Consider the following 287,757-nt stretch of genomic DNA (forward strand, 5'->3'; position numbering starts at 1 on the left):
ATAGGTCATGGCTGTGCTCTGACTGACTGAGTAGCGAGCCTGCTCTCTTGCATATCCTCCCTGTGTCTGATCCACACCGCCCTGGGCATCCAGGAAATCCTTTCCACTGAGTCAGAGGAGGGATCCTGTTGTGTAACAAAGGGCCGCAATCCATCATGGCTTCAACACAGGATTAGGACTACATCCACACTTTCCCTAAACTAATCTTCTAGTATGCTGGTGGGGCTGGGGCAGCCAGCCTCCATGGGGACGTCCCTGACAGTAAAGGGAATTAAAGGGACACCGAAGCTCCTCTTTGCAGGGATGAGCAACAGCCACAGAACTTGCCAGGGAGAGCCAGCAGGCTCCAGGTTGCAGCTGCTTCCCATCACTTTCATTTCCTGGATAAGAGTGTTCATTTCTTTCCAGATTTGACTTGCCTGGGAACTCAGTAACATCTGTTCCTCCAGGTTTCATCAAAGATGAATTTCCTCATGGCAGAAAAGGCTTTTAGAAGTTGTTTTGTCTTTTTTTTTTTTTTCTCCCTGGTTTTGTTCTCAGAGCAATCACTTCAAGTGAGGTTTATCTCTAAAGGACAATTATAAAAATGATAAGCTTGCCCTGCATTTGGCTTTTTGCTAAACAGTTTCTGCTCTGACTTGCTCATGACACCAGCTCCAAATGCCCCTCTTCCCACTGTTCAGGGAGCTCCAAATGCCCCCCTTCCCACTGTTCAGGGAGCTCCAAATGCCCCTCTTCCCACTGTTCAGGGCAGCAGGCAGAGCGCCAGTGGCTGTGTCTGTGCCGGGAGCCCTGCTCCCGTGTGCTGCCTCGTGTCACACAAATGCTGGACAGATTGGCAGTGCCACTACAACATACTGTGCTATAGCCAATTCTGCAGAGGATTCACAAAATGCAAAGGTATGTTCAATCTGCTGCACTAATAGGAGTTAAAAAACCAAAAAGCCTTACAGCAATGATAATAAACAGATTATTTTCTTAGTAAAAAACACCTCTTTAAATAGCTGTTTGCATGTGTAAGCCTGCACTCAGAGTTCTGGATTTTTTTTTAGTGGAATGTGGCATAGTTCATCTCTATAGGATCACTTACGGAACTTAGATTTATTTTTTTTTCCGTAAACCCAAAACTAATTAGCTTTGTTAAAAATGCTTACCTCATGATTACCTGTCGCATCACTCCTTATCGCTTTTCTCTTCTTGTAATCTCATTATTATAGGGTCAAAAAAGCATGTAATTCCTTAGGAAGGAAAAGTGAAGCAGTTAAGAATCATTTTACTCTCATGTAGCCCAAATCTAAAGCATTTAAAGCACTGAGCTGTTAGTGCCTTCAGTGGACAGCTTTGTGACATGGGTGAGGAAGGCATTTATATAAATGACCTCTCTCTTGGGCCATGGCATGGGCTTTGCACACAGGCAGGCGTGACCCAGTGGACTGACTGTTCCCAGGAGATCTCTTTCTGCTCCAGAGAGAGTGCCCTGACATCCTTCTGCCCACTCTGCTTCGAGGTAATGTGTAACAGACTGCCAGACTCTTTGGGAATAATCTTCTCCATCCACTTGCAACTCTGATCTGAAAGCCTCTGAGAGCTGAAGGTTAAGCAGTTCAAGTTCTGGCTGGAAGATGCTGCTGACTTTCTATGTGAACTCTGAAATAGGCACCCAAAGGTTACACCTGCAACTTCGTGCCTCTTACTCATGCCCTTGAACTGAGAAGGCCAGGAGGTAACAGAGGTAGGGACAAACCAGCTCTGTCCTGCTACGGGCAGGCTGAAGCCAATCTGCTCTGCTGCTGCTCTCTTTGGAGCACAGCATTCCCAATATGGAGTTTCAGCAGTACTCAGCTTCAAAATTGGTTTGTGTCTGTCTGTCTGGGTGAGAGCCACCTGGTGACTATACTGCTTCTGCCTTCATCTCATGCATATGATAATCTTCCAGTTTTTAAGATGGAGGTCTCAATGTGCCAATAAATGTGGCCTAGACATGAGAAATATGCAAGAGACAGGAATCAGCTGGCACAAAAGCACAGCTGTAATGCTATTAAAGGTACTCATTCTTTTTCTCCTCCTTGTAATGTTTATTTGGCAGCTTTGGACCCAATTCTCTGCAATCTATTTGAGGATACAAAAAAAGGCTACCAACCTTTTTTCAGAACTACTATGTGGGAAGAGCACTGTTCCTCACAGTTTTCTTTTTCCATACAAGCACTTATCCTGAGCCAGACTCAATGCCATTCAGGTGGGGTGTGCCAGGCATCCAGAGCCTGGCCAATCCTCAGGAAGTGATCAGCAGCATTCCATCAAACAGATCTTTCTGCTTGTCCTGAAGTACAGGGTCATTGGACTGAGCTGGTGGATGTTTCAGCTCATTACCTTCCTAAGTTAATAGTTCTTGTTACTCAAATTAGTACTGAGATGTAAATTAACCTTTTCCCTCTTCTCTGTTAAATAAAGGGTAAAATATCTATATTCAGGATGCTTCTAGAAGATTATTACTCACTAGCATGTGGTTTCATTGATTAGTTCCAGTTCTAGCAATCATTAACAACTACTGGTAGTTTAAGAATTACTTCTTATTTCAAAGGGTGGAATTTATTTGGCTTTACACCAAGGCAGGTTCAGTAAACCCTGCTAAGCAGTTACCTTTCTCTTCAATCATACTTCTGTGTAAAAAGGCAATACATTCTACTGCTTGTGCTTTTTCAACTCTGAATTTCACCTTTACTGTTAAGAAAACATGTTGACATATCAAACAATGTAACTAACAGGCAAAGCAGAACAAAATGAGTCACTATTAAAGCTATTTTTTTTCCTTTTAGACTATGCTTTCCCTGTTAGAATACATCAATCAAAAGACAGAAATACAACTTAAAAGGTAGATAACCAGAAGAAAAACTTGCAGAAATGTGCAAGGTGAGATAAACTGGATAGAAGAATTGCATGAAAATACACATAATGAAAGTGCAAGAAATGAAACAAATGTAACTTCTTGATTAAACATGACTAATAGGGCATGTGTCTTCCAATCCTGAGAGTTTGTAACTGCTGAAGTCACGATACAGTAAGTCAATGCTGGGGAGGAAACAGAAGGGTGGCTGGATGACGTTTTCCTAACCATAATTACGTGAATAATTACATGTATCTGTTCTACATGCCTTCTGGCCCAAAATACTCAATATAGTTCACTTTTTATTTGTTGTCTTAAAGCATTTATAGCTGAAAATATCCTCCCTACCACAGCTGGGCTGCTCAACTATGCCACTGTTCTCTGACTCTGTTTTAGCAGAGCCGGTCCTCAAATATCCAATGAGACTTAGTCAAACACAGCACATATAGCAAACAGCCTGAAAACAAAACAAAAATTCCTATTGAATGGACCACAGTAGGGCCTATTAGATTTGTTCTCAAATTAGGCCCATGATGTCTTGGGTGATTAGTGTAGGGTATTACACGGTTACTTTCTGTGCAACTATATGGCAGAATAAGAGATGTTCTGGTAACTCCAGGATTTGTATTTCCTTAAATCAATATAATCATATTATTCAGATAGGCAACTGGTTTGGCCTTATGCCTTATTATAGGTGTATCTAAAATTGCCCAAAGCTCCATTTGTTGATCAAAGAACCAGATGAAACTTTATCTAAATATCCCAAATATCCAAGCCACGTGGTCATAGTTTAAAAACTGCCTGTGACAGGAAGGCTGTGAAGTCTGTTATCTGACAACATCCCTTTCCTGCAGTACAAGGCCAAGTGTACAGAGAGAAACTAAATTATCAGCATTTCTTGGCTACTGCTCTTCCTTTGAGCCCTTCTACAGCATATTAATGCAAAACACCTCAAGACATGTTTCACAGCCTTATCATGTGAAACTCCTCTTTCTCAAAGCAGAGAATGACGACCTGTCAATTTGTAACTCAGCTTGTTTCTCTTCTGTTTTACAGCACGACCCAGTTCAATAGCTGTCTCAGGACAACTGTGGGGGAGTGACAAGCCACGGCACGTGCGTGGGAATGAGTGATGTTGCCACCAGAGTTCATGTCAAGTTAGAAACACACCAATTTCCACATCACAACCCAGTCAGTTGAGGTAAAAGCCCAAATAATTTGCTCTATTACTGCTATGAAAAGTATGCTGAGAGCTAAACATACTATTTAAAAGCTAGAGTTTCTTGTCTTGTACGTTTTCCCATCAGCTCCTGACTTCTGTGAGAGTTGTTTCAAGCCCTGTCTGAAAAGATGGAGCTTTATGGAGCAGTTAAAGATGATGTGAAGAAGTTCTGTGACAGCAGTTAATGTTACCGAAGCACAAATCTGTGGCTTCCACAAGTGTTTCAGGTGCACCAAAAATACAATATAAAATTTTTCAATGTTTTTCTTTTTGGAGTTTAGGATGAACATCCACATATTTAAACAGTAGACTAGTTATTAGCAAAAACATGTACTTAATCCAGATTATTTTAAAACCTTCATTGCTCTACTTTTTAAATCTTGGGACTCAGTTTTGCAGATCTTCAGTTCCCTGGCTACTCTTGTGGAACTGTTCAAAAGTCCTTGGATAAACATTAAATACCCTTGGAGTATGAGGGTACACCATGTACTACTGGAAGTGCTGCTGGTCTTTCTCCCTTTCACCTCCCTAAGAAAGTTACATGTTTATAAAGAGAGAATTAGATGTGGGGGAAGGAGGGAAATCTTTCAAGGTTACATCCTTCAAGAATTAAAAAACTTGTCTGTTTTCTCATTAGTCTTTATGGGACCTTTTGTTTTTAAGTAAACAGGAGATGTAAACACTCTTGCAGCTTGGAAGGAGACTGGCAACTCACAGCAGTTGCAAAGGAAGGCTGAGGACTCAATCACCTGAAATGTACATTGCTCTTCCCTCAGTGCAGCAACAGAAATGAGAGGGTGCCAAAAATATCAGGGCAGAAAAAAGCATGTGGTTTTGCTGATTAATTTGCCATTTCAGAGGTAGTGGGATTTTGTTGATGCTGGCATTATACCCTGTACCAAATCAGAGTGGTTTCTGTGTACTCCAGAGGAGCCTTCTGGAAGTGGAAGACTTTTAAACTATTTGTGCTACCACTTATGATGAGACAGTTTCCATTACAGTCTGACTGCTTGTTTTGCTTGCTTAATTTTACCTTGTTTTGTTTTTGTTTCTCTGCTTAAGACTAGATGTTTTGTCAAGCTTAAGCTTCTACATGGCCACAGGTATTTGTGAAAGGGTAAAACCAGGGCTTTTCCTTCATGGGACAATTTAATGCGCTTCAATGCTTTGGCCTGAAAGCTTGCATCTCTCCAAGGGTCTTTTTAATGTGCTGAAATTCAGAGCTGAAAGCAACCAGCTTAGTACAAGGGGAGGCTGCAGCACACACTGACTTCTCCATCACTTCAGGGCTGAGGTGGCACATGCAGATCGTGGAATGCATTTGGGTTGGAAGGGACCTTAAAGATCATCTCATTCCAAACCCCTTCTATGGAGAGGGCCATCTTTCACTAGACCAGGTTGCTCCAAGCCCCATCCAACCTGGCCTTGAACACTTTCAGGGATGTGGCAGCCACAGCTTCTCTGGGCAACCTGTGCCAGGGCCTCATCAGCCTCACAAATTAAGAATTTCTTCCTAATATCTGATCTAAACCTGTTCTCTGTCACTGTGAAGCCCTTCCTCTTGTCCTGGTTCTGTGTTCCCTTGTCAAAAGTCCCTCCTCATCTTTTCTTAAGGCCCTCTAGGGGCCTAATAACTGAGGTGTTAATGGTCAGCCAGTGACTTCCCAATGCTGTGGAGCTTTGTACATGACAAGCCAGCTGGTGGTCAGCCCAAGTGCTCTGACCTCCGCCAAATGCCGGCACCGATTTTCCATGTCTGTTCTCAAGAGCAGCAAGACATGGGCTCCCCTGGGCTCCCTCACACATGCTCATCTCAGGTATATGATGGGGCAGTTGGATGATGCTTGCACTTGTTTCTTTTTGCTTGCACAAGGTTACCTAGGCTGATATTTGACAGGGAATACAAACAGAAGATTCAAATTTGCTCCCGCTCCCTGTCCTCTATAAATATTAAGGTTGTAGTTTAAGAGATCTCACCAGAATTAAGCATTAAATTCTGTGACTGTGGGTGGAATGCATGGGGTATGTAACACTATGATTTAGGTATATTGTAGTGCAAATAACATGCAGAGTGCTGGATGCAGCAAGGAATGCTTTTCTGTTAGCTTCTCAAGCTGGTTGTTCTGAGGTGTGAAGAATTTTACATCTGAAAAACGCTATGACTGATAATGAGCATGAGGAACAATGGTGCTGTCTCACCAAGCAAGATGAAAGGAAGCAGGTTAACCAATAGAGTAATGGGAAAAAATGGTGCCAGCCTTTGCAGGTCATCCTCAATAACTCTGCTTCTGTGATTTGCTTGCTCTTGTTACCTATGCTAGAACACATGATATGCTGTCTGCTAACCACTCTAGGAATGTCCTAGGCCCTTGTAGTCTTTTTTCATAACAATCTCAGAAAATCCTTCCAAATATTCTTCCCTTTGAATTAATTCCTCACTGCCTCTGTTTGCCTGGAATGTGAGTGATATGAACTGAGCTATTGACTCATCAATGTGCTATGCAGGGAGGGTATTTTTGATTTTATTTTTATTGTTTATCACTTGAGGTCACTCCCTCAATCATTACTTTCCAGTTAAATAAATTCTCTGAATGTTTTCCCTCCGTGTTGGATTTCTGAGCTATGATGCCCAAACATTTGAACATTCATTTTCTTAGATTAAATAGTAACTATTTACTACTTATGCTTCTATGCTCAGAGGAAACTATTCTGTATCCTCTGTACAATCCAAGGGGGGAATGTTTCTTGTGACTGAGCACCTTTCCCTTGAATCAATATAAAAATATTACCCAAAGGTGCAGCAAGTTAACCTCACAAAAGAAAGGAGTATTCTTAGGAACTGCTGCTAGAATGGGTAGAAATACTTGAATAGATAATAGTTGTCTCTGGTCCTTAGTTCTCTTTTCGAAAGCATTACCCCTTAACAAATGAAATGGAGCCAACATAACCATTTAAAATAGTAAAGTAAACAGTTCATGTCGTAGTCAAGATAATCCTTAATTTCTGCTGCTTATCTGAGATCTGCCCTGCTGATCTGATGGGAGGATTTAACCTTCCTGAAAGCTGTTATCAGTGTATGTGCTTGAACTGGGAAGACCTCTTTGCACCTGCTTTTCAGAGCCCTTTCTCCTAGGAGATTAATGCTGCTATGCCCCTTTTAGAAAGGAAAACCTCTGAAATATGGATTATTTTTAGAGAGCTATACTAAGAATATTTTGCTACTATACAGCTTAAGGGAAATACTTAAAAATAATGCCTATTTAAAAAGATCCTCTTTTTTTCTTTCCTGAAGAACCTTGTTGTCTTAAATTCAAATAATTTTTGTCTTACAAAAGAACATGTATAGTTGTAGAAATTAAAAAGAGAATAATTGGCTTATGGTTACTGCTGGTTGTGTAACCAACTCAAAGTAAAAGCTATGGGGAATTTTAATTTCAAATTTCTTTGCTCTGTGTGGAAACCATTTTGTAATTTTCTGTTTCTCTTGGGATACTGTGTGAAACACAGAATGGCAGAGCAGATGGCGTGTCTTCTCTTTCCAAAGAGACAAGTAACATCACTGTGTTCAAAGGAGAAGTCTAAAGGGGGTTTTTTGGGATATGGGAAAGCCCAGTCTAACATCTGGATCAATACAAAAATCAGTGTCAGTTTAACAGGCTTAAATGTATAATGTTTTTCCCAAGCAAATGGTGGTGGTTTTGATGCTGTTTTTACTACATTTCTTATTTTAAATTGAAAAAAAAAAATTCTGTCTTTAGATTAAGACTGTCTGGTATACCTGTGCCAGTGGGAGGAGGGGAGAGAATCAGTGGGTGAAACGTCTCAGGCTTAGTCATAGTAGGAGCAAGGAGTGATGGCCTGAATTATGCAGCAAAAGTTCTCAGAATAGAGAATGAGTCACTATTGCCCTTGAACTTTCTGGATCTGAAACTATATTTATTATTTTGCATTGTTCCCAAGCTGTGTATCTGTAGTCCCACACACAGAGCAACTAGCATTTTCTGCCCTCACCAGCTAAAAACACAGGGGAATTTCCAGGGAGAGAAGTCGAGGATTAATTTCTTTGAGTTTTAAGAAAAGCTTTAATGAAGAATACTTGCAGCGGGAGATGACTAATATAGTAAGTGAAGGCAATGCTAAAAGTTTAAATACAGGAATAAGGCAATAGTGTACAAAATAAAAAGAAAAAAAAAAAGGGAGTAAAATTAAAGAGTTCCTGTAGGGTCAAGTATCATGGGGTACTGTTTTAAGAGGGAAATATTTTTATGAATGTAGTAGCTTTTTCTTTTTCTTCCCACCACCTTATCTGAAATGTTCTGAACAGAAACCAGACCGCTAAAAGGAAAGGTCCAGATCATTACATTTTTCATTCTTCCACTTCTTCTCCCCCTACAGTATAAGAAATGAATTAGACAAGTTTTTGCACCAGGTTGTGGCTAAACAGCTGGCTTAGAAAAGAGTGCAGCTGTCACACCGACAAACCACCTTGGCACTAAAATTCTAAATCTTGTAGTGTCTGCAGAACTGTGTGTTCAATTAGTGACCAATGCACAGTCTGGAAGAGACAGCACTTGCTGTCTCTGGTCTTAGAACAGCAGACTCTAAAAAAAATGGAAGAGGTGCTTGAGAGACTTCTATCTTTAGAGTATTTTACATAACACAATTTTAAAAATGAGAAACATTATTATTGGGCAGCAGGATAAAGGAGGCAGTATTGGCTTGCCAAAAAAGACTTAGCAAATGGAAATCCAAAATTAGTTCCAGGAAATATAATAGGTAATGTAATAAGTATGTGAGAAATGCAGGTACTTTGCATTTTTCTATGTGAAGTTACTGCAGCACAGGATTACACATCCCACACTGGTATTTCAAGTTTCCTTGATCAGTGGGAAGCAAAACCATTGGTGTGTGGAGGCTCATTTTATAGGCATAGATTATCAGCTATCTTTATACCTTCTTCCAAAAACCCTCGTGGCTGTTGTGACAATTTATTAGCATAGGGAACTCCTGTGGGTATTTGTGCTGCTGGGTAAGTAGAAGCACAAGGCAAGACTGTTCTCCATGTCTATCTGTAGTTATCTCAGAGTGCATGAAAAATGGGTAACAGAACCTTCTCTGTTTTATGGGGGTCTTTAAGAGGAAGTTACTATGCCTAGACAGCTGAAACTTTCAATCTGTGGGGTGGTGGAAAACAAAATATCAGTATCTTCAAAGTAAAACATTTCAAATAAAGTGTGCAGCAAGATCATTTTAACTCAGAATTGCAGCTTTTCCGCCCCCACCTCTGCCAAACATAATAAACATACCAGATGAAATAAACCTCAATGCATGGGGAAATTGTTCACAAGGAAATTTAGCAGTAATAAACTTACAGCTCCACAAGTATTTACATTTTTGCTCCGAAAATTAAGATTCCTAAACTGAGAAGACTAGGGACAATTAAAAAACTGGTTTGCATGTTGGCATTACTGAGGAAATAGGATGACAGGAAATCTCATCTTCTACTCTTACCCATAATGGATAAAATTTGCTAATATAGATTTGTACTCATCTAGGACAAATTTAGCAGTTGGTGATGTGAGTAAAGTTTCACCAAGTAACTGCAAAATCTGTGACTTCCAAAATGCTATATCCTGACAGCTGTGACAGAAGCTTAAGTATATATAAAGAGTGACATTTACACCTTGTACTGAAGCCCTGCAGTTATTTTCTGCTACTCTTCTCTGCTACACTTTTGCTTTTAGGACTTCAAAACCATGGGGCAGTGGCTCCCAAACTGGGACCTGGAGGTGAGCAGCAGCAAAATTTCCACTCTGATTAAATGTTTGATGATGTGAACATGAAGAATGGCCACACCCAGTTCACCTAGGCAGCCAGGTGATTGATTTTTGTGGGTTTGTATTTGGTTTATTTATTTTTCTCAAAACCCAAAAACTTCAGACATTTGACCAAGATTTACAGCCTCCACTGTATGTTTTGTCAATGAGCTATGCAGTTACCCTTTTATTGAAAATACGCGAAAACCCCTTAGTAGCTCTGCTCCTTGCCAGAAATGTTTGACCCAAAAAATGTGGGAACAACCATTCCTTCTGAGGACATTTCCAAGAGGCTCGTGTTCCCTGAGCCCTTTCTTAGGGTGCCTGGTGGGTGTCGGACACAGGCCCTGTGCATCCTTCTCTCTTCTCTGTGGTGACCACTGCAGTTGTGTCAACAGAGGTTTAGGTGGGATTATCAAAAGAACGCGTTTCACCCAGAGGATGGTCGGACAATAGAACAGGCTCCCCAGGGCAGTGGTCACAGCACCAGCCTGACAAGAGTTCAAGAAGGGTTCGGACAAGGCTCTCAGGCACAGGGTGAGGTTCTTGGGGTATCCTGTGCAGGGCCAGGAGTTGGATTCGAAGATCCTTGTGGGTCCCTTCCAACTCAGCATATTCTGTGATCCTGCCGGCACGGCAGAGGCGGTGCACTTCGTAATCAAAAACACACAGTTTTTAAAAATGGCCATATCCATGGCAACCTGAACCCGACACCGCCGCAGCCCAGCCCGCTCCCAACGCCTTTACACGTCGCAGAGCGAGGGAGGGAAGGAGGAAGAGAGGAAAGGAAGGAGGGAGCAAAGGAATGAGGGAGGGAGGCGGCGCCCCGCGGCCCCCTCAGCGCTCCGGCTCCGCCCGCTTGGGGCGCTGCTGCTCCCGCCCCGCCGGCCGCGCGCGACACCAGCGGCCCCGCGGGGAGACGCGGCCCGCGCCGGGGGCGTGGCGGCGGCCCTGAGTGACGTCCCCTCCGGCCAATGGGCGCGCCGCACGCCTGACAGTTAAGCGGGCTCGGCCAATGGAGAGCGGCGGGGGGCGGGCGCGGCGCGGTGCGAGAGGCGCGGCCGGGCGGCGCGGCGGGCAGTCGGCGCGGTGGCGCAGGATGATGCGGCTGTGGCGCTCGGCGCTGCTGCGGGAGCTGCTGCTGCTCGGCCCGCCGGGGGCGGCCGGCGGCGGGGCCCCGGCCCCGGCTCCCGCCGCCGGGACCAGACGCCTCCAGCCGCCGCTCGCCGCTCTCGGCGCTAGCCCGCCCGCCGCCCGCCGCGGCCCGGCGGCGCTGCCGTCAGCGCGAGGTCTGTGCACCCGCTCGGAGGGAGCCTTGGAGGAGCCGGGGAAGGGGGCGCAGGCGCCGTCGCCGACTCCCGGCGAGCCCCCCTCCGACAGCGGCCACAACAATAACCACGGCGGCGGCGGCAAGGAGGTGGCCGTAGGCGGCGGCGGGGAGAAGTGAGTGTGGAGGGGGCGGCGTGCGCGGGGGATGATGCGGAGGCGCCATGTGAGCGCCGCCTCTCCTTCGCACGCGTGGTGCCTGCGGAAGGGGCCGGGCCGGGCCGGGCGGGCGCTTCCCCGGCAGGTGCGGGGACCCCGGGGCTCCGGGGTCCATCCCGGCCGCTCAACGGGTAGTGCGGGCCCGGCCGCCGGCGGGTCCCGGCCGGCTGCTCGCAGCGGGAGGGAGGCGCGCACGCATGGCGGGGGGCGTGTGCGCCCCTCGGGGCTCCGCTCGCCGCGGCGTGGGGCCCAGGCAGCACCTCGGGCTTCCCCCGGCAGCCCCGGGGGTCCCTCCCGCCTGTGTGCGGGGGCGCCGTCCGTGGAGAGGCCCGGCGCAGGTGGTAGGGTGGTTTTGGTAGCGCTTCCACTTGGCTAAAAATATTTTTCAAGAGAAGCGAAAGCTGTGTCATCTCGCATTAATTATTAAAGGCAGTGTGCATGGTGCGTAGTGCTGCCTTGGAAGTTTTGCAGCGCTGTCTGTATCCACCCGGATGCTTTCCTGTGTAACCTGCCCTAGGGTGACCCAGCCTTGGCAGGGGCACTGGGGACTGGGTGATCTCCAGCGGTCCCTTCCAGCCCTAGCAATTCTGTAATCTAGTGCAGCCAGGGAGAGATTCTGCCATCCGTACGTGGTGAGTTCCGATGTTTATAGGTGCTTCAGGATGTGTGCCTGTGCCGAGGTCCTTACTTGTCCCTTAGTGACAAAGTATGTGCAGGTAGTAGAATGATAAGGCTGTATATTTCTATGGAGTTGATATTCCTTCACTCAGAAACTGAAATACTCCTTAAAAAAAAAAAAAAAAACAACCCAAAAATTATCGGAGACAGGTGTATCAGCTCCACTTTTTGTACCTGGTAATGACTGATGAGTGGATACCAGGGGCTGAGTATAATGATGAGGTAAACGGTTTGGCAGAGCATTCTTCTCTGTTAGTCTTCAGCATTATGCAAGTCTTGAGTATTCATTTCCTACACCCCCGTCTTGACAGTCTGTACATTGTCTGTTTGAACCTGGATACATTTAGAATCTCAGATAACCTTTTACAAGAAGTTTGACAGTTCAACTGCAAGCCCCATGAAGACTTCTCCTTTGTATATGTTTGAAATGTGCCCCGTGGCATTCCTGTAGGCACTCTGTGCGCTGATTATGGGGTGGCATAATTAAAATTAAACTCAAGTTGCTTTCTCAGGCTTTGCTATGCTTATTACCTAGATGAAAAGAGCAAATGACAGAAGAAACAGGGCCGAGAAAGGAGTACCTTGTTTGACACTGAGCAAAGTCTCTATTAGTCTGGAAAAGATTCTACAAAGCCAGTCAGGAAATCTTCAGCCCTTAGCTTGTTAATAGTTCTGCTTTTGAGTTGTGGTTTGTGGGGTTTATTTTAGCATGAATTTCAATATGGCAGGTGGGGAGAGAGGCTGTGACCTTGTTCTTCTCTGCTTTTTCCCCCCAGATGCATTAGCTACTCAGCCTGGTTCAGTGGGGTACAGCCTGCTTTAAAGGCATCACCAGTTACTTCTGCTGTCAGATGCCTTAAGAAATGCATGCCCATCAGGTTATGTAACTGTATGCAAGATAATACACAATCATAACGGGTATTATTTTTAAATTTATGCCGTTGTTCAACAAATACGAAGTCTCCTCTTTGAATTAGCTCTCTATATAATGTTTTGGAGCAAAAAAATATTCTTCTATAGTCAAATAGGTGTGGTTTACAAAGACTGCAATTCTGTTTTCAAGCAGAAATACACAAAGACATTAAAAACTTTGGAAAAAAACAGCATGACAGCTGTGATGGGTTTTTGAGGGTATTGGAAAAGTGATTTATTGAAGAGGTGACATTTTCTTAAACTGAGCTGTTATTAGCTTCCTACAGCTAGCATCAATTAGGGAAATTCTTTAATTTTTAGCATGTGTGGTAAAGCTGTGTAATCACAAACCAGTTAAAGACTTTTAATAATTTTTTGCTTTTGACAAAAGGATGTATTTTAAAGTTAGATGATTGTTCTTTAAATCTTACCGCAAAATGAACAGGGAGAAATTCTGTAAAACATCTTGCATGAAGTTACAGAAAAAGCTAGAAGGTTTCTTTAATTTCAGGTTGTGCAGGAATTCCTGGTGGCACATTAGTCAGGCTGCTGGATACTTTCATTCTTACTTTTCTTGAAGCAGAACTCTTGATAATCTTCCTTCAAGCGTTTTTAAATGGTACATTCCATGTGGAAATCATTGCTATATTAATACAGAGTACAGGGTTGAGAAGAAAAGTGAGGTTCTTCAAAAGACAGGTGTCTGAACTGCACTGACAACTGGGCTAAGTCAGTGCAGTCTGTATTCTGCTGATTCCAGCACTTTGCCATCTGTAGTATCTTAACATTTGAGTGGTGTTTGACAAATGGTTTGTGGACTCAACTGGCAATAGCCTTTTTCTTTTTTAGTTAGTGTTGGGGCTGGTTTTTTTCTATTTGATTATAAGGTCATGGTTCTGGGATACTGAAATAACCCATGATGTCAAAAGACAGCAGTAAGGTTTTCCTGTTTATTTGCTTTCCTAACACTTCTTGTGTACAGAGTAGGAGTTGCAAGTAAAAGCCTAAAGTGTTCTGTTCAAGAACTATACAGAAATTTAGAACAGTTCAATTCTTCATAGTGAAAATAAATTTTGAGGTCTGTGGCTGATGAAATAACTAGTATCCCATTGCATAACCAGATCCCCTGGTGCATTTTTTTCCATAACATCTTCCACCATCTCCTTATTGCTGCTACCCAGCCTTCACACTGTGTATCCAACTAAAACTTAAAGGCAAAATAATTGAGCTTAAACTGAGAGAGGTCACAGACCAGTAAATTTAATTAATAGGAATTGTGGATTAAAACACAATAGCATCTATGCTTATGCCTGAGTTATTAAAAAGCAGTAGCCTAATACACTCCTAAGTTATAGACATGTGTAATATTTAATATGCTTTGCTCCTGCTTTCAGTGTAACCGTTCTTTGCTTGCTTTTACTTTCAGTGTAAGAGTTTATCTTGCATCTTGTACTGGACAGTAAAAGGATGAAACAGTTTATCTTAGTAGAAGCTATTTCTAAATTAAAAATGCCTTGATTAAGGTGAGTGAGAGGAGCAAAACGTGAGTGACCTTAACTTTTGAAAGCTAAATTGCTCACTTTTTTTTAGCTAGGTTGCAATAGTGCTAGATGCTAGTATGTAGAATATCACCAAACAGTTAAAGGAAGTGTTTTGTTTTATTTTTTTTTTTTAATGACAAGGGAGTGGTAGTGCCCTTTTTTAAGGGCAGGGATGAATTCTGGAGATACTTTTCAAAATAAATTTGCTTTAGCAGGCTAGATAACAGAGGAATAACAAGTAACCAGGCAGTGTTGTATGGTGGATACAATACTCAGAGATGCTGGAAACAGAAGTGCACTTTTATTAGACCTTTCATCTGTAGAGGCCAAGGTTTTGAAGCTAGAGTTGTTGTTTTTTGGTTTTTGTTTTGTTTTTTTTTTTTTTTTTTTTTTTTTTTACTAGAAGCTCTTTTTTAGCTACTAAAGATGTCTATCTTTGGTCTGAGTTTATAAATATGTAGTTTATTCTTGAACCTTGGTAGTTCTTGGGTAAATAGCTGCCCACCTCTGTTATGGGACCAGTGTCTCACTATAGGAGTGGACAGAAAGCAGTTACTTAGTGACTTGACCAGTGTTGGAGATACAGCCAAGATATACAGCATCTGTAGCATGGTGACAACTTCTTCAAGTGCCTGTCTTAGGTAGAGTGGCTGCTGACTGTGACTTGTAGCTTCCATAGAATCCCAAAATAGTTTGGATTGGAAGAGACCATTTAAAGGTCACTTAGTCCAAGCCCCTCTGCAGTGAGCAGGGACATCTTCAACCAGATCAGGCTGCTGAGAGCCTCATGCAATCTGACCTTGAATGTTTCCAGGGGTGGGGCATTTACCATTTCACCGGACAGCCTCTTCTGGCATTTCACCACCTTCACCATAAAATTTCTTCATTATATCTAATATAAAGCTGCCCTCTTTTAGTGGAAAACCATTACACCTTGTCCTGTTGTGACCCTGCTAAAAGCCTGTCCCCATCTCTCTTGCAGACTCACTGTAGGTACTGAAAGGCTGCAGTGAGGTCTCCCAGGACCCTCCTCTTCTCCAGGCTGAGCACCCCTAGTTCCTTGAGCCTTACCTCTTAGTGGGGAGGTGCTCATCCCTCTGGCCACCTTGGTGGCTTCCTCCAGACCTGCTCCAGTGGGCTGGTGTCATTCCTGTGCTGAGGGCCCCAGAGCTGAGTGTAGTACTCTGTGTGGGGTCTCAGCAGAGCGGAGCAAAGGGGAAAATTCCCTCCCTTGACCTGCTGCCCACACTGCTCTGGATGCAGCCCAGGACACGTTTGGCTCCGAGTGCCCGTGCCTGGGTTGTGTCCAGCCACTCCTCCACCAGCACCCACAAATCCTTCTCGGCAGGGCTGCTCTTGATCTGTTCTTCCCCCAGGCTGTGTTGATTCCAGGAGTTACTGTGGCCCAGGTGTAGAACCCTGCACTTTACCTTGCTGAGCTTCACGAGGTTCACACCTGAACAAGCTTCTTGAGCGTGTCCAGGTCCCTCTGGATATTGGCCCATCCCTCAGGCTTGTCACCTGCACCATTCAGCTTGGTGTCATTGGCAAACGTGCTGAGGCTTCATTCAGTCTCTCTGTCGGTGTCATTGATGAAGATCTTCAATGGTCCCCGAGGGACCATTGTTTGTGATAGTAATTGTAACCTCATTTTATGACGGGTGTCATATTTGTTAATAATGCCTGAAACTATTATTAGCAATATCATAATTTTATATCATTTGTTGTTCTGTAAGTCCTGTTCTACATTTTGGCAGTTCTATCCTGAAGTACAGAGTAAGAATCTTTCACGTTATTTGAAATTTAATCTTGTTTTTATCCTAGAAATTCAGCATTTGTTAAAATGAAGTCGTCCCCCCCTCCCCCCGAATCTGGTGTAGACATGGTACTGATGCAAAAGGAGGAACTGAAAGAAGGACTGCAAAGTCCTTGTGCTTGGAATTCCTATGTTTTTTTTTTTTTTTTAATTTAAAAAAACAGTCTAGCAGTCTTGTAGTCCACAGATTAGTATACTACCAAAGAAATCTAGTTGTTTAATAGTCTGGTGCCTTTTTTTTTTTTTCCCCAAGAAGGTAAAGAAATATCAAAAGTCATTATTTATGAAATCAGGTAAACTGGAATTTCCACTTAATTTGACTGTGAAAATTGCAAGTTCCCTGACCTGAAAAACAGCTTTTTACGTGTGTGGAAAAGAATTGTCTTGCTAAGTGTGTTCACAGTGCCAAAACACATCTTTTAGGTTAAGCAAACATTAGTTACTGACATCACTGATCTGATAAACTGCAGAGCAAGCCTTTTCACCCCTATTTAGCTGATAAACTTTACCAAAAGATGGACTATTTGACAAGAAGCAATTTTCTGTAAATGTATTGAATGTCATCCTCTTTGCTTTGGTCATCTGTGCAGCTCCGTTGTTTAATTAGGCTGAGTGACCCAATATTGAACAACAGCAGATGTGAAAGATAATGAAAACCACGTTGAGAGATTTTCTGCTGTGAAAGGTGCACATCTCTTTAATAGATTAAAATCTTATGAAGAGGCAGGTAAAATCTTGGTTAAATGGCTGAAGTATTTTTCTGCATCTTTCCAGATAGAAATTTCATACTTGGAACAGCTGTAAAATTGAGTAATTGTTCAGAAATGTGTAATTAAATAGGTTATCAGTTAACATTTCTCAGTGTGTTTGCTGGCTAGTTTTGCCAAAGTGAAATAGGGAAGTTTCCTCTGCCAGACCTTCAGCAGTCCAGAAATGACTCGTGTAGCAGAGACATTCCTTAAAACATGAAATCTTGACGTTTTGGGGAGCTCAGTTGAATGCTTTATGTAAATGATGAAGATGTAGGGGTGTAGATGATGCAATTTAGCATAACTTTTAAAATTAGTTCCCTGCAGAATTAGGATGTAGACATCCTAAAGCTTTAGTTGCTGTGTTGGTAGTTCTGGTTCTGTTGGCTTGACTGGACATACTGTCCCAAAGGATTGAAAGTGAAACATGCTGCCTGGAAGACCTGAATTTTCTTTGGGAAAAGGGTTGTTCAGGAATTTGCTTGAGGTAGTTGCAAACGTTTGTCTTGGTTGAATTGCCAGCCTGTCTGTGCATTAGTCAGCCAGCATAATTTAAATTAAAAAAATTTAGACTGTGAGACAAGGAAAGTTCTGTTGGCTTACAAAGCCGTCTTCTGTTCTTAGTATGTAAGTACAGGGTTTTAAATTGGAAAATGAGAGGTGATAGTTTTTACTACTGGTTTTCACAGCTAGTTACAAGGAAAGGAGGGAGGCAAGGGCAATCTAGAGGTTGTCTTAAATTTATACAAGTATTTGGGTATAATCATATTTTTATTAAAAATAATCATAAATCTGACTTGTGCAAGTATTGGGAGAGGAGAGGATTAAACGTCAGTCAGTAAGATTGCATTGGTTTATCTAGGATCTGTGCTTAGCTGTAGCATTTTATTTTTGCAGTTGTAACCCTGAGTTCTGTTATTCAAAGATTTACTAATCTCTTGACAACTTCAGTGACCAGAATTTGGACCTACTTTTTGTAAACACATGCATAAATGTATAAAAATACATAAATTGCCACTGAGCATTCTAGTTTCAGGCAATAGTTTATCTATTACTGTATGGTAACAAAGTATTGCCAGTATAATAGATTATAAGATAGATCTTTAAAACTGATGGTTAAAATAGTGTAAGACTGCATACTCTGCATTTTAGTTACTACCTACATTTTTTTTTTCTTTTGGTTTTAAGTATTTTTGTTTGTCATACATTAGAACATTGTCTTTTTTTGCCTGGAAACAAACCTGGGCACTTCAGGCGACCAAAGAACCAGAATCCCTTTGCTGTCGCTGCCCCTCTCAGTCTGGAAGTGTAGTGGGCACTGCTTACAGGGCAAGTGTAAAGACTTGCCCTGTACACAGTGCCTACTGCTTGTGCTTTGGAATATCAAGGAATATTTTTATACTTTTTACAGGTTACATCTGTAAACTTCAAAGGGAAGGGAAAGCTGTCAGTACTACAGCTTTCTGTCTTAGAAGGAATCAGAGTGCTTAGTTTGGTAGGTTTCCTTCAGATTTCACATGAAATGGAGATACAGGTAATGAGAACCTGCAGGTGTAGGGGAAGCATATCTCAGAGTGAAACAGGTAACACCTGGGACCCTTGGAGAGCGGTGTGTTTACACTGATAAGCACAGTGACCATTAAAGGTGCATCTACACTGGGTTTACTTAGCTAAGTAGGTGTGATGAGAGTCACTCCTTCTGCTTCAGGTGCTCTATTATGCTGCAGATGGCTTTGCTTGTTTCATGGTAACTGATGGGGCTTACATAAGCTTCTAGAAGGATAAGGACTTTAGAACTCCACTGTGGAGTCCTGAAAAGGGGCTGTTTGGAAGAAAATATGACATAATTATCGTCTCCTTCTTTTGCCTGTAGAACAGTTGGGTCAGTATGCTCTACAACTTCATTATGAGGCGTGTACATCCTGGAATCTTATAAATAATTTATCCTCTGCAAGTAACATACCTATCCTTGGTAACATCAAAAAGAGGGATATGTGATTAATCTTCTCCCAAAAAATCAAAATATAATCTTAGCGGTAAATGTATAACAGTAAAAATATGACTGAACTGCAGTTAAGAATGTTTGCTACTGTAAAATCTATGTATGCTACTTGAAATATTACCATTTTCTTCCTACTTGCAGTCTAACTAAACTTGTGTTCACTGATGAAAACGTTCTTTGAAATTAGTGGTAGCAGTGAAAATGTGTTTCCCTGAGGATAATGCAAAAATGTGTATAAATAAAAATAGGCACTAAAATAATCTATGCTTTTTTTTCTGTTTTCCAGTAAAATGAAACAAGGTCTCCTTCCCAGCTTAGAAGATCTGCTTTTCTATACTATTGCAGAAGGACAAGAAAAAATACCAGTTCATAAATTCATAACTGTAAGTTTACTGTTCCAAAGTGCTGTATGAAAGGTAACTACTGCAAGGTTATTTTAACATTTTAAATGCAAGAATGCAAAGCAAAGAATTTCTGTTGTACTTGCTTATCTGAGGGAAGGAATGTATTATCTCCCCCCCCCACCAGTGCTGTTTCTGTAGTTAAGTAAGAGAATGAGTATATTAATATTAATGTTATTATTCACTTCTTTGATGTGGAAAAGAGTATGCTTGAAAGCAGCTGTGCCTGTAGCATGGCTCGGTATGATATGTGCTTGTGTAAAATGTGGTTGGACCACTGAATTTCAAAAAACATTAATGTTTTGACATAAAGTGCAGCCAAAATGGCCAAAGGAAATTGCTAACAAATCAGTGAAGTGTCACAATGTCTCTGATGATGCACTGGCAGATCTCTTACAGTGATAAATGCTGAGCAGTAGATAACTTGATTGTAATAGCATATTTTTTCACTTAGTAATTATTGTTTTATTGTAATAGGCACTCAAATCTACAGGATTACGTACATCTGATCCTCGACTGAAAGAGTGCATGGATATGCTAAGACTGACTCTTCAGACTACTTCAGATGGTGTTATGCTGGACAAAGACCTTTTTAAAAAGTAAACTTTCTGTCAGTTATGTAACTGTATAATTCTGAATGAATGCTGTCTGTGTGTTACTGAGTGCTGTCTTATGGAGAGACATGAGGTATATAAATTGATTAGAAAGGGAGTCAAACACACACTCCTGATGCTGTTTTGATAAAAGTTGGTTCTCAGATTTCATGCAGCAGACAGGCTGTGTGATCTCCACAAGAGCTTAATGTGTCAGTGTTGTTTGCATGTTTGTCTGGCCCCACAGTGCAACTCTTGGTCTGGCGCCAAACAAAATTAATTGATGCAGCATGAAGTGTTTAGTATGATTACATAAAATTGCTCTCTCACTGTATTGTCATATTTTAATCTGAAGTTCAGGATGCTGCTTCTGTGTGGTGAGATGTTCAGAGCATGTATATCATTCTAAAAGTGAGTGTGTGGAAAACGGTGTTGTTAAATTTCAAGATACGTGGAGATGAGAGGGGTTAGGATTGCAGACGTTGGTTTGTTTTGGAAATGATCTCTGTGCTCTACTTTAGTGATGCTTTTGTTTGATTTTTTTTTTTAGCAAAGTCTGTAGTCAGCTGAGAAGTATAAACACTATTCAGGTTGTCTTCTGTTCTGAAATTTTTAGACTATTTTTCTGTCTGCATTTTTATTCCATTTGCAGGGTAGTTCATAATACCTAAAACTTATTTACACATACAATTTTTTAAGTGTATATATATAATACATATATTTTATGTACATATAGGTATATAAAATATATACAGTATATACTTATGCTATACTATGTATTTACATAGTTTATGTAGGTATAAATATATATATATAAATAAAATTAAACATTTTTGGAAATAGATTGAGAAAAAGTTAACATCTCTGTGTGCAGCAAAAAAGCCAGTCAAATAATTAAGCAGATGTGAGATACTTTGTAAAGGTCCAGCATGGACTAACTTTACTCCTGTCTTAAGTTATAGACCAGGTCTTCACTGTTTTTATTGTCAGCAGAGTAAGAACTCTAAATTGTTAGATTCAGAAACCTTCCTGGGTGTATGGATGGATTGGAAAGGAAAGGCATTTGCTATTATGTGTTACATTTATACTAAAAGGCTTATTTGTCACAGTAAACTGAATTATGTTTTAGGCAAGGGCTCTGCATTTGAAAAATAATTGATTGCTGATTAGCAGGATTATTTTATGTTCTGTGTCACATCTCTGGGATTTGATCCACTGTGTGAGGAGAGTAGTCATTACTATAACAATTTGTGGAAAGCTTACATGGTTGCTTCTTGTGCAGGAAGGATTTTGAATGTAAAGATTATACAGAGGTGGAGAGGTGAATCTTATTTCACAGAGCAAGCTTTTTTTAGCAGCAGCAGAGGGTTCCTTTGTAACCTTTTCTGTAAATTAAAAACCCCTGAACTTTATTTACCTGTCCCTTGTAGGGACACTGCTTTTGTTGTGAAGAGGCTTGCACAGGGCCCCTGTATTTTCTTCTACAAGTGTTTAAGGTGTGAAATATAATAATGTATCTAGTCAGCTGTACTTATGTCAGGACTTGAAAGCTTCAGTTCCCTAAAGATAAAAGTCAGTGGTGTAATTCTTCTCTTGCATTTGAATCCAAAGCTGCCAGAACAAATAAGGTATCAAGGTTAAGTGATCTGGAATAGTGGTAGCATAAGTTTGACTAAATCAATCAAGTCCAGTAGAAATTACCTGTAAAATACACCAGCTCATGCAGCTGTATTGTCTGTCATTCTGTATGCATTTTTAGTGGTTCTAAACATTAGCCTCCAATTTGACTAAAATTGCATTATTTTGAAGTTTTTTGGCTTTACAGCACTCTACACATTAGAAAGAATCTTCATGTTACAGGCAGAACAACTTGGACTTTGATTTTTCATCTGCAGAATTTACTGAGTTGAAGATTTCTGAGGTGCACATTTCAGAGGGAGTGTTGCTAAATTAATGAATTAGCTGTTCATGTTGCATTTGTGTAACATAATGTGGTCTTTGCAGGGTGAGACCGGGCTGCTACTGAAGGCAGTGCAACATGCTGGTTAGCTTGCTATGAGAATTTTTTTCTTTCCTTTTTTTCTTTTTGGTACTACTTAATATAATAGTACTCTGTTATAATAATAATAATACTCAACAATTTATCTGTTGGTAGATGAAACTTGGGTTGCTTTGTGTAGGGAAGCAGTAATAAGCAATCTGAGTCAGAACTTGAAAAATAATGGATAAACCTAACAAGGTGGTAAAGGAAGCAAAATGATCCTAGCTTTATGCTAGAGAACAAAGATGTAATTTCCAAAACTCAAACTGTTGCTTTCAAACTTGGTTATACAAATCATTGACAGTTAATATTGATCATAAGACTTGTGGGCTAATCTTCCTAACCAAAATGTATCAGGAAAAAATTATAGTTTGAAATGGCATTTTTTAAAGTGGGGCAGGAAATGCTTGGATTTGGATTTGGCAAGAGAGTTCTTTTTTGTTTTTTTCCTTTTTATTTTAGGCTGAGATTGTAAAGTTTGTCAAAATGGAAGAATGTAAAGTAGGACATTTTTAGTGTACCTATCCTGTACACCACTAAACTATGTGAGAGATAAGTGCCAAGTTGTTCGCAATATTTGACTGTAGAAAGATTTTTATTTATCAGTATAATTATTTACTTAAATTCCTCCCTGTGATCTTTTCCTATTACTCCACTTCTTTGGAGCCTGAGGCCAGCCATCTCCAGAGGGTTACCTGGAACATAATTAGTTAATTACTTCCGTGGGGAGGACATGTCAGCTGCAGAATTTTAGAGGCTGTCATTGCTCATGTCCTGGCTGACTGAAAACTGTCAAACCTGTTTAGTGTCCTGTTAAAGGGAGACCCAAGAACTCTGTTATTTTGTCCATGCACCTATTGGTCTGAATTCCCATCTAGATTACTTGAACCCTCATATTTAATTTAGTCTGTGAATTCATACGACTTGCTTGGGTAAAGGAGTAAATACCCAGGATAAATACCCAGACAATGACCTTGGCAGAGTCTGGGAAAAATTGGTAACAATAGGTAGTGCTTCACCAGCACAGCCATTTCTGTAGTGAGTTTTAATCCTTACATTAAAGGGATTGAACTGCTGAAGTGAGCATCATAGTCTTGGTGTAAATTTTAAGTGTATAAATGCCCTTCTTGTTTCAGAAACATAATGTGACCTTAAGAAGACTGTATTTCAGTGCATACTGCCTTCTTGTTTTCCAGACTTTGTATTGAATTGTTCTAAAAGGTTTGGGTGAACTTGAGATATTTGTTTTTTCTTACAGGAGTGCTTAATGCTGCCCAGGTAGTACAGACAATGTACAAGTGCATCTGAAGTTTGAACCTAGTGCATGTTATGTTGTTACTACTTCTGCACACGTAGCTGCCCTCAGTGTTATTAATTACTTTTGAAAAGTAGTTTTGCACCTAGAGTAGGTGACTGTAATTGGAAGCTGCTGGGAACAAAAGCAAACAGCAGTTTTTGCAAGATACAGGAAAAAATATGACAGATTGCAACAAAAACAGCTCAACTGCAATTTTAACATAGGCTAAGAAAGCAGCGTATTACAAACAGCAGTTTGTAAGGTGACTGTGTACATCGGAAACTTCAGTTTCTCTTTCACTTTCGGAAAGTAGTGCCTATCAGCATTTGAAATGGGTATCAGTTGATAAAGTACTGGAAGTAGGAGGAGTTTAAAGGCTTAGAAAAAGAGGGGGGATTCAAAGGGAGGATAATTCTGTCTCTTCACTGGTCTTCATGCACCTTCATTTTGAACTGGTGATGACTTTTAATACCAGGGTTATTGAAATATCTATTCTAAGTGAAAACATTTCCCTAAAAATTATTTTTTTTTCTGAATAAGTCTTAATTGGAAGGTATGCTCTTCTTGGTAGCATGTGCCTAGATGTTCTTAACTTTCTATTTGCCTGCATTAATAGTATGTGTCTGCTTCTGTCAACACTGCCAGAAGGCACGGTGTGAAGGTGTTAACTGTTTGTTTGCTGCTAAACCTGCCTTTGTGCTTCTTGCCCTGGGGATAGGGCTGTTAATACCTTTTATCAGGTCATATTTCAACTGACTTGATAATGGCTGCCAATTGCTCTCCTCTCTCACCCACAGACACACCACTTTCAGCATGTCTCAGTTTGTGTTTTCATCCTTCCTTCTGTTTGTCCTAGATAAGTCTTTTCCTTTTTACCTCATTGCTTTTTTAGCTGTCCCAGATGGGCTGGGCCGTCAGAGGGTGTGGCCGATAGCGTAACTGTGTTTTCTGGGCTGAAAGGCAACAGAGATTCCTTGAGTGCTGGGGATTTGAAAGAAGAAACTTGCAGTACGGCACGCTGTTAACTTTTGCTTAGTTCAGGAGATGTTATCAAGTTTTTCCACAGGGTTTTTTTTTTCTTATTAAGAGTGGAATCACGTTCCAGTTTGGTCTGTTGGCAGCGTTCTCACCTGTTCGTAGTGAAACAGTGAAGTGAGAGAGAGCAACCCTGAACCTCCCAAGTCTGATCTAACTCTAAAATTAGCACTTTTTTAGACAAGAACTGGGTTAGATAAACTTCAGATGGTTTGATCCCAAGAATTGGGTGCTTTAGATCCTTTTTGCAGGCTGAGGTGCTACTTGAAGGCAGGTTGATAATACTTTGCAGTACAGCTTCACAGTTGAAACTTCAAAAGAGAGCTTTAAGTAGAAGGGAATAAAAAAGAATGCAGTAAAGCTATTACAACTAATTTTAAAAAATAGAGTGGCAAATCAGAAAAGTAATAAGGACTTGTTTTTGTAGGCATGTACCTTCAAGGGACTGAAGGTCCTAATTAAATAACGTGTAATTGCTTTTTCACAGTACATTGTCAAAGTACTAATACATGTTTTTAACTTTTTACAGGTGTGTACAGAGTAATATTGTGTTGCTTACTCAAGCTTTCAGAAGGAAGTTCGTCATTCCAGATTTTATGTCATTTACTTCCCATATTGATGAACTGTATGAAAGTGCTAAAAAACAATCTGGAGGAAAGGTAACTGCTTTGTAAATTCAGCTTCAAACTTGTGTAGATTTTCAGTATTAACCAAATGCATCGTTTGTTAACTAGACAGGTTTTTCTTAACATTTGTAGCAAAATTAAACTGGTAACTTGATGAAAGGATTTTGGAAGTTCAGTTATGCCTGCAATTTTTGAACTGTGTTAGAAATACAGTTCACAGCCTCTAAGAGTCTTGTAGCATTTTGATGTTGGAATATGAAAATAGCATTATTTTTTCTTTATTTTAGATAAACTATAAAATTGCTGTATAATTTGTCAGACTACAGTCAGGCTATAGAAAAATTATGCCGCTCTACACATCTGTCTAGATTGTGTGATGAAAGTAATTGTTAATACTACACCTTGGTTAGTAAATAAAATTTATTCTGGTGCTTATTTAAAATAAGTAAGTTGTAAAACCCCAGACTGTGTTACAAACAAAAAATTTTATATTATTTGAAAATGAGAGACATGCTGTAATACAGAACATGGATACCTCTCTGAATGTGCTGAAAATGTTACTTAAAAAACAGTTTCATTTGATAATGATGTAGTGAATATAATAATTTTAAATGAAGTTTTAGATATAGCAGGTGATTATTTGTAGAATAAATCAGTTGTGCCTTGTGTGTTCTTTCTGTTGATATTTATTTTAATTAACCTAAAGTATTACAGATATTGTAATATGTCTCTGTTTCATGCTGTGATAGGTTGCTGACTATATTCCACAGCTGGCCAAGTTCAGCCCCGATTTGTGGGGGGTGTCACTTTGCACCGTGGATGGACAGAGGTATATTGTAACTTCTACATTTTGTTCTTGGTATAGTTCAAGGAAAGATAGAGGCAATGCTTCTGTAGCAATAATACTTGGAAGTTGAAAAACTTGGTCTAATAGTACCTGTGCATCAAGCTGTATAACTTGCTGTGTAGGTCACAATGTACTGAAGTGTTAGCTCCTTCTCTGCATTTTAATGTTTTCACTGTAACATTCTTATATAATCTGTGTGTCAGTGAAAAAAAATGCAGATTCATGTTCTTTAAAAATAAAATGAAGATGTGGGAACTGGACAGAGCTGAATACGATTTTGCTTTTCAGGCTTATCAAGCTTTCCCCTGTAAGGGTGTATGTAGGTCTTAGATCTAGTCAGAGTGATTTTATTTTTCTCAGTATTAGTAACTCAGAGTAGCAGAGACAGTTAGGAGCCTAGATGTAAGGGGATACCTTGCACCACCTAGTTGAGAAGTAACATGAGCTCTGTGTCTCCCTGAGTACACAATGCAAGGTGCTCATCAGCTCTGCTGACCTGCAGGTTGCTGTGGTCCTACTGCAGGTTCTGGAAGCTGCAATTTTTATGTGTTGTGTTTGTGAATGGGGCATTCCTGAGAGCATCAGACTTGCTTCTGGTGGCTGTGGCTTGGAGTTCATTTTGCCATTATCTGTTGTATGTTTGCTTCTAATTAGCCATATGTTCTGTAATCTCAGGGGGAGGAGCTGTACAAGTGAGCAGAAGAATTTTTATTATCTCCCTGTTTAAGTGTCTGAATTATAATCTATTAATAGTAAAAAAACGTATATTTAAATTGGCATTTTGCTTTGTTTTGGATATTATGTGCTAATGAAAGGTCTTATAGTGTTAATTTTTGTAATGCTTAATGTTGTGTAATGTTAGCTTTTATAATGCCAAAATGGTATTGTGATTTTCACTGAAGCCTTCTTGTGTTTTCTGCAAAGAACAGAATAGCAAATACACTCCTGATTTTGCCATCAGACAAGTGGCTGCTTCAAGCCTTTTGGTCTATCTAGATGTGGCATATGCTGCTTGCATGAGTCACTCTTTGGTGCAGTCTGACATAGATGCTGAAAGTAAACTTTCCAAAAGATAGCATGTAATAAGTGCTATATCTTTGCAATTATTAAAGAAAATGTAAATAAGGTCATTTGATTAGTATTCTCAAATTGCAAAACCAAGCTGTATCTCATCTTTGTTTATATAGACATAAATCAGTATAGTGGCTCTATTTGGGTCAGCTGTACCCTGCTGAGTGTGTGGTTTGCTAATGAGTAGGATAAGTGTAAGACTAGAGCTTTAAGGTGATTTTTTGCTCTCATACCAATGCATTTCTGAACTTGTTTTTATTTTGTTACCTTTGTAGTAGTCAGCAACTGACTTTGTTATGCTTGGCTTAGGGAGTCAGTTGCTAAAACCTGTAAATCTCATGGTTATGCTCTTTAAAATAAGACTCAGTAATAATATGCTTTTGCTTTTTGGGGTGTTTTTGTAATAGTCCTTGTGTGTTGAAGGATAGATGAAGCATTTAACACTTCTGCCACAGCTGACAAACAGGAAATTTGAAGCCTCTTCATCTGTGTTTTTCCCAGGCATTCTGTGGGTGATACCAAAGTTCCATTTTGTCTCCAGTCCTGCGTAAAGCCTTTGAAATACGCGATTGCTGTCAATGATCTTGGCACGGAGTATGTGCACAGATATGTTGGTAAAGAGCCTAGTGGATTAAGATTCAACAAATTGTTCCTGAATGAAGATGGTAAGAGATACATTATACTTAAAAATGCAAATACTCAGGTTTAGAAAATTATGAGGCAAGCCTACAAAGCTTTTTCAGTCTGTTTGATTTTACTGATCCTCTTAAGTCTTACTACTAGGCAGTGTCCCAGAATATTTTGCTATCAGCAAGGTAGACTTGGTCATTGTTAGTCACTTTAGCCTAATTTAGAATGCTAGTGAAAGATGTTTTATTGCTTCTATTCTGTTTGCTAATTACTAAGCTTTAGGAAAACCCAAAGAGTTTTAACAGTGCTGGCATTTGAAGTTTATTTTTATTTAGTTGAGTTGGTAGCAAGAGTTCCTTAATCTAGGCTTCTGTAAAATGGTGGTGAAAGAATCAAAGATGTTAAATTGATTTTAAAAAACATAACTTCTCAGCTTTCTGAGAAGCAGGTGCTGGTGCCAAAGGCCAGCAGTGACTAGTTTGCAGAAGGCGAAATCTTCCCACAGTTTATTCTAAATGGAATTTGGCTACTGATTCAAAACAATGTTTTTATTTTTTCCCCCGTGGCAGGATTATTTTAGCAAGAATTTGTCTTACAGCACTTAACCTAGGTTATTTCTTTTTCATATTATATTAATTCTTAAGAATGGATTTTTTTTTAAAATTTTATGGCAAAAATCTGAGAAAGATGACTCATGTAGCCTTAGAGGAAATACTGGATGTTATCTCTGAAACACAAATGTTTCTTCTAGTGGATCTGTCTCAGTAAAAGAACAGACAATGTTTCTGTTGCCATGGTATTGCAATTAATATTTAATTACCAGCATAAGGCTTGGATGACATTTTTGTCAAGGACTGTATTGAATTCTGACTTAAATATCTGTAGTATTAATATATTAATGATACCTAATTATATTTGGTATGTTTTAAATACATGCAAATGATAGATATAAAAATTATTTATACCTTAAAATCCTCTTTCCATACTTAAAAATAAAATATATATTTGCAATTTATTTCTTCTCTTTTATTATGTTAGTAAATTGTGATGAAATACCAATGTAGGAATACATTGCCAAGAAAGGATTAAGCATTTTGTCAAGTTATACTGTCTTGTTTTTGCTTTCCTAGTTTTTCTAAATGCAATGTTGTACAGTGTGAAGACTTGTCTTTCATATCCTACAAAAGCTTTACTATAAAAAAAGCTTTGGTGCTGAAAATTGCCCCTTAATTAATTTGAACTAATATAGATGTTCTGTATTTTCTCTTTTTAATAACATGACAAAGTGTAGTAATTATTTTCTTCCTTTATTGCTACTTTTAAAATTGAACTATTGGGGAAGATGAATTGGTTGGCTGTGGTCTTTTACATTGCTGTTATCCTTCAAGAGTGTTTACAAGGCTGTTATGCATAAGAGAATTTGGACAATTAAAGTTTTGACCAATGAACGTGAAATTAATAGAGAAGACTTAATTCACATGACGGAAAATTTAATTTTTAAGTATGTGCTTCTGTGGCTGATAGAGATGAGTGAAAAAGTACTGGAACTGACCTGGATGGCCTCTTATACAGTCCTTAAGATAAGACTAAAACAGAAAGTAGAAGTCTAATAAATAGAAACATTTCAGTAATAGTGAGAGAAAGGGAGGTTGAGTTTCTCCAAGTAAAGGAAGAGGAGGGAAGAGAAGGATTTAAAAGATGAAATCTACACTTTGCTTGTAGATTTAAACCACTGTTTGAACTTCTGATATGTGGAGTATTTGTCAATTTGAACATCCATAAATACTTTGAAGACCAGATTTGAAAATTTAAAAAAACCAGATATTTAATCTGTTTACTTTCTAAATATTCAGACATTGTTAAATTTTATGTTCATAATCCAGATTTTATGAAATGATACACACAGGTGTTTGAAAACTATTCAGACATGCATCTGAAGGTATTTTTTCTATACTGACTATATGGAACATTCCTAAAAGAGGATATTCTTGCTTTTCATTATTTACTAGTATTGAGATTCAAGCTGGAAAGAACAACAGTTATTTTAAGACAATGTTAAATTATAGCTAAAAATGCCAACTTACAACAAAAAGCAGTTGCTGTGCTTTGAGTATGATCTATGCTGTGTGATGGAAACTTGGAAACTTCTGCAGGCTTATGAATATTGACTTTTAAAACTTGCTTTATCAAAGGGAATATATTGCCCAATCCAGTTCAGATTTCTGTAGGAATAAAACAATTTCTGTGCTAATTTAAAAAAGATTATTCTAGTTGATTGAAGTAGATCAGAAACTTTACATAGTAAAGTGTGTGTGAAACAGGCATTATCAGGAATAATTTTCCTGGCGATGGTCATTAAGCAACTACAGGCTTTTTCATGTCTGTTGGGTTCATGCTGCAACAAGTCTAACAATACCTATATTTATGAACAGTTAATATCTCTTATCCATACATACAACCTCCTCTTGGTGATAATTTTTTGTAGAATTCATCCAGTAATGCAATCATTTGTGGAGCGTAGTCCAGTAATAAAAGTTGTGTTGTAATTCAATTTGGGACTGCCAGGAAATTGTTTATTTTGCTTATATTTCATTAAGGATAAAAACATGACCTTACTTGGATGTATAATGAAATGATACAGCAATACATGTGACTTGCAGAGAAGCTGTGTAAAAGATATTATTTTTTTATCAGTCTGAGCAGATCACTGCCTTTATTATTTGATTATAGAATGTGTGTTTCACACTGGTTTCAGTAATGTGTGTCACTTAGGTTTGCACCGTTTGATACCTCTTTCTAAAGATTAAGGGATAAATTTGTTCACCTTTTAGGCAAACTTGCAATTACAGTAAAGTCTTCATGCTTTGTTGTACAGGGTGGAATCCCAAGGGTTGCTGATGGCACCCACTGTGAGGTAGATCAGTAGTGGCTGCTGCTTTAGAAATAGAGCTGTGTATGAATTTCGTTAAAAATTAATGTAGTGTCAGAACTTGTACATCCCCCAGAGGCAAAAAATTACCTGGGAATGGAAGACATCTCTTCTTTGAAATCTGCAGAAATCTCTTAGAATGCAAGTTTTATTTAGGTAACCTAGCCCTTAAAAGAGGCCAGTATAGCTTAAGTTTGGGGAGAGGTTCTCCATTGCAGAATGAAGTATTTCAGTTGGAAGGGACCTACAACAATCATCTATTAAAGGCATTGTCCAAATGCCTCTTAAACACTGACAGGCTTGGGGCATGGAGCACCTCTAGGAAGCTTGTAGCTGATTTTGGCAAGATGGAAGGTTGTCTGTTGGCTGCAGACACCTGTGTAAGGGAAGGTATTCCCTGGTGCTGTGCAGATAACGGTGAAAACTGCTTACCTGGGACCTGGATACCCTGGCAGGGTTTGTTCTGCTGAGAAGAGGCAGCAGTGGGTTGGTTAATGACAGGTGTCCTGCTCAGCTCTCTGACGTGCTGCAGTTGGCAGCAGAAGGACAGAGCCTCAAAGGACAGCTGTTGGTGTGTGCTGAGCCAGGCTGCTGTTCCCCCCCTTAGCTGGTAAGGCTCCCACAGTGATGTTCTTGCTGCCATGTGTGGATAACAGCACACAACTGTGTTTCAGAAGCACATTCAAAAAGTCCTTGTTTTGTTTTATCAGAAGGTTCTCCCCTTCTTCATGTGCAGGCAGCACATGGAGATGTTAGTTAGTTGTAAAGTGGCCAGAGCAAGTACAGGTAGCTTGGGATGTTAAGCAGTCAGAGACAGGAATCTTGAGAGTAGAGCCACCAAGAATGGCTTGACTTTGAAGGTAAATGGTGACATCTTCAAAGAAATGAGAAGCAATAGCATTTCAGAGGGTATAATCTGTGTGGACATATCACATTGATAAGCCTTTCAGTTGCTGAATGCTAAATAAATTGCACATCCTTTTTATTCAAACATACACGTGATATGGAATCTGGTTGTGTTTTTTCTTTGTACCGTGTGGCAGATTGAAACTACAGAGATGCACAGAAGAATCAAGAGCAAAATATTTATAAAAATATTTTTAGAATGGGCTTTGTGTGATAAATTCATGAGTGTGTTTATGGACTGGAGTGATACCTTATGTTGGTGAGAGGAAGCTGTAAGGAAGAGAAGCGTAGCTAGAGTGAGCAGTGAGGCTGATCATGCATGGGAGAGCCGTGTTGTCCTGGACTGTGCATCCAGAGTTGGGATCCCCAGCTCAAGGAGTGAAAAACTGGGGAGGGCTCCAGCACAGGGCTGCCAGGGTTCTGTGCAGCCCAGGGCACATGTAACTCCCAAGGAGCAGCTGGAGGGGGGAGCCTAGGGGCTCCCCTGGAAACCTCTTCAAATTCTTGAAGAGGAATTGCCAACATGAAGAGTTCTGTTGTAACTCTTCTTGGTAGTGGCACCTGGTACAGCAAGGGCCAGTGGTGTCATGCTGCGGTTTGGGAGCTGCAGATTGGCTATCAGGGTAAATTTGTCATCTTGCATGAACAGGATTGCTGGAGAGGTAGGGGGTTTGCCATGTTCGGAAGTTTTCAAGACTCTGTTAATGAAACTGTGGCAAGAGCCTTGCATTGTGCGGGAGGGTGGAGGAGGTGAACCTCGAGATGTCCCTTCTGACCCGCAGGCTGTGATGCTGTGAGTGGTCGTTTCACTCGTGTTCAGGTTTGTGGTCCCTGAGGAGCTATGGGAATGCTATTTTTTCTTATCCAGGATCTGGTGTTAATTGAAAGTCAAACATATTTGGCCCTCGTTGCTTGCATTAGTAGATAACAACAGGATATTTGATATATGTGGCTCTTAAGTACAATCAAATGAAATCTGAACAATTTGTGAGTCTCTTTCAGAGAGAAAAGGAATAGCAGTAACAACTTTAAAATATTATCTAGACAATAAGTTTGTATATTAGGGGAGCTTTATTTTATGGAAGGTATGGGCCTTATTTTTCCACTAATAGAATGATTTGACTTATTTAAAAGTTCTTTTTAATATTGACTTTTGGAAAAATACTCATAAAACGGGAAGATTAGTTTTTGAAGATTAACTGATAGTCATAGATGGCTAAGTGCCATTGACCACAACCAGTGTAATTTTCGTGGGAATATATTTATATTTATATTTATATTTATATTTATATTTATATTTATATTTATATTTATATTTATATTTATATTTATATTTATATAACTATAACTATAACTATAACTATAAATATAAATATAAATATAAATATATATATATAATTCTGGTATGTGCATGCTGCAAATACCAGACTCATCTCCAAAACCCAGACAATCTCAAATTTCTTTTAGAGTCCTTGTCTGTACATCATACATAAAAATAGTGGACATGTTTTGTGCCTTTTTTAAATCAGTATTTTTTCAGATTTGGAGGTAAAGGAACAGCAAATAAAGAATTCAAACCTGTCATGATATTAATGTATTGAGAATTGTTTGAGGTTTTCAGACATCAGAATGCTCAGAAGTCAACATCCTAGTTAAAATGCACACCAAATATGTTAGTTATTAAAAAAAAAGGGGTTATTTGTGGAAGGTAGATTATTTGGGAAAAGTAAGATGGCTGATGAGAGGTTTTTTTAGAAAAAGGAGATACAAAAGAAGGTGATGTATTCAGCAGCCAAGACTGACTTGGGAATGCAAAGATACTGTTAATATAGAGATCAGTGGGGAAAAGGAAAATGTAAATGTAGCAGGTATGTGCAAGTCAGATATGAAGTTAAATTCTTAAATAAAGCGGATTCATAATTTTCAAGAACAGAAGTTATACCAAACCAAATAATTTACTGGATTGTTAAGTAGCATAAGGCTGAGTGTGTTCTAAGCTGTAAAATATTGTGCTCAGAATTATAAAATATTGTGTATAGTGTTGGGTTACAGTATTTTTAAAATGTTTAAGATTATATAATTGCTATTCTGTAATAGTAGCTTTTCAATCTTAAATCTTCATACTTAAATCTAGAATAATTTCTCACTTAGGCACTTGACTGGTTTTATTTGACAGACATGTCTTGGAATATATTTGTAATTGAAAACTTTATTTCACAGACAGGCCTCATAACCCTATGGTGAATGCTGGAGCAATTGTGATCACATCTTTAATCAAGGTAAAAAGTTAATTTTTAGTTTCTCTCTGAGTATTTTAGTAGAATGTAGAAAAAATGTCATGTGCAGGTTATAAGCTGTATTTGATTTTTTTCTGAAATATTTGATGGCACTTTACTTATTGGCAGGTAGACAGGTTCGGATATTTTGGGAATCGTAACCCTTCCAAATGAATGCAGTGTTAGAATAGCAGTTTCTAACAAGTATCAGTGCATCTGAAGAACTCTTTTTTCCTTGGTGGTATTAGATTTGTTTCCATCCTTAGCTGCACAACACTTGATATTCTCTTCAGAGTGTTGCCTTCTACTTGTTAATTGCTGAGGAAGTATATTTGTCAGGAATGTACTTTATAGCACTCAGAAGTTCGTTTCTGAGTGTCTAATTGCTCTTAAAGAGCATAAAGTTACAGGAATATTTCTTGCAATGCAGAAGAAGTGGAAGATACTATAATTTAATAATATTAAATACTATAATAACAGGAGCAATGCTGCTATTCTGAATGTCAGTCTTATGTTGAATTTGTGTGCTATTAACATCCTGCACCACTAAATTGTGTTGAGCTTCTATGGTACATAGTTGCTGTTGGGATGTAAGTGTGCTTTCATAAACAAGAGTGTTTGAAAACAGTTACTTATTTTGCCAAGCACACCAGGTCTGAATGACTTTACATCTTTAGTCCATGATATTGAGACTTTTTGGAAAGCTGTATTTTTTTTTTTTTTTTTTTTTGGTAGAACAGCTGTATAAATGTCTTGAAGTTGTTAATGGTATAAACTCCATGTAATGTTAATGCTTGCCAGATACTTGACTTGTATTTTCTGCTGGTTCTAGTAGCCAGAGGTACAAATTTTTTTTTTTTTTTTTTTTTTTTTTTTTTTTTTTCCTAAGGGTACCTGCACAGAGTTCTGGGGAACATGTCAGTCCCCTGGAATTTTTGAGTAGTAAACTTGATACTGTTACTTTAGAGGTCTAGAAGTCTTGTTTACAACCTGTTTCTTGGTTGCATTTCAACGTCCACTAGCTACAGTGTGTTTTCTACCCCCTATTTCTAAAACGTTGATTTTAAAATTTCTTAGATCATGATTTTCTGTTATTTTATATTTAAAGAAGGTGTAAGAACTCCTGCTTAAAGACATTTATCTTTGATAGCTGTAGGTGAAAGAAAATGGCCTTAAGTATGACAGGTAAATTTATTCACATTTAATGTTTTTTAAAGGTTGACTGAGCATTGAAATTCACTTGGATAATAGTGAATTTTAAAATCTGACTTAACACATTTGTTTGAAATGTTAAAATGTTAGTCCAACTACAACATGCCCTATGATCTTAAGGCAAAACAAAAGCACGTGCCTCTTGCAGAAGGCACGTAGTTCTTGATAAATGGTGTACTTCTGAATAGATAACATGGATTTGTTTAATGCATGCAACTGTGGTACTTGTTAGAAGGATTGGGGATTGTTTTTGCTGGGTTGCTTTTTTAAACTTTTATTTGGGTTTTTTCTGTAATGTTCTTACAAACAGTATTGCATTGCACTAACATTTCTGCATGTGGTAACTGCACGTCTAGTGGACACGTATTTACTTATCACACCATTGTTTGTTTTCAGTGTGATTAAAATGTCGATTTTCTGTACTGCTTTCACTGAGATACCATTTATCATTTGAATAACTAACCAAGCTAAATATATTCTGAAGACAATTACATAGAGGGTCACAGGTACAAAACTACTTAGTAGTTGTAATTTTTTGTGAAGTAACTTCTTTACACTCTGCAACTTAACATTATTCCTACTAACCTATGAATTACATAATTCACATTTGTATTTGATCTAATATCAAACTTACCTTTTTTTTCTGAAAAAGGTGGCTTCATTAACTCATGTTTTTCCCTCAATTCCTCTGCATTTATTAATTTTATTTAAGATGTTACTTACGTGTCTTGAAGACAGTGTATGGCTCTTAAAATACAAGAAAATTTAAATTCACCATGTATTGCAGATGTATCTAATGATAGCATGTTAATAACTACAAAGAGATTGTTGCTGTATTTCATGGTTAAGAATGCTTTTATCTCCTTTGAGATTCATTATCTCTCTCTGAGAAATGGATCTAAGAACTCTTCCAATGTTCCCATACATCGTACTGAGTTAGCAGCTGTTAGTAGATGTGATCTTGCACCCAGCTGTCCTTGCAGCCTGGCACGGATTAGGATTGTGGATGAGGGATGATGCCTGGAGTAATCTCTGTCAGAATATGTTAACATTTTAGGGGTAAAAAAGGCTCTAAGCATCACATACCCAGTTCTGAGTGCTGTCAGAATTTGATGTTCCTGCCTTGGAACAGATCAGGGACCTAAACTCTAATCTTACATTGTCTTTGCAATCCATAATAATAAATAATTAGGGGTATGTGCATGTTAAGTTACGTGTTTGTTTGAGTTACTTAGGCATGGCTTACTCCTGCCATCTTAATTGATTTTCCAACTGCCTTGTCTTTGGAACTAGAGTGTATTTACATTTTGGTGCCTTAACCCCTGGCCCTGTTCTAATTGTACTTGCATTACACTCCACAGACTGTTCCAGCAGTTTAAAGCATGTGTCTACAATAAAAATGCTTTAGCAAAAGGACATCCTGCGGGTCACTTTTAATGAAATAAAGTTTAAAAAAACCGGCTGAGGACCTTTTCCCTTGTTAATAATTGTACAGCCATTTGCCTGTATTACTACTTATATAAATGACATAGTTACAACAATTTTCAAATAATTTTTATAAAAAAAAAATTGTAGTGGCAATTACAGGAGTTTATGGAAAAGTGGTATGAGATAAAACAGTAATTTTTATCATGTCTCCGAGGAGATACAGGTGCTTGAAAGAAGGTGATTCAGCTCCTGTATGGATGTAGTACCGATCCAGTGCAGCTTTCTGTACATCACATTGGCTGGGAAAAGTCTTTTTTGCCTGTAATATGGATAGATTTTACAACTTTGATCTTTTAAGTTTTCTTAAGCCTTAACCTCACTTCTCAAAGCTTGTCAACTCCAGGAATACCAGTGGTTTTGTCAGGGACTTCCCACTTCCACATTACCTTTACTGACTGTCACATTAGAAGTGCAGGTGAGAGGAAGAGGAAGGGTTCAGAGAGAAATATGTGGAAGAAGGCAGATGGCTGTGGGTGGAATCACCAGGGGGATTAATCTTAAGTAATTTTTATTGTATGCTTTAACATTCCATCTGTAGATAAAAGTTTTCCTAACCTCACAGCAAAGGGTCAGGCGAATACAGCATCTTTAGATCTTCTAAGTGCTGGCAGCCACATGCAGACAGTGTGGACTGGAATGCTCATTGAAGGGAAGTGTGCTGTGGTCTTGAATTATGTGGGAAGCATTTAGACATGTTGGAAATAGTAAAATTCATAGTTGTTGCAAAAAAAATAGTGTACAAAAAAATGAAAATGCTGATCTTTCTGACCCTAAAAAACCTTAGTTCAACGGAAGATTATTTGATTCTGTATAAAACATGGAGAGGGTTGTGATATATTTAAGACATTTCTAGATATGCTGATAAATCACAAAGTAAACGAGGTAAAGAGTGGCAGAAAAAAATGTGTCTAGCTGTGTCAAGGGTCTGTTTGCTGTCAGGATTCAGTTATTAGGAAACCTATGCAGTTACAGTTCAGTACTTGAGAGGTGAGAAAATGCATGGTTTATTTGACAATACAGTTACAATAAATAGTACTGATTTAGCTTAATTGCTCTGTGCTGTCAGTGGAGTTATCCTTCCTGACAGACTGATGTGTAAATGTGCATACAAACCACTTTACAATGTGTTGGTGTTGTGATCTTCTCTGCCAGAGACTTGTCTTTACTTTGGTGACGTTGCCTCTCTTCCTAGATTACTAATTTTCTTATGGTAACTAATTTGGGATAGAACTTACATCCATTTTTTTCTCCACTTTTTATTAAAACTCAAGTATACGGGATGTTATGTGACATAGAATATGTAGTAGGTTCTGTGAAATAACGTGTGTTAAGTGGTCACACATGCACAGAAGTGAAGGACACAAAAAAAATCTTACAGGTATTTGAAATTTTGATAGTGTTTGTCTTAGGTCAAATATTGTCTGTCACAGTGTACTCTCAAGTATTTCAGAGCTGAAAATGGTACACTAAACTGTGAAGACACCAGTTCTCACAGAACAGGACCATCTTAACAAGTAAAATATAAATATAAAATATCAGTATCTAAGTAGAGAAAGCTAAAATAAAGACAGTAGTTAACTTCATGAAAAATGCAGACGTGTTGCACTCTGACAGAATTATGATTTTTTTGTTTCTGGATATTTTCATCACAATATAGTGTTAGATTATAAATTCAGCTTTAAATATTCAGAAATTAATTATTAAATAATCTTCTATTTTTAAAATATTATAAACTTCTCATGATGCAGGTGTTTATATTAGCTTTGCTTAGGTTCAAAATTGAGGAATTGCTTTAGTGAGAGACACGTGGTAAGAGCTTATATGGTCTAATCATAGAAACAGTGTTGAACAATGAAAAGTGGCTAATATTAACCGCTTTTCTAATAAATTTTGCCCAATTTTGTTGTTGCAAGCTCTGGTAAGTATCCACGGGTCTCTCCTATGTAGGCATGTAGCCGTTGCAACTGTTTATATGTTTTAGTAGAAATACAAGTAATACAGTACAAGTACCTTGTTAAAAAAAAAAAGGGAAGATCACTAAAACCTGACACAGTCAAAAAATTCAAATTTATGATTGACAGCCACCGTGCCCATTGGGGTTTTAAATGTTTACAAAATCATATTGAGCTGTCTTCTGCAAATCTGAATTTTCTGCCTATCAAACTGCTTCAGTCTTAACATTATAAATTTTGTATTCATTTAGAAGTGTTTCTTCATATGCATATACACACAAGCATGTATAAGTGTGTATATGAACATGTTCCCATAAATGTACAAAGTGTTTGTGGAGTTTAGTGCATGGAATGTTTTCTTTGATGTTCTAGACAGGTTGAATTGTATCTGAACTTTAAAAATGCTATTTAAGAAATGCTGTGCCCCCAAACTCATAAGTTTATGCAGTCAAGCTAGAAAGAAGCACTTGAGGAAGAACATTTGTTCTCTTGTCCCTTATATTTGTTTAAATTATTATGGAAAACTGCTCAGTACTCTGAATGTTAGGATTTTATATTTGCAATTGAATTTTAATCATAGAATGTGTGTTGCCACTGTGTCTCTCCAGCTTTTTAGGAGGAGCAGGACACCTCTGTCAGCTGCTGAAAGAAGGGAACTAATCTGTTGGGGTTTTAGCCATCATGTGTATGGAAGCAGAGTTTCTTATTTCAGTAACATGTTGTAGCAAATCCCTGCTGAGGTCTTGATCATGTCATTGCTTAAGCAAGTAGTTCAGGTGTATGAGCAGTCTGGTTTCAGTAACAATGCTTTTGTGTGTGATATGAAATACTCTACAAGTGCGAGGAACATCAAGGACTAAAAGCTCATCATCTGGCCTAGTATGCAGAAGATTTTCTTCCCAAAATACGAGTTTAGTTGTGAACTTTAAAAGGAACAATTTTTTGTAAGAAGTCGATGTGGAAAAAGTTTGCATTGAGTCTTTCGCCCACTAGTTTTATGTGCTGCTGGTAAAGCCATGTTTTTGTTGAGGGCATATTTTTTCCACTGGGCAGAACAAAAAAGTAAAGCATTATGTATTTATATTTTTGCAGAAAGCATGATCCCTTTCTCCCTCTTTTCTTTTTTTTTTTTTAACAAAAGAAGCTGTTTCAATTTATTATACATGTCTAACCATACAATTATCAATGCAGCATCCCATAACTAATGCTGACCCACTTTCCCAGAAAAAGATGTTCATTGTGCATTTGAAAGGTTAAAAAGGTTTTTGTGGTTTAAATGTTGTTACATATTTTACAGCATTAGGATCTATGGAATATTTTGACAACTGCAACAGTTCAATGAAGTTGGTAATTTCTTCTTTTAATTATTTTTCATTGAACAGATTTGGAGTTAAATTTTTAAGATTTGTGTTCTGGTATATTATACAGGAACATTTTGATGAAATGTATCATGCGTTTTTTATCTAATTGAAAATTAGCTGGAGTTTATTGCCTTTAGGAGTAAGGTTATTAGCCTTTAAACATAAGGTAACCACTGGCGCATAATTTTGAGAGAACAGTGTGGTTTTCCTTTCACCAGTGATTGTATGTGTGTGTCTGCACATCCTCTTGTAGATGAGCTGAAGCATGGGCTTTCAAGATTATCTGCAACACCCTAATCCATATACAGAGTGGGAAATGAGACTGGCTTTATGCATTTCATTAAGTAAAATACTGGTTGATATAAAGCTTCCGTTTTTTCCACTTTCTTCCCCATCCCCACACTAAACACAGTACAAGTACAAGTAGCGTCTTGAATTGTTTGAGATTTGTTAGAGTCTTGTTATTCTAAATAGAGTGTCTTTAATATTAAAATTTTGTATTAAAACATCTTCTCCAGATACATTGTTTCCACTTGTGTACGAGATGCCATTGGTTTTTAAACTTCCTCCAAAAATTCTACTTGGCTACTTAAAAAAAATTAAAACTCCCCCCAGTGGACCATGAGCTATTTTTTACCTCCCACTCCTCTTTGAATCTCTTGCAATAGGAATTTGTGAAAGGTCACCTATCAGAGACCTCTAAAAAATTAATGTCTTTAACTGGCAGCTACTAAAATCGAGAATGTTCTTGAATAAGGGAGGAAAAAAAAATTCCTCAAAATAACAACCCTCATCCTCCCTGAAAAACCCAAACCAAGCCCACCCTAAGAATTAAGTTCCACTATCATCCTTATTAAGTTGGATTTAGGTTTTCCTGTACATTGTTAGCACAACGATGTACCCTATGATTTGAAATTCTATTTTTCTAGCTGTTTAACAATTTTTAATAGGTAGGACATTAATCAGATATTTTTTTTAATTAATTGCAGTTATTTTATAGTTAAGGGTAGCACTTCATTTTAAGTCTTCAGTCTAAATTCTTAGTATGGGCGCTGGCTGTGGAAATATTTTAACTTAAGTAGCCTGAACCTCCCTATGCTCAGCTCTGTTGGTAATATGAGAATACCTCTGCCTTACTAATCTGTAAAAAGTTAGTGTTTTTACTGTAATTATCCTGTTTGTAGTTACTTTTGTATTTTTTTGCTTTAGCTACTGCATTTACTTATGCTAAGCATGTAAAGTTGAATAGAGAGCACTTAAAATAAAGCATACCTTTTTCAATTTAAATTAATCTCCAGCATACAGGTGTTTAAGATGCATAGGATTATTTAAATGATAATTAAAGATTTACTTACCTAACATTTAAATTTTTTCATTAATATATGAAGTGATTGTAGTACCTTATTCTTAATTAGACTCATACCTTAGTTATGTGCATTAAAATCCTAATATTGTTAAGTGAACTAACTTCGTTCCTTTGTTAACAATTTTTGTAAATTATTTTTTCTTTTCTTGCAGCAAGGAGCAAATAATGCAGAAAAATTTGACTACGTAAGTTAACATTATAACTTCTTAAACTTACTTCAGTGGTAAAAGTTTCAAGATGGCAAGGGAATGGAAAGTGAAATTTTAGTAATAACCTGGTTTTTGTCTTTGTAGATGTACATGGTTGTTTAAACGTTTAGTGATTCGTATTGCATTTATGAAATGGTGTTGCAAGATTTAGGATAAGGCTGGGTTGAAAGTTCGTAACCTTTTTTTGTGTAAAAATATTGCTTTTCCTTGTCTTTGTCTCTGACAGGTGATGCAGTTCATGAATAAAATGGCTGGTAATGAGTATGTTGGATTCAGTAATGCTACGTAAGTATTTTTTATTCACTTAATAAGGTTAGGTGGAAAGTGTTTCAACTGATAACTGATATTCTGAGCTTATGACAAAGTTCAGTTATTTACATTTCAACTGGCATTTCATCCCTTATATTGGAGGGTGTCTTTCACTTAACAATTTACAACTAAAGTTGTGCATGTCTCTGACAGCGGTGTGGCTAAATTTCACCTAAAAGTATTGGTTACCTCTTTGAAAATGTCATTATTCTGTCTTAGTGCTCTGTTGGAGCTATGGCAATGAGAGCTGTAAGTGCAACTCTTCTCTTCCTGGTATTGATATTAAAAATTAAACTCTGCATGTTGGTATTTGCATAGCAAATATTTAGAAAGCATAGTTCATACAACTGGGACTCCTCCTGCTTTTTTATTTTGCATATTTAAATTACTTTCTCAAACAAGCAGTTCCCTCATAAACTCAGTATATAGCATTCCAAAATTCTTGAGAGCTTTTTCAGGCGGCATGGGGTAAATCATGAAGATTCCCTTTAGCAGAGGTGCTTCTAGGTTGCCAGCTGCAATGCACATGCAGAGGTGTTTTTCCTGAGCTTTGTTACAGTAAAAGGTGTGCACTGTAGAAGGAACCAGGCAGGTGTTCCTCCTTTAGGTTTCATCCTTACCTCAATCATCCCAGTGAGGAGTGCAGCCATTTGTCTTGCCTGCTGTGTGATCCTCAGGTTCCTCTGCTTTGAGCAGGGAATAACGACCCTTTCACTGTCCCACTGTGGGATGGATGTTCCATTCCACTCTGGCCTACTTAGAAATGCATCCAAGATTAGGATTTTACCTTCCTTTGCCTTCTCTCCAAGTCAGCTTGTATTTTGTAGGTAACCAGTACTGCATTTGGATGTCAGTGCTGATTCACTCCAGCTGAGTGAACTGGGATGAACTGCTGTGGCCACTTCTGTCCCATTAGTAGAATATTTGTGTTCAGAAGTGATGTATCCTTTACATGGAATTTTACTGAATTACATTATACATCTTGAATTCAGCGATTTTTTGGGTTTTTTTGCAAAGTTTGACATGTTGCCTTGTCTCTTTTTCTTTTTTTCTCTTTTAGATTCCAGTCTGAAAGAGAGAGCGGAGATAGAAACTTTGCAATTGGCTATTACTTGAAAGAAAAAAAGGTTAATCTCTTTTTTTCTTAAGTGTATTTTAAAGATGATGTGCTCGGTTTTATTCATAGCCTGTGAAGACTTTTAATTTATTTTATGTACAGTATGACACAAATTCATACTGGATATGTCTTACCAATGTTATTCAGATGCTGTCATTTAAAAAGTGTGATATTTATGCCATTCTAATAAAATACCTCTAAATATTTTCTGTAACACAGCCATGGTAATTTGTTTTATTTGTTGTAAAACGTGTAATCTGTGCTGTAGAGGTGACTTTATAAAACTCCTGGATGCATTTTTCCGTTTGCTTATTTAAAGATGTTCAAAACTATACTGAAAAATATTTTAGCACCTAGTTTATTGATACTGCTGCACTATGTTGTTTTTAAATCTGATGTCATTAAGTATTTCTACTTACTACATTTAAATGTTTATATTAAAATATGCCTAATGCTTAGTATGCTGGCAACAGTATAGCTAAAGCAATACTTAAAAAAAAAATATATCTAAAGACTCTTTACTTTTCTTCCTCAGTGCTTTCCTGAAGGCACGGATATGGTTGCTATACTAGACTTCTATTTTCAGGTAACTGACTTTAAAATTGAGACTCACTGTAGGCTTAGAATTGCTGTTATAAACAGTAGAAGCTGATTTGTGCCTAGACATGGAGGCTTTAATGACTTGCAGTTAAATGTCAGCTTCTGTTTAACTCTGGAAATGACAGATGTATGTTTGATGTATCCAGATATGCTTTTGTTTAGGTGATCTACTCAGGTGTCTATGTTACTAATACAAACTATACAAGCAATAGTGTTTAAACCACTAGAAGTTAAAAGCTTGAAATGACTTGTATTGCTTCAGTGAGTTTGACAAAACACTTCTTTGGGTTGCTGCTTCTTATGGTGCTGTGGAGTAGTTTAACCTCTGTAAGTGGAGAATGCTTGCTGAGCTGTAGGCTTGAGGGGAGTGCTACAAGGGAAGTAATGGGAATATCTCCTCCTTTTGATTTAATTCAATGCTTTTGAGTAAGAATATATATATTTTTTTTCTCCCCCTACCCCGGTTTTTTTCTTTTTCACTTTCAGCAAGTTATTTACAACTGTCACAAAATGAGAACTTGGCAAGTGTGAGGTATTTCCTCAGTAAGGGTTTCCTAATGTTTAAATGTTCACAACTCAGCCCTGCTGTGTAGAGTTCTCAAGAGGCAGTTCAAGTTGTATTGCTGATTCACTTCATCTGGGAGAGTTTAAAAAAAAATACAGAGTTCTCAAAATCTACTTTTGACTTGGAGACTTGCTAATACAACTTACTTATGCAAATTATAAGCTATTATTTTCAAAATGCAAATTTTATTTGATTTTTTTGTGTGGGGATGCACCTGCTCTCTTATATTTAGATTGGATGAGTGTTTATGAAGTAAGGTATGTGTAATCAGCTGTAGTTGACCTCTTGTTGAGTTAGAAACTAGGTACAAGCTAATAGTCTATTCTGAACTTGTGACAGAAGAGAATGTGTAATTTGTATGAATTTACTGTTTAAAAGTGCTTTTTAAATGCCTTGTATCCCACTGCCTGATATGTTTTCTAAGTGGAAGCTATTCATAAGTTAAGAAATACTAAAGCTTACTTTTCTGATGTATTTTAATTTGGCCTCATTTTTGTGCATTCTGATATCTGATTTAATGACCATGTGTCATTCTTTCTTTTTTCCCTTGAAAAAGCTCCTTTTCCCTCCATGCTCAGGAAAAGGGTAGCTCATACATGAGCAGCATTTCTGTTTTCCTTTTAGGGTACAATGCTTACCTTTCCAGCATTCAGATTCTACTTAAAAGTCTAGTTATTTCTTTTCTTTGGGTTTTCTGTAATGCTCCTTCCTCCCTTTTGTGACTGGGAACTTTCTGAGCAGGAATAAACATATTTGCCTATTATCTCTGTAAAGTGAGGGTGGATTATTCTCAGTTTAGACAAACGAGGTACAGAATGCAGGTGCTTAAACTGAGAACCTAGAAACAATTTTTTTTTTTTGAAAGTAGGTGATATTGTGTAATACTTCATATGTTTAAAACACAGTTGCCATTTTAGATGCGTCTCTGACAATCTCTTGATTTGCAACTCCAGTTGATTGGACTAGGATGTATTGAGTTTGGCACCCGGAAAATAAGAATTCCAGGTAGTAACTACTCATGCAAACGTGGCTTAGGTAACTTCATGAAGTATCATGTAATGACTGTTTGGCAGAAGCAAGAATACGAGCACTAGTTTGTTTACTTTTTAGAGCAGCATTTCAGCTTCAGGTTGAAACCAACTTATCTTTTGGTTTCTGCAGAAATGAGGCAGCATCAGGTGATGGCATCTTATCACATTTCCTGATGTGTCACCAAAGTATGTATAGTCTGTACTGAAGCAGGGATCCTGGGAAAAACTATGGTGTGGTTGTATCATTACTATATAAGAAATTAAATATGAGAAAGGTGAAATAAGGCTGCATCAGCAGGAAGTGCTGGCATTAACACTTGCATGTGCTAGAATTTGCAGCTTTAAATTGTACTTCTGATAATGTGTGGGATCTTCTAAGGCTTTAAAATAAAAAGAACCCACCCACGAAACCAGCTCAAATTGAAAAAAAAAAAAAGTCATTCTGTTGCTTTGCCATTTAAGCAGATGCAAAATACTTTTTTAGAGATTGTTTTACAGACCTCTTCCTCTCAAAGGAACATAAGGGGGGCGGGGGGAGGAATCAAGCAGAGACACTAACCCATAAAAATACTGTCCCCAGCTTTTAAGAGGGCTTACAAACACTGTCACTGGGATCTTTATAGTAGAACGATTCAGACTGTAGTAATTGATGCTACTAGTGTAATCTGTAAGAAATGTTATGCTACAGGTGATTCTGAGATGTTATTTTAAGATTTCAATATTTTGTTGGTCCTGCTGTAGTTGGCCTTTCTGTGCTAGATGTACCAGTGCTTATAATCTCTATTTCTTTTCCATAAGCTTTGCTCAATAGAAGTAACATGTGAATCAGCAAGTGTGATGGCAGCAACTCTGGCTAATGGTGGCTTTTGCCCAATCACTGGTGAGAGAGTCCTGAGCCCCGAGGCAGTCCGGAATACCTTGAGTTTGATGCATTCCTGTGGCATGTATGACTTTTCAGGGCAGTTTGCCTTCCATGTAAGTACTTTACAGGTATTAATTGCAGCTGACCAGGAAGGTTAATCTGTGCTATGATTTTCCATGTTCTAGGGATTGCTTCCTTGTTTTTGAGGCAGAGGAGAGGGTGTTACATGGATTGTTTTGAAATTAAGCACACTGTAAGGGAAAATCTCACCTAGGATTCATGGCACTACTAGTGTCACATACCTTAGAGCACTCTACCTTCACATCTGAGAATCCTTTTCATATCAAAACATAAATTCTGTTCCTTAGGAAAGGCTGTTCATGAGAGCAAGAGGAACTGAAAACATGGCTGAAGAAATCCTGCTGTATGGGAGTCATGGATAGCAGCAAGCCTTTGCAGACAGTTTTTTTTCTTCAGTAACTCAGGCTCAGAAATTGTCCTTATATGTGTGAAAATGACTGTCATACACAGCACATGTACTGTGCTCCTGTTTTCTAGCAGTGTGTTCCTTACACGTGTATAATTCAAGATGGACTGTATCTTACACTTCCAGTATTTTTTAAAACATCATTAGTTTTTCCTTTCTGCATACACATAAAATTGATTATGGTGCATTTTGTGACATAAAATTTGCTGCTTGGAGAGCCATGAGGATATGTGACATGTTAGTTCGTACTGGAAAAAAGTAATGCCTTTGTTGAGATTGTAAACAAGCATGTAATTGTATGATTTCATCGATACTTTCCAATTTTCTTGTGGTTTTGTTTTTTACCTTTTCCAGTCAAGATTTTTACAGCTTCATTCTACCACCTTGTTGCAAGCTGTTCATGAGACATACGCTTGTGCACTACTGCTTAGTCATAATTACTTTTTAAAAATAGATTTAAATTATCTTCTTTCACAGTACTATTGACTCACTGTCTTCCTGAGAGCAAATAGCTTTATGATTGTGAACCTTGGATTGTTACAAACTGCATTAGGTTATTGTTTATCTAAAAAGAGATAAGTAATAATGCTTTCCCAGCTTCAAGTGCCTTCCAGGTACATGTTTTATAAATGCTACACAATAATCTTTATGAAAATGCTGATGCATTGTGTTACAATAGTGAGGAACAATTGCAGAGGCCAGTAATTCTCTGTAATATTCTGTAGGTTGGTCTTCCTGCAAAATCTGGAGTTGCTGGTGGGATTCTTCTGGTTGTTCCTAATGTCATGGGCTTGATGTGCTGGTCACCTCCTTTGGACAAGATGGGCAACAGTGTTAAAGGAATTCACTTTTGTCATGTAAGCAGCATTGCCCTTGGGGTTTTTTTTGGTTGTTTGGGTTTGTTTTTTGGTGGTGTGTGTGTTTTTTTTTTTTTTTTTTTTTGGTTTTTTTTTTTTTTTTTTTTTGGTTTTGCAGCCGATGTTTACTGCGCTTCAGTTGGCATAGCTGAGATCTAAGTGAATTAAATAGTGATTTCTGATTGTTCCCTACATAACAAGTTTCATCTGATTCAAGGGTGAAAGTCTAAGAATAGATGTTTGCTTTTTAGTATTAAATGGCACTTGATTTCAGCAAGCATTGAAGTACAATGCCAGAAACAGTGGAGAAATTGTTGTGGAAAGGCTTTGAGAAGGAACACTTCATGGGATAATGACAGTGCTGGACTCCAGTATATTGCATTAAAAACAGTAGAGCTCGATTTATAGACTTCTTTCCCTCTCTTGTCATAAAGTGCAGTTTTCAAAACATTGGAAATGCAACTCTTATTTCATTGCAATAAAAGAAAAACCTGTAATGAAATACTGCCTGAAATTCTGATGTATTTTTAAACTGATTTTTGTAAACCATCTGACATAAAAGATGTCTTAATAGATGGTACCCAGATGCTGGGAAAAGGCTTCCTACATTCATGTTGTGCCAGTGAGAGCTATGGATAGTCTGCTGATAGGAGCATTAGAAGCAGGAGAGATTTTGAGGAGGACTTTGTAGTGATTAATTAAGGAGTTTTGTGGGAGAGGAGAATGTAAAAAATTTCTTCCTTTTTCTCCCTGAAACTACCTTGTAATGATGATTGCTTAGTTATTAATGGGAGATTGAGCAGCAGTTAAAAATTTTCATGCTTCTATTTATCCAACACTTACACAGCTTCATAGTAAGAAGTTATTAATTCTAGTTTAAGTGCTTTAATGCTTCATATTAAATAGTCCTGATAACTTAACTCTAAATCCTAGAATAGAGGGGTAGGTGAAGGATTTACTGCATTGCAATGAGACCTAAAAACTCATACATGATTGTGGCATACAAGTAACATGAATGTAGTGGTCACTTTTAAAAACAGAACAGCATTGCCAAGTTTTGTAATTATAGCCTTTCATGTTGTAATTCAAACTGATTGAGAATCCATTATGTCACTCATTTCCTTGTTTCATACTTTTGATCAAAGTTTGGTGTTCTGGACCTAGCCCAGGCTATTTTTTCTGTTCCTGAAGTGTTAGATACAGATGGACTAGGAATTTTATTAAAATAGATATTTTGCTAATTTGCTCCCTGTTTCATCCTTCTGTAAGAAGGAATTTAAAGGTATTATTAGAATTTTATCCTCTAGATCTGTTATGCTCAAAGTGCCTTATGGACATGGGTATTGATTTATTAAATAAACTTCTTACTGGTTTAAGTTACTAGGATATGATGCAAAAAGTGTAAGTGGTAGTTTTATTATTAACTGAGATGCATTTGGCTGTCCTATGCAGATAGTAACACATGTTCTCTAAATGCTTGCAGGATCTGGTTTCTCTGTGCAATTTCCATAACTACGATAATTTAAGACACTTTGCAAAAAAGCTTGATCCTCGCAGAGAAGGTGGTGATCAGCGGGTAAGTTACTGTCTGTGTTCAGTGAGGATTGCTCATAGACTTCAGAAGAAATATGGAAAGTTCTTCTCTAAATGCCAAACTGCTCAATGACATGTATTGCATCAAAGCTTTCAGATCATCTAGTTAGTGTACATGATTAGTGGACACTTAACTTGGGTGGACCACACTGTCACAGGGTTTTGTGTAAGGAGAATTTATTACTAGATTTGTAACTCCATTTCATGCAGTTCCTCTCCCCTGCTAGATTAGGTAGATGGTATCTGATGGAAGTTGCCAAGAGTTTTACTGCACTGGTTGCCTTTAATGCAGACTTGACCAGCTGGTGGGCTTAGCCTTTCTCTTGTGTGCTGCAGTGCACCAGATCTGTGTTTAGCTGTATTTTCACAAGGGTATCTGACACCACATGACCTGCTGAGAGCTGGACAGGCAGTGAATTGAGGCATGAACAGTGCTGCAGACAAGAGCCTGCTACTTAGGGAGCTGTGTAAGCAGTGTCTGGGAATGAACTGAATCCACTCCAGCTACATTTACAAAAGATTACAGGTGTGAGGGGATTGAGATAAGGAAAACTTCTATCTATTCAATACCACTAATGTTTTGACTAAGGCATGAAAATTTCAATACAGTAGAATGATTTTTAAAGTGCTTCTATTTGCATGTATACATCTAAAAAATACCCAGTTTTGAATTTAATTTTTTATAAGTGCAAAAGAGAAACTAACAGTTTATGTGAAGAGCTGAAAAACTTGAGTCTATTAGCAATGACTGCAAGTATGGTGTTTTTTTTCCTTCAAGTACACTAATAAATAATGTATGTTGCTTGAACAACTAGCATTCCTTTGGACCAATGGACTATGAGAATCTCCAGCAAGAACTTGCTTTAAAAGAAACAGTATGGAAAAAAGTGTCACCTGAATCAAACGAGGACATCTCCAGAACCGTAGTGTATAGAATGGAAGGTCGGGGAGAGCAGAACTAAACAAATGGGTTCTAGTTTCATTAAATTCTTCATTTAAAAAAACCCTCAAGCATCTCTAGATTTAACTTTGATTTGAATATTGTTTACCTGGTATTTCATTTATATATACATTTTGTGTAAATTCTGTATGCTATACCAAAAAGTTTGTTAAAGTTCAAGGGTGTGTGGGGAAAAAGCATGTGCAAACAAACCCAAAGCTGTTAACTGACTTTTGTAGTTACTTAGAACACATTTAGTTAAAAAAAAAAAAAAGCAAAGGTAAATCTTAGTGTTTTCAAAGATACATACCACTCTTGTGGTGTATCTGTTTATTTTTGTTTATATCTGAGAATTTTGAGAATATAAACTTTGAGGCTGAGCAAGAGCTTGTGTCCACTGAGCAGGGTCAGCATGTAAAGATAGAATATTAATTAAAATATAAAATAATTTTTGGCAAAATACAGCAAATTCATGATTTTCTAAATAATTGTATATTAAGTGGAGATAGGTTCTGAGTCATTATAACCATGTCAGGATTATTTAAACGTGAACTTTCAAATTTGAACAGAAATGGACCTTTTGCATATGCCATGCTATTGAAGATTATTTTTTCTTTTAATCAAACCATTAATAATTATTAATGCTAATATTGTAATAAAGAGAGCAAAAATGCCTGGTCAGGAAGTGGGGAGGAGGAAAAAAAACCTCTATTGTTTGCAAGTTAAGTAATGCAGCAGAGAGATTTCTGCCCCAACTATTTGGCATGTCTCTCTTGCTGCTCGTGATGCCAGCTGGTAGTTCTGACTCAGAAGTCTGCCTTACTAATAGTGCTGTGCTCCACCCTGGAAAGGAATGTAAGCAATCTGGGGTTTAGAGTGGTAACCAACTGAGCAGTGAGCAGGAAATATCTTCACAGGGAAGAAGATCGGTAGATCTTATTAGAACTGTTCAGAACTATTTTTCAACCATTACTGTGTGCATATGTTCATATATGAGGTTTCACTTACACAGGAGCAAATTCTTAAGAAGTTATCATTAATTGCTATTTTTTTGTAAATGATTTTGAGTTTGCAGCTCTGTCAGCTTACTGAGAAAGAGGATGTGCATTTTTCTACAGACAGCTGCATCTCTTAAGCGGCATAATTTGATAATTTGAGTATCTTGAGTAGGGTGTAGCTCCACAGGATATATTTAAGCTTCAGATAGGCTTAATTGGCAGTTCTGAACAGAGGTCAAAGACTTGCTAAATTCTTAACACTTGCAGGAATTAGATTATTAATAATGCAAAAAATCTTAGAAAAGCAGTCTCTATAAAGTTTTCTCCTCTCTAAATTTGCAAATAATCTGATATGTCCCATCCCTTGTACACATCACACAGAGTACTGGTTTATCAAACTGGAGAAATGTGTCTAAGCAATGATAAATGGTATTAGCTGGTAGAGGATTTTAAGAGACAGTGACAAACAATTCTGTAGTAACACCTTCACCTCTTCTCTCTGCTCCCTTCCCCAGTCCCTATCCCTTTTTTTATCTAAAACTCCAAAATGTTGATATCTGAGTTTTGCCTAATCGCAGAGTTAATTTTTTTCCTGCCCCTTTTTTGACCCATCTGGATGTTCATGAGTTTCGGAATATGCACAAAACAGAGCTGATGTTCTCTGAGAAAGCAAGCTACTCTTAATTAATCTATTTGGGTATTGTTAATTTTGCATTAACATTTGAAAAAGCTCTGACTAAACCCTGAATAATCTTCATTTAGCAGAGTATTGTAAAAGGATGGGCTTCCTGTCTTTGAAGCCTAGGATGGAAATACTTAAGCAAAATGATACGGAACATCCAATTTTCAGTGAATTTGATGCCCTTCTGGGATGAAGAGGTAAATCTGTGGTGCAGATGTCAGTAATAAGTGTCAGTCATGAATTGCTGAATAATAACTATTTTATAATCTTATCTCTGATGATAAGGTTAGGTTTGTTAGTGCTTATCCTCAAAATAAAGGCAAGGTCTTGAATTATAAAACGTCTTGCCTGTTTGAGGATTTTGCAGTAAACTAGTAGCTACAGAGACATAACAAGTATTTAGATCCTGCAGAGCTACTTTACCTGAAATACCCTCAGTTGCGAGAGGGAACATAATGTGTCTGTGCTGCTAATGGGAAGTATTTACAGTGGTGACATGTTGCTGGATGACTTGCTGATTTAATTAAAAATGGAAAAGGCATGATGCAGGATTTGCTTGATCTGATTCTACCCACCTTGATTTTTAGTACCGTTTGAAGCCACTTCTAAAGATGTGGTTGAAGATGGATGATTTTTCCACATGTAAAACTTGTGATAGAGTAAAGTCCTGCATGGGAAATACAAAAATAAAAAAACTACTAGGTCTTCAATATGCATAATAAAAATATTTAGGATACAGCTTTAACAATCTTTAAATATATATATAAATATATATATTACAGTTCTGTAATATATGCTTTTGAAGCCTGCCTCAGAATTGAAGGCAGCTTCTAGCTAGGAAGGGTCCAGGAGGAGACTCCTCTGAACCAACTGTTCTGTAACTTGCCCACACTTGTAGTTTCTTGCCCTGGCTGCCACGTGTGCAGATGGCTCCTGTCCCTGGCAGGGCACCTGGGGGGCCAAGGTCACCCACCACAGGCAGGTGGGAGAGGCCAGGACCACAGAGGTTTAGTCATTCCATGTGTGAAGTCTGCAACGGTTTTAGTGTTCACCTGTGCTACAGTAATAGCAATTCTTGATATTCAAGCATTTTAGCTGTTTGTTTGTTTTTCTTTGTCAGCATCATTAACATTTCATTAGAAATGTAAATGCTTTTTAAAGATTTATTTTAGCATTTGTGTTGTACCTTTTGGCTCAGTTGTTAAGTTACCTGTCTCGTTTTCCATTTTTCATTTGCATTGTATGTTATTTATGTATCTTGATTTCCAGCATGCTTATTTTTGTATTGTTTAATAAATTTATTTTAAGCTGATTTTTATTGTATTTTTTTTTCTCTCAATGGAGAACAGATTTGTTCAAACACATTTTTTTAGACTGAAGTTAAGATAGCGAGTACTCTGTTCAAAAAAAGATTCTGGAAGAGCAGGTGGAATAAGCAGATTTAGTTAAACCAGTCATTATAAACTTTCCTGAGATTTTGTAAACATTTTTCACAATAATTATTTTTCTCTTTGAAGTGTTGTCTTAGAAAGTTGAAGGCAAAAATCAAAGTAGCAAAACTTTATCACCGTGACTTTTTTAATAAAGAAGTCCTGATGCAGTAGAATTTTAACATCACTATATATTTGTCTGATTTTGAAATTACTGATTCAGTCACATGGAAAATGTATGGTTAATGGTGCCAGTGCCAGCATAGTTACTGCTGATCCTGAGCATTGTGAAGGGAAGAATACAGCTTATAATAAATCATGTGTAGCAAGGGAGGTGGTCCAAGCCCCACATTGTTTTGGTAGTGCTGGGGCCTGCCTATACTGAGGGTGGTCAGAATTGTTAATTTAGTTTTTCTGTAGACTGGTTTATAAGCTGAAGTTATTTGTTCAACAGTTGTAAAATCAGCTGTATGTTCATTATACTTAAAAAAAAAACCACCTATAAAAATAATTTATTCTCTAAGTCATAAAGATGATGGAAGGAAAAAGAGTAGTAGGTACAAAGCAAGAGCCATAGGTGTTTTACTGTAGAATTACTTTTGGTCTTATATTTTGGTTTTCAGCATATATTTGTGTCAGAAGACCAGTGGGTGGGTAGATGAATAAAAAGGCAATGGATTCAGAGGAGGGAGGTGGGGGGGAGGATGGATTATGTTGTTTTTTTATTGCTCATATATCTCTTGGTCTTGATACATACATGTCATTGAAGCACAGTAATTTGTGAACAAAGGAATTAATTATGAACATAATTTATGTATGATGTTTTATTATCCTAAACATTGTTTGTAGGCTTGCACTGTTTTTTCTTTTTTAATTTTAAATAATACTTCTGTAGTTTTTTGAAGGTTCAGAATCAGTTATTGCAGTGAAACAAGAATAAACTTCTTTCAGCAGAATTCTTATTAGAGTGACTTAAATACACCTAATAATTGGCCTTCAGTGCAGTCTCCTTAAGGATTTGAGTTCACAAATGTCTGTGGTGGTTGGAGGGTTGGCAAGAGGCTTTAAACTGGGTAGAAATCTTAACTAAAGCTATTTTTTTTATCGTGCTGGCACCTTGTCTATTCCATATTTGTCTAGTCTGGAAATATATGTAAAGACATGGCTGAGTCATGCACAGCCTCACTTTCTTTCAGGAATTCATGTCCTAGTATGTTGAATAATTTAAATAGTCTAAATTATTAAACTACCTACCTTGAATCAAGCATGGTTTCTGATTTGCTGTTTGCTCCTTCTAGAGAAAATTGTGTGCAAAATGAAAAATGCCTTCTTTTCTTTGGGTTTTCATGCAAGTAGGAGTTAATTTTATTACTGGCATCTAATCTTGCTTTATGCAGACTTCTTGGTATCACTTGGACGTAGAACATTTAAATGTTTTTGCAAGACTTGAGTGGCCTTACTGTGCACATGGCTCAGCTACTCCTGAAAATGCCATGTGCATTTCTTCTGTGCATAGCAGGAGTACCTGATGGTCACATCTGAGGCTGCAGCTTAGCTGAATAAAACCTAGAATGGAGTTGAGTGGCAGATCTGTGGTGGGGGCAAGTTTGTTGGGTATTTTGTTTGTTATTTTTGTTTTTTACCAGTGTAATTTGAGCAAGACTTAATTGAGTCAATTAAGCTGGCATGGACAAGGCAGGTGGATGTTTGGAGAATAGACACTTCGACACCTCAGCACTAGGGCTGGTGAGGAAATGGGGTTGAAGGAAGGACAAGGGGAAAAGGAAGTAATTCTAGAATGTCTTCCTATCCTCAAAAATGTTCCAGTCAACTGTACTTGGATGTATTTTGTGCTAAGCAGGCTCGTGGGGCAGCTTATCTGCTGTAAGGTGCTGCTTTCTGTTTTAGCTGCTGCTCTGCTCTGATTCTGACTCAGCTGGCACATAGCTGTGCCTTCACGTGGTTTTACAAAACTCATGTGCACACTGTGAATTGGAAGTTTATCTTCATATTGACCTTAAATCAGGTCAGATTTACTTAGCTGGGTGCAGTTCTTGTAACCTATCTGTATGAGGTGCAGGGAGCACTAGTGACTGTAAGCAACCTGAGAAGGAAACCACGAGGTCACAGAGGCTAGGAGGGATCTCTGGAGATCTTACAGTCCAGCCCCTGCTCGAGGAACCATCTAGTGTTACTTGGATTGTGTTGCTCAAGGGCTTTGCCAGTCAAGTTGAAAACCTCCAACAATGAGGTTTTGTTACCTGGCTGGGTAAGTTATCCCAGTTTAAATTTAATCCTTTGATTAAAGAATCTTTTCCTAACCTACAGTTGTAATTTTCCCTTTCTGTAGCTTGTGATGGTGACATCTGTGTTTTCACTAAATGTGATGATCTTACCATCATGCTGTAATCTGTTGACTTCTAGGGAGTCCTAGAAATGGCATAGGTAAAAGTGGCTTTTGGTCAGCAGTAACTAATATTTTGACTTCCTGCTGTATTTTTCCTACTGGAATTTAAGTATTTTTTCATTATGTCATAGAAAATGAAGTGATTTAGGGATTTGAAAAAGCCATATTCCTTTATTTTTTCTGTTGAAGCCCAACAGGCTAAATACAAGTGTGGAAGTGTGCAATTTGCTGAGGGATGGCACGTTACTGTTAGGACCCCTTGTGATCAGAGCACTTGTCAAAACAATGAACTGAGAACACAAGTGGAGTGATAGGAAGAGATAATGTTACTCATTTCCTGTTGATGTCATTCACTAGCCCAGCTTTTTCCTTGAGGCAGGCAACTTTATTGTTTGTTCAGGAATTGCTCATGCAATAATCAGGGTTTTTTTGGACTCACAGACCTGCTTTTGGTTATATGTGTAGCTTTTACTTTCTGAATGGAAAGTACATTTCACACTTCTTTTAAAGGACCTCTCTCTTAAAATTCTCCAGCCTGTAATTATTGCAAATCAAATAATTAAAATGTAATCTTGATCTGAGAATAAACTGAGACTAAACATGTTTTTAAAAATCCCCACTCATACCATTGCAGAGCAGAATTAAGAATTATGACTGAGAACATAGAGAAGCAGGCTGAAACAGCTGAGTATGTTTTCTCCCATATACCAAGGCTGCTGGGGAATATGACTGTTTGCAGTGTTTAAAGATAAAAGCAGGGAGGTAAAAGATTTATTTAAGGTAATAAATATTTTCAGTATGAGGAAAACATACCTTTCAATACAAGGTATGGAATACATAGCCTAAAAATAAGAAGATATATAGAAACTTGATCCTAATATTTAGAAAGAACCCTCTCAACAAGAGTAAGGTGCAAGTGTCTAGTAAGACTTCCCCGTTCTGCTTTCAGCCTGTAGGGTGGAGTCAGTCTGTCGGTAGTGCAGGTGCCCTACATCCTTCTAGAGCAAAGTCCTTTCTTTTGCCTATAATTCCAGTTCCAAGCCCTGTATTTAAGAGTAAACTGTCATCCACAAATGTGAAGTGCCTACAGGCTGGGAAGCCGGAGCATTGCCCCACTCTACCCTGTTGTGTGGGTATCAGTGGTGTCAACAGGTCCTTGAAAAGGCAGACATCCTTTTGTCCTGTCTGCTTAACACAGCTCTGTCACTAAAACACCCATCAGCATTCCACTGGATTCATGTGACTGCCATTGATCCCAGTCCTTTGGTCCCAAATCTTGCACTGTTAGTGATGTCTAAATCCATTACTCCAAAGGCTCTTGTTTTTTTTTCCCCTGCATCCAGGATCAATGGCTTAGCATTCATTCCCCTTTTTAAGGTTTCTCTGTATATTCCCAATGCTCTTTGTTGCAGAACTGTTAGCAAGGGTTTAGTCTTTGAAAAGGCTGAAAAGGAGCTACCAAAGTAGGTATAACATTTCTGTGATAGTTTACCGCAAGAATTGTTTTACCATTTTTGAACTTCCAGCCATCATTATTTACTGACAAAATGTTTCATTGCTGATGAGAAATGCTGAAAAAGTTTGACAGTGGAGGGTCATTTTCTTACAAAACTTGGAGGGCATCATTTTCTTACAAAACTTGGACGCTTTAGACATGGCAGCATCACTGACTGAGGTATTGCCATCCAAGTTGTTGATGGCAAATGCATGCCACCTAGAAATGAAAATTTGCTTGGTCTTTATCTTAAAGGGTGGAAGTCTTCATGCTTTAGGTCTTCCACTTGATCTAGTAAACCTTTAGTTGAAAAGATTAATTGACTTATGATTCCTTTGTCATACTGTTCATGGCCAACAATGCAGCAGTAACACTTCTGGTCATCCAGGACAGGAGCCCGGCCAGGTTTTTTCTATGACTCCCTCTTGTTAATTCTCAGTTCTGTGGAACTGCCTGACCCACTATTATTCACTACTGCTATTCTAATCTGGTCTTCTTTATTAGGTGTTCAAGAACTTCTGTTGCTGGCACAATTTATGAGTTTATGGATGTCCATGAAAGGTCTTCTTAAAAAGAAAAAACAAAAAACAAAAAAAAAACCAAACAAAAAAAAAAAACAACAGTGGAATCAGCCAACTTTAGCTCTTAAGTCTACTGAAGGATGATTAAATTCTCACTTGATATTTTGGTGTCTTTTCAGTGATGTGCTTAATTCCGTTGTTTCCAAAAGCAAAAAATGTGTTAATTCATTGGTAGCAGAAGAAATTGGAAACAGCAGGTGGAAGTAAGCATGGCCATGCTCCCTGTAATCTAGTGAAGAGCTTTGGTGCTCAGTTTTCTCTCTTCTTCCCAGTATTTGTACCTTCAGAAATCAACATAATCATCCCCAAATAAAGGAATGGAATGGATACGCCCGTACCAACGTGGGTATTAAACAGAGGATAAGATGTAACAAGAAATTGTTAGTGAGTAGCTCTTGAGATCAGCTCCTCTTCTGCCAGGCTCATCTGTTTGTCCAGGCACACGTGGGAAGGGGCAGGGAAGCTCTCCAGTCACAACATTGTCATGTGAGCACTGTTGAAGCTTCAGCATTAGGTACTCTAAGGTCTTCTGTGTTGAAAAATTTAGGAAGATCTGTTCTTCAGGGATATCTGTGACAGCAGTATTGTCTGGGTCCATCCTAGTACCTGTTCTTGATGCTTCATATCAGGCTTTTTTTCCTGGAAGTGTCTTCCAACTAAAGAAGCATCTGTTTCTGGGATCCTGTAATCTAATACTGATGGAGTCAATGGCTCTGAATCTTGAGCTCTGATTTCTGTGGTTTTTTTTTTTTTTTTTTCTTTGTACCCCTTGAACCCAGTTCATCATCAGTATTGGTTTTATCTGCTAGAAAGAGGAAATACAAACCCAGTCTGCTTCCCACATTTCCCACTGCTCCTGATGATGGCACTGGAAAGGAGAAACTGTGCCATCCACACACCCTGGGCATTCTTATGATACTATGTAATATTTTGTAGTGAAATTGAGTTGGTATGCCCTGATTCCTGGAGGAGAGGCTTGCATGCAAGGATCCAATTACACTTTGGTTTGTGTGACCTGCTCTCCACCTCTGGAGATCAGGTTCTGGAGTCAGGATTAGTGAATGGTTGTTTCTTATGCCTCCATCAGGGGAGAGAGAGGTGGGAGTGGGGCAGAACATGGCTGGCCAAAACAGCTTGTCTCACCCTGTGGGGTTTGCACATCTCAGCAGTGGAATAGATGGGCATGGTCTTTGTGAAGGAATCTCAGTTGCAGAAGGTAAGTAGATGTTTCGCTTACTCTAGTAAATTTTGTTTAATTACTTAACTCCTAATTCATCATAATTCAATAGTCTTATCTGTAATTTAAACAGCATCAGTTTACTAATACTTCAGAGTTAATCAATAGTCAGAGCTGTAAATAACAAGGCATTACAAATTCCCAGTGTGTGTTACCATGAAACGAGGTTTCTGCTTCCGTTGCTTGCCGTCATCAAGGGCTGTTCTGTATTTCAGGCACTTGAGTAAAACCAAACATAGCATGAAGCAGCCTAGACCTATGGAACTATATTGCAAACATAAATGATTTCAGATTTAATTTACAGGATTCTAAATCTCATTTAGCATTTAAAAATTAGGATAATTAAATGTAATAATCTCTGAGCATGCACTGGCTGAACAAATTGTAGAACTGAGCTCAGTCCTATCTGTGACTCTTTGTTCTATATGAGTCAAAGAATATTTTTGGACAGTTGAAGAACTTGCACCTCCTGCCTGATAGTGTTTAGGGTGAATTCAGAGGTTGTTTTGAGGACTACATGTGTTAAAACTCCTTCCAGAAATTTTTGTCCACTTAATGGCCATCTTATGAGCAACAGGTTGGTGCTGAAGAGATTATTTCTGTCTTTCATGGCTCCAAATATTGGAGGAAAAATACCTTCTGCTCACTGTTACTGCTTCCTGTGTCCTTACTATTACAGTAATAGAGAAGAAAAAAAGGGACAAACTCTTACGGTATTGTGCTCATTTTTAGTAAATACCATTTTTAGATGCTTTTGAATACCTCCATTAATTTAAAATATTTTGACCAAAAAAAGGGCTTCAGGCAGAGATGGATGAAGAAATGCAGTTTACTGTAACATATGGTTTCAGTATTCTAATTATTTGCAATTTTGGGTGGCATAATCCAGTATTTATACCAAAAAGGCTTGAATCAGAGGGAAATGTGAATGATGGAAATCCAGTTGATGCCAGTAGATGGAAGAGGGGAACAAACCACCTCTGCTCAGCCTTCCCTCCAGGAAAGCTGCACTTCTCCTGTAGTGGCCTTAGCCCATCTGTTTTTCAGTGAAGCAGACTGACAGTTGTTCTTCAGTTGAAGAAGGGATCCTGGTGTCAAGACAAACCTTGGGTGTATATGTTTGGTTTAATTATTTCTTACATTCATCTGCATGCCAGCTTCTGTGACAAGTTCCAAGATTGAGCTACTGGTACAGGCTTGTTTCAGTGTTCATGAACTGAACCTAGTCAAAACTCTTTGCTCTGTTTTTGGATTTTAAACAAACACTTTTACGACCATTAAAAACTTTTCATTGTCAGTGTCTACCAGCTAGTTCAAAAATGCAGGAAGTCAGAAGGAAAAAATGACTAGCTTCATTCTAAAAGATTGGATTTGGATTTGAAACAACGTGAGTAGTTGAATTGCAAGAAGATATTTAAATACCTACTGGGATTTTGCCCAGCTTTAAGTAAAAGTAATAACTAACCAGTGTGCTGGCTTGCCTGAGGGTTTTGCAGCTCTAACAGCACAGTTGGTTTAGAGCTGCTTTGTGTTTGGATACATGAAAATACAGCCTCTTGTGTGCCTGCAGTCTAGACATCACTCATGGGAGAAGCAGCTTTCAGTATTTCAGTACATGCACGGGCGGTGTTTGAGCAGGGCTGCTGGAAACTGGAGTGAGGAATAAATAAGTGTTTTGTTAGTCTGTTACTTTGATATCAACAGCACAAACTGTATGGATAATTGCTGTGCAAACGGCATTTCAAGTTAGTTCCACCAGGGAGACTCCAGAAATAAACTCCATGGTAGCAGCTTTGAAAGTCACTTGTGGCAGCTTTGAGGCCAAAAATAAACACTGCACCCACGGCTGGTAAAACTGAAGGAGCTGGGTATCGTCCTCTGTGCCCAGCTGTAAAGAGGGAGGACCTTGCACCATCTAGAGGAAAAGAAAGGATAGTCAAAGGGTTAGAAAGGAAACTGGGGAAAAAAACTGACAAAATCTCATTTCCTGTGTCAGTTTTAAAACATGGCAGAGCAGATTCTAAAGTTATTTTTGCACTTCTGTCACATTACATGAGGAAACAACGATCAGTAGTGCAGAAAATAGCCTAAAGAGGTGGTGGAAGTTGTCAAGAAGAAATGCTAGTTTTATGGAACTAGCCTCATCTGTATTTTCAAATATATCAATATTTTAATATAGGTAATATGCATTAATTTATTCACACGTCTTCTAATTATTTATAGTGTAGTGGGAACAAAGACTCTTCCAAGGAATTCTAAGTTTGTAACTTCTTAAGACCCTTGCGTTTGTTTGAAGTCAGGGCAGGAGGCTCTGTCAGAGGCAGTCGGTGTTGGGTTGCTGTTGAGCTACGTGGGGTTATTTGATCACTTACTGAAAGCCTCACTTTTGTGTGCTTCAGGAAGTTACTTAGAGAAATTACCTGTTCTTGTGGAACTGAGTTTTCTGTAGAGTAAGGTAACGTTGAGGCTTAATCCAGAGGCTGTTTCGAGTGCCTTCAAGGACTGTCCGTCCCTAAAAATATTCATGGGCACAACCTCACTAGCAAGCTCTGAGACCACTTCAGAGCCAGTCCTCTCCTGGGTGGGCATCTAAACTAGTCTGGGATTCATTTAGTGAATAAATCACGGCACTTAGTCTGGGAGTTGTGTCCTGACAGGCAGCTGGCACTGGAGTGGGGCAGACAGGGCAGGTCCTGGCTGTGGAATTGAGATGATGCTTGGCTGGGCTTGGAGGGCTTAGAGGTTGGTTAGGTATTTGTCTGTAGTTCAGTCTTAGTTTTGATTTTGTAAAATACGTGCTTTACTTACCCTTAGGTAATAAGTTCCACTTATTTCATGAGAAACAAAGCAGAAGCTCAATTTTAAAAACAGGCTTTTGACTGAGATTTCTTCCCCTGTGAAGTACAACTTACCTTCATATTGAACAATGGTATTTTAAAGGAAGACTATGGCTGTCTCTTTTAGACCTGAACTTTTTTCCCAACAATAGCCTTGTATGTAGACACTGGAGAGTAGATTCCAGGTTATTGAAAATTAAATGTAAATGCAAAGCTGGCCTATTTGTAAAATCAGTGATCCTGAAGACACGTCATTAGACAATATCTAATGTCTGTGTTCCACTTTCAGATCCATCCCTGGTTTATTTTTGTCCTTTTAGGGACTACTTGCATTCTAGTTTCAGAGTTGAAATGCCAGAATTCATTTTGTGCAAGTTTGGTTTTTTTTTTTTTTTCTGTTTGTTTTTTCTTTATTTTGAAATCCTACATGCCAGGAAAACGCCGTGTAAAAGCTGTGCTCCAGTGGAGGTGAGTTACAAGTTCAGTGTGTAAAAACTGGATGACTAAACGGCTTGCTTTGTGCTCTAGGTTTGCTTTTCGTGGTATCTGTAGGTTAGCACTGCTGTTTCAGAGTTTATATTGGCACCTTGGATTTCAGGGATTGTTTTCCATTGATAAAACAAGCATCTGAAAATCCACAGTTCTTCCGAAGAGCAGGAGGAGGGATTGCTTTTTGCTGCATACCCTGGTGACCCTCATCAGGGGATCTGCTTCAGGAAAAGCAGCTGAACAGTGCTACTGTGAAAGTGAGTTCCTGTTGATTTTGGAGCTTTTATTACTTTAATCACTCGTGACTCATGTAAACTCTTTGCTCCTGCCTTCCCTGTCAGTCCCTGACTGCAGAGGATGGGAACAGGCAGTCCCGCTATGGAGCGTTAATCCCCGTTCACTGGACAGGTGCTCACCTTGGGCAGCTTAACAATCTATTTTCTGCTCTTCCCAGCTAATGCCGCGCTGAGCCAGATTAGCTGTGCCTTGTGCTGGGAACAATGGATGGAGAGCCGGGCGTGTGCGGGGCTCCTGGGCTCGCGTGTCCCCTGCCAGGCGGGGGACTCGGCCTGCAGTGTGGGACAGCACGGAGCCTCCTGCCTGGAGGGAGCAACGTGCTGCCGGGATGTGCTCTTTGGAAATGCCACCTGAGGGATTTTCCGTGTGGAGCTGTGCTGTGTCACCCTGGGTGCAGGTGCCCCAGGGAGGCAGCCAGGCTGTCCCAGGTGCAGATCAGCTGTGCTCAGCGCCGTGGGAGTTAGTGGCACAGAGAAGTGTGCCTCTCCTTGGGGACACTTCCAGACAGGGCTGGGCTGATTTCCCTGGTGAAGAGCTGCAGGTCTGCATTCTGGTTGCTGTGTGGCTCTCCTAGGGCTGGGAGCCTGGGGGGAACATAACCCAGAGCCCTGCTTACCTGGGACCCATTCGGAGGGCCCAGTGCATCAGGCCCTGGGGCTGGTGTGACAGTCACGTGTCACTAGGCACTGAAATTTAAATCCCAATTTATCTCTGCACCTCTGTGCCATGCAGGGGACAGTTGATAACTTTGTTCTTCAAGCCAGTTGGCCAGAGGGGCAGGGTTCCCTGAGAGGAAGTGTTGCATCCCATTTTAAGCACAAAATGGGATGTGAGAGAAGAGTGTGGTGCATGTGTTCTCTCAACTAGCTCTACTCTCTCTTTTTAATTCCTCTTGTTGTATTTGAAAGTCTCCTGTCAGCACACTTGGTCTGGTGCATAGTAAAGTTCAGATACAGCAAAGTTCCTGAGAAACAATATCCATTCAAACCTTTTTTTTCCTCAATATTTCAGAATATTGAGAAAATATCTCAGTATTTTGAGAAGGCTCTTCAGAAGACTAACTTGTGGTGTTATCCCTAAATATCGTGGAAAGAGCATTGGAAAGTTTAGGGGAGTTGTTTATTTATCCTTGTTTGGCTTGCCTTAAGCAGCACTATTATAAACTATAGAGCTTGACTATATTGCTCAGCCACCTGGAGAAACATAAAGTTGGAAGTAATACTTCTTTTTTCAGCATGTTAATTCTGTAATGTTTTCAAATAAATTATAGAGGGCGGAGCGTTCTCAGGAAGCAGGACACGGTAGGAAATTAAAATCCAGATTCACTGACCTTTTTAGCTAAGAGCTTCTCATGGAAGTAATCCAGCTTTGAGCTAAATTAATTTTTTTCTGAAGGATTTGCTCTCTGTACATGCACAGCTGTTTGGCTTTTCTCTCCTGACCCAAGTGCAGGGCAGAGGCTCTCCCTGCCCTGCTGGAGGCATTGCAGCGATAGCAGAGCGGGACAGAGCCCTGTGGTGACAGGGACACATGGGCAAGGACAGAGCACAGTGCTGGTGTGCTCAGCTGCTTGGGCTTGGCTCCTGCTTGAGGTTTTGGTTGTCTTCTTCATTAATGATGAAGGCAGTGGGCAGAAAGTGTCAGGCCACTCTCCCTTCACCATGAGACTGTAGCAGTTAATTTCCATCTCTAGGCCTCAGTTTCCCATCTTAGTGCCACTAACAATGTCAGTGTGCTCTGAAGTGTTTGAAGAGGTGTTCTGTGGATGGCATTAGAGCCAGGCAGTGGTAGATACCCTTGTCTTCAGGTAAAAAAAATCCTCTAAACTGGTCTCTGTTAAGAGAGGAGTGATTCTCAGTCTTGTGTGAGCATTTGCTATTAGCCATCGTGAGGTTATTTAAGTAAGTCTGGATTTGGGTGTGCAGCTCAGGTAGGAAGGACTGTTTTGTTACAAATATTCCACCAAGACAATTCCCACATTCCAGTCAAGCCTTTCAGATCAGTTAGATGTTATTGAAATTTCACTTGCAATAAGTAACTTCATCATATTAATACTGAAGTTAAACTTTTTTTTTTTTAAATTTAGTTTTTCCAGTTGGTACACCGAGAAATTGAAAACCAACCCTAAAGATCTCATGTCATGCCCAAGTCCTTTGTGCTTGCAGAGAAGGGGGGCACAGCCATGCACTTGCTGTGTACTGCGTCACGTGCTCCCCACTGCTGTTCCTCTGTCCCTGTGCATCCGCTCACGTCAGCACTGCTGCTTCGAAACTGATTTTCACTTTGTAACTGGCTTTGTGGCTCACTCAGTTTGTCCATTTGGGGTTTTGGAATGGTGTTTTTGCTCTTCTGTTTTTTGCCTTTTTCGTCCCCTGTGTTTATCTGAAGTATCTGCTGTAGCACTGTGACTTCCTGCTGCTCTCAACTCCAGCTGTTTCCTTGCTTTAACTTGACCTCAGTGCAGTTCTTGAGCAACAACAGTCTTGATTTTTCTTTCTTGAGTTGCTCACATCCTGACCCACAGACTCACAGAACCATTAACTGGAGAGGTACCTCTGGAGACATCAGTCATTTGATCACCTCTGATGTGAAGCAGGACTTGGATCCTTCATAGCTTTGTCCAGCTGAGTCCAAGACCTCTAACACTTGCTAACCTGATGGTGAAACTGTGTTTCTGATTTCTACCATTGAGTGACATGAGTATTTCTGAGCAACATTTCCTTGCTGGTTTCACTGCCTGGATAATAAGGATTATACCCAGTGCTCAGGAAAGAGTGCTGTACAGAGAGTGTCTCATTGTAGCTGAGTGAGCAGTGCTCTGTGGTGTTGATGTGGTGAGAAGAGAGCTGCCAAGTCCTTCTGCTTAGTGCATGCAGGTTTTCTCTCTTGTTTGACAAAAGGTGCAACAGTTTCTGCTCTGGGTTTGATCCTGCCATGCAGCTGTATGGCAGTGTGAGATCCATCCAGCTTGTATAAAGCAAAGGGACTCCATCCCTTCCCCTTTTATTACATTTTCATAGTTAGGGAAGTATGTGCAGTAGGAAAAGGTTGTGAAAAACAAACTTTGTGTTTCTAAACATTAGGGAAGCTTGTGTTCACCAGTGCAGTTATTGGAACACCACACCGAATGTTCATGAACCACTTGGTGAGAAACTCACTGGCAGAGTGTCCAAACACTTAAATTAGTTGCCTTGTGCCCTACTTAGTTTGAATGGATAGAGCTCATCTGTCATGTTCTCTATTTTTTTTCTCCCCTACAGTTAAAAATCCCAAAAATCCCAAAATCGTATGTTTGCTGCTGCCACTTCAGAGTTTCTTTTGCCTTTTTTTTTTTTTTTTTTTTTTTTTTTTTTTTTTTTTTGAAATGAACCTGTTATTTCAAACTAGTACTGTGAGTTTTGGGTAGAGAATTTGTACTTGACTTTGTGGCAGCCCTAAGTGAGATTCTGCACAGATACAAAGCTTATGGCAGCAAGTGCTGTTCACTTAGGAAGTTTTTCTCACTGTAAATGACAGCCTCTTATATAATGCTTTAATATATATGCTGCTTAGATTATTGTTCTCTTCAAAGCCAAGGAAGACCCATAAGATGCTTGTGGAGATGGTATATTCTTACTTTGAGTTCAAAATGTATTTTGTGTTTGCAGATTCCTAAATTTTATTGAATTCACTTTTTATGTGAACTCAATAAAACTTCTGGTTTTTATGGCTGCCTTCCGAGCAGTTTCATTTCATACCTTATGAAGTTTGTTAATTTTTTGGCCTGGTCTATGTTGCTGTTACAGTAGGGTGCAGTTATGGGGTCAAGGTGTGTTTTGTTGGTAGCAAATCCAGTCTAATTCTCCCATAAAATCATTGAAGTCTCTCTAGAAGCAGGAAGAAGTTGTCCCAAAAGGATTTTTTCAGCTATGATGGCCACACTTGGCTTATTTTAGTTTGAGTTCACCTTTGACCAGCTTTTGATAATTACTCTGCTAATAATTGTCCCACTGAATTTGTTGTGTTTCTCCTGCTTTTTGTATCCCATTACGTTTAATATCGGACACAGAACAAATTTCCTTCTGAGGTAAACAAGCAGAGATCTTTTTGTCTGGACTTGAATTTGTTTTTGTTTTGATCTATCAAGAAGTTCAGTTTTAAAGTAAAGCAACCTTTGATTTTACTTTATCTTAAGGAAGGAGCAGCTTTGACCTCTCCCAGATTGCTGAGAGATGTAATCTAAGGTGATTGTGTTACAAAGCCTCAGGAATCTCCAGATTACATTTTGTCACGTCTTTATAGAAAACAAAAATCGCTTTTTAGCAAAACGTTCAGCTGAATCCAGGATTCTGGGTTCTGACTGCACTTGGAAAGTTGTTTTTTGAAGAAAGGAATGTGCGCTATTTTTATTTTATTACTTTAATATATTTTTGCATTTCCCAGAAACATCAGGAAGCCCAGCCAAAATGGTCAGTTACCTCTGAAATGGTTTTTGTGTAAGACAGTGCGTCCTTTGCTCATCCCAGACCCTGAAAAGGGAGAGTATTCATCACCTGGAGGACCTGAAACAGGGGAGTGCCGCCAGCCTGGTCTGCCTGCGGGGCCCCAGCGGGCCTGAATCATCTCGATGAAATGCAGAGATTATCAAGCGAAATTCCCCTTTCACACCTGCACGCAGTCTGCAGCCCGGTGCCTGTAACAAATGCTGTCTGTTAGAGGGTTCGGCATTTCGGGGTGGCTGTGGCGCTCGCTATGGAAAGCCCGGGGAGTGTGGCTGGGTGGGTGCTGCCCCGAGCTGGCCTGGCTGATGTAGCAATGTGTGTCCGTGTGTCCGTGACACCGCACGGGCAGAGCCCAGCCCTGGGCTGTGTCCGTGACAGCGCACGGGCAGAGCCCAGCCCTGGGCTGTGTCCGTGACAGCGCACGGGCAGAGCCCAGCCCTGGGCTGTGTCCGTGACAGCGCACGGGCAGAGCCCAGCCCTGGGCTGTGTCCGTGACAGCGCACGGGCAGAGCCCAGCCCTGGGCTGCTCCCGGCAGCTGCTTGCCGTGGTCCTGCAGCGCTGCTGCTGAGCCGGGCTGGAGAGGGGCTGAGCCCGGCCCTGAGCTCCCGAGGGCTGCGAGGCCTCGGCTGGGCTGGCCGGCTCTGCCTCCCGAGCAGGGCCCGCTGAGCTGCCTGGGAGCCTTGGTCACTGGTTTGGCCTGTGGCAGAAACTCTAAACAGAGGGAGCTTTGTGGGAGGAGTAGAATCGCTCCATGTCAGCCCGCTGTAACAGTGGCGAGGCGGGTGTGGGGCGGTGTCAGGTTTGCCACAGCTGAAGGTGTTGCGGGGTCAGAGCTGCGGGAGCCTGACCAGCGGCCCAGCCTCTGGAGCCACTCGGGTTTAGGGACAGCCCAGCAGGGCAGAGCCCCCTGAGAAGGGAGCTCAGGCTGTAGGATCTTCATCATCTTACAGCTCCCATACTGCAAACTGGAAAGGAGCTGCGGGGGTTTGTGGGTGCTCTGTGTCCCCTTTGTATTTCCATCCTGGCCTTTGTGCCTCCTTCTCCTTCGCTCTCTCTTTGCGTCAGTGCATATTTGAGGTGTAAAAAACGAGCAATTCCGCAGCTTTGGTTTAGAAGAGGCGCAGATGTTGGCTCTTCTCTGGCCCTGTGAAAATATGCCAGTGTTCTTGCAGAAATCTGTGGGAGACTTGCTTGTGGGTGGGGATTTCTCATTTTGTTTGTTTCTCCTCCTTGCTGTAGAAGGTCAGTGCAGCATCAGCTCCCTCTTTTATCTCTGTTACTTGGCTGGTGGCAGCGACGGAGCTTTGTAGACTCAAAAAGCAAAGCAGCATTTAGAAAGTTTACTGGAAATTACTGTGAAATGGTGCCTAGAAGTGGCTATGTCAGTTTATGAAAGAAGCTGATGTGGATACTTAAAACCATCTGGCATGTCATTTTTGGCGCTTGTTAAAACCTGCAGAGTTGTTATAGCCAGGCTGTATTAAAAATATGCATGGGACAAGGTTGGTGTACCCTGGCAGTATCATTTCATTACTAGAAAAATTAATAGAGCTGAGAAGAAGCACTACTTACCAGAGACTTTACCTGTGTCGTGCTTTAAGCCCATATTTATCTAAAAAGATCCAACTTTATCTGCCTGGAAGCTTTGCTTATTACGTAACAAAACTGCTTAAAATGGTTTATTTGAGCAAAAGTGTGTATGTTGGATGTATGCAAGGATTATCTGTAATACATGGAAAAAAGAGTAACATTTAAATAACTCTGTCTGCTGACATAGATTTCTCCTGGCATTAGGAATCTTTACAGGTAATAATAAAAATAATCTTACTTTTCCAAAGTGAGTTTGCCATTTGAGTTCATGATTTTATAAATTGTGCAGAGTGATGATGTCTGTGAAATTCAATATTTGGTGTCATTGGGCAACTGAAGAGAGAAACAACGGTTTGCCCATAGAGCAAGGCTCATATTTTTTACCACAACAGAGCAGAAATGAATTGGTTTTAGTTCTTTTACTGTCCTCAACCACTTCAGCCTTGGAAAGACAGACCTTGCAGTACTGGTAGCAAAGCAAGCTGTACTGGAGAATGTGGTCAGGCAAAGGTATACAGTTCATAAGCACTGGACCAACTGGCCCCACTGGGTTTTCTTTTGGAGGGAAGGTCAGTAAACTGGAACTTAATCTCTCTTTGTAGGTGAAGTCTGTGATAAATCTGCTGTTTGCTGCCTACACAGGGGACGTGTCTGCACTCCGGAGGTAAACATCAGTGGGGTTTGGGAATAGGAATGCTTGTTTGGTTCCTGCTATTGTTGTTTATTTAGGAACAGGCACATGCACTGTGTCTGGGTTGGGGACATTGAGCTGCATGAGCTAGAGATTGAATATGTTCACCCAAAACCCAAACAAAACACTCAAATTTAACCATCAAATCACACTATCCTGAATCTCACTGTATTCCATTTCTTTGGCTCACAGTAAAACAATTTCTTTAACCATTTTATTATAGCAATAGCAGAAAATCCTGTCTGTACTCTCACCTGCTTTGATAGTTAATTGTGAAAATGCCACAAAAATTCAGGTTGGACAATGTACATTGTTATTGGACAGGTTAGGACATCTAGCTTTGCTTTTTAAATCTGGAGGAGAATCTGGGAACATTTAAAGTAATAATGGTAGTAGACTAAATAAGCATTAATTTGGCTAGAATATATGCAAATATAATTAGTGGGTGGGGAAATATATGGTGTATAGTTTAACTCTGCTGTCCCAGGGCACCATAGTGTGAAGCAAGAACTCTCCCAGTCCCTTAATGCTGCTCAGGATTTTCAGACCTGGGAGACTTCCTGGGATTTTCTCACCTGGTATAAATTTACTTTGCCTTATGTGGCTTAGCTTGTCCATGTACAATTTTAAATCAGGTCTGTTGACTGTTATGTTTTCTACAAAGATGTTTTATTTTTATTTATGACAACTAAACAGAAAGGAAGCTAAGGCACTAAGCTGGTTTTCAAAGCCAAAGCCCTTTCATTATCAGCAAAGATACTATGTGCTGGTGGTGCTGCTAACATCCTCTTGTGGCAGGGTGGTGTCCTTCCATGCTAGTTTTGTAATGTGCTTTAAATTGCCTAAGGCTTGCCTCTGCAATCTCTTTTGTTGTATTTTACTTTGTTTTAAGGTTTGCTCTGTCAGGAATGGATATGGAGCAGAGAGACTATGACTCACGGACAGCCCTGCATGTGGCAGCTGCAGAAGGTACTGTCTCCTCACACAGCATTTGCTGTCTGTCTGTCTGTGTGCTTTAGCACATCCTTGCTGTCTCTGCATACCTGCTTTTGTCTGTACATAAATGGATCTATAGGAGTACATGCACTCACAAAGCTGCTTTTCCTTTAGGACACGTGGATGTTGTTAAGTTTCTGCTGGAAGCGTGCAAAGTGAATCCTTTCCCCAAAGACAGGTGAGTGTCTTTACTGCTGGTTTGGAGGAAAGATGCTCCAGTAACACTTCCTTAGTCCCCATGAGGAGAGGTGCCTGTCAAATAGGAGTGGAATGTATTGAGCCAGGCCACTGAAGCGGGGGAATGGGATCCTAGTGGTTCTCTGCAGGTTCTGCAGACGGAGCAGGAATGAAAAATGAACCACTAAACCCATTATTTCAAAGGTTGTGTTCAGCTTAATGAAGTTGCACAGTTACTGAACTGCGTGGGGTTGTGTGCTGAGCCGTTAGAGCAGTATGTAAAGAACTTGATTTGTGGTGCTTTTTGGCTCTCTGCTTAAAGCGCTGATCTTAAAAATACTGTGCTGCTTTTTGTAGGTGGAATAACACTCCTATGGACGAAGCTTTACATTTTGGACACCATGATGTTTTTAAAATTCTTCAAGAATATCAGGTCCAATACACGCCATCAGAGGATAACAACGATGGAAAAGAGAACCGAACGGTTCATAAAAATCTGGATGGCTTGCTATAATCATCTTCAGCTAGATCCTAAGAATCAAATCACTTACCTATTTAATTGTGGTATGCATAAGTAATGAAGAGCGTGTGTGTTTCTATCTGATAGTGGTATATATTTTACAGAAGTCTCTGTTACTTCAGTGTTACGTTACAGGAGTTTCTATACGCACAGGACAAATCCAATCTCTTCAAAAGAAACAAAACCAACTAAGAATCTCCCTCCATAATGTGAGCAATATTACCTCATGCTGCATATAATTGATGTATAAAAATATTTAGCTGTTGTTGGCTTTACTGTGCACTACTTAATTTATTTTTGTGTTCTATGTGAACTCTAGTCTGTGGTCAGGAACTTTTCTGCTGAATTTTTGTTTCTTTAGCCCTCTGTTTCCAGTATGGCCAGGATGAGCCAGAGTACTGTCAGGTATGAGCGTCAGTGAGGTTTTTTGAAAGCTGAGGATGCTGATGTAGATTTAGGCTGGGTGTGTTAAGTAAGGATCTGCACTTATCTTTGGGAAAAAATAGCAAAAAGAATTCCACACAACCTTGTTTACATAATATAAATAATCACAGAATATATAGGTGACACTTGTCAATGGTCTAGGCTTGTTCTTAGAGGTAGTCTTGTCAGGGAATGTGTTTTAAGGTTTGTTTGACCAAATGGCGTAGGGGAGTGTGACGTGTAGCTCCGGTGTGTAGTGGGATTTTTGTCTGGGGAGCGTTTCTCTCAGTTCCCTTTGTCTTGCCTCCCTCCTCTCTCTCCATGTTCAGCTGCTAAAGTACTTCCCCGTGGCCGGGGAACACGGGTGCTTCCACTCCGTGCAGGTGTTCCTTGCAGGTGTATTTGCACTACCCCTGGGGGGGCTGACAGGTGCTGCTCCTTCCTGGTGGCTGCACCAGGAGCCAGCCGGGGCAGTGGAAGTGCTTGAAAGGCAAAGAACCAAACCAAATACAATCTGAGCTCATTTAGGCTTGTGGTAAGGAACACGGATGGAGTGAAACAGCTTTAAGGAGCACAGAGCCAATCAAAACAGGAGCAGAGCAGGAGATAAGCCAGGTTTTGGGGTATGTTCTCTTCTTGCACTGCCATCAACCAGGGAGCAGGATATTGCATCACTGGGATTCCCCTGGTGTAGGACAGGAGTTCAGCACCAGGAACACAAGTGAGTAAATGCCTTTTGTGGTGAATGGTGGCATTCATTGTCTTGCCACTGAAGCCAGCATGGCACGTGCCCTGTCATGGAAAATATAGATGCAGGTATTTGTAGTTCACAGAAGTCCAATATTGCCACAGCTCCCTGTCCCATGTACAATTGCTTCTGCCAGTAGTGTGGCACAAAACTTCAGAAGTGGGCAATCACTTCAGATATTCACAACACACTACAGTTGTTGGACGTAGGCAAGGATTTTAGCACAAGAGTTTTAGGCAGGAATCATTTAGCACATGGAAAAGGAGATTGTGCTTGAGAATTGTGTGTATGGTGGTTTTTATCCTAGCACGTAGTGTACAAGTCATTAGTAGATCTCAGAGTTCAAATTTTCTGTGTTTTGGCACCAAAATCTCCTGAAATAATGCCCAAATTCTTCCTAGAATGGCCCAAGCACTTTATAAAGATGATCTGAACCACATTACCCTCCTTTAGCAATGAGTACACTAAGGCTTGGAGAGAAGTAACTTCTCCAGAGCGACCCAGCAGGTCAGTATAGTTGAGAATAAATCCTTTCAAGTTCCTGTACAGTCTCTTGTTGAAATGCCATACTGCCTCCCTGCAGGGAGGACAAGTCACATGGAAAAGTGCTTGGTACTCATCACAAGCAGTGACTGTCTTCATCATGGTGAAATCTTAAAAGAGTCTGAAAGTCTAAAGCCCTCAAACAGCATCTTGAAGCTGGCTGGCATGGTTATCAAACACTTTTTCTTAAGAATCCTCCTGTTCTTAAGCTGGTTGGGTTTCTTTTTTGTTTCTTTTTGGGTGTTTTTGTTTGGTTTTTTTTTTTTTCTTCTGAAGATCAGCTATTTTTCTGAAGGCTTTTAACCCATTCTCTTCACATCCTGTCTCACAGCCACCCCTGTTTGTAAACAAGAACTAAATTAAATGGCCTCTGGCTCTTTGTTGAGCCACATCAATCACTGGGTAGCACAAGGCAACAGATTTATGGTCTTCAGTGTAAAGGAATATTTTCAGATGGATCCTAGTTCAAAATAAAGAATTTCAGTTTTCATCTTCCCTATTTTGCCCCTATTACAACACATTCTGTAGCTTCTCAGAAAAATACCTGATTTAGCTTTATTTAACTGGCATCGCGTTGTTCAAACTGGCATTTTTAAACATAGGTATATAATATATAGTACACATGATATAAACAAACCAAAACCAAAAGGATTGTAACTGAGCTAACATTGGAGATCATAGCTGTCCCTAAACGTGATTCTTTCATACCGAGTGCTTTTAGCCAGTCCTAGCTTCAGTGCATTTTTGCTGGTTAGTTTTAGTATTTTCTCATTGTGAGAAGATGGATTATTTTGTAATGTCCAATTCAGCGATGCAGCTACTTAGACATGGCGTTATTTATAAATATAAATATATGCAGTACATTGGTTTGGCTGTTTATCATTCATGACACTGACATGTAGATTTTACAGTAAATAGCTTTTGGTTATCTTATCCAACGCTGACTTCCTTATGCTCCAAAGAAGATTCTCCCCACTCCTTTGTTTTTATGTCATATGTTTCTTCTGTATCACAACCTAAAATCGTTCAGCTAACTTAATGCTTTGTACTCAGAAATATTGTGGTAGTCTTAGCATTAATTAGCCTTTGTGAACAAACTGTATTGTACCAGATTTTTTTTTGCTTCAGAGCTGGACTATCTGTGACTATACCTACTGGCAGTGTACTTCTGGTCATTGTAACTGACTGGGCTGATCTTGACTTTTAGATTCTGTATTGTGGGGACTAGACAGTGATGAATGTATTTCTAGCAGTTTCCCATGAATGAATCTAAACTTGAGCTGTACTGGTTCTGAAAATGAAAGTTATTTATTTTAAGAAATAAAATCCAGATAGTGTTGCTTTTTACAGCATAATAAATGGAAATACCAAGATGATGGTGGTGCTGGTGGGTTTTTTTGGTTATCTGTGGGACTGCCATTGAAATGAGTCTTCAGTTGTAGGAAGGCTGTCCTGGAAAACCTACTCTGGTAATTTCCATTGTGCAGAGCATACAGGAAATCAGAATGAATTTCTGTCATGTAGTATTTTTCTGATTTTTTTGGTGTTTATTTTGAAACCTACACTTCCAGAGCTGTGTCCTTTCACTGGTTGCTTTTTGTTAATGCTGGAATTTTGGCCAGGTGCTCTGAACAGGTCTGGCTTTCTCTTGACTTACTCTGCTATCCTTCATCACGCCAACAGTTTCTTTTCTTTATTATTCTTCTGGCTGTACAGTTCATACAAAAGCCTGACAAGTGTGAGATGAGGGATTTTGTCACTTACTAGCCCCAGAGAAAAACAGCAGTGGTCCAGCTTGGAAGCCCAGAGAGATGAGCCATAGATCAGTTATCCTACTGAGGACTCAGATTAGAAATTCAAGTTCAGTTTATTGAAGGTTGTGTGGGGATGGAAACAGATGAATGAGGTCATACAAGCAGTAATAAAAAAAAGGTAACAGCCACCTTCTAAGAACTCCAGTGCAGACAGACCTGCAACAATTAAAAGCATCAATACTGCCTCGGGCTTCAGAGCTGTAACTCTTTAGCTGCACAAACAAGTTTAAAATGAGATACAGAGTAGTAAAATACTGACTGGCACATCCACTTGATAATAGAAGGAGCCAAAACACAAGAGAGAGGACAAAAGTGGCAACTGACAGTTCCATTTATTTAAAATATATAAAAGAATATTCCATCAAGGAAAAGGCACTGCTTCTAGAACTAGTGGCTATGGAAAGACCAAGCTGTGAATAAGACCACTGCTTTAAGTCCCACAAAACTGAAGAATAAAATGACTTGTAGAACATGACTACAAAGCACAGCTCAAAAAACAACTTGATTTTTGTGTTAGCAACAGATACACATCCAGCCAGTTACAGTAACATAAAAGCATTAAGTAATTTCCTGTAGCACTGTTAATCTCAGTAACTCAGGGTACCAAAAATAAGTCAGTTTGCAATGCCTTCTTTTAAATATGAGTTGGCAATGCTTTCATTTAAATACATGTGTTACATACTTTAGGTCCTTCAATTTTTCTTTGAAGCTTTTTCAGGGGGCACATTAGATGTCTTGGGCACAACACACCAAACTGAAGTGGTCCTTTTTTTCCCAAACAGCAGCTGATGGGTCTGGAGGGGCCTCAGGAGGTCACCGTGTCCACCCCCCTGCTCAGCTCCGTGCTAATTAGCAGCCTGCACTAATAGGTACCCTTAGAGAGAGAGACCAGCTGCCTGGAACAGCCTTGCCTCTTAACTGAGAGTTGTTAATTGCCTTCAAACGTGCTGGGAAACCAACCTGTTCCTCCTCTGGTGGAAGCAGAGCTTCATCTTTTAAGCACTACTCTGCATATCCTGCAGCCATTGCTCTGGATAAACTTTAACTTCTTCACTTTCCTGTGCCTTACCCCTAATTACAAAACCATTATCAAAGCTTGTAAAATGTTTTAGCTATTCAAATTAACAGTTAAATAAATGTCCTGGTTCATAATGCATGAGAAAACTGAGTTCCATTCCACCTGTTATACCTACATGGGGTCTGTATTATTGCAAAAGATAGGGGTGACCAGATCCTCACCCTGGCAGATTAGGCACAGTAAATAAAAATGTACTTCAATCCCTTTTGCAGTCTTCTAAGAGGAGGTTCTGATTTTGTCTGATGACTGCAGTCTGCAGATGCTTTAGTCTTGATTATACACCTTGGGTTCCAAGCTCTGCATGTGCCAATGCAGCTTGAGGGTGGTGTCCTAAGAAATGCTTTTTTTGAGAAAGATTGTGCTACACAAGATTACACAATCCTACACAAGATTATGCCTTGTGAAAATAGTGAAAATAAAATGTGGGTAATATTTTGAGCTTCTGCTCTCTCAGTGGGCCATGCCCTGAAGAGCTAGAAGCACAACAAACTTCAGCAGCACATGGATTTGGTGTGGCATGGTATCTGTAGAATGTTTCCCTTTTGTGATGCAGACAAAAATTCAAGGTGTAAGCTATCTGAACAGAACCTCTGTAAAAGAACCAGCTTTTCTTTGAAGCCTATGTACAGTTAACTTTTAAACATTTGTTTAACAGTAAATGCCTGTTTCTGCCATGGCTGTCACTGAGGAGCTCACATTCTCACCTTCCTCTTCCTCCACTCTGGCACGGTGTCTTGCTAATTAAACAGAGATATGCACATAAGGAGGCTGCTCAGGCTGCTGCTATTGATATTCCCATTAGCTAAAATTGCTGCTGGACCTTCAGGTTGAGAAACCAAAGAAGTGAAGCATTGTCACCAAGGCATTGACTGCAGCACAGGATGCGTGAAGCGGATCGGCCGTGCTAATGATGCAGGGAAAGCTCAGCCAAAGCTCAGAGCTGGATATGTGTACACATCTGCAAGGAGAAAAGGAAACCTCCATTACTCAGGCCCAGCCTTGGTTCTCAAGTCTTTGCTAAGCACAGAGCATGACCACCTTCTGCCCCAGTCACACTGATTCACATTTGAGGATTCAGCTACTTTAATTTGTTTCATTTTCTGAAGCACACCCTACAAGGACAGCACTGCTCTGTTAACAGAAGTACCTCTCCAGCACTGGCAGGGCAGCACTTCCAAACCACCTCTGCTCAGGGCCCTCCCGACACAGACCCTGCCAGAGGCACTACAGGGATACTCCTTCCTCCCCTGCCATCTTTCTTCCACCTGCAAGGCACACACAGGAAGCTTTGCTCTCCTGTTCTTCACCCTTCTCCCTGCAGACACATTTGAAAAACAACTGCTGGCAATCCCAGTCTAACTCTGGATCCCCAGCTTTTCCTATGCTGATGATGTGTACTCAAAGGTTTGCTTAAGTGTCTGAGGTGTGTCTGAAGCAGGGGGGGGAAGGAAGAAGCAAGTTCTGACGGAACCCTCAGGCTCCAGGCTGGCTCCTGGTACGTACCACAGTATCGATCTCTGCGGGGCCCACCATCCGAGACACCTCGTCAAACTCCTCGGGAGACATGGGCAGCAGGTTTTCTGGAGACTGCAGCCTGGAAGGGTGGCTGATGGAGAAGAGCAGGGATTAACTGCTAAAGAAGCAAGGCACAGCTGGGCTACCCTGTCTGGCTCCCAGGCCTGAAAGGCCACTAACCAGGCCTCTTGTGAGGAAGACCAGGCTTTGCAAAGCCAGCTTGGCTTAAATGAAAATTTGAACTACTCAGGGGTGCACATCCTAACCAAAGGAGTCCAATGAGTCTTTGAGAATGTGTTTTTCAGGAAATTACTTGCCAGTACAACTCCCTGCAAGTTTCTAGGGTTTTTACCTAAAAATGGTGTTTTGAACACAGCAGCACATTAATGTATTGTGATCAGATTCTCAAAGAGGAAAGACTTGACAGGGGCACCTACAGCTTAAACAGTATGAAGAGACATGGACTACAGCTAAGATGTTATGAACAGTTCTTAAAATTCCAGCATTTTTGTGACAACTTACACTTCAGATACAGAGATTAACTCAGTCTTGATGTAGCCATTTCCCTTGGGACCATCCAAATCCATTGGCTCTGGTGCTTCAAGGAGAGAAAGAAAGCTTGTGGGGTTTTTTTTCAGCAAGTTTACATCACATTTTCATCTTTATTGTACCAAAAATACAGCCTATGACCCAGATAATGTGCATGTCTTTCTGTCACACATTTTACAGCACTATGGTTAATGTATTCCATTTTTAGTCAGTTTTTCCTATAGAAAATGGCAAAGAAACCCCTCCCATAACCGGTCATAGTTGGGGCTGTTAGTGGGAACCTACATTTCTGGAACAGCTCACGGGCTCACATGACAGCTGAGCTGGAGGGCTACTGACAATTAGTGGGTTTCAGTTTTTGGTCTGATTAAGTCTCATGTTGTGCCTGTTTAAAAACAAACCTTGTCTTAACCTAGAAACATGGGGTGGGCTGCCAAGGCATTCAGGCCAACTGCTCCCTTTCTTCCCATGCCACAGAACTTGTGCAGTGCCCCAGCAGCTCAGGAACAACCAGACAAGCTAAAAGGCAGGAGCCCCACATAGCACTCACCCTCCTTAGGCCTGGAGTAGTATTTGCCAAAGGCGTTGTCTTTGGGGATATTGGGGTACAGGAATCGCAGTGGGTTCTCAGGGATGTTTTCAGCTGCCATCACTTTGTAATTGCGGATGATGTCGGGGAAGGTCACAGCAGAGAGCTCCTTCTTGGTGTAGGGCTCTACTGAGTGGAACTGTGGCTCTGCAGAGGAAAGAAGCAGCACTTCTTAAAGCTGGCCTCAAAGTTTTTTTCTCAAAGTGTCCAGAAAAGCTGCAGCCACTTCCAACAAATTCAGAGTTCCTGTGAGCAAAAGCCTTGCCTGGATGACACCTACAGTGCTGCAGGAAATATTTAATGCCTGTCAAAGGGAGTGTAATTGTTCTGTGGGGTAGGGAGGCATGGGGGGGGATAGCACACAGTGATGGCTCTTGGTGTGTTTTGTATTCAGAATGACTGGTGTGATTTGTCCATGGAAATTAACTGCAATATTTCATTAAGCAATTTAGGTTGTGCTGCCTTTTTAACCTTCTTCCAAATTATGTAATTCAAACTCTGCTGCCTATTAGGGAGTTTGATCCAAATACTCCACTTGAGGCTATTATGAATCATCAGGAGAGACATATAAGCCTTCCTGAATGCTCCAAATACTATCAACCTTCTTTTAAACTTTTGGATGTCTCAGGTATGAAGGCAGCAAAGGGAAAGAAGTCACCCAAGTACACTCAGCAGTTTCTCTTCCACCTGCTGCTGGTTTTGAGCTCATCAAAGTGAAGTGTCAACAGCTGCCCCATGCTGGCAGGTGGGGCTGTGTAATGAGTGTGATAAGGGGGGAGCCCTGACTGGGTATAAGGGAGGTTTTAACTTGCTGTAGCTGTGATGCCTCCAGGCTTCCTTAAGACAGGCTGAGAAACTAATCCAGCTCACTGAAGAAGCAAGCTCTTCGTTGATCCATTTGGACAAGGGGAGGAAGGAGACCTACTTGGAAAATGAGGTGACTGTGTAATTTATCTAGGGAGGAGGGGGAAGGAAGGTTGCATTTGAGCTTGGAAGGAGATGCAACTGTGTGTGTACTAAAGGCTGGGAGAGAGCCTAAGGAGGCAGGGAAGACAGTCTGGGCAGTTTTTCCTTTCCAACTTCCAGGCCAGAATGTAAGACCTGGGAAGTGCTCCTTGTCCTAGCTGAAACCTCGATCAGTTGATTGTGTGGTTTGAGTTATCCCAAGTATGGTGTATCCCTGCTATTGCTTGTGCCCTGCTGCTGCCAGGGGTGTTGTGCTGGTCCTCAGGGTGGAGGAGAAGGGCATAAAGACTTCTTGTTCTGATGCAAGCAGATCAGCAAAGGTTCTCTGTTGCTGACTTACCATTCTGAGATTCCTCTACCCAGGTAAAGGTGATTGCTCCCTCTTTGCTGCTTTCACTGAATCTCAATAGAAATGTTCCTGGGCTCTGATCCTTCAGCAGAGCACGTTCTCTCTCTTTGCTGATGAAGCCCATGATGCAGCTGTAATGATGAAAAGAAAGAGCTGAGTTACTCCCCAACATAAAAACCAAGCTGTGCTGGGCTAGCTAGGAAAACTAAAAAGCTTTCCTTCACTTAAAAGAGCTGAAGTACTGGTGAAAGGCTCACAGAAGGCTTTGTCCTGTGAACAGCTGGCAGCAGGACTGACTGGCTGCAGGCAGGTGGTGATTCATGCCTCATGGCAGCTGTGAATCACCACAGCTTCCCTCAACACTCTCACTTCGGCCTGGGGGCTTGTACAAACATCTTTCTGAACTTGGAACAAAAATGACTGTCCATTTTGCTGTCAAAGCTGCGCTGTGGGAGCAGAAGTGAAGTTACATGTGTGTAACAGGGTCAGATCCCAGCTAGCAGTCAGTTTTAGCTTCAGAAGTATGCTGAGGAATAGTTGTTTCTCCTTTTTAGCTATGAAACAAACTTTGCTGGCTGCCAGATTACACTCTTACAGGTGTGGGGTTTGCTTTGGGCCTTGAGCATGTCTTCTACAGGAGCTGTTAAACTTTTGTGACTTACTCACTGTGCTCAGCAAATGTTATTGCATGGACAAGGAGGCTAGTGTGGTAATTTTAAGAGATTGATTGATCTGGACAGGTACTGGGGAGGGAGTTGTTCAAGTCAATACCAGGGTATGACCCTGGCCAAGCCCCAGCTATTTGGTTTTGGTTAGTTTGTTGCTTGGTATTTTGCTTTTGTTGGCTTTTTTTTCTCCAAAGGTTTTCTCTGCTTCTTATCCCTCAGAATACTCCATCAATAATGATCTTTTGAGTACTATGACTGTCCTTGAGTGCATGAATTTAGGGAAAGTGGGTTTTGCACATAAAACCCCTAAACAATCATAATTTTGCTTTGAGTTTCAGATGCAGTAAGCTGCCCTGTTTTATGGGGTTTGATTGGTGACTTCTGTGTTTTGTTTGGTTTAAATGCCATGCTTTAGGTAACAAATGTGTTCAGTAGTCAATATCCTCTGTGTAAGGGAAGTCTCTTGCCTTCCTAGCTCTCAAGTATGAAGAAAGGCAAGTGCTCCTGAGGTTGTATTATTTATTCTTTTGTATACAAGGGGAGTCTCTGCTCTTCAAGCCTGTACCAAATCCACATGTAATCCCAAACCCAGAACTGCCACTCTGCTTCAGGAATGCTGACAAATAGTCCCACTGCACTGCAGCCCCCTCAGCAAAGCAAGGGGGAGGTTTGGAGCAGGGAAACAAGGCTCATACTGCACAGGGCTTTGACAGAGTTCTTCTGGAGCTGAGGAGTAAAAATGTGAAGCCCACTGCTGAATGTAGCAAGGCAAAGCAATCCTGCTGCTGCAGATCCTGCAGAAGTGTGAGATACCAGGATGCTCCACTGTGAGTGTGCTGTTTGATGAGGTTTCGTAATGTGGCTGAAGATAAAACACGGGATTGTGACTTTGGATAAGCCTAGTTTGTGCAGAATTGCATCTGAAATCGGAAATCCCAGAATGAAAAATTTACTAAAGCAGTATTAAAGGGCAAATGGAACTGTGTTCCCATCTGGCAGAGTTCTTCTACTTGGTAATACTCTTAAAAAAATCAGTGAAGACTGCTGGGTTCTGGGCACACGGTGCAGGCACAGGCATTCTGAGTCTGGCTGCTGCCACCTCCAGGCAGCTCACAGTAACTCTCTTCGGGCAGGGAATTTGGTTTTTGGGTTTTTAAAACGGATAGCACTAGGACTTATACTTTCTTGTGCTTCAGTTTTTCTTGGCTATGTTCTAGGATGTAGAAAGAACCGACTTACAGTGGGAGCAGAGGCAAAATAAAATCTAATCTAACATTCAAAGCCCTGCTCTGTGATTTAAATGGGACAACTTGGTGATCTGATGTTCTTGCTTTTAGCAGTTGCCTCATCAGAGGATTCATCACTACTAGAATTCTTTTGCTTCAGATTTTTCCTCTGCACCCTGAGGGTGCAATTGCTAGCCTAAAAGTGAAGTCTGAGGCAATGACCACATCTTTAAATTCACTAAGGTCTTACCCATCATTCCAGAGACACAGGAGATGTTTCTTAATAAGCTCCAGGATTCCCTCAATCCACAGCCAAAAGGGGAAATTTTTATCATTTATATTTTCCTGAAATTCAGAATATAGAAAGGCAGGGATGGGAGGGGAGAGAATAGGGATGATGAGACATGAGTTAAAATGCCTGTCTGAGCCTCCAGTACCCACAAATACGTGATCCATCACCTCTCACATGCAACAACACTGGTCTAAGAGCAGATAAAAGGCTCTTGTTCCTGCCTGGGTGCTATCCCTATTGGAGTTGTTGGACATGCAAACCCATGCCACTGGGGTTTTGACTGGGCTGGCCAGCAGAAGACCTTAGAGATGCTTTCTGTTGAGACCTGGATCTCAGTGTCTCATGAGGCATCTGTATCAATGAATTTGAGTACTTGTAAGTCACCAGAGCCTTGCTCTTCCCCCGGAGTCTGCTCCTGGTTGCTGTCATCTCCTACTTATCTATACCAACTTAGGGTCTAAGGTAAAAAAAGAGAAGAGTCCTCCTGTCTTGCTTCAGCAAGGGTTGTGAAACCCCATTATGTGGCTTTCTGTCATCATACTGACCCTCTTGGCCACTGTGTTAATCCTTACTCTGATCCCGTTCCCCCTGGCCTGGGAAATGTCCTTCACTAAGATGCAGAAGAATTGTTTATCTTGCTGGTTTTTTGTTTACATTTTCTGTAATAGTCAAAATTGAGAACTATTCTATTAGTAGCAGCTGCATAATGGAGATGTGTGTTTGAAAGATACCTTTTTTTTTTCCTATGGAGTTTACATGGATCAAAAACAGTCTCAAAATCATCTACTCCCTGCCATTGCAAGCTCTTTTTCTTCCTGCTGCTACTTTAACTTCACCACCAAAGCCTCCCATGACCATGTAAGGTCTAGAATAATTAAGGGATGCTACTAGAAAAGTAGGCATCTTGGGGGGGGAAACAAACAAAAAAAGCCCAAACAAAACCCACAATAAAGTAAGATAAGATCCCTCTTCCATCTCAGTTTTTAAAATTGTGTGCATACCTTGCAGAATCTTGTCCAAGGAATAAGGCCATCCTGAGATCCTCCATTTGTTGGCCCTGAACACAATACATTTGACATCAGTCATGTTCTGTAAGTTACTAAGTAAGGTTAAAAGTACTTAGAAAACCAAGTTCTGAGTGTTTATTTGGAAGTCAGCTGTTGGACGAAGAAAGAAAAGGAAGGGCAGGCTGCTGTGCTTTCACAGCTACTGCAGGGGAGGTTGCCAAGCTCCCCTCTGGGAGGTTTTATGATACCAAACCTGTGGGAGCAGCCCTTGCGTAATGGGAACCAATCCATCCTGACACTTTCTATGCTGTGCTGCACCAAATGCTTGCCAGCTTCAAAATGCTTCCAGGAAGAAAACTGAATTTTTGCACAGTTCTTGCCAGCACAGCAAGAAGACTGCAGCCCACAGCTCCTCTGCAGGCTCAGCAGCCCCTGCAGCATCTCTCTAAGATTAAGCACTTTCCTACCTTGATTCTGGTGATTTGCAGGCTTTTGCCCCAGAAACTCTTGACTCCTAGGTCTACCCCAATAACAGACTAATCTTATTCCAGTTGCAATTATTTCCCTAAACCTTGTTTGTATGTCCACAGTGTTTCATATCCAAACCACAAAGAAAAGTCCTATGCTGGGCCTACAATAGCTGGGAACTTTGCAGACCCTGACTGTAGTCACAGCCAAATTCTTCCTCTTAAAGATCATGCCATGGCTTCCAATAAATATGCTTTTCTCTATCTTTTTTTTTAAAAATAAACTGGGTTAGGGAGCTTGTTACTGATACTGCTGGTGTTAAGAGATCAAGACTCTGTCAACTTTCATATTGCAAAAACAGCAGCCAGGTTGTGCCCTGGCACCCTGCTGGCTCTGTCTCCCTGCCCCGAGGAATCCTGAATATGTAGTGTTCAGCAACCAGGATTTTTTTCAGCTGGGTAATATTCTTATCTGTAGAGAGAAAATTTAAGTAGCAAGCCTACCAGAGCTCAACAAAATCCCTGTAGTTCTGAAATGCAGATTTGCCGCAGAAATACATAATTGGTCTTTTTATGTTTGTTAATTAAACAAAAAAAAAACTATTTTCCTTGTAGAAATTTGAAAAGGAATCTAAGAAATTAACAGCTTTTTGTCAGATCTTATGTCTTGGGGGAATTAGAGAGTGGAATGCTATACTTGCCACCTAGACACACTAATCTGAAATACCTTTAAATGTATTTTTTTCCTGAAACTTAGGGTAGGTGAAATATACTGAATCAATAGTATTTTTCCTCTAGAGTCTACTGTGCAAAATCAGTAGCAGAGTAAAGTGCCCTGCCTATTCAGGCAAACTGCAAGAAGTTTGGAAAAAAAAACCATGGCTGATGAGGCTTTTATTAAGGACACTCATGTGGGAGATGATTCAGTCTGATATTCTTTAGCAGTCTGACAGTGTTTGCATGCTGATACTGCAACTGTGTTTATGCAGAGTGAATCCCCACTGTAGCTGAGGGCATGCATGAAGTTAAAATGAATGGAGGTGGATTTAAAAAAAAAAAACTGAGAGATGCCAAGAAACATCTACTTCATAGACTGACTAAACATGAGTGTTACTTCAAAAGGCAGAATTAGGCCCAGTCTGTGTTGCTGTAATGCATAAAACTCCCAAGTTAGAACTGCAGATTTTTTTCATGACATGATTTCATTTACAAACCCTGCCATACTGAAAAGTGGAAAATGCTTCATTGCTACAAAGTTACATTGTAGGAGGCGGAAGGCTGTGAGAGGAAAGGAACACTTAAAATAGGTTACAGGAAAAGGTGTAGAACTAGCTTCAGTTCAAACAGGCCATCTGTGATGAAAGCAGACCTTACCAAGAAGCTTTTCTCCCAGCATGCTCAGCTGATCTGCATTTAGTCCTCTCTTTGTTACAGAAGAAAACTGCCAACTCAGAACGTCAGAAAGCTTAGACCACTTTGCACAAGGTGGATTCAGAAAGAAGGACAGGTTCTAGAATGGAAGAGAATACAAGCTATAGTTAACAGACATTAATTTTGGAATGCCACTTGCATTTTTATATTGCCAAAACAAACTCCAGATTTAAGAATGGATGTTGGCTTGAAAAAACACTGCAGAAGCAGGCAGCAATTCTTCCAGGCACTATTTAAAAGAAAAAGCAATCTCTAGGGCTCTTGGATAGGTCTTCTCCCAGCAGGCAGAATTGCTGGATTAATCAAGTGCACCATAACTGAGTTCTTGAATGTTCATTTGGCTTCTCCCTGTGTGCTGTATATCCTGAATACATGTACACTACCCTTATGTGGGTTTCAAACATTGCTCTGTTTAGGTCAGGGAAGTCACTGCCCCTCTCTACATTTGAAACTCATTGTGAGTCATCTGCAGAGCTAAAATGCAGCAGCCACTTGCAAACAATGCTTGAAAATTAGACATTGTACCTGATGAAACACCTTTTTTTCTTGCAAATACCTTGGGATCAGTAGACAGCATGTTGAACCACAAGATAGAAGCCCATCCACTGGGAAGCTGGCTCACATTTGAGATCACAACAATGGGAAGGGATGTGGTCTGAAAGGGGTACAAAAGGAAACATGTCAGGTTACCTTGCACTGTTGCCACAATCCTTCTTAAGATTATCCACACACCCATTTCTGTTTTAATTCCCTGCTTGCACAATCTTGACTTTTTCAATAGAAGTTTGTATGTAGGGGAGAAAATATGATGAAATACTGGAAACACTTGGGTGATTTTTGTCTAATAAAGACTTTCATTTAGTGCCAGTTATGACAGCACTGATAGTGACAGTAGAGTTCATAGCAGACTGCTTCTGAAATAAATGTAAACTGATAACCAACCCTGTGGTTTAAGCCCTTTAGGTATTAGACATTTTGCAAAGCCCATCTATTCTTATTTACCCAGATATCTGACAGAATTCTCTCTGTGTCTATAGAGTTGTTGTGAAATCTCATTCCCATAATTTGAATTAACTAAAAATATTTTATGTCCTAGTACTTAAAAGAGAGAAAGAAGTTAAGATTGTCAGCACAAGTGACACATAGGAACTGAAGTCCATCTGTTTGATCTAAGACTTACCTCTAGGTCTATTACCAAACCAGGCTGGCACAGCTGTGTCTCAAAACTCAGAGAGTGAAGCTCTTCTGTTACAATCAGAGGACCCTTCAAGAAAAATATAAGAAAACTTTTCAGGGATTGAAAATTCCTAGGGTGAAGTAATGGGGCTTTATCATGAGGAAAACCTTTTTCTGCCCATGGTCACATGCTCTAGACCTCAGTAAGAGCTTACAAGTCAAAGTCAAGTGACAGTGCTGACTTTCTAATACTGTCTCTCCAGGCATGTTTTTTGTGTTTCTTTTGGCTACTATCTATAAGCCATAGAGAAATCTGTGCTTGCCAGGAAGCTCTGTTAAAGGCATATGCCAGTGTGGGAGAGTCCCTCACTGCCATTCTGGCAGTAGCTTGCCTTGCAGACTCTTCCTACATGGATCACTTTGAAGAAACACTGAACTGCTCTCCTATGATCTCTCATCCCATGTGTGTCTTCATGGGTCTAAGCAGAGAGCATTGTCTTAAATGAATGCCTTGTTAGTATTATGCTAAAACTTTACAAAGCAAAGGTTAGTGCTGCTTACCTCATTTGTTCTGCTTCCTGTGTTTTTCTGTTCTTTCAGTTGCTGCAAACGAACAAGAAACCTGTCACTCGTTTATGGCAGCCACAAATGAAAGTGGCAGAGTTCCACTTGCATGTTCCCCTTGCTCAACTGTATGCAAACTTGCTGCACTAGGTTCTGATTCTATTTGGTTCTAAGCTGTGGGAGCCAAAGGATTGAACTGTTAGGTAACTACCACCCTTTTACAAACTGTTCATCTGTGAAAAAAGATTTGCACAGTTATGATGCAATGCATTTATGCAAGAGGCCTTTTAAGAATAGAAGCAGAATGAAATCAGGATCAAATGGAATAGTGGTTTATCAAAGAACCCCTCTGAATCAGATGATAAACTCTAGACAGCCTCAGTTCTGGACAATGAAGGTAAAGTTCCACGTGCCCTGGTTCTGGACTTGCATTTTTCCTTTCCTGCTGTGCTGAAGGAACCAATGTGTTCTCTCACAATCTGCAGATCAGAAGTGCCCCATAGTCTGTCAAAGGCACTGACTTCCTTGCAGCTGCGCACTCCTTGCCAATTTTCATCTTCTAGACTCAATAAACTATTTAAACTCTTTAAACTATTCCAAACCTCCCTACCTATGGAGCTTCCTCTGAAAGGCCCAAACCAGCCTTTCTAGGCTTTTATAACTTCCTTCTCCAAAAAACCCATTGCAGCATAAGCTGTATGGCAGCGAATACTCTTGTTTGCATTCCTGTCCCTTTTTCAGTTACAAGCAATCACATTTTGATTGAAACAGATAAAATATTTTAAAAAGGACAGAACAAAGAAAAAGGAGAGATAATCACAGTTCCTCTTTACACAAAAATTAGCAATGACTTCAGTAACAAATGCATTTTGTTTCCTTCCTACCATGCTCTACTACAAAATTAAGTGGCTGTATCAGTAATAGAAAGAAAAAACCAACCCCCTACCAAGTGCCTGAATTCTGCTGCTAGACTTCCATTAGTAGATTCTTCCATGTTCATTACTTTTGTGTTTGTTCCCAAAATATTAAATTTCCTGAACCTACACAAATAGAGAGAAAATGTAATTAAATCTCACATTCATTGAAAGAACCTAACATTAATATATAAAACGCTGATGCCACATACCCTTTGACCGAGTTCTTCTCAGTTACATCTCTGTCAAGGAAAAAAAAAAGACAAAATAATCTTTTAAAGGTTCTGCCAAAGACACAGAAGATGTGCATGTTTTAGTAGCTGACAGTGCTGACTGAGAACTGGTAAAATGCTTTTGTGAAATTCTTGTGCAAAAGATGAGGCAATTGGTTAAAGCAGTCAAAATAAATATTGTGCTAAACAGCCTCTGTTTTACTGAGGCCTGATACTGCTATGGGGGCTTTATAATCAAATGAAGTACTTTCTTTTATTGTAAAGATTGTAACTCTTGCTCTGAGGAAAAAAAAATATAGTTCTGTCACTCTAAATCTGCTTTTAAACTTGTTGAATAAATTGCTGCATCACTTGAATTGGCTTTCCCAGCACTTGGGATTTTACTGAGTTGCATTCTATCTAGTACAATTCTCAAAGACTCACCTCACACAACCACGTAAGAATTCCTTTTTACTTTTTTACTATTCTATGCAAGTTTCTAGACCCTAGAGCCATTTCAAGTGAACAAAATTACTTTGCTGGGAAGACAAAAACCCACTTTCTTTCTTGTCATTATTTTGGACAGCCTGTCACATTCCTTTCCCTGCACTTGAAGTAAGTGCAAAACTCACCTGAACTCCTTACAAAATACGGAAGACTGTATTGTATTTTGTAACTCCTTACAAAATACAGCAGATTCAACTGCTGTAATTATTTTCTTTGATTGAGAACATGTCATGTGTTACATGTAGGCAGATTATGCCCCTTATTCAAAGGCAGCTTGAGAATAACTATATTCCTTACTGGACTCTACCCAAAAAGTAAGGGATTCTAGAGATGTGACGGAATTATGGGAGTCCAATTCTACACTGTCACCTCATGCTAATCCAGGTGAAAACCCCAGCAGAGCGGCTGTTGCCCAGGTGCTGCCCTGTGTCTGATTTAGCAGTAGTGAGCTCTTCTCTGTGGAGCTGCTGGTGAGAAGCTGAGGCCATCTGCACTTTGTGACATGTCTCTGGGGGGCAGAGAGAGATTTGGAGCAAGGGAATGGGTAAGGAAAGGGGAAGGATGCTGCAGAGAAGCAGCCTGCTGCTGGACTACTCAACACTTCTAATGTGACTGCTCTTGGGTTTCTGAGTGTGGGAACTGTTTGCCGTTACATAAGAGGGATGAAATAAATGCAACATACTTATCAAATAAAACTTTTACTTTCAAGTTGTAGTTCAGTTCCTGCAGTTTCACCAGCAATCTGGAAAGAGAAGTATTTTTTTTTTAACATCAGCAATTGAAAAATATGGGTTCTCTGCTATTGTGTGGCTTATCACAGATATTTAAGTACACTTGGAGGTCACATGCAGGCTCCAAGCTTGCTTCATACCAGACAGCATTTAGAGATAAAAGTAAATGGGCAAATAAGTTACTCTTTGGCATGACAAAGTGCTCTGCATGTGTCTTCTTGCTGTTTGGTTGTGTTTGTTACACACTCGGTACACACCGCTTCTGGGAAAGGGTAAAAGCTGAATGTGAGTTAAGTTCTGCCAGAAGAAAGCCCCTGCCCATGGCATTTCCCTCCTCCTGGCCTCAGCCCTTGGGCTGCAGGCAGGCTGTGCAATCCTCTTGGCTGCAGGAAGCCAGTGACAGGAAAAGCCTTACCACAGAAAAGGAACAGGGAAAGGGGGAAACGTACCTCAGCTTCACAGTGAACTGCACTCCTGTCTTCAGGACTAGTGGCCTCTGAGGATGTGTTGGCATGCAAGGCTGCCTCTCTACCACAAAGGAGCTATGGGAAGAACAGGTTAAAGGCACTATGATTTATCTGTCCTGCTCTTAAATGAGAAACCACATAAAAGTAACTTTAAAAGAATGCTGATTTACCAGTAATACTATACACTTTATTCACTCAGCTTCAATCTACACAGAGGTGTGTGAATCAGTGCCTTTCAATTGTTACAATGGGGCTAGAAATAGTCATTTTGTAAGTGTTGGCTTTTCTGCAATACATTGATGGCTTGAGGAGGGAGATTGCTACATCACACTTCCCTGAAATCAAACAGCAAGGAAACACTGTGCTGGTAAGAAGTATGGTACAAGTGAGGAATGTTGCTTTGTTTGCCATTCCCAGGGCTTCCTGAATTCTTACAGTGATAGTGCTGTGTAACAACACGTGCCCAAGGGATGGATACACTGGCAGGGGATTTGATGAGGGCCAACTAACCCAACAAAACAAACTTCTGAGGCTAACCTGTTTTGATACACCCCAAATTTTTGTCTAGTGTGTGTTTACAGAATAGGTCTCTGATCTTATGTGATGCAACTACCAGCTACAGTAACTTGCAACATAAAGGTGGTACAGAGGCAGGGCTGGCCTCCCCATGCTGGAGGCAAAGATGATGTGTCCAGTGACAAAGGACTGGAGAATCTCGTGTGTATCTGTGTTGGGCACAGCTTGATGCAGATTGTTTCTTGCCTCTTTTAACTTGAACTTTGAAGGGTTGAAGCTTGAAGTAAGAAGAAGACTAACAGACTGGGAGTTTTGACTCTGTAATCAATGTGCACTGCAGCAAAGCTCCTGCTGACTTAAATAATGACTGAACATAAACCCTTTCTTTAGGCCTGGACCTGTGGAAATCCTAGATGGGGTAAATCTCAAAAACAGTAATTCAGTTTAATGTTTGACAAACTTATGAAAACCTTGGAAAATGAAAAGATTGCATGCAAAAAATACTGAGGGAACAGTAGGGGAAGGTGCTCTTCACCTGTTTATTCATGGTAACACCAAAAGATTCTTATGGTCTATTACCTTTGGATGAGTTGTTGGAAAAGCTTGTGTGTTAGGTCCTGCAGAAATTGTTTATTTTTTGTGATGGGATCAGGGTCATAGGTAAACTTCTGTTCCAGTTCCTCAAGTTTCTTGAGCTGCTGGCGAACTTGCTGTAGACTTTCAGCAACAATAGTGAACCTACAATTAACATGATCTTATTACTTTTAGCACATTTTTATATTGTTCTAATGCAAAGGCACCAGCCAGGTGACTGTCCCTGAGGCTATGGCAGTGCCTGGAGTACACTTTGTGCTCAATGGAAATGTGGTGAGGTAATAAAATGAATGCAGTTATGCTAAGACAGAATGAAAAAAGATCATATAAATAATCAGTATATTTCCTAGATGTGGTGTTGCTTCTGAACATGGTTTAAATGTGGTCTTACAAAGGACTTACCAGTTCTGCAGCTGGTCGAGGCAGGCGTTGGGCGGCCCACCAATGCATGCTGTCTGTTGCCTGTGCTTCCATTCCACCAGCTCTTCATTAATAAGGGCAGCTTGTATCTGCTCTGTGCTCTTCAGCAGCTTCACTATCTTATTCACCACCTCCTACAGAGAAGATGAGATTACCCTGTGTATTAGAAATACTTCATACAGGAGAACTAAGTACTGTTTTAGCTAGTGCTCATCTCTTTTGCAAGCCCCTCCAAATATCTCAGTTCAACTGACCTTAAAAAACTTTTCTACTGCTAATTTATGTCAATTCAGTGGAAATGAACATGTGCTTAAGACGAAGAGCTGCTGACTTCTGAAAGAAAATTGAACACTACCTTTCTCCTGCAGTCCAGTGATAAGAACATGTGCTGGAGATTTAGCTGTTCTTTTTTGTATTCCTCCTGAGACATATTACTGGACTCGTGTTCTGTAAAATAAGTCCAAATTGTGAATGTGAGGCTGAAGGAGTGCTGAAGGGTGAGTGGGGGAAATGCTGAGGTGAGAAGGGGACAAATACATAAAGCAAGATTGTGGCTCACTGCTTCCCTTAGTACCTTCTGAACATGTCTCTGTTGTGAGGGATAGTCAGCTCTGGCAAGTTGTGTTGGAAACTAAAGCCTTTTCTAGAACAAAGAATTCGACAACAGAGACAGAGCTGTATAATGAAACCAGTGAGGACTCTGTGTGTTTGCCTTAGTACACAAGAGCCTACAAAACCTAAAGCCGCTTTGGCATTTGTGAAACATCGCTAATTAAGTGTATGGTTGAACAGTCACAGAGCCTACAGGGTTTGCTACTTCTAGTGGCAAAGGGATGTAAAGGGTGAAGGAATGCTGTGTTAACAAGGAGACTCTCTTACTTGGAACAAAAGACAGATGCAGAAATTTAGGTATCAGTGTGAAGCAGAGTTATCAACAAGGGACATTACCAGTAAGTTTGGCTGCGTATCATTAGGCTCAGTGCCCTGCCATAAAGAGCAGTTTACTCTGACAAACTATATACAATAGGGGATGTCCTTGAAAAATGACTCACCTCTGTTCTGCAGGGTTTTACATTTGAAGTCATATTCATCTTGCACATCCTCTAATGACTTGATATCCTGCTCCACATCCTGTAATGCACAAGTGAGGGTGTCTACAATTATTTAATATTTTCAAGTAATGCAAGACTTCATCTGATTAGGAACTGCCTGGTACCAGCTCTGACAGATATGAAGTCCAGTTTTGTAGCAATGGCTGTTCCTGGACTTACAGGAAATATTTCTACATTTCATCACCTTCTATTCACCCTTCCTTCTTCAAAACTAACTGAAATCTGTTAATTATGAAGTATGGAAATGCCCTTGTGGTCAAGCCACGTACGTTCACAGAGTTAGAAGAACCTAGGCTGAACCTAGGCTACAGTGGTAAAACTTGGAACAGCAAGCAGCATTTTAAACTTTCAAATTCTTATGTACTACTTGGAGAAAAGTTTTCTGTTGTGCCTGTATTTATTAAGACAAATGTCTATATGCTAAAAAAAGTACATCTTCTAATTAGCAATAAACTGGTCACTTATGATTTAAAAGGGTTTTTTTTTTTTCCTCAGTTGCTAATATTTCAGATGGGTAAAATGCTTTTGTTGCTAAAGTTTAGGCACAAGGTACTTCCTATGTTCAGGAAATCCCTGGTTTATAGACTTGAAAACCCCACCTTACTTTTATTTGTCATTTTATCAAGTCTAATTTTCAACATCTGCAAATCAACTAACACTACTGAGAAAAGTTATATTATACTTACATTAACACTGCTTTTTAAAGTCCTAATATTGGTATCAAGCTCCTTCTGCTTGTCTGGCATCCCAGTCGCAGTGCTCTGTACACTCCCTACTTCCATCTGAGTGAAGAAGCAGAACAAGTCAAAACACAGTGACCCATAACTTTTTTCATTAATGTAAATGAGTGGCGTTTGTTGACAAACAACCTGAGGAAGCATGGCTTGTTCTGATAAATCCTACTAAAATTCTGTAGTATAAAAAAAAAATCAAATTCAGGTGAATTTGAAAGAAACAAAGTATTTATTTTAGTAAACTGCCAAAGGTCCCCCATCATGGATTTAAGTCAAGCTGTACTGGGCTTTGAGCAACCCAGTCTAGACAAGGTAGATGATCTCTAAAGCCCCTCCCAATCCAAATAATTCTGTAATTCCCTTTCCCTTTTTGATGACCCACATTTATGGCATACTGGAAAGACAGCAGCAAGTGCTTTATGTCACGTGCCAGGACCCAACAGCTGTGCTGCAGCTACAGGGGCTCCCTCAGAGTCACAGTCTTAGAGCAGCTGCTTTGGACACTGTTGTCAAAGGCCCCTTGTTGAAAGCCCGTGCCCATGTGCTCTTCCCACGGTGCACATTCAAAGCCTTGCTATAAACTGAGGTATTTCCATATTGGAAATTAACATGCTTGGTCAGTCATCACTTTATTTCTACGTAAGTGGATTGCAGCTATCTATATAGTTTACATGCCTTTCCCAATTGTGGAGTTTTTATTGCAAAACAGTTCTTGCAAAGGAAAAAAAAAGTGAGATGCTGGAGAACAGATGACAAAGGAGAAGATATGGCTTTACCTACAGTTCAGAAGAAAGAAAAGGGTTTCACTAAAAAAACACCCCAAAACACCACCAAAATTAGAAAAATACTTGGAGACAACTGGGAAGGAGAATGATGCATCATATTTCCAGAGATAGTCCAAATAAGCATGCTCAGCTGCTTAATAAAGAGTAAAGTGGGGAGTAAAATGCAGAAGAACAAACCTAAAATCTTACTGGATATATGAGTTAAGCACTAATTATTAAAATCAAATCCAATTGGCACATCAGGCTACATCATACTTCAGAAGCATTAAAACAACCAGCATAGCTTTTACGTCACTCAAGGAATAAAAATTATTTCCTGGCCATTTATCCTCCAAATGCATCTTTCAGCAGAAAAAAGCCATGCTGTCCAGCTGGTAGAAAATAGCATTCTCAAGTACATATCAGTGCTCACTCTTCTCTTTTTTAAGGAACCTCTTATTGGGCAGAGAGAGGATAGCCTTTTTCCCCTGCCAGTCTTCATCCACTTCCCTTGTCCCAAATAATAGGCGAGGGAAGATACAACTGCAGCAGCCATTTCAAGACTGTTACCTCATTGCATGCCTGGGCACAGTTCAGTATTTTCCTCTCTTCTTTCAGACAGTTGTGGATGATCATTGCCATGTGTATTGGGTCTTCTTGGAAGTTATCCTAGCATTACAGAAACAGTCTATTGTTAAAGTCCATACACATAATTTTTTGTCTTTCAGTAACTTTCAGACTGGCAAAAAAAATTAGGGTAGGACCAGAGTGTGAGCCTCATGGAACACACTGGTCATAGCCTGCTCCGGGATTACAGGGCGTGACAGCCACAAACAGCTCCAAGAGTGAGTTTCCATTGTAATTCATTGGCATACAAAGAGACAGGACTGGCACAAAACAACAGGAAAGGGTCAGAGACTTTCCTGGGAGATGTGGGATACTACCCTGCAGTCCTAGAGAGAGCTCATCCCTCAAGAGCCACCCTCCCACACCTTGGAATGGCTGCTGGTTTAACACACAGTCCAGGCTGTATGCAAATTCCACCTTATTGTTTTACCTGCATACAAAGCTGAAATGTGCTGGGGATTGAGTACTGCCCTGCTCAGGACGGTGCTACCCTGCAGGGTTTTCTTTTTCCTAGAGTTCTCAAACTGTAACTGTGCTGATAATTAAACTGTAACTTTCGAACTGTAGCCAATCAAAACAAAAATGGAGCAACATTTGAATTCTGGCTTTTAAAGCAGGATTCTCACACATCCTCTGTGAAAAGCCCTCACAGCAGGATAGTTGCTTAGAGGCATTCAACTGCACTGAAGCAAATCAAGCACGTGTATAGATATATAGATAACATATAGATGTGTAGATCGTACAGATAACCCAGGCGTACCTGAAGATTACGTTTGCTTTTCCTTATGTTGTGCTGCAGCAAAAAGTTGTTTTCTATCAAGAATCTACTAAATTGATCATCAAGCTGTGACAGCAGGTCATGGAATAACAGTGTAGCAAATGATACATTGTTGGCCGCATGTTCCCTGGAATCATTTAAAGCATACTTGGGTTAAATACACTTCCAATACAAGAGCCAAGAAATACATACAGGTGAATTTGATTTTTAATCCCCAACTTCAGTTGTAGAATATGCAAGCACTGAGAACACCTTCAAATGTAAGCTAGTTTCATTCTCTTAACTGACTTTACTTTTCCTGTAAAGGAAAGAAATGTTGTTTCTCTATTATTTTTGCCACATTCTGTTCAAATTCATTTACTCATTCCATGACATCAGGAACCTAAAAGTGACCCTGATGCATGTGCATGTTGTACCACTCCTCAAAGAGAAGACACTCCACAGAAAGTCTGGCAGAATTTCGGAGTCTTTGGAGAGTGAGAGACTGATGCTACCAAGGTAGTAACTAACTGGTCTTAAAACAGCCACTTTTGTTCTGGACCACTGAGAGCATTATGAGCAAGGGCGCTTACTCCAAGTATCAGGCCCCTCTAGAAAGCCCTGAAAAGGAGCAGGAACACAGGCTGGAGCACGCACACAGCTACTGAAGCATCCTACCAACAAAGGATCACCTAGCAGCTTGCTTCCCCAGCATTCTGCTGCTGCCTATAACTGCACTTCTGAAGGCACTGCTTAGCACACGACCCAAAGCCTAATTAATTCCTGGGCTTACCAATCCTGGTTTTCCAGCCACTGTGCCAGGTACTGCCTGATCTCCATAGGAAAGCTGTCATCATATAGCTGGTGAACTTGCTCCAAAAACTTGGAATCAAGTTGCTGTAGTTGATACCACTGAGACATTCTGAGGAAGGGGTGAAAAAAAAAGTCAGTGCAAATGTTTAAGTAGTATTCAGACTGAACTGGTGAAAAATAATTAATTTGAAGTTTTCATGAACATTGACAAAATTGGAGGATGTGCTGATTTTGGCTGGGATAAAGTTTATCTTGTAGCTAGCATGGGGCTGTTTTGGATTTGTGCAGGAAACAGTGCTGGTAAGACAGGGATGTTTTTGTTACAGCTGAGCAGGGCTTACACAGCATCAAGGCCCTTTCTGCTCCTCACCCCACCCCACCAGTGAGGAGGCTGGGGGTGCACAAGGAGCTGGGAGGGGACACAGCTGGGCAGCTGAACCCAGCTGACCAAAGGGACATTCCAGACCACGTGGCATCAAGCTCATAGAGCTGGGGGAAGGAGAAGGAGGTAAGGGGGACATGTTGCATGATGGTGCTTGTCTCCCCAAGAGACTGCTAGGCATGATGGAGCCTGGCTTTCTTACGATGGCTGAACTCCTCCCTTTTGCTTTCTTGTGTACATGGCTTTTGCTTTACCTGTTAAACTGTCTTTATCTCAGCCCATAAAGTGCCTCACTTTTACCTTTCTGATTCTCTCCCCATCCCACCATGTAGGGAGGAGGGGAAGTGAGTGGCTGTGTGGTGCTTTCTTTTTTTTCTTTTCCTCTGAACCCATTTGCATAGCATTTAGGGTATTGCCAGTGTTACTGCTCTCTTGCTTAGCAGATATGCGAATGAGGACCTCTGTGTTTGATACCTGTACTCTGCATAACTGAGATCCTGATCATGGAGTATCATCTTTTGCTTGTGCAGATGCATTCCCCAGCACCAAGAGTGAAAAATCAGAGAGCCCTGTAAGTGCCCATTTTCAGTTGCTATTCGTGTCCACACTTGCCTGCTTTGAAAATGGACTACATCTCAAGTCACTTTAAATGGAGAAGTACTGGAAAGATTTTTTTTTCTATGTGTTTTAGTTCTCATGACCATATTTTCAGGCTAAATTCAAGTAACCTGTGCAGCAGATATAGGGTGCTTAAATGAACTAAGACTGTGCAGAATGGCTTCTCTCAGTCCTAACACTTTTGTGAGAGTGGCTTTAGTTCTGACATATGGTCTCTAGAAGCAGATCACTTAGCCTTCTAAACTGAAGGTTATCTTGTAGTGGAAATGGCATGTAAAGATACGTCCAAGGAACAGCCCAGGCTGAGAATACGGGTGGTGAGATGCAAATCCACTCACATCTTTGTTTTTTAATGGCTGCTTATAAGACCCATCCAAAAGAACAGGCAGCATCAGGGTGAAGGACTATCTTCTATGCCCCTTCCTACCAAATCCTTTAGTTTTTATATACCAGTGCCCTCAGCTGCTGAATGGCGTGTGCTAGGTGTGAGAAGCAAAGGAGTTAAAAATGTTATGTTTAAAGTGAGGGCTTTGAGGCTTTTTATGTGTGCTTTTCAGATTACAGCTAACACAGCATTTGAGTGTGCTATAGCAGTCCCAAAGAGGGAGATTCCACAACCTCCCTGGGCAGCCTATTCCAGTCCTCTGCCCCCCTCAGTGTAAAGTTCTTTCTCATGTTGAGGTGGAACTTGTTGTGCTTTAGTTTGTGGCCACTGCTCTTTATCCTGTCAGTGGGCACCACTGAAAAGAGTCTGGCACCATCTTCTTGGCACCCGCCTTTGAGATGCTTATATGTAATGATGAGATCCCCTCTCCGTCTCTTTTTCTCTGGACTAAACTGGTCCAGCTCCCGCGGTCTCTCCTTGTAAGAGAGTGCTCCAGGTCCCTCATCATCTCTGTGACCTCTCCTGGACCCTCTCCAGTAGCTCCTCGTGTTTTTGGTACCGAGGAGCCCAGACCTGGACACAGCACTCCAGATGTGCCTCACTAGGGCTGAGCAGAGGCGGATGATCACCCCTCTCGACCTACTGGCCACCCGATGCACCCCAGGGCTCCTTCCTGGCCCTCCTCTACCTCCTTTCCTGCCATTCCCGGGGGATTGCGGCCGACCCACACGGCGGGGTTCGGGAGCAAAGGGCGCGGGCGGCCGTCCCAGCCCTGGGCCGGCTCCGTGCCCGCGTTGCCCCGCTGCCGGCCGGCTCAGCCCCGCGGGTGGGAGGGAGCAGCGCACCTGTTCAGCGGCGGCTGCCCAGCGGTGCTGGAGGCGCGGGGTCAGCGGGACAGCGGGACAGCGTCAGCGCCGTGCTGGGGACAGGGGTCCGCTTCGAGCGCTCCCGGGCAGGGCACGTCTGGAGAGGCGTCGGAGAGGGGCGAGCTGTGGAGAGCGAGCAAAGAGCTGGACTTGAGAGCGGATGCGACAGGCGACAGAGGAGCCGGGCTGTCCCTGCCAGGAATGAAGACCGCTAGCAGACAACCTCCTGTTTCCCCGGGTGCAAGGACACCAAAGCGCAAAGCTCGGTGGGTGTCCCGCGGGCAGGGGGCAGTCTGAGGAAGCGACAAGCTTTAGTTACACCGGGCATTCACCCCGACAGCCCCCGAGGCCCGGGCAGTGCCAGCGCCAGCCCCCGGCCCCTCGCGCCCGCTGCCCTCACCTCGGCTCCGGCTCGGCGCTGCCGCGGTGCCGGCCGCGCTCGGGGAGCCGCGCGCCCGAGTGCGCGTGCGCGGGGGCGGGCCGGGGGCGTTCCCGGGCGGCGGGGGCGCCACGTGACTTCTGGGAAAGGCTGCGAAGGCGAAAGCGAAAGCGGCGCGGGGCCCTGAGGGCGGCGGGGCCGGGCCGGGCCGGCTGCGCGGGGCTCCCCTCAGGCAACCCCTGGCTCCAGCGCGCTGTGCCGGCCCCGGCGCCCACCCATTGCAGGCGGCTGAGCGCTGCTTCCCATCCCATCCCTTCCCATCCCATCCCAAGCCCTGCTCGCAGGAACGCTGTCGCTGTCTCGTGGTCCTGCGTAGCCTTTTTGGGTTTTGTCTGGTGTTTGAAGCCGACAAAGAGCGGGATGCTCAAGTGCAGGCTTTGCTGCGGCTCTCCAGGGTAGTCTGTGCCCTCTCCCTCCTCAGATGGAGGAGGCAGGTCTTACCTCATGACAAAAATGAAGTAGATCTGTTCAGTAAGCTTCGTGGTGTGAAATACTAGGGAGCAGTAGATCTGTAAACATGGCTATGAATAAAAGCTATTGAAGAAGGTAACTGACAGGTTTTATGTTTTTTAATTAGGATCATTATAGTGTCGCTCCACGACAAAGCACAAAACAATTTTTTTTTTTTTTTTTACTTTCTGTTTCAAAACACAACAAAAGCACAAGCACAATTAGTAGAACTACTTAAAAGCAGAGGGTTTTTTTTTGGTGGTAGTATCTAGGCACCCCTTTTTTGTGTTTTTCCTCCACACCATCGTTTCACTGGAGAGCTGTGTTCTTACTCATCGTGGCATAAGGACAAAATTCTCACTTTTTTAATGGAAGGAGGCTTGGGCTGTATGTATTCATCCTACAGATAAATTATTCCAGTGTTCCTTTAAAGCAGTGAAATGATCTCAAGGCAGATCTTTTCAACAAAATGTTACATCTACCCTATGCAGAAATCTGTTCTGAAGCAATAGCAGGAACTGTCATGCCAAAATGTGGTCCATGATGCTGTTCAGAAACTCCAGTTATATTGGGCTGAAGTTAATACTTTGAGAGTCTTGAAGGGTTGCCTTGCATGGAGAGCAGGGAAGAAAGAAAAAGGAGACTGGTTCTCATGCCATGTCTGATCTTGTCTTACAGTACTTCTCATGAACTTTAGATGGCCAAAAATAAAAGGTATCCCCCGTTTTGTTTGTATTAAGATTGCGGGAAGAGGTTAGAATGAAAAGGCATGCAATAGCTGATGTTAGGGGAGGTCACGTTTCCTGCTTTAGAATTCTGTGTTACTGTCTGTAGGTCAGTTTAAGGTCAACCAAAAGGCAGCAAGACTGTTTCTGTTGTGCCTTGAAAAAAATCCGCAGAGGTCTGGATATGCAACTTGATGCCAAAATCTGATTTTATTCATGCTGGTTATATAAATTACAGAGACTACCAAGCTATATACAGAATTGCTCTTGTTGTTTTTTATTTTATATGTGATGCTTGCTGAACTTAGGCGCAGCTTGCTTTGAATCACTCAGTGTAATGAACAGAGATGTGTTTGTTTCTTTGAAATCTACTTGTATGTATCACAAAAATATCTCATTACTTTGTTTCCGCTCACCCACTTTCAACTAACATAAATAGCATGGATGAAAGGAGAAAGTAAAATCTATGTCTTACTGATTCAAGGAGGTTATGTTTTCATCACAGAAGTCTCATTTATACCTGCCTGAGAAAGCAGCAAGGTGCAAATGTTCAAGGTTTGGGTTTTAAGAACTTTGCATGCATTAGCCATGTGTTCTGCAGGCAAGGCTTGCATCCTGACTGAACCTGCATTTGTGAAATACAGTGGCCTTGGAGTTACCTGTTTATTATTCTGTTACCAGAGATTTTAGGGATAACACTGGGGGAATAAAACCAAAACAACAAAACCAGTAAACCCGCCTGAAAGAAAAAAAAAGAGTATTTAAAGAGGGCAATTTTCCACTTTTACAAAAACTAGTTGTCCTGCTTATTAAGTGAGCCTGTGATAGGCATGTAATATCCTGTCATGCAGCACAAGTTTCCAGGTGGTCAGCAAATGCTGCAATTCTTCAGTAACTGTTTTTGAAAATTGCTTCCCTGTTGCCATTGACCAATAAACATCCAAACTGTGTCAGATCAGGATTTTTTATTTGTGGACTTTCTGACAGTACTTGCTGGAGTATCTGAGTGCCTCCTGCCCAAACAGATTTACTTCTGCAACTATTTTGTGAGAGGGGAAGTTTTACTAACTCTCTCTTCCAGTTGAGAAATGGAGACAGCCTTTTTAACACCACAAGTTTTAAGTCTGCTTCCTTTCTGGAACTCCCTTTTCTCCCCAGCCTTGCCTACCTGCCTTCCACAATTTCTGCTGTGGTATCAGATAAAAATCTATCTTGAAGGCAGTTCATCTTTGGAGAAAAGCAAACCCCAGATACCTCTGGAATATTCAAAGTCAGGGAACAAGAATCTTTGCTTTGAAATAGTATCTAAATCAGTGGTTTACAAGATTATGAATAAGCAGAAAGTATTTAATGTAATAAATCCTAATTTCTCCAAACACATTAATGTCTTTGGTTATCTTTATATGCTGTCTTCAGAAGCAAAACATTTTGTTCTTATGCTCTCATATTTACAGCAATTCTATGGAAATTAGTTAAATTAGCAAGTAAAATTTATCTCTGCTGGGACCCCACTGAAGTCAAATGACTCCCAAGCCAGAAAGGATTTGGTCTTTTTTCAGTGACAACAGCAAATCTGACTTGCAAAAGGCTCATTGAATCCCTAGAAAGGAAATTCCTTTTTATGTGTTATTGATAACAGAAAGAGGCCTAAGAATAACATAACAGTTTCCAGAAAAGCTGACTTTCAGACGTGACAGGAAAAAAATTTATGACTTCTTTAACCCATCCAATGTTCACACAATTACTGATTTTTCCAGTATGTGCACATCAGTCAGTTGAGTAAGGAGAACTCAGCTAGAAGAAAAGAAGGACAAGATTAGTCTTGTGGCACTCAAAGCTGTTCATTCAAAAGAAACTGCGAAGGAAATTTTCTCTGGCTCAAGGCAACTGCAGAGTCACTTTGACAATGTCATACAAACTGATAAGGATCTGAAAATCCTGATTCTAGTTGTTTATAAAATAGAGGAATGCTTTTTAGGAGATACTGTTTAGGAAACTGTTGCAATAAGAATAAGCATGGTATTTATTTTTGTATAAACTTTCGTGGTTCTAGAAGCCTGTGGATATGTATTTCAGGGTTCTTCCTGGAGTCTTGTTTTTTTTGATGGGTAACGGAAGCTGGATGGGGTGGGGGGAATAGAAGGGAATTCAGCAAGATTGCAGAAAGTATATCTTGCTAAGACTGAGTCAGTTGCAGGATATTTTGTCCTGCTGCAGATTTCACTCTTGTTTTCTGTATCTCACACAATGCTTTTTTATTGGCATTTCATGGAGAAAAAGTATTGCTTTAGTAGTGCAGATTGTCTGCTTGCTATACTAAGCCAGCTCTTCAGCAGGGTAGATCGTTCTGTGAATTTGATAAAGAAAAAAACCTCCATATTTCCTTCCTTTCCATTTAGCAAGGTAAATTGAATGGAAAAGGAAAGAATTCTTTAAAGATCTTCTAAAACATTTTTTCTCATGCAACTTCTAGCAGAACTTGAAAACATTTCTAGTAAGACCCTACAGAAATACCACTTGCCATCTAGCAGCATTGAACCATTCATTTTGGTACCTTTAAAATTGTATTTAACACTTGCAGGTTGCTACCAGGCACATTCTTTTTGTCAGGTTATGACCCTGGATGATGGCCATGGTCGCAGCTTATTTTGAAGCTCTGAATGGAGCTAGTTCGAGATTTACTGTGCATGCAAGAAGAAACCAAAAATGTTTGGAGGCTGATGTTAACTGAAAGTGAATCCATTTATTCTTTACTCTGACAAAAGTTCAGGAAAGCAAATGTGTGCATTGTTCATAAGGGCAGTTGAGGAGGTCAGAACTATTTCCACATGTTATAAACCAAAACAGAAATGAGTGGGTACATCTCTTGGATTGGGTGGGGTAGGTTTTAATTCAGAATTTTAATTCAGGCTGGTTATTTAGTTTTCAGCTAAAGAACTAGTTTGTCACAAGTGCTATTGGAGAAAAAAAGTGAAGAATAAAAAAAGATATCTTGCTCTTGAGTGGATTTTCAGGTTGATGTATTAAAGAACTCATCTATTTGTATATAAAGTTTAACTGTACTTCTAATCGCAATTAGGATTCTGGTTTAGTTTTGTTCTGTTTGTGGGTAAGGAGAAGTGTTTACAGAGAGGCATTTGAAGGGGAGTTGGCAGGCTTTTAAATATATAACCACTTCAAGGTAATATAAGGGTGGTGGGCTAGTATTAAAAAAGGAGAAGGTTAAGGGCTAGTATTAAAAAAGGAGATTTTCCTCTAAAGCTGCTAGAGCCAAACCACTGCTGTATTTCCTGAGAAAAGTCTGCTGTACCAATTCCCACCTGGCTATATATCATTGCTCTAAGGACTCTGAGCCATGATTATTCAGAACATCATTTCTCGTCAATAAGGAAAAGAGATTTGTTTTTAAATATTATGTTTGTATTTTCCTAATCTTTCTATATACTAAGCTAATATTACTTTTCTTTGCTGAAAGTGTTTTAGTTGACTTTTAATTTTGCACTTTGAAACCCCATGTAAAACCCTGTAGTGTGAAAAAGTTGTGCAAATATGGAGAATTGGAAATGATCATATTCCTTGGGCAAGTCCAGGCCTTTGTGCTGTCCAGAAAATTAGTATAGGTGGCATGTATTTGTCAGTGTAAAGCCTTCATTTGTGCAAGAACTCTGGGATCTTTGTGTTCTGACATTCGTGATTCACTGGCCAGCATGTGAGGCAATTCCAGTGCTTTCAAGATGCTTACAGTATCATGCACCATTTAGAACAGAAAATATGTGCACCATTGTTTCAGAATGTAATGCAGCAAATGGTGGAAGAGTTCTGATTCATAGTTGTACAAGCAGCCTTTTATTAACCAGCATCTGTGCTGTATCCTTTTTCCTTAATATTTACTTATGAATGGGAAAGTTTACAACTTACAGCAGTTTCAATGGCTGTGGGGCTCAGGTGTTCTCTCAGCACAGCATAAACGCTTGGAGACATTGGAAGAAGATCTGATGGAGAATGTGGTTCTGTAGAGTCATTTAAGCTAAAAAGAAAAAAAGCAAACAAAAATATGCAAAAATAATCTTCAAAAAAACTTGAATCCCTCTATGCATATCAGTGGAGTATGAGGAATGTATTTAAGTTTGTTAACCCTGTCCCCAGGCTTGCTGGTGGCCCTGTAAGCTCATGCCAACAACCTGGTATACATTTAAAAATGTAGGAGATTGAGTCAGGTTTGTCCTCTTTCCTTGCCCCTAATATCAGCTGCTACGGGAAAAAAGGAAACAGTGAAAGAAAAGTAGATCAGAGTACCATAAAATCTGCATTCGATTCTTACAAATGGTTTGCCCCATGAGTGGAAAAAGCACTCTACAGGTGAAGTCCTTTACTTCTTTTTCTTGTCTTTAGTAGTCCTTGCCAAACTATTTTCAAATAGTTCGGGGAAAGGAGGCAGGGGAAACTCTGAAATAGGATGTCAATTAGGCAAACGTCCAGTCTGGATGAGCAATCAAGTTTTGAAAGAACTCAGAAATAAAAAAAAGATGTATCATGTATCTTTTTAAGGAGGGAATGATTTCTCAGGAAGTATTTTTAAGGGAGCTGCTAGGGCATGTAGAAAAAAAAATTAGGGAGGCCAAAGCTCAGTTTGAACTTGGCAACTTCTGTTAAAAATAATAAAAGAAGTTTTTACAAATATATTAATAGTAAAAGGAAGGGTATAACCAACCTCTGTTCCTTATTGGATGAGGCAGGCAACCTAGTAACTAAAGATGAGGAAAAGGCAGAAATGCTTAATGCCTTCTTCACCTCAGTCTTTAGTGGTAAGACAGCTGGTCCTCAAGACAACTGTCCTCAGGGGTTGGTAGGTGGTGCCAGGGAGCAGAATGGTCCTCTTGTTATCCAAGAGGAGCAGTCAGAGAACTGCTGGGACACCTGGATATTTATAAATCAATGGGACCAGATGGGATCCACCCTAGGGTGATGAGGGAGCTGACAGATGAGCTTGCGAAGCTGCTCTCCATGATTTATCAAGAGTTGTGGCTCACTGGCGAGGTTCCAGATGACTGGAAACTGGCCAATGTGACACCTGTTTATAAAAAAGGTAGGAAGGAGAATCCTGGTAATTACAGGCCAGTTAGCCTGACCTCAGTACCAGGTAAGATAATGGAACAGTTCATACTGAGTGCTATCACACAGCACTTACAGGATGGCCAGGCTATCAGACCCAGTCAGCATGGATTGACGAAGGGTAGGTCATGTCTGACCAACCTGGTCTCCTTCTATGACCAGGTGACCCATCTGGTTGATGCAGGAAAGGCTGTGGATGTTGTCTATTTAGACTTCAGCAAGGCCTTTGACACTGTCTCCCACAGCTTGGACAGGAGCACTCTTTGCTGGGTTAGGAACTGGCTGGATGGCCGGGCCCAGGGAGTGATGGTGAACGGTGTTGCATCCAGCTGGTGGCCAGGCACCAGTCGTGTCCCTCAGGGGTCTGTGCTGGGATCAGTTCTATTTAATATTTTTATAGACAACATGCATGTGGGCATTGAGTCCTTCATTAGTAAATTTGCAGACAACATTAAACTGGGAGCTTGTGTTGATCTATTGGAAGGAAGGAAGGCTCTGCAGAGAGACTTAGATTGGTTGGATGGATGGGCAGAGTCCAACAGCATGAAGTTTAATAAGTCTAAGTTCTGAGTTCTACATTTTGGCCACAAAAATCCCCTACAGCGTTACTGGCTGGGGACAGTGTGGCTGGACAGTGTTCAGGCGGAAAGGGACCTGGGGGTGGTGGTCGATAGCCAGCTGAATGTGAGCCAGCAGTGTGCCTTGGTGGCCAAGAAGGCCAATGGCATCCTGGTCTGCATTAGGAATTGTGTGAGCAGCAGGAGTAGGGAGGTCATTCTCCCCCTGTACTCAGCACTGGTAAGACCACATCTTGAGTGCTGTGTCCAGTTCTGGGCCCCTCAGTTTAGGAAGGATGTTGAGATGCTTGAGCACATCCAGAGGAGGGCAACGAGGCTGGTGAGGGGCTTGGAACAGAAGCCCTGTGAGGAACATTTGAAGGAGCTGGGGTTGTTTAGCCTGGAGAAGAGGAGGCTCAGAGGTGATCTTATTGCTCTCTACAATTTCCTGAAGGGAGGCTGTAGACAGTGGGGGTCAGTCTCTTTCACCAGGCAGTAACTGACAGAACAAGCGGACACAGTCTCAAGCTACGTCAGGGGAGGTACAGGTTGGATATTCGGAAAAAAATTTTCACCGAAAGAATAATAAAGCACTGGAATTGTCTTCCCAGGGAGGTGGTAGAATCACCATCTCTGGATGTGTTTAAAAAAAGACTGGACATGGCACTTGGTGCTATAGTCTAGTTGAGGTGTTAGGGCATAGGTTGGACTTGATGATCTTAGAGGTCTCTTCCAACCTTGTGATTCTGTGATTCTTTAAATTAAATAAAAATAACAGTTAAAGTGTAACATACCTGTGAGGATACTTACATTTTGGAGACTGGGATAAATACAGAAGGAACATAACCTTTCCCCCCTCCATCCGAGGGCTTTGAGACTAGAATAAATAGTAGAGAAATTAAATATTGTCTAGTCATTATCTATTTGAAATGGATTATTTGCTTGCAGTGCTGCAGACAATAATAAATTGTGAAGTCCCTGCATAAATAAATAGCCATGAAAGTGAGGGGAATTCCTGAGATTAGTCCTTGAGTTCAGATCTTAGTCACAGAATTGCCTGTGCTCCCTTGGTATGAATCACAATATAATACTGCAACTGATGAGAAAGATTTTGTTAGGCCTTCAAAGCAAATATACAATTCTTTAAGTTTGAAACTCTGAGCCTGCAGATTCAGTTCTGCAAATGCTTGGAGCTCTGTCTCTATAGATACAGCTTCAGCCATGTATTTTGAATTCTAATTCTTTTGCACAAAATTAAGCCTATATGTAAGAATTTAGATGATTGGAGCATTAGGCAAAGTCCACTGAGTTAAAATGAAGAGGGAGAAAAATACTGTAGCCACAAAATATTTTTGAGTTGCGTAGGAATTTGAGTTCAAATGGAATTGTAACCTTTGATACTGAAATTCTAGAAGAATGTGTTTTATCTATTAAAAAATTAAGGCTTAGAGGCTTTCTTTAAGCAGAATGAATTTGATCTAAAAATGAGCTGACTTGTAACTTGGACAAAAAAGAATGTAAGCCTGAACATATTTGGAACCATCCTTGTTAGGCTTTTTGAATTTTCCAGTGCAGTTGCCAAGGGTTTTCAGAAATATTGTCTGCCATAATAACTTTGTAATTGTGCGGTATATTGGGAAAAGGTGGTGCAGATAAACAGCCTTTGTTTTAGGGTTCCATTGCATGAAATGAAATCAAGTAGGGCTTCCAAGCTGTTTGGGAAATACTGAGTTTTCTTGAAATTAGAGTGACAGCATGCTACAGTGTAACACAACTATGAAGCCAATAAGCAGGATGATTTTTCAGTTTCTTCTCCATTAAACACCCAAGCACTGAATTTTGTGGTGCATAAGTCAGGGGGGAAAAAAAGTCCATTTCTTAGCTTTTTTTGAATATTGTCATCACCTCTAATGTAACCTCTAAAACTAGGGATGTATTTGCAAAATGAAGCTGTCTAAATGACAGACACAAGTTAAAACAGTTCTCTTGAAGATGACTATTAAAGGAGGCATCTTAATCTGTTCTTTCCCTCCTCTCCTTACAGTCCTCAAATTGCCTCTTGACTTTGCAGCTGCTGTGCAGGAAGGGTAAATAGAGAAATGGAGCCTAACCTTCGTTTGGCTGACAGCTGTAGTGTTTGCCAAAGGCCTTATCTTTGGGGATATCGGGATACAGGTACTTCAGGGGGTTTTCAGGAACGTTGTCTGCCATGATAACTTTGTAATCACGCAGTATGTCGGCAAAAGGCAGGGCAGATAAGCGACCTTTGTTGTAGGGTTCCACTGAATGAAATGTTACATCGCCTGCAAAAACACAAAAGCACCATAACTTGTAGATGAGCAACTGCAGCTGGAGCACATTTTTGCCTTTCCTTTGAGATTTACACTTGCATAGGCGTTACGTGTTCTTACCTATGTTAGTATCTTTCAATATTTAATTTCTGAATATTTGGAAACAAATCTAAAGCCTGCAGTTAGCAGGTACACCTCATAGAGAGCTTTGTTAATGTAAAGAGCTCAGAGGTAGAATGTCAGAGTTTTGGTTTGTGTTTGAGAAATTATGACACTTGTATCTTGTCCAAAACCATACTATGACATGATATATGTGAATTTTACTTTCAAACCAAACAAAACTTCACTTCTGTATTGCAGGTATATTTTAGAGTTTGGGTTAGTTTTGATTTAGTTGTTGGCTTGGTTTTTTTAAAATTTTAATTGTACTTACCATTTTCTAGCTGATCCACCCAAGTAAAGGTAATTCCACCCAGATTGCTCTCACTAAACCTTAATAAAAATGTTCCTGGTGTCTTGTCTTTCAGCAGAATTCGTTCCTTTTCTTTGCTTACAAATCCCATTACATACCTGAGGTAAAACAGGAAATCATGGGTTTACTTTTGGAAAAAAATACAGACTTTGATTTGTGAAATGCGTAGAATCTTAGAAGGGCCTGGGTTGGAAGGGACCTTAAAGTCCACCTGGTTCCAAACCCCCTGCTGTGGACAAGGGACATCTTTCACCAGACCAGGTTGCTCAGAACTATCCAGCCTGGCCTTGATCTGGCCAGACTTTATACAGGTGTTCAAAACCTGGTTACAAAGCTGTATGAGGCTTGGGTACTATGACCAAGGCTTTGTGTGATTACACATGGAGTATGGCATTGAGCTCAAAGTACTATGAAGCCTGGTGAAGTTTATCCCAGTGCTTGATTGCATGGACAGATCTGAAGAATAAATCAAAACCTGCATTTCTAAGAGATGCCATGTTGTTCCCCTTTGACAGCAATTCCCAGAAGTTATGAATGGGAGAAGGGAGACAGAAGTGTTAAACTCGTTGCAAATACACCTCTGCATGGCTAAAACTGACATGAGTAAAGGACAGAGAAAATGTGGAGAGAGATCAATATACAGCAGTTCCCTTTTTGCTCACCCATCAATCCAAAGAGGAAGAATGTGTTTTTTAATCAAGTCCAGGATTGCTTCAAGCCAAACCCAAAAGGTAAAAGACTTCCCAGGCAAATGTTCCTAACAGTTAGAAAACAACCACAAAACACAAACAAAACCCCACAACCAACCCCCACACAAACAACCACAAACACAAACAACACACATGAGAGGAGAATCATGAGAGTGATGTTACCCAACGTTTCTGACAGTTTCTTCTCAGTTTCTTAAGAATAAGCTACTTTTCTCAAGTGAGAATCACAATTTGAGCTGTGGTTTTGAGTAACATCTCTCTTTCAACCTGACATAAAACCAACTGATTTTTAAGATATGCATTGGAAGCACCTCATTTTTCAAGGAGAATAAAAATCACATCTGTGGTTTCTTCCTAGTTATAAATTTGTATTTTCAGTGAAAAGGAGAAAGTTGAGGGAGAACTTCCCTCCAAGGTTCTGCACTTGTTTAAATAATGTAGTTAGTATGAATTAAAGGAGCTTACCCTTCTTTATCAATACATTGTCTGTTCCTTGTCAAAGTTATTGCATATATTGACTGTCTTGAAATAATTTAGGTCAAAACTAAACATATGAAAAATCTTACTTATGCTTTATGAAATGTATTGCATGCTTTGGTAAGACTTTCAATTGACCATATACAGAAATATATAAGGCACACTATAATGGCAGTTTCTGATATCTGTAGCAATATAACAAAGTAGATCCCTAATCCCAAGCTTTATGCTTCTGGAAGTGTTTTCTTCCTAGTTAATTTTTTACAAAGGATGTGATTATGCTGAGCTGAAAGTCCCACATATGGCAAGTGGGGAATCTTATCAGCAGCATTAGAGAAACAAAGATAGGCATGGCTGTGGGTGTTATGAGAAATAAGAGTTTAGTGTTACTTTTGGAACAGTACCTTGCAGAACTTTGCCCAGGATAGTTGATAATCATTGTAACTGACTTGCTGTCCTGAAAGAGGAAAAGAAAATGCCCAAATGGTGCATGTATTATTCTGAAGTTTTGAAATAGATATTGCTTGATATCTGTACAGTTGGGTGGGGGGGGGGGGGGTGGTGAGGGGAGAAGTACAATACATCCTGACCTGGGGAGGGGCATGCTAAGGGACTGTAGATCTGGTTTTCTGTATTCTTTTGAAGCAGGTGATAATAGTTTTGGAAATATTTGCCTAAAGTAGCCTGTGACTTGGTTTTTGCAACACTATATGCTCAGTTTCGGTTTTTAGCCTAAATGTTACTTCTCAGCTTTCCCCAGGGCCTCTCCTTTCTGGGGCACGCCTGGGTCTGAGTAGTTCATCTTGCTGAGGTTACAGGGCCTCTTTGCTGTGCTGACACCAGTGAAGCATCTCTGGTGAGGTCCCAGAAATGAACAAACCCACAAGGACAGGTACTTAAAATGAAAAAAACCCAAACCAAACCTCATAAGCAAGCAAAAATACTTCCTTTTGATTTCAGATGTATGAGATAGTTGTTAAGAAAGCAAAATAACATTACAGTTCAGTGTGACTTTGATGCCCTCTTCCTTAGTTGAGCAGCCTGGAAGTTCGAAAGTTGAATTACTCTGTGATAAGAATAAGCTGACGCTTGCTTTTCTTTAAAGAAAAAAATTGTCATTGTGACATTTTTGACATCAGCTCTGGAAGTGGAGGTCATGCCATGCTGGTTTTGGCTGGGGTGGAGTTCATTTTCTTCACAGTAGCCAATGTGTTTTGAATTTGTGCTGGAAACAGTGTTGGTAACACAGGGATATTTCAGTTCTTGCCAAGGAGGGCTTACACACAGTGAAGGTCTTTTCTGCCTCTCAACCCTCCCCATGAGCAAAGGGGCTGGGAGTGCTGGAAGCTGGGAGAGGACACAGCTAGGACAGCTGATCCTAACTGGCCAAAAGGATATTCTGCACCATATGGTGACATGCTCAACATGTCAACTTAGTGGTAAGAAGGAGGAAGGAGAGGATGTTTGGGGTGATGGCATCTGTCTTCCCAAGTAACTCCTTTGTGTGATGAATCCAGCCCTGATTTCCAGGCTGAACACTTGCCTGCAGATGGGAGGTAGTGAATGAATTCCTTGTTTGCCTTGCATGCACGTGTGGCTTTTGCTTTGTGTGTTAAACTGTCTTTAGCTTGACCCGTGAGTTTTCTCACTTTACCCTTCCAATTCTCTCCCCATCTCACTCTGGGGGAGTGGGTGGCTGTGTGGGGCTTAGATGCCAGCTGGTATTGAACCACAACGTGTACTTAAAGCCCCTACCTGTAGCTACCAAATATACGAACCCCAAAGCAAATAAAATCTGTATATTACTACACACTTACCCACAAGTTTCTCTGCCAGCATGTTGAGCTGTTCAGAATTGAGTCCACGACCAACGTATGATGAGAACTGCCAGCTCAGTACTTCTAAGAGCTGGCTTAAAGTGGCAGCAGGGGGGTTGTTGAAGAAAGACAAATTCTGCAACAGAATGAATGCTTTGTTTAGATAGCAAGCACGAAATACATATCAGGCTGTAAGAGGAGGCTGCAAGTACTTGAGAAGAATCTGGAAGTGTTGAAAGTGAGCTCTGTTTGTGGGGAAGCATTGGGGCAAACGTGTGGGCTGTCCCACCTGCAGGCACCCAGCAAGCTCCAGTGGAGTGCCTGAGCAGGGTTGTAGGATGAGACTCCTAGAGAGCTAAAGTCCCTGTGTGCATCTTGGATGTTAAAATACCTTGCTATGCCTCTGGTAGTGTCCTGTGTAAGGACAGTGAAAATATGTGACAGCTTAAATCTTGTCCAAAAAAAAATTCTAGATATTATCAGGATATTTTAATATTTAGGGCATGGAAACTTTAAACCATTACATACTGATATGGTGATGTGCTGTTGAATCATTTGGCTTATCTTAGTTTTTTCATTTGTGTTTTTTTTTTTTTGTTTTTTGTTTTTTTTTTTTGTTTTGTTTTGGTTTTTTTTTTTTGGTTTTTTTTTTTTTTTTTGATTGTACACACAATGGACATACTGAAGACTGTGCAAAAACTCTTTGGAGTATCACAGAGTGATAATGCAGTCCAGCCTGCTGGTCAGCTGGCCTGCCACCATGGCAGACTGTCTGCCCCTTTCCCTACACTGAGCATCTGTGTGACTGCACTAATCCCCAGCTGAAAGCCTGAGAGCCACTGACAGCCCTGCTCTACAGTCTGCAAATACAGTAACAGTGACTGAATCTAAAATATGTGCTGAGACAGCTGGAGCCTTAGAAAGAATGATTCTGCCTTTGCTCAGGGTTAGAGCCACTAGAACTTGCCACTTGACATTTATAATCTCCACAGAAAGCACAAGCTCCTATAAAATCCAGTGGGGGAAAGCAGCACTTAAGTATGTTACAGATTCACCTATATGCTTGCTTTCATGGTTTGGAGTTGTACTGGTAGAATTATTTTTTAACAGGTCTAGTTTTAGTCAGCCACACGCAAGAAAGATAAATTAAAACTAGTGAAGTTAGAGAAGTTGTGGAGAATGGCTGTCACCTGTCCTTAGTTTAAGAACTACTACTTTAGGCTACAAAAAGAAAAGCTAAGGGTGCATGTGGTTTTATATCTGGGCAGGGGAAGAAAGATAAAGAGAACAACAATAAAGTGTGATGTTGATAACTGTGTACGTGACAAAAATAATGCCAGTTCAAAAGGGAAATACATCTTTTTTACACTTAATGTACTTAGTAACCAAATAATACAAATGTGAAAATGCAGAAAGTCAGTATTTGCATACTGAGGACCTACCTGAGGATCATTGGTTGACAGGTTGTACCAAATAATAGAGGCCCATGCATTGGGCAGTTGGCTGACATTGGAAATCATCACCACAGGCAAAGAGCTGGTCTGGTGGAGAGAATGAATGCCCTGTGTAAATGCTGCTGAGGAAAGTATTGGTGCTGTGCTGTGCTTTGGGTTTTTTTGCCTCTCATTCTTCCCAAAGCACAGACTTCTTTTCCAGAAGTTCTGGAAATCTTGTGTCAGCTTGTGGTTACTGCTGGGGGCCTCACCGAGGGTAGGCACACCTGTGGTGTGGCCCAGCACAGTTGTACTTCCATAAACTGCTGGAAAATGGCTTTTTCTCCCGTCCCAGATAATCTGTCCTGAATACTCACTTCCAAATTTATGGTCAATCCATACAGGCAGACCTGTGTTTCAAAGCTGATGGAGTGCAGTTCCTCAGTCACCATGTGAGGGCCCTGAGGGAATAACGAGGTTATAAAGCTGGGAGTGCACAGCTGGCATTTAACACTGCTTTAGTGATCCAGCTGCTGATGTTACACTTGGAGAGAAAACTCATATCAAATATATAAGCAGAACAGGAAAAGAAGGAAGTGAAGGAAACAATTTGTTCGTTCAACTCTGACATTAAATTAGTCCAGAAGTCTGGTATTTTTTCTGATGAATCTAAAAGAACCCCTTAATATTGTTAAAGCAGTACTTCTAAACTTCTAGCTTTTTCTAAAATGGTACTTTTAAACACAGATTTGCACACAAGAAGTAAACAGGTAATTTTGTGTGTCTGATAAACGATGTCTCCAACTTTCCTTTTCCTAAAGTTTCCTTGCTGATTGACAATTGGACTTCGAACAGGGATGTTCAAGGAGAAACAAACTAGAAACAAAGCAAATAGCCACAGCATTAATGACAAATAGGCTTTCATCCAGGTTTGCTGTGGGTACTAGTTGAAGGACTAGAGGCCTAAATCATTAATCCAAAGGAAATCTGGTATTAAAACCCCAAGCTTTTCTTGGATGGAAAAAAACTAAAATCTGTTTGTTATTGTTGATTAAAGTTTGTAGTATTAGCGTTTGATTTGATTACAAAGCAGCATAGCTCTGTAAAGATCCAAATCTCTGCCCCTTAGGAAACAGATTTCTTGAAATACATTTCCATCCCCAGAACTCAAAGTATAAAAATATATTTGCTCTTTTCCAGTTTTCTTTGTTGTTGGTCTTTTCCTCCTCATCATGCATTTGTTTTGTCAGATTTTTCTTTAAAAAAAAAAAAAATTGCAAATCAAAATGCTTTCCCTTACTGAAATATCCAGCTCAACCTGAATTTCTGACACAAAGTTGAAAAGGGTTGGTGGAACAACCCTTCTTCCCCCCATTATGATTTTGCAGAAGCAAATTTTTTTCATGGAAAAATCATTTAGGCAAAAAGGCACATCTGCATGAAAGGACAAATCTAAAACAGAGAACTTCCACTTTTTTTTAATGAGGCCAGTTATATTTAACTACACTTTTAGCATACTGAATGTCCTATAACAAACCAAGTTTTGAAAGCATTATAGTTTCTGTTAACAAAGAAAATCCCAACTCTTTCACAGACTGATTTGACCAAGGAGAGGCTCTGTTTGAGGAAATCAGCAGTGAACCAGGTCACAGTTCAGCTCTCCTAATTCTCCACGGCCCTATGATAGCTTTATATAGTTTTAAAGGCATAATGTGTAAAAGTGGGAGGGAAAGGTTCCCAAAACTGGAGTGCCAACATTTCTTAACCTACATTTTTGCATTTGCTTGTTGTGGTGTCAGTGATTTTGTAAGCAGCAAAGTAACTGGGAGGTGAGCCTTGAGTTTCAGTCTTGCTAATCGGGTGGTGAGTTGTTCTGTTCAGAAATGTGTGTGAACTGGGCACACATCTCTTCTGCTTTAGGTTTTGGTCAAATTCCTCATGCTGATTACACCTTTTGCTTTGGACTTAACGAATACTTCAAATAACTCTTGTGCTTGCATGACTACAGCTATTTGGGCTGTGATGTGATTTTTTTTTTTTAATATTTTTTTTTTTTAAACTCGCTAATACAACTTTACCCTCAGTTACGCTGTTTTTAGTGCTGTCATGCCATACACAGAGTCACCACGAGAGGGGAACCTACGACCAGGCTGGGACAAGTGCAAGTAAATTAAGCACATTTTTGGTCCTGGCTGAGGCACCAAACCCCTTTGATGCAAAGATTATGACACCCTGACTTCAGCTGTGAACCTGACCAGCAGAACATATATTTAAAGGACCTTTCCTGTAGGAAACAATTATTTCAACCCCCCCCCCCCCCCCAAAAAAAAATCTTTAAAAGCTTATTTGGTTTTGTTTGTTTGTTTGTTTTTTTCAAAATGTAAATGACCAAAAAGGTAACCTTTGAGTGGAATGCACACATTTGAATTATCACTCTCTACCTTCTATTGTAACTTTTTCAATATACAGACTTCAGACATGCAATTACAATTTGTTCCAAGCAGTTCTCATTATATTTATACTAACATAATAATTGGATCCAGTACTTTGTATATATTTCAAAATCTAACAACTCTTTGATTTAAATAAAATCAAATCTGAAATACTCGTGAGAGTATGCAAAAACAACATGTAAAATAAATGCACAAACCTCATTTCCTTTGCTTCCAGCACTTGTTTTCATTTCTTTGGGTTGCTGTATAAAGCAAAGCAATATTTATGTGTCAGAGGAACTGTAGATAGATGTACATATAAAGAACATAATTTATAACCAGGATGTTCTTAGTTATAATAAGATTTTATTTGCAATATACAAATGTAGTCTAATGAAGACTCTGAAACTACACATTGAAAAATTCTATTCAGTGAGGAGTCTTTTGATATTTTTAAAGAATTGTTTAGGAAACTAAGTTAATGTAACAAAGCTTTAATTAGGGTGCTTGCCAAGTGTATCCCACAAAAAAATAAAAACCACGCTAAAAACCATTGATCTCAATCTCTTTTTGCAAAACTACACTGAGGCACTGCATCTGTGGTTAAGCCCCAAAATTACCACAGGCAAGAGAGTGTTAGTCAGAAAGCAGGACTCACTGGGCTCTCAGAGAAGTTACACAAGCAGTGCTCTAGTCTCTCACGAGGCTTTATCACAGGCATTAATTTCCGATAGATTTCAAGCATTCAATTCTATCTCCCCTAGAAAATTGTGGTGTGGTTTAGGTTTTTTGTTCGTTTGTTCTGTGCGATGGGTTTTTCTGCTTGGTTTGTATTTTTTTGCTGTTGTTGGTTTGGTGTTTGGGGTTTTTTTAACCAAACTTAGTTTCTGTGAAGTTTTTTAATTCAGCATGATTACTTTTTCCTTTTCTGGTGGTAATTAGGATTTGCTTTCTCATTTCTGTGAAAATATATGGTCTTATTTTATGGAATGAATGAAATATGGAATGGCTTCTAGAGGTTCTAGGAGTAATCTTCTTGTACAAATAGAAGGAAAATGACTGTGGCCTTGACAGTAATACAGTTCTCCCTCCAGAGTTCCTAAAAAATCTTTTGTTTATCTACACACAACAGTAAAAAAGTGTCAAACCTACCAAATGTCGAAATTCTACTGACAAGCTTCCATTTGCAGACTCATCCATGTTCATGGCTTTCACATGTGTTCCACACAGAACAAATCTACGGTTACTGCAGAGGACACGACAGTTATGTACTCAAATACCATTGTATTGGGCAAAATTAATATATGTGATATTTTATTGTCTTACCTTACAGTTGAAACATTCCTAAAAGAGAAGAGGGGTGGGGGAGAGGAAACGGTTTGTGAATCAGTAAATGTGTAAGACAGAGCTTGTACTGAGAAGCGTATCTGAGATGGTAGATTTTGCCTGCTCAAAGTTGGTTTGTATTGACCCTACAACTACAGTTTTTAAGCTGAAGAACTGAAATTCATACTGTCCACTTAGATTTTTGCACCTGGCCATATGTAGGTAGAGTACTTTATCTTGCTATTTATTATCACACGGCACATGGCTTCTGAGAGAAACAGCTCTGGCTTCTCTCTTGCTCCCTCTTCACTGGGTGTTTTCCCTCTTTTTTGTGGGCCCACATCTATGTCCATGCAGCCAAGGTGGTTTTTAGGGGCTTGCAGAAGCACAACAAGCAGAAGGAGGGAGGTAGCTGGTACCTAGGGCTGGGGATGTTGCACCGTGAGAGTTCAGAGCTATTTCAAAATGAACTAGCTCATAAATGCAATACAGTTTGATTTCAAACTTTTGTGTAATGCTGCTGTATCAGTCTGATGACTTTTTTTCCTAAGTCTGGAGACAAATCTTAAATGGACTTCTTGCCTTTAATTTGAAACAATTAATTAGAATTAGCAGCTTTGTTTTTAAAAAAGAAGTCTTCCATATAAAAAAAGAAGTGTTACTCTGATCTTTTAACTGGTGGGTTTTAATTTTTTTTTCCTTTTCCTTTTAAAAGGAGTTTAAAAATCAGATAGGGTAGCCACTGAAAAAACCTGTGTTGTCTCTGTAGGGAGCAACAGAATATCTTCACTTTTAAGTTTCTTACTTGTCAATAGTTGCTTTCACTCTGATCTGGTAGTTCAGCTCTGGCAATTTAATTAGCAACCTTCAAAACAGAAAATGAGAGTGAATATTAACAGAATGTCTCACCAGAAAACACTAGACTGGTTGCTCCAGATTAAAGTATCAGAAATTATTACAATCTGAAAACAGATTAGGCATCTAGGATTACAACAGAATTTACAGGGTTTTATACTCAGAAAGAGGAGCTGGGCTGTTCCAGTGGTGGGTGTCCTACCCTGCCTCTAAGTGTGGGGAAAAGTTAGCATGTGTTTGAGGGAGTGGCTGGAGAGACACCAACGTAGTATTAATTAGGAAATGGATTTCTATTATCTCTGACTGCATCACAGATGTGTGTGTGCTTTCCTTCATGTACCTCTTCTCACCCCCAGCCCTCCATGAACTTTGTGCTGCAAGGTGGAAATTAAATGACAGTTCTTCTCCAACCTTTGCTCTTTCACAAAGTCAGGGAAGGAGCTTCTCGGAGAGAAATAACTTGTGTGTGACTCACTCAAGACCCCCAAAATGTGCAGAAGTGGCTGTGAGTATTCTGATTGTGGATATGATAAGGATTATTATTTACTCAGTTTGTAAAGTCATTAAAACAAGAAGTTGATTCATACAGAACCCTAAAGGTTCTGCCTTTAGCCACAATGTGCCTTTCTTCCTTGTGTTTTACTCTTTACAGCCACTTGTTCTGTGTGACAGATTCTGTGGACTTTATATCCCCATTCCAGAAAATTTCCCTGCAGTTGAACGGATCTCTAATGCAGGTTGGTCTGCTTTGCTTTCTAGATTCTGCTAGGATAAAATACTGTACACGAATGAAGGAGTTTATATCAGATTTTTTCCCTTACCTTAATTTAACAGTGAACTGTATTAAAGTTTTGAGAACCATTGGCCTCTGGGGGTGTGTTGGCATGCAGGGCTGCCTTTCAACCACGAAGGAGCTGTGTGAGAAGTGAAACAAATAGATTTTTAGAAATACGTATGAACAAACAGATGGAGGTTTTTTTTCGGTGAGGGGGAAAGGGAAAGGGGCTGATATCGCTTAAAGACTTATTTCTCTACAGTTGCCAAAGTGGGAGCTATGCATTCCAGCTCTCAGTTCTCAAACTGATCCAGTGGTCTAACTTTCCCTGAAATTGTTCCCGTGAGAAACAGATATTTTTAAGACATTGAAAATCACACCAAATTCTATAATTCTAAAACACAATGATGATAAAAGTCTTTGTCTTCCACAATTTTATCAGAGCCATAAAACAGTGTATGAAGATACACTGAGCATAGCTCCAATGAAATAAAATGATAATAATTAAACTATAATTTTAATTTTTATATATATGTAGAGCAAACATTGAGCCCACTTTGCTTTCAGAGACTCAGTTGTGGTATATCTCTAGTATAGCCTGTACAAAAGGCAAGAGAAATGATGCTAATATTTTATCTGCTAATAGAAGGGCAGCAAGAGTTGGGAGGGCAGCAAGAAGTGTAGCTTGAGGGGGACAGAGGAAAGAAAAGGAATATTTACTAAAAAAAAAAAAAAAAAGGCAAAATCACAAACACAAAACGTCACAACTTTTCTCAGCAGAATGTAGATAACTCCTCCTAGAATACGGGGATTTCTGGCATTCATTTAAGAGTCAGAACTTGATGACAAACCCTTAAATGCTACCCATGAGAAGCTGCCTGGAACCTTCAGTTTCTGTGAATTCTGATGACAGCTGTACATACTTCTTGGGTTAGGAACCTGGTCCTTAAAATCCTCAGACATTCAAACTTTTTTTCCCCTTTTTCTTAACAGTGTGTTCTCACTGTTGTACCACTTGAGGTAAAGTTCTGCACTTTGGCAGTGGCTTACGCACTTCCGGAAAAGGTTGTAGAGCAGAAAGTTGACTTTTTCCAGCAGCTGAGGTCTTTGCACAGGAATAGGGTCCCCGTCGTAAGTCAGCCTGGTCAAGAGTTCATCCAGCTTTTCTAGTTGCCTTCTGACTTGAAAGAGACTCTCTGCCAACAGCGTAAAGCTACAGCAAGACAAAAGATTAATTTGCAATCTTTCTTGTAAACTGTTTCTTAGAATGCAAGAACTACTGAAGTTCTTGCTTGGGGAAAATCAGAATCTGTATTGAATGGTGCTTTCCAGCTTTGCCCAAACTCACATCCATTCATCTTTTGTTTACAGGAGTATATAAATACATTGGGCAAATCACCTGCTTTATCTTCAAAGATAAATATTTTCACAACAATGCAACACAGTCTGTGATAATTTGGAAGAAATATATACATGGTCCTGATGTTGTACATGCAGGGCACTTGTGCCAACATTCATTATTTCCTACAGCTCAGGAGTTTTGCAAAATGTACTCTTTAAAAGGATAATATTTATATAGAATGAGCAAGTTGACAAGACTAAAGAAGTGTAAAAGCAGTAAGGAAAAAGAAATCGAAACACACTTGATAACAGTTCAATAGGGTATGGGCATATAAAATTAGACTTTAAAGCTATTTTTAGCATGTTTGTTGGGAAAAAAAGTACTTCAGTGAAAAAAAAAACCTACACAGAAAAAAAAGAAGCACAAAACCACTTTTTTTTTCAGTCCTAAAATTTTCTTGGTAATTTTCCTTCCTTTTTAATTCTTACTTTTTACTTCACCTTTTCCATATGGGAATTTTGATGGGAGAGTAACGACCATGATGTTGTGTTGACATTGTCTGGGTACGCTGTCTTTTAAATATAATGCTATTTTCTTTTTATTTGCAATCACTTCAGAATTGCCATCACAGAGACTACTGCCATTCAATCCCTACACAGTGTAAAGTCTGGAGGAGTGAGTCAAAGCATAGAGCCTCTACCCAGCTCTGCCTAGACACAGCTCCCACCACCTTCAATGACAAACTCGGCACCATTCTTACTCAAGCAAAACTCCCAAGAGAGTATGTGTCATTTATCTGGAGGATACAAACCCAAAAATTAGTGACTGCCACGAGTCAGGCTAGTGTTCATTCTGAATAACAAATGTTGCTTTTAGCTAGCACCTTTTAGTTATTTACTCTCAGCTGCTGGTGAGTTTGCTGCTGTTGCAGCTGATCTAAGGGAATGATCATTTCAAGTGCAGCAGACTTCCTGTGGTTTTCAGTGGAAGCACGAGGTCAGGGCAGGTTTACCAGTTCTGGAGCTGATCCAGCCCCCCATGGAGGGGCCCCCCGATGCAGGCGATCTGCTGCCGTCTCTTCCAGTCCAGCAGCTCCTCGGTCAGCATGTTGCTCATCAGCATATCGATCTCATGGATCACACGCCCTATTTTACTGAGCACTTCCTGGAAAATAGGAAAGGTGTCACTGACTGACCACAGGCAACAGCTGCAGAATTCAACTATCATTAAGTGCTTACTACATTTGTTTCAATTATTCTGAAAGTAACCATATTTAGTTCCTATTGCTTCAGTGACAGGATTCATCACCCATTGTACATTAATCCTGAATCCCTATGAACTCTTCTTCAGTAATTTTTTTTTTTTTTCTTTTTTGAGGGTAGGAGGGAAGAGTGTTGCATTCTTTGTGGGCATAATATCTCCAAGATATACCTTGCAAGCCCTGTCAAATTCAAAAAGTTCTGCTTTTGTTTTGCATCATATAAAATGCATTGTGTTTCTGTTTGCTTGATTTAATCATAACCCTGCCCTCATGGACTCAAATTGCTTCACTCTTAAGGTGTGCAGAACCATATCCTTGACTGAGCTGTTACTTGCCAGTTTCTTAATGTCTAGTTAAAATCATCCAGACCTGCCCAAACATTTTGCAAATTTTTAACTCCTGTGAAATGAGTCTGTTCTTCTAAGATGAAAATTTAGAAAGGCACACATACGCATTTGAGTATTTGGTGTGAGAATAAGGGGAGAAAGCAGATTAACCACAAGTGACAAAACATTGTCACTAACCTTTCTCTTGTAGTCTAAAGTATTGAGCATCGCCTGCAACGCCAACATTTCCTGTTTAATGAGGGCACTGTTTTTGTCATTCTGTTCTGCAGGGGATGAAAAAAATCAGTATAAATACATGTGTGGGTGTGTGTGCCTATTTATAAGGGGAGAAGAGGAAAAAAAGCCACTACCAGACTCCAGCAAGAACTAGTTAAAAAATAAACTGTGAACATCAGTAGATTATGTAACAGCATATTTAATATGAAAGGACTAACTTTAGTAAAAGTTTAACATAAGGTTTTATGGATCCTGTCTGTAGATGTGTGTAGGGGGCTGGAAAAGGCAGAAAACATACAGATGATACCCAGAGTTCTCTAAATTTCTCATCCCTGTGCATACTCCTGTGTATTATGTACTCTGGCTTGGCTCAGTGATTGATCTGTACACACAAACAGCTCGTGGTGTCAGCAGTTAGGCTAAAGCTCTTTGGACTTGATGTGAATTACAATGTCTGTCTGAGAGGCATTTGAAACAGAGATGAAGTGTTCATCACCAGGGGAATTTCAGCAGCCAGGAGCGCTGATCACTGGGCATTTCCCACTCTGTCTAAAGTTTGTCCTTCTCTGGGTCAGGCACTAGTTTCAAGAGTCCCCAAGCTCACCCATGCTCTTTCACATGCAGCTCTTTCCCACCCTCACTTTCCCCGACCTTTTGCATCTTTCATGCTACATTCAAAAAAGAAATCGGTGCCAACTGTGTGCCTGCTAAGCTCTGGATGGATGCCTTCCTATTGAGTTAGGGTAGATGTTTCAGTAAAGGCAGACAAGTAACCAGCACCACCTCAGCCACAGCAATTGCTCCCACACACTCTAAGCTGGCTGTGCTGGAGCAGAGCAGTGAAATTTTAAGCCCTGAGAGTAATTTACTGTCAGCATGTTTTATTTTGCAAGTGGGGCAGCTTTCAGGTATCTGTGTGGTCAGTAATTATGACTGACCTGATGACTAACAACTCATTAAACCAGGGCAACTCTTCTAATTGCTGGGTCATATCCAGCCTTCAACATTTAGGACTGATGTGCTTAAGGACTTGGATGTTTCAAGCTCAGTATCTCTGCATGTTCAAAGGAAGATAATATAAAGATATCTGAGAATATAAAGATATCTGAGCAGACACAAGCAGACCCCAGTTTCTTTTCTGAAAGAAATCATGCAAGGACTGTTCCTCATGCAGATCTCAGCCATCACAGGCTGGTCAAACATGCATTCAGAGTGCTTACCAGCTGGTTATCACCACTGTGGTCAAAAAAGAACAGAAAGCCAAGTTAGAGGCGAGAAAAATCAGTTCTGTACGACTCTGGGAAATAAGAGTCTCTTCCACATTCTCCCAAAGAAGTGCCATGTAAAAGGTGAGGATATTGAAAAATAGGTTCTTTAAATTAAGAAATGTACTACTTTGCATGCCATTAGGCAGCTTTTCCATAGGAAATAACTATACTTTCTTATCATGATCCTCTTTACCCTCTTAACCCCAAAAGAGTCATTATGTTCCTGGACTATAACTTCATATAAACCAAAGATCCATTTTTATGTTTACATGTATTATTTAAGTAATGCACAAAACCCCCTGATGCTGGAGTCTAGCTGCAGAATCAGCCATTTCCTAGGAAATCTAGAAGTTAGTATAAAACCTCTTACCTAAGCTCTGTATTGTTTTGTACCTGAAGTCAAATTCCTCTTGCAAGTCTTCCAAGTATTTCACATCTTGGTCAGTCATCTTTCCCAGGAGAGAAATGAACAAATGCATAATGTAGTGTTTTCCTTCTCACCATTTGAAAACCCCTGAACATTCTGGGAACCCTTGTTTACTATCTTGTAAACTTTATAAAGTATGATTGAATAATAAATTTACAGCTACAGATTTGTTTTACTTGTTTAGAAAGTCAAATATTATCTTCTATCCTGCCTTTGACAGTGGCCTTTGATACAGCTTTATCCCTTCTTGTTTACTAGTGCAATGACATAGAGGAAAGTAGGAATGATTGTGTTAGCCCGAGTTAACTGAAATTGTTATGCCAATAATGCTACTCTCTTCTTGAAACTTTAAAGCAGGGCAAAGGGATAATTTTACATTTACTTAAAAGGAAATTTAATTGGGGTGTGCAAAGCCAAAAAAGGTGGAGTCAGACACAGGAGTAGAGCTCACAGAATTTATTTACAGAATGTCTTAAGAATTTGGATAAAGAAATGAAATGTATTTGCTGCTTTGGCATTTTGCAGCTTTCTTTTCATATGTGCTGTAAAAAAATACTAAAGATATATTCTAGTAACCAAACAATGATAAATCAAAACACTCCATCAAAAGAAGGAAAATAAAACTGTAGGATATGATCTGTTGTACTTCGAATGTCTATTTCTGTGCTGTTTATGGGAAGCCTTGATTTTGCTAACAACTCATAAACAATCCTTTTTGGTTTCCTAAGATGTGCACATTAGAAGTCTGTGAAAATACAGAAACTTGTTTGCTAAATGAGCCCACACACAATTAGCCATTTTGGCTTACTCTTTATTTTGGAGACTAAAGTTTTAAATTATATGTGTAAAGTATGAAATTACATGCACGAGGAGCTGGCCAATTTCTGCATTCAACTTAATTACCTACTTAAAAAAACCCAACCCTGCTATCTAGAAAATGGTCTCATTTTCACTGGTCCTTCAGGGGTGGCTGTGCTTCCCCACACAGGCAGGAGGAGCAGCATGACAGGCTGCTGCTTTTTCTGCTCTGCAACTCTTATCTTACAACCTTGTGCGTAGATAGAGACCTAGTATTACATTCTTCTGAAACCACTTTATCCTTCTGAGGGTTTGATCTCTCTAACCCTTCTTCTCTGTGAAAGGAGACACTGATAAGAGAATGCTGCTAGGATCTCTTTCCAGTATACCAGAAGTGTTGCTCTTGAACAACATATGGACAGGTATTTGAAATACAGTTTCTACACTGAGACTGCTGCAAAGCTGAAAGTGAGGCTGGGATAGCAAAAAAGCTGTGAGTACTCTGAATCCTTATCCTGCCTTGAACTGAATGGGCAGGTATTCTCTGAGCTTTCAAGGTCTCTGGGACAGAGCTACAGGTTTGGCTCAGCCCAGCTCTGGCCTGCAATGGCATGAGAAACTCCTGGAGAGTGGTTACCATCAGCTGCTAGTGTTCTTGTCCCCTCATGACTCCAAACCACATAATTATGTCACGTAGCCTTTGGCTCAACAAAGGTCTCAATACATGACTCAGAGATTGTGAAGGTTAAGCTACTGCTGACCCAGCTAAAGGAGGTGAAATTGCAAAAGTACATTTTCTGAACCTCGCATCTTTTCATAGACTGTAGGTATGCTCTTACTGCACTCAGTGGTCTGCTTGCAACTCACACAGGGATGAGTGTGACAGCTTTAAAAGAGGGAGCTCTCACACTGAACCCAGACAGCTGCTAACGCCCGAGGATCCTGGTGTGTCCTGAGCTGTTGGTCTGGGCAGATGTCCTTGGAATAATGGAAAATGTCTGTTGGCAGAAGTCTTTGTGCTACCCTGCTTAAAGACAATTCAGGTGTGTCTGTATGAAAATCACGTGGGCAGAGACAGCACACAGGACAAAAAAGGTACCTGAGCACTGTTCTTGATCGCTGATACTTTGTGTTCTACATTTCTTTGACGTTCTGAAACCACAGAGCTCTGCAGAGACTTTTCCAGTGGCCCCTGGAACACATTGAACAGATAATTGGTGGGTGAGTAATAATAATAATAATAATAATAATGGGTGCTAGAAACTGTACTGCAAGTTCCAGCACAGAGAGGGAATTCCAAAGCCAGTGTTCAACCATCTGGAGACTGCTGCAAACACACAGACAAGTTTAGTTCTACACATTTGAAAAACATGCTGCTTTAACCTTGAAATCCAAGAGATTAAAAGGTGTGGGTATACTGCAGGCATTAAACATCTAGTAAATGAAATATAGATTATTAGATTAAAAAAAAAAATATCCATGGCACAAGACTCATATAGGAATACATATTACATCCATAAGTGATTAACAAGAACACTTTTGTCTTAAAAATTCTCCCTGAGTTTTAAAAATGTAACAATTTCCCCAAAATAAGTTTCATATGTAATTTGAATTATTTTTTTCTCCAAACAACATAAAAATCATCAATAACTCTATAAAATAGTGGATGGAATATCTTTTGGATTCCATAGTTAATATGAATTAATGCATTGCATAATTTAAAATACACACATCTGTTTTGCAAAGAATAATCTCTTTAAAACCTTTCCTACAGATTAAAGTCTTTGAAGATTAGCTGTGACATGGAAGTCCCTCATAGCAATGTTTCCAGAAGAAGAGCCACTAATGATGTTCAAATGTGAGTTTAAAGGGCAACATTTTGCAACCCCTAGTGCACACAAATCATTTCAGTGGAATGAGGGTACAGGATTTGGTCAGAAAAGCATGTGAGCAGATTAACATGGAGCAGATTAATGAAATGTAATTCATTACCTGTACAGGCATGCTGGCTGCAGCCAATATTCTTCTTTCTTCTCTTAAGCAGTTTGAGATGATCACTGCTATATGCATGGGATTACCATGATATTTGCCCTGCAAGCACAAGTAAATACAACTCAAAAAAAATTCCAGAATTCAGGACGTCCCTCTGGAAATCACAAGCAACATGATGTATGAGTGTCTATGAGTGTACAGATTGGTGTGGGTGGAAAAGACTCCCCCTTTCTTGTGCTGGTTCAGCCTTTCAGGGCAGCATCAGTTACTGCCACCGTCATAAAATATTCTTAACAATGTTTCGAAGAGATTATAAAGATACAATTCCGAGATGTGTATAATTTGGAGATCAAATTGCTCCCCTGCTAACACAGCTGTTTTGAAAGGGCTTTCCTGTCAGCCTATTCTGGGCATGATTTTATCACGTCTTCGATTTTCAATAGGATGTTGCTGCTTAGCATGTAGCACTTCTGCCAACAAAAAAGTCTGTAAGCATATCAATATGGTGATGATGCAAGCAGGAAAGCTTCCTCAGCATAAAGCAAAAGACTTAAATTTTAATGTCTATGAACAATTTTTCTCTTAAAAAAAAAAAAAAAAAAAAAAAAAAAAAAAAAAAAAAGCCCGAGATGAAGGAATAAGTAACTTTTGTCCTGAGCCAAAGAACCAAAAAAAAAAAAAAAAAAATCTATATTTTTACACCACCATAAATAAAGTGCTGAATTGCTGATGCGTGACTGAGGACTGGGCACAATTTGAACTAATATTGATTTATGCTGTATTTATAAAATTGGAAGCTCTCAAGCAGCTTCCTTTATGGTGATATATTCATTCAGTGTTTCTCAGTATCATTCATTCAGATACCCTTCATTCTATGCTCATAGTGTTTGTCCATTTATCAGAGTTAATCAATTTAATTTCTTTTCCTGTACAGTTTCCAGTTCTGGACTTACTCTAGTTTTTCCTCTTTATCATTAGTCTTTATTTTCATCCCATCTCCCTGCCACTCAGAACCTCTTTTATTCTAGCTGTCTCTGAATGTGGCACATTAAGTTTATACATACTTTAATTAATGCCATATCTTCTTTTGATGTCTCATACCAATTGTTATGTTAGACACAAGGGTGTGAATGCATCTGACAGAAATGTGAACACATTGCTTCTGTATACAACAAGTACAGTGGCATTAAACATACCTTTCTAATGCTTTTCACTGAACATTTCCTGTGACCTTATGCATAAAATGTGTAATCTGAAATATGTTTCGACTTCAATTGCAAAGTAAAGAAATACCATATTAACAATGATAGTTTTGATCATGGTAACTTGGTTTGAGTTGCTTGGTATTAAATACCACGTGTACCGTGGTTCCAGGTATGGACTAAGGTGAAAGATACAGGGCTCTTAAAACTAAATAACCAAGGTACCAAATGTTCCCTTCCAAGGAAGCTTTGACTGCCCTGTCATTGTTAGCAATGAAATGAAACTTTGTTTCTATGGTTTCTGAAATCTTTTCAGAACAGGACTAGGTACATGCTCCACAGTGCAACCAGTGTACACCCAGAGTAGCCCCAGCGCTGTGCCTGCTTTGATCTCAGGATGGTACTTTACTCCAGCAGTTCAGGATGGTACTTTACTCCAGCAACCATCTGTATCAATTACCCTGAGAAACAGGAGTTATGAACCTGACTGGTTTTAGGAGCTTCTCTGTAAACAAGAAGCGGTGAGTAATACTACCCAGGACGCGCTATGCCTCAGATGAAACACCAAGCAAGCACTCCCTCCTGCCTGCTCCTTCCTGGGCAGTGGGAGGAGACTTGATTAAGGATACACTGCTGATTTCCGTGTCAAATAACAGTGCCAAAGATCTGTCACTACACATTTCTCCCTGGCAGCTCTATGGCTGTAGGGACAGTAACTACGATGTTGCTGCACGCTTCCTTCAACACCACTGCACTTCAGGTCCAGCAGTATATTCACAGCCCCCTTTGCTGGGCATATTTCCCAGTCTCGCTCTCTGTAGTGTCAGGATGTAGCTTTGGGAAGGGAATAGAGCAATGTGGGAAATGGCTGTGATCTTCCTGCAAAGAATTCAGTGGGGTGTCATGTGGAACTGAGGTCCAACAGCAACAGCCAGGGCAAATTAACTTCTGCAGAGTGGCTGTGCTCCTGGCTGTGCTCCAGCCCAGTGCCTGACTCCTCAGAGAGCCAATCCAGGTTGCTAACTGCCATGGAAATGACTCATGCTTTTTTTACTAACTGTGTTTTCTGCTCCTCGGTGGACTGAAACTGCTCAGCAAAGGATCAGTTCATTGTTAAGGACGAGCACATGTGAGGTTGGGAGAGGGGGGAACAATCCTGCCTTGTTTCAGCTGTTATGGCTAAGCCTGTCTCATCCATCTATACCTTGATTAGAGGGGAAAAGTCCTGTTACTAATAAGGTTTGGGATGAAAGCTGTGGGGAGAAATCTGTCACTGCTGTAAGTCTGCTGATGGGCATATTAATTCCTCTGTTAATTTCTGCTTGTGGCTATTACTTTGTTTTGGCAGTAAAACAGGGTTTCACCTTCCCCCTAGATGGCCAGTAAGTGGCCATGCCATATGCTGGTACCTGAAGAGGCTTACCTTAGTCCTGGCTTACCACTGCCCAACAGAATTCCAGCACTGCAAGGGTTTAAAAGGGTCCAAAAAAGCTATTTGACCAAGTCAAGAAGTAGTAAATATCCTCTCTTGGAGCTGGAAAAATGAATTTATGTAGAAGAGGCTCTTAAAATTCTGACAGTGGGATGTGTTAAAATTCCCCACAAAGGATGCCGGTTATTAGGGACTTCCCTACTGTTTCTAGATACGATTCATATGCAAAACTTTCAAAAACTCTTTCTTTCTCTCCTTTTCTTTGTTTCATTAAGAGAAAAACATCTGAATTGAGAGATGCAGTGGAAATTCACTTTTCCTCCTCTCTTTCTTTCTTCTCTAATTCATAAATCTGTAGAAACAAGCTGGGTCCATAGTGATTCCCATACTTATGCCAGGCTGGTGCTTCTGCAGCTTGATTCAGTTTAAGTAGATAACAAGAAGGTCAACAGAGAGCTGCTACCTGTGCTCTTGGAGCAGCCCTTTTTACAGTAAGGGAGCAGATGGATTGCAACTCATCAGTAATAAATTGATAAATGAATTGTAGCACTAAATATCTCAAGAATTGCAACTTACTGAATAACGTTAGCTACTAAAAGTCACAATAACCGTGTTTTGGACTCTGGAAAAATAATAACACTGAAAAAATTCTGCCTGTGTTTTATACCTCTCAGCTGTAATTACACTTTGGAATGCACTACTTGGTATTCCCTTATTATTCACCTACTGCCAGCTCTTGTTGCTCTGCACTTCTATTTTGTCTTTGGCTGAGGGCAGAAATTGACCAACATGCCCTTGATTTCTGAAAGACTAATTGAAAATTATCTCCTATCAGCAAAAGAGTATTATAAGTTGGAAAATTAAGGAATTTTAACAAAAAATGGCTTGAGATGAGGGAATCCTTAGAGTGACATGAACGCTAGCAACCAGAAGAGGAAGGAGTGTGGATTCTTTAGATACACAAAATGGTATTAATAAGTTTAAACATGTAAGGAGAAAATTTATATTTGTCTTTTGACAAATACCAACACAGAGAAATGGAGGATTCGCTTTTCTTTCAAATCAAAATATCTGCTAATATTACGGTAATTTTGTTGTTCTTAGAAGTTTTCTTTCTCCTCTCTTCTGTTCCAATGAGATCTTTCCATGCTATGAGTTACAACAAACAACAAGTTATCTTATTTGGACTGGATTCTTCTCAACAACTACCAGCATGATGCTAAATTTAAGCAAACAGGGGGAACTTGAACTTTCATTTTGAACAGGAGACAATTTTCTGAGAATGCTGATGACATTTCCTTGGAGAAAAACCTTCCTACTGACACCCAGCATGCACTCTTTCCACTCCAGGGACATCTGCTGTGACAGTATCTTACTAGATCATGGAGAAAAACAAAGAGGCATTTCTGCAAAAACAGTTTGTACGTTATAGCATGCAGAGTTTATGCCCTTTAGCCAAATTTTAAAACAGCTTGAACTCTTTGGAGTATGTTAAATGTGCATGAAACAGTGGCTGGGGAAATGCAAGGTTAGATTCTGTAAGCTGCAAGGTCATGAAGAAACTTTAAAATACTTATTATGACATTTTAAAATACATGTGCTTTCAAAAAGAACACCAAACAACTGTCAGTTTTAGTATCTGGAATTTACTGCTTACTCTGACAAAAATGAAGAAACCTAGACCAGAGTCATTCTCTTACTCTTCTTTTCTTCACATTTTTAAAATTTCAAAATTGTAGCTGATTTTCCTCCATCACAAAGTGGATCACTCCCAGCCACACTAACACTGACTGCTTTCCATGTGTCAAAGGGCTCTGTACACACCTATCAGTGAATACTGGATGTGCCCTAGGTGAGCAATTGGCTCTGTTTTCAGTGGGTAAAGCAGGGGATTAGGTGTTAGTTGGTCTCGACTTGTAATGTGGAAGGATGTGCTATGAAACCTTTAGAAAGTCAGTCGGGTTTGCCTGATTATCTCTGTGTTTTCAAGGTGACCTAAAAAAGGATTTGAGTAGGTTTTGGTGCTTTCCAATTCTGAAAATTGCTTCAGAATTTGGTCAGGTTTTCTCTTCTTTTCTCCTTTTTATTTTATTTTTCTATCTTTTTTTTTTAACTCTCAAAGCCATCAGCTGTATTTCTTATTTCTGCTAGAAAAAGCCCTTCTTGAGCCTTTTGATTGTATACAATAGGAGCTTTATTTGGAGGTGTGGAAAGGTTATTTAGTATGACCATTGAAGTGTTTCTTCATACTGAATGAATACTTAAAGAAGCTGATGGAAGGGAGGAGAAATAGGAAACAGCAAGACAAAAGTCAAGCAAAAATACATTTCCTTCCCTATTGCTCACTTGTGATATGATTATTTTACAAAGTCTGGTACTCAGCATCTTTCTGGATAAGCAAATATCTCACCTTTCATAAAATCAAAAACTGGGAGAAAAACCCCTTTTGTCTATAATTTTATTTTTTTAAAGGAAGAAGGATTTGGTTTAGCTGTGTATCTCGAATGTGTGGGTGGGAAGGCATAGCTGTACATACATATTTCCCGTTTTCACCTTCAAATATGACAAATAACACTTCACTTTGATTTGTTTTCAACCTTTGTTTATGTATCCAGGCAGAAAGTCTAATGAAGACAACAGCAGAATACAAAGAAAGAGTTGGTCCTTGTGTTAGCCTGATAAAGGTTAAGTGCTTGGGAGTTTTTTGAAAGCTTGTACTTAAACAGGCAGTATTCTTACTAAAAAATCTTCTACTAGAAAGATGTCTATGTTTTATCTAGGTCTTTAAGAGGAAGTACCTGTGACACTATCTATTTAGACTGCTCTTGTACTTTTATTTTTAGATTTCTCCTCCCCTCTCTCAAAATATGTGAGAGAACTTAAAGGCAACCTCATTGTTTTAGAAAACTCCCATGATGTGTGGGAAGTCCGAATACACAGCTTTGTAGTCTTGTAGTTTTCTCATAGTGTATGATGCATAACTTCCAGATGATCATAATTTTTTGGGGGGCACGTGCAACTAAATTGCAATAGGCAAAGCTGTAAAACCACAGCAATGAGCTGTGAAGGTAGAGGTTTTTTCTCCACCTCTCAAATTCCACTGCTGAGTCCCTCCCAGCAGCCACTAAAACCAGTCAAGGAATAATCTACAGAAACAGCAGATTTCTGTGCAGGTAGGGTGAGATAAAACTACAGAAAAAACATTTCTGTAGAAATCATCATCAGACAGTAGAACTGCATGGACAGAGAGGAGTGAATAATGTAGTGCTGCTTCTTATTTGATACTTATTTGAGAATAAATAACTTCTTGTTTAAGTGAGATTTATTTGAAAGTAAATAAAAATACCATCTTCCCTATGAAAAAGGGTAAAACATCAGAGGACAGAGAGGACTGATCTCCACATCCCCCTCCTCCTCTGGGCACAAAGACCTGAGTATTATTAACTAATCTCTCGGGCAGATGTTCAACTGCAACTGGGCTCAGAATGAACAAAGCCCACAAGAGGTTATTTAATTTGCTTGTATTTTTACTTCTGTCTGCAAGTTAACTCTTTTTCATTCTACAAGAACAAACTGAAACATTTATAAACTTTTTTTTGCATTCTTTAAATAATAACTAGAAACCCCGAAGTATTTTATTTGTACCAAGGTTAACCTTTTTCAGACTTGTACCAACAATTTTAAAAAACTTTTATTAGCTGCAGTCATCAAGCTGCAGTTGCTAGGAGCAGATTCCTAGCTGCTTTAGCAAACAGATTTCTGTGCGGGGTTTCCCATTTGCACGCCAAAATTTTCTGTAAACAGCTTTAATGGTTGTACTGAAAAACTCACTGGGAGCAGTCTAATACAATCTGAATTGTGTTAGACAGCAGGACACGCTGGTTCAAAACACGTCCTACTTTACCATGTTGAGTTATTGATCTGGCAGGCTGCACGAGTGCTAAATACGTGTAAATAACATTTTGAAATGGATCTTCCGTGGTTTATTAGGAACTTTCTCTATTTTGTTCCATTCTCACCCTTTTGTAAGCTTTAACAGGAAACTGCAACTTAAACATCAATGGCTGTTTCCACTCTTTGCAACTGTTTCTCAGCACAGGCCTTATTGGAATTGTTTGTCGAGCACCAACTGGAATGTCCTGTTTCAGATCTAATGCTATTTTGTCCACTTTCTTTGATGTACTGAACTGAATCATCTTAGGATTCCTCATGCATGTTCCTTTCTGGTACAGAGGCTTTGGTAAACAGTCACTTGAACTAAAGAACCTTTATATGTTCACTTAGTTCTATCTGGAGAAGCACAGGGGTGTTCAGTGCCCATCGCAGATGGAAACAAACTGGGCAGTATAAGCAGGAACAGGACACAGAATCAGGAATGCACTGCTGTGTTACTGTTTGAAGCAGCATCATGTAAAGATGTATTTGTGGAAAAAAAGTGCCTTAATATATGTTGTTTTAGATGACAGACGATACTTTCCAGACCTTACCATAAAAACAGCCAGAGCTGTGTTGGATAAAGTAATGTAAGTAAAGAACTATTTTCCACCTACTTACTATAACTTCCAAAAGTTTGTTTTTATATAACTGGTTGGTGTGAATCAGCAGACCTGGTGCTTCTGCCTGACCTCTCCCTTTGTAAACAGACCCTAAGGTGTTAATGGTGCATGTGCCCACAGACCTGCTCATTCAGGCATAATCCCATCACCCTCCCTCCCCTCATCTTCGGCTCTAGCAGGGCCAGGGAGTCGGTAAAGTTCACCAATACTGGAGAATCTGCTGTGACAATTAAATGAATTTCATGAATATACATAATTTACAGCAAATTGTTCCCCAGAGCACACAGTATACTCATTAACTCAGGCTTCAGTGGTAAATGAGCAGAGCAGCCCTTCTTAGTCCTGAAATCTGTTATTTCACTTTTATAAAGGAAAATTCATGTAATCAGATTTCACCCTGAATACCATAAATAGAGAAGTGACACAGATGCATGTTGCCATTAATGAGAAGGGATTGCTTTCAGAAGTTATCTTGAGACCAGAGCATAAATAAGGGCTTCAGTTATGAGTAGGATGATTCTGGGAATTTCTGCTTTTGTCCTGATGGGGTTGTCCTGCACCTGTCGCAGAGCACAGCACAGAGAGAGGCTCCTCCTGAGAGCTCATCTGAACCCACACTTGGGCCAGGCTGCATTCCATGGAGCTCCTTCTTGTCTAGCAAAAGGAGTGCTCCAGGTTTCCAGCTTGGAGTGTGTGTGGGGAAGGACATCCCAGAGCTGACCAGGCAGTTGCCCACCAGCATCATTCCTCAATGGAGCGGACACGGAGGCACAGTGCACATCTCTGATTCCCAGGCTCCTCTGAGCCTCCCCTGCCCTTGGCTCCATGGCTGCACTGCCTGGCTGCTCTCTCCCAACCCAGAATTTTGGCATGTGAGTCAGGAATGTGGACAGTGCCTGTCTTCCATGAGAGTCTCTGAGCACTAAATGCACTGGTGTATGGCACGGGGGCTGACATCAGGGACAGGTGTACGCTGTCACGTAGAAACGTTCCCTTCTGAAAACTGGGGTGTAATTGTCCACAGGCCAAGGTCATGCAGACTCCTACATCTGCAGTTTGGTTCCTAGAAGTGCTAGGCAGCTCTTCAAAGCTTAACATCTGCCCTTTACATTTTGTTGTCATAACAACAGCACAAACCCTCTCCTTGTGACTAATCTGCTTTGCTTTTCTCCATCTAGATCTTAAGAAGGAGAAAGAACTATAAGCATAGTTTCCCTGCTCTTCCCCCCACGGTCTCTGAACATTTTCTCCCTCTTCCCTTTCCAAGACTGCTTCTGGGGGGGAGCAGGAGCTCTCTAGGAAGATGGACAGAGAATTTAACCTTAGAAAGTGACTGTGCTGTTCTGTCTCCCACTGAAGAGCACAGCGACAAAAGGCTGCTCTGCTATAAAAATGAATCCAATTTACTGACTAGAGAAGTAATAATAATGTAGGAAGCAAATATGAAGGATTTTAACCTAAAATGCTGACCCTGATTTTAATACAGTATGTGCACTTATGCCAGATTAATGTCAAGAAGAAGAGATGTTTCAATGAAAGCAAGAAATAGAGAAGTGAATTACAGAGAGCTAGCAGTGACCACAGCTGCTTAGCTAAGTTTCTTAACACTATTTTCAAGTGCTTATAACTTTTTTATAAATTATGTATTTCCTGAAACACTATTCAGTGTTTCTTTTTGCCTGCAGATAATTTTGGAAATGTAAGCAGTCTAAGCAAGAATGCCACACTCCATAGTTATTTCTCTAAGGGTGGGAGAATAGGGATGGTCCCTGTGTTCTGAAAGCAGGGGTGCCAGGCAGACCCACCTTCCTGCTTGGACTTCTGTTCTCTGCCCTTCACAACCCCCAAGGTTGCCCAAAACTTTGTATTGCAACTGAGGCAGGCAAATTCTCTTTTCTTTCACTATTTCCATTCTTATTTTCACAGAACAACTAACATATTTATGTAAAGATGTTTCAGAGAACAGTCAGAATAGAAGATTTTCTCAATTTTATAACAAATATCTCAGGGAAATCTTTTAGGTGAGGTGTGTTTGGCTGAGGTGCTGGAGACTCCTAGAAATAATGCTCTCCAGACTCAGTAACAGCACCAGGAGTCTTGATCCTAAGGAGTCCTTGTCTGTCTAGAAAACAGCTGCACAGGCCACTTAGGAAGTGTGCATTGCTTCCTCTTCTGAGGCTGCCTTTCACTAACCATCCAGTTGTATTTCTGATTAAATGTCAGTCTCTCAATTTGTGTTTTGTCAAGAACTGGAGGGTGCTTTGAATAGCTTTTGTGTGTTCTCTAATTGAATTTTTCTTTATTATTGCTATTGTCGTAGCATTGAGGAACCTTTACCACAGCTCACAGCACTATGCTGTGTACATAGTGATAAGTGCTGGTTTCCAGCATTATCTATTTTGTCAAGTATTACTCAATAGGGTAGCACAATTTGGCTCAAAATAATGAACAAACATTGTACTCAGATCTTGTATTGTGGTTGGACAGCTTTGTGTGTGTGCACGATGCACAAGGGTCTGTGCATCTGCGTGTGGTTCAGAGGGGAAGGAAGAGGAGGGAACTGTGAAATTTCAAAGAAGTGCTTGCACTAGAGAGTGAAGCAGAGATAAAGGTGGGCTCATGGTAACTAACCTTCAGAGAAAGTCAAAGCAACACTGTTCACATTGTCACCAGATAGGAAAAGACGTTTACAAAAGCAGCTTCCTCCCCTATTTAGGAACCCAGTCTTTCTTTCATCTGTCACTGAAAAACCTCATTAGTTTTACAGCGTAGCATTCCAGCTTCCCGTTCCCTAGGTGGTGTGCTGGGACAAGGACGAGCATGTCATCCTGCTCTCTACATCAGTCACATTTTTCTGGTGCTGTCTCATGAACCTGTCACAAACTAGCTCCAATTGCTAGAGTTAGGTATCTGCAAGGACTTCCAGCTGTGGGTGGGAAGTCAAATGCCCGTTTCCAATCTTCTCATATATTTAGCAATAAAATGCAACCAGTGATGCATTAACAAAAGATTAGACCCATAATTAGATAATTTGTATACTCAAAATTAAGAACATTGCAGAACATACTGTCCATGCTATGTGTCATATTCAGTCCATTAATAATACTTGACAGTTGATAACAAGGATAGGCTGTCAGCTGATTTCAGCTACTCTAGCATTGATGTACTTACCTATTCAGTGAAAGAAATAACTTTAACAGCTGCAGCAGGAGACTACCTGTGCAGCTCTGCAGAACATGCAGCCCATACTTTGGCTGAAAATGCATTTATCCTCTATGCCCTATACCTTATAAGTTGTAACACAGTGTTTGACACAAAAGTCAAAAATTCTGGTGTCACAGATTTCTGAAGACACTATAAATTATTTTTCTTATCCAATAATAGGTTGTTATCAAGCATTGCAAGAACCTGGTCCTACTCCAGCCTATTCTAATTATTTTGGAGATTGGAATATAGACTGTGGCTGATAGTGTTCAAGATCAGAAAAAGCTCCAACAGTGAAAGTGCCATCCAGTTTTTGGTGGTTTACATGTGTATTTTGAAAGCGAATTGATAGCTTTTTTTGTACAAATTCAGGTTATGGGCTGTCTTGATGCAATGAAGAAAGGTCAACATTACTAGTGATGGGGAGGGCTGTTGGGCTTCTTTTCCCTCACCTAGAAACATTCTACTGCAATGCTCAAGACTCAGATCCTGTTTTATAAGCAGTATAATTCCAGTATCACACATGTCCTCTCAAGGAGTTCCTAACACGGTTCAGCTGTAATGGGGATGCCTAAGCAATTTGGCTTGTTCTGGAATTGTGACTCAGACCCTAGCACCTGAGAAACCATTTAATCACAAATCACTTGAAATTCCCCTCCTCTTGCCTTTCTGGAATAAGCCTCCTTTGCTTTGTGCTCTTCCTGAAGCACATCATGATATAATTTCCAAATGTGACAGCACTTGAAAGAAAGGGTTCTCCTTCAGGCCATTTTCACACTGATTATTACATGAACTCAAATGAGTTCACCCAAGGCCTGATTGCTTGGCTTGGTGTGCCCAATTTGACAGAGCACACAGAGCTGATGCTTCAAGTTGTGGTAAAATATTTAGAATGAAATAAATGGGGCAAAGAGTAGAAGGAACAGCAATGAGAGGCTTTAATTTTGTAGAGCTTGTATGTAAATATGTTCTAGTCCTTCTGCCTGTGCACATTGTGATGGTAAAATAATAAATGCATTGTCTTTTAAGGCAGGAATACACCAGTGTAACTGCTTGGCCTGAAATGCTCTTTCCACGCATCTACCCCTGTGGAAGAATCTTTTACTAAGGTGATACAGCTTTGTGGTAAAATGTGCCAAGATTATTACAGAAACAACAGGATTTCTGCAGCTGAGTAAATTTGGTGTCTGAAGAGTACTGAAATTATGAAAAGTGCTGCTCCAAAAACCAGAAAAGAAACAGAGAGTGACTTTATTTTTAAATTACAGGAGGCTGCTTGCATAACACAGGATGAAAAAGTAGCAGCGATGGAAATAGTGTCATATTTTTAAGAGGCCACCATTAGGGATAAAGAGTAGAAAGACACAGCCATAAAGAGAACAAAGTAATTGATGAAGTCATGCTAGGATTTTCCAGGCCAGTGTCTATGTATGTACATATGTCTCAAATAAAGAAAATGTTTGGCAAGCAATGTAATTATCATTTAAGTACTTATGGAAAACACCATCAAAGAAGATAAAAAACCCCAAACTTTCATTAAACTCCATGGCATATCTGCTTTATGCAGAAGACAGATAGATGTCAGGAAGTAGGTGACTAATGAAGTGGAACTCTGAGAATCTTTGCCTTAGATAAACAATTATTAGAGAAACATTCAGCCAATCAAAATAAATATCATTTTGCAGAAGCCTAACGGTAAATCCTGTAAGTTATTCATAACAAATAATCCCAGAAAAGCATGAAACAGCAAGCATGCTAATGATTTACAGAGGTTCCTTTTTTATGGTCCTGCCTTAAGCCCCAAACATGTATTTTATTCCATAGTTAAATATCTGTCGGTGTCTGAAAGGTGGTAATTACATTTGTAATAAACGTGAGCATCTATAAGCACTGTACAGTGTTATTTGTAAGAGCTCAGTGAAACACAGATATGCACAGAGCTAAGAAGTCACAGCATTTGTATCCAAGCTGCATGCATTGAAACAGGAATTACTGTTCCACAGAAAGACAGGGGAATTGTTATTTTGAATTATCTTGTTGAAGGCTCAGTTTTCCCATAGCTGCTCGGAGTCTATGGCAATCAGGGCAGCTCTGAGCTGGGCATTGGAACAAACTGCACTCGACAGAGCTCAAGCACTGCCTCCAGAGAGCAGTGAGAGTGTGCAGTGCAATTTGTCATTTGAAGTAATGACCCACCTGCAGCAGCTTCCTGACTCTTTTCAGGTTGTGGATCAAGAGCAGATTCTTCTCCTGCGAAACCCGGTCCAGCTGTTCGTCCACCTGTATTATCAAATTCTGTAAAAGGATCATTGCCATTGCTTCATTGTTGGCTGCAGCCTCCCTAAAGAGTCAATGAACAACAACAATACATGTTTAAAATGCTGTATGATGTGTCACTCTAGCAGTACAGAAAATTATAATCTATTCAGAAATCTAGGCAGCAAAAAAAAAAAAAAAGACTTTAAATATATGGTGACTTGCATATAGTTAGAGCTTGTGAATAATGATTTTTATGATTTTGTGTGGGTTTTTTTATACTCCTATAGATATGCATAAAAAGAGGGTGAGGTATTAGCACAGAGAGTAGAGTCAGCCAGAGGAGACAATCGGGGTTTTCTAGTCTCTGGTCCAGTGAATATTTAAATACTTCCAGCTCACTTGTCAGAGGAAATGGGGCTTATGCAAACTGTCCCTCTCACTCAGTCACACAGATATAATTTCTGAATTTGCTGCCCAGTTTCAGAGAAAGTTGGCAACCGCCTTGAAGTCCAAAAGATAGAACATTCTTACAAATTTCATGGCAATCTGGCAGGTTGGTAGAAGAAAGGAATCCAAATTAGCGTCTCCACTGAGGGAAACAGCAGCAATAACTTGCTCCAGGAGGCAACAGCCAGATGGTCAGGCAGAAGATACATCTCTTCCCACCAGGCAGCAGCTGAGCCTTCCCCCAGCCAAACTATTTGGGGATACAGGAGGACTCTGAGGCTACTGGTCAAGGGTATGTAGGGGACACAGACACAGAGAAAGCCAGGCTTTATTGGTTCTGCTGTTCGTGGTACAGCTGGTATGTGCAGGGCAATGGCATTAGTGAGCAAAACTGAGGAGGAAAAAGTTTGGGCAGCATGGCATCCTTGTCCTTGGGATAGCCTCTCTCCTTGCCTCACAAATAGCAGGTGCCTGTTTGAGATACGCCTGCTAGCTCCACATCTGGCAAAAAGGAGATTTTAATGTTACCCATGTTGCCACAGCCCCATAAAGATGGAGCCATAAACTGTAAAGAAGGATTCTATTCCTTAGCAGATTTCCCCCCCTGCACAATAGTGCTCCAATAGTCCTGTGGATTTAGCTTGAAAAATTGAGATATCTCTTTCTGGTATGACTAATATATATTTTTTTTCATTTAGTTTGGAATTTTCTTAAGATAACTCTCAAGTGAATTGAATCTAAATTTGTGCAGAAATTGACCTCCTAGAGAACAGCTCCTGTAAACAGCTGGCTTGTTCCCCAGAATAATCCAGCTTTAAGTGCAATTTTGGACAAGAGAATAATTTTATGCTGCAAGAGGTAAATGTATAACATTTCCATTGAAAATTAACTTGCATTATTTTTTTAAAAATCCATTTTTATTGGATTTTGTTTAGGAGTAAGTTCAAATGTGAGACTTCACCTCCCAATATTCCCTAAGTTCAAATGGCTAAATCCATAACTAGTGCAATAGTACTACTGGAATGTAGATACCTGCACAGTTTGTAAATGAGCACCCTAAAGCCTGCCAGCAAACCAAAGAATTGTTGGTGATAGGAGACAGGATGAATGAAATCCTACCAGTCCTGGCTTTCTATCCATTGTGCTAGAAGGTGCCGGATTTCCATGGGGAAGTTATCATCGTAGAACTGGTCTACCTGCTCCAAAAACTTTATTTCCAGTTGTTGAACTTGACTCCATTGGGACATACTACAAAAGAAAAGAATTAAACATGTTTGCAACTGAAAAAATAATATGAATTACTAATCCAAACTGCATAAGTTGGTTATTTTCATTGGAAAGCAATGATTTTGCTCTCTTTTTGGTGAATTCATACCGCTCAAATTTTTCCTGAAGTCATCATGGTTGTGTGTTATTGTGCTGTTCCTAAAGCCCCACATTTTCTGTTAGGAGAGTACTGCTTTACAACCTAAATGTAGTTCATCTCTACTTTAAATTGCCATAGAATTATATTTGATGTGTCCTGGGATCTCAGTCCTAGGGCTGAGATCAGTGAGCTCTGTCAACACCCTGATCCCATACCAGAGGTGGTCTTCCATTTCATCTTAACAAAAGACACAAAATACATTCAGGGCTAAAGACTGAAGTGGGCCAACACACTATGGATCTGTTGGAACATTTTGATAGAAACTTTTCCTGAAGAAAAAGACAAGATTTCATCAAAATGGACATTTTTGTAGAAAGCTGACCTTTTCATATGCAGCTTTTCTATTTCCAGTTCTGAATTGTAGTTTCAGAATGTCAACAGTTTCAAATAAAGATATCATATCTTAATGCTGTAGTCTTTCATTTTGCATTTTTAAAGTCGGAAGAAAAAAAAAAAAGTAGTATCTGAAGGTTTAATGGAGTCCTTACTCATGCAAAAGTAAAAGTGACAGGTTTTAGTTTCTCAACAAAGGCTGATAGGATGATTCTGTGTGTGGTATGAAGAACACTGTATATAAGTCAGTGGAAATGTGCCCCAGTGACATTTCTCTCCTCCTTATTACTTCCATTCTGAGAGGAAAAAAATATTGCCTGAATATTTACTTTGTTTTTTTAAATTGCTGAGGAGGAGTTAGGAGTGTTTCACTGTCTGTGTTGCTGTATTGACAGTTACAAAGAATCCCAAACTTTATTTCTGGTGATACATACAAGGAATCAAATTGTTATGCATTAATAATTTATAGAATAAAATCAGATAATTGTTAAGGTTTGGAAGAGACCTCCAGGATCACTGAATCTGACTGTAACTTTTTTTCCTGAAGTCACACTAAGGGGAAAAACACCCCCACACAAACAGATTTTAAAGTCTGTTCACTTTCAGTGGGAGTTTTTATTGTAAATGCTAGTGAATTCTGGTGATTATGATATCCTAACAAGATTAGTGAGGAAATTTAATATTTTTATCTAAAGTTAGAAAAAAAAAAAAGGCAAGATTTCGTCCAGCCTGCAGCCCCCTTAGGCCTGCCATGTAAGTTGCAGGGATGCTCACATGCATGAACTGTTGCAAAGCACATAGGTGGCGTTTGTCCCTGGGATTTCTGTGACATGCTCGAACAACCCATGTTCCCTTTGCACAAAAGGTTTTGCAGGGACAGCTGAGAAGTCGGGCAGTTGTAGCTCATCGTGAATGCCCCCTGAAGGGAACTGAAATGAAGTTTTCAGGAAAGATGGGCCAACACTGTCTACAAGAGAGGACAGGGGTAATAGACTCAAATTGAAAGGGAGTAGGTCGCGATTAGACATTTAAAATTCTTTACTGCGAGGGTGGGAACAGGTTGCTCAGAGATGTGGACTCCCCAGCCCAGGAGGTGCTCGAGGGCAGGTTGGATGGGGCTCTGAGCATCCTGGTCTCTGTTGCAAGCTGTCCCTGCCCGCGGCAGGGTGTTGGAACGACATGATCTTTAAGGTCCCTTCCACCCCAAACCACGCTGTCACTGTAAGCCGGCCGGCAAGGAGCGGGTGCTGCGGGGATGGAGCCGTGTCCGGCCGCACTCCGGACAGCGCAGACCAGCCTCGCTTTTCGGCTGCCCAGGCGCTCTCCCGACTGCCGGGTTTGCCCCGGAGCCCGCTCCCATCGGCCCCGCCAGTGCCGGGGTTCGGTGCACGTCCCATCCCATCCCATCCCATCCCATCCCATCCCATCCCATCCCATCCCATCCCATCCCATCCCGTCCCGTCCCGTCCCGTCCCGTCCCGTCCCGTCCCGTCCCGCTCGGAGCGCTGCCCCCGCGTCCCCGCCGCACTTGCCTGTGCCGGGTCCGGCCGAGCTCCGCGCTGCCGCCCCCGCCCCGCGGGCTTTAAGCGGCCGCGCCCGCCCCCGGCCCCGGCAGCAGCGCCTTCCTGTGCGTCAGTCGCAGGAGCTCCAGGCGCGACAGGTACCTGGGCAAAGCTCAGAGCGTGGAGGAAGTTGCTTGTCTTCAGGAAGCTGAAAAATACAGAACTCTTTCCCGTTCGTGCTGTCGGGGCTGGGTCCCGCCGCGCTGGGAGACCAATGGCATCGCTGGGGACTCGGGGTTCCGCTGTTCCTCCAAAAGCCGTGGAGGCACCGGTGGTCCCCACTGCCCGAATTCTGCTCAGTGAAGGCCAGTGAAAAGGCAGAGGGCAGTTCTTGGACGAGTTGGGCCGCGGAACAAACCCCGCAAACTCTTGTGACTTAGAGTCATAGAGGTTGGACCACACCTCCAAGAACATCGAGTCTTAACATTTGGCTAAACATCACCATATCAACGTGAGACCCACAGTCAATTCGTTTATTCAACACCTCCAGGAATGGTGGCTCCACCACTTCCCTGGGCAGTCCATTCCAATGCTTGACCACCCTTTCCATGAAAAAATTCTTCCTGTTGTTCAACCTGAACATCCCCCTGGTGCAGCTTAAGAGTAGTCTCTGCTCACACCTGTCCTCTGTCGTTTAGGCTTCAGCAAGCATAGGAGGCTGGTTAGCTTATGTGGACCACGTCAGGACAGAGAATTAGTAATTTGAGGACCACCCAGGAAATAACATTGATTAGTAATGTGATTTTGTGCTGTCAGTAGGGGGAACTGTTGCACTGTATTTCTTTTAAATAAATATTGGTAACTATTCAATTTCTTTTTACATTAAGCACTCATTTTCTGAGCATCCTTAAGCAACTGTTGTCTGTAATGATGAGAAGACAGGTAGTTCATACCATTGCAACAAAACAAGATAGTAACAGGTTTTCAATCCCCTTTTTGCTTGCTGTTTCTCCGCTTAACCTAGAAAATAATCTCTATGGTGGAGTGGTTGATATTAAGACAATACAATGTTTCCTGTTATCTGATGGAAGTATCTGTTCAGGCTTGCTTCAGGAGGCCATAACCTAGAAGTTCAGCTCGGTGATCACAAAATCCAGGGTAATCAGAGGTCATTTTTCATCTGAGGTTTGGAGATCAGTTTCTGGGAAGACAGTTCCTGTTCCCTTCTTCCCTCCTTTCTCCCCCCACTTCCTAGCAGGTAGAGCAGTGAAGGCAGGTCAGTGGCTGGGCTGGAGACCAGCTGTGGAGCCAGCTGTTGGGGGTGCAGGATGCTGGATGTCAGCCATGGCTCTGGAGGCAAGAGAACAGGGGCATGATCCTCACAGCAAGGGGTGCAGGAAAATGGATGGAGTCACTTGTGATGTTTCAGTGAGTCGGGGACCTCTGGGGCTTTGCAGAAGCTGGCTGGAGAAAGAGGAAGGGAAGGGCACTTTGTTTGGGGGAGAGGAATAAAGAGGACTGTGGTCCAAGGGCATTAGAGTTGTGGTCCAAAGGCATTGAGGTGTGGCTGGGCATGAAAAGGCCTGAGGCATGCAAGGACAGGCTGATGGAGGCTGTTTGAGGACCACGGGTGGGAGAGGAGGGTGTGGAGCAGCAGAGCTGTCAGGATGGGGAGGGCTAAGGGTTCACTTCTGAGTCTGAAGAATAGCTCAGCTCTGTGCTCTTAGACAAGGGTTAGGGGGCGTGTTAGCACACTGTGAAGGATGTGGTGGTGTTGGGAGGTGTGAGGGAAACTGCTGTGGAGCAGGACTGAGGTAGGAAAGAGATGGTCTAGGTCAGTTCAGGGAAGCTCTGGAGGAGATATGTGTGGGTAGGATCCTGAAAGGATAGCTCGAGGTGTGTGGTGGATACTGGTGGTCTAGCACAGGAGGAGGCTGTGAAGGAGGCAGTGCCTGGGCTGAAAGGAGAAGTTTAGGGGCAAGGAGTTGTGGCTGACACTTAGTGAGGAGTTCAGTGAATACAGATTGGGCAGGCCAGGGAAGGTTAAAACCACCACTGGGTTTGATGGGTCAAAGTTAATCTTCATCGTGTAATGTTTTATTCCTCTTCATCAGTGTTTCAGCACTGGTCAGAGCAGAGCACAAGAAGTAAGTGTCTACACTGTGTGAGCTGTTTAAGGGAAGAAAAGGTCTCAAGCAATGGAGAAGGAATTCAGGACATAGTAATCTTCTCATTAAAAGTTCACAAAGTTTTTTCTAGGAAAACTGAGCCAGTTTATTACTTTGATCTCTCTGACCAACCTGTAATCAAGATTACCATCTCTCATGTTTGGCCTCTAGTCATTATACTCCTTGACTAACATTTAATTAGAGCATGTGTCATCTGTCTTTTACATAAAGGAGACATTCAGCTTGTACATGCTGTACATGTGTTATGTCTTGTATCTGAACTGTCCATAGCTTTTTTCCATGCATTCAGAACATGGACTTCTGGTCTCAGTGAGGTGAGTAAACACTGTCATTGTGAGAAGTTGTCCTGCTGACAGTGTAGTTCCTTCTAGTCAGCACAGCATAAATCAGTAGTTTTGTGCGCAGGTCACATCCCTTACTGTCCTCTGTTTGGAGAAAAAAAGACAGGAACTGTTGTAGGCACACACTTTGTGGAAATTGGGAGTGGGGCTGCGGCCGAACCCCATCCCCAATGGGCTACAGCTGTGCAGGACAGGTGAATGATATTGAAGGTAACGAGCCATGGGGTGCCCAGGTGCACTGAGCAACCACCAAAGGGAGCAGAGGGCACACAGGTGCAATGCATGAACAGGAGGGGTAGAAAAGGTTCTACTGTGGCACAATAAAGAGCTGCAGGTGCTTGAAGCCTTCTGAAGTGGTGTTACTCTGTATGAGCTGATGCTTGAAGCCCTCTTTGGTGTTGGTCATTCTGATAAGGAGCAGCAATGTTGATCTAAAGTTAAGTGTTATAATAATCTATTTATAAATGCTGGAAAGAATTCTTATTTCTGTGTTTGTACGTAGCTAAAATAATGGTCGTTATGCCTAGAAAAAGAGGGTTTTGGCTGTTTGGTGCTTCTTAACTGCTGAAATGCTTACTCCTTTCCCCCTTCTGGTAATGAGTGAACTATATGTGCAGATATTTAATCTATATAAAGATGCATATCTTGCCCAAATTCAATGTGAAATCAACTAGAAAAAAAAATTAACTTGCTACATGGAGAATAATGAGAAATAAGGAATTATAGAAAATGGTTTCCTCCTGCTGACTTGGGTTCAGGTTTCTGCTTTCAGGGTGGTTTGGCCTTTTGATATTGCAGTCTCTGTCTTTGCTTTTTTTGGTAGGTGCAGGTAGAGTGACCATGTGGCAGTGCACAAGCAGGTCAGAATGAGTGACCTGGAGGTAGATGACTTCTGTCCTTTTTGCTGCCCAGGCCCTAATGGAGGGTCCATGCCCATCCCTACCACCAAGAGAGGATCTTCTACCCCAGTTCATAGCAGGTGGGGAGTTCTGTTGAGCTGGGACAGTAGGAATTTTTGTTTTATTGCCTGTTATCTTTGAATAACAGGTGTGTTATTTTGATGCATGCCTTTTTTAATCACTTTACCTCTTGATGTCATCTTTGCAATTTTGCACTGGGTGCTTCACTGTGTATCCTGGGAAAACTTGGAGGTGTTTATTCTCAAAAGATTTGTGTAGTTTTGGAGTTTTTTTTTCTTAAGGAGAAAGAAGCCTTGTGCATCTTGTAGGAGTTAAGGCCAATGCTACTTGGGGTCCTACAGTCACCATACAAACTGCTACACTGATGAAATTAAGGTAGGAAGGAATTACATGAAAGGTCTCTATTCCACCAGAGTGGCAATCTGCCATTGTTTATGGGAAGGACAGGTGCAAAGAAGTGAAGGAAGCATGGAAAGAAGTGAGGGTGAAGACAGCAGTTTAGAAGAGGCAGAAGGAGAGAAACTCTGGGGGCCTTATATTAATTACCTTGTAGTATAAATGAAGTATTGCATACGTGGAAAGCCACTGGACATAAGCTTTGCTCTGTGTCCCTGCTCCAGTCATCATTTTTTCAGCTGTTTTCTCTCTTGAAATGCATAATTGATTTAACCTGTCCTCTTCCTGAATGATATAATGCAAATTTGAGTTCTACTGTTCCTGAATTACTCTAGAGTCAGGTTTCCTTTTTTGGTTGTGATTATGTAAATTGTTAGAAATGCTGGTAGTGTTATTGTAACAGGCTTTTTCACTTAGTATAGTCTCTGGGAGCTCAGGAAGCTTTTCACTTATACAACAGCTTCCCTGACAATTGATTATGATCACTTCTTGTTTGTGCAGATCTTAAAGACTTTAAGATGAGTGGTCTCCAAAGTGGAGTGTGAGAAAGGAATACCAAATCAGTGTTAGTTGGTGAGTGCTGTGGGTTTTTATATATGTGCCTGTGAGGTAGAGCTTGGAGGGTAAAATGAAGACCCTTGCTGGTGACTTGGTTAGTAAATAGGTTGGCTGGACAAGAGAAAAGGGAATTTTTTTTCATAGTTAGCTCACTTGGGATTTGTGCTGTCAATAGTTGCTCGAGTTCTTACTGCTTTCCTTGCCTGGGGTCAAGATGATAATGGCAATTTCTGAGCATACTAAAGAATATTTCCATTTTGTAGTCTCATAGGAATCCTCGAGTTTTATTAAGCCTGCTAGCATATGCTAATTGTAAAAACCAGTTTGATGCCAAACAATGACTTCCAAATGCAAGGATCAATAATTTTAGAATTAGTAGTGTATTGTGGACTGAGAAGACAACTTGGTTAATTAATTTAATAATGTATTTTCACAAAAGGAGCAATTAAACTGAAATCTGACTGTCTCTGCTTGATAATACTTAAAATATTATGTACCGAAGTTACAGGTTTTAACTCTCAGGGTACCAAGAGGACTTCTTGATTTATGTTATTCTCTGAAACTCCTTATTTTGGTATTCTTTGTATAACAAAGCACACATCTTCAGAAGTAATGTCAGCGTTTTGCTTGGCTAGGCAATAAGATACCAACAAATCTGAAGCAGTTGTACAGTTGATCATAATTGTATTGTTGGATATCACAAGCATGATGGCAATGCCACACCTGTTATGGACTCATTGCCTTCCTTCTGGGCTGCACAAGAAGTGGTGTTTGATTGGATTCTTCTGTTCTTGTCCAGCCTCCTATAAAAAAAAAAAAAAACAGGTCAGATGAGATTTTATTTTATTTCTGTAAACCTGCTTTTTTTTCTGGATTTCAGCCTCTCAGCATGTCATAGATAAGGACCCTTGTGGTGGGACATTTAGCTGCAAATGGCATATTCCCTGTTCAGTGTAATTCCCACAGCAACAGGGAAGGAGGAGCATTATGGATTAATGTAACCATCCTTTATTTATTTTGAAAATGTCTCAATTTCCTAGTGGCTTTTTATAGGATGTTTCAAAATTTTCAGGTGAAGCAATTTTTTTAGTCCAATCAGTTCATACCAGAAACAAAAATGGTTCAATTGCTGTTTGTTTGGGATGACAAAAATAACTGAGACTGTATGTAGAAATTTAATGTTGCAAGTTGTTCTATTGATGCAAGCAATACTCATATTGTTCCCTTGCCTTCCCAAGGAGAAAGAAAAGTGATTTTTAGGGCTGGCTAACATGAGGTGAAATGCCAGTACATGAGAAAGCAGCTTGTGGCCACAAAAGGACATGAGTAAAACAAAAGCTCAATTCTTTCATCAGTTTGTGGTTATCAAGTTCTTGTCTTGTGCTGCCCCTGAAGTTGCTCTGGTCATGAGGCTCCTGTAGAGTGGAATGGGAGTTCTATTTGAATGGGTGCTCTTCTATTTCTCCTGGAAAAACAGATTTGAGATTCAAGGAGACCATTTGCTTATTCACTGCTGCCTGGCCACTCAGACAGTCCAGCATCAGAATCCAAGGATTTTGTGCTTAACAGGAAGCAGTGATGACGTCTGATAGAAGCAGAAGGAATCAAAGCCCAGTTATCTTCCTAGTAAAAGCTGAGGGCCTTTGTCTTTGGGCATAATGATGCTTTCATTCCTGGTCTGGGTGAAGTGGCATAGCTTCAGCTGTGGGAGAAAGTACATCCTCCCTCTGCAGTTTCAGGATTGTAGGAGTCTGCTGGGAGAGGAAAAGACAGACTATGTCTGGGCTCCCTCAGTCTGGTTGGGAAATTATAGCAGGCCTTTGAGTCCTGCTGAGTGCTTTAAATACTGACTTCATGATTTATTTGCAATGCAGTGCATGAATTTGAAGGGAAGGGTGACGTTTGCAGCAGGAAATCCTCCCTGAGACTGGAGTGTGTAGTGTTGTTTGAGATGTGCTCTGGGTTAGAGCATGCTGAGATTCCCAAATTGGAGAGTCCCAAGTCAGAACAGGGTTGGGGCTGAAGTGGGCAGCAGACTCTGAACAAAGCTGGGTGTGGGCAGTACAACTTGAGTGGCATCACTTGGACACCCACAAATTCTGGGTGTGTGAAAGACTGCACAGAGATTCCGGGGATGTGCTCCTCATCTCTGCTCCTAAACACTGCCCAGATTTCATTTTAGGTGCATTTAGGATCTTGTCTTGAATTAAAAGTGAGGTTTGTGTTGCTATGCTGCCTTGTGGCAGACAAGCAGCTCCTGCCTTGCTGCTGCTCTGTGCACGTGGCTGTGTTGGGTGGATGGGTCACAGGAAGGAACTGCTGGAGTATTTCTGCATCTGTCCTTGTCAGGCCTTTGTGTGCAGGGGAGCATCCCAGCAAGCAGTCTGCTCTTAGACTCCCACTGTTAACAGGAGTTGAACCAGGGCCTTTCCTCTTCCACCCTAAGTGTCTACTAATGTAAATGCAGCCAAAATATGAAAATGGTGGCACTATGTAGGTACTGTATTAAAATATAAATCATAAATCCCTTATTTCCTGATGCCCTTTGAATCTTTTATCCTTTCTAATATTTAATTACATGTATTTATTACAACTCTCAATGCTTTGAACACAGAATAAATAATTCCTTTCTGTATCATTTGTATAATTGGGTCTGAAACCAACATGAGTGGAAATCTGTGATCTCAATTTTCCTCCTCTCCTCTCGTTCAGGGTCCTCTAGCATCAGCCTGGTGAGAATCTGCAAGTGACATTTTCAGACAGCCATCCTTGATGGTGAGGTCATCTAGACCAAGGGTTTTTTATGGCCTGCTAAACTTCTTGGGAAAAATCTGAGAACCGCCTAACCTCTTTGAGGGAAAAATGAATCACAAATGCATTGTGGAGTGCTGCCACAGTGGTTATCATTTGCAATCAAAATAATGGGGCAAAGCTTTTGAATTACCGTTTTTCCAGTGCCGATTTTGTTTAGTTCGTTCCATACCAAGGAAGGTACAGATATCTTCTAAAAACATCTTACTCTGAGTAGAGTTGTTTTGCAAATTGCTGAGTGAAGGTTTATGACCTACTTGTGACCTGAAAAGTGCTGCACCAACCCTACAGGAGTGCAGATAACTTACACCACTAGAACTATCTTTTGTCAAAAAAGAAACCACTGGGTTCTCTGAACTCCTGAGAACTGGGCAAGAGGTTCTCAGTTAAACTCTTGTGGTATTTTTTTTTTTAAACTTTGTTTTACAAACTCTGTTGCTGTTTAAGGTGCTTTTTACTGAGGAGGAAGTAACCTAATGCTGTATTTGAACACACTGCGCTGAGAGGTGCAGGGCCCTGAGAGAGGCAAAAAGGAGAGAGATTATTGAAGGTTGAAGTATTTTGTAGCATGTGGCCCTGTTTTTAGCTCCTTCCCTTGATGCCCTAGAAATAAAAGAGGCAGCTGAGGGGTTTTGCCCAGCCTGCTTGCCATTGCTGGGAGAGGTGGCTGCCCAGTGGCTCTGTGGCTGGCACAGCTGTGGGGACCTGAGCCCTGGGGTGCCTCAGAAGGGACCTGCACAATCCCCCGAGGGAGGGAGGCACAGCTGGAATCTGTGTGCTGCACACTTTGAAGGCTACATCTTACAAAGTGTTGTTTCCTTTGTGCACAAGTTTTTTTTTCTTTAAATTGAGGTTGTTGGAGCCAGGAGTGTTAAGTGCACTCCTGTAATGAGGGGACTGCCCTGCCTGAGGAAGTCAGTGATCTCTGCCCCTTGGTGGCTCCAGTGTCACCAGCTACGAGGGCAAGCTGTACATATAAAAAGAATTAAAAAAAACCTATTTCTCAGTATTTAGATAATAAGTAGCAATAGGAATTAATTATGCATGCAAACTTAAATGGCCATCCTCAGCTGATAAGGACAATCTTGATGCATACTGTTAAGTTTTGCATGCTTCTGCAGTTAGATTTGAATCTTCTGTCTCAAGCTCACTGCCAGTGTTGTGTAAATCATACCATATGTTAGGCATCTTCAAAAGGAAACTGAAGAAACCACACAGTAATTAAAGTGGGTTTTTTGAAAAATCAGACTTTTTTTTGCTTATTTGAAGATTTGTTGTTTTGCAGTTCTGCTGAGAGCAAGTATCTTTACATTGCTATGTGGACTGCATGGTTTTTTCTCAATAGGAGAATAATTTTTCTGAATAAATGCAGAATCTGTGGTCTTTGTGATATGCCCATTAGCATTAAGAGGGGAAACAACTCTGAAGGGAATTCCCAAATTCAGCATATTATAGCTAGAGGACAGCAGAGCCTGCTGCTGTCTCAAAACTCTTCCTGTTTCATCTGTCTGAAAAGATGTGTGTTGATAAGTTTAATGGGGCTCTCAAATTACAGGAGGTTGTGTGCTGATGTGGGACTTGTGTGGTAACTCAGAGGTGGCAGCATTTTCACGAATGCATTTGTTTTCCAGCAGTGTGGTTATGTTGCTGAGTTCACCAAGATAAAGACTGTGTTTTCTATGTGGCTTTCTTTACCAAAACCTAGTGTTGTGCAAGGTAGCAAGTAATTAGCAAGGAGGCAGCTATAAAGAGTTACCCTGATGTAATTACCAAAATTAAAAGAACTGTGTTGCCATTCAAAAAGATCCTGTTGAGAAAGACAGCACCTAAAATTAGACTCTACCTCCTTATGGAAAGGAAATAGATACTGAATCACAGAATGATTTGGTTTGCAAGAGACATTAAAGACCATCTAGCTCCAATACCCTGCCACGGGCAGGGACAACTTGCATAAGACCAGGTTACTCAGAGCTCCAGCCAACCTGGCATTGAACACTGCCAGGGATGGGGCATCCACAGCTTCTCTGGGCAGCCTGATCCAGCATCTCACTGCCCTCACAGTGAAGAATTGCTTTTTACTATCTCATCTGTATCTACCTTCTTTCAGTTTAAAACTGTTACCCCTCATCCTATCACCACACTCCCTGATAAAAGAGTCCCTCCCCATCTATTCTGTGGGCCCCCATAAGTGCTGGCAGGCTGCTCCAGGCTCTGCATGGAGCCTCTTCTTCTCTAGGCTAAACAACCCCAGCCCTCTCTGCCTGTCCTCATAGAGAAAATGCTCCAGCTCCCTGATCATCTTTGTGGCACTCCTCCGGACCTGTTTCACATAGCTTTTTTCCAAACCAGATTTTCCTTCCATAGCTACTTCTACTTGCCTAAACATTGCCTTGGCTTCCTCCTCTGCCAGCTGGGTAGGACATGGAGGATCTCTTGAAACAAAGCCAAAGTAACGGGTGTTATGGGGTGTGTTTAATTCCAGTGTGTTGTAAAGCAAGTTGTGTCTTGCCCTGAGATTCAGACTATCCACGGAGTTGTTATCCATGAAAACATGAGATCAGTATTCCTTCCACCAGTTATAAATAGCCTTTCTGAACATAGAAAAGTGATTAAAGAGAATGCTGCTTGGAAAAGGTGCTTCAAGCAGTCCAGGAGCAAAGGCAAGATTCAAATTGCAGAAGCCCATTTCTTTCACCAGCATCCAGGTTTGTCTGTGTCACAGTATCTGCCAGATCACAGCAGTAAGCACTTCTCTACTGTAATAAAATATTGCAGTTGTTCTAGTACTTGCTTTACTGTTTTGGTATCGTCTGAAAAGGCTTTTTCTAATTACGGTTCCTTTTTTTGTTGTTTTTTTTAGCCTTCATATCTTAATCTCTAGTAGATACTCTAGTTTGACCTGGAGAAAAAAAGCATGCTCATAACAAAGGTGCTCCAGAGTGATGAGGCTGGGCATAAGTTTTGCAAAATAGAAGTATTGGATTAATATATAATGAGCTTTATTTCAGTAAAATTTCCCTCTTGCAGTCTTTCTTTCCCATCCATCCTATAGCCAGCATTAGGACTGTTGCCACTCTGATAATGTGTGTAGTGATGATGCTTAGAGGCCCTGGCTGTATTTTGCTAAATGCTGTAAGCATGTCTCAACCCAAGTGTGCTCTATTCAGAGGGTGTGCCATTGAATAAACACTAGAAATGCAGAAAGGGGAGTAGAAGGTGGAAGAAGAGCAATGAACAGTAGTAGCAATTTGAAGCAGTGGTTAAGTTGCTCAGCTGAATCTCTTGAGATTTGAGGCAAAGCCCCTTAGGGTGGAGCTTTTGGTGGCTCTGTTTCCCTATCTGTAAATGGCATGTAGCTATATCCATCTGGAAAGTGTTTCCTTGCCAAGTTCTTGGTTTTGCATAAGAATGCCATTGTGATGGCACTGGCATTATTTTTGTTAATAGGAGCTTATAGTATGATTAGAACTGTCTTACCAAACTTTTTTTTTTCAAGGAGACTGTGTTATTAAAATCATCATAATACAAATAAATAAGGATATTTTGGTACAGCATAGGTAATTTTAAAGATCACCTCTATCTGTTAACTTATGTTCTTTCCTTCTTTATTTTATTTGGATCCCTGTTACTCTTTTTGGTTTTTTGGGGAGGTGTGCTGTGGCCCTGACACATGGATCCCAAACAGCCCGGGTTTCTATTGAAATTGACGTTCTGGGATACGATATGTAATAAACCAAGGGAATACTGGTGAGATGAGACCAACAAGTGACTATAGGTGTAACTTGGCAGGTTTAGTACTAGAAATGTGTACGGGCATCTTCTAAACCAGGTTATTTATTATTGTTTGTGTTCACACTGTAGTTTCTACTCAGTGATTTGTCTCTGTTGGATTCCAAGATTTCAAGCCTTAATAAACTAAGACATTCAGAAAAGTTATGGAATTGAATCCTGCTAAAATTAGCATTGAAACAAACTCCTTGTGCAGAGTTTTCTTAATCCTTCAGTGTGATTTTAACAATTAAGTTTTTCTGCTTCCTCGCCATTGACCTTGACTATATGGAAAGTATCTTTGAAATATATGTTTAAAACAGGATTTAGAGTCAGGAGCAGACAGCCACGCATGCTCATCATCTGGAATTTAGTACTTTCATGACAAAACAGGGTGTAGCATAAATCTGTTTGGATATCGTGCTTTAATTGAGCAAGAGCTGCTTGTAGAAACACTGGTCAGGTTGTGTTGGGGGTTTTTTCATAAGGGAAAAGATGATGCAAGTGCAAATTGTTGTAATGCTGAAATACTGTAGGTGTAGTTTCAGTGGAAGAGTAATACAGTCAGGGCTAATGTCTCTGATATCTCATCCTGCTGGTTATTTGAAGGTAGTGAAATACCATTTCATTACACATGTTAAAACTTGCCACTATATTGTTTAACTACTATCAGATGAATGTTTAATTTAAAGGAAATATTAAAAAATCCCAAAGGCTTATTTTTCAGAGCTTTGTCAAGCTATGCTCACCCAGAACTTGTGCCTGAATTCCCTTTAAATTCTCTTGAAGTTCAATAAGAGAAAGCTTTGTCAGGGTTTTGAGGCTTGCTATATCTTTAGAAGCTCAGCTCACAACTGTGGCTTGGAGGTATCCTGAAGTCCATTGCCTATCTTTGTGCTGCTCCTCAGCAAGAATTGATCTAGCCTGGTAGCATGGCACAACTATGTCTTTCAGTACTGCACTGTAAGGCAGTAAAAAGGCTGTGCAAGCCTTTTTATGAGCAGGTAGTCTTATTTGCAGCAAAATCACTTCTTACAAAGCCGTGTAGTGAAATAATGATGAAATCACAAATCTGCAGGTATGTCAAAATGAAAGCAGTGGATAGCCCTCTGCTATAGGAGCATTTGCAGTACAATACTGAGCTTCTCAGCAGGGACTCCTAAACTGGGAAAACCAACACATCCAGTATGGTATTTATAAATCTAGATGATGTCAAAGTTCCTGTTGTGGAACGGAAAGTGTGGGATTTGTGAAATCACGTTATTGCTGTGAAGCCTGGTAATGGCTTTTTCTTGTTTCTCTTCTTTCATCACTACTCTAAATGCCCTGAGCTATCCATATAATTATTTCAGGCAGCAATTCACATTGTTAGCTTATTTCCCCTGGGTATGTTTGGTGCATTTTTGAAAGTCGATTTTAAAATTACATGGATCCATTTGGAAGGAATACAGCAGTTTCCATTCAGCTTTGCCTTATGGGTGTCTCTAGCAGTCTGAATTACCAGAGGCACACAGCTTCTTGGAAGCCTACTGTGGAGTGGTAGAGCACAGCCCCAGAGGAAAGGTGGTGTTAACACATCATAGCTCTGGTATTTGATGCTCCGGGTGAAGAACTGCAAGACTGGGAAAAGAAAATCACGTACAAGTAATACCTGCACTTAGTCACTGAGTCTGTATAGGCAGATACCACTGCTTCCACTTCATGAATTTGCAGGTGATTGAGCAAGGCAATGAGCACAGCCAGCCTTTGTCACATTTTCAGCTGTTAAATTCACTGAAACTTTAGTTGAGACTGAACCTCTGATTTTTCTTGTCATTAAATAAAAGCACCTGGAGATTAGAAGGCTGGGTAAAAGCTGATTTACTAATTTTGTATTTTCCAAACCAGAGCCAGTTGAAGTGATCATCTCAAATCTGCGAAGGTCAAGGCTGCACAGTGTGCTGAGCTCTGTAAATGGCAACTGGTGAGCACCCTCCTGGACCTCTCTGTGTCCTGCAGTGTGACTGGTAGCTACAAAGATCCTGGACTGTGCCCGGTGGCTTGTGTCACAGCAGCACAGCTCCTTGGCCACATCTCACTCAAAGGCTTGGAGAGCAATTCCCTAAATCCTGGGAGCATTTGTGTTCTGCCTTGCTGACTCTTACAACTGCTGAGCTGCTTCCCTTGCACCTACAGTTCCTCCTTTCCCAGCTATGAGCTCTGAATCCAAAAATGTGGCATCCTTAGAGATGTTCCTGCCAGAGCTACTGTCCCTTGAAGCTTTGCCATCTATAAGGACAAGTCCTGTGCCATTCTGGGTTCAGAGAGAGAAGTTCTCTGAACAGCTGCTCTCATCTTAGCAATCCTCAAACACTTCTCCCAGCATTAACTGCTTAGCCAAAAACCTCCTCCCCGTTGCTGTGTGTGCATTTCCATTTCAGATTGCAGCTCCCTGGTGCTTATGTCTCATGTCACACCTTGCTAGGGAACAGATGCTGGTTTCTTTTTTTCCTTTCAATTACTCAGGTGCCTGTGTCTAAAGGCTACCATGGTGGTACCAATCAGATGCTCTCTTCTCCCTTAAATGTTTCTGCAGCTGGTGGATGCATTGATCTGCATTTCCATATCAAGATTTCTAATGGATTTTTCACATCTGTTTTACCATGGCCTCAGCATTTAGCTTGGGTCTTACCCCTTACTAAAACCAGAACTTTTTTTCATCTTCTAACAGGGAAAAGTGATTTAAAATCAGGCTTTTCATTGGTTAAAGCTCTTCTTGTGATAGCTGTGGAAATGCTGTTATGACTGAGCAGAAAACATAGGTAAATATGTTTGCAGTCCAGACATCTGTGCTCTGTTGTTCTGCTGTTACTCTAGAAGACTTGTTCTGATTTTAATTAAACTCCTTGTTTAATTTTAGAAGAAAATGTTTTCCTGTGATCTAATTGTTATCATACAAAATTGCCTCAATCAATAAGAGGAGGAATTCAGGGGCTCTGCCTACTGTGCATATTGCAATGTGCTAAATGCAAGAAATTGTCCTCTTTACTGGGTTTACATTTCCTGCAGACACTTGAAGTACCGACCACCTCAACTGTTTATCCAGGGTAAAGCTGGAGTATCACTGCCTTGCCTGAGGAAAGAGATAATAAGACTGCACTTTAAAAATATGTGATGATTACTTAATCTTACAAAAGAATATAAGCAAGCCTCCTGCTGGCCAAGTGTGAGGAACTCCATAGAAATATTTGATTTGATTTTGTGTATGGTGTAGATGATATTACTGCTGAAATTGGCATCCAGCTTTCTGCTAAATTTCTGCACAACTCTGAAAAAAGCTGTGCATGAACACACAATCAGGGCTACCAGACTGTACAATTGAACACTTCTGCTGATTTACAGGATTCTAACTCTTGATCAAGATGCATGGCATCTCAGATAATGCCAAATGTTTTGCTGATTTACTGTCAGATAAATGCAGACTTCATAAGGATTATTGCTTAGTTTTCACAGTACCTTGTGTGTTTGACAAACATCCAATCTCTTGGGACCTTGGGATGCTCTCGAAATTTGCCTCTCTAGTGGCTTGGGTTGACTTTGAACTTCTGAGAAACAAGTTTTCCTTTGTGTGCAGGTAGTGGAAAGATTTTACTGTTTGGTCCACTCTCAGGCTTGTACATTCAGTGAAAAATGTAAGGCCTTCGTATTTACAAAGGTATCTATTTTTAAAGCCATTTGTCGAACCAAGGAAAAATTTGTGGGAAATTTAATTTCATTGCATTGCCATGTTGAGGGTAGACTGACTCATGGGTGATAAAATTTTGGATGTGCTTGTAATAGAGTTGTAATCCAGGCTTGTGTGATCCCATTGGGGCAGAGGTGATGTGATTTCTTCTAGTAAATGAGACATCTAAATGGACTCCACTTTTGAGGAATACATGGCACCAGAGGATACTGCAGGTGTGAAGCCACACACTCCTGCAGCTCATGCCAAGCAATGCTTCTGAAATGATCCACTGGGGCCCTATTTTATGGAACTTGCCATCAGATGATATAAATTCTCTGACAACTCCTAACTACACTGAAGCAAGCATTCTTGGAGTAGGTTGCAGTACTGGAGCCAAGCAGTTAATCAGGTGTAACATGAGGTTTTGAGTGATTTACTGCCTGCTGGTAGCTTGTACTGGGACTGTATTGTCCTTCTGTATGTACTGTATAATAGTTTTAAGCTGTCCTTAGACAGGATCCTATTGTAAACAGGCTGCCTGGCTTAACTGGGATGTCCTGTAAAAATATGTTAACAAAAACTAAAGTAATTTTAAAGGATCCTATTCCTACTATTTCTCTTTCCCAAACTATTCCCCCCAGTAGCATACAGGCCAGGCTCTTAACTCTTGCTGTGCTGATGCCTTGCTAATGCCTGCTAGAGTTGTAATTCTTGTTTCAAAGCTGATAAATCATTGTGTACCCTCTCATCTGCCTGCTGCTGTGCCCGAGTTCTCTGCTGCTGTGGCTTGCACAGTGCAGAAGTTACTAGAGAAATAAAGTTTGTGCTCAAGGGGGTCATGGAAATTTATGAAGACTTAATTTATTTCATGTCCCTTTTTGTCTCGGCTTATTCAGGTCTATGGAGTGAGTTCTGAGGTAATGCTTTCTTTAAGTTATGCTTTAAGTTTTACCTTTTTAAAACAAGGTAACTTGTATTTGATATCTGTATTTGTCTGGTCCTTGTAACCTGGAGCTAGCAGGTCATGGTACAGCAATAAACCCTTCATGGGGTGCAATTTTCAGAAGGATATGCTGAAAACATCATTCACTTGGACAACTTTTACTGGACTTTCTGCCTGGGGACAGATCCTGAAAACATGAGTTCTTGCAAAGTGAGGTGTTCCTTTAAACAGAAAGGTGCACTCTGGTGGGTTTAGACATGCTGAATTTTTTTAGGAAACAGATGCACAGAGGTGCATCCTGAGGGGCTTATCAGAGAAACCATTGCATTTTATAGGCAGGGTGAGACCCTCGGAGGAGACAGTGACCTGAGCACAAGAGCATGAAGGGCTCTTGTTTCCTGACCTGCCTGCAGCTCCTGGGGTACCAACACCTCAGTTAGAGGGACTTGCAAACAGTAGCAGTAAGCAGAGAATGATACTTTGGAGGGATTTCTGGTTTCTCTCTCTTCTTCTCACCCTGGAGTTCTGCAAAGTACAAATCCTCTGGAACATGGCCACCAGGATTTTAGCAGGACCTCAAAGGGACCTGCTGGTAGCTCTAGAGGAATACATCAATCCCAGTTTAAAGTAGCCCTCTCCCAACCCAGCCTTTTTCTTTTTTTAATAGAAGATTGTGATGCCCTTCCTTTTGTGAATTGATATGTAATTTTGAATGTAAAGCAGGCATCAAATGTTTTTAGTAAGGATTTGAATTGCCCCCACAGTTGGAAACAATAGCTGTGTGTTGGGTGGTGGTTTGGGAAGGGAGGAGGGTTGTGTGTGTGCAGCTGTTGAAGGCCATTAAAAAGTGACCTGAGCCCCCCTGAGAGCAAGCCTGGCATTAACTGTAAATTGATATACTGGGTCTCAAACACTAATTTCAGATTTCTGCATGGCAGGGTTTTGCAAAAATGTTCTTATTCTAGGTATTCTGGTTACACTAATCTTTCATGTACTTTTAAAAATAAACTGCACAGCAAGTGATCAGCTGTTGGTACAACTTAATAATTGAAGAGTTAATCCTTCAAATCTGAAATAGAAGAATGAATTCCCCTGATGTATTTCCAGCATAGCAGTTAATTTAAATTTTATCTTAAAATAAAGAAATAAAGAAAGTTTTGATTTTTATCATATTAAAGGAAAAATTATTTTTCTTGGTTGATTTTTAAATTAAGAAATTTTTGTCTTTGCTCTGGTAAATGTTTATCACGGAATGCTACAAGACCTACTATTGTGATTGTGCTGCTTAAAGTTTTAGCAGAGCTTGGAAAAAAAAAATTGGCAGACAAAAAGATGGTGGGTCCTGATTTACAAAGAAGCTTGCAAGCAAATGTTCCATGATGCAAACACTGCTTCCTTAGTGCTGGCTTTTTTTTTTCCTTCCCCTTGATGTGACTAATTTAAAGTTGCTGCAGTGAACTTTAAAAGATGGGTGTGGTGGGTGTGTTCTAGGCATCGGTAACAAAACTGAAGTTACTTGACCAAGACAGGGGAGCTGGGCGTCTGAGGTGTAAGGTGTTTGCAGGGAGACAATTCCCTGTAAAATCCCAACACGGTGCCTCAATGTTGCAGTGAGACAAAGCAGAGGCGTTTGCCTCCCCTAGCAGGGATGGAGCTTGTGTGGGGCTGAGGGGACAGTGGCAGAGACCCAGCAGCAGAGCAATTCATCAGATAAAAATGAACAGTTTGAGGTGGCAGAGAGCAACAAGGAGCCAAATGCTTCAGACGGCCTGAAGATGGTGGCAGCTGTCTGGCTGGTGAGGCTGGCTCTGTAGCTTGCCTGTGTTTGCAGTCGCCTGAGTGCTGCCATGTGAAAAAGAGCTGCCAGAGAGATTTGGAGGATAAAAAGCCACATTCTTGAGTTCATGGAAGTGCTTAATTTTTTTTAAGGCCACAGTTATTATTTTTGATTCCTGTGAGTAGGAGACGTTCCAATAGCTCTGGAAGGAGCTGTGCAGGACAGTGTTCACCTCTTTTCAGTGGGAATATAGGGCTGGTGGGTTAGTGTGTACCTTTTGTGTCTGCTTATGAGATGTTGATATTATCAATTATTTTTATTTTTAATGCTTATTTTTTTTTGGCTGTTAGCTTAATGAAAACACAAGGAACAGAACATAATTTTTACCATCTAATTGTCTTTAAGGCAACAACACCAAAAGCAATCATGTAATATTGCATGTAAATGAGCATCAATGAACTTTGATGTGAAATGCTGCCAAATTGATTGTTTTCAGTAAAAAAGGCTCTTGCTTTCCCTTTTTTATTTTTCAGCTCCTGTCTGCACCAGTTTTTATGGGAATTGCACAACTTATTTCCAGCAAAGTAAAGCTGAATGTTTTCCTGTTCATGTAGAAAGGTGATGAACCATGGCCCTCACAATACCGTATATTCACACAAATGTGTTGGTCATGGTAGTCATGTCTTGCAAAACTTTTTGCCCCAACTTGTCTCTAAATTTTTCATTGTTGCAGTTCAGATTCAGCATTTGTTTCCCTCCCCAAGTCAGTGAGATTCAGGAAGGAGTCATGGCAGAAGGTTAAAACCTGTTGAATAACTCTGTATTTAAGCTGCATGCCTTTTGCATACAGTAAAAGCATCAGGGATTAATGAAAGCATTTTAATGGATTTCTATGTTCCTAAATCATAGCAAAACCATGAGATCACTATGGATAGCCTGACTACCAGATTTTCAGGCTGGGTTGTGGTCCTCTGTATTATTGAGTAGGTTTTTTCAATGCATTTGAAAAATTACCTGAATGAATGGTGGTTTTATGTTCCCCTTTGGTTTTTTATAGTGTATAAGATGCATGTTAAGGCTAATCAAAAGAACTCTGACAAATACAGAATTAATCTTACTTTTACTACAGATTCATGTGCCTTCTATACTTTTTCAGAAAAAGTGAAGCCACTCTGAAATGTCATTTCACACCACCTGTCCTCTCTGGATTCACATTCATTCCCAGTTGATGATAAAAAGGTGCCTATAAGCACATTGAAGAAACAACACCAAAGTAAAATAATAATCTGTTTATTTGAAGGTAAGGTCAGAAGATTCTTACAACTTCCCTGCCACAAATCCACTGTAGCATTTTGAGTACAGTGGGCATCAGTTCTGAACACAAGACTAGAAAGCTATTGCTTAATGTTGGTAATAAATTTATTGATGAAATGTCACCATATGGATCACTGTCATGCATGCAAAAAATAAAATCAGTGTGTTCTCTTTTGCTCTCTCCCTTCAAGTGCTAGGGGACCCCAACTTCTCCCTTGGAAATGAGACCCCTTGACTTTGTTCTGGCATTGTCCTTGGGACTTAGGCTGAGTTTCATGTGGCTTCTTGAAAGTGCTGTGCACTGCTGGAGGGAGCCATAAGGAGTATTTAATGCAGATGTAAATCAGATGCAGCAGAACACAATAGCCCTCTTCATTGCTCTGTTTATAAAGTCATTTAAAAATGAGAAGAGTGACTTCAAAATAGCAGAATGAGCAGAACATGTCCAAACTCCATTAGAAACTGGACAGAAATTCACATTTTCTTATAAAGTGATAATTGTTTGTTATAGGGACCATATGGAGCTTGACAAGAATAGCTGAGATGAGACTAAAAGTTTTAGACATGAGCTTTCTTTAACCAATCATCAAATTGGTTAATGGTTCCCCCCCCACCATAATCAAGATAAAGCAGCTGCAGTGAATAATGCGATGAAAGACTTTCCATGTGGATGTAAGTTTGTCCTTTTTGCAGTGACAGCAAAATGTCCAACATTGTTCTAAAGAAAAGGGCGACACCTGCCTTTAAGCAGACTTTGGTTAGTGGATTGCAATTCTTTGTACAATCTCTGACTGTGTGCAACAATGCAGGCCTGGAGCACGCAGGATTTAATACATAACTCTGTTCCAAACAGACTGTTTTAGTGAGCTGGGGAGAATTCACATCTAATTACTACTATACGTGTCTTTTTTTTCAATTTTCCTGATTTAGTTTCAAAGCATAGAAAACACCATTTTCCCTGTCCTTTGATTACCCAAGTAATGTTGATTGTTAAAATACATTTTGTATAATTTCTCCACTTAGCCTTACAGTGCCCCCTTTGAGCATCTCTTTTAATTATACTGAATCAAGCTATGATTTTGCTGGCTTAAAATATCCAAGACTGAATGCCAGCAGCAATGTGTTTGGCTACTGCCTTACTTGAGTTCTGCCAAAGCAGAAACTCTCTAGGCTATTCACTTCTTATTTTTTAAAATGTTTTTTTTTGGGGTATCAAACCTTAAAACAAGAGATGCATGATTCACTGTTGGTTTTGATTGACTTTCAGACTCATTTATCAACACACATTTCTTCCTCTATGCAAAAATTGTACATAGGAGATCCAAAATAATGGAAAAAAGAAACAGTGCTTGCTTTAGCAATGAGAAGAGAAGGGATTGGAATTGGCTCAGCATGGAAATGTAATGGTGGTGAATAGTAAACCTTGCAGATAGTGTTTACAGCTGTAGAGGATGTTTTCTTGTAATCTCATTCTTGCCTTTATAGTTATTACACAGAATAACTTCTTCTGTTTGCTCAGGAGATGTCTGTGTTTGGCATCCTGCAGAGTGGGAATATGCTTTTTTCATTTCCTAGGAACATACACTGAAGGAAGAGAACAAGACAATGTTTAGCACATCCTTTGTGCCAATAAAATGAGCTACTATGCATTACTGTTTTGTTAGAAAGCAGCTATAGCTAAGTGATTAACAAGGGAAGAGGCAGGGGAAGGAAATGCTGCTTTTCCAGATGCTGGAAGAGAACAAGCTAATGAGCAAGATTTTTCTTTTTTAAACAAACAAAAAACCAAACAAACATGTTTTTTGGTTTACTTTTTAAGTGCTTGGACTGAAAAAAAGTGATATCTAAGAATCAGTTAGCAGCCTTACTTAAGAAAAAAATTAAGGCAAGATTATAGGTATGTATGGTGTACCTAGTTAAAATTATAAACTGTTATAATATTAAATTAAATGGGTGATTATGTCTCAAAACACCAAGTCTAAGGGAACACCTGCAGTGAGGATTAAAAGATGACTTCAGCTCATGGTAGGAGCTCCATTATTGTGCTCCATTCCACCCTGACTGTGCTTTTGGCTCTATCAAAGGTGGTTCAAGAGTCAGTCTGGGGCTCCCAGCCAGAGTTTCAGCTGCTGTAGCTGGTATTCTCCTCAGTTTACAAGTTTAGCTGGCATCTGGAAAAGGGCATGCTCTTCCTTTCCTTTCTTTTTTTTTCAGCTTTATTTCTGTGAATACTTGTGGGCACACAGGCTGTGGTGATTGGCAGTGGGGCTGTGCTGTGGCACACAGGCTGTGGTGATTGGCAGTGGGGCTGTGCTGTGGCACACAGGCTGTGGTGATTGGCAGTGGGGCTGTGCTGTGGCACACAGGCTGTGGTGATTGGCAGTGGGGCTGCAGCCCAGCCTCATCCCCCATGGGCACAGCTGTGAGAAGCAGGTGAGCAGCATTGACAGCAATGAGCCATGGAGTGCCCAGGTGCACTGAGCAACCACCAAAGGGAGCAGAGGGCACACAGGTGCACTGCATGAACAGGAGGGGTAGAAAAGAGGAGAACATGCAGCAATAAAGAAAAGCCTTTGTTTCTGTCTGTCTTGACTGCGACAAATACTATGGGAATATACAAGTTGAGGGGAGCAGTTTTCCCAGCTGTGCCATGGTCTCCTGCTAAAGAGGACAGAGGAGCTGTGTGTCATAAAGGAAAAATTTGCTATTTCAGTGATAAGTGGGTGTTATTTTGTTGGATAACAGTGTGGTGGTGAATTTAACCCTGTATGAAACTGTGGCATGGTCCTGCACTGTGCTTGGGCTCCAGGAAGTTGCTCTTGCTATATGCTTTTTCTGAAGTACAGAGATAAAATTGTTCTAAACAGAATGCCCTGAAAGATGTGTCTGTTTTAAAATATCCATGTAATGTGGACAAGGGACAATGATGGTAACAATGAGGTTTCCATCCCATCTTTCTTTAAGTAGCTTGGAATCTGAGCTTTGTGGTGTGTTGTATTTGGAGTGGTGGCAGAGCATCAGAAAAAAACCCCAGGCTTTCCTGAGGAAGTGTTAATGCAGCCACAGGATTGAGCTAAAAGGTGATGTCCTTCATCACCTGATACCTGCAAAGCTCCAGGGTAAGTGCATGATTTTCAGAAAGCAATTTATTCACTGAGTAGGAATTCTACCAAATTTCCTGAAAGTTTATTTGGAGTGAGGACTGAAAAAGCAAGAAGGATAACAGGCTGCAGGAGTAGCTTGAGTATCACTGGCAAGTAAGGGTGCACTTGCCTCCTAATTACTTGAATCTTGCTTGCAGGGGGATAGGGTTTTGCTTCTGCAGATTGCTGAAAATATTAATTGCTATTTCATATCCCTTTCCACACACATTTTTCTGTTGCAGCCCTTTTTGAAAAGCTTCAAAGATTAAACTGCAGTATTACTGCAAAAGTGAATAATATAGCTGCTGTATTGAATGAAACAGAGCTGGTGCAGTAAGAAAGGATTCTGCCCTGAGGGGAGGAGTGGGAAGATCCAGTGTAACATATTGAATGTTTCAGCAGTGATATGTCCAGGATTAAAACGTTTATGAGGGGCTGTTGTGTGTGTGGACACTGAACAGGTCAGTAAGCAAGCATTTGAAAAGCTTTCCTTTAGCAGACTGATAATTATGCAGGGCTATTATAATTTCACAGGCGATATTTCACAGGATCAGCTAAACCAATAGATATGAAAAGTAGAAGTTCAAAAGGCTTCATAAAAATGTAATGCTAGTAGAAATAGTTTCATTATTAAAAAATGGAACAAAAGCCTTTTTATTTTAAATTAAACACCTGTGTGCTTTTTGTAACAATATCACAGCTGTAGGCTCCTGGCATAATCAGAAGACAATAAAATAACTAATCAATGGAACTAAAGGAACTAAACTAAAAGGAACCTGTATAAATTCACCTCATAAATGAGGTGAACAGACAAGTTTTCTGAAGGGCTTAGTTTTAAAACCAATAGAATATTTGGTTTCTGGTTTTCAGCATGGCTTTTCATTTGGAGTCCTCTTTCCTAGCATGAACAAGAAATAGCAAATCAGTACATCCAGTTGTGTTTGACTTCTTACCTTTGGCACAAAGCTTCAGCATCTCTTTTTAGTTTTTAGATACACAAGCCTTTTAGAGTAAGGATGCACCTTTCTGTTTTCCAGTCAGACTCCAGGACAGCTTCCTTGAGTCTGAGTTTACAGTGACAGCCCAGAACTCAGCATAGCTGGCTGAGGCAAAATTGCAGCAAATCCTGAACATTTTGCAATCTAAAGTCCAGAATTCAAGTCCAGCCACTGCCACTCAGGATAAGCTCGTTCCTTCTGGCCTGATCAATGCTTAGCAAATAAAACCTGGCTGTTCAAAAGATTGAGGACGTGATAAACTCAGACACTTGCACATGTCACAGTGTGGATGTTTAAAGAAGACCGAGTTGTTCATTAACATTGATAGTCTTTAAAAGAAATCCTTCCTTGTGTCTGAGCTTGATTAAGGCCTCTTGCCTCTCAAACTGCACTGTCTAAGGGTGAGCAAATGTAAAGTAATCACAATTGGTATCCTAGTTTCTGCTCTGGGGAAAAAAAAGGCAATTTTCTTTGTGAGCTTTGAAGTCTCAAAGTGGCAACAGTTGGTGAGTGTTTGTATGAAATGTGCAGTGGTCTCTGCAGCGCTCATTCACTCCTCTGAGCCCCTGTCGGCTGGAATTTCTCACATGGAGAAGTTATCTGTTCTTTAAACAAGAAAATGTAAATTAATGTATTTTGTAGGAAACGTGCTGAATAAGGATCTCCTACAGACCTAGTTCTGTATGTAGGCTGAGACAGTTCCTGGACTCAAGCCATGCATTTTTCTCCCTACAGTCAAAAACATTCATTATAGCCTACGTAGCTTTACTGAAGTCTACCAGCTTTGTTTGCAGGAAAGATTCCAGCCTTTTGGAGACTTTGCTAACTTTTTTGCTATGCTATTTTTGTATAGATACCTACCTTAATTCTTCCAATGACACAAATTGTGTTTTAGCCATTCTTTCACCAGATCACAGAATCTCCCTTGCTAGAAATGGAACAATACAGCAAGAATTTTGATCAGTCTGGACTCTTATTATTTTTGTATTAAGTAAATGGGCTGGGTAAGAGGAGCAGGCACTATTTCCTCATCAGTTTTCCAATATTTAAAAAAATATATGGCAGGAACAATCCTTGTGCTCTCTGTACACTGCATCTGACTCTTACTGGGATGGGTGATGTGCAGGAGGAAAGGTTTGTTTTTATCTCATTCCCTCAGGACCCCAACTGCCTTTATTTTTGTAAGGTAAAAAACTAATTCATCACTTAAGCAGGTGCTTCAGGGCTCATGGACAAATTATATAGAAGAACAGGCAGCTTTTAGCTGTTTTCTCTCTCAGCTGTGCTTTCCTAAAGAGAATAATCATAGAACCCATAGGGTCATGGTTGAACCCTTTATATAGTTGTGTGTGTTATATTAAAACAGTAAATCACTTTCATGAATGTGCTTTTTCTGTGTGGAAGCTGGTGGGTAATTTAGTCTAAAGTCAGCTGAACATCTCTAGTTACTTCAGAGATAGTGTCCTGCAGATGGTTTCAATTAGTACTTGTTCAGGGTTGTCTAAAGAAAGTAGCCAGTCTGATTGTTTAATAAGTGTCAGTTAGAAATATCTCTATATATACCCATGAAATGTGACCTTCAGATGTGTTGTGGTCTGCTGGGTGATACCCCCAAAATGTCTTGGCATGGGGTTTTAATCTATGCTGTTCTCCGTTCACCTTTTTTTACCCAGATTGGAAGTGGGCACATTTTGTGGGATTGTCAGCTCCAAACCTGTGCATCTGTTTGAGGGGGGGAAAAAAAAGCAGTAATCTGTGTTAAGCAGGTATTGTGGATTTTAGAGAGAGTATTTTCTGTTCAAAGCCTGGCTCAGGCCAATTCTTCTGCTTCAAATTAGCATGCATTTAGGAATAGCACTTAAGCATGAACATAGTTTAGGAACTTTTCTGGTTGCAGCCCTCTGAGAATTAGCAGAAGGACCTTTTTTAGTTAAACCAGTATTGGAGGCAAATGTGGTTTATTACTTTCACAATAAAGATGTTTCTTAATAAGTGAATATGAAACAAAGTGAATGGTCTGAAGAAAAGACAAGCTGAAAGCATTAATTGAGGTGATCTATGAAAGCAAATGGTTTGTAATACGTATAACAGGACATGCATAGGACCAAACACCATAAATTCCATTGACATAGAATTTAGTAATAATGTGAGAATGAGAATCTATATATATATATATCAGAGAGTAGCTAAATCAGACACGATCAGTGAATCAAATGAAATGTTCCTATAAATTACACTTTTTACAGAGAGGGACTGTTTAATCTGGTGACATTTAATAAAGTATATTCTTGGATTCAAACAGGCAGTGGAAGAGCTCAGTAGCAGCACTGATGAGGAAGCAGTTTCATCTCTGTTGCCTTGCTTCTTTCAGCAGAACTGCAGTTGGTTCCCACTGGCCTGGCTGGGCTGGGTTCAAGATTCTTGCTTCAAGAAAGCTGTAAATATCTTCTCTTACAAGCACTGTGTTCACCTGTGGTGGAAGCAGAAACATACCACATCCATATGTTATTAATTTGCTGCTTCTTGGCAAAAATTTGCACTCCCAAAGAGTTCACTGTGTTGTAATAAAGCTGGAGAACAAAGAAATTGCTCTTTGCCCACATATAAGGCATGCATAATCCCCAGTGAGGAGTTAACATTTGGGGAACATAGGAAGAGCTCTGGTGCTGGCAACATCTGCCTGGCATGTGCAGTCACATCTTCACAGCTGGGTTACCTTTCATGGGCATTTCTTGCAATGAAAGTGGAAGAAATAATTGTTCTTATGTGCCCTAGGTAAGTTGATCTCTTTTTCTTTAGCTGGCAGGTAAAGTGGAAGGCTCTCAGGTTTATAGAATTAGTAAGAAGGAACTTCCAGAAACATCTAATTTTGAAGTTCTTTAGCCATTGATTTTTCCATTCTGTGATTCTTTCTTGTTCCTACTGCTTCCCTCATTGCTGCCATTTATAGACTGGTGCACAGCCAGCAGAGAGCCTGGCTGAATTTGCCTGCACTTTTGCTTGGACTCAAAAAGGGTTTGGATCCACAGCTTAAAGCTTGCATAGTCAGTTCCCTTTTAAACCCTTTAAACCCTTCTTTAGGGGAATCATACATTAAAGAAAACACGTGCACCATAATTTCTTTGTCTGTAAACTGCCTGGACGCTGCTCAGTATTAGTATTTAGGATGAGACCTCTTATAAAGTCATTCCCTTTTCAATTTCTTTTGGCTAAAGTGGTGCAACTCCTATTCTAAGACCACCTTCTGTCAATTACTTATGTAAGGAGTGGGTGTGCATTTAAAAATTTCTAGTGGAAATTGCAGACCGGTTTTAAATAGTGTGAAAAATAATAAAGCATAACTCCTCAGTAGAGTTTCACATCTTTTCACAGGATCACACAGGGGTGGTCATTCCCAGACACCAGCAACTTTTTACACCTCAGAATATGGCATGGGAGATGTAGTATTATAAATTATAGTTGGAATTATTCTGAAAATAGACTTGTATATACCTACAGTACAATTTCAATGCCTTTGTGTTGGGTGATTTTTGTTTGCAAGAAGAGATGTTTCTCTGGTGCTGTGTGGATTCAAACTGAAGATTTTTCTCTTGCCACTAAATGTGCTGAGTGATCTGACATGAACTTTTGGATCTCACAGAACACTGGGCCTTTCCCTCTCCTAATTAAACTTTCTGTGACTCGCTTGAGGGGATACTTGTGAAGGGATGCATGCAGCTATGTCTCAAAAATATTTCTTTTGCAGAGGGAGGAAAGATTAATTTGTTCTACTTGGAAAAATAGGACTTTCTCCTCTTCTGTAACACCAATGATAAAAACCTTCGGGAGAGTGGGGAAATATTACTTAGGAAGTCTGCAATTTCCAGACTTACCTCTGATCAGACTCTTCCTTGAATTCCTGAAATATGTTCCAAGTTTGCAAAATTAGCAAGATGGCAGTTCAGAAGGTCTTGCAGCTCTCATGTTTGTAATTTTTGTTTGTTTTTATTAATTTTAATGGGTGTACTTACTCTTGAACTGAAAAGCAGAATTACAAAGTGAACACTGCTTCTCAGATCCTGTCCTTAATCCTAATACACAAGGTAAAATCTCCCCTGGGGTGACCTCTTCTCTTAAATTCTGGATCTAGACCTTCAAGCTGTCTTATGCAGGCCTTTGCTGAAAGGAGAAAAATACTTTGCTGATTGGAGGCATATTGCTGCCTCTGGACAAAAAGCCAAAGTCCCTCCTTGGCAAAATGAGGAGACATTATGGCAAAAAGGAAAGCTGATGGTGTTTTGACAGGTGGAAATACAAATCCAGTGTAAGATCCATCTCGGGGAAGGCAGATGATCTGTCTCAGTACTGAATGAACTGATGCTTTCCAAAGCACCTGGAGACAATTCCAGCCAGTGGTCACTGCTTGCTCTCCTAATTGTGTGCACTTTAATTAGCCACAGGTGGGTGAAGGAAGGATGAGCTGTGCTTTCTGGGTTTTTTAGTCTGAAACATGGAATTCTCTGGACCACTGGCAGCTTGTTTGTTGAATCATTCACTTATGTACAGGCAGAGCTCAAACCTGTAGCCATTTCCCATGACAAAGAAGGCAGAGACTGTTATTATTAAATCTCCTGCTCAGTCTTAGAGTAAAATTTTCTGTTGTTTTATGAGTACTGGGTTGGTTTTTTTGGGTTGTTTGGTTTTTTTTTTTTTTTGTTTTTGTTTTTTTGCCTGAAGTAGAAAAGTATTCTAACTACTGTAAAGCACATTCCCACAACTCCTGGTACACTTAGAACAGAGGTATAGCAGCCACATTTTATGAACATGCAGAATTTACTCACTGAGTGTAGGAAAAATGGCTGAGCATGCTCTTGTGGCTAAGAAACATTGACATCTAAACTGTCTTCCACTCTATCAAAGAAATGCTGTATTTATGTTTTTTGGTTTTGTTTTTTTTTTTTTTTTTTTTGAGTTATTCTTGCTGACTCGATTTCTTCATTTATGAATAGGAAAAAATTTGATCTTGCCTAGTTTATCTCTCCAAATATGAAAATTGTATATCCAAAGAAATATGAAATAATTAAATCATGGCAATAAGTAAATATCCTTCAGTATGAAAGATTAAGAAAAACAAGGGTTGATATATTTTTGTTTCCTTTTTAGCTATTGCAAGCTAATTTTAAGTTATAAATAATAATACCTATCGTAAGTACTAATTTGTTAATTCTGGTGTTTAAATACATGATTCAACCAACTCAATGCCTTTGAGAAACCTCCCATCGAATTTTAATAGATACCAACAGGTGTCTCTGTATTTCTGGTGAGCTCTCCTCACCCTAGCACCATGAACTGGGACTAGATTCCTCTCCTGCCTTGCTGCAAATCCTGACAGGCTGTGCAAATTGCAGTTCACAGTAGTTTTGTTCTCTGAAGTGGCTGGGTCAGCTGTTCTTTGCCTCCCTTCCTTGCAAGGTTGGCTAGGAGGTGCTTCCAGCCATTGACTAGTGCTCTTCTGGTTGCCAGGGACTGTCAGAGGCCACTCCAAGGGCTGTTGTGTGTTTGACTCATGGTTTGTCAGGCTAAACCATACCCTAAATCTCCACAGTTTGGTCCTTCCAGTCTCAGCAACAGCCGGTTTCACAGTGGGTTTTGCACCCAGCTTCTCAGCTTGTGAGGCTGTAGACTGTAAGGCTGCGATCAAGAAACTGTAATTCATCCTGTAGAAACATCCAGAAAAAAAGTGAAAGGTAATTTGTAAATAAGCACCTCTTAAACTGCTCTGATGCATGTGGGTATCTGTCACAGCTTTTGGTAAATTGTGATGCGGGACCTGCAAAAAAGGGATGCAGACACATTCCCATTTTCTTCTCTGAAATGGCTGTAGGCTGTTGGTGAACAAAGCCTCTGCCTATGCCCCTCCAGGGTGACATCTGTGTGCTAAAGAGAGCATATTTAATGATTCAGTAGTTGGAAATTCCCTTTAAATATCCTCCAGGTTATACCTCGTGTTTGAGAGAGACCTGAATGTGTGCTGAATACTGATTGTCCCTGATCTCTTGTATAGCCCAGGATATACTATTTGCCTTTAAAAGAAATGAGCCTTATTTTACGGAAAATAATTTTTGGTGTCTGACTGATCATCTGTGACCAGGCATGTCTTTTAGTATATTTTAGATTAAAAAAAAAAAATTATTATTTACTGCAGAGCATTTCAGTGGTAATTATGTAGTCCAGCTGATGTAGTAAAATGAAGAATATTCTAGATTGAATTGGATACTCTTTACATTGCACTTACTTGCTTTAGGGAAAGAAGGCAGGTTTTGGGACTAATGTTTCTTCCTTAGCTTGCTCTACAAAGCAAAGAATGTAAGATACAGTGACAGGCTGCTAATTCACATTTTATAGTGAAATTGGAAATTTGCCTGAGAATAGGGATGGGTAATGAGATACCTTCTTTCACACAAACCTGAAACAAGGCGGGGAATAGAGTGCTGGAAGGCTGGGAAAAACTCTGGGTAATTTTTGTTTGTTTCCTGGAGGACAAGGCAACTTCACAAAGATATATTATCATAATATAATCATATCAATATTATCTGTGTTATAAATACTACAAAATATCAACAGTGGTCATGGATGGAAATTCTATTTACAGGAATCTAAACATCAAATGGGCATGAAGAGTGCACCTGAGCAGGTACCAGTGTTCCCCCTTTTGAAGCACTGTGGTAGGACCATGGAAGGAAAGCTGCACTGCTTTATTCCCCTGTGACCCTTCTCTTTGGATCAAATGGAGAATTTTCATCTCTGAGGTAAAAAATTTTGTATTTCAATGCCATGACAATGGCTTATGATAATTTTAATGTGTTAAGTTGAAATATGTACTTTCTCAGTGAAATTCTTGCAGTCGCTCTCTTGGGATGTTTCTTTTTGTTCTGTGTGTGTGTTGTAGAAAATCAGTGTTGACTGGACAGTAGTTGCTTTCCTTACTGAGACTTGTTTTCATTTAGATTTGGAGTAAAAGGAGTTTTAAAAAAATATATTAATATTGTTTGCCTTTGTTATTTGGGAAAGAATGCAATAAAGTAAGTCATGAGTCATGAGAAAAGCACTTACCTGAAGCAAGGAAGAGGTGAAAAGACTGGGTCATGGTGCTGCTCAGGAATAGTTCTTGGCTGTGCCTTTTTCCTAAAGAAAAATTAAGCTAAAAGCTAAATTATCCTCCTGAGAATGCCTGCATCAGGCTGTCACTGTTTCCATGCAACTGAGTTTTACCAAGCCCTCAGTTCTTCAGCAGGAAAAGTATTTTCTTGAAGTAATTTTTGACCATTTCTAATGAATGCAGTAATTAATTTCACAGATATAAAAAACTAGAAGGCAAGACAAATCTTAGGAGCTAAGCATCTGTGCTGAAAATAATAAAAGTGATGGGTCTATGAATCAGCAGGGCTTCAAGGCTCTAATTACTGGGATTGACCTGAGAGCTGTCTCCAACACTTCTAGAGTTACAGATTTGAAAATGGTGTGAGAGCATGTTCTCTTTCTATAAACAGGAGGACAACCAAGGAGATGTGTATCTGAAAATGTAGTATTGACTTTGAAATATCTGAAGTGTTTTAATGAGGAAGGGTTTTAGAATGCATTTTGTATCTTCACTGTGTGGCTCAGATCGCATTGAATCTCGAGATATAAGCTGGATTCCTTCCACATCCTAAAGGGTTCTGGTTGTGTATCTGCAGTTCAGGTCTCTTCTCACTGTTATCTAGCAAATGTAGGTTTAGCTTGGGGTTGAATGGAAGCTTATTGCTGTTCAAAAACAACCCGGCTTGGGAAAAGCCTGCTTGCAAACACGAGACAGTAACAAAATGTGCTAATTGGTTTCTTAGGAAAAAAGCACCAGCAGTGAAACTTTTCACACGGGGTATTTCTCCAGGAAATGTGTCAGTGTAATATACAGACCTACGTTCTCCATCTCATCTGTGAATGGGGAGTTTTCACGGGAGTGGGGAGAAACCTCAGTCCCAGAAACACAATAGGAGCCCTTTAGGGCTTTTTCTTTTTTGGCCCTCTTCTCACACAATAGGGCAATAGTCGCTCTCCATTGTTGACGGCTCCTGCGCTTATCAGGGGCAGGATTGGGCAGATAAGCTATGTTATGTCAGAGCTTGCTGTAAATACTTTCGGGTGCAGTCGAGAAACCACTGAAAACATTATTGCAGAAAGCGAGCGGGAGATGTTGGGTTCCACACCAAAACAAGCCGGCTTCTCTTTCCGCTTAGTTTTTGACGGCTTCAGGTGAGGGTGAAAGAAATGAACTGCAGAACTGCAGAGCAGGCGGGTCTGAGGCGCGGGAGACCAGGTGAGGCGGGCGGCGGCTCGGGTGTCGCGGGGGTTGGGCGCAGCCCCGGGAGCGGGCGCAGCCCGGACCCCGCGCGGGGAGCGGTGCCCGCCGGGCGGCGCTGCGGGCCCGGGGCGGGCGGGCGGGCGGCGGCGCCTCCGCCCCTGTCGGGCGGGCGGGGAGGGGCCGGGGCTGAGCCCCGCTCGCTCCGCTCCGGCTCCTCGGCAGGGCAGCGTCCGCGGGAGGCGGCGGGCGGTGGCGGGACGGCGGGCAGCGCCCTTCGGCGGCAGAGGTAGAGCTCCCCCGGGACTCCCCGCCCGCACGGCTCCCTTTGTTTCGCGGCACCGGGGGCTCCGGCAGCCCGCGCGGGACGCGCCGCGGGGATGGGGATGGGGTCGGGGATGGGGTCGGCGCTGCAGCGGGCGGTGTGGCGGCTCGGCGCCGGCTCTCCTGCGAGGAGGGGGCGGCGGTGCTGGGTGCGGGCGCCGAGCACGGCAGCCCCGGCGCCTCCTGGGCGCCCCTTCCCCGCGCACAGCTGCGGCTTCGGGACGCCCTGCGTGCGCTGGGGCCGGCGTTAAGCTCTGGTGCATGGCAGCGGGGCTGGGACAGCTTCATTTAGGCACGAACGCGGTGCGCACACACGCAGGGACGGTCCGGGGCTCGCTCCCTCAAACATGAGTGTGTGTGTGTGTGTGTGCGTGCTCTTTCTGGGAAGAGAGCGTGGCATCTGTTTCTTCTTGTCTAAAATAATTACCCTGTGTGCGCGGCTTCCCCGAATGCAAAAGAACGGGCTCGGCTGTGGGGCTCGGGGGAGCCGTGGGAAGAGTGCTGGTAACTTGGAGCAGGATGTTCGATTCTGCCCTCGGGTAACACTTGGAGAGGAGACTTGAGGAAGAGCTTTCCAGGGCAGGGTCATTGTCCCAGAGAACTTCCCCGAGGGGACGGGTTGGTGTAGCCTCCCAAGGAAGACAGCCTGTCTGCGCCCATGGAGGCTGTTTGGATTCGGTGTGGGACATCTGCCGCCGCTGTTTTGGGAAGGGCATCCCTTTGTTCCTCGGAGTGGCCAGACTCCCTGCCGGAAAACAATGGCCATCCTAGCAGAGCCACCGGGAGTGGGGCTGGCGGTGCAGTCACGAAGTGGTCCAGTGCTCTCTTGCCTTGCCCACGGTAGCTCTGTGCTCACGCGTCCGTGCTCACGCGTGCTGTTTGCTTTTTCGAGTAATTGAAAGCTTTGAAATTTCAAACCATGTCATTAAATCAGTTGCTATGTATTTAGTCAGGACCACTATTCTAAGGGACAAACGTAACAGTAACGAAATAAAAGCTAGCTACTCTTAAAAATTATTTCAGCGAAACTATTTTAAATATATCCAGATTGGAAATGACCACTGGCATAAAGGTCAGGTAAAACCCCTGACTTCGCGATTTTTGTGTGGAATCATGAGCCTTCCATATCCGTCTGTCCTATTGTTAATTGTCAATTAAGGCTGGCAACAAGCTGCCCATCCTTCCCTGCATGAATCATCACTTTGTCAAGCCCTGTGTCAAAAACAAGGCTTTTCCCAAAAGTGTGCAGTGTTAGAGAACAGAAAATAGTCCAATCCATCTGTTAAAGTTCAGTTCAGTCCTTGGCTGCTTTTAGACATATGAAAGGTGAAGACGTTCTTCTCATCATGTGCTTTTATTTCCAGTTGTCCCAGGCTTGAGTTTAAAAATGTCTTCAATTTAGTGCTTAAAGCAATGCACTGCCTCTGGCTTAATTTTGTGTGAAGGTGTAAGGGTTGGAGCGTTCCCATTGTTCCCAAAGTAACATAAAGTGGTCACTGCTTATGTTGGCTTATAGCAGTTACTGGTGTGTTAGGTTGCCACAGGTTCCTCCGTATCCTTAGGATGGTTCTGAAACACCTATGTGGTGTTGGATATCTAAAAGGCTTCTGGCTCCTTATGAGCACCACGGACAGATTGAATGCTCAGCAAAGTGAAGGTGAAAGGACTTGTGAAAGGACTCATGAAAGCATCTTAAATCACAGAAGCTGGCCTTTTTACTTTTTTTTATTGGTGGTTTTTTTTTTTTTTTTGTTTTGTTTTTTTTTTTTTGGTCAGGGACCTTGCTAAATCACACCTGGGGGGAGGAACTCTGTGGAAATGATGCCGGGGCCGGCAGTTTAGCTCTGTTGTGTTAGCCCTTTCAGGCATTGTGCAAGACTTGATGTAATTGCCTTTAGAAGGGCAAATGTACATTGCAAGCCTACTAGAGCTTCTGGGGGAAGGGAAAATAAAAGTCTGGCAAATGAGGAGAGGAAGTGGGAGAGAGCAATTGGAAACATAAGCAAAGTCATTAATTTTTCCCACTGTGCACTCTTAAGAAACTGCTGGCAACACACTGGAGATACTCTGCCTCATGGAAGTGTCAGGGACTTGCTTCACATGATTCTCTGAGATCATCTGGTTTCCCTGAGCTCTGTGGGAACAGAAATTCCTCATGTTGGAGTCTGATCTCATCTTCCTTCGGCAGCAGTAGTAGCAGCGGCTTGGGAATTGGAGAGGAAGGTGAAGAAAGTGCCAGTAGGATGGTTTGGAGAAAAGCTCAGTTCTGTGTAGGCCAAGCTGGACACTGTTCCCTCCTTTCATTTGCCCTGTGTGGTCAGAGCTGGGACAAATGCTGATGTGCTCACCAAAGTTCAGCGCCCTTTCAGACTGCTGAGCTTATTTAGCACAGCTTGTGTACCAGATTGTTCTTTAAATCTTACCCTATATTTCATTCATCTTTTTTTACTGTCCTAATGAACAGCAAACTGAAATGGAAAGTGGTGACTTGAGTGACTGTACGCCTCAAGCTTGGGGAATTTCCTCAGTTTGATGAAAGACAAAAATAAAGGGTTTTCCCCTCCCTTATAGCTATGTAGTTAGTCTGTTAAATTCTCAGAGCCTTCTAAGTAGCCTCTTCTGTTTGTTGTGGGAGTACTGGCAAAAATTTTAGGAAGATTGAAGTAGCAATGAGCAGCCCTGGAGTCTGTAACTTGATCTACAGCTTTTTTTCCTAAACTGGGAAAGGAAGTAGCAGCTCTTGTTACACCCTTATGTAACCTCTCCATTCATAACCTCCAAAAAAGAAGGAAACCAGAGCTTGATTTCTGGTGTATAAGCTAACATCAAGGCATGCTTTGTCATAATGAAGCAGTAAAGAATAACATTAATTTTCTTCTGCTTTGCAGTTCCCAGAATGGAAAAAAAACCCCAAAATCCACAACCCTACCAAAAGTTCAACATTTCAATTTTGCGCTGATGGGATAGTGGAAATCTCTGCAACTCTGTCATATGCTGTGAAGTAGCTGTTAAAGAGGATACTGGAACTAATAACAAGGGTCTTTTTGTGGATCTTTTCTGGTGTGTTTGAGCATTAGTCTCAAAACATTAATCCTTTGCAGTTGTGTCCCAGTTTGCTTGTGGTTTGGGAAAGCTTTGGTCTTTTGGTGTGTGCTACTCCATATTTTGGCTCTAAACAGTGTGGAGACCAGGATCTCTTTGGTTTATTTTGTTTATTTTGGTTTTTTGTTTCCTGATAGTGGCATAACTTTTAAAGAAAACTGTACAGAAAGTTAATCTTTTTGCCTCTCTCAGCTTCATTTTACTGGGAGATTTCCCATTTGGTATCACCAAGGAAACTTGTATCCATTTCCTGATATATATTTTAAGTCTGATAGCGAAGTCACCGTGGTGATGAGAGAGTTTCAGTGAGAAAGACTAGTCCTTAAAAATACAGTTTCAGAGGTGAAGAAGAATTATCAAGTCCCCTTTCCAGATGCAAACTGGTTGGGGAATTCTTCTATGCAGACAGTAAAGCAGGAGTAATGAACCTCAGAGGCCAGAGCAACATCTTTTTTCCAGTGCCTCAGCTTTTGGGAGGAAAGCAATCGAGAGGTGGTCTCCAGCCTGAGTGACCAGATTTGACACTTCAGCAACCAAGCTGAAGGCTCAAGATGAGGAATCCAAATATCCAGAGTCCCAAGGAGTAAGGGCAAGAAATGTCTACTGTCACTAAGATTTTCTTTCCTTTGCAGGGGTGGGGAGTGGTAATTGCCTTGTTTCTGGCTTTGTGAAGTCCTGCCTTGAAATTGCTTCTTCAGTGTGGGTGTATGTTGGGGAATATGAAACAAGAAGGCCTTATAGGTACGATTGCCTAGCGTGGGATTGGGAAAGTGCAGAGAATGTGAGCCAGATTGAGATGGAAACGAGCTTTGAGGTGACAGACCTTGGTTGCTAAGTAGCTGGTGGGCAGTGGTGTAGCTGGTGGAAGATAACTCCCTTTTTTGACCCACAGACAAAGCAAAGGGTCACATAAAGTATTCTGTCTCATTCCTCAAAAATGTAGAGCTTATCTGGCACTTGTAACCCTCCCCTGAAGTATGATGTATCTGTAATCCCATTGGTCCAAAGTCCTTTTCTGCGCCCTTGATAAGGTGTACCAGAGAAGCTGGGGCCATCTTCTTCCTCTCCATCTTCTTGTTCTTCTCTCTCTTTTGCCTCCCTCTCTCTCTGCTCTCTTGGACCTCTCTGGCTATCTCGCCCTGCCCCCACTCCTTGGGCCTGCTTCGGGCTGTGCCTGCAGCTCTGAGCAGGGCCCCAGATAAACCAGATATCCTAAGACCGGGCTCTAGAGATCTCTCATCTCTGTCTGTCCTGACCATCCTGGACCAGCGTTTGCCATAGGTGTACTGGTAAACTTTTCCTAATTCTCCCTGTCTTGGAGAGGCAGAAGCCCTTCCAAGGGTCTTATATTGGCAGAAATCTTTATATTGTTGCGAAGGACCACCATGAGAGCGAAAGACGGCAGGAGGAAAGTAAGAGCCTATATCAAGGAGAAAAAGAGAAATAGGTACTGAGTAACAGAAGGATTGGTGGGTGTTGTACTATCAGAAGTGCTTCTTGTAGATTTCTTTATTTTCTAAATGGAGGCAGCAAGGAAAGACTCATTTTTCCCTACTGTAAGCAGAAACCAGTTTTTAAAAGCGTGTGACCACAGCCTGGTCAGCAGTGGTACAAGTTTCCTGGGCCCACAAATATGCTTTGTATGTGAGCTCTCTTGCCGTTTGCTGTATGCTTCTTTTCTGCAATATTCTATAGTTTTCATAGTTTGTACACTCCAAAGTGCTACTGGGGATGCTTTGAATTACAATAAGAGTACAAATATAAAATTACAAATAAGAATAATTAAACTGTAGGCTTTGCTACAATGGAAAGAAAAACAGGTAGCAAGCTGTGACATCCTGATGTTTTGTCACATCCCGAAAAGTTTCTACTCCTTTATATGCATTATCTTTATGGAGTCTGCTCTCCTTTTGTCTACAAGGGCGTACTGGTATTTGAAGATCTTTGAAATCCTGGGCCTTAAGGTAACCACCAGTTTTTATGCACAATGGAGCATATGCAGTGTCCTGACACTATGCTTAAATCCTTGCCAGCAGCCTCTGAGAACCTGCACCTCAGAAATGAGGAAACTGCTGGGTGATGAAGAGTTGAATTCTGTATCTTGGGAAAGCACAAGTAAAGGAAGTAACTCTATGTTTTAATACCTTTGTGTTACAACAATTTGAAGCACAGTTAAGGGTATCCTTATAGATCAGGAGTGTCCTTAAAGTCCTTAGAGCTTCATGTTTGAGGGCTGAGAAGAAAGCTCCTCCTAGCAGAGCTCATGCTTACCTGATGTGAAAGAAGGGATACCTGGGATATCTAACTTCCAGCAAAAATGACAGCTGCTCTACCTTTTCATCAAGAGAGGCTTGGAGACAAGGTGGCAGAAAGGTGGCAGAGGTTGAAAGGCAGATTATTTTTGGGAATAGTTAAGCCTATAAGATAAACATGTGGTTGCTGTAGTGTCTGCAGACCCTTCCTACCTTTTATGTTTTTGAGTAGGTCTGTGACTGATGGAGCACTTGAATTTGTTGTGCAGAGTAAGCTAGGGAAGTGCTAATTCTCTGTGAACCTTAGGAGAAGGAAAAAGAGTTGTGGAAGGGGTGAAAATGAATCCCTCTCTCTATGAAGGAATATTCCTGGTAGTGGTGAGGAAATATTGCTGCCATGATATACCAAGAATCCTCTGTACAGCCTAGTTTAAACCCTGCTCAGCCTAGATAGGCTCAAATAGGAGATGGAGCAGAAAAGGGTGATTGGGATGGTCAAGGGGGATGGAAAAGCCACTGAGAGGGAAATAGGCAATACTGCCTGTGCATTACTTGGAATGAAGTCTATTGAAATGAACCTCTGTCACTACTTCCCTGTGAGGGAGAAAACACATTTAAATTTAAAACGATAGCCGAACCCCAGCAGCGTTTGCAAAAGCAAGAAGAAGTGGATATTAGCTGATCAGGAATACATTTAGTCTGTGAATAAGGCACACCGTAAGAACTGTTTCTCCTGAAGAAGGCTGAAAAATGGCACTCTGGAGCAGTGCAGTGCAGTAGTCGTGGCTGTAGGATGCGGTGGGCTTGGAGCACACAGAACAGATACCGCTTCAATTGCCATTGTTCAGCTCACAGGCTGTCAGGCTGCCCGAGTTAAAAGGGCTCTGGAGATTACCTTCAGTGATCAAAGAGTGCAGGGTCTGTTGAAACAAAGTTCACTCCAGGAGAAACCCTGGAAAATCTTTTGGCAAGCAAGGGCAGAGTTGGAGCTCCTTGTGCCTTGTAACGTTTCTGGAACACAGGGAGGTTGCCTGTATCTTGTGTGAATAGAACTTCTTGCTTCCTAAAAACTGCCAGATGATAGTTCTCGCTGAAACACAGCGAGGGGAAACTTACTAGCTGTGAGTGTGTGCTGAGTTTGCCTGCCACGGGACCGGCTGTTTTCTGTCTGTGGAAGGGAGTTGCCTTCTATTGATGTTTTAAGAAGGTGTCCCTCTCTAAATCTGTGAAGTGTTATATTTTATTTGGAAAAATCTCTGTTTATCATGCTAGTTGTTAATAAAAACACCGTCTGCTGGCTTTTAACTTCATGGACATCTGGACAAGAGTGATTACCGTATGTTGAACTGCAACTTCATGAACTGCTCCCATTGTCTGAAGTATCTCTTGACACAATACACAGGAAGAGCTGGAGATGGCTGGATTTAGAAATTGATTACTTTTATCCTCTAATTCCAGGTGTCTATCTGAAAATTACTGTTGAGGGTGGAAATGACAAAATAGTGGATATAGGTCAACTGCTTGAGACGAGCAAACCTGTCTTAGTACATGTGATTTATTTAAGCCTTACCTTCTCTTAGATTTTTATTTTTTTTTTAAATCTTAGATTTGGGCAAATAATGCTTCCTCTTCCCAGAACACTTGCATCCAAATTCTTTTATTCCCTGCCTTTGTTAAAAAATAGCCGTGTCTTGCTGGACAGAAATTGATGTGCAGCATAGACAGTGATGGCAAGTGGTGGGGTGAAACCTTGCACTACTGTTTTACCTTGGCAGCTACTCCTGGGAGAAATGGGACTAGTCGGGTCTGACTTCCTGGAGGTTTTTCTCTTGTGATGGATTGACTTGCAAAGAAGTAATAATTTCCACTTGAAGCTTTTTCTGCAGCTAGGGAATTTTGCAGAGCAATTTTTCTGCTCTGTGGTACTTAATAAGGGGTTTGTTCTCCTTGCAACCCATGTCTCTGATGGAATGCTTGTACTCAGATCTCCTCTCCTGTCTGCTTTTGTGTGCAAAATCAGCTGCTCTGTTGTCCTTTACTGTGTCCTTTTGAATCAAATTCAACATTAGACATGTCAGAGAGAGTAGATGCATAGATCAAGAGATGTACAGCTGGTATGATTTGTCTTATTTTCATAAAATACTAGGCTAAAAGCATTCCAAACTTTATTTACAAATATCTCCAGGACCCTGACAGTGAGGTTTCCAGGAGGGGAAATTGCAATGGGCTAGAATAAGATCTTCGGGGTGGTATTCGGGCAACTTTTCCTCCTGTTTTAAATGGAAAAGGACAGGGAAATTTTTGCTTTACCCAGACTTTTACTGCTTGGAAGACAATATGGGTGCATGGAAACTGTGAAACCTGCGAGTGCCAACTGCTCTAGGGGGAAGGGTGTATGCTCAGTTATTGTGGCTCACTGATGCTGGGTAGATACAGGCACCAGTGCCTCTTCTGGGATCTGGATCTCCTGAAGCTCCTGATTAGGTTTGTGTTCACCCATGACCGGTTTTAAGCCTGGTTCAGTGACTGTTGTGAAGACTTTCTGTGGCGGCTTTTCCTTCTGCTGTTGGCAGCTGAGTGAAGCTGTGGTGTTACCTGGCCTGTTATTTCGTTTTCTGCATATCTTCAGGGCTTATCACCGACTGCTTAACAGGCAACAAAGCATTTGAGCAGAAGATTAGCGCGTACTCTGGTATTTTAACCCTGTAGTATTAGGACATCTCTTAGTACCTGCCTCACCGACGATGTAAATTTGTGTTTGCTCCCGTCTGAGCAGTTCTTTTGCCTGTGTCAGGGATGTGTGGTTCCCGTGCTGACTGCAGGAAAGCAAGGCTTGCTTTCTGCCCATGTGCTTGTGTGGAATAGAAAATAAAAAAATCTATTTTAGGCAAAGTTCTCGATTACAGCTGATTGCTGGATTGTTCCCGGGGGACTGAAACCTCTGGTGAAAGAAGTGATCTGACTTTGTGAGGGCTGATGATTGTAAAAGTGTTTTGTGGGCACCTGCTACTGGGAGCTCTTTTGAACCCAAGCTCTGGTGAGGTGGCAAGCTGCTGGTGTGTGACATACAGCAAACAAAGGAGATCCCCTAATATAAATAAACCTTGTTTTACCTTGTTTTTTTGTGCCCCTGTTCTGCAAGTGTAACCTTTGGATTGGGCAGGATCCCCCAAAATTGGCAGAAAACTTTAGGCGGCAGGTTGAAAGATGAAGATAATCAATTTAAAAGGGCACCGACTGCTTAGTGGAGTTCGGCTATCCAGTAGTAAAAGATTTTTTTGTTTCTTTTCTGAAAGAATGAGGGTGTTTTCTATGTGTCCATATCCCTTACTGACAACTTTTTCAAAGTTGTGTTGTCCAAACACTGTCAATCTGAAATTTAGTCTTTGGAGAAGATAGGACCTTTGACAACTTTTGGCTTTGCAGTCACATTTTGGTCCTTATTTTGAAAAAGACTCAAGGAAACCTTAGCAAGGTGTATGTGCCAAAAATTGACCTCCTTTGCTACTGAATACTTTATCCCTTTCTGTAGATGTGGACCTGGAATGATTATAAAACTCTGTGGCTAGGCAATGACTAAGAAAAGCCTAAATATAAGAAACCACCATGGATCCTGTTTCTGCTGAACTCAGTGGGAATTTAACCAGAATTTTGGACTGTAAATAGCCTTGGTAGTGAAGACCTATTTCTAGATGCATTGAAAACACCCAAGGTGTTATCCCCATTAAACTAATTAAAGAAAAAAAAAAAAGAAAAGAAACCCTCCAGAATAACCATTTATTTACATAAAATGCCACTTCACACCTGTAATCTTTGAAGCCTGTGAATATAATACAAAATGTAAAGGAACATTTTAAGGATAAAAATGGAGTAGCAGACATATTTTGACTGTATTTTCACAGCTGCTAAAGAAGAATGCCTTAGCAACGTTGAAAGACCCAAATGTTTTTCCGAAAACCTGGTGTGACTGACCCAGATGAGTTAAAGCAAGGCAGAAAGTTGACTTAGGAAATAGGTCAGCCCCAGAGTGCAATTACTGGTGGCAGTTATTGTGTTGTGGTTGCAAAATAATTATCAGAAGTAATTTGAAGACATGTACTGCTGGGACTGTAAAGTAGGAATAACAGAATAGATATACCCCATGGTCTCGTAGAGCAGGTAATATCTATGCTAATGTTATTCAAACCACTGGGAAAAAAATAACAGAAAGTAGCCATAGAGAAATGCAAACACAGCCCCCTCAGGCTGCCGAATTAGTTGGCTTTGTTTTTTTTAAAGAAAAGAAGGGCAAAGCTGTATCTTCTGCATACATGGCTCATGTGATTTTGGTTTTGTGGTGAGGTACTGTGCACCTTTTTGGTGATACCAGAGCTGTTCATAGTCTCATCATAATGTGAACAGAAACATGAGAGAGGCATCTCTCTCACTTTAGGGGAGATTACTGCTTAAGTGTGGGTTGTAATCAAGCTGATGTAAAAATAAAAGTGAAAACACCCCACCCCCACACCAAAACAAAAACCCCCAATACCCCCCCAACAAGCCCCAAAGAACTTCAGCAGCAACCAAACCTCTCACTTCTGCATTTATGAAGAACCTGTGTTCGGGTAATGAAGGAACTTTTATCCGCTGTTTACATCAGGAGATGATGTCCCAGCAAACATTTTGTACCTGTCCTAATGCAGTCTAATTATCACACTATCAGTTTTTCTAAACTGCAGTTAAGTCTCCATTGTTAAGCTATTAAGAGATGATATTGCCTCAGTGGTTGCAGCTGTTTGTTCAACAGTACCTTAAGTGGCCTGATTCTTTCTTGAAAATTACCCAATCTTTAGATAAATGCGTGGTGTTTGGTAGCAGAGGCCAGTGGAGCATTCGTTTCTCCTGTGGAATTCTCTGGTCAGATCTTCTGTCATCTAAATTGCAATCACTGGCGCGAAACTGCCCTAATCTGATGTTGCTGAAGGGCTGTTCCCATTTAGCTGATGCTGAATGCAAACATTCCTGCGGTCCCAGTACAAATACACCCCGTAATGCCCGCATTTTACTTTTGTAATTCACCAGAGTTGTTTGTTGTTAAGTGCTCAAGGAATCCAGTACATGTGTCATGTTCGGCGCCCACGGAAATTTAAGAGAGGTTGCACAAGGCTTCAAATAACAGCTCTTGCTTGGTAGGTAAGATGTGAGAAACATTAACTAATTCAAAAGCTCCGAATTATAAACTTTTCTACTTTGGAAAACACTGATTTGTGCAGTAGGACTGTGAGAAAGGAAGGAATTCAGAAACCGTTCAGACACTGGTGAAACCAAAAGGAAAGATGGAGAGTCAGAGGAAGCCTTTTAGTTCTTTGAGTGCTTTTACTGATGTTGTGATATCCATTAACATTGCTTCCTGAAATTCGTCAGTCGCGTTCCTCAAGTCCATTTTCTTGCAGGAAAAACAGTGGGCAGCAACATGGAGCTGTTTTCTGCATCCTCTTTTCCACAGGACATGGATGTGTCAGAGCAACAATTGAGAGCAGTCACAGCTGGGAAGGAGGGTGCAGGTGTTCCTGGCAGAGCAGATGGGAGGGGTCTGGAGGGAAAGCAGGGGTTTCCTCTGGATGATATCAACGTTTTATCACACGTGCCGATGTCGGGAAATGTAGCTCTGAGTGAAAAGGGCATTGTAACAGTTCAGCTGCAGAGTCTGCCTCGGTTTGCCTGGTGAACCAGCACAGGGTGTTTCCGATGAGCTTGCACCTTTGTGGGATCAGCTGGAGGCTGGTGAGACACCAGGTTTGCTGGCCAGCGGAACGGGATAAATTTAAATCCTGCCTCTTGCTAAATTGGTACTTGGGCTTGTCATGAGCAGCAGCTCAAGATGATGGGTGCAGCCGCTTTTGGTTTTGTTTTGTTCAAGTAATGACATTGGCAGCTTTTTGCATCAGTGGCCTGTCAATGTCCCCACTTTTGTGTGGCTGATTGCTCCTGGACTGAGAAAACTGGGAGGGGGTGGGCAAGCATAATTACAGCCTGACAGGGGCTCAGGATCAGACCTGGAACATGAAATCACTTTGAACTGCACTATTGAATTACTGATGTTGCACATTGTCCCTGTTAAGACTTAGAAAAAAGGGGGTTATCTTCTACAGCAAGCTGGTTGTAGTGAAACCAAAGGTTTGTGATGTTGGTGGGTTTTTTGTTTGTTTAATTTTTTTTGTTTTGTTTTTAAATAATCAGAGCTTGACGCATATGTAAGTACACCTGTGTTGGCTTTGATGGTAGGGAAATCGTCCTCTTGCTACAATGCCTGGAAAGAAAAAAAAGCATAAGCCACCTTTGCAGCCAGTGATAGTTCCAGTGCGCCAAACTCTTAAGTGTGAGCTAAGGACTGCACGGCTGTAGGAAGCTGCTGACAATTGATGCTGTTCTGCTCTTGGACGGTGATGTGGAAAACCTGGGACAATTCCGTAAGGTGCTTTATGCCAATAACAGGGCATTACTTCATTTCCCCCGTGGAGAATGTGTGCATTTAATTGTACAAGGCTTGGGGGGGTTTTGCCTAGTCTCTGCATTCTCTTCTATTTATAGTTGGCATTAGCTCTTTTTCCAGAATGGCCAATGGTAGGGTTGCTGTGGCTGTGGGATGCTGTGATTTTTAATTTGCCATCCTTGTGGCCAAGAGGGGCAAGAAGTTTTTAGATTCAACTGGAAATCTAAATTTTATCCCAGGCACTGCAAGAAGTGGATACAACAGTCTGTGTTTTAAAAGGCTGTGTGGCGTGGGAGTGTGTGGATAAAAGCATTTTAAAGACACAGCCTGGCCAGCACTTCTCCCAAGCATGTTGTCCAACACAAAACAGATCAAACTGTGAAGGATTACTGAATTGACTTTTAAAATATTTTTCTGAGAATGGAAACATGTTGCAAATGTTTTCACTCCATTGAATTTAAGGCTTAGATATGAGACCAAAGGGAGGAAGAACAGATTTGACACCTGCCTACAGAAAAAGGAGATATTTTGAAATCCTGCTGATCTTTCCTTTAGGGACAAGAAGGGTAAATTTGGGAGAAGCCTCAAGTGGTGGGTGGGTATGGGTGAGCCTAGAGAATGTTGGAGGAAGAATCTGATCTTCCTAATCTCTCAGGCACTGGGAGCAGGTTCTGGTCCCATCCCTCTCATAGATCTGGCTCTTGAAAATGGTTCTTGAGTAGCATTCATCTTTTTAAAGGTGTGTCAATACATCCAAAAGTAGAAGTCACTTGCTTTTATGTTTGCCACTGCTCTCCAAACTGTGGTAAGCATGCTGTCAGCAGTGCTGATGGGAAATATTAACAGCTGCAAGACATCTTTGAGTGTATGGCAAATACTTGGACATGGATTTGGATTGAGTTTCTGAGCTTTTTCTGAAGTTCAGCCATGTAATATTGCAAGGGTTTGATTTTTTTTTTTTTCTGTGTAGTGTGCTGATTTTTGACATTTTTTTATAAAGCTACTTCTAAAAATAGCATTTGGTATTTTGAAGGTGCTATATATTGATCTTCTACTACATTCTTCTATTAGATTAATTTCAGTTATTAAGTCCTAGTTAGTTGATTAATATATGTTTAAACATTGTTGGTTTCTCTTAGCAGTGCTTTTTCCCCCCACTTTTTACCTCAGATAGAAAACCAAATTATCCCACAGGCTGGATTTTCCTTTGTTAGTTAAACCAGAGCAGGGATTATGCTTGGATTCCACCAAAGCAAAGGCAAACAACGCTGCCATGGCAGAATACTCTTGAATCATAAGTGTAGGAGGTAATCTTTAATGAATTTTTGCAAAGGCTATAGAAAATGGCTTTGAGCATTCAGTGTTAATTAAGTTGTTTCAGCCTGTTCATTTTTTTCATCATTTGAGTTTCTAGTATTTTCTAGCTCGCAAGTTGATGAAAAATATTTTAACCATAGACTGCTGTAAATAATTGTAGAAAAAAACAAGCTGAAAACTAACCTTTGACCATAAAATGGAACTTTTTCAATTTATTGATAAGTCAATATGTATATACAACTTTTTGATCCAACTTATAATAGCAGATATAGTGTCTTCCTGCACCTCTTCTGCAAAACATGGCACTGAATTTGGAAATACATGGATGTTTTTGATGGGTTTGGCTGCTCTTGCTCTTGAAATTCCCAAGCAGTGATGCATGAAGTGTGGTAGGGGGTATGTAATTTCACAATGGTAAATGAGGTATTGTACTTAGAACTTAAATTTTAGGTTTAAATTGCCCTTATTAGGATTTTGTGTTGGCTTTTTTTATATATTTGGCCACAAACCCCATTATTTAATAAGTTCCATACTTGAGAAGGGCTTTATTTTTTCAGCCTTCAAAAGTTATTTGAGCATTAGTTGATGTATGGGAAGTAATTAGGTCACTGAAACAAGATTGGTAGTTTAAGGAATTTGTCTTAATGGGATGCAGAAGTTGAAGTGATACCTCTGAAAAGATTCTATGAATGCTTAAATTTTTTTTTTTGGTGATTCAGAGAGGTGAACTTTTAAGAATAAAAGTATCTCTCTCTACAAAAATATTTGTCCAGTGTTTCTGTTTAAAATAAATGCTCTTTTGTTTGTTTAGCAGAGTTGACTCAGCTTTGGTTGGTTACCATAGTTCAGCACTGTTTTTGCATTTCCATGTGAATTTCTAGTAATTCCCAGGCTTGGTTCAGGTTTTGGGGATCTTTTTGTATCTCTTTGTATGCTTAGCTGCCTGTGGAGCTGTGCTTCTCTTCGTTGAATTTGGAAAAACATCAAGCAAGACTTAAGTCTTGATCTGAAATCCCTCAAATGTCACTCACAGATGAAAAACATCAATCAACTTTTAGTGAAGTAGTGGCTGCAGGGAGAAAGGACTTTTCTTATTTTAAATTAGTGATCTCATGGAGAGGTACTATGGCAAGGTAGTACTGATTATCTAAGGTAATAGCTGCTCAATGGCATCTTGGGAAACAAGAAAAAATATTTAGAATTAAAATGTGCAGCAGTGGTAGATGGACCAAGGACAGCCTGATAGCATTCTGTAGCTGGGAGGTGGCAGCTGACTGGTGAAGTTGAGCTGCTGTTTTGTGTGGCTGTAGCTGTGCAGTAGCTTGGTTTGTGTGGTCAGCAAAGCTGTTCTCTCTCACCTCTGGTTCCGTTTGTGGCCGCTGCTGTGAATCCGTCCATTTTTCAGTCTCCTCGTGGAAGCTGAAAGCAGTAACTGTGTGCCCAGAGTTCTTGAGAAGCTCAGTAATCTTCACGTTTGGACTGGAGGGATAAAAGGCTGGGAGGATCAAATAAGTGCCAAATTTTGGCCTGACCTTGACTTCTTTGTCTAAATGACTTCCTTTATCAGACTTGCTTACTTTGTTTTGTTTGATCCTGGTCCCCTGTTCAAGCCCAGCTTCTGGCTTTTGCCACTCCGGTTATATTCGTGCAGTGTTTCCACTTGTCCGCTGGATTGTTGTTGCCCTGTGAAAATGTTCTCTAGAGCAACAAAATTACAAGTAAATGAAGTAATTTGGTAGCTTCATGTAGCCAATACCAGCGTTATACTGGATTATAGGCACTTAAGAGCCCAGGGTTTATGAACTAAGATGAAATAGTGTGGTTTTTGTCTCTGAGTGGGTTCACTGAGTTGGTTTCCATTTCAATATTCATGGAGTTGGAGAAATGCAAGTAATGGTGACAAAGAAGTTCAGATTAGGATTATTGACAAATTTAAACCCTAGTTTGGAGATCCTGATGAAGCTTTTGATAAAACACAGACTTACATGCGCTTGAACATTGTGTTGAAGTCATCCAAATACTCTGATTATGATGCCCACTAGAATCTTCATTCCTGTTTCTAGGAGTGTCATGTTTAATGTAAAGTGGACCAGAAGGCATTGTTGATGATTAGGAGTTAAATTTTGGAATCATGTGGACTACCTGTGTAGGTGCAATGACTTTGAGAATGTTCCTTGGAAATATAATTTTAATGTAGTGTTCTTTCAACTTTTATTCCTGAAATCGTGTTACTAGATAATGCCTGTGAATAATTAAAATAACCTTGAGCTAGCCTTTGCTGTTTGTTTTATTCTTGTTTCTTTTGTTTTTCCCAGGACAAAATGGCCAAAATGGAGGTCAAGACATCGCTTTTAGATGACATGATTGGGGTGGGAGATATGGTTCTTTTAGAGCCACTTAATGAAGATTCCTTCATCAATAACCTGAAGAAGCGCTTTGATCACAATGAAGTTTATGTGAGTATATGTTAAGAAATGACATCCTATGGGGAGCTATGCTGTCATTCTTAAGATATGTGTTTATTTATAAGGATACACACAGACTGAGTGCCTGAACATTATCTATTGTATTAGGGATGTTCTAAACCTTACTTGTGCTGTAGTCTTTCCTGTACGCCATTCTTGGCATTTGATCTTCCCCATCTGGGATATTCTTTTTTTCTTTTTCCCCATTACACGACATGGGAGAGCTCTGATTTTTCATAAAGAGCAGTTCCAGGACTGCTGCTGGCAGTAACTTTGATGCTCCTGTTGTCAGAGGGCATCACAGTTATAAATAATTCACTTACAGGGAAGGCACTTCCAGGATGTTAGAGTGGGCTGAAGCAGAAACAATACATGCTCAGAATATACTAAGGGTAACTTAAATATTGCTTGCTATCTTTGATTTGCAAAAAGCTTATGTTTATTGCAATGGTTGGGTTTTGAACTAAATACAATGAGCTCGGATATATGTGGAAGTAATCAAAGTCTTCAGGCATATTAATCTCTGAGTGATGATCAGCAGGAGAGATGTTGTGAACTGGCAGTTGAAACACAGGCAGGGAATGAAGAGGCAAATGGTGATTCCAGTTAAGCCTTTAATTTCCTGCTTCATCTCTTTGTTCCACTTTTGCTAAAATGTGCACAGTGCTGTATCTGTTTTATTGCTTAGGCTGTGTGAACTTAATGGTTTGTAGAGACTTTCCAAGGCTGCTGGTGAGCCTAAATATTTAAGCCAAGGTATGTCTATGATTTGCAAGCAATTGTGTCTGCAACTTACTCAAATCAAATAGGTGTTCTGTACTTAATTATAATTTAGCCTTCCTCCCCTTTTTAATTTTTGGTGTGATTATATTTTCCATTCTTGCTGAGCATATGAACCACGGTGGTTTCATTATACTGGAGATTGGAAAGGAGAAGGTATGGGAGGATCTGTGCTATTTTTGTTCGCTTCTTCTATCCCTTAGTTATCATCTGTGCTTTTCTACCTCTGCTATTCATTGTCTGCCATGTCTTTCTTCTCAGTTTTCTGGTTCAACCAGGCCTGCTCCCTTTTCTGGAGACATTAGGTTGGTAATATACAGTTGCTCCTAACTGCTATTGAATCATATCCACCAATTTGCTCCTTCAGGTTGTACTGACAATTGAACAATAAAATTAGATTAAGAAAAGACTCTCAGGATCCATGAAAACCTTGTTGAAGAAGAAACCAAAATGATGTATATTTTTGGAAACATTTTTTCCCCAATGATTAAAAAAATTAACCTTTTTTGTTTTTAAAGTTCTGTTCTACCTTTGAGAGTTACATTTGCAAAACTTTGTGTCTTGAGTTTTCCTTGTTCCTTGAAGATGGGTTCTATTCCCAGTGGATAACCCTTGGATGTTGATACAGACAAGTAGATATCATACTTCTCTTTTCTGTTCTTTCATCTTGTTTCTGGCAAATCCTTCACTTTCAGTAACTTCAGTGCCTGCCTCTTCTGGGGTTCAGAGGTTTTTTTTTCAGTCAGTGGTTTGTATGCTTAACATGTTCCACATCAGTTTTAGGGTTAATACTCTATTCCTAGTGCCTATGGGTGATTCTGAATCATCTAATTCCATTTAACTCAAGAAAATATGAAGGAAAAGAAAAGGAAAGAGAGCTGTTTGCCTGGAGATTAAAGGAAGCAGTAGCACCCAGCCCAATCTTTGGGTCATATTTGAAAGTTTTATTTAAAGCATTAAAGATGCAAACCTGTTCTGTGAGGGCACCCTGGACTATGCAGTTTCTTATGAAGGATTGCAGTAAATCTTAGGTGAGTGGATTTCTCAAGGAGAATTTTGATTTTTTTTTTGTTTTTTTTTTTTTTTTTTTTTTTTTTTTTTTTTTTTTGTTTTTTTTTTTTTTGTTTTCCTGTCAACTACTATGGATTTTCCTGTCAACTGCTATGGATTGCATTTAATTACATATTTCTGCTTAATTCAGACTGGATAGTTTTTCTTGAAAGAAATGGAATGTTTTAATAGCAAATAGGTGTTCTGTTTTGTTATTATCTGCTGTTACGAGCTAGCTGACAATGTGTGTTCAAACACACATGTCTTTGAGATGGTGACATTGAAGTATGTATTTCCCCCAGATGCTGATTCTGCTGCACCTGGCACTGATGTGCAGTGTAATTATCTGTATTTTGTGCTTTGGTAGGTGATACCAGGTGCCACTTTTCCCTGGCAATGTAGGATCCTTTGGCTTGCAAATGGGAAAGTCTGTTTTTTCAAGGTCTTACAAGCTCTGTGTGTGAATCCACAATATGAAGGCCAAATGTCACAGATGTTTGCAAATATTAAAACGTTCACTACATACAATGGTGGAAAAAAGAGATGTTCATGCCTGTGCCACATGCTGCTACCAAGTATGCAAGTTACTTGGCTTGTGATGCTGCATGGTTTTATTTAGCAAATCACTTGAGGAATATTGTCTCCTCTCCATATCAGTTGAGTTTTGCTGCCTTGCAAATTTTCATGCCTCTGTTGCATATTTTAGAAAATTTGTAAAACAGTAACAGTTGGAATGGTGCTTACTGTAACAACCACATTAATTTTCAAGTACAAACTCTTCACCTTCTCCTTGCTGCCACCACTCATAGCAACTACACTTTGCATTTCTGGTTTTAGACACTGATGGGGACAATGGAGCCTCTGTTACACCTGGAAGCAGGGCTTGTTTTACCATGTAAAATCTGTAGTTTGCATCCTGGGGAAACAAAATTGCATTATTGAAGAGCTGGTGCTTAACCAAGACTGCAGGTTTCTGCTGCTCCAACAAGCTGCATAGAGAAATTGACCTCTCAGGATCCTTTCAGAGGGCAGTAGGAATGGATTTGTCCTTTAATGGCTGAGCTGTGGGCTTTAGTTCAGCCCTCATGTCAGTATTCCACTGCAGGCATTGCCAGAAGTTGTGCTCAAGTTTAAAGAAGAAAGTTAAGCTGCAGCAAACCAGGCTTACCCAACATGGTTTTCTAAGCTGTTTCCTGCAGACTGAAGGCTCTGTTAGTTTTAAAAGAGAGTTGCAGTTGTAACCTTCAAAAGGGTTTGTTGTGGGGAATGAGACCTGTAACATGGATAGTTTTGAAGATGCTGTAAGGTTGGCCAGATGCTGCACAATGGTGTTAGCCAGTCTTGGTAAGTAAACTCACTAAGGGGACTTAGAGGAGAGATGGGCACAAAAGCCTGTTGTGACAGGATGAGGAATATTGGTTTTAAACTCAGAGGTTAGATTTAGACTAGATAATAAGCAAGATTTTTTTTTAATGATCTGGATAGTAAAACACTGTAACAGGCTATCCAGAGAGGTGGTAGTTGCCTCATCCCTGGAAACATTCAAGGTCACCATGGAGATAGATGTCCCTGCTTATTGCAGAAGGGATTGGACTACAGACCTTTAAATATTCCTTCCAACTCAAACTCTTCTGTGATTCTATGAAATGTGAGAGAGCTTGAGCCATTAGTGAACAAAGCCAAACTTCTCTCCTCCCCATAGCCAAAGATGACAAGATAATTGGGCTCATTCCACTAGAAGATTTTTTGCCTTTTCTAGTCTCTTTCACAGTTATGTTTGATGCTGAATGTTTGATGTTGGAGAGCCTAGTGCCAGCTCCATTTGCCCATTTGAAACTCTAGACCTTCTCCATAGGAGTTCCCTTTGCAAAAGCATTTAGATCTGGATCCTCTGATGGTCCTTTTCTATCAACCCAGACAAGAACATTGGCAAAATTTCATGCCATGGTGCAAACAGGACAATGAGTTCCCTCCTAAGACTGAGGGAGTAGACTGTGGCCTGATTACCTGTTGTTCTATTTTGTGTTTGGTGGAAAGTTTAATAGACTTGGGTGTTGTGTTACATACTAGAGCGCAAAGCGGAGGCTGTGCCTATAAAAATAAGCATGAAGGCTGGTGGAGCTGGAGTTAGGCCAAATATTCTACTAAAGACCATCAGATTCTGCAGTAATCTCATGCTGAGTGGCTTTGAGGGGGGGGGAGGGTTTGTTGGGTAATACGCATGTGTTAATTGGAAACGGGAATCTTAGAGTTTAGTCATGTCTGGAAATGTCTGACCAAGAAAAATCTCGTTAGAAAGCTGTAATTGTTTATTATATTGTTTTTGCAACTCTTAAACTTTACATTGATAAAATTTGTATTGCTGTTCTACAAAAGCTCTTTTCTGTAACTGTTGGTAACAAAAGCCCATGGGAGTCTTTCGTTAACTTTACGAAGTAAAATGTGGCTCATGGGCAATGCATTAGCAAGTAGGAAAGAATCCCACAATGTTGATTATTTGAAGGTTTCAGGGAGCAGTTTGTGTGGTTAAAATGTGTGACCTGCAGACCGCATGGAAAACTTTAAATACATTCATAAAGTTCAGTTTGTGTGTGATTGATGAATTTTTGACTTGTTCTGTTGAACTCCCTCTCTTAAGGTTTTTTTTTTCCCTAAGTTGGCTGAAATATGCTCGCCCAATCCAGTTCAGCAATTATTTTTCTTTTGCAGTTTGGGATGCTGACAAATGGGAGGGGACATCTGTCTATATATTCATTTACAGTGACTCATGAATGGTAGAGATTTTGGTTAAAATGTAGTATTTGTGTTGGTCTGAAACTTATTTTTATACTGGGTTTGTTGCTCTGTGAGACATGTGGAAGTGTCAAGGGAGGTGTGAGGAGTTTTGAGGGGAGTGGAGCTGTGTAGGCTCACAGGAGTCAGCCTTTAGAGGTCAGATACAGCTTTATTCTGCTGCCCTGCACATTTTTCCCCACAGTTATGTTGTTTCTTGAAGTCTTCCCAAATTTGCAGAGGTCAACATTTTGTTCCTTACAAGAAAATGTTTGTTTGCTTTTTGTTCTTACAACAAAACAGAATCTTTCTCTGATGTCAGCGTTTAATTTGTATTTTCTGGTGTGTGGAGTTTGTGGGCTGCTTTGGGCAGCAGCAGTCTTATGTTACTGAACATTTGTTGTTATATCACTGAAACATTAAATTTTTGGCATTCCAGGGTAATAACTCTGTTTTATCTGTTTGAGGTACCATCCTTGTGGCAGCCTTCTGCTTGGCATGGCTGTTGTCATGTGCTTGTTTCATAGACTGAGCTGCTTTCTCTTGATCTCAATTGCTTTAATATTTTAGGGTAAGCCTTTTTGGTTTTGACTTGCCTTTACTCCACTGTGTGTCTATACTATTAATTCATCCCATTTTCAGCTACCTTAGATTATTTAGGACTTCAGTGAATTGCTGTCAAGTACAGTGACTTTGTTCCTGCTGCACTCATACCTGGTATTGCAGATGCTACATTTGCAAGAAAAGGGTAGGGAACAGAATTATGTGAATGAGAGCAGTTGTCCTGGTCTGCATCAGCCTTGTGTGACCATCCCATGGATTCTGTGAAGAAGAGTCTTGTGGTATTGAGCAACACAAATGCAGCTTGCTGGGAAGATCTGTGTGGTAGTAGTAACTGAGTGACTGTTGAAGTTCAATTTTATTCTCAGTTTCATTACCTCCTGATGCCAGCATGATCATGTTCACCTTTAAAATGTTGTTGTTGGGGCCAGGTGGGGTCTTCTGTTGGGTTTTGACGAGGGTTGCTGTCCCCTGTGGATTTTGGATATGTCGTAGCTGCGTGTGTGCTGGCTGGTGGCAGGACTGTGCTTTGCTGCTCCCGCAGCAGCACACAGAAGTCTCTTTCCTCCTGCCAGATCTGACCCTGCTCTCTTGTACTTTCATATGTTTACTTATGTTTATCCAGCAAGTCCATCCTGGGCTGCTGGTCTCCCTTTGGGAGTTTGAGGAGTGGCAGGTGTGGTGACTGTCCAGCTTCAAGAAAGGCAGGATGGTTTGGGAGCTGGATCTGACCAGCCATCCATCTGCCTGTGATGGGAGCCCAGGGGACCTGGGTTTCCTCCCATGTCCTTTTCTTCCTCCCTTGGGGAATGCCTGTGTCAATTTGAGCAATTTTCCCATCAGTGCCTCAACAGTTTTGCCCTTTGAGGGAAGCTACTGAGTTGTAGTAATAACGTTGTTGCAGCTGCCACAGGCTAGGACCTTGAAGCCTGCTGCTTCTTCAGATGTGAAAAAAGGCTTGTGTGCCCAAGGCACATCTTTTCTGTGATAGCTTGTGGCCTAAGAAGTATTCTGCCTCCCTGCAAATCTTGCTTTGCTTTGTTATCTAGATAAAAATCCTGTGGGTCCTCTGGCCCTTCACATCAGCCTGCTCCTGCAAAACAAACTTCATAACTTGCCCAGAGTCAGGAGTAAAGATTTTCACAGCAGGTTGGCTGCTTTTTACCTTGAAGTGCTTTGTGGGAGGAGAGTTATTTATCTCAAGGCAGTGCTTTGTTTCCTTTCCTTTTTGTATGGCTCCCACGATTCAGAGCCTCGTGTTTGAGGCACTGTTTGTAGGGCTCCGTGCAGTATTTGTATGAAGGAGTAAGAAAACAGCAATAAGGATCAGAGAAAACTGAATGTATCTGGTGGGCTGTGTGTAGGGGTCTTCTCTTCCCCTACACACACTCTTTCTTTTTTGCCTCTGATGTGATACTTTGAAAAAAGAGAGGAGAAAGTGAAGGAAATGGCTGTAGTTACAGTGTTAGCTTTGCCTCAAAATACTGTGTATTTCTTCACTAAGGTGATGATGACATCTGGGGCATTTATTGATGGTTTCAGTGCATGTTATATGAAACCAAAACACTGAAGGAGGATTAATGAAACAAATGAAGAAATAGAAGCAAAAGTGTCCAAGGGCTGTACAAATGCGGCTTCCACCCTGAAGAGCATAGGATAACCTTGGCTGCAACATTGCAGGGGGTTCCCCTTCTCTCCCCCCACCTTTCATTCATACAGAAATAATGGAACATTTTGGAATGAATCCTCTCACTAATGTTTTCACCAGTGGCTTCTTGGCACAGACATATCCAATCTCCAGCTACTGTTTGCTTGTGAAAACAAGTCTTTCTCTTTTCAAAAGTGGGCAAGCACTGATGTTTGGGGGTGTTTAAACACTGTCTTGAAAATTCCTCATGCCACCTTTGAGCTGACTCCTTCATTGCTTATTTTCAGGTTTTGCCTATATTTGTATCCTGTGTAGGGACTCTTTTTGTTTGTATAAATCATCCCAATGTAGCCAGAGAGGAGACCAGCAGAGAGGATTAGTCTGCTTCATTAATAACAACACTCGAGCCTGTCATAATGATACTGAGGTTAGCAGCAATGTTCACTGAGCAGGGCAGAGATTTCTGTGCCCTCAAGAAGCTCAGAAGAGAAACCCGATCATCCGCGCTCACGCATCCACTTCACGTACTCGCTCCGGCTTGCAGTGTGGGTGTCTTCTGGCACATGATCTGCTCTTACTTCAGGGCTTGGATCTCAAACAGCTTGCAGTGCAGTTAAGGGCTTGATCATGGCCAGTGCTGGTTGCCCACAGCTTGTCCAGGCTGCTGCTGCTTGCACAGTGGCTTGCAGGATCAAGCCCATATTGAAGAATATTTTAATAGTGTGGTTATTCTCTTTGACTTGGGTTGCCTGTGTTGTGATTGGCATGCAGATGTAGGCTTCTGCCTTTGTGTGACCTCTCTGAGCTTTGTTTCTTGAGTCATTATATCAGCCATTAATGTACTTTGTACAGGACTGTTATTTTGTCTCCTCACTTTCTTATTTTCCTTGATGGTTTTTCCCTTCTCATCCCTTCAGGACCTCACCCACTGCTCTTCTGGGTAGTTTTTTTTACAGCCTTTACTGTCCCATCCAGGTTTTACAAGGCTGCCTGTCCTGGTTAATGACTGCATTAAGCACATAGAGTAGTTTACCAGGACTGGGTTTTTTTCTATTACAACATACAGACTTTGTCCACTATATTTCTGGGACTAAAATGCCATTTCTGGGAAGGTGGGCTTGAGCAAGAGAGTTTTCATCATCATGGAGAATAGTCTGTGTTTGTTCAGAAATCCAGTGATATATTTCCCTGCTCAAGCTCCCAGCTCACTGAAGCACAAGCAGTGTTGGCCCAGCATTGCCTCAACCTGAAGTGCAGCTGCTCAGCTTGGATCACAGGTAGAGTTTATTTTTGTATGTGCTGCTGTGGAACCGTGCTGGCAAACCCTGGAGTGTTACAGGTTGAAATCCACGTCTGTTTGTTTATTTGTCTTTTTCAAGTACCCTGCCCATCCCTCTCCACCAAGCAATACAAACACCTGCATTGCCATACACAGGAATACAAAAAAATCAAAGCCCCACAAACAGCAATGGGCTCAGATGGTTTTGCTTTTAGTCTTGATGTTGCTCTTTTCTTTACTCTTTTCAAACTCTTGCAACTTTGTGTTTCCAACCTGAAAAGAACCAGAGTGGACCAGATGCACAGGGCATTTAACTGTTTTGTTTGTGGCCAACCACAATGTAAAACAAATCTGAGCTCACAACGTGATTGTTCAAATAATAGTTGATATTTTAATATGGTACTGATCTAGCTGGTAATGCTTATTAAAATGGGAAACTTCATTATGGAGTGAAGTTGTAGTTCTAAATTTGTCTGTCTCTGTTTGAGATTGAGACAGCTCAAAACACTTAGAACATGTAAGTACAGGCTTCCTCTGCCATCTCCTTGGCCTCAGCTGTTCTGAACATGCAGTGGCACACATGCTTATGAGTTGGCAAGATCCAGAACTGCAGTAGGTCAGGCAAATACAAAGGAAAATGAGTATTATATTAGAAATATAATTTTCCTGTGTCACATTAAAATAACTCCAGAAAACCAAAACACAGCCCTCCCCAACCACAATGAAAACAGTGCTGGGCAAGCCTTGGTTTTGGATTAATTCCAATAAAACCTAGTCACACTTTTCTTTGATCCTACATTGTCTCCCATTTCAATAAATTGTTTTGGTGGCATGATCTGAAACTCTTCAAAGATCTAGGAACCAAATGATTATTTGAGCATAGCCCTTACTAAAGGAATGTGCATTATATATATCTGGAGTATTAAAACTCGCCTGCATAAATGTAAGAATCCAAACCAGCAACCTTATTTTACTAAAATTTCTTTGTTTTCTATTTCTGTGCTCCAAAGTTCAACAAATTAAATAAATAGAGAGAAACCTTGTTGCCCCCTGGGAATTAGTGCACTTGTCAGGTACATTTGCACTTGGGGCATTTTGCAGCAGGAGTGACTTTTGTGCAGCAGCAATTTCTCTGGGCTGTTACAGGCTACAAGAGGTAAGAAGCAGTGGGTTTGTTTTTAGCAGAGCTGACGAAAGGGTACAATTCCAAAAGGCTTGCAACAAATCCGTGTAGATGTTTAATGATTTTAACCTCTGCAGAAGGTGCTTGGCAGAGATTGCTGCAGATCCAGAAAAGCTTTTAAGGATACGGAGCGGGCTTTTATGACAGCCCCAGCTGGACAACTTCTGTCCTGCTGCCTCAGCTGGTGTCAGTAGTGTTCCCTGGCTTCTGCAGATGCAATCTCCTCTCTTCTGGCCCTTGGGGCATTGCAAGTCTAACTTTGACAGGAGGAAAAACAGCTTTATTAATATACTGTATGCCAGGGTGTGAAATATTCTCCTGTAAGTTGTACTAGTGCTCTTCTAAAGGATGCCCTTCTTGGGCTGGTCTGCACTGCCTCTATCCTGTGTATCAGATTTCACTGTCCACCCTGGCTGCAGAGGTGTCTGGGGACTTTTCACTGGGATCACTGAAAGGTTTCTGCAGCCTCTCAGCTGGAAATGTCCAGTTCATAGCAATAACTTTCCCTAGCCCTTGACTGGGAAGAGGCTGCTGCCTGTACATTTCTCACAAGCAGCAAGAGCCCTGTTATCTTGCTATTTGAGGCTTTTTCTTAAGCCAGTCTGCTTGGGTGAGAAAGGCTCAGAAGGCCTTGCAAAACTTGGAACTAAACTTGGAGTAGCACTAATATCTTGCCCCAACTGGTTACATTGGCCTCCAGTCCTAGGGGGAGAAAGTGGAGCATCAAAGAGTCTTGGTCATTGCATCTGAACCAGTATTTAGAAGTGATGTGTAACAAACAGTAACAACTTTTCCAGTTGAATTGGAATTTGGAATTTTCTTCCTGCTTGAGGTGTTAACCCCTTATCTGAACAGGAATGAGTTGTACGTGTTGATTTGGTGGAGAATGCAGAATGTGTTGTCATTTAAACTGACAGAAATTTGAATGCCCTGTTCTGAAGCTGACTTGCAGTGTTGCCACGCCACATGAGAGATGCACTGAGAAACGATGAGTGAGGACCCTTTTGCTTTGTGTTCTGGGCAAACAGAATTCGCCTCTGTGAGTTGCAATAAAGTAGAAGTTGGGAAGAAGGAGTATTATCAAGAGTCTAGTTAGCAAAACTTCAGGAGACAGCAGATCTCATCCAAGCTTGTATAACAAGACCATGTCAAACCAAGAAAGAAATCAAATCTCCTGACTGTGTTCTGTGCATCCACCATAGTGAGGCCGCTGCTCTTCTTTCATTTTTGTCCTTAAGCAGGGAAATTCAAGAATCTCTTTTGTCCCTGGGGTGCTGTGGTATGATCTCCCACTACTCTTGGGCGTTCTGCTTTCAGCACTGGAATGCTTCTGTGCTTGTCGCTCGCTCAAGGATTTAAGCCATTTATTTTGTTTGTTTATAATAGAGTTCTGGTGGGAAGACAGATGTTATGTGGGAAAGCTATTTTCCGGATCTGTTTATCCCTGTTATGTGGAATCTCACAGACCACCAGTAGCAAGTAGCTATTAGGCATCAGCTTTGAGAGATTGGCATTTTCAGAAGAGGAAATGTATTAGTTCTTGTAAGCAGCTTTGCAACAAACCCAATGACTTCTTGGCACACTTTGGCTTGGTGTTTAAAATGGATTGGAGTATGTCTTTGTTTCAATATAGCCATTTGACCTTTTGAAATATTAGTATTTTAGGAAATGGCCTGTATTTGTTTGTATCTGGCAGTAAAGAGCTGACTTGAATTCCCAAAATACATTGTCTAAGCAGCACTTAGCTATGAAGACACGAGTCTAAATAAATCTCATTTAAATGCCTGTATTCAAAATTAAAAATCAAGGTTTTTTCACTTTCAGTAATCTTTCTTTATCTTGAAGTCCCAGGGTACTTAAATTGTATGCTATTGTGGTAGCAGAATAGGGACAAGTCTTTTGTGTTCCAAATAATTCTTGTTTCAAAATATAATGTTTAAGATTTGGCCTTCATCTCTTTTCTGCTAATACTTTACAACACTGGTTTCACAACAGGCTGAGCTCACAAATTCCTAAGATTTAGGAAGAAACAATTTATTATTGTTTTATCAGAGAAGAGTCCTAATTGGGCTATCTGTGCACTTGGGAAGACTAGCAAAGCTTCTTACTCTTGGGCATCTATTAGTCTTGCCAGGAATCTGTAGACTTCCAAATTTCCAAGGCTGCATGTGTTGAGAGAGAGCAAAGTAAACATTGTAGAAAGGCAATTTTAGCATTTCCATCTTGTTCAGCCAAAGAGATTAGACATAGTTGGAGAATAATTTTCTCCATAGGGGGAGGATGACCACAAAACTTGAACAATTTTTTCTTTATTTGAAGAACATTTACATAAGCACACACTGTGGTGTGTGCTTGAAAGGAGCAAAACTCTGAATTATTTGGCTGGTTCTGATCCATCCCAGGAGTAGGAAACACTGCAAGGATGAGCTGTGAGAGTCTCTGGAGGCCTCATGCCACTTCTTCTATCACTGCAGTCTGGCTTATTCCACTCAGTTTGGGGCAGAAAATGCCATGTGAGTTCACTGCTTGGCTGTGCATATGTGTGCAATGGAAAGTGGGAAATACTCCTCTCCTCGCTTTCTGCTTAGGACCAGATTTAGTAGCATTTAGCAGTAAATTGCTTTAGGCATGGAAGTTAGATCTGGAAGGGTTGCAGCAATTAATATTTTTCATTTGTTATTGCAGCCCTGGCCATAATTTGGTGCTCTACTGAACATGCTGGTCAGTAGCTTGGGCTCCTCATGCCTCTCCTCCCATTTCAAAGTGCAAATTACAGTATTTTCTCTAAGAAATGTTGTGAGGAAAAATCCCAAAACTGATTGCCAGGTGCTGAGATATCAGCACAGAAGCCTGTTAGAATCATAGCATATTTTAAAAACTATTGTTGGTTTTTTGTTTTTTTTTCATCTGCAGTTATTGCAAATGTAATCCAAGTGATGGGAACCTGTGGCTTTGTGTAGAGCATATACACCTCCCAGGGAGCACTGGTTACTGGAAAACCATGTTTCATCAGTTATTTATTTGTTTCACAGTTGTGGAAAGATATACAAAACACTTGGGGTTTTATTAATCTTTGGTCAGTATCTGCAGGCAGGATGGAATGGGGTTTTGGCATTTTTTGCCATTCAGTGTATTTGATTGCAGCCCTTGGAGCTGGAGGGAGGCACAGAAAGCTGTGGGATATCTGACAGTAGGCTTAAGGATTCAAGTTAATTGTGTCATGAGCAGACATGGCAGTCATGGTGTACAGAACTTGGGGCCAGCAGTGCATGGGATCTAGCAGAGTGAAACAACACGTTTCTCCCTTTGCTTCCCAAGGGTGGTGGTGAGTACGTTTAGAATCTGGAAATAAAAATTGCACTTTACATCTGCTGAGGAACCAAGCAGGACTTTGTCTGGCTTAAACCCTGACAGTAAATTTCTCCTTTGACAGAAACCTGTCCAAGGCTGTTCCCCTTCAGGTTTCTTCTGTGCCTGAGGCTTTGACAAGGTGACATAAAGTTCCTCCTTTGGAAGAGGGGTGCAGTCCAACGCCAGCCTTGCCTTTTGGGGTTTGGTGTGAGTGGCCAAGGGCTGCAGCAAAGCTCGTGTGACATTTGCCATACAGATGGAGTCAGTTCTTCGTGAACATCTGTGTCCTTTTGCCTTTCCCTCCCCCAGCTGAATTAGTCACAGAAATATAGTACGATTGGGCTTTCTTTTAGAAAATGTTCATAAAAAGCTTTCAGTTATGCAGAAATAGCTACTTGGTACCCAACAGAGAGAGTCTCTAAAAGGTGTTTTGGAAAGTATGAACATATTTATTCATTGCTACAAGTGGGCCTTTTTCTTTTGTTTGCTTCCACAAAAGTATTAAATGGGCAAGTAATATATAAGCAGCAAAAGTATGTTTAAAAGGAAAACCCGCAATAATTTTCTCTTTTCCTTCAACAGACATACATTGGCAGCGTGGTGATATCAATAAACCCCTACAGATCTCTACCCATTTATACTCCAGAGAAAGTGGAAGAATACAGAAACCGAAACTTCTATGAACTCAGTCCTCACATGTAAGTACAGCAAAGAAATTTTAGTTTTTGTTCTGTCCCGGAACAGATGGTACCAGCTGTCTCTCTCCTCAAAAGATCTGTTGAGAAAAGCAACCAAAATGAAAATCACACCACCACTCCCCCAAAATGAATTTTTATTAGCTCAGCCATATTTTAAAGTGAAGCTGAAATGAGTTACTCTTTTTCTTTCATGCACTTAGGCCCTGGTATGTGCATTTCAGAACATTCCTCCCTAACTGTTAGCAGTAGCCAGTATTACAGCATTGTGAAGTAAGCAGTCTGTTTTCAAGGAAATCTGTTTCTTTCAAAATCCAGATGCCTCCTGGAAGCCTTGAGGTGTTAAATATGTTTGAATCATAGAGTGTTACTTTTGATATCTGAAACTCTTAAATTATCTTTGTGCAATGCAGGAAAAAAAAAAAACCCTCTCATGATGAATGCAGAAATGTGTTGGATATGTCTGAATGGTAACTGTAGGAAAATTAAAGCTTGCTCTTTTTTTCTCTGTGCTGGGTGGAAATGAGCCCATTCATAGAGGACAGCCAGAGCACCCTAAATGCATAATGCAAACTTTGACTAAAATAGGACGAATAATAGGACAAGGTGCTGTTTGCAGGTGTGGGTGGTGTGGCTGAGAGTAAGGTACGTGGTCTTCAAGGTCTGCATGTTGCAGTAATCATTTTATCTTATCAGTTTTAGAGGTGAGGCTGGAGCCAGCTGTTCCTCCCCTCAGTGTGACACTGGGAAGGAGAAGTGTTTCCAGCTGGATGCGAGGTTGCACCTGACTCTTCAGCCACAAATTCAGGAGTTTGACTTGGTCAGTCAGTGGTCGGATAAATGCCTAAACAGTGCCATACATTTATGCATCTTCCTTCCTTTTAGGTTAAATGAAAATTATGTGTACAAAGTGTTCTGGAAGTTATTTAGTTAATTGATTAATTTTTTGCCTTAACACTTCATCTGTCACTCTCCCAGAAGCATAGTCTGAAATGCAAACAGCCCAATAATCTGATCAAATAAGTTTCTGATAGTTCTTGGACCTCTTGGTTCTGAACTCTGGCTAAATTCAGGGTTTTTATCTTCACTGTTTTGTTTAGCAAGCCTAATTGCTTGCTAAATTGACATAGTTCCTTGCTAAAAGAACTTTCTGCTCTGCTAATTTTGTTCAGCTGCATAAAATTTGCTGTCAAATGATGGAGTATTTTATAAATAAAACCTGTGAGTTAAAGTTTGTCTGACATTGTGAAAGTCAGTATATGTACTTGGTTACACCTTGAATCAAGTATGTAGTAATATATTGATCTCCACATTTTTGTCTCTCTTGAGAGATGGATTTTCTGAAGAGAAATGGTCAAGAGTCATTATTGTGTGTATTATGAGAGTCTGAACTTGGTAGAAAAGTATTTCATAAACATAATTCATCACTAATGGCAATAATTGTATGGCGAGGTTCCCACCTCACAGCAAGGACTTCTGGAGCCCAAACACTAGAAGTCTGCTTTAAGAGCAGGAGACTGAAGTGAGAAAATATTGACTTAATTTTTGTCATGAGATGTCAATTACTTGATAGTAATAGATTTTCCTTGCAAGTTTGGATAGAGTCCCTAGTTAAGAAAACTGAAAGCCTAATTTGTTTTGGACAGACATGATATTTTCATAAATTTTCTTTATTTTGTATTGCTTCTGTGTGAGAATTTTTTCTTCTGACACCTGCTAAGTGGACAAAATATCTTTAAAAATAAAGGATTAGGAAATAATCTTATGGTTTCTATTACTGATACATCATTTCCAAACTGTAGAAATATAAAATGATCTTACTTTAGGGTGACCTTACTTCCCTTCCCACCTGTCTCTAGATGCTTATGGGAGTTGCAGAATCAAGAGAGTCACTTTTGGCTCTGCTAAAATTGGTAAACTTCTCACCATTTTCAAGAGATATCTGGGCAGTATTGAAGGTGTATAAAATAAGTGCTACTGTAGACTGCCTTAGGGCATCTCTGGCAAGCCTAAACCACTTTTCTTCCCCTGTGGAGTGCCTGGTGCTGTAGCTAAGGATTTGTGCCAGTCCAGTTGTCCACTCTGCAAATGTGGAGCTGGTCCTTGGATGCTGGTTCATAGCTCATGAGTGGAGCTTGCAGGGTGGCCCCACAGTCCTGCACGAGCCAGGCCTGGGCTGTTCACCAACACTGTGCTTGTCAGGACAGACTGAGAACTGACAGACGTTGGGATGGAGCTGGCATCATCCCGTCCTTGGAGCTTGCAGCTAATTCTAGGGTTGACTGCTCTGGCTGCAGTAGGCCACTGCTAAAAGCAGGGTTCAGGCATGTCTAGGGAGGTTGCTGCACTTCCACAGAGACCTTGCAATCTTCAAGGTGGTTTTTTTTTTAGCTGCTCAGGAACTTTAATGAGGAGATGCTGTGAGACAAACTGCAATTTGTGCAGTTTGTTCTGCCACAGGGGTAAAAGAACCCCCATTGATTTGTGGAAATGTACATACTTAGTTTTCTTTGATGTGTAAATCTCTGTTGAGCCATGGACTCTTCAGGAGGATTGATTGTGGGTAAGACCACTGGGAAAAACTTTTGGCTTGTGTTGTGTGGTCCTGAGCAAAGCAAAAGTCTTCATTGTTTAGAAGGAAATTAATGCATCCAACCTAGAAAGTGTGTCTAGAAATCAAATTAGATATAGTGTGTTCCTTATTTCAACATCTCTTTTGTATAAATAATGTAACTTTGGTACTAGTGCTAGGTAGAAAAATGCAGGCAATTAATTAAAACAAAATTTCGTTTTGGTGGTTTGGTTAGAGATTGTTGTAGAAACCAGGTCAGTATGGCACCAAAACTCTTCCATCTCCTGTTGGTATAATAGCTCAAATTCTCCAATGTCTGCAGTTCTGGAGAGAGCATTCATGTTTGGGAAGCCCAGGATTTAAGTGTCAGCAACTCTAGAGCAATCTGCCATGGGATGTTCCCACAGGGACAGCTCTGTATGAAAGCTTCTGGAGAGCCAAAATCGTGTTTTATTAATTTCCCAGGAGTTTCATGTGAACTTCTCTCTAGGCTGGAGCTACTTGTGTGTGCCTCAATGTGAAGGCTAAGGAGAGTGTGCTTGAGAATGTCAGCTGTCCCAGTTAAAGAGCAGGCTTGGCCAGCACAGGGAAACAGAAGGAAAAAGAGACAGAAGTTTATAAAGCCATGAAGGAAATCCATACCTGTGGATTGTGTATGGTCACTGGAGGAAACACACTTTAGGGGGTGAAAAATCTGTTCAGGTGTTTTCTTAGCCATAATCTGAAGGAGGAGGGAGGGAACACCTTGTCCTCTGTTCTGTGTTTCCTCAAGAGCGTCTGTGAGAGTGACTGATGCTTTCAGTGACGCCAGTTAATACTTAATTGCAGGGCTTGGACAGAGTTTGTTTTTCTGTTGTTTTTTTTTTTTTTAATGATCTCTGGAAACTAGAGTAGGGCCACAGTCACACTTTGAATGGGCAGCCAAACTGAATTGCTGAGAGAGAGTTTCTGGTCAGGTGATTTTGGATAGCATTATAGCTGATAAAATTTGATCTAAGAGGGTTTTATTTTAATAGTTTTTTTCCTCCCTGAGTGCACTACTTTGCTACTGTTGTGGCGCCGTGTAATAAAAGTGTTATTTTTCTAGGTCTCCTGGAATGCTTGTTTTCGTAGTCTGTGGCTATTTGCATAGGTGTAATAGGAAGTTTACCAAGCTTTTTAATTGCTGGCTTGTTGTTTTTGTTTTAATGTTGTTAATCTTGCTGGTTTTGTCTTTATCTGCAAGGCAGGATCAAACTTGTCTCTGACTTGGCAGGGCAGAGTATGACATTTCAGTGTTCAAACAGTTTGCTCCTTGATTTGTGCAGTTCTTACACTTCTGTTCTGCTCTCTCAGTTGATGTAATTACTCTTTCAGTTGATGTAATTGCTGCTTTGCTTACCTTGTGGCTGAGCTAGTCATGAGAGCAAACCAAGCTGTCCATCTTGCTATTTAACATTGATTATCACTGGTGACAAAGGCAGCTGCTGGCATCTTTGAAGTGAACGCAATGGGAAATCAAATAGATTATCATCCCACATATTTGTAACCATCATGCTACATCACCTCCCTACCAGTAACAGATTTGCATTAAGGGGTTGGAGAGTAGGTGCTTTCTTGAATTTCCTCTTTTAACCTTTTCTCCTGGCTACTAGCAGCTCTCTGTCCCTGGCAGGGAAGGTGGCACGTGGCTTTTTGCTCCCCTTTATGGTCTGAGATGCCCTACATGCTTGCTCTGAAAGAATTACAGATTATTTTAAATTGAGGGACAAAGTAAAAGTGGCAGCTGTATTGCTAATGGCCAGCTACATTCAAATAAGAGTTCAGTCCCTGTGAATTGTTTTTGGCTATGCACTGGAGTTTTTAGGGCGACACTAGAAATCTGGAGGTGTCTTTTATCAGACACTGAATTCCACTTCGACAATTTGCAGTATCTTTTATTTACTTATTATTGATTCTTTTAAATTGATGTTTCTGAAGTTTTCTGAATAGTTTGGCATGGAAAGCTTTCAAATTTAAACTTAAATTTATGCAGGCAACTCTAGAAAACCTGCTTGCCTCTATGTGGGATACAAGCACAAATATACCAATGTGACACCTGTTAAAATGCAATAATGAACTTTTTAATGTTCCTCATTTAAATTATTGCCATGTAGATAATTCTTGGGATAAATCATCCTGTGGATATCTACAGTTACTCTGACAATGGATACAATTTGCTGTTTCCTTTTCAACTTTTGAGCCAATGTAAATGCTGAATATAGAAGTTATATTTTTACTTCTGGCTTTTTTTTTTTTTTTTTTTTTTTCTGGTGTTAAAGGATTGGATTGTCTTTAGGAACACCAAGGTTTCAGTAACTCCTTTTCCTCTATGATGTAAAGCAAACATTTTTCTCTGGAGGGTGTGATAAGCCTCCAGCCGTGAAGGATAATTTTTACCTGTATGTAAAAGTAAGATTTTACCATAGGTAGCAGAGTGGTAAGATGCATAGTAGCTGTCTTTGTTGAAGAAGATGATGGTGGGCTGAGAGGCTGTGACATAGTTAAGTGTCCTTCATTGCCCCAGTATGTTTATTTTAACATTTCCATTTCAGTTTGTACTTTCCTAATCTTATTTCTTTTTCTTGTTTTCTCTTTTTTAACTACCCCACTGTGGTTTTCTTCGCTTTGTGGTATCTGATTTTACAGACATTTTGTTATTTTGTTCTTATTCCTAATGATTCCTGACTTCTCTAGAGACTTGGTCTTTGGACTTGTTCACGTGGCTCAGCAGAGTTCTGCTTTCAGAAGAGATTTTTGACTGAAGGAAGATGCTCACTTCAGAGATTAGTTGGCATAATTGACCACTGGGCAGGGAGGGAGCATCTGTGACTGGTGGAAATCATAAATAGCAGAGAAGACTGTGAGTGCCAAATTGTTAAACCCATGCTTGGAGTGAATTGAAAGAAGAGGGGGGTGGAGCCCTACAGAGAACCTTGAAGTCTCTTTTTTTTTTGTAGAGATGAGACTAATTTTTCTCTTAACCTCTGTAGAGAACTGAATGCAGAAATGTGTTGGATATGTCTGAATGGTAACTGTAGGAAAATTAAAGCTTGCTGTTTTTTTCTCTGTGCTGGGTGGAAATGAGCCCATTCATAGAGGACAGCCAGAGCACCCTAAATGCATAATGCAAACTAGAGGCTGTGGTGTGCCCATGAATGTAAGTCCCTCAAGCAAAGAGGTGAAAAGGGGATGAAACATCTTGCTTCAAGAGCCAGAAGGACTTGATGCCTGAGAAGAGCCTCTTCTATTGCAGTGCTCTCTCACACCAATCATGGCATGGACAGTTTCCTACATTTTACACTTGGTTGGAGACCTCAGAAGTCCTTCTGGGGAAACAAGAGCTTTGAGGAGGGCAGTTGTGATGTGGCCATACTGAAGTGAATGACCTCTGAAGAGGCATTTTGCCAGTTTGAAGGTTCAGGGTATAAAGCAGGGTTTCTTCCACATACAACAACTAATTTAGCTTTTCCTGAAATTTGAGCAGGGCTATTTTAGTGGGTCTGGGTAGCACATAATGCAGCCATCTCACCCCAGTGCTCCAGAGTTGCGTATGGTCTTATTGACAAGAACAGTATTTGCTTGTTTGCTGCCGGTTTTAGATTGCATGAAATTTTCTAATAATGCAGAATAATACAGGAGCTGATTTATAGCAGGATGTGTGGTTGTAAGGAAGCTCTAGAAATGCACCCAACACCCAAGAAGTATAAACAGCCTGAAAAAGCAGTGTATTTTTGTTGTGCGCTATTTCAATTTTCAGAATATTCTGGAGTGACATTTCGACTGGATTCCAAAGTTTGGTGGAACGAGCCTTTCTGTTGGTCCTCTAAGTAGCTCAGTCTAAATTAAGAAATAAAAAGGCCCTTTAAATTCTCTTTGCATGGCACTGGTGCTGTCATTCTGCTGTTGGTGTGCAGGACATGGGATGTCCAGGATGGGAACAGACAGAGCAGAGATTTGTGCAGGTGGGCCGGGGCTGACAGTGCTGCTTGCACACAGGCTGTGTGGAGCCAGGCTGGATTTCTGTGCTCTTGTGGCATTTAAACACTTCCTAGCCTAGGAAGGAGTATATATAGAGACCTCGGGGTTTATAAAAAGCATCAAGGCAAAACTGCCTCCCAAAATACCCCAGAAGATGGAGAGTGCTGACTGCCTCTGGTCCCACCCTCCCTCATCTCTCGGTCTCTCAGAAGCTGCAGCAGTGTATTCTGCTGTGACAAAAGCATTCAAAAGCACCAGTTCTGCTGGCTCACGAACCTTTTGAGTGTCCACAGCCACAGCAGCTGGCAGTGCTGTCAGTCACAGCTCCTGAGGTGCCACTGCCAGAGGCCCCCTCTCTGGGCAGGACCCACCTGGCCCCAGGAGAGCCTGCTCATCCATCAGTGTCTCCTTTGGAGAGCTGTCCTAGCCAACACTGACGTGCCCAGTGGGCTTCTTGAGGAAGAGGAATGCGAGAATTTGGGTACCTTTAAAACATTGTGAGTTTGTAAGGGAAACACTTAACTTGAGATCTGTTCCAGATGCTTCTGTAACTCTGTAATTGTTGTCATGGTGTACAAAGGAAAATAATCTTGGAGCATCCTTCATGAATTAACTGCTGGCTTAGAGCCTCAACAAAATAACTTTGTTTTCAGAACTGTTTTCAAATATTTACTCGCACCCCTGTACACAACATACTTCACATTTGACTTCAGTCATGTTGGGGATGGAGAGTCAAATGTTTTTGGTTATCTGTGACAATCTCTCTTTTCCTTTTCTTTCTTTTTTTTTTTTTTTCCCTTGCATGTGAGTGTATTTGTTATAGTCTGTGTTTATTTGTAAGCACAGAAAAGTTTGGAACTTGGCTAGATTATTAGACCGAAGATAATTAAGAAAAAAAAGTGCCTGAATATATGCTGGGGATGTGTGTAAATGCTTCAGCAGTCTATACTAATGGTAACTTTTTTGCCAGATCCCGTTTCTGTCATTTTCCTGGAACTGGATTGTTCTGTCTAGCATTTATATTATGCCATTGATATTTCTGGGACATAAAATACCGAGATATTTTAAAACTAATTCACATTGTCACATGAAGTAGAATGTTCAATAGCTTCATTTTTCCTTTCATTAGAATTTTGGGACTTTTTGCACACTGAAAATGAGTTGTACTTAAAAAGGAGACACTACTGTGTTTCCTTTCTTAAATATAGTCTGAAAAGTGAGGACAGTAAGAGGCCCTGTCAAAAAGGAGACAAATCCCATTTTATGCACTGTGTATACATGGACCAGAATTTTCATTATGCCTTTCCTGCACTGGCAGCCTGGTACTCACTTTAAGGTCTGGGATTTCAAATTGCAAGTAAGAACAGCTGTTGTTCTTTCATTGGAAGTGTCTCATTGTGTTTAATGGTTGTCTTTTTTTTTCTTCTTTTTTTTTTTTTCCTTTAAGCAATTTAGAGCCCACTAGAAAATGCCCATCTGCTCTTCTAGGAGCCTTTGTTGTGATTTTGGATAAAGCATAAACAAGGTTGATGTTTAAAGCCTTAAAAAACACTAGTAAAATTTCAGCTATTGTACTACTGTTAACAGCAGGTCATTTCCCATTCAATCTCTTTTTATCAGCATCATCATGCAAAAGACTGTTTTATTCAACTCTGGGTACAGCATGGTTAATGTAGTTTGGGTTATTAAGGATAAACTTCTTCATGTTAGGAATCAGGAAATACAGTCTTAATATTTACAGTCTAGCATGCTGAATAATCTTGTACTTGTGTTTTGAACAGATAAGAGAGCTGAGACTCGGATTTACAAACAAAGGTCTGAACTACAAAGACAGTTTAATTGTGGTCATTTCAGTAAATTAGTTTAAATCTGCAATTTTTTTCCATGCAGTTTCCATTTTACATACTGCAGAAATGATTTTTAGTTGCTAAACCTTGTGGAGTTCAAGCTGCAACTGGTCTTAATTACTCCAAGATGATTCTTAGTGAGGATGAGAACAAATATGTGCAGTTGACATCCTCCTTGAGCATCAGCATTCCAACCAAGGACGTAGATGCAGTAAATTGTTACTGGAAATAGTCCACATGGGCTGAATTGGAGCCTCATGTTTGAGCAATCTGAAGGAGCCTTTTCATTTCTTGCTTTGACCATTCATAGCAATATAATTTTGGACATATGTCCACAAATCTCATTCACAAACTTGAGCAAATGGCATTTAATAGACTAGAGAGACATGTTAGCTCAATGTTGTACCTGAGCTAACAAGCTCTCAGAAGCTCAGATAAGCTTCAGTGCCTACTTTGCCCAGGGGTTCATGGCAGGGACTTTATTTGGAAAAGAGAGCTGGGAGGCAGAAATTAAGTTGTGTAAGTCATCTTAACTTCTTAACAAACTACTTGGATTGTTAAGAGAACTTAAGAGTTACTTGCAAAATCAAAAAGGATTCAGTAACACCTCTGAGTAGAGTAGCAGCATAACTATGTAATTACATAGTGTTGACATTGCCTTTCAGATGTTTTCCAGATAAGTGAATTACTTTTATTTGCAGTTCTGTCACTGTTGTCTCTGATAAATTCGTGGGCAGCTGCATTCTAGCAGAGCCTAGATTTCAAATCTGGTGACTAGCAGCTTAGTTTAGCTTACAAATAGCTCTGAGGATGTGAGAATACTCCTACTGCCCCTCTACCCTGCTCTGGTGAGACCCCCCCTGCAGGGCTGCATCCAGCTCTGGGGTCCCAGCACAGGAAGGGCAGGGACCTGCTGGAAGGACTCCAGATGATCAGAGGGATGGAGCACCTCTCCTGTGAGGAAAGGCTGAGAGATATGGGATTGCTCAGCCTGGAGAAGAGAAGGCTTTGGGGCGACATAGTTACAGCCTACCTGAAGGGAGCCCACAACAAAGGTGGAGAGGGACTTTTGGCAAAAGCATGAAGTGACAGTCCAAGGGGAGCTGGCTTCAGGCTGAGACTAGGTTTGGATTGGGTATTAGGGAGAAATTCTTTACTGAGAATTTGTCAGTAAATTTTCTCTTTACTGGTGAGAGACTGGAACAGTTGCTCAGAGAAGCTGTGGCTGCCCCATCCCTGGAAATGTTCAGGACTAGGCTGGATGGGGTTTGGAGCAAGCTGGTCTAGCAAAGGTGTAGCTGCCCATGGCAGAGAGGTTGGAACAAGATGATCTTTAAGGTCCTATGATTCTCTGATTATATTTCTCCAGTACCATGATAGGAATTTGGTGGAATGCTTGGCGTTTTTTCTGCTGGCAAACTGTTGCAGTCCACTGGAGTGTGTTGCACTAATGCATGGCTGACATCTATTTACCTGTCTCACCACACAGAGCTATGAGGTCACTCCACAATGTGTCTTTTGAGATGTCGCAGCTCTCAGGTATGTGCTGCACGCTGGAGTTTAATTGTGCTGGATTATTTCTTTGTGAGGTGAGACCTTTTAAAACATGTCCCTTTCTGTACAGTGAGTATGTGAAACTGTGCACCTCACTTTGCTGTTTTTTTCTCCCTGAGCACTGGAACATGTTTCTTTACTTTAGAATAAAGGAATAAATTTATTTTTCTCTCTTGAGTTAGCAAAGTAGAACAAATTTGTTTGGAAAGCACTGATAGTTCTGCAGTAAAATTATTTGCAGTGAGAGAAGTCCCTGCATGAACACATAGTATCAATAAACCCTGCATGGTTCCAAAACTTGACTTGCTGTATCTCTGCTGTCACTGCATCAGGAGGAAATCACTTATTTCTGCCTTCTGATTTCAGGATGCTTCCTAGGGCTGCAGGAAAAAAAGCAGGATTTTCTATTTGCTAAGCAGGAGAATGCATTGTTTTTGAGGCAGAGACAGGGAAACACTATTTGCTAAACATTTTTTCATGTGAAATCATAAGAGCAGCACTCTGCCCTTCAATGCCCCAAGAAAACTTCACAACCAGCACAGCCCTATTGTGGTTTCATCTGCGAGATGAAGTTGTCTCTGGAGGTTTTGAACAGAGCAAATCAATGCTCTGCCCCTGTCTGGGAAAAGCACACACTGTAAGTCCCAAAGATACATCCTATTTATAAATTAAAAAGAAAGGAGAAAAGAGATTCATAGTATATTCCTGTCTGTATAGGAATGAACAAGTTATAATGATCATTATTCCTCTAATAGGATTATAGAGTTTTGTCTTCTAAGTATCCAACTTAACCTGTAGTCTGAGCTTATTATTTCTGCAATAGCTATGAATAATTTTAAGGGCCCCTTTTTAAGCACTATCTGTGTTTTAAAAATGAGGAATAATTGGTTTGCATTATTTTATTTTGATGGAAAAAGTATTCTTTGTAGCCAGCTAAGACAAGATGAATTACAGTTTTTTGGGGGTGTTTACTGATAGCATGTTATTCTCATGGTGTAGCAGCATAATCAAGGCATTTCTTGCTCGGTAGAGAAAGATTTAGTTGATGTAAAATTTAGTCAAAGCTGATCTGAGCATGTGTGTTTGGCAAGTGAACTTCCCCAAGTTTCACACACATTCTCTATTAGGTACAGAAACTAGTTCATTTTTCTGTAAAAATATTGAGAGTCTCTATTTCAATGCAGAAAGGGAATGACTGTTTTCTCCTGCTCTCTTTTTCCTCCCTGTCCCAGCAGCCCTTCATTTCCACACACATACAAAAGCTCAGAAGTGCAATTCAAATCTGCTTTTGCGTAGATGAAACAGTGAACTGGGATTTTGAATAATTTTGTGCCCTCTAGTTAAACTCTGATAGAAGCCAAGCATGGCAAATCAGTTTGCTCCTCTCTTCCCTTTCTGTTCAGCTGTCTGACCCTTTGCTGCTCCATTTGACCCAGGGAAGTGGAATGAATCCCAAATTTTACAAGCCCAGCCTCAGGGACTGGGAAGCTTCAGAAGGTCTGTGGAGAAAAATGAGGAGCTTGCCATCAGCATTTCTGCTGTGCCATGAAGCTGCTTCTCCCCAGGTGTATGCAGGCTCCTCCAGTGCATTTGGGATGGCAGTTCAGGGAAAAACCTGCAGCCTATAGTTTTGGAGTCAGAACACAGAGTGTAAGGACTTGGCTGGTTTAGGCAGTCATCAAATCAAGCATGTGATTGCTGATTCATCCTAGCAAATAAACATCTAATTAAATCTGATTTTTGATGAAACAATAGAAAACACTTCCTGTACTTCCCTTCAGGGATATCATAGCCCCATAAAATTATTGGTTTTGTGAACAGAAATGCCTTTTCCCTCAAGAAATCTGAAATCTTTGCAGTGCAGGTGAGAGCAGACTGACTTGGGGTAGGTGTGTGGGTGGCCTGTCCGTGTCCTCCTGTGTGACCATGGAGGAGCTGGTGTGTGCCTTGGGTAGCACAGCCTGGTGTTTGGGGTTAGAGAGTGTTTGGGTGACAGACTCATCTGGTTAGTGCTGTGGGACTGCCACTTACTGGTTTGTGCTGGACTGAACCACAGAGCGTTAGTATGGGTGAGGAGGTGATGGTTATGTGCCATCCAGCTGCCTGATGTAATTTCAAGGAAAAGGGGACTAGTCAAAAGGGAATCCAAGCCAAGCTGTTCTTCTGAAAAGCAAGGAGATAGATGCTTGCTTCCCTGCCCCACCTCAATTTATGTGTGTCTTCACTTCAATGCCATGAACCTGCTCCAAACAGGAGTTTGCTATTTTAGTTGCCTTCTTTAGGAAAAGCCACGAGCCACGTTTGTGTGCAGCTGCAGGCGTTTATGGTGGGTACAGCTGGCACTGGCCAATGTCAGCTCAGGTTGGTGTGCCCTGGAGTACCCAGCTCAACCTGGTGTTCCATGGAAAACGTGCCAGGGGGACAGGGGATGGGCTTGTGGGCTTGGTTATCTGCAGTACCAGGGTTCTGCCTGCTGCTCCCTGCATTCCTTGGAGGACCCAGCCTTGGGCCATGCCTGTTACTCTCCTCACGGTCTGCTGGGTGTATTTCACTGCCAGCTGACAGGACTGAGCTGTGGGATGGGATGTGGCCATGCTTGCCAGGCTTGCTACAACTCAGAGGGAGAGTAGTAGTCTGGATTGGCAAGAGGCATGGTCATCCTCAGCTACAGAAGGAAAAAAAGGCAACAGCTGGGTCACAGGCTCCTGGTGAAAGGCACTTCTTGTTTTCCATCTCATTAATGTGACCTCTAACAAGATGTCTTAGACGTTGAAATAGAAAGAAAATCAATGGCTGCATTTCTGGCTTTTCTGTACAGTGCTGGGGAAAGATCACTGCTGGTTAAAAAAACTTCTTTTTTTTTACTTATAGTAAAAGGAAGTGATCAAAACTGATAAAGCCTCCCTTAGAGTGGAAATGTGTGCCATCCTATGAGAGGGAAAAGGACCAGGCTTTGGTGAGCTGGGTGGCTGTGCAGGCACAGTATTTTGGAAGAAGTATTGTCTGAACCTCTCTATAGGGAGGTTTTGGAGTCAAAGTTCATTAAACGCATCTTAAATCTGCCTCAGTCTGAGAAAGACAAGATTTTCAGCAAGAACTTTTTTCTTTTTGTCCAGACCTCAGATTATTGGTCAGAGACAAGTCTTCTGCTAAACCTGCAGTGTATGCATGAGCATCAGAGGTTATATTAGATTCCCAGTCTATCAGAAAATAAATCTCTCTGGCTTAATATTAGCCTGTGTACTGAAGTGTCTTACTCAAGAAAATTGAGTGGCTTTGTCCTCTTCCCCCTCCCTTTTTCTCTGTCCCTTCCCTTCTGTAAATGATGGCTGCTTCTTAAAAATCAAATGATTTGCACAGCTTTGGGCTTTATTCTGCATCTAATAATGTCACAGTGGCTCACGTGAATAACAAAGTGGGGAGGCCTGTGCAGAAGGTACCCTTCTGCTGAGTGTATTACCACACAGTGTTGTTGATAAAGCAGGTTTCTGTGCTCACCAGGAAAATAAAAATGGAGGATATAAATAGGAGCAAAGGCTTTCCATCTGTCTTAGCACACCTCTTTATCCTGGTGTTTAAATTAGTTTTATTTTTTTTCCCCCCTGATTGGCATTTTTCAAAGAGCAGCTGCTTGCCTGTGATGGTCCATCCTAGCTGATGCTCCATCAATTCAGCTGTTACTTTATTCACTCCAGTGGCAGGCTAATCAACCTTTTCTTTTCAAGTGTGTCAAAGTGCTGAACATGAGACAGTTTGTAATTATGGAAAATGGGAGTACACTTTTTATCCTTAGGGCAATTAAATGATTCTGCACTATGAGCTAATACTATAAATAATCTCTTACAGTTGTTTTTCCTGAATGGTGAATTTTCCACTGAGCTTCAATGGGTGGGGGAATATATATAGCAAACAGTGGTGATTTACAACATAAAGCCTCAAAGCACTTTATAAAATCTGCTTGACTCTTCCTAGCTCAGGTTGTTAGAATTTTCATACTGGAAACAAACTGGAATTCTGATGTTTTCCCACTGCATGTCAAGAGAGAAAGAAATAATTTCTTTGCTGTTACCCTGAGCACTTCTGTGCATTCAGAAAGAGAAGGAAGGAAATTAAATGATGCTCTTAAGTAAACTTGAAGTAACTAAATTACATTTTATGTAAAATGTATATTAAAAGTGCATGCACAATTTACGTATTACTGCTGTTCTTTTTAATCTAGCATGGTATATAGTTTTTGATAAGCACTGGCCTTTAGCATCCTGCTGGTGTGTTTAGACATGTTTGGGCAGAAATGAACCCTGGTAGCAGGACTCTGCTTCATGAGGAATTGGAACAGTCAAGAAAAGAGGTTTTCCTCATTTCCTTTGAAAGCAGCAAACAAGTTGTCAGCCAATAGCCAAGATTAAGCAATAGATGTTCTGACATGGGGACCAAGGATCTCTGAATCAAAGCAACAGCTGGTGAATAAGTGAATTGACTCTATTAGTGCATGAGAAGAGCAACTGGAGAGAATTTAAAATAATGTTAACAAGTTACTTTTAATTGAGAATGCAAAGGGAAATGAAAGGAAGCGTGAAAATGATACCACAAGTAAGTACTGGTATCTGGCAAATACTGACCCTGACAAGTTTGGCTTACAGGAAAAAGGTGGTAGAAAAGCTGCTCCTGTGAAGTGAATTTCTGACTTGGAAGAATGAGATTTTTATGGCTTTTGTAATTGTGGGTGCAATCTGGAGTGTTCAAATGCTGCACTTACTGCTTGTTTCAAGGTGAGTGGGTGGGAACCTGGCTCCTGTCTCTTCTTGGCCCCAGAGTACTGTTTAAGCACAGAGATGCTGTTGAGAACTTGAAAATTGCCAGAGCCCTTTGGAAGTTTCCCTTGGAGGTCTATGCTGTTTCCCTTTAAGTTTTTGGGTTAGGACTTTGTGACAGATCTGGCCATCTGGAGCTTGTGGCTGAAGAGGCCGTGCTATAAAGAAGCAGAGCCTCCTTACTGAGCTAGGTGTGGGCGGCGTTTCGATTTCAAATTGCTTCTATACTTAAGTCTTAGCTAAAAGAGAGCTCCAGTAAATATTTCTGTGTTTGTTGTGGTAAGAGGATGTCATCTTCCTCCATGAAAACCTAAAAATCAAACGAGAGTTTATTATAAGGTATGGTAACTGACACTGCTGACGCCCTCATCAGCTAATTCGGAACACATGGTTTATAACTGCTTTTTAAACTGTTCTGAAATTTTACTTAGGCTCTGTAATTGTGAGGTGGCTCGAAGAGTGGTATGTGGTTGAAATCCATGGTTGCAAATGTTGGCTTCATAGAGCCATGTCACTTCATGTTGCTAAAAGGAAAAGGCTAGGATTCTTTGTGGTCTATAGACCATTAATATGTGTTAAACTTAAATGACCTTAAATGAAATTATTTTTTAAACAAATAGGCAATAGCATGAAATTCTATTATTTTTATCGGCTAGAGTTTGAACTAAAAGACTCAAAGTTTGTTTTTGTTTGGGTTTTCTGTTACTGTAAAGATTATTATAGATGTTGATAATAGAGAGGAAGGACTGTGAGGTGTAATGTTGTGTCATGAAAGTCAACATGACATCTCAATAGATGTATCTTTTTCTTTAAGATAAAGATTTTTATTCAGACTGACATAAATGTGCTATTGCTTTTTTGCAGTACCAGAAAGACAAGTCATAGTTGTTTAAATAGACTCTTGGTTATTTCTCCTCCAATTGGATTGTTGGAACAGTGGCTGAAACATCAGTGGTTGTTTTTAGAAAACTTCTACTGGGTCACTTTTGATAAGTAACTTCTTTTGAAATGAGTTGACTTATTTTTTCTTTTGTCTGTAGTATATAATATTTGATACCCTGGTGGAGTATTAGGCTTTGTGGGTTGTGTAAATTAGAGAAAATGGCAGGAAATCTCGGACTAGATTAGATTAAACCAGAACTGGATGAAATCCCCCTCTCTCCTCTAACTTCAGAAACTCATTGCAGTATTAAGTTCTCAGTTTTTCTGTGAAGGAAGGACAAAAAGCATGATTTCATGTCTTTAACTATGCAGTGCAGGCAGAGTTAATAAATACATCAAGCAGTAAAATAGATTTTGACAGGGGCTGTTGAGAAACTTAAATTCAGTGTATTAGAAAAGATGAATGGGTGCTAAGCTGATTAACTTGTAACTCAGTATATCAACAGAGAATATTTCCTCTGTGCTTGATGCTGATTTCATTTTCCAGTGTGAAACTACTGCCAAGAAAATTGTTTCAAAAGTGAAAAACTAGTTGATGGCCAAGATTATTTGAAGGACAAGAGGCACAGAATGAGCCATCCAGTCTGTAAATTTGAAAAGTGTCTCAGAGTTTTATCGTCTTGCTGAAAGACAGTTTCCCTCAGTCAAACCTGTGGAAATGACAGCATTATTGTTAAAGCGTGTCTCATGTGGCCCATGAATGCTCAGTGAAGTTTATTTCTTTCATCTTCATCCTGTTGCTTTTAATTTTTTCTTTAAAAAAAGGAAGGTAGTGCTGGAATAAGCTTTTCTGAGTGCTGTTGTACTTTTCAAATTGCAAGTATGTCTGCAGCAACATTCAACAAATATTATTAATTTCCTAAATATGTCCTCTAACAGAGTCTGGTAAAGTGTTATTGCTACTGTAGTTTGGATTCCAAACAGTAAAATGGGTGCCAGAAATTGTGTCATGGTCTCTCAGCAGCAGCAGCAGAATATTTTTTTTTTTTTTGCTAGTTTTCCAGCATGTTGGCCACATCACAATGTGACTTCGTTGTAATGCTAAAAACATTACAGCCTGCTACTCTCTTGTAAACACATTTTCACCTCCAGCTGAACTACTGAGCTCAAATGCTTCAATCAGCACAGCAGTATTAAGGTTTGAGAGATCAGCCTGCTCTGAGTTCGATGGGATGTGTATCAAAAGGAGTTAATGACCTTTGATCACGGGTGTTGAGGGGATGGTCCAGCCATCTGTGCAGAGAGGAGAATTGTAATTTAGTGCCTTGGACAAAATAGGCTGGAGAAAAGCAGTGAGAGGTGGAGCCTTGGGCGGGTGGCGGAGCTGGGCTGGCAGATGTGCTGCAGGAGAGAAGATGGGAGGGACACAAAGAGCATCCTTGGCAGGCCCTGGAGAGGGAGGGGAGGGTGTTAGTGCTTAGCAGCAAAGGAGCTGTGAGGTGTTTCATTTCCCCATTTTCCAAATCGTTCAGAATGCTCTCACTTGGTTGCCTGGATCTCTTGCTGGGCTGGTAACACGATGTGACCATAAACAGGCAAACAAAACCAAAACCCAAATAAGCACATGTGAAATGAATCTAATACAGGTGAGGGATGAGGAAGTAGAAAAAAATGGTGTTGCACATGTACCTGATGACAAATTGGAGACAACATGTCATGCTCTTCATAAACTTTTTGGGGAGAGAATCCTGAAGCTAAGGGGTAGCAATAAGTATGGACTAATTTTAGTAGATGTAGGTTTAATATTTGAAGCTTTCAAACTGCAGCAGTAGGAGGCTCTAGACAAGGCCCTGTGTGGCTGTCACTGCCTGCATTGTGTTGTTCCTGCTTCCCATCACTGGTGTCATGACAAAGAGCTTGCTCTTCTATAAAGGAACTGTGGTTGCCTGTGAAAAGAAAAGCACCCTATAGCTGTGTTGTCCAAAACAAACACTTGATCTGCTTGCTGTTATCAGCTGAATGTGAAGCTCCTGAACAGTTGTAGAATAAAGAATCGAGTTTCTAAAAAGTGCATTGAACCTGCAATGATTCTGCATCTTATGTTGACCTGAGAATTCATTTCTGTTTTTCATATGTGGTTTGTTTGCTGTAAATAATAAACAATATCCACTTCTGGAGATACATAAACACAAAATATTTTACTAGATGCAGTAATCTAACAAAACTCTTGGTCTGTTGAACAGCTGTTTATTTTGTGTAAAAATATGCTGTGTTTGGAGATCGTCTTTTTTCTTTAATTGGGTTATGCATTTGTGCCTTTTTATTTGGATTTTGTTTTTATGTTATTTTTCAAATACTATTTCAGTTTTTCCAAGAGGAAAATGCTTAGTTTCCAGAGTACTTCATTCCATTAATTGAAAAATGCAGTTGAAAGAAAAATCTTTGTTCTATCTCAAAGTTACTACTAAAGAAAACTAAATATAAGTAAGCCATCTGCACTTCTCCAAAGTATATGTTGCTGCATGGCAGCAGAGCACATCTGGATTCAAATTGCAGCCCAGGAGTTTCAGGGTCATGATATTCTGAGCTCCAGGAAAAGACATTTTTGGTACAGGAAATCTGTTGGTTCTTATTATATTCTCTAGGTTCCCTACGTGACATCACACTTACTGGGTTAAGAGCACAGTTAGTGGGAAATAATTCTGCATATTTATGCACAAGTCCAGCTATACCCAAGGGCTTAAAATCCTCATGGTTTTATAAGGTTGTGAGATTTCTTCTCACTGAATAGAAATTGTGGCTTATGGTGTAATTATTGCTCAGAGTTGTCCTCTTTCCTTTATGTTACAGACATCTTCAGACAAACCATGCCCTGATGTTGCATTGACATTTTTTCAGTGGAGAATATGACATTTTGATAAGAAAGATAGCTACACTTCCCTAAAATTCTGTTAATTTGTTTTTACTTTGCTGTCTTTAGGAAAACTTCAGGATTATCTTTGCTTGTTCCTGAAGGAGGTCTAAGTAAGCCTCTGAGTAAAAGTATCCATTTTGCTTCTGGGTGTCTTTGTGTTCTGAAAAGTGAATGCTTCACCACTTATGGAACATTAGCACTTGGAGAGTTTTGGGTTTTTGTTGTTTTTTTTTTCTTCCTGGGTGTGCAAAGGACAGATTGTAATTATTGTCAGTATTTGGTAGTTTGGGGGTTTTTTTCCTAATTCTCCATTGGCTCTTTCTTTCTTTGCAGCTTTGCTCTGTCTGATGAAGCCTACAGGTCTTTAAGGGACCAGGACAAAGACCAATGCATACTTATCACAGGAGAGAGTGGAGCTGGGAAAACAGGTAAGGAGCAGTTAGGATCTGATTAAAAAACAGTCAGGGTTGTTCAGAGTCTTGCAAAGGGAACCTTGAGTTGGTAAGAGTTGAGAGATGTCAGTAATTCTTTGTGCCTGGCCATTGCAGAAAGTGAGTGCTGCCACACTTGTTGCTGCAGCTGTGAGCTCACATAAAATAGTATTTTTTCCCACTGTCACCACACTGAAGTCCCATGTCATGTTAATACAGTGTCCTCATCAGTATTCAGAGTTGCACCAAAGTAACGCTGACTTGTCACAGAGTATTGCAAGGCTGTCCTCGTGGGAAACTTGAAGACATGGAAAACTGAATGCTCTGAGTTTTCTGTACTTGATACTTCCACGTGTCTCAATAAATACATGCCTTTAAAAACTGGATTATACTATTTATCTAAGGAAAAGAAATAACTGTAACTGATTACTTTGGAAATTTTATCAGCCTTTTGCACACTGTGCTCAGCTGCAGTGCTGAGATTGGTTTGTGTGCCAGAACCAAACTGAGTTTCTTAGGCAAAGCTGACATTTCCTTGAAAATGACTACTGGTTTTTAAACTGGAAGGTTAGAAACCAAGAGAGGATTGCATAACTGCAGTACATTTTAGGTAGACCTTAAAAAAGAAAGAAGGCAGTTATTTTCAAAGATAGCAATTTAAAACAGAGGTGATTTGCAAAAGAGAGAGCGGGTAGGAAGGCATGCATCTGTTTCCAAGTAATTTGAGAGATTTTTTCCTTTGCATCTGAGAATATGTGGGGCTTTGTGTGCTTATTCTGAGCAAGACTCAAAGTAGGTAACAAGAAGTTGCTTTCCAAGATTTTGGAAACATATAAAAGTGTATAAAGTGTAGTCATCATCTTTAGTACTCTTAGGTTAGTGGCACCCAATTGAGAGGTTTTGAAGTCTTGTACTATGATCCTTATTTACACTTCAATGACAGGAAAACATGTTCAGCAGAAGTGTAGTTTAAAAAACCCAAGCTCTTATTAATATGACTCTTTGAGGTTCTGTCAAGAAGTTCAGCTTTTAGCAAAGAGTCCTGCACTGGTGGTGTTTAATGTCTTGATTTCCTCACGAATTGTGAATTATCAAGCACCTCATACAACTGAGGCACACATATTATTGCTTTATTCATTTGAAAGGTGAATCAGAGGTTGAGTTGTTGAACTTCTCTGTATGTAAATAGTAGATTTAGATTTGTATAGAGATTTTGAGGGTTCTGATTTTGAGGGTACTGTAATTTTTATAGCCATATGGGAAATAATATGAATTTTTCCTTTTTTTCTAAAGTTAAGTACCAAATAGAGGGCGGAGAGGGTAGGAAGTTCCTGGAGTTAAGGAAACAAACTTCTTTGTACAGATACACTATAGAAGTGTTTTAAATTTTTGGAGGCCAGAATATTTGACATTTTTGCCCTGGAAGAACTGAAACTGAACTGTCATCAGTTGAGTCTTTTTATTTACTTCCAATTTTGTCTTTGTTTCTCTGTATGTTTTTAATGTTACCTGATAGTAACATTGGTCAAGAAAACACGGTGCATCACCAGAATAAGGGATGTATTTAAATGTTTTGAAATTGGGGTGGTAACTCCCTTCCTTATGTCTTTCTTGGGCCAAGCAGAGTTCCTAATGAGAGAAAGAGCCTTTATTTTCTTTTACTGATATTCAAAGACTGTTTTGAAGTCATTGTGTGTAAACTATTATAAATAGCTTTTTTGCTGCTTCAGTGCATGTTTCTCTCAGTGATTGAGTGCTTAAAGATGTTGACTGTTTTAGGAAATATTTCAAATTAAATAATTGGGTAGTTCCAAGCTCTGAAGGGAACAGAGTCAAAAATGAGAGCTGGGTTTGAGGCATAAATAAAGGAGATGGGAGCCTTCTGAACACACCTATAGTTTTTTCTCCTTGCTTGCTTCCTGTGTGGCAGGTTTGCTCATTTTCCTCTATATACGAGATAGCAATATAATGCTAACAGACAAATTTGGTTAAATAGGAAAAATCAAAATCCAAGGGATAACGTCTCATCTGTCAGTTCTTTCCTGAAATTAGACACTTAAATTTGTAACAGATCTCTGAAGATCTGTTACAAATGTAATGATTTTTTTTTTATGACCACAGTCTGGAATTGATAGGGTTTCCAGCTGTTAGTAATTACATTATATATCAGCCGATATTGCCTGAAATTTCATTGTCATGCATCGTAGGAACCATCACAGACTCTCTTTATAAACCAAATCATTTTCCAGCTGCTTTTTCCTGACCAGCAAAAACAGACGGGTTGGATAGATTATCTAATACTTGTTTCTATCATGGGTGATTGACGCTCATTTGAACCCGGCTTTGAGAATCCAAACTTCCTTAAAAGCAACTCCAAACTAGTTTTATTGTCTAAATGAATGCTTTACTTTTTCTGTTGGTTTTACTTTCGAAGGGACTGCAGCACGTTATGTGGTGTTGCAGTTACTCAGTTCCTTGTAGATTAGAGTTGTAATTACATGTGTATAAGTGTTGTATGTTTGCACTTGTTGTGTATCTGCTGATATAAACTGATTGAATTTTGTGTCTTGAAACTGCCTGGGCCTGTTTCTTTTCAGGCTAGATTAAAACATTTCCAATGTGTCAGCAGGGGATAATGTTCTTTCCTTGAAGAATGCCTCTTACTGAGGCTAAGTGAAAAAGGAGCAGGTCATGTGCTGTATCCAGTGGTGGCTTTTTTTTAGCTTGGGTAGAGGCTCGATGTGTTTAAATCGAGAGAATTGCTGATGTAATGGCATGGGTCTCAGAGCAGGGTATGCTCCTTCTGCATTTCCAGATGGTACAACAGTGCAGGAGAAAACTGAAATGAATGTGCTCACAGTTCCTGTCTGGCATTGAGAAAATGTGACGGAGATTTAGTCTGTAAAATCATATTACAGCCTTTTTGCCAATGCTTATCACTGTTTTATTTGGCTCTCCCCCACAGAGGCAAGCAAACTTGTCATGTCATATGTAGCTGCTGTGTGTGGAAAAGGGGCAGAGGTTAATCAAGTAAAAGAACAACTTTTGCAGTCAAATCCAGTCCTGGAAGGTAAGAATCTCACTGAGTATGTGCCAGCATATTGCTTGTGTGTGCACTGGTGTTCCAGCTGAGCTGGTTTGGAAAACTCTGATGATGTTTCATTGTTATTTGGTGTCCAAAACCATAGGAGATGCTTTATGTGAATACATCTGCAGGATTTTCTTCAGTGGTGTGTAGGCTTTCTTTTCTTCTTCTGAGAAGAAAATGGTTTCCCTCATGAAGGAAGAGCTCAGGAAGTTAGGTCATACTTCCCAGCCTCCTGCTGCTGCTCTCAGAGGGGCTTACCCTTTCTTAACCCTGCCTTGATGATGCTTGTCTGTATCAAAAGACTTGACTTCAGTCCCTCTGATTCATTTCCTTCCAAATCATATTATTATAGTCTCTAGTAAACAAACAAGCTCTGTAAGACATTATTTCTCTTTTAGGGAGGAAAAAAAAGGGTGAAGAAATGGATCTTAGAAAAAAACTAAGCCAATCCATATGCATGCCTGAAACTTGTTTCTTGGGTCTGGTGACTGTTGGCCTGTTCTTCCTGACAACTGCCATTCCTGCTCTCCCATGAAAGTCTTTTATTTTTTTAATTAGTAATTTTAATTTAAAGATGTTGGCTGCCAGAACAGGATCTCCTCTTTTTTTTTTTTTTTTTTTTTTTTTTTTTCCCCTGGAGGTAGGATATATGATCCTCAAAGCTTGCAGTTCTGTCCCATTGTCTAATAATTGCCTTCAGAAGTTTCTTGGTTGGCATTGACTTATTTAGATCTATTGTGTCAATTCCTGGCTGAGTCTTACCCAGAATTCTCAAAGCTGTTGTGGTGCTGAGACAAAGTCAGTTATCAAAAGATAATTTTGCATTATGGCCAGATCATATGTGGCATTTGTAAAGACTGCTGAATGTCAACATTATGTTTATTGCCTTGTTTATATGTGATGAATTGGAGCCTATAGGGGATAAGGACTCTGCAAGTGAAAACAGAGGGAAAAAATTAAAAAAAATAGATAAAATGAAAGGGAATGCAAGAAGTTGGGCAGAGAGCAGTGGGGAAATGGATGGTTAAAGCATGGTCTTTGTACACAAAACAGAAATTGTAAGCAAAGACTTGTAAAGAAAGGATGAAATGATGACATTTAAGAATAATAGAAGTGCTGGATAAGCCTTTCTTTGATGATCAGCTGTGTTCCCCTTAAAGCTGAATGGGGGGGATTGCAACCCTCCATTGTTTTGGGTTCACAGAGAAGGGCTGTGTTGTGTTATCACTGTTCTGGAAGCAGATTTCAGAGATAGACAGAAACGGCATGGTGGGTACTGAGGCTTTTTTTTGCCAGAGCTAGATTGTTCCCCAGGGACTGCCAAATGAGTTTGATTTCTTGTTGGTTTGTGAAGCTTTGTTTTAATGCAAGAGGAATCAGCTAAGCTTACTGAAGATTGCCTTATCATTTTATGATGATAAATGATGATAGCCTTATCATTTGAAGGTACTATTTGTTCTACTTGTTGTGCTGGTAATCCCTCTTTAGCTTTTTTGGAAGGTCGGACACTGGGTTATTCCATAAGGAATAAAAATTGAACAAACCTGGCTGCTTATATAGGTTTTAGAAAGAAATTAAGCATTTGTGGTTAGATTTATTTTTCTTTGGTTATGTAGTTTTGTTTCAGTCAAACTGCAGTGCAAGAAAATGACATAAGTGTTACATATGCATAATTTATCTTATGGGATTATTTTTATTAAACTACAGTTGCTACTGTAAATTAACTTTTAGAAACAATGAACTTTAGGGAAAACCAAGGAATGTGCCTCATGCTTTATAATGGAACATTTGTGCTTGACTCCATGCAGTTATAAATGACTTTACTGTTCAGCACAGTGTTTAAGAAATGCAGCTCAGAGATTTGGTTGTTGAAAAGATGATTTATAGCAGGGCATAAAGATTTAAAAACAATTCTTTCACTTATCCTGGCCTTTAGGATCAACAAACTTTTCATTTTGGCTCTAGTTCTTTGGTCAAGAATAAATCTACTCATGCAAGTTTGTGGAAGCCTAAAGGCATGTATTTATTTCTGTCCAAAAAACATTGACTTGACCTTCCAGTATATATATGCTATGTAAATAAATACTGGGATAAATAAAGTCTCCTGCTGGAAGTAGGAGTGCTGTACCTAATGATGGAGGGGACACTTCTGTTTGACTCCATGTGCTTGGACAATGTGGGAGTTTGAGAGCTTGAATTGTCTTCCAGTCTGAGTTTTTTTTCTTCTGCCCATGCTCTAAGATGGTGGCTGTCCATCTGAATGTAGCTCTGGGAAGTCCTTTCTCAGACAATTTTCATTGTCATAAAAATTGAGCTAAAGAAATTTAAACCAAGCTATTCAGAAAGTTAGTTTAGGTTAAGCTGAAGACAAATTTTCATTGTAAAGTTGGCTGATTTCAGCTGAATAATATTCAGCTTGAGGTAGGATTAATGAATTGAAATGATGTAAATAAATCCATTTCAAAGCATTGATTAAACTGTTCTATGCAAACAATTTTAAAGTGTCATTCTGTAATTTCCTCACTTCTGGCCTCCAGGTTTTAATGTATTCTGGGAACTAGGATTCTTTTCTTTCTCTGAAATGAAAAGGAAGAAGTATTTCCTGTATTTAAAGTTATTTGAGTAATAAAATTATGAATTTGTTGATTCAAACCCCAAAGATATATGCTTAATATGGGTACAGTTTTGTTTTGGAACCATTTCCTCTTGTATATTTTTCTTCAGCTTTTTTAAACAAGGAAAGTGTTGAGACAAAGCTTCTTTGGACTTCTGTAGGTTTTTGGAATTTGTGATCATGTCTGTCACACTCTGTCCCCAGGGTCTGATGCCCATACAATGAACAGGGCATTGTTTCTCAGAAGTCTGTAATTCCTTTAAATATATAAGCAGATCTAGGTATTTTAGAATTTAAATGTTTTTTACTGATAGATTTGCTTGTTGTATTTGTTTTTCTCTTTCTCCAGCTTTTGGAAATGCCAAAACTGTGCGGAATGACAACTCCTCTAGATTTGTAAGTATTTTCTACAGTCCTTTTTGAGGAGCATGCTGTGCTGTTGGCTATTTGTGTTTTACCACGTATCAGCCAGCAAGGCATCCATAAAGAGGGAAGGAATAATTTGGGGAGCTTTCTTGTAGCTGTCTGAGGACTGTTAGAAGAAGGTAAACACCTTCAGCAACAATCAGTATTTAATTTTTTACATGGGAGCATGTTCTCCTTCCCCAGTGTGTTAGTAGGGCACCATTAGTGATGCCTCTTCAAAGATGTTTCACCTCCTTGCCAGAAATCTTGTTGGTTTCTGATATGGGCATAGAGTTCAATTGAATATCAAAGCAAAGGCTAAATAAGAGAAACAAAGTTAGGATGTGGCTGCCTGTGACCGGATGAAAACAGAATTACAGTGCAGCTGGATTCTTTAATTTTCTAGTACTGGTGGCTTTAATGTCAGAGACCATGTGTCCAGCAACTGGTCTGCTTAGCAAGTAGATCTTTCCATGTGATCTTGTTTTCCATTCATATGTATTTTATTTTTTTTTTTTTTGGTTAAAATTACTACTTTAGGTTCCCATTTGCTTTCTGTAACATTTCAAAATGTGTTTGCAACTTCAGTTTTAATATGAACATTTGTAATGTTATTTTGCTTAAATTCTTTATAATCAACTGGTTGAATTCAACCTTTTTTGGACATGAAACGGAATGAGAAATTATCAGAATTGACAGTTGAAAAACCAGAGAAGTTGATGCTAGAGTTGAGAGGTTCAGAAGTGTGAGTACTTATCATAGTTTCTCCTGCTAAAATCAGAAAGCAGAATACAATTCTGTTACTTGCTCACTTGTGTCCAGAAAAGCAATATTGTGACATGTGTGAAGTTGACAACAGAAGGAAAATTGATACACTGGGAGAATGGTGTGTTGTGAGTTGAAGGAAATGGATAGAAGTGCTGGACATTGTGAGATTGGAGAGGAGCTTTTTTTTTCCACTTGGGAGATTTCCTCCCCTTCCCTTCTAATTCTCAAGAGCTGATGATGTTCCATATCTGTGAAGGCTCCTTCTGCAGCTCATTGCCTCTGATTGTGAGCAGAGCAAGGGGTCTTCGTCACAAGGCTAGGGCCAAAATTTGGGGCACCTGTAGAGATTTTTAATTTCTTTTTTTTTTTAATAGAAAGACTAGGAAGACTGCAATTATCAGACATGACACTGCAGAAATGATGAGCAGACAGCCCAGAAGTCCTTCCAGGACAAAGTGGAACTAACAACTATTTTGCCTTTCAAGTCCTTGCTTATAAACACTAAGCTAAAAATACTTTTGGAAACACCCAGCTGTCCCAGTCCTTGGGAAATGAAAATTTAATGATCTGATTTAATTTTTTTTATCTCTGAAATTTGAATCAACTCAGAATTACCCTTGAACAATACAGTAAAAAAAGGAAAATAGAGTTTAAGTAGAGTCAAGCCAATCTTGATGAAATACCCAGTAAATTAGTATGTTTCTTTGAGTGAGTCAGTGTAAAGTGCTTGTTTTTTTATGTTCTGTAATAAAAAGTAAAATAGAAAAATAAGCAAACCCCTATCTCTTCCTGAATGCAGGGAATAAGGAAGTATAAACACAAGGCTTTTCAATGTATTGTTTTGTCCTAGAATCTTAGGTTCGGGTTGGAAGGGACCTTAAAGACCATCTCATTCCAACCCCCTGCCATGGGCAGGGACACCTTCCACTGGACCAGGCTGCTCAGAGCCCTGTCCATCCCGGCCCTGAACCTGGCCTGCTTCTCTGGGCAGCCCATTTCAGTGCCTTACCCTCCTCACAGTGAGCAGTGTCCTCTGTTAAGTGTGTGCCAGAGGGTGGAATTTGGCTGAATTATTACCAGCAGCTTTTATCTTTCTAAACTCCCTTGCCAATGCGAGCAGCACTGCTGTCGCCTTTTCTGCACAGTCTGTCCGTTTTGTCACTGTTAAATGTAGCTGTTACTACATTAAGCACTTGTCAAAGAAATTAAAACGATCCAAAGACCAGAGTGATCTTCTGTGATGTGGAAAAGTCAAGCAGAAGTCAAGGAAACGCACTGCGCCAGCGTGGCTGGGATTGAAAACGCTTGTGTGGTGACAGCCCGTTAATTGTTGCCTCTGGTCTCCTGAGTTCCAAGGGAAAGAGTTCAGCGGGAAAAATCCATCACTTTTACAAGGCAGGCACATGCTCGGGGACAACGTCCCGCGATCACGAGCGGCGCTCGCTGCCAGCCGCTGCTCGGGGCCAGACTCGGCGGCTCTCCTTCAGCTGCCTTGCTTCACGCTCCCAGAGCTCCCAGGGAGAGAAGGAGAAAATTTCTTCCTGCAAGATAATTTCTTCCTGCATCCTTCAGTAAATAAGCATGGCCCTACCTAAATGGCTGCAGGGATTGTTTGGTGTTCTTGGCACTCCAGTGGAAGTTCGTATAATGTGCGTTTTCTTCACAGAACCCTTAGAAACCCAGCAAGTTACTGGGTTGCTTTATAGACCCGATTAAAGCTGTTTCCATAAAAATCCATGGCTGTGATAATGTCTTAGAAGATTTGAATTTGATTTTCTGTTTTGCAAAAATCTGACAGGAGATTGTTAGATCACTCTTCTAACCTTTCAACCAACTAATTTAATGTCTTGAGCAGTTTTTCTTAAACAGAAATTATAATCTTAAAATCTTTTGCTTTCACAGGGAAAATACATGGATATTGAGTTTGATTTCAAGGGTGACCCACTTGGGGGAGTTATAAGCAACTGTGAGTATTACTTTTGGTATCAGCATATTCACAGATCAAAATGTTTTCTGTAGAAAGGAAGATGGTTAAATTATTGAAAAGATCACCTGTGCTAGTCTAATAGAATCTCTCCATCATGTGATAAATTCTGCTTTTTAATTTTATTGCTGTTGTGGTGCTCAATAATGTACCTTAGAGGAAGTGAAAACAGACTTGAAGAAGTAAGCATGAATATTGAATTTACTGTGTTGTTTCAAAGGTACTGAGTGATGTGTGTGAGTCTGTATATTGTCTCTGAAGCTGGTGGCAGATGCATATGGATATCTGAGGGTCTTTTTCTTCTTGAATCCCTGGAATCAGATGTGTTGCTAGGTTTGATGGGTCATTTATGGCAGATGCTGTCTTGTAATTTGCAGGGGTGATACAGAGTGTGCTGGAGATCACCATGAGATGAATATGTTTGCTTGGAACCAAAGCTGTCTGTGCACATTTATACACCTCAAAGTGTAGGAAAAGGTTTGTAATGAGAGGGGATGTACAGCTGTTGAGTTCAGGGAGGCAAAGGTGGCCTTGGAGCTTGTTTTATGACACCTGTAGCAATTCAGAAATTCTGACCAACTCTCAACATGTTGGGAAGAAAAAGGCTGGGAACTGAATGGCAGCCCAGAATGCTTTGACTTGCTTTTCTTTTGAGGGTTTAAGTGCAGCTTTTAAAATAAATTCCTCCTCGGTGCTATATAAAGGCATATTTGTTTGGTTTTCTTATTTTTAAAAGGGGAGGAAGAGGGCAGTGAGTGACTATGCTAGGTGTCACTGACCCAGCCTTGACCTCTCATTCTACTCGGCCAAATTCATTGCTGCTTCTAAAGATGTGACTTTTGACACCACTGGCATTTTACTGGTTGTGAAATAATGAGACTCACCCAAGGTGAACTGTGCTCTCCATATATAACATAAACATTTTAAAAGCACTATGAGGGATTTTGCACATAAATGTAGGTTTTGGCTTTTTTCAGGGGGCAGACATTTTTTCTCAACCAGATCACCTTTTGGAACTGTGCCTGAAGAGCCTAATTTTTGTGACAGAGTAGATCTTGAAACTCAAATTAGTCACTATATAAGTGTTTATGGCTATCTATTAGCTTTGACATTTGGCAGTTAACAAAATTAGAGGCCAAACATAATATATTCATAATAATTAAATGTGAACAAGGTGTAAAAGGCTGCTATCTTTCTTTTTATTTCACATTCATTCAAAATATATACATAAAAATGAGCCCTGCTTTGTAAGAGTGGACATTTAACAGTCTGTCTTTGAAAATACTGCACTGAGTCATGTAATTAAAATATTGTGTCATATCAAAAGGCAATCCAAATAGTTGCTCTGTAGTTTATCTGCCCCATAAGTCTCTGCATGGTGTAATTATAACATTACATATAATTGTAATGATGTGATGACATATGTATCAAAGGGCAGACATATTTTTGGATCCATCTAAAATATGCCTGTTTTAGGCATTCTTTCTGTCTTGTCATGTGTAATAAATATCTAATAGCAAGGAGATTAATTTCAATTTAAGAATAAAGACCTGATGTGTAAGCCCTGCTGCGGAAATGATGTTACTTGTTGAACTCGGAAATGCCTCATCCTTGGCAGGGTATGTCACAGGCAAATACTGAGTTCCTGTAGCAGCATGTTAATATATCTCATCTTTGACTAAGTGTTTGCAAAATTTGGTACTCCATCCACCTCCCTTTAAAAGAGATTTTAAATTCTCTGCATTTTCAAAGCAAGTTGGTTGTGCTGCCTTAGATCTTTCCACATGTCTGTAGCATTGCATTGCAACACAAACATTTCTTTTTCTGTGAGGCATCATCATCATTCTGAAGATATTGGGGGCCTAAATTCTTTTACAACCCTCAGAATTTACTCTGGTTTAAGTCAAAAATCAGGATTTGTCTTCATAATTCATCAAACATGAAGTCGAGTAGTGCTGAAGTTTCCCATCCTTAAAAGGGAAAGTATGATTATGAAAATATTCATAAATATTCTTTGATTTCTGTCAGTCTGTTGGTTTGGTATTAATATGACGTGAGGATGATATCATAATGCTTTAGTTAAACTTTAAGAGTTGTTTCTGGCCAGCTTAATTTCCAAACATCAGTTAAGGCAGTTGGCTTTTTGTGACACAGCCTGAAGATGTATTTCATAGTGTGAGCGGCAGGGAGCAGGCACGGAGAACATCTGGGTTATTTTGGTGGCAAGGATGGTCACCAAGATAAGCTACTAATTCTGTCAGACTGGTGTGGATTAGCAGAGACCCATTAGGCTGAAAGGTCTCTCTTGGAATGGCTGTTCTGCCCTGCTCTGGAATGCTGTGAAGCTCTGTGGAAGGCTGGTCACTCTGCCTGGATGACCCTTCAAGGAGTGGCTGATGCTGCTGTGACCTGCCCTCGGGCCATTCTCCTGGTGCCCTTCAATCAGCTCCTGCTTCTTAATTAGAGGGGGTAGCCTGGGAGTGAACCTTTCACAGGATGGAGTTAGAGGGTGAAATTATCATGCCATTGCACACTGCTGGTCTGCCTGCCCACTTTGTAGCCAGTGGGAATGCCCAGCTGACAGATCCGAAACATTTCATGTGCCGTAAACAGAAGGGTAAATCTTCTGAGTAAAATCAGAATGGAAATAATGAAATGGAAGGGATTTGTGGCATCTATAAATTCAGGACTGGTATGTATGCAAAGTGAAGATACTGTTGTGTTTGAACAGTGTAAAAATCTGTGCAGTCTCATTTCGTGTATGGCAGCTCAGATCTTCCAACCGTGCTGGTTTCCAAGGAAATTGATATACTGTTACATTGTCGTGAACAGTCATGAAAAGAAATTGGGAATGGAAAATTTAAAATTAATGTGATTTATGCAAACTTTTAAGTATTTTACTTCAGTCAGGAATTGTTTCGCTTTGGACTACAAGGCAGCAAGTTTTGCATTTGTGTGATCCACCACCAGTGGGTGAGTAGGAGGGTGAGGAAGGCCGACTGAGGGGTGCTGTAAGCCTGAATTGTTAGTCCTGCCTTTTTGTTAGCTTTCTGTGAAGATCCCAGCTTGTTTTCCTAATGGGTGGGAGATGCTGGAGCCCATGGAAGGTGCTCAGTCCTGGTGCCAGCCAGCCCATCCATTCACAGGTGACCTGTTTCATGTGCGTGGGGTTAGGAAATCCAGACCACTCCTGTGGGCATTGCTAAACACAAAACCCTTGCTGTGTTGCCACCTGGGACTGTAAGCATCCCATCACTGTTTAGCAGCAAACATCAGTCCCTGCTTAAAGGTGTGTTGCTGCTTTAAATGGCACCTGCAAACAGGTAAATGGCATTTACATTTTCTCTCTCTGCTCTTTCTGCCCTCCTGCAGGCTGTTTACAATTGCTGCTGTTGCAGTCTTGTCAGCACTTATGCACTCAGAGGGCTTTTATTCCAGAGCACTTAGGAGTAAAGGCAGTGTTGGAGTGTTGCTTTCAGCTGGGTGTTATATTGTGGAAATAAATTACGGACAAGATCAATATTATTCTTAGTTTTTCATTTATTATAACTACGTTGTTAGTAAGGATGAGAGAGAGGCGAATGGTAGTTTCTTTTCCACCTGGAATTACACAATAAGACATCTTACATAAAAATAGGTATGTTTGGTTTTGAAGTAATAGGTGCTAATTGCAATAGCTTTATTCAGCTCTGAAATATGACTGTCCACAGATGCTGCATCTGTTTTGTACTTAAGGCAGTGTTTGTGTGCACACTTGGTTCATTAGTTTTGTGACTGGTTTTGTGTGCACTAAATTTAATGGCTGAAGGGGTTTTGCACAGTACAGCTCAAAATGTTTCACTTTCACAATAGTTTAGACCTTTTGAAAAGCATGGATCTTACAATATCTTTCCCATAGTTTTTGTAAGTCTTAAATTTTCATGTCTTACCTGGAATTTTCTGTTGAAAAATACCTGGCTTTTAGCATTCGCTGATCTTTACTAATCTGCCTGAGCCCTTCAGTGATATAATGATTAACTAAGAGACAACATTGGTGCAGGTTGGGAAGTGAAGGATATGCAATGCCTGATCTGGAAAAGCCATTTTTAACCAGCAAAATGTCTTTAGAGTCCAAATAACAAGAGATTCAGAAAGGGCCCTGTTTTTCCATCTTTTCCAACAACAGCATGAAAGAAATCAATGATGTTTTTCCAAGGCAACTACTTTTTTTTTTTTTAAACTAGCAAAGTGATAACTCTGCAACTTATTCTTTTTTAACAACTTGTTTGTTCATTTTAAAAGTCAGAAGTAATTACCCACTTACTGAGCAATCTAGAGCCTGAGCTGTGATTGCTGATGGAAAGCTCCTTTGCTTAGGGAAATATTGCACAAACTGGACAATTGGACACTATGGGAATCTTGTTGATTTTCTTCTTGTTTTTGTTTTAAATCTTCACTTGTTGCAACATCCCCCTTGGTGTTCCTCTTAGCATGTTTGCCACCATTTAGGCAATGGTTTTGCCTAAACTAGGAAGAGTTTGAGAAAACAAGCTGCAAACTATATTAAACATTTTGATTAGCTCATTTTTAAAAAGTGTTCATCACTTGAGCAATGAGGATTTAACACTTAAAATGATCTTTGCAGTCATTGTCAATGCACATGCTGCCCATTTAGTAGTTTTTGACTGACACAATTAATGGATCAGTTTATCCAAGAGAACATTACTATGAACTTGGTGGCAATAATAGAGATTAGTTCATGAGAAACTTCTTAATCAGTGACTTTTTTTGATGACAGCTAGATAATCAAGGTAGGAAACTAGAAAATGTAATGAGGCTGTAGAAATAAGCTGCTGTGACTAGAACATGTTCTGTAACTTCAGTTGAGCAGCTAAAAGGCTCCTTGGTCATGGCCAGCTGAAGACACTATGACTAAAATAAACTTCTTCTGGATGATTCAGAATGTACCAAGGTAGTGTCATTTTTTGGTTTTACTGTTTATTTGCTCCTTTCTTGAATGTTGATTTGATTTCTAGTATATTTAGAGAAATACAAATACCCTAAATTTTTCTGCATCACTTGAGTTCATGGGTCAAGTAACTAAAAAAAATTATATGAAGTTGTGCTGCATTAGAGTTTGCAGAAGTATTCAGAATATTTTTTCTTTCTTTCTTTTATATTAAGTCAAATTATTTAGCAGGGTACTTACACAGATCTCTTACATTTAAACAGTGATATCTAGGAATAACAAATAAAAAAAATCTTCTGAACCTGAGGCCTGTAGCTGGATTTTGAATTATCTAAATTGATTGGTATTCAGACAGCAATGTTTCCAAGGTTAAACTTTGCCAAGGCAAATTAATTTTTCAATTTTAATTTTTTTTTGTTTTGGTGCGTGCAACAAGTTAAATGTTCCTGTTGAAGCAGAAGCACTGTAAGATAATGCAGAAATAACACTAACCCATAAACACACCATATGAAGTTCTGTATGTGCTCTCCTGATAATTCTGTATAGTCCCTTCACATAATTCACATTGACCATGTAACAAAATGTAATGTAGAGAGAGTTTGGGGGGTTTTGCTTCTGTGGATTTTCACATAGATGAGCACCATCTGTCCACACATTCCACTGTCAACACAATCACCGAGGGGCCACGTGCAGCAGTCTGAGGTGCAGCTTTGTCTTTTCTCTTTGGAGTGTTTGATCCACAGAACTGGCAATTGGGTGGGAGTTAACACAACAGTTACTGGCAGTGCAGTGGTTGCATCAAGAAAAATATATGTGGTCGCTTTATTAAAATGCTAATTTGGGCAAACAGAGGGAAGAAGTTTTCTGAAGAAGTGGGCAGATGGTCTGGATCTGTCCTACAAGATTTCAGTCTGCATGTGAACAGAAAGAAAAGGAAAAAAAAGAACCCAATGAACACAGATTTGAAAAAGAATTGACAGCAGCTGCTTTGTTAAGGAAAATACCTGATTTTCTGACAGTGACTGCTTTCTTCCTCAGTTGTGAAGGCTGACAGAATATGGAACATTAGGGCTTGTGAAAACTGAATGTGAATTGGTTAACCTTGTTGCTCCTAAAAATATATAAATAAGATAAACTGGTGAAAAAACCAATTATCCTCCTGAACATAACTAATTTTAAATACATTCAGGAACCTGTTTTTTAAATCTGCTGAAGGCATGCATGTAATTAGAAGGCTTACATAAAATATTTTGCTAGGATGTGTAGCTGGGCTTTTATGACAGCATTTGAGTAAATTTATGGGCAGAATATTTTTAAACCCAAATAAGCCAAACCACATTGCTTCAATATCCCTTGAGAATACAGCCATTTCCTGAAGTGTGTGTAGCCACTGTGGGAGCTGAAGTTGTTTATTTTTTTGAGATTAAATTTGGCTGTGATCTGTTCCAACACTTGCCTGGAGAACCTTCACAGCCAGCACAGCTCTGAATTGCCTGCTGCTCACCTTGCCTTTCCCAGGCCATGTATTAACACTTGGATGGGGGATCAGCCTCTCTCAGCCAGTAAATACTTGAAATTTGTCCTGCTATTAGGCAATCAGAAGATTAATAAATACTGTCTGAATTTTGTCATCGTTGTCACTGGCTAATTATGGGAGCAGAAAGTAATTTTTGAACCTGACTCGCTGTAGTTTAGGTGGAGGAGGGATTCTGAAGACTTGTGTAATTTGTGGGTTGAAGTTACTTTAGACCCTTCAGGAGGGTCTTTATTTCCCATTCCATGAGAAGGGAGGTAATTAGGTAATTGCAGTGGGCAGCACAGGCACCATCACTGCCTGTAGCCCCCAGAAATAGAAATACATCTATTGCACTCCTCTGTTCATGGAGGGAACCCTGGGGCAGATCCACCCCCCTCAGGCTGAGCCTTGATGTGCCAGGGGCTCCCCAGTTGCTCCTCTGTGGTGGGACTGGGGCGAGGGGGTTGCAGCACAAAGGTTGCTGGCCTGAGCACCCCCTCTAACTTCAGATTGCTGAAACTGAACAGGCTCAGTTTCAGCAGGAATGGGAGTCTCAGAAAAGGTGTGGTAGAACACACCTCAGATATTCCAGCCAGGGGAAGGGTTTAACAGCCCCACGTAATGACTTGGTGTTTCCTGTGTCCTGCCTTTGTGAAATCTCATCTCACTGTGGATGTTCTGAAGAGCGACAGTTCCCTTTGGGGGTTTTCTTCTTGCACAGGCTTAGAGGGAATTTAGCCCTCAGTCACAGGAGATGTGGGGGTGTGTCATGGTAGGTGCAGGGGGAACTCCTTTGCTGTATGCTTGGAATGAGGCATTGAATGTCTCTGTCTCCATATCACTGAATATATGTAGTTTAAGAGAAACACATGGGAATTGTGTCTGCTATCTGGAAAAATGTAGTTGTGCTAGTGAGAAAAGAAGAAAAAAACATGTTTTGTACAAAACCAGTAGGTCTCACTGATACCTGTCCAGATGTTCCCTTACTGCATTCCTCTTTCTTCTTCTGGGGTGCTGTGAACCACAGCCTTACACTGCAGTGCAGGCTGAGCAACCTTTGAATTGTCACCTCTGTGGTAAATATGATATTGAGTCTGAAGTGGTTGCAAGGTGTTAGGAGTCAGTCTGCTTATGCTGCCTGCCTGGATTCCTGCCCTGGTGGGCAAGGCTTAGAAATGTGTCTGTCACTGAGGGCAGTCTTCCTGTCAAGCTACTCCATCAGTGCAGTGATGCTTCTCAAAGTGCTGCTTTCCCATTTCACTTTGAGTATATCAGGATGGAACTTCTGTCAGCCCCACTGGGAATTATTTCACAGTGTGACACATCTGAGGGTCACAAAGTGCTGCATGATTATTCAGGTTAAATGCTTTCTTTATTTGGTCTCTCCTTTTCATTTACCCATCTTTCATGCACTCAGCCTGGTAACATTTTGCCTCTTCAAACTTTCACCCATAGAGTCATCCTCACCAAATCCTGATTTTGTGGTGGTACTGTAAATCAGTGAACATCTTTTGAGCATATTGCTTCCCTGACCTGACTTCTCTTTGCAGCTCATAGACTGCAGCCTTTACCAGGACACTGGGCTTGCCCCTAGCTCAAAGAAATATTAGAGATGATATACTATGATAAGTTTCATACCGACCCTCTTCTGGTATGGTGATGTAAAGCAATGAAATAGAAAATGATGGAGGGTTATATTCATTTTAAAGGGTTTTGCTCCAGCAGTCTATCCCTGACCTGTGAGATTTTTGTTGGTTTGTTTGTTTAGATCTGCTAGAGAAGTCTCGTGTTGTTAAGCAGCCAAGGGGTGAAAGAAACTTCCACATTTTCTATCAGATCCTGTCTGGTGCATCAGAAGAATTTCTCTGTAAGTGTTGCCCTTGTGCTTTGTTCAGATATGAGTTTTCTTTATATTTAGAGTGCTATTCTGTGCACATCATCTTTTGTGGGAAATGTGATATTTATTTTTCAAATTAATGGTGGTATCATTGGTAATACGTGAAGTCCACATATGCTTTGATGTTATCCAGATACCTGAGTCAGAATTGGCTTAGCAATGTATTAAAAACAAATTTGGAAACCTGTTTTTATTCAGAAGGCTAATAATTAAAAGATCCTTGAAGAAAATCCAATAATAACAACCTATTCCTGACAGTGCTGATTCTGGGATAAAATTGCTACTAACAAGAATGCTATTACTAATGACATTTTTATTTGATTTATTAGGCAAACTCAAGCTGGAGAAGGACTTCAGCAGATACAACTACCTGGGCCTTGATTCTGCCACAGTGAATGGAGTGGATGATGCTTCAAACTTCAGAACAGTCAGGGTAAGAAGGAGCAGGGGCTGGCTGTGCACTCAACACCAATGCAGGGTTCTTTCTTATGGTCTGTCTGTTCATGCAGGGCTGGGCTGGGAGGGCCACCTTTCCTGAGTGCTGGCACTCTTCATGCTGGAATAGAGCATGTGTGCACAGGGAAACATAGATACAACTAGGAAATAGGATCAAGTTTCTGGAGTATTCTTATGGGAGTACAAAAAGGACAAAAAAAATCCAAAGAAGAAAAATAAAATAAAAAAAACCCAACAAAACTCCCCCAAACCAAAAAGAAAACAAAAGAAGGGAAAAAAAAAAAGCCCAGATGACTTGGTCAGATCCTGGGAAAAGTTATATTTTGTAGTGGCTTAGGACAGCAGTGACTGAGCCTCAGGGACCAGGTGATGCTGACAAGTTGAAAGAAAAAGAGGGCTGGGATGATTGATTCTCAAGATGATTTGCTGTCCTGTTTTTGCTTGGTTGTACTCGGGGACAAGATGAATACAGGACCTTGTTACTCAGTGTATGCAGATATGGATTCTAGAAGTGACTGGTGTGAGAAGACAGGAGGACCTGTTCATTTGAGTGGGAAAAATTGGGTTGGGTTACAAACTAAATTAAGTGGCTAAAAAAAGTACAGTGTTTCAGAAACCCAAATTCTGAATGAGTCCTAGAAGTGGACTGGACTGAATGCCAGCTCCATTTTCACACCTCCTGTGTATTATAAAACTTACTTATCATCTTAGCATAGGAGTTATAGGTACTTTTAGTAACAGAAGTGTTCATAAACCCTTTGTGATTAATGCAAATAAATGGTGAATTTTTCAAGAATGATCTGTTTAAATGTAGGTGCTTTTATCTCATAATTTTATTTGTCCCCTTTCCAGAATGCAATGCAGATTGTTGGGTTTATGGATCATGAAACACAGTCAGTTTTTGAAGTAGTGGCAGCCGTTCTGAAATTGGGAAATATCGAATTTAAGCCTGAATCTCGTGCAAATGGCCTAGATGAAAGTAAAATCAAAGACAAAAATGGTAAGATGAGATTAGTGATGGGAAGAAAGCCACTAATTTGTCTGAAATTGTTATTAATTTTGTCATTTCTGCAGACATTCAATATCCTTACATATGAATTAGATTGTTTCCAGAGCTCACCCTCAGGCAACTATGGGCTACATTCTGTGCAATTTCAATCATTCTGTTTGAAATTCCAAAAATTATTTTCCCCTTTTTTCCCACTCTATTAGCACTTTGTTCTAAAATGTTAAATGCTTCTGTGCCTTTATGTAGCTGCTTGCTTTTTCTGCAATGGATGATTTTTGTTCTTTTGCAGTATCTCTGCCTTTAGTGTCAGATTCATATGGTGATATTTTTGCAGCTGATGTATTTTGAAAGCTCATTTTCATCTGAAAGTTTTTCATTATGAAAAGTAGCCTGCTAGAAATGGAGGGAAAGTTTCTTCTCAAAAATGAGTGGATAGGAAGTGCTTTCAAAACCAGAGGCTCTGTTTCCTTGTGCCGTGCATATTTTTAAAAACTTTGCTTGGCAGGGTGGTGGGGAGAGAGTATGAAGGGGGAACACTTCTGTTGAAGAGCATTTTGGGAAAATACCACACTTCTTAAAAGCTTGTAGTTTTGGGGAAGAAAAAGCAATAATAAGGAAGAATTGATCGTATTTACACTTTGCTTTTTCTTGCTAGAACTCAAGGAAATCTGCGAATTGACAGGTATAGACCAGTCTGTGTTGGAGAGAGCTTTCAGCTTCCGGACGGTTGAGGCCAAACAGGAGAAAGTTTCAACAACACTAAATGTGGCTCAGGTAAAAAGAGGTCCTGATTTAAAAGGCAAGAATCATTTTAAATGGCAATTTTATTCTGCATGATTAAATCATAACTACCCCAATAAAAACTACAACTGAAAGGCTGCACTGAATAAATCAGAAGCGTAGGGTGTGTTTTTTGCTCGTGGTTTTTAAATGTTAAGAGATACTGGATGCTTTGGTTTGGTCTCCAAAAGCTGAGGGATAGGCAAATGCTGCAGAGAATGTAAAAACAAGCAGTCCTGCACAAAGCACATGTTGCAAGTGTTGTGGCAGACTGTTTTCATTTAGGGCAACTGCTGTAATTCCATGTGAGCTGTGGGCCCCGGGGCTGCTGGAAAACCTTTGCTGCCAGTGTGAATTCATCTCCCCGTAATGCTGCAGAGCCAGGGTGGCTGCCACCTGTGTCTCATCAGCTCAGGCCAGCAGGAATGTGGCTTCTCCAGCTGCAGCTGCTCAAGTCCCCTTGCCTAGGATTAGGATGGGGGATGTGAGTCTTCAGGGAGCAGCTGGAAGAGCAGGAAGGGAGCTGGAGTGCCCTGGTTGTGGCTGCTCTTCCAGCCAGCCCGTGGCCAGGAGGGCAGAGCTCCTGTGCCCACTTAGGCAGAGCCAGTGCTCCCTGAGCTGGTTTTACTCAGTTTATAGCACCTTTAGGACACCTCATCAGCAGGAGAATGTTTGGTTTAGCCCAGCACTTATAACACTTTTCTTCTTTCTTCTCTTTAGGCTTATTATGCCCGTGATGCTCTGGCTAAGAATTTATACAGTCGCCTGTTCTCCTGGCTCGTTACCAGGATCAATGAGAGCATTAAGGTATTACTGCTTTGTGCTTGTAAAAAGAAAAATCAATAGAAATCCTTCAAATTAAAGTGGACAGTAAAACTGTATTTGCCAATTTCATTTTTCCTGGCTGTACACTGTTACACACAAATAACCTTATCACAGCTCGACAAATTGCTCTCTGCTCGGTTCTTAAGCTTGTAAAAATATTCGCATTAAGTGTATTTTGGGAAACCATATGTAACATTTTAGTTTTACAGTATTTGACAGCCTACTTATGAGATACATTCATTTTCTTGAGTCCCAAGTATGCAATGTACAGATGACTGACTCAGTGTTTATTTTTCTTTAAGGCACAAACAAAAGTGAGAAAGAAGGTAATGGGGGTGCTGGACATCTATGGCTTTGAAATTTTTGAGGTAAGACCTTTATAATGGTAACTATTTAGTGAGACAGCTGTTATTAAAGCTTAACAGAATTCATGAATTCATAATCAGAATATATGTAATTTGACTCAAGTGTGTCATGCCTGACAAAAAAAACCACTAGAAGGGTAAGCCAAAGGGAGATGTCTTAACATGTCTGGCAATTGAAACAAAAAACTATGAAAGTTGTACTTGTGTTTTTACACCACAGATCAATTAATATTTATGATGGATAAACTAAATATATTTTGTTGTGGCATACATTCTGAGCATAGGAGAAACTCTAGCACTGTCACTTCTGCCCTGAGGCATTTTGTGGATGTCTTTGAACAAGCTGTGTATCCTGAGAGGGGAAAAAAAGAAACAACCACCCAACAAAAACTATACATTTTTTTCCTGTCAAAATTAAACAAGGACTTACATTGCATTTCATCTCAATTCACTTAAGTAAATACTCTGTACCTTTTCCTAGCTAGAGATCTGTGGCTCACAGCTGTTTGTTTACAATAGTATTTTTAGACTCTTGGTATTTTCAAACAAAACAATCAATGAGGAGTTTTCAATTGGGTTAGAGAGCACCAGGGACAGGGCATTTTCCATAAATCTTGTTCTGACAGTTTTTGTTAAGAGATTTCTAGATCTTGGTTGGAATCTGTATGTGTTTAAACTTAGAAACTCATCTGAGGAGAAAAAAAATCAGTAGAAAAATGCTGACCCACTTCTCTACATCCCTCTTAGAAATCTGGGGAGGATGTTTAAGCTGTGTGGAAAATGGGAATGATCCAGAAAAGAGCAATTGTTCACGTGAAGGTGGTGTAAGTTCCATTTCAGAAGCAAAACATCCAACTATGTGCAAATCAGAGTACCTCTGAAGAGGAAAAGGAAAGCTGAGAGTTGCCTCGAGGTCTTGCTGAGCGAGGCTGTGTTGTTTGCATTAGACACAAGAGCATATTTGTGAAAATATCGTGCTGGAGGTCAGGTGGCTGAACGGGGATCTTGGTGCCAGATCTCTTGGGAACTGGTCCTTGAGTAGCTTTTAGGAAGCTGGCACTGGAATGGTGCTGCTGACATCCTCAGGCAGGACTTGGTTTTTCTAGCTCCCCTGTGTGTGGTGAGGTTGGACCTGCACAGGGAGGTGGGAGACAGAAGCGTGCACCAGCACATGAGCCAGCTGAAGGATTGTGTTTGTGGGATGGTGTTCCAGAGACAAGGCTGTTTCTCATGTGCAATTTTCATCTTTTCTACATTCAGCATCTTAGAAGGTCATAAGTAAGTGGCTGAGTGCAGGAGAAAAATGAAAAAAACAGGGCTCTTTTCACTTAGCTGTCATGCTGGATTACAGTGTAGCTTTCTCAAAAGCTGCAAACTCAAAAGCTTTAAAATAATGGGGGCAGTTATTGTTCACTCCTTTAAATGCTGAGTGTTGGTTTTCCTGGAAAAGCTGGGGAAGGTTTTGCTTTGTGACTTGAGGACCAAATTCATCAGTACATTCACACAAGGTGTGACTCTCTCTCATGAGTTGAGACCTATGGTGAGAAGAGGAGCCAAGCAGCCTGGTTCAGCATCACAGAAATAACTGAATTATTGTTTAAATGTAATTATATTAAAGCAACTAATCAATAAATAAAATTTTGACACTATGCAGCCACATAAGTCAAGGAAAATTTAATGACACCTTAAGATTTATAGCATAACAAATACAGTGGAATTTGGAGTGTTTTGCTGTGTGGTGCATTTGTAAACACTATAGCGAAACATTCAGAATATTAGCTGAGGTGTAGCTAATGACAGTAACATATCCATCTAATTAAAAAACAGTTAAAACCTATGACTAAAAATGTGCAGTTCCCTCTTGAACCTAAATCTTAAGTCATATTTTGATTTTCACATCTGTTCCTGAAACTTAGAAGTAATGTCAGCTCTCCAAAGAATGTTTATTGGCAAAACTGCACTTCATGAAAGGCTTTATCTCTAAATGTGTGCCTTTTACATGTGCAAGCTGTTTGATGTGCTGAGGGTAGAAAGGCCTACATTAATCATGCTTCTACTCAGGAATCAGGTAAGTTTATCATTACTGCTCTTTGACCTGAAGTGGCCTTGTATTTTGGAGACAGAACCTATCAAAACCCACAGGAGGTGTAGCAGGAGTGTTTTATATACATGCAAAATATTTACACAGGAAGCTCAGTACAACTGGAATAAGCAGCAAGGCATGTGTTTACTGAAGGGTGATTTTTACATTTTAAATTTTTTTTCCTTTGTTTTTGATGTTTTTGTTTTGTTTCCTAATGGGCAGGGCACAATATTTCTCAGGCCTTTTTTCTGTTCAGGATGATTCTTTGGATCATCCTTTAGCTCCTTGTGTAAGAAGAGTGAATAAAGAAATCCAGATTTACCATTCTGAAAGGTCCTACACTTCACCTTGATGACAATAGCAGTCTTGTTCTATTATATGCAAATTTCAGCTTTTAAATGAGATTTTTTTTCATCTATTTTTGAAATAATGATTTTAGTGTTCACTGTGGTTTTTGCAATTTTCTGTAATTTAAGCTGAAGTTAATTTAACTTGTGGTTTCTTGGAAATTAACAGAGAAAAGATACTTTGAGTATTGATACTGCTGGCATATTCTCTTTGGGCTTTGGGTTTTGTTTGTGTATTTATCAAATACAAACCCAGTTTTTCAGACAAACACACAAGCCATCCAAGAAAGTCGATATAAGGACTTGGCTGTCTAAAAATTCAGCTTAAGGAATTTAAATCTATCAATAATCCTCAGCCTCTGTGGGTTTGGCAGATGTCAGCAGCAAGCTTGGCTAGGCAATCCACAAAATAGGTGCTGTAAAGCTGTGTTTATTTTTGAATCCTGCCATGCCTTTTGTGGTAAGCCAAATGCTGGGACTCAATGTTTGCGAAGCGAAACGCTGAAATTTTGGGTGGCTCTGTGTGAATTGTCTGTGGGCAAGGATTTAGGGACTAGGATTAGGGTGGAAATGCAGGCTGGAGGGCTGGGCTGGTTGTGTAACTGTGATGCTGGAGCTTGGGCAGTGGCCTGAAGGCTGACACCGATTGCTCCAAGTGTGTTTGTGCACTTTTCTGGGTGGCTGCCTGCGTAGTCAGTGCGCAGTCTAGACTGACATTTGAGATGGGCTAGGCATGATGGCTGGTGGCACCAGGAGTTCTAGAATCAGCTCGGTTCCAGGCTTCCCGGGGTAGGTTTGGGGCTGTTCCCATTTTATTCCACGTTTGATTGTGTGTTTTTGGGCAGACAGCAGTTTCTGGGTCTCTGCAGAATGCTGGGGTGGGGTTTGTGATGGAGAAGTGCAGGCTGTGGGAGGCAGATGATGGGGGCCTGGCAGGGCTCAGCAGAGATGAGCAGAAGGCTCTCTCCATTTGCTTTGGGTGTTGAGTTTCCTGTTGTGTACATTTCCTGTGGAGACAAGAAGTAGTAAAAATGAGTGTCATGGAGCGAGTGTGAGTATTTCATCCTGCCCAGCCCTTCAGAGGCACAAATGTCTGTCTTGCTGCTTGGCTTAAAGGCTTTATTGTGAATATTCAGGCGCCGCTCTGCAGCTGGTGCATATGATGAAGTTAATGATCTGGAGTGCAGTTTTATGGAAGGTAACGCTGCCAAACAAGGCTTATTGTTGAAATTTGCCAGGCCTTGAGAAGACAGTTTGAGTGTGAGTTCCTTCTACTCAGTCCCTTAGTGGAGCAGTTTGTTCCACATATTTTAGCCTGACAAGAAACTAGGATGCACTGGTGATAGAGTTGCAGAGAGAGACTGGTTCCATTTGGTTGACCAGAGGTGATGTGACTGCCTTGGCTTTGGGGACAGCATCTGACCAGCTCCCTTTGCTCCAGGTAGACAAGGACATGCAAACACATGGCAAAAACCCCACCAGTAAATAAAAATATCACAGGCAAACCAGCTAAACAAGCCACCCAGCAGTAAAACCAGGTCTATTTCTCACAGACTGCAATGCATTTTGATAGCACTTCTTTTTATTTGAGGCAATTAGCTTGTTTCTTGGGCATAGAAGTCCCTTAAAGTAACAGAAAGAAGCCTGGTCCTGCTGCATGTACTGTGTAAGCTGTCATCTGGACCATGATAAAATGACAGGATCTCTATTGAGGGACTATGTTAGAAATGTTTCTTCATATTAACAAGATCATAATTGTGTTAACTGTCTGTTTTTAGAGGGAGGTAACCAAATAAGGAGCGGTAATCATTGAAAATGTCTTTCTGAGGTGTTTAAGGCATGAAAAAATAGGGGAGCTATTTCCAGCTTCACCATAAACCTGTACAACAGCTTGGTCCAGTTGCTGCCTGCTTGCTTTGCCTCTTTCTATCCTGTTGATTACATGAAGGATGTTACAGTTCCAGAGCATCCTGAGCTCTGAGAGATTGCTCCTGGATCAGGGTCTTCCCCCCACACCCCGAAGGGTTATTTTACAGGAGAAGGGTCTAGTTATTTGCTAGCAGGATGACATATTAGACAAAAAAAATTCTAAGGAGGAAATTGACTTATCAGGATTTTTTTTTTTTTTAAAGAATCTTGGAACCCTTTCTTCATGGCTTGATTTTGGCTTTAACTCATCCATGGATATCTGTTTTGTTAGTTGCCCTAATCTCCAGACCATAATTTCCAGCTGCTTTTTCTAGGCTGTCTAGCTTGCAACAGATTTCCTTTTTGAAATTGTTCAACCCTTTGCTGGTGCCCAGAAGTTTATTATATACTGGCAAGCAGAAGTGCCAAAATATGTGTACCCAGTCCCTCTGCTTCTTCTGGCAAACCCCAGTCTAGTGGGAAAGAGGAGAACTGAATTTTTAATCCATAATTGATCAACTACCTCTGTTAGCAAGTGTTATGTGAGAGAGACGAACCCTTGGTTGGACTTCTAAGTGCCAGGGAGTTTTTAAAATACTGTCAAAGCCATAATTTCCTTAAGTGATGGGATGCTCAAAGCAGAGATGCATCCCAGGAAGCTAACCACCATTTAATTAATTGTATTATAACGTAAGTATTTAGAGAGGTTTATTTTGCAACATGCAATTTTATGAAGTAAATCCCATTGGCTGGCTGTCTGCAGCAGAGGAAATACTTGAAATGCTGGAGTGAAAATACACAAATGTTCTGCTTCGGGTTGTGAGAATAATGTTTTGCCCTACAGCAGCTATTTCTGTCCTAGCAGAGGAGTAGTTCTGATAATACAGTAGGTTCTTGCCTGGTTGTAATTCCTGTTGTTCCGGGACTGTAATTTATCAGGTTGAGTTTGTTGAAGTGATGGTACCTGGGTTTTCCCATGAATCACACCTGCACTGGATTCACTGCAGATTCTCACCTTTTTAAGTCCAAATTTGGTTCAGACCTGTGTGCCTGGACAGCACAGCTGGGAGCAAGATGGATTTCAGAGTGCCTGGTTCTCTGCCTGACACACAAAAAGGGCTGAAGTTGGTTGAGCTACACAAATATGGTAAATGGATAATCCCCCAGGCTTTGCACAGATCTTTCTTGCTTCCATGAGGTACACTGAAACATGGCTTGATTGTGTATAGTGGAATATTTATAATTAAAAGATGTGCCTCTCTGGTTCTTTGCACATACAGATATTTACACAAAAGTCCAGTGCAGTCTAGTTTACAAGAAATAAGCTTGATTGCTCAAATGTTTGTATATGTAAAAAGAAAATAAAGGGATAAATGTTGATAACATGCCTTTACAAAATTTGCAAAAAAAATTGAAAAATTGTTACAACCGAGTCATGTTATAACTGGGTCATTGCTTTCTGAGATTAAAATAGTATCTTTTTTCATTTTCTTTAAATGCAATTTGCCCATTTTGCTGATTTTAACTTCCTAGCATTTATATTCCTTAGTTTCATCTCATAAACTCATATGCTTGTGTGGTCATACATAAAATCCCCTATCCCCAGACACCACAGTAGCATATAAATTGAATTTGCTGGTTGGTTTCACTCTTCATTCCACCATTCATCTCAGAGAAGTGAGTATGTTGGTCTTTTATCATCATTACTTTTGCCATCTGGCTTTTTCTCTAGGGGCCTGATGAAACTACTTGGGGTCACCTGCTTACATTAGGAGGCAGTCAGAGACTTCTGATGCTTGAAGCTGTGTTGATATTTAAAAAAAAAACAAAAAAAAAACCAACTTGTTTTCTGGGGCTGTTTGTGATAGAGCAGAAGTATCAGTCTCTGTATGTCTTTTTCCCTTCTCACACTGATGTGAAAGTTCATTTTAATGACATCAGTCCTGTTGATTTCAACAGTCTCATGACTTGAAATGTTTAGGGTTTTCTTTTAAAAGATGTTTTTCCTTTAAATACATCTCGTGTATTATTTTAGCTGTATGTGTTTACATAATGAATTTGAAAAAATGTTGCTGGACACCTTTTTGTCAGTGTGGTTGCAGAATGAGCAACGTGTAGATTTTTGAATTGCCTCTGAACAATATTGGTGTGATGAAAGATTAAGGAGGAAGAGGAGACCTTGAGAAACACCAACAAAGGTGTGACACTGAGGTGTGATATACCTGAGTCTGTAGGTTGGGATCCACATCATCTGCTTAATTTGGGGAAAACAGTGGGGAGGGCACAAAAACCACAACACTTAGACTTTTAGGCAGGTGAGAAGTTAAGAATTTATTCCTGCCTAATGGAAAGGTACGCAGTTTTGAGTTTTAAGCAGGTATATTAGTTGCCTTATCTTTGGAAATTGTTGGAAACTGGGTACTCAAAATGAATTTGAATTCTGTGTGGGGAGAGAAGGTTAGAAAGTATCTAATGTTGATAGGAAAATGCCCTGGTTTAGATAGTTTCTGTTCATAAATCTAATGGAAATCTTTCTGCGTGAGACCAGTAAGATATTTTTAGCCTTTTTTTTTTTTGACAGAAATATTTTTTTATCTGTTTCACACTAGTGTTTTACTGATATAAAAATGTATAAAGTGAGCAGCAAACCATATGTTTTTTTTCAGATGATTCCACAATACACAAGTGGAATCTTTTGAAGAAGTTAGGTAAAATATTAAGGATGAAATAATATTTTCTGTAGGACCTTCAAGCATCTATATGTAATAACTGTGGCTCACAGATAGAACTTTATAGCTAGTTTATATAATCACTTTATTTTTGCATAGATAAGAATTTTTTTAGAGTACAAAACTTGCTATCCATTAAATAGCAACCATGAAGGTTGATAAAGAATGAAGCTGTATGAGTAAGACACCATTATTTGTCAAGTGAGAACCTTGGTGAAGTAGGCTTTGATTTTTCTCAGTGAATTTTGCTTGTCCTCTAAATTTAGTGTTGCATCTGATAAAAGATTCAGAGGATAAGCTGAGGGTGGTTGGTTGAGCTGTATCTATAAATTCAACATGACTTTAAGCCTATCTCAGGTGACATTCTGTTTTCCCAGCACCTTTATTTAATTTGAGAGACTGTGTGGTTTTACATTCCCTGAAGGTTTTATTTTGTATTCCACAGTGCTTTTAAAGGCATAGTTAGAAAGCTGCTATTAAAATGCAGGGATTGAAGTCATGCCCTTGACATTAAAAGTACCAGAATTACAGCCTGGAAGAGAAGCTGACACCTTGAGAAGATATGGTCTTATTTTTTTTCCCCCCCCCTTAAAAATTTCCTAAGACTATTTCATAGCTCTTCCTCAAATTTTGGGTCTGACAGCACTGCTTTTGTGTTGGTCAAACCCCTTTCTGTCACTTAATACCAGTGGCCAGCATAAGGAGCAAATAGTCTCTGATGGCTGGGTCCCTCCATCCCCTGTCTCCTGAGTGGGGTTAGAGATGTGCTATCACTGATGTGGGTTATTCTCTACTGCCTTCTAAAAAAAAAAAAAAAAAAGTCAAAAGTCCTTCAGGATCCCTTCTAATTCTGTTGTATTTCTATAAGACCTTCATTAAAATATTGGGGGGGGACAACTAATCTCTGAATGTTTGTATATGCTTTGTGGAGCCCTCACATAATTAAAATCAGAGGTTTTCATTAAGGGGGAATAAATACACAACCTCTGTTGCCTTCCTTAGAATTGCTTAGAGATAAACACTCAAATCGTTGTTTTTTTTTTTTGGGCGTGGTTTTTTTAAAACCTTTTCTGAAGTGTATTTCATTTACCAAATGTCTTCTGGTCTGCTCAGAGTTAAGTATTTTGAGAATTTCAGTAATTTCAAACATTTTTCCCCATTTTCTTTGCCATAATTAACTGTTTTAGCCTTTTGCTCTGTATTATTCATAAAGAACAACATTGCTGCTGCTCTTCAATAACTTTTTTTTCCTGGAATAGCAATTTTCAGTGGCTTGGCAATGTCAAATAGAATTTCATAGCTCAACGTGAGCGATTTGTGGAGAACTCTGTGGATTTTGGTTTGCCTTTTTTTTTTTTTTTTGGCAAGCCATAAATATCACAGACACACAGCAAATCAGGAAAACATCTAGTAATTACTTTAATGTATTGTTAATGACCTTTCGGTTAGATGGTTTAGCTGGATTTTCTGTTCAGTTTCCATCCTCTGTTGATGACAAAGCCTGTATAATTTGTGAGTGAATAGTCCTGCAGCCCTTTTAATCAGAATAACCTGGTCTTTTGGAGAAGCAGTCTCTCTGAGTTGGGTGGCTTGTGCTGGCAGGAGGATGCAGAGTGTGTTTTACCCTTTCTCTTTGTCTGGGTGATGTGGCAGTTAGGGTCCTTTTACTTCAGACTCAACATATCTGAAGTGATGGCCTTATCTGAATGTGTCAAGTAAACTTATACTCATTCTTCCTGCAGTATTCTCTATTTCCTTCCACACTCTCCTCTTCTGTTGCAGAGATCTGTCTGCCCAAGGTTATAAATATGGCTTTTAGAGGCAAACATTACCTGGTGATTTAGAGACAGGGCAATGCAAGAATGCTGTTCTGTGTTAGGCTCTGATGTGTCTCAACCTCTTGGTTTATTTGGTAATATTTAGACAGTGCCTAAAGATAGACTCACCTACAAAGATGTAATACATAACATTTATGTAGTACTTTGCATTTTCAGTGATACAAAGATTGATCTACTTGGTATTCTAAGTAAATGCTAATAGGTGTATTCTGTATTGTTATGGAAGTAGAATAAGTACTGACTGCAGTTTATGTAATTTCTTTTTCAACAGAATGCAGTAAGTATGTCTTGTTTGCAGTGCTGATTTTGCTGCATGCCAACTTTTAACTCTCTCATCTAGAGCTATGCAAGTTTTGCAATCTCTGAGTGATAATTGCAGTTGGTGAGAGGGGCAGCATTTGTGGCTGAAGAATTTTGGTGATCAGCTATGATTTTGCTTCATTTAAAACTAAAATGATAAAAGTAATCTGTGCTACCTCAATATTTTCTAATCTGCTTGTGTGTTCTTAGTCTTATTTAGCAACCAGATCCTTAATTCAAACATGCAAATGATTGCACTTGCCTTCAGTTATAAAAATTCTATCAGCATAATTTAAGCTTCACAGGTATTGTATAGCAGATTATTTGGGAGTTTGAAAAGGCAGAGTGTCATGTCACAGCCTGTGACACTGACTCCTTCCTGTGCCCACCCCTCCTGCTGGGGTCTGCTCCACTCCCTGGTCCCTTCTGCAAAGGGTCACACATCTGCTTGCTCCCTAACCCACTTTTAGATGAATTAGCCTGCTAGAGGAATTTTAGTCAATGAAGCTCTTTTGTTTCCCACCATTTCAAGGGGCAGTTTGTTGGCAGGGAGGAGGTGGGTTGACCTCTGGAGCCAATAATCTCTTAACCCAGGCTCAGCTGCAGCTGGAATAGCAGCTTGAGCCTTGTTCTGTAGGGAAATAGGATGCTTTATTGGCTGCTGAGTGGAAAAGAGCTAATGCTACTGTCATGATTTTATTTATCAGACCCTGCAGGAGTCTACATTTTACATATGGGGACAGATTAATACAGGCAAAACTTTGGTTGTTTATTCCCTGACACCACAGGTGTCCTTATGACTTGTTAAAGGGAATCAGTGTGGAGGCATCATGAATAAACCTACAAAGGTTTTTGTCCCTCCCAACAGACAAAGCCTCAGGGAAGGATTTGGTCTAAAATTTCTGAACTAATCGTGATCTCAATCAAATATTACTGCAACCATCACCTCACAAAACTGGAGGGAGTAGTTAATACAGCGGCTTGTTGACCTGCAGCTGCTGCAGTAACTCACTCCAGCTGGGTTCCAGGCTGTTTACACCAAGCAAACTCAAACATGTTTCATCTGACAGGACAACAGCTTTGAGCAATTCATTATCAACTACTGTAATGAGAAGCTGCAGCAGATCTTCATTGAACTTACCCTCAAAGAAGAGCAGGAGGAATACATCCGAGAGGTAATACCTGAATGGATCTTTCCTTACCCTCCTCCCATTGTCCCTGTAAAGACACATAGGCAGGCAGGCTGGAACCATTTTTCAGGCAACAGAGGTACTTTCTGACCACAGGGCTGACATGGAGCATGTTTGTGTGGGGCTGTGTGGTAGTCACATTAAGCAAAAAATGTTGGTTTGGCATTTCTTTCACATTATGAGTTCTCCAGGTAAAACCAGACCCAGCTCTGATTCATTCATTGGCAACCATGACTGGCAGTTCTGAGCAAGGGCTAATTGATTCATTAGAGCACTAATATCACTTTCTGGCATTTGTACCATTACCCTGCAGCCTGTGTTTTGGATTATACAGCAATGTCTGGGATGCACCCAAAACCAGCCACAGCCAGTCCTTCAGTTGGGTAGCTAAAATAATGGCATGCAACATGAAAGAAACTGCAAATAGAGTTTGGTTCTAGTGTCCTTTCAGGCATGTATTGAAGGGAACCATGTGAGCTTAATGGATAAATGTAAGATGTCCTGTGGAGCTCAGCCTCTGGTATTTGAAGTTATTCTGTGAGTGAACATCAAGCTAAAGTTTTAATAGGTTTTAGCAGTGCTCCACATTATACACAGAGCTCGGACAAAATACCAGCTCCCAGCTGTAAAAACTGGCACACACTGTCTATACTCAAACTGGATAATACCATTTTGCTGTATAAACATTTTTAAAAATTACATAAAGTTCCTGCCTTACAATCCTGACGATAACATGAAATTTCGGCATCTCTTTTAAATTTTGCATTCAGTGGTGAACCATCATTACTGCAGTTTGGTTCTTGAATGATATTTCAAATGCTCTGAGAAAAGTAAACTGTAAGAAGTACCACGGAGGGCAAATTAAGAATGAAATTAATATTTTCCTTCTTTCAGTCCTTTGCACTACTAGTGCTACCTCATGATGCATTGGCATCTCATCCTGGAAATTTTATCACTGATATTCGAAAAAGAATTGAGATACTAAGAACATCTGAACAGCTATCATACTCTGGATTTTTCAAATGGTCTTATCTAAATTTAGCCTTCTGTCTTCCTCCCATTAAAAAAAAAAAAAAAAAATCCAACAACGAAGAACTTAGAAATTTTGATCTCAGGAGCTTGCAGGGACATGGGCTGATTTCCTTCTGGCCAGTGGGAGCGTGGGCAGCACGGGAGGAGCCTGGCCTGGCGCCAGGGAGTGCATGGGAAGCTGACATGGGTGGGGGAAAGGAATGGAGAGTGACTTTGGCAGCCACTCAAGGACACTCATTTTGCACAAATATTGTTAGTAGTAGATGATTGCATTTTTTTTTTCCTTAATAAATGAATTGTTGGTAAGCATGAGGAATTAAGTTTGAATGCAGTACCATGGTTAACAGGAATATAATTTTAATTGCTTAGAGGAAAAGCTCCCTCTGTTGTTTTCCTGTTCATACATTTATTTATATTTTCTTATAGGGGATTGAATGGACTCATATTGAATACTTCAACAATGCTATCATTTGTGACCTTATAGAAAATGTAAGTTGTATTCAAGAACCTCTTTGGAAAATTTTTAATGCATGGATTTAATTTGGCTGTAACATCTGTATGCATCCTCATGCACTAAATTTTGTGAAACATGCCATTTGTTGTATTATTCATCTTACTTTGTGTAGTAGAAGTTTATTTTACTAAAAAGGGTTTTTATATAAGCTATATTACTTTTGTAGAAATATTCAGCGGTACCTACACAAAAAAACAAAAAACAAAACAAAACACACAAAAAAACACCAAAAACCAAAAAAAACCAAAAAAAAAAAACCACCAAACAAATCAAACTGCTCTTAAATGTTTAGATTTAGGGCTGTTTTCAGTAGCAGATATCACATATTGCATTGTAATTAGCATTTCTTTTCATATGGAAACTAGAAAACTCAATTACATGTTACTGAGTGTTTGAGGTACTCAAAGTACTTGTATATGCTGAGAAGATTTCCAATGCAAGAAGATAAAATTCCTTAACAATCAGAAAAGAACAGTTTTTAACCTTCAACATAAAATACATGGTGGTTTACCATAAACCGTATACTTTCAGTTGAGTTGGAGATGCTAGTTGAGTAAATGACACAAAGTTTCAACATGAATTTTGGGATTCAGTTCTCATAGAAAGTCTTTTAAAAATACAAGTGCTAAAAATCAGTTGGAAATGGTCATGAGGTAAAAAGAGCCAAACTCTGAGATGGCTCGAAGAATGTTTTCCTGGGTAGCAGAAGTTGACAAGGTGAATTATCTCCTTTTTGTGCTGTGATGGAAACAAGTACTAAAGCTCTTGTTCTGCAACTTCAGAACCAAACTGGAATCCTGGCCATGCTGGATGAAGAATGCCTGAGACCAGGAACTGTTACGGATGACACCTTTTTAGAAAAACTGAACCAGGTCTGTGCCACTCACCAGCATTTTGAGAGCAGGATGAGCAAGTGCTCCCGGTTCCTCAATGACACCTCCCTGCCTCACAGCTGCTTCAGGATTCAGCATTATGCTGGCAAGGTACCTGCTGAAGGGAGCACGTGGTGTCTGGGGGGCTGGTGTAGCTGATGGAAAAATCCAGACTTGTCTTAATATTGTCTGCCTTAAACCTAGAGTCTGTGATTTGAGCTGGAAGGCTTTAAGAGAGCTTGGAATGGTTTTGGTTGAAAGGGATCTTAAATATCACCTAGCTCCAAACCCTGCTATGGGCAGGGACACCTTTCACTAGAGCTCCATCCAGACTGGCCTTGAACACTTTCAGGGATGGGGCAGCCACAGCTTCTGTGGGCAGCCTGTGCCAGAGCCTCAGCACCCTCACAGGGATGCATTTCTTCCTGCTAGCTAACCTAAACCTGCCCTCTGTCAGTGTGAAGCCCCTACCCCTTGTCCTGTCACTACATGCCCTTGTAGAGACTCCTGCTGCTGTAGCTGAAATCAAAGGAGAAAGTTGCCCCATGTGCTTTGGTGCTGCATTAGGTCTCTGGAAATAAATCATTGCTCACAATGACAAAAATTCATGTGCTTTAGTTGGCAACATATTTTGGAAAACGTGCTCTTTGTCACTGAGCTAGCTGCAGTTCTTAGTCACATTGTTGAGAAAATGCAGTTTTTGTACATTTGAAGGAACTGAGTTTGATACTCTGTTTAAACAGATGGAAGAGAAAGCTATACAGAGGGCTTGCAAACATTTGCATTTTACATTTGTTTGTATTTGCATTTTTCAGCATATGCGGTATGAATAAATACAAGTCTGACAGCTTTCAGTGTGTAATCCACAATGACTTTTTATTAATGAAAATCAAAATAATTAAATTTGTAGACTGAAGACAATCTATTTTTTTAAAATTGAAAGTAAATGTAGGGTTGAAATTATACCTCTTGTCTGAATCTGCTGAAGTGGTAATGTCACACAGTAAAGAATATGTGGAAAGTATTTCATTTCCTTTGGACTGCTTAATGCTTTTTGAAATTTTCTCAGTCTTAAAATTTTGAATGGCTCAATTTTTTTTCATTCAAAATAGTCCTGGAAATCTCAGACTTTCAGATTTTCATTCACATTAGTTGCCAAGAAGAGTTTGTAACTGCATATAATATATCAGGGGTTAATACCTAGATATTTCTTTGGTTGTCAAAAATCGAAGTGAATTGAAAATACCCCAGTACTGTGAGAAGGACTATGCACAGATTGTGTCTTAGCAGGCAATGAGGGTCTTTGATTGTTGCAGGCATTCACTTACCCAGCAGAGTGAATTCCTCCTATTTTGGGAGGAATGTTGTTTTTCCATCCTCAGCTGAGAACATTTTGATCTTGTCACTGGTCAACAAAAGTTTGACCCTCCTTTTAAGAAATATAAGTAATTTCATGTGAACATTTTTTGGGGTTTCTTTTTTTTTTTTTTCAGTAGTGGTATTTACTGCACCTGTCAGAACCAGAAACATGTTCTCCAAAGTAAAATGCTGCCTGCTGAGTTCCCAGTAACTTGCTGTTGTGTAAAATACATGTCAGTGCTATTTTCATTCAGAGTTCTGTGTACTTAGTACATACCCATGCAGAACTGAGAAATCATGGGTGTGAAGAAGAATCTGTATTACCAGCCAGATGACTTGTCTCAATTAATCAAATATGTTTCCTACCCTCAAAAATTAAAGAAGCCAGTAGCAATATGAGGTCTGCATGAAGTTCCTCTGGCACCTTCTGGGTACCCAGCTGTAGGTCAGAGCTTTGTACTCGTGCTTGTTGTTATTGGACTGCTTTCCTGGTAAAAGTCCTTTAAAATAACAGTCCCCTGGGGGCTGCACAGCTTGCTGCTAGCACTGTGATAGCAAGAGGTGATATTCCATATCTTGTTTTAGTTAGGCAAATAATGTAAGCATTAGTACTTTGAAAGGAAAGGGTATTTTTGTTGTTTTGGTTCAAAAGAGAGGGAGAAAAACCTCATCAGACAGAAAAAAAGACTGTTTTGGAGTCATGGCAGGTGGTGGTGTGTCAGAGTTATCATGGAAAAGGGGTTTCTTCCACTTCAGAAACCAGAATTGATTGACACAGGGAACTGTTAGCAATACGAGAAAATGCATCTTTCCCAGGTAGCATGTTCACAGACATTTTATCCAACAAAAAGCCATCCAAATGTCAGATTTAAAATGAAAAGCTGAAATATCTTTAGTTTCTTTTGGACAATGTATAAGAAGGAGAAATCAATTTCTTAGGTCAGTTTTGAACTGGTCTATGTTTTAGTTCAAAACTTGCACTGATGAGTTCCCTTCTCTGTTGTTCAGGTAATGTACCAGGTGGAAGGATTTGTTGACAAAAATAATGATCTTCTGTACCGTGACCTCTCCCAGGCCATGTGGAAGGCCAACCACTCCCTTATCAAAGCATTGTTCCCAGAAGGAAACCCTGCTAAGATCAATCTGAAGCGACCACCAACAGCAGGTTCACAGTTCAAGGCTTCAGTTGCTACCCTGATGAAAAATCTCCAGACAAAAAATCCAAACTACATCAGGTAAATTCCCCAGTGCCAAAGATTTGGTCAGTTTGTTTGATGAGGTTATTTAAAAAAAAAAAAAAAAAACTAACTCCTGATGTGCAAGGATAAATTATTGAAATGTAAGGTTGAAACTCACTGTCACAGCTGTTGGCACGTACAGTGCAAAGAGACATCCTTCTTGGTTTTCCTCTGCAGGTGCATCAAGCCCAATGACAAAAAGGCTGCACACATTTTCAACGAAGCCCTGGTGTGCCACCAGATCCGGTACCTGGGGCTGCTGGAGAACGTGCGGGTCCGGAGGGCGGGCTACGCCTTCCGGCAGCCCTACGAGGCCTGCCTGGAGAGGTACAAAATGCTCTGCAAGCAGACCTGGCCCCACTGGAGAGGGCCAGCCAGGTAGGCAAACAGCAATATTGCTACCTGTCCCGAGTGAAATTCCCATCTTCCACATGTCCTGAGCTTTCAGCTGTTGTGCATACGTTGCAAAAGGAATGCAGTGCAGGCCTTACTGATTTGGGTCTGAAGGAAAGGGTGTAAGAGAGAGATACTGCTATGGACTCAAAATAACTGGGAGGTCTGCAATGAACAGGAGGGCACTTACCTTTAATGACCAACTTTCAAAGTGTAAGGACACTCGTTTTGTTGAAGACAGCCATACAATCTTCCTCTGCCCTTTCAGGAATAACTTTACATAGTGATTGGGGAACAATTATGAGCTAATGCCTCTTGCAAATCAATTATAGTAAATATATACACTTAAATTGCATAGTATTCAGATGGTTTTTTGCAAATAATGTCTGGGATGGGCAAATAAGCTTCTGTTATTTCTTTTACATGTGGCCACCAAAAGCAAGATTTAAATATCTTTCAGAATTGATTAGCATCTTTTAGCTACAATATAAGTCTTTAGGTTATCAAGAGAATGGTGGCAGTGCAGTATTGGTAACAATAGCATTGCAATGATCATCACAAAGATCTGCACAGTTCCACTTCTCTGTTTTCTGTTGGTGTTCATAAAATGCATTTGATGAGAATGGAATGCTGGCATTTGTCAAACTCGTCAGTCTTTGTTTCACATTCTGACATTAGTGTGAGCCCTTCCTTTTTCCTTCCTTTTGTTTTTAAGTAAAATAATTATAGATGTAAGAGGAAAAAATAGGCCGTTGCTGGTGCTGTAAAATAAAATCTGTGGTTTTTTTCATCAATTTATTCTGAATCTTTACAGTGATTACTCTTGCCTTTAGCAGAATAAACCACTGAGTAAATGAGTTAGGTTTTCAATCTTATGTCAAGCACTATTTAAAAGTTTAAAATATGCTTTCATATGCCTTCCATAAATTAAGCTGTGATATGTAAACTAAGATGCTTTAGAGCTGGGGGTCATGTTTGTAAGCTCATTTACATCTTCTTAGGGCTGGAGTAGAGGTGCTGTTTAATGAATTGGGAATCCCTGAAGAGGAATTTTCATTCGGTAGATCAAAGATATTCATCCGCAACCCAAGAACAGTAAGTGAAAAATGCCTTCTGCAAAATCAAGCCCTCTCTCATCAGGACAGCATCATTCACCACCTGCTTCCTACAGATTTTTCTACATGCAGTGCTTTGATATATTGCAATGACCGAAGCATAAAAAAAAGTGATTTTTAATGTCAGGCCCATTATAATCAATGTGAATCAAGATTCTACAATAGCTGTCAGCCTTAATTTAATATAACTTTTGAGCACTGACTTGTGCCATGGTATCTGCCACAAATCTTGTTGGTGTACCTGTCTGTAGCTCTGGAGATGAATAAAACAATGTGTGACTGAGGGGGACTTCAGTAAAGAGGAGATTTCTCTTACAAGAGCTGTGCTTATGGTTTTTTCCCTTGTCTCTTCTCTCCTGCTGTTTTTCTTCCAATGTCGAACAAAACCCTGAAAACCCCCACACCCAGCTCTTCAAACTAGAAGACCTGAGAAAGCAGCGTCTGGAAGACTTGGCTACTCTAATTGGGAAGATTTACAGAGGTTGGAAGTGCCGTACTCGCTTCTTGTTAATGAAAAAATGCCAGATTGTGATCGCTTCCTGGTACAGGAGATACTCAGTAAGATACCATCCTTACTACATGGGGGGTTCTCCTCATTGTTTACTACATATGACCTTCATGGGATATTTTTCCTCAATATGTACAGAGAGCTGTTGAAAGAATTCAATTTTATGTTACTACTTACGTACCAATAGTGGGAATAAAGAAAACTTAGTTTGTATAGACTACTGTTAAGTGCTTACACTGTGCTCATTTTGAAAAAATTAAAAAGCTCACCAGAGTCCTTTCACTCTGGGAGAGCAGGATTCTGTGGCTCAGCTGGGAAGAGTCTTTTTCACTCAGCTAAAATGCTGTGCTTCCCAACACTTACAGCGCTCTCAAAACATATGGTTAATGTGTAAAAAATGTTCAGTAATATACATGTGCAGTTCTGTGGAATTCAGTCATTCCTAAGCCTTTTTGTGGTTTTGCCTTATTTGGAACATTTGCCTTAGACTCAAAAATGCTGCCTGTAGGGGTTTATTTTAATTGTAACTCCGAAGACTTGTAATTTGGTATCATTATTGATAGAGTTTACCCAAAGCAGTTTCAGTTCTAGGTGTGGACTGAGTGTTCTGTGCCACAAACTGATCCACACTGTTACACCACTCTTTCATGTCTTCTTGGCAGTTAGTAAATAATACTGACTTACGTGATAAAAAAGATTTATTCGTTTTTAAAACCACTCTTGAACTTCTCAGCTGTGTTTTGTTGTTGCTAGAGAATAGCACAAGCATATCAGAAACTTGATAAAATACAGAAAGAAAGTCTTCTTAAACTGCAAGTGACAGAGTTGACAAATCCCTGGTTTTCAGTTGACAAGCACTTCTGTTTGTCCTCTTGAAAGCCATCGGGGTTTGGTTCACTTCTCCTGGATAATTAGAAGGAAGTATAGATCATTTGGAAAAAGTATGACTGAAGCATACTTCTTGACTGTAAAAGCTCTTCTCTGTGATTTTGTGTGACTGAAAGGCCCCGTTCCTACAAACAGCATCACTACAGAGTTGCATTGTGCCCTTATGGCTTCGTTATGATCTCACGCAATCTTAATGAATTTAAAATGAACTTACTGCAGCTAGATCGGCACAGCTTTAAATATAAAGAAATGAAAACAAATACACAACCAAGAACTGCTGATTTCTTAACTGTAAGCCTTTATTGGGTCACTGGTGCAACATGGCAGCAGTTGTTTTAATGGTCATGATAGAGACCAATAAAATAAAGTTTCCTCAGCCTCTTCACGTGGATGGAAGGCACCGTTCTCCTAACTCAATGTGACTGGTAGCCACTGTGCTTTGGAAGGTTTCACAGGAAATCCCTGGAAGGAATAAAGATTTTTTGAGTAACTCCTTGTGCTGGAGGCTTGACTCAAGGATCTGTAGGCACTTGTCTGTCTGTTGCCTTGCAGGGCATGACAGCAGCTGTGGCATGAGGGTGGCCCAGAGGGGACCCTCTCCAGCTTGCTCACAGAGATTTTCACTGTGAATGTCAAGTCTAAAAGCCCTGTTGCAAGGTCTGTCAGTTTAGTATTATACTAAATGCTGGGCTACTGGAGAACTGAGCCTTTTAGAAGGAAAATGCTCAGCTGTCCAGGAAATTTATTGTTCAACCTGGCATACTTAAATAGTACTCCAGCATCTCGGTTAGGAATCCATGGTTTTGGTTTTTTTCCTCTTCCTAAGTTATCATCAGCCATAATAAAGGCACTGTGGGTAATAGGAACAGCACATGCCTTATGAAAAGGTGGTAAAAAGCTTAGCCTACAAACCTGAGTATGTGTGACAGTTTGTGTGCTACTCTGGTGGGAAAGACAAATAAAGCTCTTACTGTTAGCATTTAATGTGCAATTGTGCTGCTGACCATGAACTTAGTGTTTCTGTAAACAGAGTGACATTGTCCATGCAGCATTGTTGATGTGCTTTGTTTCCCCTCGAGTTGAACACAGAATCTACACTCTGATCTGCACAGTCAGAAATGGTTCACTTTTTACATTTAGTGCTTGCCTCCTCAAGCATATTGTCAAATGTTAGTAATGAAAGGTTTATTATGCAGTGTTTAACAGACATAATATTCTGTTCTAAGCATCACATGCTTATTTCCAACACAGCAACAAAAAAAATACCAGAAGATAAAGAGTTCGGCTATCACAGTACAGTCGTACATCAGAGGCTGGAAGGTGAGTTTCCTGTTACTGCAGCTCTCTCTGTTTGGAGAGGTAAGGAGCAGGTCAGAAAACACTTTCCAAGTGCACTGAGCCTCCTGCCTGTCACACCTTCTCTCCTGGGAGCTTGTGGCTGTGCCACAGCCATTGTTAAACACTCGTGTTTGCTGTAGAAGAGATGAGTTCAGGATATCTGTATGTGCTGCCTGGGCTATAAATCCCTGCAAACAGTGCAAGTGGAATGCTGGGACCACACTAAACCACTGGGTTATCCTTGAAGCATCTTCTTCCAAGGAATTGAGAAGGCCACCAGCTCCAGAGAAGGATGCTCTGGGGCTCTGCCACTGGCCTTAGGAAAACTGTAGAGCTGGACTGATTTGGAAGAAAGAAGCTGTGGTTGGCAGTTATTTAATGCTTAACAGGATTCTCAAAGAATGAATCAAATTGAAAGCAGGATTAAAATAAAGAGTTTGGGTTGCCTGGGCAATTGTTACTTGGATTAAATCTTCAAATCTCCCGTCTGCTAAGCAGAGGAGTGGAAGTGTACTTGTGTTGAGGAAGTAGTTTATTGCTGTGGGCTTGTACACTGCCTCAGTTTGCCACAACTTCACTTCTTCTCTGAGAGGTTTGTACTTTGTGAAGGGATAATCATGCATCCTGGTAGATATTTAAGGAATGATGCTTTAATAGGAGGTAAAAATGAGACTAACAGCTCACATGAAAGCAGACATGATGCTTAAAGCGACTACTGCTGTCCATCTTCAAATAAAACAACCCTGGGCTCTTCTATTTTCTTATTAACCTTTCTTTACCCTGCTAAAGGTGGCTTCCCCCTGTAGTTAGAGAAGAGAGAACTGCCTTTAGTTCTGGAGTCTGTTCCCTTTCTGTCAGACAGGGAAGGAAGGGGCTGCAGTTAGTAGCTATTGGTGTAAATAGTCTCTCCTGCCCAGAAGGCTTTAAAGTTTGCCAGCAATAAGGGTAACGTGATTTGATTTTGCTATTTCTCTGGATTTTTACTTTGTCTTTATGATTTTGTTTAAACGAGTTAAAAATATCATTTCAGTCTAACTATTGATGTGCTGTCTTTTCCCATGAGCATTATTTGAAGAAAACTGGGTTAAAAGCATCATCTCGAGTTATGGTTTTTTTGTTTGCCATTGGAGAACAAGCTCTTTTGCAGTAGCATTGTGCATGAAAGCCTGGTATGACAGCAGCCTTTAGTGTGACCTAAAGCCAGGCAATTTACTTGTGATTTATTCTTTATTGCACTCTAAATGGATTAGACATTTACTGTATGGAGAAAAAATATTGTTGCCATTGTGCAGACAGACATATAGATATCTCAGGTAATGCAGAAATCTGGGAGAAAACTGAGCATTGAACTAAGATCCCCTAACCTGCCAGTCGCAGTATTGCAGCACAGAATCCTCCCTAGAGCAGCGACCTTTAGGCTGGGCACCATTTGTGAATGTATTTGCTTGGGGATTTGGAGGCAGTGATTTTTTGGTTTTGCCTAGATTTACAAGTTGCAGTCCCCTACTTCAAAAATATACAAATGTAGTTAGTGAAGAAGAACATTTTAAATTGTTTACAGGCTCGGAAACTTCTTCGGGAGCTCAAGCATCTGAAGCGTTGTAATGAGGCTGCCACAGTAATTGCTGCTTATTGGCATGGTACCCAGGTAAGAAAATGGCAACAAATTGTGCAACTGTGCATCCCTACATGGAATGAATGTGGATATCCCTCAGGATAGTTTTCTGGGAATACTGTCAGTGCCTTAAACCACTTTGCTTAAACTTTTTTTTTTTTTTTTTTGGTTTCTCTTCGCTGCTAACATGTCGTAGCTGGTGCAATCTGGGAAGCTGGGACACACTTTCATTTTTGCTGTTTGTAGTGACTGGTTTACTTGCTTGCTTTCTTGCACCAATGGGAACTTGCAGTAACCTTTTCTTTCCTAAGCTTTTCTATATCCCGTTTTCAAATGCATCACAGGCACGAAGGGAACTGAGACGACTGAAAGACGAGGCTAGAAATAAACATGCTGTTGCTGTTATTTGGGCTTTCTGGCTTGGATATAAGGTACTTCATGCACATATCACATGTCCCCCCCTCCATTACTCAACAATATCAGCATTTAATCACTATTTCATAGTGAGAATTAATGACTAATACAATTCACTCTTAAATAATAGAGCATGATCATCAACTCCTTCCATTTCCATTCATGCCACACCTAATAAATCGGATAGCATTGTGTATGCCAGTTTTTTGTAGAGTAGGAAATACTTTGCATGGCAACCAAGTACAGATTTGCACTAACAAAGCCATTAGACTAGATTAAAAATGACTGTACTACAGTAATCTCAAATTAGGAAATGCATTTAACTACATGTAAATATGCAAAGCGTGGTTTGTGGGGGGAAAGAAGGTTGGGGGTTTTTTGGTGTGTTCCTCTCCATGCCCCCAACAAGTGCTTTCAGTGACACTGTGTTAGTGATCCAATTGAGATTTTCACCACATATTATAATCTGTACCCTGGACAGTCTTCATCTCCAAGTTCAAACCAATATTACTAAGTTTCATTATATTCTAGTTATGATTGGTTTAATTGAGTCTCTGGCCGTGATTTGAGCCAGTAAAGAAAATTCAATAACCACAAGTAAAGCAAAATTTCATGAGCTGATCTTTTAGCAGAAAATGATGTTAGTTTGCAATTCTAAACTTACAGCTCTAGAAAAATCCCAGGAATTTCAGCATCAGCTGTTTGTTTTCAGAAGCAAAGTCCCACTGAAAGATTCTTGCTAATCCCCAGCCTGTAGTTGTGGGTTATGTGAACATTTGAAATGCTGTTCACTAGAGGTCAAAACTATATTGGTTTCAATTAATAAATTCCTAATGTAGTTTAAAACCATAAATACATTACACTTAAAACATTTTTCAGTTGTTATTTATATTGTGGGTGTGTTGTTAGAACACCTTGCCAACTGGATGGAGAAATGTGCTCAAATTACATCGGAGTATAACGCTGTGTTTGACCTTTGCTATTTTGGTATAAATCTATTAGATTTCCAGCAAAATGGCAGCCCTGGGAATGCAAACAAACATGTACAGAATTTCCTTAATACTAAGGAGTCTTTGGAACTTTTCAGTTCTAGCTTGATATTTAGCTAATGGTATAATTTGACAGACACACAGTTTCCTTTACATTTGATTAAGCACAATACATCAGAATTTTTGTTTTTTAACCAGAGTTCCTTTCACCAAAGTATTGCTCAGTACTGCAGAAGAGATATTTGTTTTCATAGTTTTAAGATATTTATTTGAATTATACATCCAGTGGATGCAATAGTGTTAACCATGTTAAAGTTCCTCATTTAAATGTTTAGTAGATTTGGATAGTTTTTAACATGGTTTAATAGTTATTTTTATCAACTGGCTCACAGGAATTTTGTGAAAAATTGTCTCCTTATTCCTTAAATATAAATAATCTAAATATAATAACATATACTAATATCAAGACAATAATCTAAATTGAATTAAGATTAGAAAAATAATTACAGTCTCTGTTAAGGGAGACAACTTTTTATTGATGTGATCTTTTATCTTTTCCTGGGGGAATATTTAGAACAAAAATTTTTCAAGTTATCATCAGAAGTCTCTTGCTTTACCAAAAAAAACCCACAAACAAACAAAAATAAAACAGGAGTGAGTCTCAGGTACTCAGTTTCCTTCCTTTTCACAAGACAGACAAATACTTAGCTTTGCATAGCTCTTGCTTTTACATCGCTGTGCAGTAGGAGCTTTTCTGCCAAGCAGATGAGTGAAAACATAATTTCTGAGTCTACATCTACTGCGCATTAGCCTTTCCAGCTGCACCAGAAGAGCATTACTGGCCCAGGCTGGAACTGCTGCTGCACAGCTCTGGTAACTTACAGCTTGACAAGTGCAGATACAGGGCTGGAGCTGCTCTGACTGAGCCTGTATTACTGGAACTCTTCCTTGAGTGTTTTCATCAGATAACCAAACAAAAAATGTGCTGGTATCTCCTAAAATGTGACATTCTGTTAGAGTTGCCCACACATGCCTCAAATTGCTTTCCTAAAATGGAATGATTGATGAAAGGTAGGAAGGTGCCTATCTCCTTGTACATGAGGAATGCACTAGGTTTGATGGCTTTGCCCCTTAATTCCACAGACAGACATCACTTAACAGGCTGGAGAATTTTATTTATTTATTTTTAATACATAATCAAAATAAAAAATGACCTCCAGAATAAAAGCCCTCATTACAATGCTGGAAAGTCACCATGACATGTAGTTTCAGAGCTGATTCTGTCCTGCCCCGGCACTTGCCAGTGGAAGAAGTGACTAGATAGTGAGATTTTAGTAAGTCTTGCTTTTCATGTGCATCATTTTGATCGTGAAACTGCAGGCAAAACTCTCCCACTAGAATCAACTTATGGGAGGTGTGCACAGAAGAGGAGGAGGAGGAAGGGCTGACAGTGGTTAACAGGGCTGAATAACAAAATTCCCACCTGTGCATGCCACGTCAGCAGCAGTGGAGGCTTTTTTGAGCTTCTCCGTGGCTTCACACCAGCTCACGCGGCACGCTGGGCGTGGAAGGTCAAGCGCTGCTCCTCCATCCCTTTCCCTCCTGGTTGTGGGAGCGGCGTTTCGCGCTGTCTGCATCGGGCTGTCTCTTTTGTTCACTCTCTGAACCTTTTAGGCTCGGAGGGAGTTGAAACGCTTGAAGGAGGAGGCTAGGCATAAGCATGCTGTGGCAGTCATTTGGGCTTACTGGCTTGGACTGAAGGTACTTTCTCCAACACTCTCATCTGTCAACATGAACTAAATAAAGCGTGGCACACCTTACTAACACTTAATAAACAAGCAGTTGTGTGGGCTTACTGGAAGGGATGGGGTTTTTTTTACACATTGTTTAACTTTTGTCATGGACTTGGCTGAAAAAGTCGTAAGCTGAACAGTAACATTGAGGCATTGGGGTTTTTTTTGTCATATCAGGAATCACAGAAAGACAAAAGTCAGATTAAAGAGACTCTATTACAGTTGTTGACTTTAAAAACTGACCTACCTTGGTAAAGGTCCTATCTGGAAAGATTACAAGGATGTATTTTCTTGTTGTGACCTTTGCTTGTTAGAATGGGAAGTAGGGTGGAAGTGTCTGCCTCTCACTGCTGCTCACAGTAGAGCCCTGACCCCAGTGTTGAGGAGGGCAGGGTGTAAAGCCAGTGGTCATGTCCTGTTGCATCTAGCAGCCTTTTTAGGGCCTGGCATTGCACACAGCTACCTGTGGCTTGTGACAGCCATGAATTCCTAGAAAAATTGAGATGCACAAAAGTGTTGGCTTTTAAGCAAGTCCCTTGCTTTCAAGGACTGGTTGGCAAAAGAAAACACATCTGTAATCTGGAAAAATGTAGTTCTGCTCTGTAAATAGACTATGAAAATGGCATCTTCAGATGTTTCAGGTCTGTGCCCAAATGATTTACATAACAGTTTTACAGATGCAGTCCTGAAGAACTGCGGAAATCTGAATCTGTTTGGTTTGGCTGGGAGTGACTTCTGCTAATAGGGATATTGTAGACTACAGGGGTCTGAAAGGAACAGTTCACTCAATAATGCAGGATAAAGTTCAGCTCTCATGTTCTTGTACTTATCCTGACAGTGATGAAATAGGTAGAAAACATATAATTATATATAATGCATGTTAGTTTGTATTAAAAAAAAAAAATCCATTACAATACCTACATGGAAAACAGAGCTGGAAAATACAAAGGAGCCATTTTAAGAAGTCATTCTGCAGATCAGAATCACACTTTAGGTACTACCGCCAAAGTAGGTCTGTTTTTATGATTTTAAAATAAAGATATATCCCTCCTGAGAACTCGGAGGCCATTTCATATGAAACAGTGGCATTTAAATGCAAGCTAATGACTCCAAAACATTTAAGGCAGATTACAGCAGGAATACATTTCTGCAGTCTGTGGTTTTCAATGAGTTTGTTAAACAATGTAAGCTACATTTCCAATTTCCATCTCACCTGAAATATACAGATTTTTCTGAATAAGACTGTAGTCTATTGTTCCAATATATCACTGTTACCACAGGTAGCTTGAAGGCAAACTGTTTTCACCCATGACATGCGAGTCTGAAGAATTAAAGTTTTTTTTTGTTTTGGTGGTTTTTTTTTTGTTTGTTTTGTTTTGGTTTTTTTTTTTTGTTTATATTTTGTTTTCATTGTATGCCAAGTAGATTTTAATAGCATTTGTGGTACTTTCCAGATTTAGGCTTTTCTGGAGCAGCTTGCATTTCTCAATGCTTACTTTGCAGCTTTCCTGCAGCACCAATAGGATGCATGGGTGTCTATTAGTCCCTTTCCTCCAAATTAATTTGCACACCTTGCAGCTCGCAAACAATAATATAAAGCAAGATCATTAAGGAGAGTCAATGGTGAGATTTGGGATGATTGTGGTTGGAGTGGCTTTGAGTGTGTTAATTACCATCCCTGAATAATTAATAAAGGATGTGCTCTAATTATAGAGCACTAAGCCTTGCAGAAAATGAGTGAATAAGAACTCTAATATTTTTTTTCTTATAAAGTGAGAAGGAAAAAAATATGTGCTGAATTTGCATGGAGTGACGACAGCTGAATGTTGCCAGTTTTGTCAATGCATCTTAATGTGTAATTAAGCAAAATCTGTTCACCTGTGGGGTGGGTTTTGTTCACAAATGGTGACAGATTCTTGCTTTCCAAATGCTGTTTTATCTTAAAATGCATGAATTACTATGAGGCAGAAGTGGGTAAATTTTTTTTCTGTGAGTTGAAGGGGATTTTATGCTGTGGGTTTCCCTTTATATTCTGGTTACTGAGAAGCCAGCAACACATAGTGAGTTAGTTAAAACCACTAAATTTTGCTCTGGGGTAAATTATGCAAAGCCACGATGTTTTCCCTGGGTTTTTCCCAAAACCCATAACAGGTGTGTTGCAGGCTGTGCCAGAGTTAGCAAAAAAACTGGGGGATGTTTCAGCTGACTTGAGGTGAGCCTGGGTGTCACATAAAACTGCAAACCAGGTGGGCTCTCCCTGATTGCTTTTTTGAATTTTGATCTATTCTAATTAGCACTGATAGAGATACAAAAGGCAAAACAAGTACTCGAAAACTTGCACTTCCAAGTATGAATTAAAAATCAATATCGCCTGCAAAAATTGTTATGATGATCAGTTTTTTGATTTGTTTTTAATTTTATTGGATTTCAAATAAATTTTGGGAGCAAATATCAAGCTTGCTGACATTAAGCAACCTTTGTGTTGATTCTCTGCTCTTACCAAGCATCAAAATCTTATTTTTCTTTTGGAATGAAGACTGCTTTTGTCAAAAGAATTTTTTCATGCAGAAGTCTGCTCTGAAAAAAAAACCAAACTCTTTTTATTATAGCAAACTCTGTGTATTAAGAATTTTAAGGAGAAAAATCTGAAAATTTCACCAGTTAACTCTGTAATTAACATCAAATAAGTGTCACTTCAAACACAAGAAAATTATATCATCACTGGTGATGCCTCACTTTTTCCAGTCCAGCTTTATGCAAAAGCCTATTGAAAATAGATTCATGCTGTGAATTCAACAATATTTGAATAATTTGCCTTTTTGGAGGGAAGCATTTCAATAAGTTTGCAAATAATTGCACTCAGGTCAGTCGAGGTACCTTTCAGACATCGTGGTCCATGGTCTGCTTCACATAATTTTAGTGTGACCAGCTGATGCTCCTATTTCAGGGAATCCTTTGCATGTACGTATGCTTCTTTTTATGTCTTCTACCATAGAGCTTGTTAAAAAAGTGCCTGTGCAAACAAATTCATTCTTTATATTCATTTTGAGGGTTTGTTTAACTTTCCAGGTCCGTAGAGAATACAGGAAATTCTTCAGAGCCAATGCTGGAAGAAAAATTTATGAATTTACCCTTCAGAGACTTGTATGTATATATCTGTACAAAGTACATACACTTCCTGTGTTTAAGTTTTTATTTTCTGTCAAATGTCACAGTTGTGTTATGATAGTCTTTGTAAGGAAATGTCCAAGCACATGGAAAAGTGACAAATTAATATTCTGATATTGTAAAAAAAGTATAGTGATAATGTTTGGAGGTGTAGGAATGGTATTTGCCACACTTCTGTGATACCTAAATCTGCCTTTCTCAATATACCTGGCTTTAAAAATCCATATTCTGGTTTATGAGAGCTGAGAGTTGCAGTTTGGTAACCGTGCTTTTTAATCACAGAACATCTGCTTTTTCTTGTGCACTTCAATAACTCTGATATTTGGACATTAATAAAACATCTTGCTTCAATTTTATCACAGATGCAAAAATACTTCTTGGAAATGAAGAATAAGATGCCTTCTTTATCACCAATAGATAAAAACTGGCCGGCGAGGCCTTACCTTTTCTTGGATTCAACTCACAAGGAACTAAAGAGGATTTTCCATTTGTGGAGGGTAGGACACATTCTGGTCCAGTCTGTGCAGAACTTCTTCTCATGTTTTTCAACAGTTTTGTTCACAAAGGGTCTATTTTTAGGAAGTATTTCCTTCAGTTCCAGCCAGAATAATTTTATTTCTTTGGAAGAAGTAGGTTTTTTGATCACTGCCTTTGGCCTGCAAGGGATATAACTATCCTGGCTACTCCTTTCTGGGGCTAGGGAGAGAGGTTTGCTTCCTGCCATCAGCCTGTTAATTAATAGCTTGTAATACTTGTGTCCATGGCCAGGACTTAGACCAACACTGGAAGTGCTGGGTGGAATTTTTTACTTATGAGCTGTGGTTAGCTGAAATTTGTTTTGGATCTTTGGATGGAGAGAATCTGTACAAGTGCTGATGGGACGTTTTACTGATCTTGTGGGCTGTGTTTTCTGTGAATTGTCAAGGAACAGTTTTTCCTTCTGAGCCTGCAAAACTCACCCTCTCAGCTGTCTTTTTCTTCCTCTCTGCCTATATAAACTTCCAAAATTGTGGAACTGTATTTATATTTTTGTGAACCTTTTTAGCGCACTCTTCCAATGAATGGTGTCTCACAGATTAAGCTCATGTTTGAGTACAACATACTTACAGGAGATGTTTTATATATTGTTTTATATATTGTTTCTGGTGTAATTCAAAAGCATCTAGAATTGGGTGAGGAGAAAAACACCTCTCCTGTTTGTTATCAGTGGCACGTAGGATGGAGCTGAATCACTTCAGAAGCATACAAAGAATGTGCATCTTGAGCAATGAGCAAACATTAGTCTGTGGTGCTGTGAGATTGGGAAAGATAATTTTATGGTTTGTTTAATATATCCTGTTTTGTAGTGCAAAAAGTACAGAGATCAGTTCACAGATCAGCAAAAGCTTATATATGAAGAAAAACTGGAAGCAAGTGAACTTTTCAAGGACAAGAAGGCTTTATATCCAGCCAGGTAATGACTGATTCTGCTGCTTTTAGTGTACAAGAAATTCAATATCCTTACATAGATTTGGGAAACTAAGCAAGATTTTGCTTTTTATTTTAAGCAGGAAAGTGCATTTTCCTTGCTTGACAACATCCCTCCATCATTTGCCTTTACCATCCTGAAAACTGATCTCAGTTAGAAGCAAACTTAGATGTTGTTACAGCCACCAGTCCTGTGACAGCAAGAACTTCTGTCCAAAATCCATGGTGCTTTGTTGGTCCGACCCCCCTTGACCTGCTCACGCTGTGCAAGTTTGGGGAACTTGCAGGAGGGAACAACTTTCACCCTTTTCCCTCATTCCCTTCAGGCTGTTTCCTGCAGTAATAAAGGTAGAGTGAGCTGGAAGGCTCTAAGTGACAATGTCACACAGATGAGCTGTGCTGAGGAGTTCTCCTGTGTTCACACTTAGCACATTCATAGTGCTCTGAGTAATTTAGGAGTTAGATACACTGGTGCATATCTTTTTGCATTGAAAGATACTTAAAAGAAATTTAAGTAAAGATACTTAAAAGAAATTTCTATTTCCATTTTAGAATATTTTTTTTCTTTTAATAATGTGAAATCTCTGCAAATATGTTTTTTGATTTCTCAGATTATTGAGTACTTTGAAACTGACAGATTCTTGTCATTGCTATCTATAGAGCCAGCATTATTCAAGAAAGTGCAGTAGCATCTAATTTTATTTAAGGAATACATTTCTTTTGGTATACAGTAAAACTGACAAAAGAAAGATATGATGTCTTTGATATAAATTGGCTTACACTTTTTAAGTGAATACAAGCTTATAAATTATGGTTTTTTTCTTGAAAACAACCATCTTGTCCATCTCGAGTGAATTTTCTCGTAGAAGCTGTAGTTTGAGCTGAGCAGGAACAAATGAATGAGAAGCAAGGTTCAGTAGAGGGAGGAACAGGAATCTGCAAGAGTTTATGGGAACAGTTCCATGCATGGACAAGCTCTGCTTGTTGTTTGTGTGTTTCCTTGGTTTTGTGTCATTATTTTATTGAGACATTTCCTGTTTTCCTGTAATGGGCTCAGTGTATGTTTCTCTTTTTTTCCCCTTCAGTAGATCACTCACTTAATGGCTATATATGCTAGCTTGTGGTTTGCTCCTTATTTGCTTTGGGATGTCTTTTTATGTTGCTGGGAAAAGAGAAAGATGGTGCCTTTGGACTTTCCTATGAGCAAGCAGGTTTTTTTAGTTTTTAGTCAGTGTGCATCTGCTCAGCATAGAGCTCCTTGGAAAGGAAGGAATTCTATTTATATCCCTGGTTTGGTACTTTATACACCAAGGCTGAACAATGAAATAACCTACAGCAAAACACACACACACACATTTATTTAATTATTTGTTTGAGTAATTTTTATCCAAGACATTCTTAAGTGGTATATGTGATAGAGGAGCTGTTGATTCATTTCAGTTTTAGCTATAACTTGTCATCATTTGATCAGGGATGAAATCCACAGGGAATCTACTGTTTTGCTGACTATGGTTTCATAATGCTAATTAATAAAAACCAAAAAAAACCCAAAGCTCCAACATGGTGGAAAGTTGGAATGCTTTCCCTACCCTGTATTCATTTAGAAACATTTCCATCTCTTTTTGTCTGGTATCCAGAGCTGATTAGCTCCTACTGTTGTTTTGTTGGGTTTTTTGGTTGTTTTTTTTTTAATCGGCCGAAGGGTAGAAAAAAATTAACTGTATAAAGTTTCTGATTAATTAGTATGATAATGGTTCATAGGTAGCTAATTTTCTGTCTGTAGTATAATTATTTAAGGAGAAAGAGGGACTTGTGGGTACTAAAATTCCAGTATCTTTCCTCTTCTTTCCCATCTCCCTGTGTACCAGAGATGCAATGGCAAAGGCAGTGCTGTTCCACATAATTCTCTGGGGCTCCAGTCTTGGCAAAGCTTTGCATTAATGCTTTGACTGACGTTAAATCACCATTTTTAAAGTGACTTCCAAACAAAGCAAGCAGTGACTCTTCATATCAATTCATACTGAAGCCCTTATTTTAACACCCTAAGGTGTGTAAAGATGCAATTTGCAAGTGCAGCAGATCTTGGCAAGGAGCTGCTGCATGTTTCACAAACAACAGCAGATCTTGAAGGCAAGTTCATGTCTGTCACTGAAGTCCTGCCTGTCAGTATCAACAGTGTTTCAGTCCTACTGGGGTTTTATTTTCTGATTTCACAGAGACTCTCACTGGGTGATTTCAAATCACAGTTGACTGCATCTGCAAGGATGTTCATGTGTCTGATATCCAAAGCAATTGGGCCCATTTAATAGGAAAATGTTTCCAGAGCAAGGAAAAACCCCATCCTATTCTTTGGTGATAACTTTCTCTTCATTCACCATCACTGAAAATGATATTTGGTGCATCTCCTCATGAAGCCTGTGCTGGTATCAGGTTTGCTTCTTGCCTGAGGTTTATGTTTAACTCGTGTTTCCTTTGCAGTGTTGGGCAGCCATTCCAAGGGGCTTACCTGGAGATCAGTGAGAACCCCAAGTACAAAAAGCTCAAAGATGCTGTGGATGAAAAGATCATTATTGCAGAAGTTGTGAATAAGATCAATAGAGCCAATGGGAAGGTAATCACATGGATTTGATTTATCCAGAAGGGTAGATAATTTTTGTTACAAATGCATTGAAAGCAAGACTCATAATGGTCTGAAGATTTTTAAAATAATGTGTATTTTTAAGGGCAAGACTGGAAATGTTGGTTTTATGTAACTTGGTGATTTTAAACACCTCTTTTAAATTTCCAGAAAGATTACTAAAATCTTGTTCTGTAGTTTCCCATGACTTTTCCAAACCAGAAAGATATCTCATCAACTGGTAACAGACTGTATTATGTCACAACTAAATGTAGTCTCTGTACTCAACTAAGATCTTCTATTTGCCAATTAAAGAAAATAAACATTTAGAGAATATCTTACTCAAGGATTTAGAAAACTTAACTTTTCCAAGTCCATGCTGTCAGTCAAGCTTCTGATTATCACATTTTATTATCTTTTAAAATTAAGAGTGGCATACTCTGCTAGCTTTACCTATCTTCCAAAGCTCTTTGGAATGAAGACGCAAGTTTCTTGTATCATTTGAATAAAATTGTTAAATATGGTGGGTACCTTTTTATTCTGCCAACATAGAACACATTTTGCATTTAAATTATGCTTATTAAAACAGGTAGTATTATTCTGCCTTAGTAAACTTAATTGCTTTCACCATATATGTCTAAATATTAGAAGTAGTAGATCTCAACTTCTCAGATGTAGATGTCATTTATGCATTTGTAGGAGTGAAATTAGGTTGCCCATTGTTGATGCCAAGTTAATTTTCTGGTTTAGAAGAAACTAATTAAATGAAGACAATATCTTTCCTGTACTTTCATAGGCTACAGCTCTCAAGATTAAAAAAAAAATAATGAACTATGGTTCTATGTGCTTAAGGCAGCTACGTCTTAATTTTAATAAAGATTTAATTCTTAAAAAGTTTATGGGAGAAAAATGTGTATGTGGATTAAGTTCTCATTTCTCTTTCTTACTATTTTCTAAGACAAATTTAGGAACACACATTTTATATTTTAAAAACATTTGTCTTTTGAAAATATGAATGCTTATCCTCCTAAAGGGTAATTCCAAGAGATAAAGGGAGGAGAACTCTGAGGAAGAACTCAGAGGAGAACAACTCTGAAAAGTACTTATGTGATTTGTGTTGCTTTCCATCATAGTTTTGGTGAATAATGCTCAATATAAAGACTTAGTGCGTGATGATTTTCCTGGAGAGTTAAACAGCATGAGAAATGAGGTTATCCTGATTTGCATAGTTTCAGAGTTTGACTTTCTGAATTTTACAGCTGTAAGCCAGTAATTAAAGGAACTGTTTATACCTAAGCATATGTGCCAAAATGAGCTAAGCTTCTCAAGTCTATAATTAGACACATAAATAAATTTGACCTGATTTTAACTGATCTGCAGTTTTCACTGAACATCAAATGTTCACATTTACTAATGTGGGCCAAGCTTTTTAACTCTGAACTCTTTGGAGTCTTAGTAGGTGCTCGATGAAAGACAGTTCTCTCTTCATGTAGACAATGATCTGCATTTTTGCATTTTCACAGGCTGCATCCAGGATTTTCTTATTAACCAAAAATAACGTTCTTCTTGCGGATCAAAAATCTGGGACTATCAAGTCAGAGGTTCCACTGGGAGATGTTACCAAAGTGTCCATGAGCTCCCAAAATGATGGATTCTTTGCAGTGCACCTCAAGGAGGTTGGTTACCACTCCATCACAATATGACTCTTTTACATGCAGCGATGTAAAACCTATTTGTTAATTATCTTGTAGCATTAAACCATAGGGGTTTAGCTTGTAGGCTTAGAAATTTATTTAACTTTGCCATAGCTGAAAAAAAACTTTGATTTAAAGCTACTGAAGCTAAATGAGAACAGTTTATTACATTATGAACAATCATTTAACTGTGAAAATCAGACTTTGTGTTTCACTGCAGTCTCTTCAGGATCAGAGTTTTCCACTTGTAATATGGTTCAGGTACCTTGTGCCAGTGCTTTCCTTACATATACTGGTAGAATATTTCTCACTTCTTTATGGGATGCCAAGAAGTCGACGTTGAGGCACAGTTAATTTGTTACTCAGTTCTAAAGAACTTAGCTCAGTGCTATATTTGCCTCACTGCACTGTAACCATAGCTCTGCTAAAATCATTAAGCTGTCATCTGTATTCTAGCCTAAATGAATTTGAAGACTGTTATATACAGTGTCTTTTCATACTCACTGCCATCATCCTAATCCTGGTGCTGGTAATCTGCTTTTGTTCCTTTCCACAAGTATTGGAAGCTTGCTGTGGTGTATCCAGACAAGGGATACAGAAACACTACAGTTTTGTAGGAAAATGAAGATGACCTCCTTTAGGGCCAGAAGGGATTTTTTTTTTCCACCTTTCTCACCTGATTTGTAGATTATTTGGGTGCAAATGGTATTTTGATCCTGTATGCTGCACTGCAATCCCTATTTAATTTGCAAGACAAAAGATTGTTGTTTCCTTAAACTGGGAAGAGAAGACTCCTTGTAAACCTTCCTGCTTGGCTGCCATTTAATCATACTCAAGGTTTTGGTAGTCCTAACTGCTTTCCTTCCTGTTTCAGGGTTCAGAAGCTGCCAGTAAAGGAGATTTCCTGCTCAGCAGCGATCACGTTATTGAAATGGCCACTAAACTTTACCGCACTACTCTCAGCCAAACCAAACAGAAGCTCAACATTGAGATATCTGATGAGTATGTTTCTTGTTTGCTTAAGAGTACATTTCTTTCAATGCAGCATGCTAAAAAGTCAAGTATCTGGTGTCAGAATAACAAAACACTGTTTTGTAGCTAATACTTCTTTTCTCTTGACAGAATACTTGTAAAGAAGGATCCAGTTTTCAGTGTCTACTCATTTATAGTATTCATTTTGGCTTTTATGTCTCTGAAAGTCATTACAGAAAATGTACTTTTGTTAAAGTAGTTTCAAATAGGGCTGTGAAGCAGAATTGCTGCTGGTAGAAAAAATCAAGAGTTACTACATTTGTGACTGAAAAGTTCACAGATTACTATATTTATAGATTAGAGTGGACACTAGGTGCCAAGTTCTTCTGAAAGCAACCCAAAAAAGAATACTCCCAGTCCAGTGTAGGTTTATGAAGCTCTGTCTCTCTTGTGAAGCTGTAACAACCTATTGTTGTCTGGGGTTTTTGGTTGTTTAAAAGCTTTGTTTGATGAAAAGACTGCATCTCAAAATAATATTTATTTCTGATTGGTACAGTTTCATATTTTGGTCTTAAATAAGGACTGCCATTGTGGTGTTTTTAGCTACGGAATAAAAGTGTTTGTGTGTGAACTCCTAAAGTTTGCTGAGGAAGAGTCTCCCACTTAGTCCACCATTGCCGTGTGCCACTTCTGTTCTGTGAAGTGGCCCCTCTTTTCAGTAATGTTGATTAGGTGGGTTTATTCACTTTGAATAAAGAAGAAAATTTGGAACCTTTTAACAATGGTGAAGTAAATTTCCTGTAGGCAAAAATGGAACCATTTTATCCGGCTGCACCATACTGTGTGTGTTCTAGAGTCATGGTAGTGGGTACAGTTTGTATCTGTCCAGATTTGAGGATTTATTAAAAGGCTAGTTTTGCTCTGTCCTTGAAAATAAAATCTGCCATTTCCCTTTGTTGTATTACCAGATTTAATTTCCTCAAGAGTATGTGGTTTTTAGTCTCTAAAAGAGTGTGGCTATCCCCAGTAAGTTTCTAGTTTAAGGGATGCTACAAAGGAAAAAACTACTAAAGCTAAGTTTAAGCATGCATTGCACTAGTCTGGACAGCCTTGCTTGCCTTAGGTCTGGAAAACAGCCTGCTTTCAGGGAGTCTTGGTTTTTGGGATGTGGTTTTTGTTTCTTCTCTTGCAGATTAAAAAAATTCATGTGCGTATTGCTATTGAGTTTATCTGGACTAAATGATTTTAAGCTGTTAGCAGTTCCATCTCTGATGGTGAAGCAGGAGTCTTCTCCCTGCTAGAGTTTAGACACAAGCACAACTAGGCATTGAGGAGAAAATGTGGCCTTATTTTGACTACCCAGCTTTTTGGGAAGAGAGCTGATGTAAGAAATCTGTTGATGCAGGGCTGTGTTTGGGAAGAGACACACCGTATTATTCACATGCATAATATCGCATCAGTGGGTGCAGGGAAATGCAGCACTGGTGACAAGACAATGGCTGTAAGAGCTGCAGGCATTTTTGGGGTGCAGCTCTTAATGCTGCACCCCAAAAATGCAGAGCTGAGCAAGCTCTGAGTGCCTGGGCTGTGCAGCAGGAAAGCAGGACCCAAGGGCAGCTCGGCTCAGCAGAGGCCACTTCCTCCCCTGAGCTCTGCCGTCAGCTTGATTTGTGGTTTCCGGCTGCAGAGCAAATTCTTTGAAGTTTTTGGCCCCTGCTGGAGGACTTTTTAAGGATGCTAAAAGGGAAAATCGGCTGTATTACAAAGGACTTTTTAGGTCAGCAAGCACTGCATGTGAGCCAAGAGGCAGCAGTGCCTTGCTTATTGCTTTTAATCTTGCCATCCAGATCTGTGAGAGGTTTGAGGCTCCACAGGAGCACGTTGGTTTTTTAAAAGCAATTCTCCACGTTCAGTGAAATTTCCCTTTCAGTAAAATGTGAAGAGTCAAATCCAGATTAATTTACTCTGAACAGTAGAAAATGTCTAAATTTGGACATTGCTGGGCAGGAAGTGAGTTTTCCCAGTTGCTGAGCAGGGGGCTATAAAGGCTAACTAAGGATTAGACATATGAGAGCTGCTGAAGTACCAGATGGACTAAATTAAGCATAAATCAGAAGAAGAGAACTCCCAATGTTGCTACAGAAGTGTTGAGCTTCCATGAAAACAGAGAAGTCCCTTTGGCCAACAGTGAAGTAGTTGGAAATAGTTTTTGCTGCATTTCTGGTAGATGAGAAATTCTGTTTCAAGCTGCTTTTTTTCTAAAGGAATAGCAAACTAACTAGTAAAATGTCCACAGTTATAGGCAAAAAGCCATAAAGTATGGCTTTTTTTATTTATTCCCCAACTCTTTATTATTAATACAGAGCTGAAAATGACATCTTTTGGAGTGATGCTTAGAACCAACAGGAAAAGACTTCTGCCCCTCATGTGTCTTTTTTTTTTTTCTCTCCACACTTTACTAAAGTTTTTTACCATTCCCTCTCTTAGGTTCCTGGTCCAGTTCAAACAAGACAAAGTGTGTGTGAAGTTCATACAAGGCAGCCAGAAAAATGGCAACATCCCAACTTGCAAGCGAAAAAACAATCGGCTTCTCGAAGTGGCTATCCCTTAACTGCAGCTGGTGACTCTCCCTTTCATGGACTTGTTTCTTTGTAATAGTGCAATTTTAGTGGTTTGGTTTTGCTATTTTTATCCTTTTCTGAAGCTGTTGATGGCTAATAGCTTTAGAAACCTTTGGCAAAACATTTGATCGATCGACTTTGAAATCTTTTTGTTCATGCCAGAGTTTTAACCCTCAAAATGTAGATTTTTATCCAGTGAGGCATTTTTACCAGCTGGCACATATCTGTCATACAACCAATCATTCTCTTTGTTTAGCAGCCGTATTTTAGTGCAGCATATCATAAACCCACATATTAATGGTAACTTACTCGTATTCCTTAGTCTAGAGATCTGCTTAACAGGAATTATACATGGCCTTGATGCTGGGTGGCCATTTGTGCCCGGTGTCCTTTTATCCCAAGCTCTCCAGGTGTCTGTCAGGCTCCTCACGTCCTGCCCCTGTGCAGACCAGCAGAGCAGAGGCTGATAAAACAACTCCTGTAGCTCACACTAGGACCTGTGTAACTCTGGTCAGTACAGCACACAGACATGTAATTCTGCAAAATAGAAGGAATAGATGATTGCACAAGCAGCTACATGCATAATTTTATAGTAAAACGTGGAAATTTTGAAACAGCATTTTTAATTAGGTCAGATGTTTTTAATGAATTTATAGAGTTCAGCGGAATTAAAGAAGCTTTTTCTTTTTTTCACAAAAGCTATAAAATTCAAGGCATATTTTCTGTTCTGCTATTCTTCTTTTAAATTATAATTTAAGATTAGAGCCTGAAAAATGCAATAGTATTCATAACACAAGTAAATGCTAGTTATTTAAACAGTTAGTTATCAAGTGAAAGGTTTGAGCCTTTCTTTTAAATATTGGCATGTACAATGTGCAATAAAACATACGTGACATTTTGTGAGATTATTTATAATACACTTTTGTGTGGAAGAGAGAGGATTGGTGCAGACTGCATAGACAATGTAGGGATTAAAATGGATCTGTGTTGTTAATTTGCAGTTTTTAGAGTGTACACTACAGTTGTCAATTTGGGAAGAATACTTAGAATTAAAAAAAAGAAAAAAAATCCTTAATTTGAGGGTCTGTATATAAATTGGTATTATGATAATAAAACTGTTCTAATTCTGTGCTGTTTGGTACTCCTATGTTATAACCATATTTTTGTACTCCAAACTATTTTATATAACCCGTGTGCCTGATGTAAATGCGTGCACAGAAAATACAATCAAGGGCCGCATTATAAACCTTCAGTGTAACTGATTGCACTTAATCTTTTATAAGCCAGAAGCATTAGCTGAAATCCTTGAGAGGAGAGATGCTTTTCCAGAGGGAAGGAACTGCTCACGTGAAGGGTTTGTGGGATGTGACTGTGATTTGTCGACGTGAGGACAGCGGAGAAAGCGCCTTGTAATTTTTGCAGTCTGATATAGGACAGATTAAGACCCTGGCTATCTGATGTGCAGTGCTGGAAGTCCAAGCATAAATAAAAGAAAGAGAAAGAAAATTCAGAGTCTCCTTCCTCTCCCGGTGGTGGTGTGATGTAGCACTCAAGGTGGTGATGTGATGAAGGCTCCTCTGGGTAGTTCAAGGTTAAATCACTGTTTACTGCTATAGGTGTTCAAGTGCTAATTGTTATTAGTCTGAAAAATAAAACTCGTTTGGGTTACACCACCCTCTGCTTTGGGATTAAATGGTTTTCCTATGATTTGGATACAAAGCAGTTGTTTTAACAGGCTGCTTCAATGTTGCTGTTAAAAGTCCATATGTGTGACCTTGAAAGGTGGGAGTAATCAAAAGATGTATTTCCCAAACTTGACAAAAAGCTGCCTCTTCCTCATAATTGTAGTTCAAACCCTTCTTCTAATAAATGAGTCAGGTTAATAGTTTAATAAAATTTAAATAATTTTACATGTATTGCAGTTATAGATGCTTGCGAAGGAGATTTTAGAATCGATTTGTGATGCAAAATTATGGTACTTGAATTATTCCATTGCCTTAAGACTGCACATCATAATGACAATGTGGCATTTAAAGCTCCTAATTCTTGTATTAGAATTTCTGCTTGGGGAAAATTGGAGATTTGGTAAAACTGTTCACTGTCTTGGAAATCTTACAGTAAGAACCACACGGAGAAAATTTTGAAAACTAATAAAAAGTAAGGAAAACAAACATTTGAAATCTGATGTAATTCTGTAGTTGCTTGCAAGTAAGAAATGGGAGAGTTTGGATTAAGAATTTGGATATTTGGCCCATGAAACTAGGGCATTACAGGATAATATTAGGATATTTGTCCCATCCCAGCCAGCTTCAGTACACATCCCTTCTATTTTTTTGACCTTTGCAGCAAGTCATAATAGCCATACCTGCAAAAGACTGGAAGAGGGACAAACTCCTCACCTTGGTTTCTCTTGTTTCCTTTCTTTTTCTGAACTCCTACAATTTCTACCTTGCACATTAGCTGGTACTTTGTGACAATTGTCTTTTGACTCTTGAATACTTCTCAATGTACAGAGCAAGTTTTGCTGAACATGAATTATTAGCTATTGCTAGGAGAGCCATGGTATCTTGAGGTTTAGATTTAAGTATCTGGGAGGTTGAAAATAAAAATGCAAGGTCACCTAACTACCTTGCTTTTTTTTTCCCCCTTCTGTTTTCTTTTTCACTGTCTTTCAAATGGAGTTGTAAAGAGAAGAGTATTCCTCCTAGGTTGCTAATATTACTTTTGCATTCTTTTACTTTGTAAATGCTATTCTTTCCTCTCAGAGCTGGACAAGGCTCATTAAGGAAAAAAAATGATGCATGTTGCTTTCTAGAATCAAATAAAATTCTGTTCCTAGACCTATATTTTCTCTTTATCTGTATCCTTCTTACTGCAAAAAGAGCAGGTGAGTGGTTTTTAGATTAATTATACACAGCACTGGTGTGTGACTTGAAGAAAGAATTTTTTATTTTGTATGTGATTCCTTAAGAGGCATCCTCAGTGATTCACAGTAACAATTTTCAGTCTTTTCCTCATCATAATTTTTGCTGAAAATTCTACAAATTCAACTTTTCTAGCGTTAGGTTTTAGACCAATTGCCTGAGAACAGTATTATAGCCAGTTAAACCTCGTTTTTAAAAATGGCTTTGTGCCCCAAACTTACCATATTCCATGTTATGTCTTGTGATCTGTTTCTCTCCTTTTGTGCTGTTCAATTCTATCCTGATATTTTTTTAAACTATTTTTGTTCACTATACAAATTATGGAAGAAAAGAAACTAAAATGTAAAATAGGAAAAGCGTATTAATTTTTAATTTTTTTTTTCTTTGCCAAAAGGAAAGCCTTTTTCTATATATTTCTGCGGGGAAAAATAAAGACTGAATTCAAAATTTTTATGTGAAATGAGAACATTTTCCCCCAGTCTGTGAAAATGTCACTGTTAATTCTTAAGCTTTTGAAGAACACAACATATTTTCCATATTCTGTAGGAAATTGTCATAGTTATTTTTAAAGGATTGCTCTGTAGAGTGATGGTGATGGGAGATGCACACACCTGTGCTGCTTTGGGCATTAGACCTTCCCAACAAATGTTTCAAAGACAGAGCTGGACAGGACTCTGGGGATGCTGAGAACTTACACCAATATAGAGCAGTGTGAATTTGAGGGAATCTCTAGTGTGACCAACAAATGAGTTCTGACTCTCCTCCTGTCTAAGTTCCTTCCTTACTGTAGTGGTTTTTTTTTTGCTTACACGAACACATTGTAAGTGGGAGGGACAATTGTTTGCCAATTATTGTAAAACCGCTCAAAGTGATCAAAATTTTCTGAATACTGCTTTTAGTGCTTGGGATGTCACTGTCCCATGACCTCCCACTTGAAATGTTGCTAAAGGTGGTTGTCATGTAGTGTGATCTTGCAGCCATTCCAGCCCAGGAATTGGGGATTTGCCCTTTAGACTGTCAGTCTGCAGTTGTGTGATCTGCTCAGGAGTTTCAGGAGACTTAACTGAGGCAGTGGCATCCTCCTCAAGGACAACGCCATTCACGTGTCAGTCCCACTGACTCACTGTAAAGTGAGACTTTCCATGTTCTGACTCACTGGAGTGTTTCCTCCTGGACTTGAAGGTAAAGGGAGGTTTAGTGGATGGAAAAAAAGTTAATTGGCAGAGCAGAACCTGCTTCTGCTGAAATATTGAGCAGTAGGTGTGAGCAGTGGCTGCTTTAAGCACAGACTGTACAGACACTGCCCAGAACTGCCACGTTCTGTCTCGCAGGGTGACTCTGCCCACAGCAGTCCCTCAGCAGCACCAGATCTCTCCCTTTCCCTAGGCTTCTGAAGCAGAGTGGAGAGAGGATTGTGGTGAATTTACAGTTGCTGTCAGTAATTGTTGTGGAAATGTGGTTTTTTTTTTGTAGGTAGGGGCAATTTACTTTGGGCAGTCTCAAAAAATTAGCTGGAATGCAAAGAGGAAAAAAGTACTCCTATGAATTTGTTGGGTTTAAGTAAATGCATTGCTATTTTATGTCTGGCTGTGTTTATCTACCATAAACTAGTTCTATTTAAAGAATTGGGATTCTGATATCAACTTAATCTCCTTATCAGTTAGAAGCAGTTCTGCTCCTGTTCTCTTCCCATCCATGGATGAATTGGGTACTCAGACTTCAACTCAAAATGAGAGTGAGGGCAGTTTGAGACCATGGAATTAACTTTTCTTATAAGCAATTGATGAAACTGAGTTCTAAAGCTGTTAAGAAACAGATTGGCTCTCTTCTTCATTCTAAACCTTTAGACCATTGACATCTGGCTGTGAAGTGATTAGGCGAAATGATGAAGTATGAGACACAAAAGGCTTTATATGTGCATGAAAAGAAAACTCAAAGATTCTGGATCTCTTTTCCTAATAATTCAGCTGGTTTCCAAGGCTGCTCCCTGCACTCAGTCCAAGGTAATGATCTCTTTGCTGTGTCACATTTTACTGTTTATGGTATCCAATTATTAAGAAAACAAAAACCAAAAAAATTAAAATACAAAACAAAAAAAACCACAAAAAAAATCAAAAACAAAACTAAAAACAAAACTAAAAAAAACCACAAACAACTGAATATTCTTGTGGCCGCAGAATGTTCTTCCCTAGAAATATGGCAAAGTGTTGGGGATTTGCAGGGAATCTTTCTGGAGGAGCCTGGGACTTCACTGCCCACTTTCACCTTTACCCTTTGAAACATTGAATACCTTTAAGCTGTTCTCTGAAAGTGGGACATGCTGGGTTTTGCCACAACGAATGGGGATTTTTACTGGCCTGGCAGTGTCCCTTCTGCGCATTATGAATTCTTTCCCCACCAGTATCTTGATACTGGGTGGTCTCAGAGATGCAGGATGATGTTTCCTGCTCTGGCTCCCATCACGTTCTGATTTCCTCCCACCCTGTTCCCTCCCGCCTTTGACGTTCCCTGCAGTGATAAAGGGAGGCAAATATCACCAGGATACAGCAACAATGTATTCTTTTAGGTTGTCCCATTATCTACCACTGCATCTTGGCACCTTGGTTGGAGCTGAACATCCAGGAAATGTTTAATTTCCCTTCCAAGAGCTGTTTTTAACAAGAGATGCTTTGTTCCCTCTCAAGTTACCTTGTTAGCTGTATGGTATCACCAGTATTTCCCAAAACTCTGACAAAAAGCAAACCTGAAGCCTGAAACATGAAAAGCTGCTGTTGCTATGTGCTCTGTCTCTTCCTGTTAGAGGAGAGATCTCCTCGAAGTGATGTTGTGATGAGTCTCTGCTGGTTTAATTCACCGCACGAAGCCTTCGAGGCTGCTGTGCGTGCTTCTTGTAGCCAGAAAAAAATGAATCCATCAGAATATCAAATAGGCAGTTTCAAACTGTGATGCCAAAAGGAGGGAACTCATTTTTAACTGATGCAAAGGAGCGTTAAATAGCTGTGAATGCACTCAGGTATCTCTTTACTTGCTAGTATGCTGTATAGCTATGGGAAGGGATCTTGGCTTATGTTTAAACATGGAGACTCAAATTGGAGATGTTCAAAGCAATTCTGTCTTATTGATTTCCCCATAAGCTATTGATCATTATTAAAAATTGAAGTCCAAAAGTTGTGGCTGAGCTTGCAGTGGAAGATCCTAAATTTTCATTACATCACAAACTTCTTAATATCATATGGGGATTGTGGCCTTGTGATGGCAGGTTCCTGAGTTTTCATGAACTGTTCTGGGGATGATTAAAAAAAAAGCAAAACAGCTATTTCTGATAAAGAAAAAGGGCATTTGTTCTAAACAAACAATAAACCTACAGCAACATAAGTGTATGCAGTCAGCCCATTACTGGCACAGAGATGTTCTCCTTGACCCTTTATTTGAACACTGTTTAGAAATGTTGTGTTGATGCTGCTGTCCTGCACGTGATTGGCTCCAGGGATGTGGGGTTTGATCCTACCTGTGTGGTTTTCTTCCTGCTGGTGAGGAGGCAGGATTTCTCAGGGTAAAACAAACAAAGCAATGAGAGAACAAACTGGAAAAGTAAAATGGGGACTGTAAGCCAATCCACACTTCAAGTTTCAGTCCCACAGAATCATGGAACAGTCAGAGTTGGAAGGACAATAAAGATCTCTAGTCCAATCCCGGCTTTGACGAGCGGGATTTGAACTACACGAGATTGCTCAGAGCCCTGTCCATCTTCAGATTTTTCTGTACAAAGAGGGCAAGGAAAAGCTTTTTAAGGAGAGGAGAGCATCCTTTCCAGCTGGCAGAGCCTGGGGTGCTACATCCAGCCAGGATGGAGCAAAACTAGATTTGATCTATTTTTGGTTACTGTGCTAGTCCTGATCCATGCTGTTATTTGGAGGCTTCCCTTGTCTTTGTGGCTTTCTCCTCATGTTTTGCACTCCTAGACATTCCCTTCCCTCACATTGCCCCAGTGTGCCCTGCTCAAGAGGTCTGCCTTGACCACGGTCTTGGTCGTACTTGCACTGAATTTTCTAGAATCTGATTTAAGGAGGGGCATGAAATTCTCTCAGAAAGAAAAACAAATCCAAAGCAGGGTATGGGTAAGAGGCACTTGGAAAAGGTGCACAAGCTGCCAGGCATCGGGAGCTTTCTGTGACTGCTGAACTGCAGCCACCAGGGTTTAGCTGCTTTGGCTCTTCAGTCTTCAGGACCTGGGCTCCAAAACCCACACATCAGGACTGGTGCCTCACAGGGAGCTCATGAGGTCTGGCAGGCAGCTTTTGGAGTGTGTCACTGCTCAGTTCAGTGCCAACAGCAACCTGAATGAGTGGGAAATATGTTTGGTGGCAGCACAGCACTGGGGAAATGCTGTCCCTGCAGTTCCTGGGAAACTGCTTTTGGTGTCCTCAGCTGGAGTGTGTGAATATACATGCTTCAAAGAAATGAAAATGGGCGGGGAACGTGGGCATCTTCCACCTGGCACATCCACTAGATGCAACTTCTCACCATCTAAGAGATGTTGTCATGTTGTTCCTGGAAGATTGTGCCTTGGCTCTTGTGGAAACCATACTTCAAGCCAAGTTTCTTTGTTCTTCTTTTCTTGGATTGTTGCACTTGCAATAAGGCATAAAGGTCGCTGTGGCTTTAAGGATGCATCTTTTTTCTCGTGAAGAAAACGTAGGTTTACACATTTTTGTTTCTTTTTTGAGTAAACTGTGTATTAACGGAGTTGAAAACCAGTCTCGGTCTTGGGGAAAAAATGAAACAAAATTGATCCTAGCAACTAGAAGTAAGACTTGTATTTATAGCTATTTCTTTCCCAGAAATGGCTGGAAAAGTAAGACTGAGGCTGTGGTTTCACATTTAAGCATGTGAACCACCGCATTCCCTGTCACTGCAGCACCATGATCCGGCCCTTCCTGGACCCTTCAGAGAGCCAGGGCTGCAAGGGCTGAGAAGTCACCCTGTGACAGGAGCTCCCTGGGGGACACAGGACCCTGTGCAACCCTATGGGGTGGGACAGGGGAGAGGACAAGGGATCTATAACTGTGCCTTGGGGTGATGCACAGCCATGCACGGGATAGCAGTTGTGCTTTCTGCAGCCATGGTAGGTGTCAGGAACTTCACAAGTTCTCTTAGAAGACATTGTGTGTCAAAATCCCAGATTTTCTAGCTTAAGACAGACACACATCCCAGAATTTTTCCAGCTGTTCTTTGAAAACATAGAAAGGAGAGGAAGCGGTGGATACAGATCCCGCTGCAATGTCACCATCTCAAAGCATGGTTCAAAGTCTGTCTGCGCCGTGGTGCTGACTTTGTTACAAAGCAGACCCGGGTTTGTACAGCACTGGCTGGGGAGTGCTGGGAGCAGCAGGGCACGTGTGCTAATGAGCCCAGCACTTGGCAGCCACGCAGGGAAGCCAGACGTGCAAGGCAGCAGGCGGCGTGCATGCAGCCTACTGTGTCATTGCACCGCGTGGGTCACTCAGGGAAATTGGGGATGAACACGAAATTAGTGGCTGTATGAAACCTTCCCCTTCCCAGATGATGACAAAATTCTCATCAGCTTTGCGGGGGCCAGAACCTCTCCCCGTTCTCATGTGGGTTTTCTGTGCGGACACCGAGCAGCTCCTTGCAGAGCTTCCAGCTGGGATCATAATGTCATTTCCTCTGCTATTTCCCTGGATTCCTTTTTCATATGTTCCCGTTCCCTCCTCTGGCTTGCTGAAGAACTGCTTTGCTAATTTACAATTTACCTGCCAGATAGCTCTGGTGGAAAGGTTGCTCTGGGTTTCCAAGGAGATTATTGCACTAGTCAGAGAGCTGGTGTGTACGGCTGGCACGGAGCAAAGCACGCGCCTCCTTTTCGGCTCTGTGGATGCAATATCCAGTGTGCAAGCTTTGGCACGAGTCCTCAGGCTGGCCCGCCTCCAGGCCAAGGATCACATCTCCTGTCCCTAGGGAATGTGAAGTTTAAATCAAAGCAGCTCAGCGATGCGGGGAATGTGCCACCAGCAGTCCCCGACTGTGCCCTTCTTCAAAGCAGGCGGTGCCCGCTCTCCCCACGTGCTCATGGCAAACACAAGCAATGCTGCACGGTCTGGGCTCCAAACTTGGCTTCTCCGGCCCGCTTTCTACAAACAGTCTGACAATGGTGTGAAGATGGAAGGAAGGAGAAGAAATGTGGAGAGGCAGCGCAGTGCTGGCACGCTTTGAAAGCTGTCTCCTTCGTTCCAGATGTTCTAAATCACATGTGGAGAAGTGTTTGTGGTCAGATGCTGCTTGAAACTGATTGTTGATAGTCTCCTGAGACAGCCCGTGACAAATTGAATAATAAAAATGCTGAAAATAGCATAGTTATTCCCTGGAAAAGCAAAGTTCCCACAATCCAATG

General features: G+C 40.3%; 4 protein-coding genes and 1 long non-coding RNA gene across 12 annotated transcripts; 3 read left to right on the plus strand and 2 right to left on the minus strand.

Moving 5' to 3' along the window:
• Positions 1–2,641: 2,641 nt before the first annotated feature.
• LOC128810106 (uncharacterized) lies at positions 2,642–4,777 on the plus strand. The gene is made up of 3 exons (XR_008437939.1): positions 2,642–2,910; positions 3,941–4,085; positions 4,192–4,777. It is a non-coding gene; the product is annotated as an uncharacterized LOC128810106 (long non-coding RNA).
• A 6,160-nt stretch (positions 4,778–10,937) lies between these two features.
• GLS (glutaminase) lies at positions 10,938–70,686 on the plus strand. Of its 5 annotated transcripts, XM_053982903.1 has the most exons (18): positions 10,938–11,365; positions 19,392–19,488; positions 19,984–20,105; positions 25,002–25,131; positions 25,848–25,927; positions 27,518–27,681; positions 33,702–33,760; positions 41,289–41,321; positions 41,572–41,630; positions 42,715–42,781; positions 43,307–43,357; positions 45,766–45,942; positions 47,042–47,173; positions 48,657–48,749; positions 68,834–68,895; positions 69,815–69,891; positions 70,033–70,096; positions 70,453–70,686. In XM_053982903.1, the coding sequence occupies exons 1-18, from the start codon at positions 10,938–10,940 to the stop codon at positions 70,607–70,609; spliced, it is 2,052 nt and encodes a 683-aa protein (XP_053838878.1). In that variant the 3' UTR covers positions 70,610–70,686. The 5 variants fall into 5 exon arrangements, with proteins under 5 accessions (XP_053838878.1, XP_053838881.1, XP_053838880.1 ...); XM_053982908.1 differs by lacking the exons at positions 10,938–11,365; positions 19,392–19,488; positions 19,984–20,105 and adding an exon at positions 23,973–23,990; XM_053982907.1 differs by lacking the exons at positions 10,938–11,365; positions 19,392–19,488; positions 19,984–20,105 and adding an exon at positions 24,419–24,445.
• Positions 70,687–74,177: 3,491 nt separating this feature from the next.
• Positions 74,178–97,859, minus strand: STAT1 (signal transducer and activator of transcription 1). 2 transcript variants are annotated; one of them, XM_053982902.1, is made up of 24 exons: positions 97,840–97,859; positions 95,169–95,297; positions 94,379–94,523; positions 93,562–93,660; positions 92,180–92,275; positions 91,434–91,512; positions 90,737–90,828; positions 90,364–90,515; positions 89,947–90,105; positions 88,834–88,926; positions 88,336–88,395; positions 87,147–87,176; positions 86,967–87,060; positions 86,018–86,059; positions 85,461–85,544; positions 84,837–84,935; positions 84,224–84,359; positions 82,377–82,432; positions 81,334–81,428; positions 79,181–79,320; positions 77,836–78,021; positions 77,259–77,334; positions 76,725–76,827; positions 74,178–76,179 (listed from the first exon to the last, which is right to left on the minus strand). In XM_053982902.1, exons 2-24 carry the CDS (start codon positions 95,294–95,296, stop codon positions 76,156–76,158), a joined length of 2,268 nt encoding a protein of 755 aa, XP_053838877.1. In that variant the 5' UTR covers position 95,297; positions 97,840–97,859; the 3' UTR covers positions 74,178–76,155. The 2 variants fall into 2 exon arrangements, with proteins under 2 accessions (XP_053838877.1, XP_053838876.1); XM_053982901.1 differs by lacking the exon at positions 97,840–97,859 and adding an exon at positions 97,419–97,768.
• A 1,967-nt stretch (positions 97,860–99,826) lies between these two features.
• Positions 99,827–139,308, minus strand: STAT4 (signal transducer and activator of transcription 4). Its single transcript, XM_053982163.1, has 23 exons — positions 139,181–139,308; positions 137,552–137,696; positions 124,962–125,060; positions 124,069–124,161; positions 122,115–122,193; positions 120,438–120,523; positions 119,665–119,816; positions 118,365–118,523; positions 117,357–117,449; positions 116,486–116,545; positions 115,681–115,698; positions 115,507–115,600; positions 114,573–114,617; positions 112,300–112,383; positions 111,932–112,030; positions 110,484–110,625; positions 109,077–109,120; positions 108,148–108,242; positions 107,447–107,583; positions 106,834–107,025; positions 105,533–105,599; positions 102,972–103,080; positions 99,827–100,847 (listed from the first exon to the last, which is right to left on the minus strand). The coding sequence occupies exons 1-23, from the start codon at positions 139,306–139,308 to the stop codon at positions 100,821–100,823; spliced, it is 2,247 nt and encodes a 748-aa protein (XP_053838138.1). The 3' UTR covers positions 99,827–100,820.
• Positions 139,309–172,729: 33,421 nt separating this feature from the next.
• On the plus strand, positions 172,730–280,094 carry MYO1B (myosin IB). 3 transcript variants are annotated; one of them, XM_053982159.1, is made up of 31 exons: positions 172,730–172,792; positions 188,286–188,426; positions 201,642–201,757; positions 220,667–220,761; positions 223,730–223,834; positions 226,816–226,862; positions 229,542–229,605; positions 237,856–237,954; positions 238,314–238,417; positions 239,293–239,440; positions 240,105–240,223; positions 240,950–241,036; positions 241,357–241,422; positions 251,695–251,799; positions 253,273–253,335; positions 254,143–254,343; positions 256,600–256,826; positions 257,007–257,207; positions 258,224–258,317; positions 258,746–258,895; positions 260,985–261,053; positions 262,633–262,719; positions 263,031–263,117; positions 265,764–265,850; positions 268,952–269,026; positions 269,413–269,547; positions 270,397–270,503; positions 272,996–273,128; positions 274,658–274,810; positions 275,703–275,830; positions 278,288–280,094. In XM_053982159.1, exons 2-31 carry the CDS (start codon positions 188,292–188,294, stop codon positions 278,409–278,411), a joined length of 3,411 nt encoding a protein of 1,136 aa, XP_053838134.1. In that variant the 5' UTR covers positions 172,730–172,792; positions 188,286–188,291; the 3' UTR covers positions 278,412–280,094. The 3 variants fall into 3 exon arrangements, with proteins under 3 accessions (XP_053838134.1, XP_053838135.1, XP_053838136.1); XM_053982160.1 differs by lacking the exon at positions 265,764–265,850; XM_053982161.1 differs by lacking the exons at positions 263,031–263,117; positions 265,764–265,850.
• The last annotated feature ends 7,663 nt before the right edge of the window (positions 280,095–287,757 follow it).

This window comes from Vidua macroura, chromosome 7, assembly GCF_024509145.1.
Source record: "Vidua macroura isolate BioBank_ID:100142 chromosome 7, ASM2450914v1, whole genome shotgun sequence".
Taxonomy (NCBI): domain Eukaryota; kingdom Metazoa; phylum Chordata; class Aves; order Passeriformes; family Viduidae; genus Vidua; species Vidua macroura.

Excerpts from the sequence above, each read along its gene's own strand:
- GLS (XM_053982903.1), top strand. The coding sequence starts at position 10,938 with ATGGAGAGCGGCGGGGGGCGGGCGCGGCGCGGTGCGAGAGGCGCGGCC. Across the intron at positions 41,322-41,571 it reads ATGCAGAAAAATTTGACTAC|GTGATGCAGTTCATGAATAA; the intron begins GTAAGTTAACAT and ends TGTCTCTGACAG. Across the intron at positions 70,097-70,452 it reads AATCCTTTCCCCAAAGACAG|GTGGAATAACACTCCTATGG; the intron begins GTGAGTGTCTTT and ends TGCTTTTTGTAG.
- STAT1 (XM_053982902.1), bottom strand. The coding sequence starts at position 95,296 with ATGTCTCAGTGGTATCAACTACAGCAACTTGATTCCAAGTTTTTGGAG. Across the intron at positions 88,927-89,946 it reads TTCCAACAACTCATCCAAAG|CTCCTTTGTGGTAGAGAGGC; the intron begins GTAATAGACCAT and ends TTCTTCCCATAG. Across the intron at positions 84,936-85,460 it reads GTTTGGTAATAGACCTAGAG|ACCACATCCCTTCCCATTGT; the intron begins GTAAGTCTTAGA and ends TACCCCTTTCAG.
- STAT4 (XM_053982163.1), bottom strand. The coding sequence starts at position 139,308 with ATGTCCCAATGGAGTCAAGTTCAACAACTGGAAATAAAGTTTTTGGAG. Across the intron at positions 110,626-111,931 it reads TGTCAACCAATGATCCTCAG|AATTTGTCTTTCTTCAACAA; the intron begins GTAGGTCCTCAG and ends ATTCTGTTGCAG. Across the intron at positions 107,026-107,446 it reads GGTGGATCAGCTAGAAAATG|GCGATGTAACATTTCATTCA; the intron begins GTAAGTACAATT and ends GTGTTTTTGCAG.
- MYO1B (XM_053982159.1), top strand. The coding sequence starts at position 188,292 with ATGGCCAAAATGGAGGTCAAGACATCGCTTTTAGATGACATGATTGGG. Across the intron at positions 223,835-226,815 it reads GTCAAATCCAGTCCTGGAAG|CTTTTGGAAATGCCAAAACT; the intron begins GTAAGAATCTCA and ends CTCTTTCTCCAG. Across the intron at positions 265,851-268,951 it reads CTTACTGGCTTGGACTGAAG|GTCCGTAGAGAATACAGGAA; the intron begins GTACTTTCTCCA and ends TTAACTTTCCAG.